The 243,793-nt window shown below is 49.2% G+C and overlaps 13 protein-coding genes and 3 long non-coding RNA genes across 21 annotated transcripts; 5 read left to right on the top strand and 11 right to left on the bottom strand.

Annotated features, from left to right (window-relative positions):
• Window positions 1-10,676: 10,676 nt before the first annotated feature.
• On the bottom strand, window positions 10,677-37,973 carry CLSTN3 (calsyntenin 3). The gene is made up of 18 exons (XM_082742570.1): window positions 37,356-37,973; window positions 34,834-34,956; window positions 34,195-34,390; window positions 32,354-32,562; window positions 31,929-32,078; window positions 31,514-31,699; window positions 30,803-31,084; window positions 29,888-30,000; window positions 26,999-27,161; window positions 26,341-26,397; window positions 25,489-25,646; window positions 25,203-25,351; window positions 20,303-20,529; window positions 19,831-20,001; window positions 18,855-19,000; window positions 18,486-18,621; window positions 11,850-12,052; window positions 10,677-11,621 (listed from the first exon to the last, which is right to left on the bottom strand). Exons 1-18 carry the CDS (start codon window positions 37,417-37,419, stop codon window positions 11,481-11,483), a joined length of 2,874 nt encoding a protein of 957 aa, XP_082598696.1. The 5' UTR covers window positions 37,420-37,973; the 3' UTR covers window positions 10,677-11,480.
• A 1,326-nt stretch (window positions 37,974-39,299) lies between these two features.
• RBP5 (retinol binding protein 5) lies at window positions 39,300-43,288 on the top strand. Its single transcript, XM_082742833.1, has 4 exons — window positions 39,300-39,543; window positions 39,823-40,001; window positions 42,282-42,383; window positions 42,812-43,288. Exons 1-4 carry the CDS (start codon window positions 39,471-39,473, stop codon window positions 42,863-42,865), a joined length of 408 nt encoding a protein of 135 aa, XP_082598959.1. The 5' UTR covers window positions 39,300-39,470; the 3' UTR covers window positions 42,866-43,288.
• A 10,984-nt stretch (window positions 43,289-54,272) lies between these two features.
• Window positions 54,273-64,675, bottom strand: LOC309870419. Its single transcript, XR_014314570.1, has 4 exons — window positions 64,526-64,675; window positions 58,277-58,366; window positions 55,589-55,838; window positions 54,273-54,854 (listed from the first exon to the last, which is right to left on the bottom strand). It is a non-coding gene; the product is annotated as an uncharacterized lncRNA (long non-coding RNA).
• Window positions 64,568-78,360, top strand: C1RL (complement C1r subcomponent like). The gene is given in 7 exon segments (XM_082742587.1): window positions 64,568-64,596; window positions 64,598-64,651; window positions 65,250-65,478; window positions 71,719-71,908; window positions 74,122-74,217; window positions 74,356-74,430; window positions 76,051-78,360. Coding segments are annotated over 7 exon segments (1,431 nt in total). The 5' UTR covers window positions 64,568-64,582; the 3' UTR covers window positions 76,824-78,360.
• A 2,331-nt stretch (window positions 78,361-80,691) lies between these two features.
• Window positions 80,692-89,397, top strand: C1R (complement C1r). Its single transcript, XM_082742586.1, has 11 exons — window positions 80,692-80,945; window positions 81,673-81,901; window positions 83,166-83,358; window positions 83,879-84,025; window positions 84,126-84,322; window positions 84,592-84,739; window positions 84,850-84,971; window positions 86,246-86,324; window positions 86,689-86,844; window positions 87,984-88,058; window positions 88,522-89,397. Coding segments are annotated over exons 1-11 (2,118 nt in total). The 5' UTR covers window positions 80,692-80,943; the 3' UTR covers window positions 89,292-89,397.
• On the bottom strand, window positions 88,843-91,645 carry LOC309870420. Its single transcript, XR_014314571.1, has 2 exons — window positions 91,297-91,645; window positions 88,843-89,794 (listed from the first exon to the last, which is right to left on the bottom strand). It is a non-coding gene; the product is annotated as an uncharacterized lncRNA (long non-coding RNA).
• A 14,625-nt stretch (window positions 91,646-106,270) lies between these two features.
• On the bottom strand, window positions 106,271-123,552 carry C1S (complement C1s). 2 transcript variants are annotated; one of them, XM_082742589.1, is made up of 14 exons: window positions 123,476-123,552; window positions 123,094-123,190; window positions 115,986-116,195; window positions 114,948-115,046; window positions 114,461-114,668; window positions 114,150-114,327; window positions 112,946-113,071; window positions 112,304-112,503; window positions 111,944-112,097; window positions 111,334-111,449; window positions 110,864-110,942; window positions 110,019-110,147; window positions 109,041-109,115; window positions 106,271-107,512 (listed from the first exon to the last, which is right to left on the bottom strand). In XM_082742589.1, the coding sequence occupies exons 4-14, from the start codon at window positions 114,968-114,970 to the stop codon at window positions 106,713-106,715; spliced, it is 2,088 nt and encodes a 695-aa protein (XP_082598715.1). In that variant the 5' UTR covers window positions 114,971-115,046; window positions 115,986-116,195; window positions 123,094-123,190; window positions 123,476-123,552; the 3' UTR covers window positions 106,271-106,712. The 2 variants fall into 2 exon arrangements, with proteins under 2 accessions (XP_082598715.1, XP_082598714.1); XM_082742588.1 differs by lacking the exons at window positions 123,094-123,190; window positions 123,476-123,552 and having other exon boundaries at window positions 114,948-115,112; window positions 115,986-116,179.
• Window positions 123,553-133,607: 10,055 nt separating this feature from the next.
• On the top strand, window positions 133,608-173,078 carry LPCAT3 (lysophosphatidylcholine acyltransferase 3). Its single transcript, XM_082742590.1, has 13 exons — window positions 133,608-134,002; window positions 166,325-166,432; window positions 167,125-167,231; window positions 167,837-167,930; window positions 168,101-168,138; window positions 168,562-168,740; window positions 169,769-169,877; window positions 170,633-170,719; window positions 170,822-170,988; window positions 171,821-171,968; window positions 172,047-172,205; window positions 172,316-172,444; window positions 172,693-173,078. The coding sequence occupies exons 1-12, from the start codon at window positions 133,852-133,854 to the stop codon at window positions 172,430-172,432; spliced, it is 1,464 nt and encodes a 487-aa protein (XP_082598716.1). The 5' UTR covers window positions 133,608-133,851; the 3' UTR covers window positions 172,433-172,444; window positions 172,693-173,078.
• On the bottom strand, window positions 159,889-163,779 carry LOC309870427. The gene is made up of 2 exons (XR_014314594.1): window positions 163,589-163,779; window positions 159,889-160,078 (listed from the first exon to the last, which is right to left on the bottom strand). It is a non-coding gene; the product is annotated as an uncharacterized lncRNA (long non-coding RNA).
• Window positions 173,079-173,284: 206 nt separating the features above from the next.
• EMG1 (EMG1 N1-specific pseudouridine methyltransferase) lies at window positions 173,285-180,698 on the bottom strand. The gene is made up of 6 exons (XM_082742593.1): window positions 180,423-180,698; window positions 174,848-174,949; window positions 174,599-174,740; window positions 174,159-174,217; window positions 173,930-174,079; window positions 173,285-173,556 (listed from the first exon to the last, which is right to left on the bottom strand). Exons 1-6 carry the CDS (start codon window positions 180,588-180,590, stop codon window positions 173,443-173,445), a joined length of 735 nt encoding a protein of 244 aa, XP_082598719.1. The 5' UTR covers window positions 180,591-180,698; the 3' UTR covers window positions 173,285-173,442.
• A 65-nt stretch (window positions 180,699-180,763) lies between these two features.
• PHB2 (prohibitin 2) lies at window positions 180,764-185,676 on the top strand. Of its 2 annotated transcripts, none has more exons than XM_082742591.1 (9): window positions 180,764-181,116; window positions 181,281-181,365; window positions 181,645-181,724; window positions 182,755-182,939; window positions 183,365-183,494; window positions 183,603-183,706; window positions 184,125-184,202; window positions 184,593-184,669; window positions 185,321-185,676. In XM_082742591.1, exons 1-9 carry the CDS (start codon window positions 180,990-180,992, stop codon window positions 185,346-185,348), a joined length of 894 nt encoding a protein of 297 aa, XP_082598717.1. In that variant the 5' UTR covers window positions 180,764-180,989; the 3' UTR covers window positions 185,349-185,676. The 2 variants fall into 2 exon arrangements, with proteins under 2 accessions (XP_082598717.1, XP_082598718.1); XM_082742592.1 differs by having other exon boundaries at window positions 182,755-182,879.
• A 5,043-nt stretch (window positions 185,677-190,719) lies between these two features.
• PTPN6 (protein tyrosine phosphatase non-receptor type 6) lies at window positions 190,720-206,434 on the bottom strand. Its single transcript, XM_082742594.1, has 17 exons — window positions 206,334-206,434; window positions 201,487-201,743; window positions 201,269-201,391; window positions 200,824-201,018; window positions 197,617-197,806; window positions 197,341-197,457; window positions 197,120-197,233; window positions 196,874-196,970; window positions 196,405-196,484; window positions 196,084-196,233; window positions 194,448-194,579; window positions 194,161-194,315; window positions 192,059-192,126; window positions 191,802-191,953; window positions 191,613-191,704; window positions 191,127-191,247; window positions 190,720-190,912 (listed from the first exon to the last, which is right to left on the bottom strand). The coding sequence occupies exons 2-16, from the start codon at window positions 201,492-201,494 to the stop codon at window positions 191,133-191,135; spliced, it is 1,788 nt and encodes a 595-aa protein (XP_082598720.1). The 5' UTR covers window positions 201,495-201,743; window positions 206,334-206,434; the 3' UTR covers window positions 190,720-190,912; window positions 191,127-191,132.
• Window positions 206,435-207,047: 613 nt separating this feature from the next.
• On the bottom strand, window positions 207,048-209,002 carry LOC309870440 (protein C10). The gene is made up of 3 exons (XM_082742611.1): window positions 208,488-209,002; window positions 208,034-208,210; window positions 207,048-207,265 (listed from the first exon to the last, which is right to left on the bottom strand). The coding sequence occupies exons 1-3, from the start codon at window positions 208,537-208,539 to the stop codon at window positions 207,114-207,116; spliced, it is 381 nt and encodes a 126-aa protein (XP_082598737.1). The 5' UTR covers window positions 208,540-209,002; the 3' UTR covers window positions 207,048-207,113.
• Window positions 209,003-209,730: 728 nt separating this feature from the next.
• On the bottom strand, window positions 209,731-221,587 carry ATN1 (atrophin 1). 2 transcript variants are annotated; one of them, XM_082742595.1, is made up of 10 exons: window positions 221,438-221,587; window positions 216,720-216,915; window positions 216,456-216,593; window positions 216,187-216,300; window positions 213,501-215,539; window positions 213,048-213,270; window positions 211,973-212,669; window positions 210,951-211,094; window positions 210,435-210,615; window positions 209,731-210,289 (listed from the first exon to the last, which is right to left on the bottom strand). In XM_082742595.1, exons 2-10 carry the CDS (start codon window positions 216,744-216,746, stop codon window positions 210,256-210,258), a joined length of 3,597 nt encoding a protein of 1,198 aa, XP_082598721.1. In that variant the 5' UTR covers window positions 216,747-216,915; window positions 221,438-221,587; the 3' UTR covers window positions 209,731-210,255. The 2 variants fall into 2 exon arrangements, with proteins under 2 accessions (XP_082598721.1, XP_082598722.1); XM_082742596.1 differs by having other exon boundaries at window positions 213,501-215,536; window positions 221,438-221,574.
• A 4,163-nt stretch (window positions 221,588-225,750) lies between these two features.
• ENO2 (enolase 2) lies at window positions 225,751-234,396 on the bottom strand. The gene is made up of 12 exons (XM_082742601.1): window positions 233,988-234,396; window positions 232,699-232,797; window positions 232,115-232,210; window positions 231,919-231,977; window positions 231,546-231,615; window positions 230,927-231,060; window positions 230,476-230,698; window positions 229,221-229,418; window positions 227,564-227,765; window positions 227,221-227,329; window positions 226,995-227,053; window positions 225,751-226,697 (listed from the first exon to the last, which is right to left on the bottom strand). Exons 2-12 carry the CDS (start codon window positions 232,781-232,783, stop codon window positions 226,628-226,630), a joined length of 1,305 nt encoding a protein of 434 aa, XP_082598727.1. The 5' UTR covers window positions 232,784-232,797; window positions 233,988-234,396; the 3' UTR covers window positions 225,751-226,627.
• Window positions 234,397-234,407: 11 nt separating this feature from the next.
• On the bottom strand, window positions 234,408-240,654 carry LRRC23 (leucine rich repeat containing 23). 3 transcript variants are annotated; one of them, XM_082742603.1, is made up of 8 exons: window positions 240,564-240,654; window positions 239,915-240,058; window positions 239,722-239,831; window positions 239,027-239,280; window positions 238,236-238,366; window positions 237,509-237,645; window positions 235,379-235,673; window positions 234,408-234,786 (listed from the first exon to the last, which is right to left on the bottom strand). In XM_082742603.1, exons 2-7 carry the CDS (start codon window positions 240,035-240,037, stop codon window positions 235,400-235,402), a joined length of 1,029 nt encoding a protein of 342 aa, XP_082598729.1. In that variant the 5' UTR covers window positions 240,038-240,058; window positions 240,564-240,654; the 3' UTR covers window positions 234,408-234,786; window positions 235,379-235,399. The 3 variants fall into 3 exon arrangements, with proteins under 3 accessions (XP_082598729.1, XP_082598730.1, XP_082598728.1); XM_082742604.1 differs by having other exon boundaries at window positions 240,580-240,647; XM_082742602.1 differs by lacking the exon at window positions 240,564-240,654 and having other exon boundaries at window positions 239,915-240,256.
• Window positions 240,655-243,793: the final 3,139 nt, after the last annotated feature.

The following is a 243,793-nucleotide window of genomic DNA, read 5'->3' on the forward strand; positions in this document are numbered from 1 at the left end:
AGCTAATTCCTTAATTCCTTATTATTGACAATGGTACTGGGCATTTACCATGATACTTACATTACTTTTAAATCCCCTCCCAGGGTTCAAACTTACCTAGCCCTCTTTCACCACCACACACAAACACTTCCTGCCCTTAGGAACATTCCATCCCACCCATCTTCCCAACCCAACTTCCACTGAGACCTCTTCTACATTTATTGATTCTAAAAAGTATTGATTCACGGAAGTTAGAAGACCAGCCACAGACTAGGAGAAAATATTTGGAAAACACATGCCTGATTTAAAAAAAAAAAAAAAAAAAAAGTGGTAGCAAAATTTTACCAAGAGCTCTTAAAACTCAATAAGAAGATAAACAGCCCCAATTAAAGAATAGGCAAAAGATCTGAAGAGACGTATTTACCAAAGAAGACATACAGATGGCAAGTGAGCACATGAAAAGATGGTCAACATTTTATGTCCTTAGGGAAATGCAAATTAAAATAACAAAGAGATACCACTATACACCTACTGGAATAGCCCAAATCCAAAACTCTGACAACACCAAATGCTGGCAAGGATGTGTGGCAACAGGAACTCTCATTTATTGCTGGTGGGAATGCAAAATGGTACAGCCATTTGGAAGACAGTTTAGAAGTTCCTTACAAAACTAAACATACTCTTCCCATACAATCCAGCAATAGTGATCCTTGGTATTTAACCAAATGAACTGAAATTTTTTGTCCACACAAAACCGTTTATGTGAATGTTTACAATGGCTTTATGCATAATTGCCAAAACTTGGAAGCAACCAAGATTCCTTCTGTCGGTGAATAGATAAACTGTGATGCATTCATACAATGGAGTATTATTCAGTGGCAAAAAGAAATGTGCTAAAGCTTAAAAAGAAAAAGAAATGAGGGGTGACTTGGTGGCTCAGTCAGTTAAGCATCTGACTCTTGATTTGGGCTCAGGCCATGATCTCAGGATTGTGAGATGGATCGAGCCCCACGCTGGGCTCTGTGCTGAGTGTGGAGCCTACTTGGGATTCTCTCTTTCCCTCTCCCTCTGCCCCTCCCCCTTGCTTCTTGCTTTCATGCACAGTCGCACTTCCTCTCTCTCTCTCTCTCTCTCTCTCTCTCTCATAAAAAAAAAAAAGAGCTATTAAACCATAAAAAAGAAATGGAGGAGCCCTAAGTGAAAGAAGTCAACTGAAAAGGCTATGTACTCTATGATTCCAACTATGTAATATTCTGAAAAAGACAAAACTACAGAGAGGGTAAAAAGATCAAAAGATCAGTGCTTTCCAGCAGGGACAGGAAGAGGAAGAGAAGACTAGATGGAGAACAAGGTGAAACTATTCTACATGATACTATAATGGCAAGTACGTGACATTGCACATTTGTCAAAACCCATAATATGGGGGCTCCTGGGTGGCTCGGTTGCTGGGTGTCTGCCTTTGGCTGGGGTCATGATCCCATGGTCCTGGGATCAAGCCCCTCATTAGGCTCCCCATTCGGTGGGAAGCCTGTTTCTCCTTCTCCCACATCCCTGCTTGTGTTCCCTCTCTCGCTGTGTCTCTCTCTGTCAAATAAATAAATAAAATCTTTAGGAAAAAAAAAAACATAAAATGTACAACACAAAGAGTGAACTCCGATGTAAACTATGGACTTTAGTTGATAATAATATATCAGTATTGATTCATCAACTATACTGAACATAATCGCACTAAAGCATAATAGAGGGAAGAGGGTATGAGAAGGTATATGTAAACTCTGTATTTCTTGCTCATTTTTCTGTAAAACCTGAAATTGTTTTTCTGTAAACTTAAAACTTCACTAAAAATTAAAGTCTATTAATTTTTTTAAATTAATAAATCACAAAACAAATATATTTAAAAAATATGGTTCTGGGGTCACCTGGGTGGCTCAGTTGGTTAAGGAACTGCCTTTGGCTCAGGTCATGATCCCGGAGTCCTGGGATCAAGTCCCACATTTGGCTTCCAGCTCCATGGGGAGTCTGCTTCTCCCTCTGACTACTCCTCTCATTCTCTCTCTCATTGTCTCTCTCTCTCAAATAAATAAAATCTTTAAAACAATATGGTTCTGGGCACCTGGTTGGGTCAGTTGATAAGCCTCTGCCTTCGGCTCAAGTCATGATCCCAGGGTCCTAGGATCGAGCCCCGCATCAGGCTCCCTGCTCAGCGGAAGCCTGCTTCTCCCTCTCCCACTCTCGCTGCTTGTGTTCTCTCTCTCACTATGTCTCTCTCTGTCAAATAAGTAAATATTTTAAATATAGATAGATAGATAGATAGATAGATGGTTCTTCGAAAAGTTAAGAAAATACATAAACTACTAGAAACCTAGTCAAGGAGGCAGAAAAGGAAATTTAAATGCACAAAACAAGAAATGACAAGGAGAAAATAATTTTTTAAAAAACAGGATTTTTTTTTTTTTAAATTATGAGACTACTTCGCATATCTCTTTTGTCACAGGTTGGACTCCTTTGCAAGCTGACTTGAATGTGGAAATTTGCATGCACAGGTTTCATGGGGAGTGCCTCTAGGATCAACATGTGTGGTGGAGCAAAGAAAGCAGGGCTGAGCAAAGAAAGAAGCTGAACTCCCGTGCAGTCCTAGCAGCGTTCAGATAACTTGTCTTTTAGCTCCCGAGTCACCAGACCCAGAGGAGTGACTTAGAGAATGCCACACACGATCCAGAAATGCCTGGTTGGGACTTGGGTGTGTCCCTTGGGAAAGGGGTGAGTGTTTTCCCTATATGGGAAGAAAGATAAAAGGGATATTTTGCCAAAAATACCAGAAGAATGGACTGTCGTAGAAAGACTGCCAGCTAATTACAAAGCCTCATTCCTCCTCTTGGGAGGAATGGGCATGCAGCCAAACTACATTTCCCAGCTTCCTCAGCTGTTAAGGTGGCTAGGGGACTAAACATGAGCTCACAAAACCTGAGCAAGATGATAGGCACTACTTCCAGGTCTGGCCTGAAATCCCACCCTGTGCCAGTCTTGAACTCTTGGCTCTTTCCAGCGTGGTGCAGCCATCCATGCCTAGTGACCTTGGAAATCATGTGTCTAAAACGGCAGAGGCACCAGAAGGTATTAGCTTGAGATTCTAATTCAAAACTGATTAGCCCAAGCAAGATATATCCTAGAATCTAGGACAATACATATAAAACCCAGACCCACATTTTCTCAGGTCCACAGCCCCTCATCTTAAACTCTCGGAGCTCGATGTGTCTCCATGTTCAAAACTTTGGGGATTTTAATAAGGCAAATATAGTATGTGAATCACATACCCTATTGCTCACCAGTATCAGGCTATGCCAGTGACTATGAAATTAAACTCCATTGAAAGGATTTGTCAACAGGTTGGTGTCACTATTTTAATCTGCCAATCTTCAATCCTTCAATCTTCTGATTTTCAGTGGTCCCATCATGGTCTCTATTGCACTTTGAGGAGCCACCTCTCAGCTGTGCCCTGGCCGGGAGCTCTCTCGTGAGATCTCTGGTCTTCTCTGGGACATGTCTCCTCCATATTGGATTTCTTTAGGTCCCATCACTGTTTCTGATTCAACAACTGACATACACCACATTGTTGTGAAGAGCTATAATGTCCCATGTGTGTGGAAGCGACTACTTCCTATTACCTGGGTTTTAATAGCTAATTTATTAAAACTGTAAGTATAAAATCTGGTTTTGCTTTAATCTTTAAATTTAACTTATGAGTCCTGAAATTCTATTTATAAATGTGCCAAATGGTACATTTTAATCACTTCCACTTGTTCTTTGATTGGTGTTTAACTCAACTTGAACAGATGCAAATTTCCTTAACAATTAGTTCCATCCACAAACTTACTAAAACTTACTAAAATTTCCGTTTTAGACCGCATTCATATGCTTAAAAAATACATTTGATTTTTTTACTTTTTTTTCCTCATTCGTTGTAATGGCCTGGCAAGGTAGGGTTAAAATCCTTATGTGCAAAATCTTTCTTACAAAAAAAAAAAATCTTTCTTATAATATAAGCGACTCTTACAAATCACATTACTTAATTTACCCTGTTCAGATGTTAGATTTGTCTTAAATGTTCTAATACTGTCTATAAGCTTGAGCACTATCTTATAACTTTCAACTAAAAGTCATAACTCTAAAATCAACAGATATTCCAAGTTGAAAATGCAAAGCTTAACTTAAATTCAGATTTGTAAACTTACCATAAACTTAACATCAAAATATTATTACTTACTTCATTATCTCTATACCAAATTTTATACCTTCTTAGAAGATCGGTTGGACTACGTCAGGAAGGCTGAGGTTATTAGTTCAAAAATTTAATGCCAATGAAACCGTTAGTTATCAGATTGAAGAGCAGGACAGGGACACCAGGGGAGTGAAGGGGCTGCATGTAGTCAGGATAATTCTCTCCAGTGAACTCACTGCATATCCTCCTGGCAGAGCCTCCTGCGTAGACCGGAGGGCTGGGCTTTCAGTTAGACCAGCTCACAATTCATGTGAGTTCAAATCAGAGCACCTCTCACGTGCTACCTTTTCCCATCTTGGATAGATGAATGCCTCCTGCACCCCATCAATCTCTCAGCAAATTTCCCTTCACTTATTAGGTCTTCCATTCCTTCTCTGTTTTGCTTGTCTTACCCGATTCTCTAGCTCTGTCACTGGCCTCTTTTCTAATCCTCTAATTAAGGGGCATCAAATTCACATTAATCTTTTCCCATTCGCACTGCCTGGCCTGACCTCTGAAACCCCATGTTCCTTTCCTATGTGTCTAGCCTGTCTTCAAAGACTGTAAATCTTTCTTCCAGTGAAATCTATCCCTTCCTCTAGCTTAATCAGCCTTCTATTTTTCTTTCAATATCCCACCTCTCCTGTTCCAGGAGTAATGATCTTAGCCAAAAGGCCGAGAAGTGTTTGTTGTTGTTGTTCTTAAGCAGTTCTTCCCGACTTCTTGAGCAAACATGATTCTTAGAGCCAGAAAGTTCCAGACACAAACCTTTTTAATCACCTTCCTGAGCCTTTGGGTTTGCTGTAAGTTCAATTATTTATCTTAACAGGAAAGTGGTATATCCCCTATATATAATAAAGGAACCCCCCTTCTTTTGATCTCTTTATTGGAAAGAAAAAGTATGCTAACCTTGGTAGGTGAAGCTGCAGTCTGGGTCTACGAGATTCGAATTCATGACCAAGGACCATCTACTTAACCAAAGAAATATAAAGGATACAATTCCAGAGCCACCCTGAGATGACTGGAAGGAACTCCAGGCCTCCCCACACCCCATTCCCTTGTTGCATAACACAGTCCCCAGTGACAGTGAGAGGCTGACCAGGCACAGCCCACCTAGGCCTGCACAAAGTTCACACACAAACATGCTGGGGAGTGACACTTGGACCACCTAGGCCTACACAAAGTTCACACACAAATACGCTGGGGAGTGACACTTGGCTCCTTTGACATTTGAGGCCCAGCCTGGAAACCAGACTGAAAAACATAGCAGAACAAAAAGTTATTCCATCCACCAACATCTGACTGTGGAAAGACTGCATAGCTAAAACTCTGCCTATTTTGAAGTGAAATAAAAAAAAAAAAAAAAAAAAAAAACATCTCTATGTGAACTAATCTCTGTGTTTGCTTTAACAGAAGCTCCAGGTCATCTTTGCCCATCTAGCCCAAGATTAACTGCAGGAGTCAGCCCCTGTGAGCTCTTGACTACTAAGAACCTAGCAACTCCTGTTGCTGAAGCCCCCACCTATTAAAAAATAACCCTGTGCCCATTTAAAACAGCCTGGCAGCTATATAGACAGTCACTCTCCTATGAACATGAGCCAGGGTGAGAGAAAACCCAAGTGTGCCTGACTCCAAAGTATGTGCTCAAAACCACAAGCCTGGGCTTTGGGTGAAAGAAACTTCAGGGATCCTGTCATCCCCAAGACCTTGTGTTTCTGAAGACCCCATTGCCACTGGGGCCTGGGATGGCTTTGCCCATCTCCCAATAATCAATGATAATGATAACTAATGTAATATCCTGATTCTGAGTCACTACAGAAAAAGTCACCTTATTTAAGCCTCATTCAATCCTTCGAGTAAGCAATTCCCCCTTGTTAAGTGATGAAGCAAAGCTCAGAGAAATTAAAGACCAAGACTGGACCCTAAGCTGCTGGGATCCCAACACAGAAGCCTGACAGCAAAGCCCATCTCAACCCCTCCTCCTCACCCACCACCTCCCCTGGCAAGAGGTGCCCCTCTGGGCTTTAGGACTTTCTCAAAACAACAAGATGGCAGTTCAAGAGTAGAGTCCTGAGGTAGTCTCAGGACTACCAGTGGTCTGTGAGGGGCTGGCTGGATTTCCAGGGACAATGTAATGTGAACAGCCCAAGTCCACCTTGGGACTGGCACCCTGGTGCCTTGCCCAGTTGTTGGGTGGAAGTTGCATTACCCTCTCTTCATTGCCTTTTGGACTCTACTCTCTCTGTAATAACATGGAATGAAGGAAGATTAGTCCCCCTCCAGTGGCCTGAGTAAAAACCAGTGGTCTTCCCAAATGCTGCTTTGTCCAGTTAACAACCCCCTAGAGCCAGCCACATTGCAGCCCATGGAAAAAGGGCAGCATAATCCCAACCCACACACACTTGAGGAGAAAAGACTACATGTGATTGGGAAAGTGGGAGAGGGATATAGAATTGGGGTGAGCACTTCAAAATTTGGGGTCAGGTCTTTGAAACTAGTTCCCTTATCCTTGTGGGTTAGAATCTTCACCAGGTCCCATGGGGTTCCCACTGCTTTTCTGACACAGCCAGTTCCACCACATCCCAGCGCCTCTATCCCCCCTCCTCCCACCCACCGTTGCTATATTTAAACCCTCATCTGTCCCTTTCCTGTAGGATGCGAGTATTTTAAGGGAGTGACAGCGTGGTGCTGCAGGAGAGGCAGTGACACCAGCGCTGTGAAAATAAGCATGCCAGCTCCTCCCCTCTGTCTGTCAGACGAACCCGCCCGCCTGGGACTCCCCCATCCACCTCCCATCTATCCCCCTGACCCATGCTCTGACTCTCTCCCAGGAGGGACCTCATTGGGAGCCCTCAGCAGGACACTGGGAGAGGAGAGGATCCCCAGGAGCTGAAGTCTGGGAAAACAGGACCCACAGAACCACAGAGGTCCCAGCAGTACCACAGAGGGAACTAATGCACACAAACTCCTCCTTGGTCCACACTTAGAGACACTGCCGTGAAACACCCCAGTGTCCAAGGGACTCACCTGATGGATCAACACACAGTCCAGAGGAGCCCTGAGGAGTCCTAAGTCTGGGGGATCCAGGGGACATGCTCTCAGGAGTGGAGATCAAAATCTAAAGGGAATATGAGATCTTCCATAGCTCCTAGAAGACCGGGAGCAATTTCGTCATTCTTGACCTCTCCCAGCAAAGCCCCAGGGGTGGGGGCTGGTAGGTGGGGAAATGGAGGCTTCCTTATTGTTGCTGATTAGTGCATCAGCCCCAAGAGTGCAGAGTGGGATCAGAGACTCCTGAAGGGTCAAGGCGCGCGCGTGCTGTGTTTACACACCACCAGTGTGTCTGTGTCCACCTGCCCAGAAAGCACAGGTGAGTTTTCAGGTCTCCGGTCTGGTAACAGGAAGAAGGACACATTCTGTTCTTGAACTGGTGGTGACAGCATGGCTTTTCCCAAGGGCATAGCTTTTTCATCACACACCCTTCAGCAAGCTAATCAATTTTCACTGCAGAGAATGGACCTAACGGGAAAACAGCCTCCCAATGCAGAAGGAAAGATCTGAGTTAGGCCAAGGGAGATGTGTTTGCTGTTTCTAATGAACTTGAGAACAGGCAAACTGGAAACCCTGTCCAAGGCCTGGCATCCCGAGGCTTTACCAGCTGCTGGGAGAGAGGTTAGAGAGCTTGAGCAACAAAATAAAAACCCATTTGGATTCCTGCCTGGTGCCCTTTCTCTGCATGATTGTAGTTGGCATCCTGCCTCACTCATGATTCCTCTGTGTGTGTGTGTGTGTGTGTGTGTGTGTGTGAGAAGTGGGTGGGGCAGGTGGAGAGGAGAGAGATACAAAGAGACAGGGACAGAGAGATTGCGAGAGGTAGGACGGGCTGGAAAGCAAGAGCAACAGTTTGGGGCAGGTGGCGGCCCAAGGAGTTCAAGGTCTTCTGTAGGCCTCCAGGCTCCTATTTCTACCCTCAGACTACATGACACATCTACCTGTCCAGTTGTCATAGAGGGAGAGAGTGGTCACCAAGGCCTGAGATCTGTGGTGTCAGACAACGAGGGAGGGTGAAGAGGAGAGACAGGAAAGCTCACACCTACAAGAACTAATCAGTGATCCATGGTTCTAATTACGGAGCCAGTCTCCAAGAAACAAACACAGAATGATACATTTCAGGAGAAACCCCTGTTCAGGCCCCAAGACATGATCCGGGAAGACCAAGAGTCAGGCCAAGGTTGGGAAGATGTTAAGAGAAAGACTCTATGTCAGCACTTGCTCTGCAGGCTGTAGGAGTCTGTACTTCAAGGGCAGGGATGGTGGGGGATGTGGAGTTCGCAACAAGGTTACCCTCCCCTCCACCTGCTCCCTAGCGCCATGGCTTGAGCCAGCGGTGAATAAAGATCCCAAGCCTCAGCCACACTGGGGGGGCTCCAAGGACCAACACAAGAAAAATGGGACCCACTGCGTGGGAAGCAGTAGTCCCCAAGACCAGGGCCAGGGGAGGACTGGAAGGACGGCAACAAGGAGGAGAGGCAGGTAACTCACTAAAACTCTCTCTTCTACCCCTTTGAGAGCAAAGGCTCTCAGATGTCTGAAGGCTCTACCTATGGAGCCACCACCTGAGCTTCTGAGGACCTCTCGGCTGACCAGGTCCAGCTGCCTCCCACTTGAACCATCAGACCTTGAACCATCAGACCTTGAACCATGGCTTGAAACAGACCTTGAACCATCAGCTTGGCATCCAGGAGGCTGCTGGAGAGCATCTGCTGGGTGCTCTGTGCACGGACCCCCCAAGGCCAGAGGCCACCAGTGCCCCTCCTCCTGCTAATAAAGTCCTCTCTCAGTCTGAAAGCCACACATTATCCCTTGCTCCATATTCATGGAGCTCCTGCCCCCTGTGCCAGGCACTGCGCAAGGTGCTGAGGATACAGGAGAAGCCGGCAGGGGAGGCAGACAGGTGCCACAGTGCAGGAGGGGGTGCCATGGTGAAGTCGCGATCAAGGGGCACCGAGCACAGATGTCCTGGAAGGGAGCACAGACGTCCTGAAAGAGTCTGAACAGAGTCTCCAGGGATAGGTTGAAGACTGTGAGGAGCACAAAGGGGAAAGGGCACGCTGGGCACCGGGAACAGAACGTGCAAAGACAGGATGGCACCGGAAGAGCAGGGCGAGCTGGGAGAAGCGCCAGTGGTTCGTGGGATCGGAGCCCAGGGGCAGGGGGTGGGGGAGGCAGACAGAGGGAGGCAGGGCCGGAGCCCCAGCATTAGAGGATCTCCCAAGGTTTTAGGACTTGACCCTGGCAGTGACAGGGTCACTCAGTAGGAGGGCGGTGTAACCAGAGTTGCACTCTAGAAAGGTCACTCAGACCCAGAATTGGACTAGACTAGCTCAAGACACCCCGGGGACCAGGAGAACAGGTAGGAGGGAGGCTCTTTCAACAGACAGGCAACCTGTATATCTTGAAGAAGTAGGATTTGAGACAGCAGCAGCAGTAGAGGAAAGAGAAAGAAAGACACATCTGAGAGATTTTAAGGAGTAAAATTGACAGGGTCTAGTCACATTTGGACAGGAGGTTAAGGGAGAGGGAGGAATAGAGATGGACTCCCAGGCTTCCCGCTTCCCTGGTACTCTGCAAAAGGGGAAAGGGATAGGCAACAGGGAGTAAGGAGAATGGAAATCGGGAAAAGAGTGGGTTTGAAGCACCAGCTGCCTGGGTGGGGACAACAATGTGTAGTTGCACAGGGAAAGGATTTGGAAGGGAGACACACAGGTTGGAGGCGTCAACACACAGCTGGTGGAGGAAGCCATAGGTAAGGTCAGGGCACCTGGCAGGGGTCAGACCAGGCCTGGATGGAGCCTGGGCTGGGCCAGTGAGCTCCATCTCCACCCGAACTATGTTCCTGAGAAGCATAGAGAATCGCTGTTGCTTGAAGTTCCTCATGGGACAGGAAGGAATTAAGATGTGGATCCCTGGTATTTCCTGGGACAGGGAGGGGAGCAGAAGGATGCTCCCAATACAGTTCCCTCTTCTGAAACGAGCCCATCTTGTTCCTGTTCCCCACTACCTGGGAACATGAACCAGAGCCTGTTCTCTTATACAGATAGTAGGGTCACCTGCCCTCTCGCCCTGGGCTCCTGGGCTACAAGCTACAGGCAGAACCTCTAAACGATGGGGAGGGGCTGACAGTGTCTCCCCTGAAGCCCAGGCTTCTGGGGCATTCCCTGACTTGTCTATGCTTTTCTAGGGGTTGCTGGAGGAAGAAGGCCGTAGGGCCAATCGTGTCACATCCCAGTGTCCTGGATTCTGGAGATTTACCTGGGGGGTGATCTGATACCCTGTCCCCTCACCTTGGCCCTGCTCAGAAACCCGAGCGGGCCCTGGGACTGGAGAGCCTGCCACCTACGCAGCACCCACACAGGATGAGGCAGGAGGCAGCTCAAAGGGCTTTTTCTGGTTGTTTTATTTGAAAACCCTAGGGTGTATCCCCTCCCTCACCACACCCATCTCCCTACCCCCACCCCAGGACATGACGATGCCACGCACACACACACAAGGCTGTGAGCTGCACACGGAACACAGGGGCTGCACTCACAGCAACATGAAAAAATATACATTATATATAATACCTGGCCCCCCCCACCACTCTCCCTCCGCCATCCCCACAACCTGGCCATGGCCGGGTCGCACAGGAAGGGGCAGGGGCTGTAGGACCTCAGGCAAGGGGAAGAGAGGAAAGAGGACAGAGAAGGAAGGAGAGTGGGCGAGATGAAGAAGCAGGGGTCCCCAGAGTGACGTGGAAAGACAGGGGAGGGAACAGAAGAGAAGCCATAAAGGCCCAGCTGAGGGAGCCCCAGGGGAGGAAGGCCTCCATGGACAGGAGAGTAGGGAAGGGTTCCCTTCGATCCCACCCCTGGCTGCTAATGACGTCCCCAGGCCCCCATACAGAGCATGGTTGGTAGGGGAGAGACAGAGACCTGGGCAAGCTAGGGCGTCGCTGTCTTGGGGGCAGAGAAGGCAGCCAGAGTCTTCCGGGGAACAGGAGCCCAGAGGTACAGGAGGGAGGTGGGCTGGGGGCACAAGAGGAGGCAGATCCCAGCGGGGCCACTGGGATTTGGGGATTAAAGGACGACTCATTCTGAAGAGCTCTCTCCCTCTTGGTCTCTTCTCTCAGAATGTCCTTGTTTCTTTTCTGGGGGTGTCTCCGTCTCACCGGGGCAGAATTCTCTGTTCGGGGAGGGGTGCAGCCTTAGTAGCGGTGTGGAGGGGTCTCAATGATGCGTCTCTCATTGCTGCTGGGGGAGTCCGCCGCCTCTGAGTCACTGCTGTCCTCGTCCTCCTGCTGGCCACCGGCAGCCCCCGCCACACAGGCCTGCCGATTCTGGTAGGACTGGACAAGGTGGGAGCAGAGAGCACGGAGCTCAGGGGTCTGCACATAGCCCAGAGCCTCTCCTGCAAGGATCGCACTCTCTCTCGGGCCCTCTACCCCACCCCCTCTACACCTTCCTCCTTCTCACCCAGGGCAGCTCAGCCTGGAGCTTTCTGCCCAGGGCCTGGCCATGCAGATGCTCCAGCCACCTCCTGACTGTGGACTTGCCCACTTCCCAGTGCCACTCACCTCCATGGGGTTCACAATAATGGTGAGTGCTGAGTCATCCCAGAAGAGGTCAGGGTCCTTGGGGTCGCTGGAGACCTCTGGAGGCCCGCCCGCCCCGGAGACACGGCGGTGGAGGGAGTGGATGCGCACGAGGCCCAAGACGACCATGAGCACCAGGAAGCCCACACACACCACGATGATGAGAGTTGCCGCGCTAGGGACCACTGCAGGGAAAGCATGCGGTGAGGGCACAGGCCGGGCACACCGCAGGGACTTGGTGCAGCAGGGAGTGGGCAATGGTGGTGGGGGGGGCACCCGGGGGAAGAGGGAGTCCTAGAGTAAGAGAAGACAGGAAACCTGATGGCCCAGAAGGTGGGAATCCCCTGTGCAAGCTGGAGGAGAAATAGAGCCCTACTGAGAAGAGCAGGAGACAGGGAGGAGAGGGGGTCAAAGAGCTGCTGGGGCCAGAGGGACAGAGACAGAGGGAGGGAGGTGTCCAAAGCAGGACACAGGCCAAGGGAGGAGAGCTACCAGCCCAATGCTCTCGTGAGCAGCCCTATTCTCAGCAGACAGAGGGCAGGGATTGGAGCCTACCCAGGTCATTCTGCCTGAGCCTTCCCCAGGGGCCACTCAGACACTCAGCTTAGAGAAGAGGTACCTGGTGCCCAGTGGGGGAAGGAGAGAGGCAGCCACACATGCCCAGTGGTGCAAGAGGAGAGAAAGTCCTCCTGCATCATAAGAGGAGAAGCAGCACCCCAGGCTGAGGGACAGGTCCCAGGGGCAAAGAGCAGCCCCTTCACTTACCCACCTGGACTGAGCTCACTCCTGCTCTGTGACACCTCTCTTCTTCCTGTGGGCTGAGGGCTTCTGGGCATCTGGGGCTCCTGCTCTTCCCAAATCTCCCCCTGAGGGATACCCACCTCCCTGTCGCGCCTCTGGCCAGGCAGCCTCCCTTTGATGCCTAGGCTCAGGGGAGCACGAACCCTGAAGGGCAGTGAGATGGGGACAGGCGCGTGCACCCGCACGCGGACCTTAGAGCTGATGGCGGCAAAGCAGATGTGGAGGCACAAGCACGCACCCAGGAAGAGCGCATGGGCACACAGCTGGACCAGAGCCGCCACACCCCGCACCTGAGCCAGGACTCTGCCGGTGTACACCCCCGTGCGCACCAGCCACCTGGCAGCCTGCGCGCACAGTGGGAGCAAAGGGATGCATCTGAGGGTCTCCAGCAGGACAGAGCAAAGCCATAGGTGCAGCGCCACCGAGCCCCCCACCAGCCGGGCAATCCAGGCCACCCCCTGAAGGCAGGTGTAAACAGTACAGACACGGGCTGTGAGCGCTACAGAGCTAGCAGCCGAGAGCATGGCCCTGACCCCTTCCCGCACACACACGAGCAGCACCCGGAGCGGCAGGACGAGGCCCGGCAGGAGAGCCCACAGCCCCTCAGTCAGCCTGTGAAGGTGGCGAGCCCCCACACGTGTCCCCAGGCGAAGGGCCCGCATGGGCTGCTGAGTCACTGCACCCCACATGGCGCACACCCCCTGCTCACCGTCCGTGTGCCCAGAAGCCCAGCCCACCGCAGAGGGCTCCGTGAGGCCCAGAATCTGGACTGTCCCGTGGCTACGGGATGATTACACGTAAGCGTCCCATACACACACGCAGCCAGCAGATAGATCTCCCGGTCCCAAATTTACCCACAGCCTTTAAGACTCACATGTTGAGAGACAAAGCAGAACGCAAAGCACAGGGTAGAGGAGCCACGCACACCGGCTGTTGCAAAACCCCTCCTTCCCAGCCACCAGCACTTGCAGACTGCCACGAGCTCCAGGGCCAGCCAGGAGTGTGGAGAATGTCCTGCCTGAGCAGGCACACCAGGCTCACACCTCCGGGAGGCCACCCTGATGGCCCTCTGCCAAGCTGGTCCCCATTCTGACCCGACCCATAATTCACTTGGGGCCACTTGCCAATGAGAGCCGATCCTGCTAAACAGGGCAGGCAGGCTCCCTGGGTACTGGCTGTAGGGCAGAGATGGCCAGCTCAGTGTTTCTCTACTGCCTAGGGATGGGGTAAGAGGGAAGAAGGGGACAGGGGTGCTTTTTCTGGCCATCTACAGGAAACGGGAGACTTGGGAGGCCAGGTCTCCACATCAATGGGCAAGATCCAGGAGCAGTAATCCTGCCAAGAGATGGCCCCTGTGGCTAAGCCCAGGCTCCAGAAGGAGCAGAGAATGCTCCACCAACTCAGAGAGAAGGCCATCGCAGGCAAAGTTGCTCTAGGCGCCCAATGATGACAAGCCAAAGTTTCTGGTTTGTGCCTTAATCAAATACATTTGTTCTTCTGAGCCCAAAGCCTGGTGAAGAAAACGACAAGTTGATTGCCAGGAATAAGAAATTGCCCCGTGAAAGACAAAATGCAGACCCTGTGTCTGCGGGCAAACAAGTAGAGCTAATTAATTTTAAATGAGCCTGGAAGCCAGCAAGATGGCAGGATTTTTAAATTAGCGACAGACAAAAATCAAGAGTTTATAAAAAGTGCAATCAACCTTCCTTGCTGCGTTAGATCCAAGCAGTTAATTCTGGCCTTGAATGACCCACACAGCCAGCAGGAAGAGCTATTTTATCAAACAGCCCTTGCGAAATTTCTGGTTTCAGTTGGTTGTTAGGACACTGTTGAAAGCCCTGTCCACAGCCCCGCTTGGTACCCTCTTTCTGAAGATCCTTGGTAGAAACTTCTCTCTGCTCTCAGTCCCAGAACTTCCCTTGAGATACTGGTCAGCTTATATCATATGACTTTCATAACTGCTCAAGCTTCCTTTTGCTTAAGCTCAGAGACCAAATCCTGGCCCACTCTAGCAACCACATACATCTCAGGGTATTTATTTTGTGAATGAACTGCACTCCCCCCGGCACCTTATTCTTCTTTCAGAACTGTCCTTAGTTCACTCCCTAGTTCATTTTGTATGCTTCCCTTATTTCCTTTTTTTTTTTTTTTTTTTTTTTTTTTTTTTAATGTAGGCCCCATGTCCAGCGTGGAGCCCAATGTGGGGTTTGAACTCACAACCCTGAGATCAAGACCTGAACTGAGATCAAGAGTCGGACACTTAACTGACTGAGCCACCCAAGTGTCCCTACACTTACCCTACTTCGTTGCATGTCTTCCTGCAAAGCTTCAGATACTTATAGGAAACAAAGCAGGGAAACAGTTCCCAAACTTGCTGCACATTGGAATCCCCTGGGGATTTTTAAAACCCACTGATGCCTCGCTCCCACCTCCATTCTGATTTAACTAGTATGGGGCGTAAAGTAACCTAGGCACCAAGCACTTTTACAGCTTCCCAGCCGATCTGATGTGTATCAAAATGCGGGAAAAATAGATAAATATTGTCTTCATCATCTGGCCTCACCCTTCGGAGACAACCTTATTCTCCCTAACCATGAACACCCCAAGCCTGCTGCCTGCCCCCAGTTCTCAAATTCTCATTCTCTCTCCTGCCCAGCCAAAATCCCTTCTACCCTTCAGGGGTCCAAACTTAAACTCTACCTACCCCCCAAAACCTTCCCAGACTGGCCCAATTCACGCCGATTTTAGGAGCTTCAGAGAAATGAACCCCCATGCCACTGGAAGGCACTACTATGTCTCCTTTGGTTTCTCCCTGGCTAGTGCAACTGGAAATGGCAAAGCCATGACTCCATAACCCCACACTTGCAGCTGGAAGGGTTCAGGGACAGTCAGGAGGTGAGGGGAAGGAACACCGTGAAGAGTCAGAGAAGGTGTATGGAACGGGTACACTCAGATGTCTGTCACCAATGCTTTAGGTGAGCTATAAACTGGGCATCCTACTCAGGCCAAAATAAGGAGAAAAGCAAAAGCAAGCTGCCTCTCTCAATTGAAATCTCAGAAGGAAGTGTGGTTGGCCTAGACATCGGCTCCGAAGAGCGGAGAGGGAAGCTGGGTTTCACTCACACCCTGGAGCACCCCCAGGCAGCTTCAGGGGATGAGGGGTGAGAAACACGGCCTGCCGGGCCAGCCGGTGTGGGGCAGCTGGTCGCTCAGGGCACAAAGTTCTGCGGTGGTTACGAAAGGATTCCCTCCTCGCAGAAAACGAGGATTGAGAATCTCAGCCAGTCAGCAGCCATGCCAGTCCTTATCTACTCTGAGCCTAAACTGAGTAGCAGGACCCAACCCAGACGAGGCTGAGTGGGAAAATTCCCAAGGAAAAGAACTGGAGAAAGAGCTAGGGGATCATAAGGGGGGAGAGGGGTGGAGAAGCTGGCCCCAAGGGTTTTTTTTTAACCAAAATGGGTTTAGCTTGCTCACAGGTCTCTAAAGATTGTGTGAAGTTTCTAGGAACCTTTGCAACTTGGTTATGCATCAAGCTTCCTCTTCAACCCCGTTTCCCTTCTCCCTCCACCCCTACCTCCGATTGTTTTGTTATAGTGAGTAAGAACACTTAGAGAGGCCCCTGCAGTTGTTTTCAGAAAGAGAAAGGAAGAAGGGAGCCAGTCCCAGGGAAAGAAAACACAAGAGACTCTCATGGTGGCCATCACTTAAGGGAGAAACAAGACAGAATCCCTGGGGGTACAAGGGAGTTAGCCTCAGTCAAAAAAAGCCCTAGGAAGTCCTTGGAGCTCCTCCAAATTAGATTAAACTATAAAGTAATGAGAAAAGAAGGGAAGAAGGGAAGGAAGGAAGGAAGGAAAAAAGGAGGAAGAAGGAAAGGGAAAAGTAAAGAGAAGAGAAAAAATAAAGAAAAGGAAAGGAAAAGGAAAAAGCAAGAAAGCATCAAACATAACCGGAAAAAATATGGAAGTCAATGGTTGCTACACAGGCTCAGGATTCCTCCTGCCTGGATCTGAATCCTGGCTCTTACCACTCTCTAGTTGTGTGATCTTGGATAAAGTGCTTAACCTCTCTGGGCTTCCATTCCATTGCCTCTTTATTATTATTATTATCATTTATTTATTTGATAGAGAAGAAGATCACAAGCAGAAAGACAAGCAGAGAAAGAGGGGGAAGCAGGCTCCCTGCTGTGCAGAGAGCCAGATGCAGGGCTTGATCCCAGGACCCAGAGATCATGACCTAAGCCAAAAGCAGAGGCTTAACCCATTGAGCCACCCAGGTGCCCCTCCCTTGCCTTTTTTAAAGCGCATATCTCTAGTACTTATTTCATTTGTTGTTTGTGAGGACTAAAGTTAATGTGTGTAAAAGTCCATGATCATGGCACCTAGTACACATCAATGTGTTCACTATTCTTACTAAATGTATTGCTATGAGCTCTGTAACTTTCAAAGTCATGTTTGGTGGTCATGGACTTCTTCCAAGGAAATATTTTCAGAATTCCTTAGGGAATTGCCTTCAGAGTCCATGATACACCTTTTGACTTTCTTCAGAAGTGACAAATCTGGACCCTCTGAGAGTAGGTTTTATGCTTAAAAACTTCAAATGACATCCAGAGCAACTCTGACAAAAGTGTCTGATGAAACTGGGTAAAACGGAAATGGGTCAAAAGCAAAGTGTATCTAAGAAGAAATAAAAATAAATGCAGCGGCACCTGGGTGGCTCAGTAGGTTAAGTCTGCCTTTGGCTCAGGTCATGATCTCAGGGTCCTGGGATCGAGCCCCACATCGGGCTCTCTGCTCAGTGGGGAGCCTGCTTCCTCCTCTCTCTCCATCTACCTCTCTGCCTACTTGTGATCTCTCTCTCTCTCAGTCAAATAAATAAATAAAATCTTTAAAAAATAAATAAATAAAATAAATGCATCACATAAATTGGCTTTGAAAGCAATTCTAATAGGGATTCCAAAAACATTTTCAACATCATCAGAATCATTTTGCAGCTTTTAATAATGTGGAAGAAAATCATTTTATATTAGGTGTAAGTACCAGGTTATAAAATAGTTTGATCTCACCTTTGTAAAAAGAAAAAAAAAATGGGCAGGGAAAAAAACTGGAACATTAACAATGACTTCTTCTCTGCAATGGAATTATGGCTGATTTTTCATCTTTATCCTTGTAGCTTCCAGTTTGTCTACAATTAAGCAACTCTTAAATTGGTAATTAAACTTTGCCTCACTGGTAAAGGATGACAGCCAGGAAACAAGATTGTTTGGAAGGGCAGCTGTCCATATAGATTTAGTGCTTTGCTGAGCCGCACACTTTGGTTTAGAAAGACTCATGACTTTCCAGATAGCACATAATAATACATGTAATAGCACCAACCTTCTCCTTGAGGATAGAAACTGTATCCAGCATATAATTCTTTTATGTTCCTGATAGCACTTTAAGACCATGCTAGTACACAGTAGGTGCTTCATAAATACTTGATAGCTTCACTACAGAAGGTCCCTAGGTGCAAGGCTACTTTGACATTGCTGGGGGGAGGCAGCAGGAACAACAAAGGCACCTAAACCGCACACCGACTTCATGGTTCTGGGCATGAGAGGACCCCCCTCCGAACCCTGCCATGAATGACGCAGGCTCATGGTCTCCCTGGTGGAAAGATAGTTGACCATGGAGTGGTCAGTAAAGTCAGGCAGCACAGGGAACAGAACCGTAGCTCCGCTAGCCTCCTCCCCTCCCAGTGGTGGAGAAGATGCCTGAGCCCAGCCCATTCCCCACCACCACCCCACCCTGCCTGGCCAGGCTCGGGCTTACATACTGGAGTTTCGATGGGAGCTGGCCAAGCTATGTCCGGCCATCTCAGGAGGAGGCTGGTGACCACGGTGCAGGAACTGCTGGGAGCTGAGCATGTGGCTGGGGTGTGCCACTCGGTTCATGCTGTGCAGGACGTTGACCTGGGGAGGGAGAGCTCAGTGGGCACCGGCTTCTCTGCTCGCCCCACTCCACTTTCTGGATCCCATTGCTAAGCCTGCCCCACAACATCTCCTTCTCCGCCACTGCCAGGGGGCTCCTTCATGCTTCGAGGCCCACTCCCATCCCACTGCCTCTGGGCCTCAGTCCATGACACCCAGGCTCCTCCTCGACAGCAGGGCAGGGAGCTGCGGAGGGAAGGAGACTCTCTCAATACCTCCACGATGAATTCGTTGCTGGAGTAACGACCGTTCATTTCTGAGCAAGACAACCGGAATTTCCTGGAGTAGAGGGCAGCTCCGTGTCTTAGCCGGTAATGAGCCTGCCTCAGGATCTCTTCGTACACTGTGATGCTCTCCACCCCTGCGGGAGGAGGAAGCAGCTCAGGGCAGGACCCGCTCCCGCAGACCAGCTGACAGCACACACAGCCACAGCATGGGTCCATCCTAGCTCCTCCGCAAGGGTATGACTTGAGTTCTCCCAAGAGATGTCCCGCTCTGTCCCCACCCCGGCTCTGCCTGACTAGGATAGAGTGACTGGGGTCCATTTCCTGCCCTGCTCTTCTCCAAAAGCTCTGAGGCTTCTGGGTAGGGCAGAAAAGACGGCAATAAGGACTCCCTGCAAGACAGAGGGAAGAGGCAAGCAGGAGGGAAACGGAGAGAGTAGAAAATACAGAAGTCCTCAGCAAGGCTCTGGAAGGGGATAGAAATAGGAGGGAACCAGTTATGACCATCTTCTCCCATCCTCCCTTAGGGGGAGTCTTGCAGAGAGGAACAGGCTTCCTTTCGAAGCTACCAAGTCATTGCTACTACTCATGAAGATGTGAGCACGTGAGTTAAAGCTCTGGTGTGCACAAGAGATCAGAGAGGTGGAAGACATAAAAAAGGTAGCTAGGACTGAACAGCTGAAGGATTGGAAGCTCATCAGGGAAGACTGAACCACAGGAGAGGGAAACCAGGAAAAGAGGGGATCCAAGGTGTGGAGAGAAGCAGGGAAAGAGAATCACGTGGGAGCCCAAACCCCAGCATACCAGTACCTCCAGGGGCAGTCTGGAAGCCAGAGGAGCTTCCAAGCTGGAAAGGTGCAAGACAGTACTTGGCCATATCCCTAGGCCTGGAAGAAGGACCCTCTGGACTTGATCATGGGGAAAGGCACCCACAGAAAAAGAAGACAAGCTCTCAGTCCCCACTGACCAGCAATGGTGAGGTAGGCGGACGTGTTGGTGAGCTCCAGCCCTCGCTGCTGCAAGGATGCCATGTCCAGGAGCAGGCTTTCCCGCTCAGGGTCTAGGTCATCCCCCACCAGGGAAATCTCACAGCCATCCAGGTTGTGCACGATCTCATCTGACATGCGTGTGTCTGTCACTGGATGGGAGAGAGTCAGCATATAAGTCACAGCCAAAAGGCCCCCCTCGTGGCCATTCTTCCTCCCCTTCCGGGCTCAGCCCCCGAGAGCAGTCAGCATCATGTTCAAAAATGCCATTACCCCTTCTTCCTCACACCCACAGGTCTCTTCCTGGCTCCCTGTCCTCGAGTAAATGGTTCTCGGCAAGCAAAATGCAGGATGAAGTCATTCACATTTTCTAGCCCCAGATTTTTTCCCTCCCTCTGGTTCCAGACATGGGCTACTTCTCGGGATGACATCATTCCCTGGAGTCATCCTTACCTGTGCCCTGCCAACTCTCATCCTTTTTGGCCTCCACCTGGTGAGAAATGGAGCAAGTGATTTGAAGATCGGGGAACAGAGGGATCCCCTCAGGTCCCTCAAAGTCCACAGCCGGGCGGGCAAAATGAGCAGTGCCACTTAGCAAGATCTGGGGGGCGTCAGGCTGAAGAACCACCACATAACCCTCCACTTCGGGGATGGAGACACAGGATTCCTCACTGAAGCACCTGTATGACAAGAGGGGAGAGAGGCAGCTTGTGACCCCAACACCTCATCCCCTGTGATCCATATTCTGTTTCAATCCTTCTGGGCCTCCATCTCTACAACTGAGTCCCCCATGTCAGGGAGAGTGAGGGAAGAGAGAGAGACAGTGTCTATGCAACAGCATCACTAGCCCTCCATAGCAGAGCGGGAGGGAGGATAGCCTTCCTGGGAGGATGCCACTGTGGGGAAGGGTCAGGGACAGATCAGGCAACCCCGACCTGCAGGGAAGAGCCCATCATCAATGCCCTCACCCAAGATTACGGAACATCTATCAAACTTCATTCTACAAGCTGAACCTACAAAAATGTTTACACATACACAGTGCTTTACTCAGGAGATTTAAATTAAAACCTGTGTTCAGTAAAATATGTGGCAGATACATGTCCAGAAATATTCAACAGAGGCACCTGGGTGGCTCAGTAGTTTAAGCATTTGCCTTCAGCTCAAGTCATGGTCCCAGAGTCCTGGGATCGAGCCCCACGCTGGGCTCCTTGCTTGGCGGGGAGTCTGCTTCTCCCTCTGCCCCTCACCCCACTCGTGATCGTGCGTGCTCTCGCTCTCTCTCTCAAATAAAATAATAAAATTTTTTAAAGAAATACTCAGTAACAAAAGTGGAGGGGAGGGATATGGTAAGGGAGCATCTCCAAGGACGTCCTCCTCCCTTGGTGTGCCTTCCATCCATTCCCTTCAATATCAGAGAAACCTACTCTGGTAGGTGAGCTAATGTGACAATCTTAGACCAGCATCCATGGCCCCATGAAGAAGCCTCACTGACCTCGGTGCCAGGAGAGACTTCCTAAAGTACTCGGCCAGGCCAACCAACCCACAGGACAGCTCCTCGGGAAGGTGTTCCCAGGGTCACCTCTAGCCCCATGCTTTGCCAATCAGTAAGAATAACACCACACATTCTCATCACACTCACTGGTTTCTGAAGCATTTCTACACATTATTTCATTCACCTTATTGCAACACAGTGGACTCAGGGTAAGAAACCAGAGAAGATCGAACATCTTGGCCACACGAGAAATACGTGTCAGAGCCAAGGCTTAAACCTACTCTTCTTATTCCAAGGTCACACTCCTTTCACTGAACCACAGCCCACTATTTGGGGTCTGGGTTTTCACCAAATTTGTTTATAAAGAAGCACCCCTTGAACAAGCAGCCTTCACAAGGGAGCTGGTAACTCGAAGTAGGACCAATGGTCCATATGCTTGTGCGAAGTGAGGGAGCGCTACTGAGTGTGCCTGGCTCGACCGCGGGAGCCAACAGGGGAAGGGAAAAGGGCAACCCCCGCAGACAGATGAACTCAGAGCCCATGATGTCACCAGTGTCCACAGCCTGCTGAATTCCTGCGCCACAAGGAGTGGGGCCTAAGAATCTGCATGGTCATTCCAAGGGGCCCAGATCAGAGCCTCTTGGAAAACATCAGCTGACCCTGAAAGCTCGGACTCCAACAGACATGCCCACCTCGTAGTGAGCAATCCAAAGGAGACCCAAAGGGCAACAGGGGGCCGGCCCTGACCTGAAGGCACTAAAGATCTGGTCAAGAGCTCAGCCATGGCACACAACCTCAAAGCAATGGCAAACGTCGTCACCATCATGGAAGTGGAACAAACAAAAACCCCTGAGTTTAGAGAAGCAGACGAGATTTCTGGCTAGGACGGCACTGGGGCATTTGGCAAGGGAACAGAGGAAGAGTCAAAAGAAGTAGCAGCTGAGCTGCCTTGGAGGGAGGGTAGGACTTCACCAGGAAGAGGGTAGACCCTCGAGTGGATGGTGAGGAGTGTACCAAGGGGAATAGAAGAACATGTGGCAGGAAAGCTGGGGTCAGATGGTTGAGGGCTTTGAGTGCAGTTTCTGAGCACTGGCTGACAGGAGGCCGTAAATATCTTCTATATCAGGGAAATAGAAGGATGAAAATTCTCATGTGTGACCACTACTAACCCAGCCTCCGGGGGAGGGTGACCTGAAGTTAGAATACTAGAGATGGGTCAACTCTTGAGGAGATTAGGGCAAGAGGGCAGGTGAGAGACAATCAGAGCCGGGGCTGGGGTCTTAACAGCAGGAATGGGAAAAAAGGAGAAAGATTCCCCGACACCCAGCACAGGCAGCATCAGGGTGACCTGGCCAGCTGATGGGGCGTGGAGGACAGACAGGGAGAAGTCCGAGATGACTCAGAGGTCTGCAGCCTGAGTGATTGCAAAGGCGGAGACACCATCACAGAAATAGAGAATTCAGGGAGAGGGCCTAGTTTGGGTATCAGAGGTCATGATTCCACCTTCAAGCTCATCTGCTGGAGGGGCTGGCAGAACTTGTAGATAGAGGTTATAGCATGATATAGGCAGAGAGTCAAGGGCTAAGGGAAAAGGACAAAGTTAGACGAAAAGATGTGGTAGCCATTTATTCAGGGGTTAATGTCACAAACTAGATGGGTTTTCCAAGAAAGAGAGGAGAAAAAACCTTAGGGAGAATCTGCATTGTACAAACAGTTGCAAATATCCAGCTCTAAATGGACAGAGATCTAAGAACTGAACTGTAGAACCCAGGGAAGCCACACGGACTAGGGGGAGGCTATGTATCAGAGAAAGGGAGGTAGTGTTAGGCCCCCGCCTCTCCCTCTTTCACAGGAGCATGAACACACACACACACATCCCTCTATTTTCTCCAATGACCTCAAAGAAGTATTAGGCTAGCACTAACCCCATGGTAGCCTCATAAATGCAAAAATGTGAGCTCTCTTTCTCGACCTCCTACAGAAAACAAGGCCCCTTCCCTCTACTAAAAGACCAAAGTCAGGTTCCCAGCCCTTGGATAAGCCTCTCCCGGAGCACAGCATGCACAAAAGAGGTAGGAGGAATTCAGATGAGTCCACAAACACAAGAGGATGTCAACCCCTCCCACTACAGGACCCTCCCCTTGCAGAGCCCCACCCTGAGCCAGAGGACAGTGCCCTGCCTTCCAACAGGGCTCCTGAGTCTAGCAAAGAGCATGAGCCAAATGCTTGATCTCGGGTGAGTTAAACCTTATATAACCACATGACTGCCCTTGAACAACTAGAGTTCCAGCTGGAGCATGGAGGGGTGGGGGGCGGTGGGGAGAGAACACTCAGCTCTGGTCTATGCCCTCGTGACTCCACCTACCTGCTGCCTTCAGCTTCACACTGTGACCACACCACAGGCCTGCAGCACAATTCCCAAAAGCTGCTGCCCCTGCCTTCCAAGAGTTCTAATTTTGAGACTTGATAAGCATGCCCAGTCACTCTGCAGGGCTCGGAGCTCTCTCCTCTCTCCTCTCTTCAACCGACCCTTCCCAGCACAGGGACAAGCCAGAGATGTTTATCTTTGTATCGCTTATGGAGAAACTGAGGCAGAGCTGGGGAAAAGGGACTGCTTGTTCAGGAATCCTGACTCCTGCACTGTGTAATCCACCTACTAGATGGCAGTATGTCCTAAAAACTGCCCCACAGGGGCGTGTGGTGGCTCAGTGGGTTAAAGTTTCTGCCTTGGGCTCAGCTCATGATCCCAGGCTCCTGGGATCAGGCCCACCATCAGGATTCTCTGCTCAGCGGGGAGCCTGCTTCCCCCCCGCCCCCCACCCCGCCCCGCCTGCCTCTTTGCCTACTTGTGATCTCTGTTGAATAAATAATATCTTAAAAAAAAAAAAAAAACTGCCCCACAAACATTCAGGGTTGTGGGGGGATGAAAATGCTTGCATATAATCACCCCCATTGGTGGAATAGGTGCTCTGCCAGGTGTTTGATCTGGATTGTATCGTTTAGCTCTGGTAACAATTCTGTGACTTAGATTCTATTGCCATCCCTGCTTTACAGCATTTGCTCAATGTGAATAGACTCTATGTCCATAACTATTATGCCTTCATTATCTCTCAATCTGTATTTTAAACACCTACTATACTTAAACTGGAAATAATGTACAATTTTTATTTTAAAGAATTAAAATTATTTACTTAGATTTCAAAGGTCGGCAAACTTTCTGTGAAGGGCCAGACAGTAAATATTTTTTGGCATTTTGGGCTGTACGGACTTTGTCCCAATTACTCAGCTCTGCCAAGTTAGTGTGAAATAATATGCAAATGAATGAGGATGGCTGTATTCTAATAAAACTTTATTTACAAAATCAGGCCATAGGCCAGATTTGGCCCCAGGGCCATAGGTTGCCAACACCCAGATTTAGATCATCTTATTTGACCTTGCAAGAACTTGATGAATCAAGACTAAAATAGGTGAAACAGCCCTAGCTATTTGCTCAAGGTTCATCCAGGCGATTAGTATTGAGTCAGAATTAATGTCAGATCTCCCAGCTCCCAATCCAGAACCCTGTCTGTCCCACTTTATATATCAGCACAGAGGCATAGGGAAAATTAAAACCCCAAAGTCCTGGAAGGGTGCTTGGCGGAAGGAGTAATGAATCCGTTGTTTAACTCTGAGTGTAGTCCAGGCTCTTCCACAAATATTGCTATGTCAACTGAGCAGGTAGGTACGTTGAACCTGGGGGCCCCATTCTCCCCATCCATACAGTGAGGGAGGGGTGTCTAGCCCTGGGGGACCTCGAAGGCCACGGAGTTCGGACACTGTCTGACTCTGCTCTGAGATTTGCCCTCCCCACCCAACACTCACTTGACAGCAGTGGTGAGGCGCAGGGGCCTGACGCCGGGCGTGGCAAAGCGCAGAGTGTTCATGTAAGCCACGTGCTGCAGGGCATGGTTGAAGGTCTCCACATCATCCCCCTCCAGGGTGAGCAGGGACTGCGAGGGGTTCACGTGGACCTGGGCCCCAGACACAGACAGCTGAGATCAGGACCGGGCGGGCCATGGGAGAGTAAGGGCACAGAGGAGTAGAGGTGGGCAGGGCTCAGGGGCTGGGGGCATGCCTGGAAGGGCAGGGCTAGAGGAAGGGGCTATACCTTCATGCCTTTGCCCAGGCTCTCGAAATCCCTATAGTCCAGCCCCTCCCGGCATGCATAGAGGCACTCGATGACCTCGCGGCTCTCCAGGCGGCCTGAGCGCACGCTGAAACCAGCCAGGTAGCCGTGGAAGTAGTGGTGGATCGGCAAGGGGTCTCCTAGGGCAGGAACACAGGGGCGGACGGGAGGTGAGAGTGGGTGAGGGGAGAGGTGGCTGGAGCAGGAAAGGGGGCAGAGAGGAAGGGCAGAAGGCTGGAGGAAGAGCATGAGAAGAAGAAATATGGAAATGAAAATTAGAGACCAGGAAGTGAGGCTGGGAAACCGGAGAAAGGAAGACCGAGAGGAGAGGAGAAGGAGAAGGGTGAAAAACAGAAGCCACAGACATGAGGAAAGCTCCCAGGAGAGGCAGAAAGGGAAGGACAAGAGTGGAACCAAAAGGAGGAAAGAGGAGCCAGTGGAGGAAAAGGCAGAGAAGGTGAGAGGGTATGGTCATAGAGCATGCAAGAGGACCCCGGGGGACGTGTGGAGCTTCACAGTTGCCCAGATCTCCCTGCCTGGGACCTCCTCCTGCCTCCCACAGTCTGATACACTATGTGGAAAGCCAGCAAGAGAACTCCTCCACTTCCTTCTGTGGGCAGGAAGGGACACCCAGGATGCCACCAAGCTCCATCTGGCCTTACCTCACCAAGGGAGCCCTGCCTTGCAGTAGTTGGTGCAGGCCCTGCCCCCTGGAGGCCTGGGCAGTAGTAACTATGAGGCTGACTGGGATTTAGGGTTGGGATGGAATTAGAAGCACAGCACAGAAAGTTAAAGTGAGAACTCTCTGGTCTCCAGTTCTTAATCACAGAGTACCTTGTGTGGTGTCTGTACTGTTGTCTCCTCCCTTTTCCTTCTCTTTGTTCTTTTCCTCTGGAGGAGAAACAAAGTGGCAATGAGTTTAGGGTTGTGGAGACAGATTGGCAGTGAGGAAGAAGAGGTCTTCCCTGCTCTGTCCCCGTCTGCATAGGACTGGCAACCTGTCCACCGATGTTACATCTAATCTCTCCCACCTCCACTAGAGACCAACCCCTAAGTATGTTGCTGAGAAAACACGAGGTCTCTGGTAAGACACACACACACACACACACACACACACGCACATGCTCCTATAAGGAAAAAAAAAAAAAAGAATGAAAGAAATATTTTAAGGAAAACTGGTGACTCTCTTAATTATTACTGACCTCCAGCAAGGGAATGTACCGCAGAAGTCATCCCTTTGATGAAACAACATGGGCACTGCCCAAAGTTACACAAACAGAGATTCCAGTGCTGCCTGAGGTGATGACTAGTTGAATAGGTTACAGATTGGGGAGAGGGGATTCAGGGAGTTCGTGGCCTCCTCCCCTGGAGATCTCTCTGAATCATCCTGCCCAACTGCAAGTCAAGCTGCCCTTGTTCCTTCACCAATAATTCTAAGCCATTAGAGGCTCCAACCGTCAGTGTCTTCACTGAGAAGGTCGAGGGGACTTACCAGTCCAGCAGGCCCCAATCATGAGAGCGGGTTCTCTTCGGGGTGGGTGGATGAGACCATTGTCATGGATGAGGGCAGGGTCAAATGAGATGCCATCGGCATAAAGTGTGACTGTGGGGAACTCCAGATTCAAAGCATAGTGGTGCCACTCATCATCACAGACCTAGGGGGAGGGCAGCATAAGGGCAAGAACCCTCAGTTATTATCTTCAGGGAACCAATACAACGTACTGCCCCTTCTCCTGGGAGATAGGGTAGAGTCCCTCACATTCCCCGCTCTATCAGCAAGGCTTACTAGTGAATTGCTGCCTAGCCAGTTCCAGAAATAACATCCCTACCCAAAATCTATCAGCACCAACCAAGTAAGTATCTAAAATTCCATTCTTGGGGCGCCTGGGTGGCTCAGTGGATTAAGCCGCTGCCTTCGGCTCAGGTCATGATCTCAGGGTCCTGGGATCGAGTCCCACATCGGGCTCTCTGCTCAGCAGGGAGCCTGCTTCCTCCTCTCTCTCTGCCTGCCTCTCCTCTCTCTCTGCCTGTCAAATAAATAAATAAAATCTTTAAAAAAAAAATAAATAAAATAAAATTCCATTCTTTAGGCAAATCTCTAACGTTATAAACATTCCTAAGAGGAGGACCACACTATTTTGTGAATAAATTTTTCCCCAAAAATGTATGTATGTATGCATGCATGCACTGGAAGGTCTAGGGAAGCTTGTAACCCAACAGTAAAACAAAGAGGCTCCCCTTGGAAGTTTCTCCTAAGGTCAGTCAAGATGAAGGAATCAAGGGTAGAGAGTTCTCTGCCTTATCAGCCTCTAAGTGCTGGAATGTCTTAAGATTCAACCTAGACTCTTCTCCCTTTTCTTTCTACATGCTCTTCCTAGGAGTTACTAGGAAGTAACTGTTTCCCATGGGTTCAGATACCATAGTTATACCAATCTCTCCAGAATCTACATCTCCAGCCCAGAGCTCTCCTGTGAATGCCGGGCTTTCCACTTGATGTCTCACAGGTCTCTCAGATTTAACACGTGCAAGATGGAAGTCCACACCCTTCCCCAGTCCCCTCACTCCTCCCTGAGACAGCATAAACACTCCACAGTCCATCTAGTTTCTCAAATGGATGACCTGCAGGATAGCTTTGATCCTTCTCTTTCCCTTGCTTCCACACCCAATCCATCAGCGGCGCTGTTGATCCTAGGTCCAAACAGAGCTAAAAGCTCTAAATTTCTGTGCAGTTCTCTACACTGCCACACATCAATCAAGTCCTCAACCTTTACTGTGGCCACAGCCTTATCTGGATCCTTCCACTTTTATGTGTCTTCAATACATTCCTCCCATAGTTGCCAAAGGTACCATCTTAAAACATAAATCTGCTTCAGACCCTTCAAAAGGCTTTCTGCCTCTCATAGGACAATATCTAAACAAACCCCAGCTGTCAAAGTCCACTGTACAATCTGATCACTGCTCATCTCTCCAACCTCATGTCCAGGCTTTCCCCCTTGTTCACTGTATTCTAACCCCAGTGGCCTTCTTGCCATGCGTGGAACATGCTGAGTGCTTTCCTGCCTCAGGGCCTTTGCATCAGTTCTTCTGCCTGCCTAAAGCACTTTCTTCTCACCCATTTCTCATCCTTTAGAGCAAAACTTAAATTTCACCTCAATCAGGTCCTCCCTGAACATCTGATCTAAAGTAAATTCCCCTCTCTTTGCCTTTCCCCCATTCTCTACTTCAGTCCCCTGCTTTCAGAAAGTCCCTTTCTTTCAGAAAATGTATTACAATTTACCATTTGTATATGACTTCTTACTTTTCAAAAATCTATCTCTCCAACTAAAATGTAAGCTCAAAGAAGGCAAAGATTTTGTTCTATCTCATACTCCATTGTATCCCCAGAACGAAGCAGAATGATAGAGCCTTAATCGATATTTAACAAATATTTGTTGAATAAATAAGGAAAGAGAAAAGAGAAGCAGAGTCATGTTACTAATATTAGCAACAAGGGGGCAAGATCAAGGAGCAGCAAATGGCAGACTGTCTCTTTCAAAGAGTGCCACAGAAAGCGAAAGCCTTTGTAGACAGCCCTCAATTATCCAATTTGTGGATTTTCTAGACCCTTCCTTTCCTCTTCTCTTTCTCCCACTTCCTGCCTTCTTTCAGCTATTTGCTTACTCGGTGCTCCACTAGGCTTACAAGAAAAAAAGGAGATGGGAACTCAAATTAGTTCCACTGTTTCTCATGGTCAGCCTAGAGAATGAATAAAGTACAGATGGCAACTGTCAGCTGAAGAGAGGATTTTACACATTTTTTGCCTGTTTTTATTTATCCTTCATAATCGCAGAGAATAGTAATGAAGATTAACATTCCTCTGACTTATAAAGTCTATCACATCTTTAATCCTGCAACAATCCTGCAACAACAATTCCTATTATTCCCATTTCATAGGCCAAGAAACTGAGATGTAGACATACCAAGGAAGATTTCATGGCTAGTGAGCTGCCCTGGCCAGATTCAAACCCAATCTGCATACCCTAGAATTACTTACTTTCTGGCTTACAACATGCTAACTGCTTGAGAGTCAGGGATATGTATTGTGAAGGTTCTAGGTAAGAAAAGGATGAAATAAAACAAGGGAGAAAAGATGTCTGGTTGGGTATGATGTTAGTAGTAATGTGTTCCCAATTTCCTTTTAATCCCGAGTGCTTTCTGCAGGAGACAAGCCTTGGAAAAGGAGAACAAGAGAACCTGGGGGTAGAATGGTCAGGAACTGAAAATGCAGCATGAAGAGAGCACAGGGCAACCCAGAAAATGCCAACCCTTGCCCCAGGACCCTCCTTCCCTGGAAGTAAGATACACCCACCCAACTCTCCCAGGAACCTGGCACTGGCCTCACCTGCTCCAGCTTCCAGAGGAACTTGACTGGGCGGGCACTCTCAAGCAGAGGCCAATAGAGGAAGGCAATTCTACAGCCATGGACGGTCAGTGAGTAGTGAGAGAAGCCATCCTCTGAGGGGAGAGGATGGAGACAGGGTCAAACACAGGGCCTGAGGCAAGAACAGTTTCAAAGCCCCAGAGGGAGAGGACACAGGATTCTCATCACTCTCTCAGGCGCTCTCCCTCCTGTATTCCCTGAAGTCTCTCTTTCTCCCCCTCTGACACACACACACAGAGTCCAATCCAATGGATCACTAAGGCTTCTCAAGCATTCTGATTGGCCAAGGTGGAACACTGGCCAGCCTGCTCCCACCCAGATTTCTATAGGTCCTTTGGTTGATGCAAACTCCGTGTGTGACAACCCTTTTCAGGTCAAGAGAAGTGAGCTTAGAGAAGTAGCAGAAATAAAAGGTCAGGACAAGATGGAGCCGAGAGGGACTGACTGTGCCACTGCAGCTGAGGGAAGAGGGAAACGTGGAGATGGAGCCGGCTAGCCCTTCTAAGAGGAGGACAGGATGGTGGTGGGAGCAAAAGAATGGGGTACACCACTATCCAAGCTTTTCCACTGCAGTGGACAGGCTCAATGGGAGTAGACTAGGGGACAGCCTACCACATGGTGGGAGACAGGGAGACTCAGTGATTGCAGGTGAGAAGGGCAGCGAGTAGTTCTATGGCACTTGGAGAGCAGTAGGGTCTCAACTAGTTATGCAGGCAGTAAGCCACCCAATATCAGGGATCGTCAAACCTAGCACTGCCAAGTTGCAGAGGAAGAGAGAGGAAGTGACCTGTCCACAGCCACAAATTGGGCAGTGACAGAGGCAGGATAAGAAGCCAGTTTCCTCACTCTCAGACCAGTGCCCTGGGGAAGGCTCACCATTCTGGACAGTGTTACACACGATGGTTTCCTCTTCCTTCTTGCCCTTGTTGGGAGTGACACCATGTTTCATCCAAAAGGACAGAGTAAAATGGTCACTGAGGCTGTCCTGGGGTCCAGCGCCTAGCCCAGCCGTGCCACCCAGGGGCACCTGCACAGCTTGGGTGCCATTGAACCAGTAGATAAGACTGCTGTCCTGGCTGTAGTGTACCGAGAGTCCCGCCGTCCAGTTCGCATTGGGGCCAGGCATGGGCAGCAGATCTACCTCCCCAGGGGCAGCACCTGCAGAAGCCCCAGAAGGCACAAGTGTCAGAGCTGAAAGGTAGCAAATGGGGAGACAGAAAGCAGCCAGGGCAACAGGGACAGAAGGAGAGAGAGAGCTCCCAGCAAGTTCCATGGCCTCTTCTGGCCTTTCAAAGACCCCAGAGGGTGGACCCCTCTTCTAGGAATGGCTCTCCAATTCATTCTGCACCTCTTCCTCTCTCCCTACCATTGCTCCACAAAGGACCTGGTGATGGTCTTGTGCTAGAATCACACGTCTTTGCAAACGACATATTGATTTGCTTTGGAGGCCACAGAGTTAACCATATGCTATAACCTCTGCAGATAGCTACCCCTGCGGGTGGGCAAGGGAAGGAGTAAGGCAAGAGTCTTAGGAAGGAGGCAGAGGAGGGTCGGGGAGAGGTCTTGAAAGGGGGAGGGCACACCCACCACAGAGTTTCCGCAGGGCCCGCTCTGAGTAGTTGTCTCGGTCACAGCCCTTGGCCACGTGGCTGGTCTGTAGCTCTATGGTCGCCTGAATATTCCAGAGAGGTTCATCACAGGTCTCCAGGCGGATGCCAGGGAACAAAGCCAAGCTCCCTGCCCCTGGTGCATATTCAATCCTTTTGTTCCAGCCTGCATAGGGGAAAGGGAGAGGGAAGTGGAGAGAGAGGCGAGGAAGGCAGCCCCTCTTATCCATTCTGCCCTTGTCGTGTCCCCTGACGCTCTTGGATAGACAGCTGCAAGCCTGCCCTAAATATCTCTCCCCTGGCTCCTAAGCTAGCCCTCTGACTGTCGAAAGGACAAGAAGGGAGACCAAGGGGAAGAGGATTCACAAGGAGAGCCACAGAGCGGAGCTCCTCACCTTGCCAGCTTGGTTTACAGGTAGGCTTCACCTGAATCTCCACCTCGGCATCATCTGCTGCCCGCTTCTTCCCGCAGTCATAAGCCGTCACCGTGAACTTGTAGAGCCTCTCGCCACTGTACTGCAGCTTCTCCGTGTTCTCAATGTTTCCTGGGATGGGTGTGAGGGGAAGACAAAGAGGGTAAGGAACACTAGAGGAAAGCCTAGGGAGGTAAGGTGAGGGTTCACGAGTCAACTGGGCAGCGGGTGAATTAGGCAGCAGGAAGCTGGGAAGGGGGTGTCTGGGGGGGAAAGGACTCTACACTAGGAAAGAGGTTCTGGAATGAGGATCTGAGGGGCACAAGTGGAGAGCTCAGTGCCAGGGCGTGCTGATGGATGTGGGGTGTACCGGGCAGGGCAGCTGGGGCGGCAGGGGATGGACTCACCATCATTGTCGATGAGGAAGGGGGTGTTGGGGGTGAGGATCTCATAGTAGCAGATCTGGCTGTACTGAGGGGAGCAGTCACCATCAATGGCTTCCACCCTCAGAATGCGGTCATAAAGCTTCCCCTCGGTTACGGCAGCCCGGTACAGCCGCTCCACAAACACGGGGGCAAACTCATTGACGTCGTTGACCCGCACATGCACCGTCGCCCTGCGGGTACCAGAGCAGGCGGAGGGACAGGGAAGAGTCAGCCAGCCTCGAAATGCGAAGAGAGGCACAAGTAGGAATGCAGACGGGAGTCAGAGCTGGCAGGAACCAGTGTGCCCTGAGCCTAGGGCCACGGGCATGCCCATCCCACCCCCCAGGACTACAGGCCCCATGAGGGAAAGGGTGATTGATGTAAGGGGTAAGGAAGGGGACACCAGGGAACACCAGCAGCTGACTTGGAGGACTCCTGTACAGAATGCTATAGGTTGGATGCCAAGACACAGGGTAAAACAGAATTTTATATCCAGTTGGTTTTTCCTCCACATAATCAAATCCAATGGGATGATCAAGGAAAACACAGAATAAAAGCCAAGTTAAGACCAACCAGGGTATGGGGTGCCTGGCTGGCTCAGTCAGGGGAGTACCCACTCTTGGCCTCAGGGTTGTGAGTTCAAGCCCCCATTGGGAGTAGAAATTCCTTAAAAATAAAAATCCTTATGCGGCACCTAGATGGCGCCATCAATTGAGTAGCTGACTCTTGGTTTGGGCTCAGGTCCTGATCTCAGGGTCCTGAGATCGAGCCCCATACTGGGTGTCCCACTCAGCATGGAGTCTGCCTGAGTTTCTCTCTCCCTCTCCCTCTGTCCCTCCCAGCCGCATGCTGTGTGCGCCCATGCTCTCTCTCTCTAAATAAATAAATAAATAAATCCTTAAAAATATTAATTAATTAAAATAAAATAAAATCTTCAAGACCAACCAGGAAAAGGGAAGTGGTATTTACATAAAAACCATACATCATCTGATATGAGCGCAAGAGGAATGCTGCCTTCTGTGTCTCTGCATGCAATGTGCATGTCCAGTGTGCCTCCCCGCAACCTGGGCCCTATGGGGCGAGCAGCCGTCTGCCTTTCATGCTGAGCCCTGCCCCTTGCCGAGATCTAGGTGCCCAGGTCTCAGAGGCAGGGTCCTTATCTCCAAATGGGAAACTGAATGCCAAGAAGCCCTTTATCACCAATGCCTCTTAGCGGCCCAGGAACCCTGACTACTGATCTTTTCCCCATTCTCAGATGAGAAGTTAGCCGGGCACAGTCATAGGATTCTCAGGCCCGAGCTTCATTCATGCCGGAGCCCTCTCCTGCCCACCCTCGCCTAGCACTATGCATGAGTTTCCCATGTGTGTGAGTATATGGTGGGGCAGGTGGAAGGAATCAGGATGTGGGCTGAGGTGCTTATCGTCCTTCTCCTTACCCTCCTCATCATCATACTTCCCATGTGCTGAGCCTTTCTCATGTATCAGCGCTGTTACGTGCTTTTTACATAAAACATCTCCTTTACCCTCACAGCAACTAGGGAAATAGGAATCATCATGTTCCCCATTTTACAGAAAAGTAAAAGCAGATCCAGAAGAGCTAAGTAAGTCGCCCAAGGTCTTAAGAGGCAGAACCAGAATTAGATCCCATGAGTCTACTACATGTTTCTGTCACCTTGAGTGAGGGCTCCTGGAGGACATGGCTCCTGTCCCCGGCCCGATGAACAGACAGGGGTATCAATGAGAGCATGGGCAGAGGACAGTGAGGGGCTTGGGAGAAGAGAGGGGGGCCCAGCAGCAGGGAGCAGGAGACAGGGCTTCCTCACTTGTGGGACTTCTTGGTGTTGGCCCCGTCTGGGCCCTCGCCGCAGTCATAGGCCTGGATGGTGAAGGTGTGCTCCTTCTGGGCCTCACAGTCCACTGGCTCCTTGGCCCGGATCAGCCCTTCTCCAGTTGCTTTGTCCAGAATCACGGCCTCAAAGGGCACCCCGGACCCATGGAGCCGGAAGCCACAGATCTCACCTGGCCCAGGGTGGGGAGGGAAGATGAGGCTCTTTCTCCTTCGCCACTTCCAGAATCTTCTTCCCAGCCTCAACCTCCCTGCACTGGGTTTGGCTTCACCTCTCCCTCCAAACCCCAGCCCTTCTCTTGTACATGTGAAAGTGTTAATCATCAGACATACAGCTCCAACACCAGCTTCCCCTGAGCTGCAACCTCTCAGAGCTACTGGGTCTGATATCTGACAAAATCTTAGTGTGCTTAACCCCTGCCTTCCCACCTCCTTCTCTCTGGCTCCCTTTACTCAGCCACCATCCTTAAGCCTACTGCTACCACTTGGCCAAGGCCTCTTCCCCGCTTCCACTGCTCTCCCTCCAGGGACTTCCTTCCCTCTCCTACCTTGCCCTCTGCCTTCCCAACCATTTTTCTCTGCCCTACCCGCCTTGCCATCCCCCAACCCCAATCACCTGCATAGCGCAAGGGGGCATCCTTGTCCAAGGCAAAGAGTGGTGGGTTCAGCAGGACCGTGTTGTCATTCTCCATGACGATGCCTTGGTATTCTGCCTCGATCCATGGCTTGTGCTTGTTGGCTGACTCCCACCCAGGATGAGGACAGAAAGCACCTGTGAGCTGACCCTCCACTCCCACGCAAGCCAGACACACTTACACCTGTGAGCTGAGCTCTCCACCCCCACACAACTCAGACACACTCCAGCATTATCACCCTTTCCACCCGCTGCAGAAGCACCTGCAGAAGGAAGGGCTGAGGACAAGAAATCAGCATTAAAGGAGTCAGAGTGTCTGTGAGAGACAGGTATGTGTCTGTGGCAGGATAGGTAGTTTCCGTGGCAACGGCCTGCCCTGGGGGAGGTGGGGGACCACTATCTCCCCTGGGAAACGTGGTCAGAGGGTGGAGAATTTTCTTTAGGGATTTCAAGTGCTACAGAGTGGAGACTGGAGATTCAGGGAGAGGTGGTGAGCCATCAGAATGCCCCTGGAACAGGAAGGCAGAGATTAAGGGCAGAGTTGTGATTAGAAAAAGATCTAGATGTTTCCTGAGATCATGAGTGTTTACGCTCTCCGTGGCCACCATCATCCCATTTCAGTCCTGATCCCTCCACTCTGCACTTCTCCCAGCCAAGCCCCAACCTAAGTCCATTCAACCTAAGAAAAGGAAAAATATAGGACAGAAGGAGGGGGACAGAGAGGGGCAGGGATGGAGCAGGGGAATCGATGCCAAATGACTGGACCCAGCACAGCCGACATCCTAAGGGATTATTGAGCTGGCCTAGAAACAGGACAGATCCCCTCCCCGCTTTTCATCCCTACACACAAGGGAGCACACTCATAGCCAGCACAACTCTGTGTCCCCCCCCAACCCCACACTCCCTGAACCCCACTTCCTATACAGACTCATGGCTTCATTTTACTTCTTGCCTACCCCACCCCTCTTCCCTTCAACCACCAGCCAACCAGGAGGGATGTGGGACCCACTCAGCCTCTAGATTTCCCCATCTTCTGCCACTCTCAGCTTGCTCAATCGTGTCTCCTCCTCCCCAGGACCCAACTCCCACTAGCCTGGTGAGGGGCTACAGGGAAGGCACAGTGTGTTCCCTTCCCCCCTAACCCCCGCCAACCCAACTGCCACTGCTTGCTCTATCTAATCCCACCATGCCAACCACCAGGCTCCCAAAGCACATTCATGACGGTCTATCCGTGGAACATGGGTGGAGGAAGACATATCATCAGAGGGAAACTGAGTCACAAAAAGGAAACATGCCCAGTATGTGGCGGTGAATAAAAAAGGCTGATTTCCACTCTTTCCTCCAACCACACCACAGAAAAGCCTTCTGGTACCGGAATGCCTGCCCCTTTCTTACAGATGACCACCAAAACCCCCTTGTCTAATGGCAGAGGAGAAAGCCACAAGATGGTGCTCAGAAAGCAAGCACAGGAAGTGGCAGGAGGCTAAGAAGCTGGGCTGAGGTCAGAGACTGAGGCGAGGAACCTCAAGATGAAAGGCCTGCAGAGCAGCAAGGCCATGCTGGGCACCCTTCCCCAGGTCTCGCCCCCAGGTCTCCCTGCTCCTCTTGTCTGGGCCACAGACTCTCCTGGTGTTCATTTCCTTCACTCACTTCTGGCTCCCTGCCCTTCCTTCTTTGGCTTTCCCCTCCCCCTCTCTCACCTGTTCTTCTTGCCTCCCCTTTCAGTCTTCCCTTTTTTGCCTCCACCTTTACTCTCTTTACCCTCCGTCTCACCGCCTCCCACGCCCCATCTCCCTCTTCCTTCTCAGCTTTCCCTCTCACCACTCATTAAGCGCCCCCCCACACCCACTTCTGCCCTTACCTGCCTTTCTCCACCTACCTGAGCCCTCTTCCCCCAACCCCTCTCTCCCTGCCCTCCTCTGCCTTCGTCCCTCTGATGGCCTCACCCAGCTGAATTTCTCTGCTGTCTGCCAGAGAGGGCAGCTCTGGTAACCCTCAGCCCAGCTGTATGCAGGGTACGGATCCGGAGCAACACGCCAAAACATACATGCTCCAAATCGCTGAGCTGCAAGGAACTGTTTCTCCCCAGGATGGGATGGAGATGAACCAGATGGCTCTGTCACACACCCTGAGTGCGGGCACACCCCAGTGAACACGGAGAACCATCCAGAGATGTGTCTCACCCTTCGGGGCAAGTCCTTCTGACCTGAGATATCTCCCGCAGGCAGAAATTGGAGGAGGGGGAGACGGAGACCCCAGGATGGAAATGACCAAATGGGAGCCAGAGAAGCACATGGGGAGAAACAGCCCAGAGAGGAGGATGTGGAGAAGCGGATGTGAGGGAGAGAAGGGGCAGCTCTCAGAAAACGGATGGGAAGGGGAATGTTCCGAAGAACCCACACCTGTCATTTGCCAGAGAGCTCTACAGCCCCTGCTCACCCCTACCCCCACATGATTCTGCCGGATAACCCTCTTTCAGTGCCCCCTTCCCCCACCTCACTCACCTTTGTTACAGGAGCTGGAGGGGAGCAGGGAGGCCAGCAAGAGGGGCAACAGCAAGAGGGTCATGGTGTGGTGTGGGCAGGGCAGGGCAGGGCCAGGCGATCGCTCGCCCCCAGGAGCCTGCAGCCGGCTGATTCCACCTTGGGGGAGGGATGCAGAGGCTCTCCAAGGAGGGGAGGGAAGACAGCGGGCCGCAAGGCAGGGACAGAAAAGAGCCTGCCGCCCACACTAGTCCATAGAGCAGACCTAGACAGACCCCAACCTGTGTGGCTGAGATGGGGGACTTGCAGAGGCTTCCCGTTCGCTCTCGAGCCGGGCGTCCTCACTCTCTCCCTCATTCCCACCCCATCCCCGCTACTGCAGGATGACGTCAGCACGGCCAGGCGAGGACTGATGGGGCCGCTGGCCAATCGGGTGGCTGGGGGGGGCCAGGTGCTGCAGGGGGGGAGGCAACCAATGGGACTGGGGAGCAGGGGCGGGAGACTGTGGTAGGGCTTTTTCCCTAGACTGCAGTTTGGGGGAGCAAGGAAACTGCGGGGGCAGGGGCGGAAGCTGGAAAACCGTAGAGGGGGTGGGAAATAAAGGGGGCATCAGGAAAATAGAGAAGCTCTATAAGCCCCGGCGGTGGGAAATGGAGACGTCAACGGAGACCTGACGGAGGCGAGGAGGGGCAGTATCACGTCACCTCCCCACCACCACCATCACCACCACAACCAACTCTGCGTTAACCTCTTTTACAGCTCAGCCCATCAGCAGGTCCCTGCTGCGTGCCTCCTGGGAGCCTAGAAGCAACACCCACAGCCTGAACCCAAGAGATCCTAGCATTTCCGTTCCCAGCCCCAGAAAGCCATGGGATGGTCAGCAGGGAGGTGGAAAGTGTTCTGGGACTGGAGGAAGAGTGAGAGATTTGTGTGTACACACACACACAACACACACACACACACACACACACACACACACCTGTCCAGACGATTCACTCCTAGATGGGATTTTTTCCACTGCCTAGGCTCCCTGCCTCCCTCTCCCGGAATTTCCCATCTTATACTATGATGAACCAACCCAGCTGATTCTGAAGCCAGGGAAGTTGGTATGTTTGAGAGAGAGAGAGAGGGAAGGGGCTTGGGGTGGGGGATGAAGGGAAGGTACACAAGAATTTAGGCAGCCCCCACCGTGGTAATGCATCTGGTAAGCATGGGCTGTCCAAAGACTGGGGACTGGAGGTGATGGTACCATCGTTAACTTCAGAGGGAGAGGGAAATCCTGGGTCCAAGCCAAAATTTTCCAGAATAGCCAACAAAACTCTCTCACTTTCTCACTTTCTACTCCAGACTTTGAACTCAACACCTTGTCATGCTGGCAAGCCCTTCTGTGCTTGGGAAAAGCAGTTGCTCTGCCTCCTTCCTAATGGCCCTCAGGACAAAGAGTTTGGAATGCCAGAGCTGCAGCCCCAGCTCAGGAAAGCTGTCTGAGGGAGTTGTGTGAGGCAGCCCTCTAGCATTTCCTTCACCGTGGCTCCGGGCCAGCTGACTATCCCCCATCTTTTTCCACTTCTTCCCCCTGATACCTTTCGGGATCCTGACTCAGTCTTGGGATCTCAGGATATTGTTAGAACTCATCCCTGGAAGAGCCCGGAAGCCCCTGCTCCACACAGCAAGACCAGACCTCAGAGCTGAGGGACATTGCCCAAGCCTGCTGAAAATGGGCTGGAAGCCAAAACCGACCTTCAAAAAGGGTCAGGTCTTGGATGACTGACAGCCCCAGATTCTGCTCCAGGTTCCTTCCTCAGGAAAAGTCAAGGTCAGCACCAAGTGGCCAAGTTCCTACCCCTCCCTCAGGCTCCAGGCACCAGCCCCAAACTCAATATGGGAGGAGGGAGGAAGTCTGGTAGGAACTCTTATTGCAGCAGGATCCAGCCCTATAAAAACCCTGGTAAGCATAGACCTTCTCTCTCTCTCTCTCTCTCTCTCTCTCTCTCTCTCTCTCTCTGTGTGTGTGTGTGTGTGTTTAGGCTAGCCTGGACTCTCTCAGCCTCACCTGCCAGACAACACCCATTCCCTCCGCACCCTGCTGGCTCTAGTCTCTGGAAAGCTCCATCTCCAACTTGGGCAGCCCAGACAATGCCTCCCAACCTCACCGGCTACTACCGCTTTGTCTCCCAGAAGAACATGGAAGACTACCTCCAAGCCCTAAGTAATGGCCTCACCCTCCCATACCCCTTTCCCTCCCCTTTTCCCCTTTCCCTCCCTGCCTCTCTGTCCCATGGAGAAGAGGGGGTGCTGGGGTTGGATGCTATGGAAGGATTCAGGTGGTAGCACCAGACTTGGGATCCATTTCTAGCCAGGACATTGTTAAGAGTCAGTCTACGGTCCCAGATCCAGCTCAGGGGTGGCCCACAGCCCCATGGTGCTGCTGCCGTTGGGGGAGCCCCCCGGGCGGCTTGTGGAGCCCACTAAAAGACAGCCCCCACAGACATCGGCATGGCTCTGCGGAAGATAGCCCTGCTGCTCAAGCCAGACAAGGAAATTGACCACCAGGGCAACCACATGATAGTGAAGACCCTCAGCACGTTCCACAACTACATTCTGGAATTCGAGGTGGGAGTTGAGTTTGAGGAGGATCTAAGGATCGTGGATGGACGAAAATGCCAGGTACTTCTCCTCAGGCTTGGGGGAGGGCACGCGGGTGGCTCTTAACAATCCGGGGCAAAACAAAATGCCTTTTCCCCCCACCCGAGCCAGAGAGAGGGACCGCTACAGCAGCCTGCAGAGTCCCCAAGGTAACAGTCCCCCAAGCGCTCATTGCCAGCCAAAAGGACGAAGAGGTCAAGTCACCCCAACCCAAAGAAGAAATAGCTCACCCTCTAGCCTGTGACCCTGTTGGTCACTGCGGAGTCTCTATTTTCTTAGCTTCTATGAGTCCCCTTTCCTCTATTTCTTTCTGCTTCTTATGCCTTCCTTTTGGTCTCCTTTGCAGACCCTAGCTCTCCTATGAATCCCTTTAACTGGGGTTCCCCCAGTGTTTTGTTCTTGACTTTCTCTCTTTTGTCTGTGCACCAAAGCATGGGCTAAATCATCTATACCCATGCTTCCTGCCACCAGCTATAAACTGTCCTTGACATGGATTCTCCAGCCAGAGCTGCCTCCTGAGCTCCATGAAGTTTTCATCTGCCTATATGTTTCCATCTGCATGCCCCAAGCTCAAAGCCAAATTTATTATCTTCCTACCCAAACTGTTCCTGCTTGTATATTTATTGTCTTCATTAATGGCAATAACCAGCCAGACCACAGACCTGGGAGTCACAGGACTGTCCCCTTACCCCTCCACCCCAACAACCACACACACACACACACACACACACACACACACACACCATCTAGTTGGTCAGGAAGTCTTTATAACTTCTCTTCACTGTCCAGTATAGTTGCTACTAGCCATATACGGCCTTTGAACGCTTGAAATGCAACTAATCCAAACTTAGATAGTGTGTTATAAGCATAAAATGCATAATGGGTTTTTGAGACAATATCAAAAAATGTAAAACATCTCAGTAATTTTTATTTTAATCTCATGCTGGAAAGATAATATTTTAGATATTCCATATTAAATAAAATGTATTATTAAAATTAATTTCACTTGTTTCTTCTTCCTTTTCTAACACAGCCACTAGGGATCTTGCATTTTCTAATGGACCTTGTGTTCATGGCCCATTGTATTTCCACTAAACATTGTTGATTCTTCCTAGTCTTTCTCTAGTGCCACTTTTAGTCAAGCCCTCATTTCTCGTCTGGTGCCTGAATCTGACCCCTCAGACTTAATCTTTCTCTAACCCACTCTGCATACTATAGCCACAAGGATTTACTGAAGATGTAAAAGTGATCATGAATGAAACCCTCTCAGAGACAATCCTTTACATTCCAAATGAGGTCCGTGGCATACAAGGGTCTTTCCCACAAACACTCTAGTTCAGAGCCGCTTATAACCATGTGCCCTTCTTTCTTACCTCCGTGCTACTCCTTCCCTTGCTAGGAATTGCCCAGTATCTCCAATCTAACTAACTCCTCACTTCCGTGAAGACTCAGCTCTTGCCTCCCCACTCCCATCCCCAACCCTTGCATGGCATCACAGGTACCTGTTTCCTGCTCTGTCTGACCAAGATTCAGAGCTCCTTGGTTAGCAGGGCATATCCTATGGGAGGGTTTGATAAATACTGGTTGGAATGCCCAGGCTTACCCCACTCTGATTCGGGGGTGGGTGGGTGATGATCTTTTACTCTCAGGGACACTTCAACTATCCTTGAAATTGAGAAAGAAGGGGCACCTGGGTGGCTCAGGGGTTAAGCCTCTGCCTTCGGCTCAGGTCATGATCTCAGGGTCCTGGGATCGAGCCCCACATTGGGCTCTCTGCTCAGCGGGGACCCTGCTTCCCTCTCTCTCTCTGCCTGCCTCTCTGCCTACTTGTGATCTCTGTCTGTCAAATAAATAAATAAATAAAATCTTAAAAAAGAAAGAAAGAAAGAAAGAAATTGACAAAGAGGAGAGATTCCCTGATGGGACTCCCAACCAATCCTCTTCTTTCCTGAAAGACCCTCTAGTCCAGCTGGAAGTATCCAAAGGACAAGGTCTTTGTTCTTCATCACCCTCCATGCCCCTGCCCCCAAGTTTTACCCCTGGTTATCCTGCTCCAGGATACTTAGCAGTATCTGCCCTAACAGTCACTGTAGACAAACTGTGGGCCCCCTTCTGTGCCCTTTGGGGGGTGGGGAATCTGAATCTGAACTGCTGAATCAGAGCAGCCATCTTATTCAGAATGAAGGGGCTGGAGCTAGACAGTATCAGCTGTGGTGTGAAGAGGGCAGCCCAGCCAGAGTGAATTGGATGCATTTGGGTGTTCAGCCCCCAAATCTTCCCTTATTCCTGCTTTCCCTATAGACCATTGTAACCTGGGAGGAGGAGCAGTTGGTATGTGTGCAGAAAGGGGAGGTCCCCAACCGAGGCTGGAGACACTGGCTGGAGGGAGAGAAGTTGTATCTGGTAAGCTGGGTAAGGGCCGGGAAGGGGGTTCCACCTAGGACACATCCCCTTGCCCAAATCAAATCAGTCCCTCACTCTACTCCCTACCCCCCTTCAAGGAGGGCAACCAAGAAAGGAAAAACAAAGCCCTGGGAAGAGTAGAGAGGAGGAAATCCAGGGGCCAGGTGGGCCTTGGCTGCAAGTCAGATGAATGTCCATAAATTGTGACTAGAGATGGAGACTAGCCGTTTCACATTCCATGACCCAGCTCCCTTCCTTCCTCTAGGGTGAAAAGTTGAAGGAGTGGGACAATGATACAATTCCCCATATATCAAATGCTCTAGCTGTTGTATCCTGAAGGACTAAGCAGAGCTCAAGGACCTTGAGAAAGGAACTCCGGCTGGGAAGAACCTTCTTTCTCTCTCTCATTATTCCCACTCTGTCCCCAGGAGCTGACTGCAAGGGATGCAGTGTGCGAGCAGGTCTTCAAGAAGGTCAAGTAGCCAGAGAGGCACTGAGGTGCCCCTCCAGACTGCACTGGTCCCCAGACTCCTCTTGCTCATACCCCTTGAAGCCCAAAGTATCCCAGGTCAGCAGTCCCTTCCTTGGGTCCCTCCTCCCCCCTCCCCATGTTAATCTATAACTTGCAGCCCCCGGGGCCAAAGTCCTTTTCCTCACACTCCATTGCCCAACTATGGCCTCAGATCCAATTCCTGGTGTAGCCTCCTGGATGAAAGAACCAGGCAAAGGGGGAACACCCCTCGAGAACAAGGATCTCAACTGTCTTTAGTTCATGTGGTCCCTTATCTTCCATCTAAGAAAGAACTGAGCTTGGAGCATTTGGGGACAAGTGAGAATTCAGTCCTGGTAGAACTTTTGGAAAACTGACCGGGGTTCAAGAATTTAAACAGGAACTACTGGTAGAATCTCTTGTGTGTTTCCTGTCCTTATTCTCCAGAAAGCCGCATGTGCTCAGCAGAACCAGGCCCAAGGCAAGCCCTCACCCACACAGAGTTCAACAGACCTGGCTATCTCGTATTTCCATGCTACATTTTGAGGAAGTAGGATGGGACAGGGCGAGACCTTTGTCTAGTGCTGGAGGAGGTTATGAAGCTTCTGAACAGTGACCGGGCTTCCGTATCTGCCTTGGGAAGGATAGGCAGCAAGAAGGCTAGAAAAGATTGAAAGGAGAGACAGATGAAAAACACAAGGCCAAGGCTAGGAAGGTGAGGGACATGGGGGTATAAAGGCAAAAGCAGGGAGAAGAAGGACATGCCTGGTTATAGGGACCCTATGCTTGAAGGGCAGCAAGGCTGGAACCGAGGATAAGAGGGAGAAGGGAGAAGAGCAAGGCCCCTCCCTAAGGGTCCCAGAATACCCTGGAAAAGAGCCCAAAGGGCAGGGCCTGTTCTGGGTCAGAGCCTTTGGACACCTCCCCACCTCCAGGGGCATTGGTCCTTTCAGAATAAAAGTCCTGTGGGGCAAGAGTCAGGGAGAAGAGGGCTCAGTGCGGGATGGGGTCAGAGCCTGACTGTGTGGGAGGTAGGGATTGCTGGAAAGTCCCTGGCCTGTGCTTATTACATGATCACCCCCGCCCCTCTTCCTGCAATGGTTAAACCCCTACATGTTCAAGAAAATCACTAGTTTGGAAAACACTGATCTTACTAGACGTCCTGAAATGAGTTTGGAAAAGGAAAAGAAAAGAAATCAGAGTGGAGCTGAATAGCTCATTCCCTGCCAGTCTCTCAGCAGATGTTCCCAGTGGAGTGGGGAGTAGAGAGCCCTCCTCTGGACAGAGCCATCCAGCAGGAGCTCTGGAGACTGCTGGGTCCTACCTTGTCCCTTTTCCAAGGCACAGTGAAGCCAAAGGAAGATGCTCCATGTATAGTTACCCATTGCCTAAGTCACGAGGGCAATGCTTTGTCCTCGCCCCTCTGAGTTCAGGGTGCGGGTTCAAGCCTCTCCCCACAGGACTGTGCTCTGTGCCCTTCATGTTGGCCCAGCGCTCCTTGCTGCAGTCTTGCCAGAGGACCTGACTCGGAAGCTTGGAGGCCCTCATGGTGACTGTCAGGTCCGATCTAAACCCTTTCAAATCTCCCGTGACATAAGCATCAAGCCATCCACACTGCAAATCCACATCCTTCACTTGACCTTACCTCCTCAGGAGCCAGGGTCCAACAAGAAGCCTGGAGATCCCCCAAAGGAGGACAAGCAATTAGAGGAGAATTGGCAGCTTCAGAAACATCACCAAGGGGGTGGGTGGGAGCAAGGACCTGCAGGGACCGGTAAGCCCGCGCTGCTGTTTCCCCTGTGGGCCGCAGCGGGGCGCTGATGACCGCAGTGGGAGTCAAAGAAACCCCAACTGTTGGGTTTATTTTTTTTTTCTGCTCATCTTCTTTTATTATTATTATTATTAATTTATTTATTTTCAGCATAACAGTATTCATTATTTTTTCACCACACCCAGTGCTCCATGCAATCCGTGCCCTCTATAATACCCACCACCTGGTACCCCGACCTCCCACCCCCAGCCCCTTCAAAACCCTCAGATTGTTTTTCAGAGTCCATAGTCTCTCATGATTCACCTCCCCTTCCAAATTCCCCCAACTCCCTTCTCTCCATCTCCCCTTGTCCTCCATGCTATTTGCTATGCTCCACAAATAAGTGAAACCATATGATAATTGACTCTCTCTGCTTGACTTATTTCACTCAGCATAATCTCTTCCAGTCCCGTCCATGTTGCTACAAAAGTAGGGTATTCATCCTTTCTGATGGAGGCATAATACTCCCTCGTGTATATGGACCACATAGAAACCCCAAGTTTAATCCTCCCTCTGGCCACCTTCTTGAATATTCCATTTCCCACCAACACACACACACACACACACACACACCCCATATCACCACCACCAATTCCCAACCCACGTACTCACCCTGACAAAACCCCAACCCCTCATTCCAATCAGCCTTCTCCATCTGTCCTCAGGTGGAAGAGATAATTACTAGGACACCAGCCGGGAAAGAAGGGAGGGAAATAGCCCTCCCCGGCACCAACCTGTCCTGGAGCACCCCACACTACAGATCCAGGACCAACTGTGACTACTTTGTTGACCAGTGTCCTAGCCCCCAGGGAGATGGTCAGCGATCCAAAATGTTTATTTCCACATGGGAGGGAATAATGGCACCCTTCTAAGCCAGCCCCGCACCAGGCACCTACCCCACTCCCTCTTCCTCAGGCCCAGATAGCACCATATGCTTACAGACTTCTGGCCTGAACTTCAGATGATCCTTTGGTCTCGCTCGATTCCTTACGTCGCTACAGATCCCTCTTCCCAGAAGAAAGTGACCAACGGTGGAAGCACCAAGAGCAGGTGTATGCCTGCTGAAGCAGAGAACCACATGCTTCCCAAGGCCTCGGGCTCCATATTCTGGTAGGAGACCAGAAAGTAGGCAGGAGCAGCAAAGTCTAGCCAAGTACCCCTCCCCACTGCTCCTCCCCCCTTGAGCCACGATCTCCCATGTGACCCCCCACCCCACATGCTCAGACCTGCATGTTGAAAAGAAAACTCGGGCAAAAGAGGACCTTCCTCAACTCTAAAGCACAAAGGCCATCCCAGCCAGGAGCTCCAACCTATAACAACCTATAACACGGTTGGACCCCTTACTGGCAGCAGGGGACCCTCAGAAGCCACTGCAAATCTTGGGATCCCAAAAAAGCAGAGGCCTGGCCATATTGACCCCTTTCCTCAACACAAATGTTATTCCCTACAAGGCAGGAACAACATCTGGTCTAGATTCACATACCCAAAGGCTACTATGAGGCCAGAAGTTCCCAATATAGCTAAGGATGGTCTGCTCCTTCCCTCCTGCCTCTCCCTGCCATGGGCTCTTCCTCTTCTGGAGTGTGCTGCTCCTACCCAGTCTGGGAACCACCTCTAACACCACCACTCAGCTCTCTGGGATGTCTCCCCTGACTTTCCTGGGCGATAAGCCCCTCAACCACAGCAGGACCCATGCCATCAGGGCCCCCAGAGACTGATCTGGAGTCATCCTAGTGCTAGACCCATGATTATGGACAGGTGAGGATGGGGAAGACCTTGCAGATATAGCAGGGTGTGTGAAAGGGACTCGGTGGTCAAATCAGGGAGCTCTGTGAAGGACTCTGAAAGGCTGACCTGGGTTTGCGTCAAGGGAAGGAAGGGAGGGAGGGAGGAGGAGAGGAAGGAAAGAGAAAGAGGTGGAGGGATGAGAGAGGGAGAAAGGGATGAAGGAAGAAAGGAAGGAAGGAAGGAGCAAGCCGAAGCCACTGAGGCCACACATGCAAGCAGTGACCCTGCCCGACCAGGGGCCAGAAACAGTACCCATCAGGCCCTCCCCCTCCTCCTCTAGACCTCAGCCAACAGGATGGCTCTGGGCCAGCTCTGTGGGTACCTACGCTCCACACTATACACCCACCCTCACCAGAGGCCATTTAGATTCCAAAGGCATCTGAATTCTAATTGGCCTCTGCATGAGATGGAGCTGACCTTCCGGGAAGAACAAGGAGACCACTGTTCTCTCCAGGACTTCCTGGCCTACCACCTAACTGGGGGTAGACCTCCTGCCTTCCTCCACCTACCCAGTCCCACATTTCACTTCCCTCTGCCCTCCCTTTTGTTCTGGCCCCTGCAGAAAGGGGCAGCCCTGGGAGCCTCCTTTCTGTCCCCTATGGCCAGTGCCCAAACAGAGAGGGTCAGCAGCCTAGCCAGGCCATTGAGTTTGTGGGTAAATCACTTGCCTCAGAAGTTCTAGGTCAACCTCAAATCACACCCAAAAACTGGGGAGGAGTATTACGCAGTGGCCATGGGAGTAGGCTCTGGTGTCAAACTGCCCCATCTTACTAGCTGTGTGAGCTTATCCAAGCACCAAATAAGCCACTGCAGTAAAAAGGACACCTTTGCTGGTCACACAAAGCAATTCCAGGAGCATTTCCTTCCTCCGAGGAATTTTGTGATGATTCCATGTAAAATCAATCAGCATAATGCCTGGAATAGAGAAAGAACTGATGAATCTTGGCTATTATTAGTTTTGTTATCTCTTACCTCTTCTCTTGCTGATTGAAATTCTCTTTAACTGGAAGCAAAGGAAAAGGCGTCACCGCTAGTGCCTCTGAGTTCACAGAGTGGCTTATATTTATACCGAAGTGTTCAGTGATACCAAAGATTTAGAGATAGTATCACCTTCCCCTTGGCTATTCAGGCAGATAAAACACAGGTCTACTCCAGGGTTCCAGAACCAGAACCTCTCCCTCTGTCCTGTGTCCCCCTCCTCCCCATGAGGACAAATGGGCCATCCCAGACTGGGCCATTCCAGTGCTGGAATCTGGACGGCTACTTCTCCTTCTGCCCACTAGGCTTCCAGAAGCCTCCGGTGGCCAGCTGCAGGTGCGGCCGCTTTCCCTTGAGCCCCCCCACCCCGGTCTTCACTCTTCTTGCCTATGGATGCTAAAACCAGCCAGCACCTTGACCTCTGCCCTGGGGCTTTTTCTCATGGCCTGAGAGGCCTCCGCCCACCTGCCCCAGGTCCCCTGCAGAACATCTCAGGCCCTCCTGGAGCACTGCTGAAGCCCCAGCAACCGCTCCATTCAAGCCTCAGTAGGACTTCCGCAGCCCTACTGACCGTCAGATGAGCCAGGAGGAGGAGTGTCCTGGCAGCATTAATGGCAGTCTTCCTTCCACCAAATGTGCACATCCCTCCTGAGTCTGTTTCACAATGTCTCTCCCGCAGAGGACAGTGTGTGGGGAGAGGTGTGTTTATTGCCCGTGTGGGCCTTTTCATCCCCTGTTCTACAAGACTGCTGAGAGCCAGCCCCTGCTCTTCTCTTTCCTTCATGCACTTAACAATAGCCGTGGGTATTCATTGACCTAAGCAGACAGGCGAGGCAGAGCTAAAAGCCCTACTTGAGGAGTCATTTATTGCCACCTCGCTGTGTGATCTCTGGCAAATTATTTCATTTCTCTGTGCCACAGAACTCGTTCTGTTCAGCCTCGATGTTCTATGACTGATCTACTATCTTGACTTCCACACCCACAGCCTCCCCTTGGCTTCCTTTCTCTTTCCCCACTGTTTTTAGAAAAGCTTTGCTCCCTGCCCTTGACCCAGCAGTCGGGAAATTGTCATCCTTCATGTAACTGAAGTCTATCCCGCAAGGCCCCCGCGGGAGAAAGAATCCCAACATGGGAAGGAACAGCTAGACCACAGAGCACTCTCTTCGAGGTGCCTCCCACCCCACCTCGGCTGCCACTCACCACCCTGTTCTGCTTCTTCACCACTCAGTTCTTACTGAGTAGCACAGATGGGACAAAAGTGAACCATGTAAAATAAGAGTTTAGGAAAGTCTTGGAGAAAACAAAAAAGAAATAGAACAGAGAGTAATATAGGAGTTAATTATCTGAGGTCCAAATTCAGCCTCACCCATCAACTCATTGTGGATGGAAGGGATGGTGCAGAAGACAGCAGAATGGCCTTGCTATTAACAAGCAAAGCACACACACAGTATGCTTAAAGAGTTCTTTACTAAAGGACTTTATTTCAGGCTTGAAAGTCCACACAAAGTCCATGGGACATGGGAGATTTGGAACTGGAATCTCTAGTCTCTGAACTTGTCCCTTTAGACAATGTGTTGATGTGGGATCATTGTCCTAGATTCTTAAGACTCATGCTACGGTTACTGTCCCTTAGGTTGGAAAAAGCATTCTATTCAGGGCTTCTCCTTGCTTCTCTTCCTTTCTCCTCCTCAACAGCTTCTTGGTCCTTTTTGACTCTTTGCTATCTTCCCAAAGCCTCACCTCGTTGGTGTTTGGTCTTCTGTAGGTCGTACTTTGATCTGTATGGTCCTGCTACTTGGTGGGGATGAGTGAAGGAGCCCTTCAGGTCTTAAGGTGAATGAGAGGGTCAGAGCCCCCAACGGCACTCTGGCTTCAGGTTAAGGCATCTGAAAATAACCATATGTAGCAAAAATAACATCCTAGTAACTGGTCTTCAGCATTTATTGTACTAAAATAATATGTCTATTTCTATGATACCCGACCAATCTCCAAGATGGCCCCCAATGATCCCTGCTTCCTGGCATTCCCATTCTTGTGGATTCTCCTCCTACACTGCATTGGGGCATGGGAGTGACCTGCTCACAATCATGGGAGGGAACCATTGTGGAAGCAGAACCTCCAGCCCCAGTCACGCCTTCAGATGAGTGCAGCCCTGGCCAGCACCTCAACTAAAGCCTTGTGAGAGACTCGGCCAACGTTACTCATCGAAGCTGCTTCTGGATTTCTGACCTTCAGAAACTATGTAAAATAATACATGTTTGCTGTTCTAACTTGCTAAATGTATGAGTGACTGATTATACAGCAACAGGTAACTAACACATCTCCTCTCAGCTTTGAATCTCATCACAAATGACCCTCTTTCCAGCACCATATTCTCAATATTTGCCAGGTTGGCTAAAGGACATGGGCAAGTAAGTTAGGGCAGTAAAAACCTGTCCAGCCACAAAAAGGTCTGACTCTACACTCAGTGTCCTAGGCCCTTCCATCCCAGCCCTAGGCCCACACACCACCTGAGTCTTCAGTGCCAGGAACCCACATTTCAGTGTCTGCCCCCCTAGAAGTCTAAAGAAAATGAAGTTCAGAGGTAGGCAGGTGCCTCCTTTCTTTCCTCTCTAAGGTCCACCTGCCGGAATACTTTCTGAGAATCCACCTTTTCCCTAGGTAATTGTTAAAAAGAATGTCCAACATCTTTAGATAATGCCCCCCACTTTCACATATGTGTAAACTTACCTTGTGGCTTTAATAGGACAAATGCAGCAGAATACAACTCAATAAGCCTCACAGCATTAGAGAGACTGTACATCCAGGGGCAGGAGAATATCTCAGATAGCATCAGATCTTTGCTGGTGGGAAGCTAATTGACAAATTCTGCATTGACAGAGCATCAGGGTCCTGAGAACCAGCAGCAATGAGCAGAAGGTGGTGTCCAGACATACAAGGCAGAGAGACACACCTGGGTGGCCAGCCATCCTTTGCAGAGTAAGGAATCTTTGGGGTCCTCCCTAGCCCTCCAAGGCCAGCCTGGCAATACCGGAGCCAAAGATTTCTTTGTTGAAAAGAGGGAGGTTGAAATGGAGAAACACAGATGGGAAAGGGCTATTGCAGAGGCCAGCAGGTTTAGCCAAATCTGATGGCTGGAAAGAGGGGGACACCAGAGAAGGTTTGGGTTTTTTTTTTAAGATTTTATGTATTTATTTGACAGAGAGAAATCACAAGTAGATGGAGAGGCAGGCAGAGAGAGAGAGGGAAGCAGGCTCCCTGCTGAGCAGAGAGCCCGATGCGGGACTCGATCCCAGGACCCCGAGATCACGACCCGAGCCTAAGGCAGCGGCTTAACCCACTGAGCCACCCAGGTGCCCCCAGAGAAGGTATTTTAATGGCTCTCTGTTCTGCCATGCTCTCCCCAACAATCTTGGCTTATGGGCAGCCATTGAGCCTGCCGTACAGTAATCTCTGCTGCCACCGAAGAGAAACAGAATGCACATCAGGTCCAGATCTACTACCAGGGTCCAAAACCCTATTACTTAATGAAGACCAGAGAGGGTAGTGGGCTCCCAGGGAGGACCAGCTGAGCCCTCTCAAGGACTCTTTGTATTCATAGGCCTCCTTTCTCTACCCAACAATGAGGAGCAGAGTCACCTAACAGTAACAGTAAATGGGGCAGGGCTATCCTCCAGGTAAACTTCACTCCCCCTCCCTCCAGATCAGGGAAACAGGAAAGGGGCTCAGACATTCTCTCTTGGAGCATCTGCCCCCACCGCCAACCTCAGCTCCTAGACCTGTCTATCTACCCCCTGCTCTCTTCCTCCCTGGGCACCTTCTTTGGAAACTCCAATGCCTGGCCCATCTTCTTCTTCTCTACCTCATCCATGAGCTTATCCTACAGACACAGGCGCCAGGCATCATGCTCAGTCCTGGGGATATTGAAACCAATAGAGCAGTCCCTCCCTCAAGGAGCTCACGGTCTTGTAAGAAAGATAGTCACGTGCACAGGCAGTTATGGTACATCAAGATGAGTGAGAATGTGTGATAAGCCCAGGGAAGTCATCTAACCCTGACTCCAGGAGGACTTCCCAGAAGAGGGAACCCACGAGGGGGAAGTAATAATAACGGATGGCCCTTCGACTCATTTACTCCTCTCAAGAATCCTATGACATAATGTTATCCTTACTTTACCTAAGGAAATTGTATTGTCAGGATTCTCCAGAGATTTAGGATAAGGTATTGGCTCAAACAATTATGGAGGCCGAGGCAGGTCTCAGGATCTGCTGGCTGCAAGATAGAAACCCAGGAATGTGGACAGTGTACTTGTAGTCTGAGTCTGAAAACCTGAGGACAAGGGGAGCTGATGGCGTAAATCCCAGTCCAAGGGCACAAGACCAACATCCCAGCTAATCCTCCCTTCTTCTGCTTTTTGTTCTTTCCAGGCAGGTTCTCCATGGGTTGAATGATGCTCTCCCATAGTGGGAGGCCCACCTGCTTTACTCAGTCTACCAAATGAAATGCTAACCTGTTCTGGAAACACCCTCATGTATACACCAAGAAACAATGTTTAATTAGCTTTCCGGGCATCGCTTGACCAGGGCAAGTTGACACACAAAATTAACCATCACAAAAATTAAGGAACACAGAGTCTCTTGCTAATTTGCCAAAGGTCGCCTAACAAAGGCAGAGTCAGGATTCGAACCCAAACAGATTGGTTCTAGAGGAGCCTGACCACTTAACCCACAACTTCTCAACCTCAGCACTATGAAATTTGGGGCCAGATAGTTTTTTGCCGTGGAGGTGCTGTCTTGCGCATTGTAGAGTACTCAGCAGCGTCTTTGGCCTCTGTCCACTAGCTGCCAGGAGCACCCCCACAGCTGTGAAAGCCAAAAACTTCTAGATATTTTCAAGTGTTCCCTGGGGAGCAAAATTTCTCCTGGTTGAAAACCACTGACCCAGCGATTTTGCTACTATCCTGCCTTTCTAAGTAAGATATTTTTCGAGTGTTTACCAAATACCAGACACTGTCCAAAGACATTTTGGTTATTAGCTCATGTAATCCTCACAACCCCCCAATGGGTACAATTGTCTTCATCTTTCTTCTACAGGTGAGGACTTTTCAAGGCACAGAGAAACTGCATAAGCTGGGCATGGTCACAAAGCTTCTAAGAGGCAGGGCCTGGATTTGAACCAGGTGGATCTGACTTAGAAACTGACTACTTTAGCCTCTGTGTTATTCTATCTTTTGGTCTCTGGGACCTGGAAAACTCTCAGAACTGGCCAAGGAGTCATGGGTGCAAATACAAGGCAATGTTTAGCAAGAGAAAGATCACCAGTGAGGCTGGAACACATATGACAGGAGGGAACCGCAGGGCATAAGGCAAGCAGAGTCCAATTACGAATGAAGAATGGGCCGCGACGATCAAGTAGCTTGGGCTTCACCTTGTGGATCAGAGGATGCATTCGTTGAAAGGTTTTAAGCTGGGGAAGAGCATGATCCCTTGATGCTGTAGACAGATGGCTGACAGAGGAGGGAAGGTAGACTGGAGGGCCAGCACAAGTGGCTGACACTCCTTCGGGACTGATTTATCCTCTGCCCAAATATCCCTAACCTATGGGCATCGAGGCCCTAACTTGCATACTTGAGAAGACTTGGGGAGAGTGGACCTTGCAGGCCGACTCAACTCTTGTTCGAGTCACTCCCATCCTCTAAATATCGTCCACAGCACCATTTGTTGTTGTTGTTTAAGATAGTATTTATTTATTTGTCAGAGAGAGAGCGAGCACAAGCAGGGGGAGTATCAGGCAGAGGGAGAAGCAGGGAGCTAAGCAGGGAGCTAAGCAGGGAGCCCGACGTGGGACTCAATCCCACGACCCCAGGATCATGACCTGAGCTGAAGGCAGACGTTTAACCAACTGAGCCACCCTGGCATCCCTACCCACAGCTCTGGTGTCCGTTAGGAACGGAAGCCCAGGATCTCAGTCCAGCTGACCCTGGCCTCCTCAGCCCCTCCGATCTCCACACATTTCCTGTACCTCTCTCCTTACCTGATAGAGGGCATGAAAGCCCCAATGTGTCCTGGCCCAGGGCAAGGTGTCTAAAGACAGGAAACTGCCCCCCCCCCGCCCCGCTGCCAACCCAGGGTCTGCCATGGCCATTTGGATTCCAAGAAAGAGCAAACTCCTCTCCAAATGCTGGGGTCTAATGGAGGCCGCAGGAAAACCTCCCTGGTTGGAAAAGCCCGCCCTGTTCCTCCTAGGCCTATCCCAATGCAGGACAGCAGGTGGCAGCACCAACAGGAATTTCAAAATTTAAAACTAAAACTAAAAATCCAAACTGAAAATGTTCTCCTACATTCCTGCACTCATAACATGTACTCCCTCTGCTTCCTTTCAGCCCTTTCATGACTTCAGAGACTATGCCCCTCTCTGCTTCCGCCCTCTGCCTCTCCTTGGTTAGTGAGAGACAAAATACAATGGACCCAGAAGCACGTGCAGAAGGTGTGAGAATCAGAGACACAGCAGGGAGACGGGACAGCGGGCTCTCAGCTTGTCTTTAGGTAGAAGCCCCTCAAGGCTGAAAGGATCTGTACCTGGCCTGAGTTTTTATCAAAGGACACAAAGTCCTTCTTCATTAATCATGCAGATTAAACGTGCACCCAGAGCCAGGGTCCAGCACCATCTTCAGGATCCACGGCCTCACCCTTCTGATCTTGTCTGGCTTAGAAAGAGCTGCCTGGACACACTTATGACTCTAAACACATTTATTTCATAATTATTAAACTAATTTAATAACATTAAACAAATTTCACTAAACAGAGAAACCATTTTGGTGGGGTTTTTTTAAGATTTTATTTATTTATTTGTCAGAGAGAGAGGCACAGCGAGAGAAGGAACACAAGCAAGGGGAGTGAGAGAGGGAGAAGCAGGCCCCCCGCTGAGCAAGCAGTCCGATGTGGGGCCTCGATTCCAGCACCCCGGGATCATGACCTGAGCTGAAGGCAGATGCTTAAAAGACTGAGCCACCCAGGCGCCCCCAGAGAAACCGTTTTTAAATCACCCACATCCCTCTGCTCTAAGACGGTCACCTTCATTTCCAATTGTTCTCATGGATGTTTTCTATTTCTGTGAACGTGGTGTACTTATAATTCACAGCTTGCTTCCTTTCCCTCCTTCATCCGGTCCTCTCATCTGTCGGGGGCCCACACACAGCACAGATGAGGGTTTTGCTCTTCAGGGGCTCATGTTTGGCGAAGGGAAAGGTGGACAAAGTAGTTGCTTGTAGGACTAGAAATAACTAATTGTCCCAGTTTGCGTGGGGCTGAACCAGTTTTAGTCGTGAAAGTCCTGTGTCCCAGGAAACGGCTCAGTCCCAGGCCAACCAGGACGATTTCTATAGGTCACCCTGTTCGAAACAGTCCTGCAAATTAAGCCAGTTCAGAATTCCATTTCAATTTAATTGATAGATTGGCTTTGTAGTTCTACTTCTTTGCTATTCTTTTTTTTTAATTACTATATTGTGCTTTATCATATTGTATTCAGTGTATTATATTTATTGTGTAGTATTTCTAGTGGTTGCTTTAAGACAGCTTTTCTCAAACTTATTCCCCTTACAAACTGAGACCCTCAAAGAGCTTTTGTTTATCTGGATATATCTATTCATAGTCACCGTATTAAAAATTAAAACAGTGAACATCTTAAAATATAAGAATTCACAAATACACGTCAGGGGATGATCTTACCACACCACATGTGGCCTCTGCTAACTCTGTGGTTCTCTCATGAGAGAAAGAGAAAAAAGCAAATAATACCTGGGTATTATTGTAAAATTAATTTTGACCTCACTACCCCTCCCCAACCCCCCACTGAAAGGATCTCAGGGACCCCCAGGGCTTGCCAGGACACACGCTTCGAGCCACCACCCTGGAGAGAATTTCTTCTCCCCATCTTAGTTTTCCCATCTCCTTAGAGGAAATACTGAAGAACCCCAGAACTGTAGGGGTCCACCGCTCTCCACCATGCGGTGGTTTTCATGTATGTACATCTACCTATGTTATAAGCCCCACGATCCCTAGTTACAATGTTTGCTTAGAACAGGTATGCCTTTTTTATGTAAAATGAAAAGCCAGATTTTCTATTTAGCTACAAACTTACCATATAAGTCTCTTCACTGCTCCCTGCAGCTCTGTCGTCCACCCCCGGCTCCTTGCCTCCCAGCCCGGACACTCCCTTTAGCATTTCTCATCGTGCAGGTCAGCAAAGTCTCCCAGTTTTCTCTGATCTGAGAATCAGTTTTATTTCATCTTCATTCTGGAAGAATATTTTCACTGGAAAAACAATTCTGAGTTGACGATTTCGTTTCCTCCAGAATTTTTAAAGACGTTGCACTGTCTTCCAGTCTGCCCTGTTTGGAATTAGAAAACAGTGACATCGAGAATGTTTTCTCTGTGTGCAGTGTGCCCTTTTCCTCTGGGCGCTTTCAAGATTTTCTCTTTACTTTTGGTTTGTAGCACTTTGACTGTTATTGGCTGGGATGTGCTTTTGTTGTTGTGACTGTGGCTGTTGTAGTTGTGGTTGTGGCTGTTTTTCCATTCTGCTTTGAGTTTACCGAGCTTCCTGAACCTAAAAATGTTTGTTTTTCACCAAAGGTGGGAAATTTCCAGCATATTTCTTTGAATATTTTTTCTGCCTCATTCTCTCTCTCCTCTCCTTCTGAAAATCAAGAACACATGTATTAGAGGGTTTGGGTTTAGTGTGTGTGTGTGTGTGTGTGTGTGTGTGTGTGTGTTGTCCCACAGATCCCTGAGTTTCTGCTCATCTTTAAAATTTTTTCCTTCTGGGGGCACCTGGGTGGCTCAGTGGGTTAAAGTCTCTGCCTTCAGCTTAGGCCATGATCCCAGGGTCCTGGGATGGAGCCCGGAATAGGGCTCTCTGCTCAGCAGGAAGCCTGCTTCCCTTCCTCTCTCTGCCTGCCTCTCTGCCTATTTGTGATCTCTGTCTATCAAATAAATAAATAATCTTAAAAAAAAATAATAATAAAATAAAACAGGAATGCCTGGGTGGCTCAGTTGGTTAAGCAGCTGCCTTCAGCTCAGGTCATGATCCCAGCGTCCTAGGTTGGAGTCCTACATCCGCCTCCTTGCTCGCAAGGAGCCTGCTTCTCCCTCTGCATCTGCCTGCTACTCTCTCTGCCTGTGCTCGCTCTCACTCTCTCTGTCTCTCTCTCTCATTCTGACAAGTAAATAAAATATTTTTTTAAAAAAACTAGGAATAATAAAATAAAATAATTTTTGTTTCCTTCTGATCTTCAGATTCGATAATTTCTATTTACCTATCTGCAAGTTCATGGACTCTTTCTTCCGCCATCTCCATGCTTCTATTAAGCACCTCCAGAGATCTTTTTTAAATTTCATGTAGTGCATCTTTGAATTCCAATATTTACATTTGGTTCTTTTTAAACATTTTTATTTCTCTGCTTATGTTTCCTTTTTCCTTTAACATAGGCATATTCTTCCTTGCGTCTTTGCATGCCAAATCCTTGTGCACAGATTCCAACATCCAGGTCATCTCGGGGGACATCTCTGTTGTCTTTTCTCTTGAGTGTGGTTTGCATTTCCTGTTTCTTCATATCTGGAGTAATTTTGGACTGTATCCTGGACACAACTGGAGGTACATTATAAAGATGATGGACTCTGTGTTCTTCCTCCAAAATGTATTGATTTTTTTTTCAAGTAGGTAGTTAGCTTGGCTTAACTCAAACTGCAGACTAGCTTGAGAAAGCAGTAGTTCAAAAACTTTTTAAAGATTTTATTTTTTTATTATTTGGAAGCGAGAGACCACACAAGCTGGGGGGAGGAGCAGAGGGAGAGGGAAAAGTAGACCCCCTGCTGAGCAGGGAGCCCAGACCAGGATGGGGGTTCCATTCCAGGACCTTGAGATCATGACCTGAGCTGAAGGCAGATGCTTAACAACTGAGCCACCCAGGCAGACCTCATGATAATAATATTAAGAAGAGTGTTAGCTCTTTGCAGACACGCTCCTCTCCCCAAGGCTCCAGAGCCCAGGTCATCAACTCCTGGCATTCTTCCTATGTCCCCACTCCCAGATGTGGACAAGGGTACCATTCAACACAGTGCCAGCCCTGAGGAGCCCTGTATCTGCGTTGATGTCATAATTGTGTGGGTAGCCACTTCTGCTTTTCCTGCCAGGCGACAAACTACAGAGGCCACCCAGCTACTCAGCCCCAGCCCCACACAGGCCTGTGACAACCAGCTGCACAGAGAGCCACCAGCCTCCTGCTCTACCCCAAGTCCCTGGAGTCTTTGTCCCCTGACCCACAACACTCACTGCAGCCATGTCACCTATGTGGGACGAGGGCAGGCCTTCATATTCGAAGTGTTAGATTCTTCTGAACAGTGTCCATGTCCAGGCTCCAGGCTGCTCAAGACACCAGAAGCTGTATGGCCATGCCTCTTCCCACCCAGCCTCCACCCAGCTCTTGAACTCCACTAGGAGAGATTGTCCAGGTGCCCCCAGAACTTGCCTAGTTTTAAAACTGAAGGGTCCACATCCCAGGCAAGCCCTCAGTCTCAGGCAAGTCAGAACAGTTGGTCACCCGGTCTGCCTTGGAGTTCTCTTTTAAGACCTTTCTCCTCCTGTCCTCCAGAGCATCTCTATGAAAGTCTTCTCAGAAGTGCTAACCTCCAGAATGGGCCCGTCTTAGAAGGGAGAACAAGCTGAGGAGCAGAGTCTGATGCTGCCCATTATAGACTATCATGGAGGAGGGAAGGAGGCTCTAAAGGGAAGCGAGGGATGAAGCCCCAGCTCCGACTGGAGCCTTACCTGGTTTCTTCCCACCAGATGGCTCACAGACGGGGACCGTTGTTCAGCCCTGTGGATGTGTCTCCCGTCTCCCAGATGCTCCATGTGACCCTAAGAGTTATTACATAAGAGGGCAAGTTTCAGTGCTCCCAGGAAAGGGGAGAAACCCCGGCCGGGGCGGGGCGGGGGTGGCTGGTTCTCAAAAGATGGATGAGGCAGATCATTCCCAGGTGTGGTAGGTGTAGGTGTATGAAGGTGGGCAGACTTGATAACAGGCCTGCACCTGGGAAATTGTGTCTGTTTTGACCCTCTCTCTCTTGCCATCCCCTGACAGCCATGAAGCATAGCTCTCCCAAACCTTTTCAGCCTGGAAAAAACAAAGTTCCAGAACATACCCGGTTTGGGTCTGTACTTGGCACATTTGTGAGGAGTCATAGTACAAGATGCAAAACGGAAGAAACAATGGAATCTTCTGTGAAAGATGTCTGTGTGTGAGCATGCGTGTGCGCACGTGTGTGTGTGTGTGTGTGTGTGTGTGTGTGTGTGTGTGTGTGTCTAGAATGTAGGACCAAATGCAGTATAAGAATTTCCATACAGCCCACATACAATGGAACACCTGGTACATAGTAACATTCAAGAACTATTGGTTGAATAAATGAATGTGTCTACATGTGCATGTTTCGGGGTCTGAATGGTAAGTTCTTCTTAGGCCTGGGACAAAAAGGAGTTGAGACAGTTTCCAACCCATATGAGGAATTCCCTCTAGAACAATCCAACTTCCAAATGAATGCTTTCACTGAGCAATCTGTGGGGGAAAGTTCTCAGCTTCAAAACCCCCACTCTCTGATGATGACAGTTTTCGACAAGACGGTCTACACTGCTGCGGAGAGGCAGAGTGAAGCACAATACTACTCCACCACAGTGGTTTTCCTCACACCAAACATACTGAAAATCTCTTGCACAATCATTATTTTTTTTTCCTGTTTTGAGGACTCCTCCTGCCCTTCTTCCAGCCTCTCTGGCAGGGTAAAAGCAGGAGGGTTATTTGGGGGATATTCCCAGTCTCTTTCTCGTGATGAGTTCTTAGGGGTTGGTAGACAGATGGGTGGCTGGGTGGCTGAGTTGGTTAAGTGACTGCCTTTGGCTTAGATCATGATCTTGGAGTCCCAGAATCAAGTCCCCATCAGCTCCCTCTGCTTCTCACTCTGACCTCCTCCCTCTCGTACTCTCTCTCAAATAAGTAAATAAAATCTTTAAAAATAAGGAGAGAGGGTTTAGTAGTCAGACCTGAGAACTTTGGGACAAAGCCATCCCCTCCCATCTATCAGACCTGAATACCTGAAGATGATATTTTTTTAAGTATTAAAGCGAAGGGAGGCTCTGATTTCGGTGGGGAGCAGAGGTATGTTGGTGAGCACGTATCCTCCGTGTGATTTCAGAGGGGTATCGTGTTGCCCACGAAAGCATGCTAACTGATGTAGCGGGCACAGAGTTTCCAGAAAGGGCTCTGGGCACTAAGGGCTCAGACTGGGATAGTGGTCACAGTGACAAGTGACAGTGAGTGGGGCTGGGTTCAGGGAGGTCTCATGCAGCAGGGTCACCATAGTGAAGAAGTTGCAAAGCATCTTGCCCACTGATGACCAGACAGCTTATTGTCTAAACCAGGACTCTTGTGAAAGGGAAGGAGGACATTAGTAATAATTACACCAGGACAACCAGCGTGAACTGGGACTCTTCCAACCAAACTAAGAAACATGCTCTTCCAATAGATGACCCTATAGAGTGTTCTGGAGGTTTGGGTACAGTTAGGCCACCAAAGCTACAAAGAGAGAAGGGGTTAGTGTCCTCGTGGGTAAAGCACTAGCAACCTTATTAGGGCCATCAGACCTCCTCAGGGAGAATTTCTTTGAATAGAGTGAATCAGGGTGGGTGAAAATAAATGCAAAAGTAGCCAGTGTTTTCAGGGCTGATGGGTGGTCAGGTGGGCATGTGATGGAGAAGCCATAGTGAAGCATGATCAAAAGAATATGACAAAGAACATCAGAGACAAAGAACACAATACTCAGCCCCTAAGACTTGTGATCCAGTGTCTGGTTCAGTGCCGCTTCCTCCGAGGGCAGATCCCTGGGGGCTCCTGCCAGGGTCTCTCTTGTTCCTGGGCAGGCCCTGTAGGTCCTAGCTTTTCGCCTGCAGGGGGCAGTAGAAGGCTTCCTCTTCTGGGGCTCCTCTTGCTCCTCCCTCTGCTACCATCCGCACCAAGTGGCCCAACCTGGACTCCTAGGGGCCCTCATGCTTTCCTCCACATGCCAGGCAGACCACAGTCAGCCATCTCACAGGCTCTGACATCCAATGAGCAGGCAGGACCTGAGACAGCAGCTGTACCTCAAGATCGCCAAGTCAAGGCAGGGTGGAGGAGGGCAGGCCAGGAACCAAGGAGGGGTCCACGGAGGTGAATTCTACTCCCTCTCACCAGAGCCTTCCTCTCACCACTATGAGGCAGTGCGTGTCCTGGGGCTTCCACGTGCCATCACTCCTCACCCCAGAGCGCCCGGTCTGGAAAGGAAGGGCGTGGATAGAGACAACCACAGTCTGGAGAGTGATTAATAGAGAACTGGGAGTATAAAGAAATAGAGTCTTTGAAATAGAGAACTTTTTAAAAAATGAGCAAGTGGCAGGACCCCCACCGAACTTTCCTTCAGCTTCTTCAAGTTGAGTCTGGGTGTAGGTGGGTAAGAGGCATCTTTCTTTCTTTCTTTCTTTCATTTTTAAGATTTTATTTATTTATTTAACAGAGAGATACCACAAGTAGCAGAGTGGCAGGCAGAAGGATAGGAGAAGCAGGCTCCCTGCTGAGCAGAAGCCTGATGCAGGACTCGATCCCAAGACCTTGAGATCACAACCTGAGCTGAAAGCAGCTGCTTAACCAACTGATCCACCCAGGCACCCCTGAGGTCTTCTTGATCTCAAAGATATCCACCCTCAACTGGGGTAAAAAACTGTCTCCAATATTTTAGCTATTCCTGAGCCAGATGGCAAGGCTGTCTATCCTAGAGATTTTGAAAACGTCATGCTGGGAATTACTATATTCTTCTGCCTCGTTCCAGAGCCTTCCCCAGCCACAGCCCCGTTGCCTGGCCCTTGCCCTGGAATAAATGCACCTGTCTCCCAATTATAGATGAAAACCAGAATGTGTCTCATTTTCCATTTGTTAACTTTCTCTTTTGCACATTTTAAGCTTCTCAGTCCTGCCTTCCCCCCCCACCCCAAATGCCCTAAAGTGAAATTCTGGTGCTCGGTTTTAAAAAGCAAGCCCCCTAAATGCTCACCAGATAAATCTTAGCAAGACGAGAACATATTCCCTCTTCTCCTAGAGTTGCAGAAAATCAGACACGATTCTGCTTCATAGAGTTGATGCTGATAAAGTGGTAAATCAAGAACATTCAGTCCCACTGGTGTGAAAATATGTAATCCTGTTCTGCGTTATATTTATATCATCTTTAGAAGTGTAATTTGCACAAAGGAATCTTCTAAGCCACGCAGACATCCGAGAAGGTGGCTATATGACCGATACAATGTAATTTATAAACCTTGAAAGTCTGCAGCCCCAGCTGGCCATTGATTACTTATTTGTCTGAAAACAGTATTTCATTTATTTATTTTTTCTATAGAGAGAGTGCAGAAGCAGGGGGAGAAGCAGAGGGAGAGAGAGACTCCCAAGCAGTCTCCATGCCCAGCATGGAGGTGGAGATGGCGCTCCATTTTACGACCATGAGATCATGATCTGAGCTGAAACCAAGAGCCGGATACTTAACTGACTGAGCCACCCAGGCACCCCTGAAAATGATATTTAAATTAACCTCTTTGATTTGGAAGAGGCATAGAGAGTTAGGAGATTCTTGTTTGTTTGTTAGACCAGAAGAATTCCTTTGGGACTGCCTTGTCCTTTCAAGCATAAAAGTAAAATCTCATTCTTCTGTTTGTCTTTTTCAAAGAGTTTAAGAGTGTGTGAATGAACAGGGGGAGTCCTTGCCCTGTGATCTACCAGGAAAGCTGGGAATCAGCCCAGTGGGAAGAGCTAGAAAAGGAAGAGGGGAAGCAGCATAACTCCAAGTAAAGTGAACTTGAGGGGACTTGGAATGTGTGGCCCATAACAGCCCTACCCTAAGGGTGATGGAGGACAGATGTCCTGATCATGATATTTGGGGTCACCATCTCTACTGTACCCCTATTACTCGAGAGCCAATAAAAATTCTCAATTTCAGGGGCACCTGAGTGGCTCAGTCAGTTTAGCATGTGTCTTGGGCTCAAGCCATGATCTCAGGGTCCTGGGATCCAGTCCTGCATCCGGCTCCCTGCTCAGAGGAGAGCCTGCTTCTCCCTCTCCCTCTGCGGCAACCCCGCTTGTGTCCTTTCACTCCTTCTTCCTCTCTTTGTCAAATAAATAAATAAAATCTTTTTTAGAAAACATTCTCAAGTTCAGTAGGAAGCTGCCTTCTCAAGCCAGAGGGTCTCCAGGAAGATGGGATGACACGAGGCTCAGAGGAGAGGAAGCTGTCGGAGCTAAAGCTTCAATCCAGGAGGAGGAGGAAAGCAGCGGGGGTGAGGGACAAATAAAGGAAGAAGTCACAGAAGGAGGAGAACATATGACCAGGGACCTGAGCAGTGTGGGGGCCCAGAGGAGAGGTTACTTCTGGAATGTGGGTGAGAGGGATTGCCCACCAAGCTCTCTCTGGGACTAAGGATGGAGGCAGGATGCTCTGGGACTGAATGGAACCCAGAGATATGCTTCAGAAGGAGCCTGGTCACGTGGGTGACCCAGGGAGAGCGTGGAAGGAGCTGTTTATTGCCATTACAGGATTATACAATATTATGGGAGTATACCATTTTTAGTAGTTTGTATCTTTAGATTTTTCTCGCTCTGTTACTAGATAGCTGTGCTACAAGCCTACGTGTTTTGTTGCCTGTGTGGGGTAGAGGAGGTATCCTGCAGAAGAAGGGGAAGCAGGAAAAGTTGGGTCCCAGAGAAGGGTAGCAGAGGAGTATTTAGCAAAGTGATAGAGGCACCAGAAGAAGGGGTGTTTGAGGGTCAGTGTGAGAGGGCAAGGGAAGAAGCCAACTAAGAGACTTTATACCCATATGGTCAAGACTCAACCATGCATGTTTCGAGGTCACGTCCATGGACTAGGCACCGTGTTAGGCATCCATGGTGGCGAGCCAAGGAGCCATAGTCCCGGTCTTAATGGAGCCTGCGAGCTGGCCTGGAGTGTCTCTAAGGGTTTCCGGAGAGCCTCTTAAACGAAGAGTAGACCAAGAGCTCTGGAGTGGCTGAGGAGCCCTTCTCAGCACACGGCAGCCTTTGCAATGAGCAGAACCGGGAGACAGCCATTCCACAAAGACATCACGTGCTATAACTCTGAGCCCCGGACGTGCACAAAACTTCTAGATGGAGCTGGAGTCCACGACAGGACGTGACCCTGGGCCAGCTAACAAGGATTCGCCCTGCATCTGCCTGCTTTCCCCCCCACCCCCCTTCCATTTCACATCGCTGCCCGGGGTTGGGGGTGCTGCTCAGAGCTGGTGTCCCAGGTCAGAGGGAGTGCGTGTCCTCAGGGAGCAGGCTGTTGCTCACTTTCCACATACCTGCCTCCTTTGAGGACAGAACCCTGTGCCTCCACAAGGGCTTTGCAACCATTAGCAAGCTATGGGTGAGTGTCTCTCCTGGGGGAACAATGAGAGCGGGCTCTGTCCCCTGCCGTGGCCTCTAGTATATGTCTAAAGAAGTTTGAGTCTGGAACTGACAGGGGCTGTGGGCAGGATTCAAAGACTACCTAAGCAAATGCCCTCACCCATGCTGAGAGAGGAAGACGGAGCAGCTCAAGGTCATGGATCACAAACTTCAATTTCTACAAGACGCAGTCCCCTAACATCAATGAATGGTAAGGTCATGGAGGGAAAGGTATGGCCCATTAAGGTGAAAGCCTTTACGCAGAGGGACCCACCCCTACCATGTGATACATGCATGAGGGAAAAATCAGCTGTGAACTGTACAAAACAGTCATGACTTGGTGCCTTCCGTTCCCCCTGGTATTTTCTGAGGGCAAATGGGGTTGGGAGGTGGTTTTCCTCTAAATTGTGGCGGGCAAACTATTCCTGAATCAGACAGCAGGTGGCGCTCAACCCAGAGAATTAGGAAAAGGGAACTGGACAATTACTTAACTCATTTCCAGTAACTTCTCCCTCCTCCCCCAGCAGGTCTTTTCCCAGCCCCACCTCCTGTTCCCTGGCGTGGGCCACGTCCTCTTGCTGGTCCCAGATGTCCAATTCCAGATGCCTGGTCTCAGAGTGGGGAAATGACCACTGGAGAAGCCCCCACTCCACAAGCTGCCCAGGCAAGATGTGAGTGTGCCCACGGAACGCCCTGGAGGAGAGGACAATGGCGGGAGAGGGGAAGGTGGGACCCAGGAACCTGCGTACGTACCCGCGCACTCACCCGCACCACATGCGTGCGGACACACACACACACACACACACACACACACACGGAACCAGTCCCTGCAAGGGGAACTGGAAAGTTGCCTGTAGCCACCAGCAGCCTTCCCTGGAGTTGGTCAGACTCCCTGGTCCAAGCTAGGAGAACGACGGTATTTAAATTCCCCTCCCTCCCACCACCACGGCTCCCCCAGGTCCCAGGGTGGGAATGGGACTTGCCGAAGCAGAAAGCAGCCCCCTGCTTTGATCAAGACTGTCCAGGGACATGAGCAATGGTGGGAAACTCACAGTCCATGCTCCAGCTGGCTAGGAGGCTGCAGGAATTGGGGTGAGGGACCCTAAGGGAGGAGCCTGCAGGTGCCCAGGCCTCAAGGGCAGAGGCCACAGCTGCGAATGCCTTTGCAGGGCCTCTCTATTTCCCAGCTTCACCTGCCCCTGCCCCTCATATTTCCACAGGCCTCAGGCCATATGCATGTGGCCATAGCTCACTCTTGCCCCCTCACAGGTGGTGGCTACTCCTCTGGGGAGTCCTCCAGGCTTGCCCCACGCAGGGCTCCGTGCTCTTGGCCCAGCAGCTACCCCAGCAGCTGACATCGCCCGGGTATCCAGAGCCCTATCTCAGAGGCCAAGAGAGCACCACTGACATCGAGGCTCCAGAGGGCTTTGCCGTGAGGCTTGTGTTCCAGGACTTCGACCTGGAGCCATCCCAGGACTGTGAGCAGGACTCTGTCACAGTGAGCTTCGGTGGGGGTTCTGAAGGGACTCGGGTGGGAGCCTCCTGGCCTGGAGCCCGGAGGCAAGGGGATGTGGCTGTACCCTGAATGGCAAAGGATGGATGAAAAGCCTAAATCAGGGCCACAGGCGGCTTAGCTGGGAGGCTGGGGTCTCAGCCAGGCCGCTGCCTTACACCAGCAGCACTGCCTGTGCCCAGGCAGCCATCTGGGTTCCACAGAGCAAGACAGAGGGCGGCGGGGCAGTCTCTGCCTTTGGAAGTCATTCGGAGGGACACACACACATACTGCAAAACCCTGGTGTCAAAGAGCAAGGACTCATACATCAGTCAGTAAAGATCCACCAAGTGTCTGTGGAGTGCAGGCTCTGTCTGATCAGGAAGCTGGGCCTAAGTAATAGCGAAAGCTTAGGTGACCGTTCAAGTTGCAGGATAGGGACCCTTTAAAAACAGCACTTTGCATTCTCTTTTGTGTTAAATTTCCTTCATAGCAAAATAAACCATGCACAGAGTTCTTGGGGAAAAATGAGTATACAACAAGGCTTATGATGAAAACAGCAGTCTCCAGCCTTCTCTCCAGCCACAGTGCCTTTACCAGTGGCAGCGCCTGGGAAGCCTGGAGCTGCTCCATCTGGCACTTGCTTCTATGTATATAAATAATTGCTTATTGTGTTACTTTTTGCATCTGATCACTTAATTTCCAACTCTAGAAGATGAGGACTCTCTTTACCTCTCTTAGACCTTCAGTGCACTTCCCCACCCCATCCCCCTAAGCTAGTCTTATTAGCATTTTTAGTTATTTATATTTTCATGACTTTAAAATACTCCCTTCTTTTTTTTTTTAAGATTTTTTTTATTGTTTATTTATTTGACAGACAGAGATCACAAGTAGACAGGCAGGCAGAGAGAGGGGGTGAAGCAGGCTCCCTGCTGAGCAGAGACCCTGATGCGGGGCTTGATTCCAAGACCCCGAGATCATGACCAGAGCTGAAGGCAGAGGCTTAACTCACTGAGCCACCCAAGCGCCCCGAAAATACTCCCTTCTGAGCACATGGTGTACAGTAATTATATGTCCTTCTTTCTCTGGCTTTTGGGTCTCCCGGGAGTCAGTAATCACATGGAGTTTTTTGGATTTTCTGTTTTTGTTTTGATTTTTAGTTTGCTTAGTTCTGTCTGTAACTAAGCTCCCCAGACTCTTAGCCAGAGAGTAAATCTCCTCTCTATGGAATCAACAACAGATCTCAATCGCTTGGTCCTGCTTTGTATTGGTGACATCCCACCTGAAGATCTTGTGATGATTTATCTCCTCAGTCTGAGTTCCTTGCTCTCCAGAGCCTCATGCGTTCTGGAAGTCCCCTCCTCCCTCCTTCTGGGCATTTCCTGTACCTGTCCTGTGCTGTACCGAACCCCGTACCATTCTCTTTCCCAGTTTAGGCCCTCATTTTGGAGGAATACATTCCCCTCCAGAAAGAGCGTGAGGGAGTAAGTTGTAAAGGATCTCACAGTCCCTGAGTGCCTTGGTTCGACCATCACAGTTGGTAGATAGTGAATTTGGGACGCAGTCTGGGTTACAAGCCATTTTCTCTCAGAATTTTGATGAGATGGTCTGCTTGCTCTAGTGTTGTTAAGCCTGGTACACATATGATTCCTGGTCCTTTGTTTTTTTCTCTTTAGAACTTTTGGGACGTTTTTCTTATTGTCAGTATTCTAAGTTCCCATTGTGATGTGCCTTGACGCGAGTCTTTTTGTCCTCATTGTATACAGGGTTTTTTTTAAAATCTAGAGACTTTTTTAAAGATTTTATTTATTATTTGAGAGAGAGAGAGAGAAAGCATGGAGGCAGGGGTGGACTGAAGGCAGATAATTCACCCACTGAGCCACCCAGGCATCCCCAGTCTAGAGACTTTTTAATTTGACAGAGAGAAATCACAAGTAGGCAGAGAGGCAGAGAGAGAGAGCCGAGCCGAGCAGAGAGCCCGATACAGGACTCGATCCCAGGACCCTGAGATCATGACCCGAGCCGAAGGCAGCGGCTTAACCCACTGAGCCACCCAGGCGCCCTAGTCCTCAACTCTGGGAATGTACTTTTATTTATTTATTTATTTATTTATTTATTTATTTATTTTTAGGCTTCTGAGCCTATGTCTATTTATTTTTATCTTAATTTTTTATTTTATTTTACTGAAGTGTAGTTGTCATACTATGTTCCCTTAGTTTCAGTTGTGCAACATATTGAAAACACAATTCTATACGTTGCTCAGTGCTTACCCCGATGAGTGTAGTCACCATCTGTCACCATACAATGTTATTATAATATTATTGATTACATTACTTATGCTGTTCTTTTCTTCCCCTCACTTACTCATTTTTTTAAGTTTTTATTTAAATTCAGGTTAGGGGCGCCTGGGTGGCTCAGTGGGTTAAGCCTCTGCCTTCAGCTCAGGTCATGATCTCAGGGTCCTGGGATGGAGCCCCACATCGGGCTCTCTGCTCAGTAGGGAGCCTGCTTCCCTCTCTTTCTCTCTGCCTGCTATTCTGCCTACTTGTGATCTCTGTCAAATAAATAAATAAATAAATCTTTAAAATAAATAAACTCAGGTTAGCTAAGAGACAGTGGTATTAGTTTCAGGTGTGATTCAACACTTCCATACAACCCCTATTTCACGCATTTCCCCCACCCACCGCTCTTGTATTATTTTCTAAACAAGTTCCAGATGTCTGCTTTATTTTTTCTTTCTATAGAAAGAGAAAGTAAATTTAGCTGTTGTAAATTCCGACTGGTTCTCCAGTTTTATTACTCCATTCTGTTCTGTTTGCCATCTCTTTTTGTTCCACTTTCTGGGAGGTTTCCTCATTTTAAATACCAACTTTTTTTTTTTTTTAAGATTTTATTTATTTATTTGACAGAGAGAGCATGGGTAGGCAGAGAGGCAGGCAGAGAGAGAGGAGGAAGCAGGCTCCCTGCCCAGCAGAAAGCCCGATGCGGGGCTGGATCCCAGGACCCTGAGATCATGACCCGAGCCGAAGGCAGAGGCTTTAACCCACTGAGCCACCCAGGCGCCCCTAAATACCAACTTTTTTAAAGATTTTATTCATTTATTTGAGAGAGAGCACAAACAGGGATGAAGGGGAGGGACAGAGGCAGAGGGAGGAGCAGGCTCCCCACTGAGCAGGGAGCCCATCATGGGGCTCCATCCCAGGATCCCAGGATCATGACCTAAGCTGGAGGTAGCCTCTTATCTGAGCCACCCATGCACCCCTTAAATATGAACTTTTTATTAAATTTTTTCTGCTCGGGGCACCTGGGTGGCTCAGTGGGTTAAAGCCTCTGTCTTCGGCTCAGGTCATGGTCCCAGTGTCCTGGGATAGAGCCCTGCATTGGGCTCTCTGCTCGGCGGGGAGCCTGCTTCCTCCACTCTCTGCCTGCCTCTCTGCCTGCTTGTGATCTCTGTCTGTCAAGTAAATAAATAAAATCTTTAAAAAAAATTTTTTTTTTCTGCTAATGTATTTTTCATGTCTAAAAAGCTCATTCTTATCTTCTCAAGGTACCTTTATATAGAATAGAGTTCTTGTTTCGTGAAGCCAATAGCCTTCCCTGTACAGGGATTATTTTTAAATGTATCTTTTGTTCCTTGTATTATCTCTTCTTCATCCAGGTTCCCTTTTATTGTTCACTCGTTTCGATCTCTGCTTATCGCGTTAGAAACTTCCCTACAATGTCTGAGAATCCTTGGTTGTCCATTGTCATATTTAAGAGTGAAACACCAGGGTGCCTGGGTGGCTCAGTAGGTTAAGCCTCTGCCTTTGGCTCTGCTCATGATCCCAGGGTCCTGGGATCGAGCCCCACATCAGGCTCTCTGCTCAGTGGGGAACCTGCTTCCTCCTCTCTTTCTCTCTGCCTGCCTCTCTGCCTACTTGTGATCTCTGTCTGTCAAATAAATAAAATCTTTAAAAAAAAAAAAAAAGTGGAACACTCAGCTGGCCCTGGATGCTGTGTGTGAGTATTTAAAATTTGTGAAGAGACAGGTTTGACAACAGAATTCTCAACAAGGTAACCTATTATTTGTGCTGTAGGGGGACCTCCCAAACACTAGCTTGCTGAAGTATTTTCTTCAGCAACAGCCCATCTCTGATCAGAATCCTCTGGGCTCCCGCTCAGGGTGGCCAACATTCTGGCCAGCAAGCAGAGGAAGGAATCCCATTATTTGATACGTAGACTTTTACCGAAGCCCTCTGTTTTCCACACTGGTCTTCATCTCCCCTGTCGAGTGTGCTGGGGAACCCCAAGTCCCGTGTGTCTGGCTCACACCCGGGTCTTATGCCGGGATGAGTGGGATGCACAGGGTGGGCAAAGGGACCTAGAGTTCTGAGGTCCCCCCACATCGGCATTCCATCAGTCCTTCTTTCATCCTCATCCTTGGGGCTGCCTCGTTACCCCAGCTTCTGAAACTTTCCCAGGTTCTGTGGTGAGAGCCTGCTCGCTTTATGTTGGCTTCCACCTTCAAAGACCCGTTGCTGTTTGTGCATCTCCGTCCCGTCTCAAAAACATTGACATCCCTCCTCTGCTGTCACGCACTCTCACTTTCTTGCCCTGGGTCACGTCCCTTTGCTGTCGTGTTGGTGGGATTTGAGGTGGGAAAGGAGATAAATGCATGTGTTTACTGCTTCAGATTTTACTGGAAGTTGGGACTGTATTTAATTCAGCCCGTGTCTGTTGAGCACCTGCCGTGACCCCTGCTCTTCTCAGTCGTGGACAGTTTCCATCTTAGCCCTACACTGCCCAGTCACGGAGGGAGTTCAAGCTCAGGAAGAGGATTCTTCCCTCCTCTCCGCTTCCAGAGCAAATCGCCCAGACTGCGAATGCAGAACTTAAGAACCTGGAGCCCAATTCAGTTCTTGCTTGTCCGTGTGCTCCGCCGGCCTGCGGGCCACTCAGTAGCAGATCTGTGTGTTCTTCATGTCTGTACCGCCAGCACCGAGCACAGTGTCTCACACATAGAACATAATCAATACCCGGTGAATGAACGAACGAATGAAATCCAAGCTTCTGTACTACTTTGCTAGTTAGACTCCCAAGTCGTTTTAGTCAACAACTCACAGGGAAGGGTATGAAGAAAACTGGAGCATTTAACAACCAAGTCTGTCCATGAAGGACAGTTTCCCAGGGGAACATGCTTCTCCCCCAAGAGGTAGGTCTCTTAAATAGGGACATTAGATGCGGGGATGTCCTAAGGAAAGAAAAATATTGAGACGTGCCTAAGCCAGACATTCCAGGTAATGGAAAACTTTTCTTTGTGCCAACTTCTCCCCGGTTACTATGATCACGGAGACAGACATGAGCTGGAGGGACCCTTAAAGGAATTTGAGATCTGAGGAGAACGAGAGAACAAAGAGGGTATGTAGGTCAATATGAAGGTCAGAAATCAGGTGCACTGACCAGTGAGCTGTGTGCCCAGAGAAGAGATGCGGCGTGAAGCATGGGCCATGGAACTCCTTCCAAGGAGCCCTTGCCTGGGTTGGGGAATCCACATAAAAGGATTTGAGCAGGGGTGAGGCAATCAGAAGGAACAGAAGTGGAGACAACCAGCTTCAAGGATATACTGAAGCAACATAGCCAGGGAACACACACTGTGTACATTTTGTCTATAGATTTCACAGCGTGGGGGACTTCCCTTACAGTTTCTGGGGTAAGAGGAGGAACATTCCAAAAGAAGAAGAACTGGAAAGGCTAGGAACCCAAGGGGGCTCAGTCTTGGTGTAGTCTTATTGCTTCACGGACATTGGCCACTGAACATTATTCGGACAAGTGGAAGGCGATGGGGGTGGCAGAGGTGAGAAGGGAAGGACTTAGGTCGGCGTATTTGTCAGTTCAAGGCTGTGATCCTCTAGATACCATTCGGAGCATCAGAGGGTCAGCAGTAAGCAAAATAGATGTGGTTCATGCCTTCTTAGAATCTATAATCCAGCAGACTGCTTGGAGAAACCCTGGAGTTCCCAAGGAGCTTCTTGAAAGTAGGTAACCAGGGTGAGCTTTATGAGATACTTATGGTAGGCTAAAGAAATAGGCTAGGTATCTGGTCATGGATAAAAGAAATCTGGGGACCAGTAAGGGGACAAGATGCAACTTGAGGAAAGCTCCCCAAGGAACAGCTTCTGAACCCCAGAGGTGTGCAGACCTTCTAGAACATGTGACCCTGTGGTACACGTTCACCCCCACACCTGCCTGCCCACTCTCCCTTTTCAGATCACAGCCAGCGGGATGGATCCAAGCCGGTTCTGTGGGCAGCAGGGTTCCCCGCTGGGCAGCCCTCCTGGTCAGATGGAGTTTGTATCCCCAGGAAACCGATTACGGCTGACTTTCCGGGCCCCCGCCTCCTCTCAGGACAGGACCACTGACCTCCACAAGGGCTTCCTAGCCCTCTACCAAGCTGTGAGTGAGTGTCCCTCATGGGTGTGTAGCCTCTGCCGGGGGCCATGGCCCCTGGGGTCCTAAAGGGACACATGGAAGTTTGAGTGGCCCCTCCCCACTCAGCTGTGCTCCCGCTGCTGAGCAGCCCAGTTAAAGGGGTAACCGTGGCTCAGCAGTTGTTTCCATGCGGATTCTAGGCCGAATGCTTTCAGATCATCCCCTCTTTCAAGAGAAGCCAAAAGTCCAGATTTTTTTAAATAATTTTTTATTTTTTATAAACATATATTTTTATCCCCTGGGGTATAGGTATGTGAATCACCAGGTTTACACACTTCACAGCACTCACCATAGCACATACCCTCCTATGTGCTTCCCCCCTTCCCCCAACCCCCCTCCCCCGAGCAACCCTCAGTTTGTTTTGTGAGATTAAGAGTTACTTATGGTTTGTCTCCCTCCCAATCCCATCTTGTTTCATTTATTCTTTTCCTACCCCTTAAGCCCCCATGTTGCATCACCACTTCCTCATATCAGGGAGATCATATGATAGTTGTCTTTCTCTGCTTGACTTATTTCGCTAAGCATGATACCCTCTAGTTCCATCCACGTCATCGCAAATGGCAAGATTTCATTTCTTTTGATGGCTGCATAGTATTCCATTGTGTATATATATCACATCTTCTTTATCCATTCATCTGTTGATGGACATCTAGGTTCTTTCCATAGTTTAGCTATTATAAATATTGCTGCTATAAACATTCGGGTGCACGTGCCCCTTTGGATCACTACGTTTGTATCTTTAGGGTAAATACCCAGTGGTGCAATTGCTGGGTCATAGGGTAGTTCTATTTTCAACATTTTGAGGAACCTCCATGCTGTTTTCCAGAGTGGTTGGACCAGCTTGCATTCCCACCAACAGTGTAGGAGGGTTCCCCTTTCTCCACATCCTCGCCAGCATCTGTCATTTCCTGACTTGTTCATTTTAGCCATTCTGCCAAAAGTCCAGATTTTTAAGTGAAGTTCTGGATTTTCAAATGGGAACTCAGATTTTTTTTTTTACAAAATAATGCATGTACATGATAAATTTTAAAAAATAATAGTATCATATGGTATTAGAGTAAGAAGTAAGTCTTCCTCTCATCTCTGGCCCTTAGTCCCTGGCTACCTTTCTAGTCCAGAAACAACTCTGTTGCCCATTTCCTGGGTACATATCCAAAGACACTCTGTGCCATTCAAATAGACACACTGTTGAGTGGTGGGGAAGGAGGGGCATGCATAATATTCACAATGTCTTAAATCTAGCATTTTTCACTCAATAATATGTCTTTCTTTTAAAGATTTTATTTATTTGAGAGCAAGTGAGAGAGAGAGAGAGAGAGCACAAGCAGGGAGAGGGGATAGAGAGAGAGGGAGAGGAAGAAGCAAATTCCGGGCTGAGCAGGGAGCCTGAGTCAGGACTCCAGCCCAGGACTGTGGGATCAGGACCTGAGCCGAAGACAACACTTAACTGACTGAGCCACTCAGGTGTCCCTCAGTAATATGTCTTAATGAGCATCCCATATTCATGTGGTTAGGAGTGCCCAATTCTTTTTAAGGACCCTATAGTATTCTTTTGATTGATGCGCATACTGTATTTAAGCAGTCCTCCATTGATACTGGGCTGCCACAAGCCAGTCCTGCCATGGGTAGCCCTGCATATACATCTTTGAGCCTGTGTATGAGGCTAAATTCTTAGAAATGGGGGTGCCTGGGTGGCTCAGTCATTAAGCTTCTGCCTTCGGCTCAGGTCATGATCCCAGGGTCCTGCTAGGTGGGAAGCCTGCTTCTCCCTCTCCACTCCCCCTGCTTGTATTCCCTCTCTTGCTGCCCCTCTCTCTGTCAAATAAATAAAAATCTTTAAAAAATGAATAAATAAATTCTTAGAAATGGAAATGTTAGGGGAAAAATCATTTGCAATTTAAGTTTTGGCATGGCTACATTTCCTCCCAAAGAGGTTTCACTAACATGTACTGGCTAGCCATGTATGAAAATGCCCGTTTCCCCATTTTCCCCATATCCTATTTATCACAATTGTTCTCCTTTTTTTTTTTTAATCATTTTTTATCATTGATGATCTGATCAGTGAAAACTAATTCACGTGTTCTAAATGAAAAACTGTGCAAGTCTCTAAATATGGCCCCCCGCCAGAATCAGTCCCTGGGCTGCCAGTTCGGGGTCCTCCTGACAACTGGTTTCCTACAGGAGTGAACCACAGTCTGCCCATCAGCGCACAGGAGGACAACCCCTCCCAGATCCAGAACCACTGCCGGGAGCCCTATTATCAGGCAGTGCCAGCAGGTGAGTCCCTGCCAGCTTGGGAAACTGGTTCGTAGTTGCCTCACTCCCACCAAGAAGCCAAAGGCGCTCTGGGCACCTAGCACCCCCACCTCCCAATTCTGAACCTGTTTCTCTGCCTCCCCTCATTTCACTCCTCAGGAACACTCACCTGCACACCCCAGTTCCCCTGGAAGAAGACACAAGATAGAGAGGAGCTTCCTCACTGTGTACCTGGTGAGTAATGACCTCCAGCGCCAACCCTGTGGCCCCTTTCTACAGAAACCTCAGCTGTACGTGGGGCCCGTGGGAGAGGGACACAGAGGGTTAAAGGAAAGTCTTAAGGTAGAGAAGGAGAGATGAAGGCAGAAGGTGGAGAAGAAGAAGGGGACCAAGAAGGCCCAGAAAAGGAGAGGCAAAAGTCTTGTCCCTTATTCAGAATCAAGAGATAACAGAGAGTACAAACATAGATGAAGTCCGTTAGAGGGGACCGTAAGGGAGAAGAGGGTCAGAACAGTAGAAAGAAGAGAAGCCCGTCTCTCGGGACGGTCTGCTTTAAGGATACACAGACAAGCTCTCTGTCCCCAAAATACCTCCCTACCTACATGCCACAGTGCCAGGAAATTCGCCATGCTCTTAAGACTTTTTATGAAGATAGAAGTTATGTAATGTAAAATTCACCATCTTAACCACCTTGAAGTGTACCCTGTGGTGATTTTTAGTATATTCACAAGGTTGTGCCAAATTACCACTAATTCCACAACAGTCCCATCACCCCAAAAAGAAGCCCAGCACCTCCGACTCTCCCCTCCCCACCCCCCCCACCCACCCCTCCCGGCAACCACTAACCTACTTTCTGTCTCTGTGGATTTGCCTCTTCTGATCATTTTCTATAAAGGGAATCAGGCAGCACGTGGCCCTTTGTGTCTGGCTTCTTTCGTTCAGCCTGTTTTCAAGGCTCACCCATGTTGTAGCACGTGTCAGGGTTCCATTCCTTTCCACAGATGTACCTTAATCCATCCTCTTGTTCATCCATTCATCCATTAAAGGACATTCGGGCTGCTTCTACTTTTTGCCTTTTAGGGATAAGGCCGCTATGACCATTCATGTACGAGTTTCCATGTGGACATGTTTTCTGTTCTCCTGGCTGTGTCCCCGCAAGAGGAATTACTAGGTCTCCTTACACCTGCTGGCTTAACTTTTTGGGTACTTGCCAGGCTGTTTTCTGCTGGTGCTTCATCCTTTTACATTCCCCCCAGCAAGATACAAGTGTTCAAGTTAACTGTTTTTGAAATCTTTTTTTGTTTTGTTTTGTTTTTTCTCAAAGATCACCTTTCTAACTTGATCTGAATGAACTTCTCAGATCTCGCTCCTGACCATCAGAAAGCTCTCGGGCCAGGCTGGTGCAGTTTCAGGGAGTGGGCTGGGGAGCACGTGATGGTGGGAGAGGTCCACGATGGAGGAAGGACACAGACAAACTGCTTGCTGCATGATTTTGCTGGGGATGGCCCCACCAGAGCCTGAAGAAGTGGCCTTCAAATGTCTGAGGGATGGGGGACACAGGGGAAGGGGACCAAGAGCACACTTCTCAGTGATGTGTCGGCCTGTCTGATCACTGTATTGTGTACTTAAAACTAACATAAGCTGTGTGTTAATGACGCTGGAATTTAAAAAAAAAAAATGACGCTGGAATTAATTTTTTTTAATCCTATTGCTAAGGTAAAATAAGAGAGATTCTTTTTTAAAAAAGATAGTGTCCAGGAAGCAGGGAGGAGAGCGCTTCTCGGAAGCAGGTCTGTAACAAGTGCTCCTTGATGCAGCTGCTGATGTCACCTATACGTGTCTCTTCTCTCCCAGTCTGTGGCCGGCCCGTCACCCCCATCGCCAAGAACCAGGAGGCCCTGGGTTCCTCCAAAGCCAAGCCAGGCAACTTCCCCTGGCAAGCTTTCACCAACATCTACGGCCGCGGGGGCGGGGCCCTGCTGGGCGACAGGTGGATCCTCACTGCGGCCCACACCATCTATCCCAAGGACGGCGTCTTCGTCGGGAGGAACCGGAGCGTGGACGTGTTCCTGGGCCACACGAGCATCGACGAGATGCTGCGGCTGGGGAGCCACCCCGTGCGCCGCGTGGTGGTGCACCCGGACTACCAGCCGCAGGAGTCCCACAACTTTGACGGCGACATTGCGCTCCTGGAGCTGCAACGGAGCGTGCCGCTGGGCCCCGGCCTGCTCCCGGTCTGCCTGCCGGAGCGCAAGGCCCTCTACCGCAGTGGCGTGTGGGGCTTGGTCAGCGGGTTCGGTGTGGACAGGGGCTGGTTAACCACCGAGCTGAAATACACAAGCCTGCCGGTGGCCCCACGGGCCGCCTGCCGGGCCTGGCTCCGAGAGAGGCAGAGGTCTGAGCTGTTTTCAGCCAACATGTTCTGTGCAGGGGACGAGACAAGGCAGCAGAGTGTCTGCCAGGGGGACAGCGGTGGCGTCTTTGTGGTGTGGGATGAGCGTGCCCATCGCTGGGTGGCCACGGGCATCGTCTCCTGGGGCGTGGGCTGTGGCAAGGGCTATGGCTTCTACACCAAAGTGCTCAACTACCTGGACTGGATCAAGGCAGTGATGGACGGGAAGGACTGAGCCAGGGGGCGCTTGAGCAGGGACACTCAACTGGGGACTGCCCCTGTCCCCCAGGAGAGGGTGAGGAGGAAGGACCAGCTCAGAGATGGGGATGGGAGCAGGGAATCCCTATTCTAGTGACTGCTGCCCTGTCCCAGCTGGGAGAGAACTCCTCCTCCTTCCCAGTGCCTCCTCCTTCTCCTCCTCTACCTTCCTTCCAGGGAAGCACTGGACACCTCAGCCAGTTTCCTTTTAAACTTCATCTCCTGCAGATATGGCTTCTTCTGTGCTCTCCTGGGAGACTGTCACCTTCCCATTCCCCAGTTCAAATGGGGTATGGGTGATGTGGTTTTAACTGCTTTCAGTTCTGAGACATTCCCAAGCCCCTCTAGTTGGCCTCCACACTTTCAAGCTATTGGTTTCACCACCACCAAATCTCCTAGCTGCAATTCTAGTAAATAGCCCATTTTGCCTTCAGTGTTCTCCGTACCAGACGCTTCCCGGGTTATTTCATTGAATCCTCACAGCAAGTTTGCCATGGAGGTGTTATTACCCACATTTCACAAATGAGGAAACTGAAGCCCAGGGACATAAAGTGTCTTTCCCAAAACCCACAGCTGGGACAGAACTGCCAAGGCCATGTGCTTACCAGGACACTGCAGTACCTTGCAATTGTCCTCAAGACCTACTGTGCTTCCCCCTTCCTAATCCCCACATCCTCACAGGTCCTCCCTGGGAATTCCTGCTTCAGTGAAGATGGCAACACCTGGCCCCATCCCCTAGACCCAAAGCTGAGCCCAGCACTGGGCTGGATGGTGGGGCTGACACCCCCCAGCACTGCCAGACACCCGGGTCTGGGCTCCACCTGAGAAGACCAGCTCTATAACACTTAATAAGGTCTTGAGGTGATTTACCATGAAAGACATAAGTCAAATACGATTGTTCAAATGGAAATAGAAAACGAATACCATAAAACAGAAGAGAGCAAATTTGGTAGCATTGAAGGTCCAGTCAGCTACCTGGTTAACGGTTAAGTTGATCTTTGAAAAACAGCAGGATTTAAAATTATACATATATGCATTTTACTTTGATTTTTCTAAACCATTTTTAAACCTAAGTATAAAAGACTATTAAAAACACCCAAAGGGCCGCCTGGGTGGCTCAGTCAGTTAAGTGTCTGACTTCTGGTTTTGGCTTAGGTCATGATCTCAGGGATGTGGGATTGAACCCCCTCTAGGGCTCTGCGATCAGTGTGGAGTCGGCCTGGGATTCTCTCTCCCTCTGCTCCTCCACTTGTGTTTGCTCTCTCTTTTTCTCTCTCTCTCTAAAATAAAATAAATAAATCTTGGGGGACCTGAATGTTTTGGTAGGTTAAGCATCTGCCTTCAGCTCTGGTCATGATTCTGGCATCCTGGGATTGAGCCCTGAGTCGAGCTCCCTCCTTGTTGGGGAACCTGCTTCTCCTCCTCCTTCTGCCTGCTGCTCCCCCTGCTTGTACTCTCTCTCTCTCTCTCTGTCAAATAAATAAATAATGAATAAATAAAATCTTTTCAATGAAGTTGTTTTAGGTGGTATAATTTTGGCTGTTTTTTCCCCTATTCTTCTGTAGTTGCTAAAGTTTGCTAAATTTTATTTAATGAGCATGTGTTCATTTTATTTTGTTTTTATTATCGAAAAAATGATGTTTCTCCCTGCCAAGGCAAAAAGTGTATACCAAATGGCTCTATATGGATCTAGATGTCTAGATCTATCCACATAAGGTTACCTACCATTACTTTAAGAGAGAAACATTTTTCCCCAGAACCAAAACCTGAGAGGAATAAATGGTAAAGTAGAAAATGTCTTTGATACTGGTCTTTAAACCAGTGCAGGAGTAATCTTCATATGGCTCTTTCTTCTTTCTGTCCTTGGTGTAAATCAAGGGTATATACAACAAATGTGCAAGTAAATGTTCCTTTGAGTGGCCAGGCAGAGGGGAGGCAGGGCTGGGACCGAGCTGACGAAGCCCAGGTTTGTCACTTGCAGCCATGTCGTATCGTACGAGGACAGAACTCAGAATCCCTGTGATTGACAGGAGAACTCCAGCTAAGAGTAATCTTGTTGGACCACCTGCTCCTTACCTGTGATCTCTGCCATTCTGCCCCCACTATGAGCCCAAGACACGCATGCACACATACAGTGCTGTCAAAATGCTAATATGCAATTTTCTAGGCAAGATTCCCCTTCTTGGGATGCCTGGGTGACTCAGTTGGTTAATCGTCTGCCTTCAGCTCAAGTCATGACCCCGGGGTTCTGGGATCAAGTCCCATATCAGGCTCCTTGCTCAGCGGGGAGCCTGCTTCTCCCTCTACCTGCCACTCCCCAGGCTTGTGAGTTCTCTCTCTCTCTCTCTGACAAATAAACAGAACCTTTAAAAAAAAATCCTTTTTTCTCATCTCCTCAAGTTCTTATCCTTCTCCGTCGTTTTTTCTTTTCTGACCTGCCAAGGTCATGGGTCATGTCAGGAATTATGTCCTGGATCAGCCCTGCCATCAGATTCCTTCCTCAGCTCGGACATACAGGCCTACTGGAGGGACGCCCCACACCTTGGTTGACGTGGTATCTTTTTTTTTTTTTTTTTTAATTGCAGTTTCCCCTCGACCATTCTTTTTTTTTTTTTTTTAAGACTTTATTTATTTATTTGACAGAGAGATCACAGTAGGAGAGAGGAAGGGAAGAGATCACAGAGAGAAAGGGAAGCAGGCCCCCCGCTGAGCAGAGAGCCCGATGTGGGACTCGATCCCAGGACCCTGAGATCATGACCTGAGCCGAAGGCAGCGGCTTAACCCACTGAGCCACCCAGGCGCCCAGTTGACGTGGTATCTTACTGCACCTGCTCTCTCCCCACATTCAGAGCAGACTTGGTCACTGCCTCATGGTGAACCGCCCCACCTTTGTGAGTCCTTGCAATCCATTGCTTGGGTAGGGCCTTGGCCTATTAAACAGGTAGGGCATACACGGAGGGATGAAGGGGTGGGTGGGTGGAGGGAAGGAGGAATTAATCTATTTGGAGGAACAAGCAGGACAGACTACAACAGCCTACAACGCGGAGGCCAGCTCTGCCTGAGCCTCCCTCTGGAATCCATCGACACACGGTAATTGAGCCATGAGGAATTAAGGAAGAAAGGCTTCCACAAAGAGCAGACTTTATGAACTGGGAGACTCTGGCCTGGGGCACAGAAGGCACCCTCCCAGAGCCCTGGCTTTCTCTCAGAAAAGACCAAGACTGTGGGTACACAGCCACACTGTCTGCCTAGCCCTGGGCATCCATGACACTCAAGGGCTGAAACACTTGACCAGATGCGGAGAAGAAGAGGATGTCTCTACCCTCACTCAGCTTCCTTTGCCTCTCTAAGAGCCAAGTTCACTGGCAGGTCTGAGTTCACTGAAGTGAGAAGGAAGGGTCTTAAAACAGACCCAAGTCCTGCTGTAGGTTTCACCCTGACATAGGAATCCATGTTCCATGTCTAGGGTCATTCATGGGGAAAGTAGGCTGGGGCCCCAGTGCAACCAGACTCCGTTCTCTTCTGTCTGCTCCTGCCATGCCCTCTTTGACCTTGGTTCCTGTCACACTACCCTGGGCATTAAAACCCATTCCTGGGTGACTAAGGGCAGGAAGAACCAGGTTAGTGGAACAGGACACTGCAGAAAAGAGAGTCCCCTCCTCAACTGCGACTTCCATTGCCTTTGGCATCAGAACCCGGTAAAGACAGCAGCAGTCCCCAAAGAAAGGGAGAATACAGATCAGATTTAGAAGCCGGTAAGTCTGGGCTTCCTACCAAAGTCTCCTCCATTCTGAAAATTCGGGCCATCTTCTTAGCCCTTCCCCAGACAGGCCAGCAGGTGGCCCCACCATCGGGGATTTCAAAACCAAAACTACAATAAACTTGAAACAGAAGGGTTCTCTTTTTTTTTTTTTTTTTTCTATTTTGTTTATGCAAATAATTCATTCCCTACAACATTCCTCCCGGAATGGTCCCCTCCTTCCCCTCCACAGTCATTCCCTCCCCCTTGCCTCCCCTGCATGACCGCTCTCTCCTCAACACAGAGTGGATGAAGACGCTGCCTGGAGAGTCCAGGATCCAAAAACAGGCCTTGAGAAATGTGAGTAAGGCTGATGGGGCCCTGGGAGGGAGGGAGAAGCCAGAGGAGAGAATCCTGGGCAAGGGAGGCAACCCTGCTCCCAAATTCATTCAGGGAGATGGAAAAACCCCTCCCTCCCCACATACCTTACCTATTCCCGCAGCCACACGCTTGCACGCACAAACGCAAACCCCCCCATCCCTCCTCCTGAGGAGGAAAACTTAGACCTGCGAGGCAATGGCCATGTTCCCTTCCTCCTCCCCGCTCATGGCAGGGGAGCAACAAGATGAAGGGATCCACTGTGCCCCGGAGGGGTGTGCTCTGTGCATGACCCCATATTCCATAGGCCGTTTCTCCCAGAGGCCTTTGCTGAGCCTTTGGGAGCCCCATCAGAGAGCCATGACTGGAAACCCTCGCCCTCCATTAACTGGTCCCAAGCCAGCCCTATTCCGAGAAGAGGAGGGGAGTGGGGGGAGAGGGCAGGGAAGGAGGATGGGAAGGGAGGTACAGGGAGGATGATGACCTCTAGACTGGACATTGCCCCAGGGGGAGGAACCACCCAATGCAGTGGAAGCGGGAGACCAGCCTCTCCTCTTCCCCACCCCCACCTAGAACATCCCTACGAGGCCTGGAATGGCCAGAGAGGAAAATGCCGAGCAGTATGCCCATCCCAACCCCCAGCCCAGTCACTGCCCAAATGGCAGGAGTGCCACACCCCGCCACTGGACACCCACTTTCTTGTCGGCAGGTGGCTCTTCTATCTCCTGGGGCCCGTCCTGTTCTGCTGTATGGGAGGCTCCATCCCTGTTTCACAGAAGCTCTTTGGGGAGGTGACTTCTCCTCTGTACCCCAAGCCTTACCCCAGCAACTTTGAGAAAACCACTGTGATCACAGTGCCCACAGGATTCAGGGTGAAGCTCGTCTTCTGGCAGTTTGACCTGGAGCCTTCTGAAGGCTGTTTGTATGACTATGTCAAGGTAGGGGATCAGGTTGGGAGGGCAGAGGGAGAGCTGGGTGTCTCTGGAAACCGAGGATTTGTGCTCTTATCACTCCGAATAGCATTCCCCACCCACGGACACAGCCACAGCCCCAACCCCACAAGGGCTAATGGACAAGTAGAGTTCGGACAGTCTGATGACACTGCGGATAGCAAGTCCCCTGGATTTAGAGGCCCTCAGGGAGCACTGAAGGGAGAAGCACAGAGTGGGGAACGCACAGGCCCCACTTCCAGGAAATTTACTGTCTATAGGAGTCAGGAAAACCTTCCCCAATGGCTGACTTGCGGGGAGTCTTTGGAAAACTATTGTGCCTCAGTTTCCCTGTGTCCATGTAGAATGTCACCATGGCTGCCTTCCTAAACAGGAACACAGCAAAGAGAACCATGAGGGGTGTTAGCTCAAGCATAAGCCTCAGCAAGGTCATGGGAAAAGTCCCCCGCTGTGTAACAGTCAAGTGTGCCTTCCCGGCCTCAACTTTCTGTATCAGTGAAAATGAGATTCGAGATTCAGGATTTAAGTAGAGTCCACACACACATGCAGTAAATACCATCCCCCAGAGACCCTCTGGACGTTGTGACAGAATAACATGAAAACAATCTGTCTTCTAGCCCAAGGAACGGAGAAGTTTGCAGGATTGGGTAGGGGGGGTCTTGGTGGCAGGGATGGTGAAGGATGGGGTGGGGACAGGACATCTGCCACGTCTGAGGGGTTAAAGAACCTGTGAAGAAAGAGGTAAGGGAAGCTTGCTGGCCTATGTGGAAGCTGGAGAAGATGGCAGGATGTGAATGGTTTGCATAAGGAGAGGGGGGATAAGTGGACAGAAAATAAAGCAGACCGTTCCGGGCTCCAGGGAAAAAGGGAGGCTAAAGGCCTTTGGAGACAGCCAGGATTCCAGCGGAAGATGAGCGCAGGAGCTGGCGGAGAGACGAAAGTTCTGAAACATGCCAGGGGACAGAGAACAGGGAAGGGGCAATGTACAGGGCACAGGATAACATGCCAGGAATTAGCCACTGAAGACTCAGAGGAGCAGATGAAAGTCACCAGGGGAACAAAAAGAAAGCGAATCATGGAGGGAAAGTTTACAATAGCCAGAGCCCCATGCGTGGAGACCCGATGGCGGCCGGTCCAGCAATGGGGGGCACCACTCACTCTTTGAGACAAAAGAAGGACTCTCACTGACCTTCCTCACAGGATGTGTCTCCTCAACCGCTCTTCTTCCCACCTCTCGTCCTTTCTCCACCAGATCTCTGCTGACAAGAAAACACTGGGGAGGTTCTGTGGGCAGCTGGGTTCTCCACTGGGCAACCTCCCAGAAGGAAAAGAATTTGTGTCTCAAGGGAACAAAATGCTGCTGACCTTCCACACGGACTTCTCCAATGAGGAAAATGGCACCATTATGTTCTATAAGGGCTTCCTGGCCTACTACCAAGCTGTGGGTGAGTGTCCCCTGGGTCCCTTTTTTTCTGGCCTTCGGCACATTGTGTGGGGACTAGAAAAGGGGAATCTTGAATCTATTGAAGCAGGAAGCCCATCCTTCCTTATTCTTCCCCTCAAGAGAGCTTTTTCCAGGAGAGGCCTGCCAACCTGGGTTCTGTCACCATGGGGCAGTTCCCAGAAAGCCTTACAGTGGCCAGAAAGTGGGGCACCTGCATGGTTCAGTCAGCTAAGCATCTGACTCTTGGTTTTACTTCAGGTCATGATCTCAGGGTCAAGCTCTGCACTGGAGCCCGCTTAAGATTCTCTCTCTCTCTCTCTCTCTCTCTCTCTCTCCCTCTACCTCTCTCCCTTCCCATGCCCTCTCCTGCCAAAAAAGAGAGAGAGCAAGGCCTGGAGTTCCAGGTGGCCAGGAGATGATTTGGTCTTGAGGCCACTGGGGATTAACCTCTCTGAGAGCAGAGCCATGACAGAAGTCCCCAAAGGCAAGAATTTAACCCTTCCTTCTGGAATGTCTTCCAGACCTCGATGAATGTGCTTCCCAGAGCAACTCGGCTGAGGAGACTCTCCAGCCCCAGTGCCAGCACCTATGTCACAACTATGTCGGTGGCTACTTCTGTTCCTGCCGCCCGGGCTACGAGCTACAGGAGGACAGGCATTCCTGCCAGGGTGAGCTTGGGGCACCGCGGGAGTGAGGCAGGGAGCAAGCAAGGGTGTGCGGGGCTGGCCAGAGAGACCCCGTGACCCCCGCCTGGCTTTGTTCCCCCAGCTGAGTGCAGCAGCGAGCTGTACACAGAGCCATCAGGCTACGTGGCCAGCCTGGAGTACCCCCAGCCCTACCCCCCCGACCTGCGCTGTAACTACAGCATCCGCGTGGAGCGCGGCCTCACCCTCCACCTCAAGTTCCTGGAGCCTTTCGAAATCGATGACCACCAGCAAGTACACTGCCCCTACGACCAGCTACAGGTACAGCCATCCCGCTCCCTGAGAGCCTCCCTGCCTCCCCTCCCCCTCCCCTCATCCTCACTTCCTACTAGATCCTCTGGCCAATTGCAACAGGAATGGCCGAGCTCCCTCATGGGCAGGAACGGCAAGCGGGTCCTGGGGATTCCTCTTCTCCTCCAGCTGAGAACATGCACACAAAGCAGAATTACCACCACCACCACCATCCCTGCCCAGTGGGGAAATGTCCGAGTTGAAGAGATGTCCCCCACCCCTTCCCCTTTCCCCATCAGATCTATGCCAACGGGAGGAACATTGGCGAGTTCTGTGGGAACCAAAGACCCGCTGACTTTGACAGCAACAGCAATGCAGTGGACCTGCTGTTCTTCACCGATGACTCAGGAGACAGCCGAGGCTGGAAGCTGCATTACACCACCGAAAGTAGGGTTGCCTGATGGCCATTCTCACTGGCCAGCCACGGGGCCAAATCAGGAGGGTCGAAAGGAGGACAGCGGCTCTAAAATAAACATGTGCTCTGGTCTCCCCAACAGTCATCAAGTGCCCCCAACCCCAGACCCTAGATGAGTTTACCATCATCCAGGACCTACAGCCTCAATACCAGTTCCGGGATTACTTCATTGCCACCTGCCAGCAAGGCTACCAGCTCGTGGAGGTAAGAGCCCAAGGCCGATGGGGGAGAGTGAACCCAGCCCTCCAGGAGCATTTCAGGTGGGTAGGTCCATCATCAGACTTAGGCTCAGTCCCAGCTGGATTCACACGTGTTTGAGCTGGAGGACCGGTCACCTGGTCTACCTGCTCTCAAACTTGATCTCACATTGAAAACACTTCGAATTTTTTTTAAAAACCCTGATGCCTGGGTCCTCTCCAAGAGACTGATTCTGTTGGTCTAGAGTGCCCCTAGGATTACTTACAGCTACCCAGGTGATTCTTTTTTTTTTTTTTTAAAGATTTTATTTATTTATTTGACAGAGAGAGAGAGATCACAAGTAGGGAGAGCAGCAGGCAGAGAGAGAGGGGGAACCAGGCTCCCCACTGAGCAGAGAGCCGGATTCGGGGCTTGATCCCAGGACCCTGAGATCATGACCTGAGCCGAAGGCAGAGGCTTAACCCACTGAGCCACCCAGGCGCCCCTACCCAGGTGATTCTGATGTGCAGCCAAGTTTATAAACTACTGGCCTAACCGAGTAACAGTCGGATGTGGGAAATGAAAGGCAAGGTGGAGTACAAAGAGTGACTCCCTCAACATCATGGTGCTTTTGTACAGAAGGGACTAGAACCACCTCTCCTACTTCGTGCTCCAAGGACTTCTTCAGGCACCATGGTGTTGGTCACCTTGGGCCCACCGCCCTGTCCTCAGCTTTGCAGGCTCAGGAAGCACCATGGTTTCGTTGGTTAATCTCACAAAAGCTGGTAAACTTAAAAAAAAAAAAAAAAAAAAAATATATATATATATATATACACACACACACACACAACTGGAGTGACCCAAGCTTTTTTTTTTTTAATTTAAAACTGTGGGGTTCAGGGGCACCTGACTGTCTCAGTCTGCAGAGCATGCGAGTCTACATCTTAGAGTCATGAGTTCGAACCCCACGTAGGGTGTGGAGCCTATGTAAAATACAGTAAAACAAAATAAAATTGTGGGCATCCACTGAACAATAGTGGAAGCAGCCAAGAGTCTAGAGAGAGGATGATCAGGTCTGACAATCAGCCCTTGCTCTGAATTTCCGCTGCATGACTCAGTGCTCCCATCTGCAACTGTGGTCTGAGAACAAAGGAGCCATGTCCACAGGGGTGCTGAGGTCTGAAAGCCTGAGAGATAGCCTTGCATTCTCAGCCTCTCCAGGGTGCGAAAGGCAGGAAGGGAACCACAGGGCCTCCTTGCACTAATGGCACCTCTGTCTCCGTCTACCTCTTTTCAAACAGGGAGACCAAGTGCTGCTCTCCTTCACAGCTGTCTGTCAGGATGATGGCACCTGGCATCGTGCCATGCCCAGGTGCAAGAGTAAGTCACAACTCAGCAAGTGTCTGCCCCTCGGGAGCCCCCACCCCACCCCCAGCCATGGAGACCTAGGCTGTGAAAGGGAGAGCCTCCTCAAAACACCCTCCCCCTCACTTGTCCCTTGAAGCCTATGGCCCACCTCGGGAACCAGTCAGCCCTCATCTCTGCAGTGTTGGTGGGCTCTACCCAGAACTGAATTTCACTCCATCTATTCCAATCCTTCACAAGCACTGCACCACCCCCTGCCAACTGACAACATTTCCCTAAAGTTCTCAGCCTGTTCCTTGGGCAGAAAACTCAAGTTCTTCCCACTGATGTTCCTGTACCGTCACTCTCAGATCTCATACGGCCCTGTGTTCTCTCCAAGTCAAGGACTGTGGGCCACCCCGAAGCCTGACTAACGGGGTCTTCAGTTATACCACCACAAAGGGGGTGAACACCTACCAGGCCCGTATCCAGTACTCCTGCCAGGAGCCGTATTACAAGATGCATACCAGAGGCGGAATCAGCGAGATTGCTCGAGGTAGGGGCCCACACAAATGGCAGCCTTTTCTCCCTTCCGTCTTCTCAGGGCATCTGAGATTTCCCCAACATAATGCCTAGGGAATGTATATTGAGGTATCTGCCCAGGACACCGGATTCAGGAACTTGAAGTATAGGGAGTACAGGGTCAGGAGGCATCTAGTAGGGTGAGGAAGGCGCCTGATTCAAAGAAAGTCTTAAATCTCACAGTCAGCTCCCCTTCACCATGGCCATGGCCATTACTACTGCTACACCTGCGAGCACCATCATTATCCCCACGTCCACCCACTCCCAACAGCACCGCCACCATTACCACCCCCCACCACCCCTGCTGTCACCACCATCACCATCATCATCACTACCACAGCTGCCACAACCACACTACTGCTGTCAGTGGGACTCACCCCGACGCTCTCCCCAGAGAGCCCCCAAGCTACTTATGTTGTGATTTTTTGCCTTCAGGTATACTAAATGACTCTCAAATGCATCTTCAAAATTTTTCTTTAAAATGAGATAAATCACATGCTTTGTCGGTTTGAAACATCCAGAAGAAAAAAGAAAAAAATCGTACATATAGATTATATGGTATTCTTTATGGCTTTGAAGACAGACCATCTTCAGTTTGCATCTTGGTTCTGGAACTTAGAAGTTACATGACCCTGTGCAAATTATTTAAGCTCAGTTTTTCATCCAAAAAAATGCCTGAAAGTGTCACCGAGGCACTTCAATGAGATAATGTAGATAAAGTCCTCAGCGACAAGCATGGCGCATCGTCAGCAATCAGAACAGGTAGCGGCCATTATCCCTACCATCCCACTACCAAGATGCAATCACTGATAAGATCTTCATAGCTTCCTTCCAGTTCTTATGTCTATTTTCACAAACAGGAATGACATCAAACATGGAGTTAAGTATTCTGATTTTTTTCACTGAACATTTAAACAAAAATATAGTAGGGAGCCTCTCAACACTTCCCATATTCCATCCTTGCGTTATTTGAACCTTTCCGTCTGATCCTCATCCGTGTTGGTTCCAAATCTCCCGTCTCCCCGTCCTGCTCATTCCGTGCTCGTTGGCCTCTGAGACCTGGTTTCCCTGTCTGCCACCTCCCAGCCTGATCATAGCCCCCTTCTCCCTCAGGGACCTATACCTGCACCGCGGAGGGCATTTGGAAGAATGAATGGGAAGGATCGAAGATTCCTCGGTGTTTGCCAGGTGAGTGGAAGCCCTCTGGGGCCATCCCCAGTGCCTTTTGCAGCCCTGCAGGACCTCAGGAAAAGCATGCACAGAGAATGGAGACAAAGTGAAGGGAGAGGCACTCCAGCCTGAGGTCAAAAATAGACAAAAGGAGTGAGGGGAAGAGGGAAGGAGATATTCCAGGAGAAAGGGAGAAAGGAACCCAGAGAATCAGACTGGGTCCTGACATTCCTGCTTTCTCACTGAGCAGATGGGAAGTCAGGGAATTAAAAGAAAACCCCCAGGAAGAAATAAACAAGAACAAGATGAGGTTAACTAGAGGCCAAAGGCAGGGATTTGTAAGAGTGGGAGGAGAAAGAGGAAAGAGCCCAGAAAGAGGAAAGAGCCAAAAGACAGGCTATAGGGGGAACTAACTGACCACAGAAGGGAAGAAGGTGGGCCTGGCCTGACTCATCCTTGCCTTCCCCGTCTCTCTCTCCAGTGTGTGGGAAACCCGTCCACCCTGTGGAACAGAAGCAGCGCATCATTGGAGGGCAAAAAGCCAAGCTGGGCAACTTCCCCTGGCAGGCCTTCACCAACATCTACGGGCGAGGGGGTGGAGCCCTGCTGGGTGACCGCTGGATCCTCACAGCTGCCCATACCCTCTACCCCAAGGACCATGACAAGGAAGGCAATGCCACTGTGGACGTGTTCCTGGGCCACGTGGACGTGGAAGAGATCACAAAGCTAGGAAACCACCCTGTCCGCAGAGTCAGTATCCATCCCGACTACCGCCAGGACGAGTCTAACAATTTTGAGGGGGATATTGCCCTCTTGGAGCTGGAAAATAGTGTCACCCTGGGCCCCAACCTCCTCCCCATCTGCCTCCCCGACAACGAGACCTTCTATGACAGGGGCCTCATGGGCTATGTCAGTGGCTTTGGGATAATGGAGGAGAGGCTTTCCTATGACCTCAAGTTTATCCGTCTGCCCGTAGCCAAGCGGGAGTCGTGTGAGAACTGGCTCCGGAAAAATAAGAGGAAGGATGTGTTTTCTCAGAACATGTTCTGTGCTGGAGACCCGTCTCTAAAGCAGGACGCCTGTCAGGGGGATAGTGGAGGGGTCTTTGCGGTGAAGGATGAGAACAGTGATCGCTGGGTGGCCACGGGCATCGTCTCCTGGGGCATTGGCTGTAGCAGGGGCTACGGCTTCTACACCAAGTTACTCAACTATGTGGACTGGATCAAGAAGGAGATGGAGGGGGAGGGCTGAGCCCGGAATTCACTGGGTCAGAATCCAAAGAGCAGTGCATAAAAAAATCATCTGGCCCGTCGTTGATAACTACTCAGAATCCATATTAAAATCACTGATGCAGAAAGACACCGTGTGAAATAAATGCTCTTTTCTATAACCCTGTCCCTGTTCTTCACCTAAAACGACCCAAAAGTCACCTTCCTTTCCTACAAGATTGACAGAAGATATATTCCACAATCTCTACTTATCATCGTTCTCTTCCATTTTTGTACCATTGGATAATTGAAGCCCTTTCCAAATAAAAGTTTATGAGACGTTCCAGTGTGCAAAATGAGTTAAAAGTAGCATTTAATCAATATAAAAATATTTAATAAGATCATATTCAAAATACTTAGGAAGGCAGGGGCACATGGGTAGCCCAGTCAGTTAAGCATCTGATTGTTGATCTCAGCACTGGTCTTTGACCACAGGGTTGTGAGTTCAAGCCCTGCATTGGGCTCCACATTGGGTGTGGAGCCTACCTAAAAAAAATAAAACACTTAGAAAGGAAATGAGAACAAAAAAGCTTATGCACACATTTACAATTAAGATTTTTTAAAAAGATTTTATTTATTTATTTGAGAGAGACCACGAGAGTGGGGTAAGTGTCAGAGAGATCATGACTTGAGCCAAAGGCAGATGCCCAACTGACTGAGCCACCCAGGTGCCCCAATAACAATTTATTTCTAATTTTGTTTTGATTGTATGATATGAAGAAAATCCTGATTTTCCCATGAAAGTAGTTCCAAATATAACAGGTTTTTTTAAAAGCTCACTTTCCAATCTCTAAATATTTCTCTCTCTTTTTAAAGGACTTTATTTAAGTAATTGCTCCCCCAGGGTGGGGCTCGAACTCACAACCCTGAGATCAAGAGCCACACGTTCCACTGACTGAACTAGTCAGGGGCCCCTCTAAATATTTCATAAGAGAGGCGTGGTATGAAATTTTTGTTTCTCAGTTGAAAGATTAACAATATTTTCAAATAATTTGTATTACTTAAGACACATTTAAAGGTCAGAGAAGGACCCGAAACTTGGGATAAGCATTGTAAGTGTTTATAATAGAATATTACCATGATGTTATTGCACAACTGACTCTTCTCTTCTAGACTTATTTGAACAACTTCACCTGAACTGACATACACAGGCCTGAATTTAAAAAAGACCAATGCAGGGGCGCCTGGGTGGCTCAGTGGATTAAGTCTCTGCCTTCGGCTCAGGTCGTGGTCTCAGGATCCTGGGATCGAGCCCCACATAGGGCTCTCTGCTCAGCAGGAGCCTGTTTCCCCTTCTCTCTCTCTGCCTGCTTCTCTGCCTACTTGTGATTTCTGTCTGTCAAATAAATAAATAAAATCTTTAAAAAAAAAAAAAAAAAAAGACCAATGCAGGGGCACCTGGTGGCTCAGTCGGTTGACCACCAGACTCTTGGTTTCAGCTCAGGTCATAATCTCAGGGTCTTGAGATTGAGTCCCAATCAAGCTTTGTGCTCAGCCCGGAGTCTGCTAGGGACTCTGTCTCTCCCTCTGCCCCTCCCCCTGCTCATGCTCTTTCTCTAAACAAACAAACAAATAAATAAATAAAATATTTTTTAAATAATAAAAAATAGGGGTGCCTGCATGGCTCAGTGGTTTAAGCCTCTGCCTTCAGCTCAGGTCATGATCTCAGGGTACTGGGATGGAACCCCACATTGGGCTCTCTGCTCAGTGGGGAGCCTGTTTTCTCCTCTCTCTCTGCCTGCCTCTCTGCCTACTTGTGATCTCCCTCTCTCTCTCTCTCTGTCAAATAAATAAATAAAATCTACTAAAAAATTAAAATTAAAAAATAAAAACAAAGAAAAAATTCAAAAGATCATGCAGAGTTAAAGCCTTCCCAAGTACTGAGAATTTTTAAGTCCAAATGCAGGTCCACAATCCCTTATCTGACACCCTCCAGACCAAATGCCTTTCATAATCAAGATCTTACAGGTTTCAGAAATGTAACATACCATCTATTACCTACTGTCCGCCGGCGAGGTCTAGGGCAGCACTCTAGGGCAACAAAGCAGAGGGATAATTCTTCTGAAAAACATTTGAATATTCACAGTGTATGAGATAGATGAAGATTCTAAATAGCTAGCCATCGGGTCAGGTTTTGCCACGAAGCAACTTTTGGTGACTGATTAGAACACTCTGAGCACTTTAGATGTCAGGACTGCGGACTTCAGGATTGCGGCCATGGCAGAAACAACCGGAAAACGACTTCTGGTATAATCTACACAAAAGCATCCACTAGTGGTATGCAGCGTGTTTGAGGAGCACACACTGATTTCAGGAATTCAGTATTTTTCAGAAGGGAAGCCCCTCCAGGATTCCAGTGGAGACTGGAATGGAGTGGGTGGAGGAGCCAGAAGTGGTGAGAACAAAACCAGAAACGAAAATGAAAATACTGAACTATTTCTAAGGTTCCTGGCAAAGTTAAGATTCTGAGTCCTTTGTCCCTTATTGTAGTCATTAAAGGGACTGCTCTGATCCTCCTGGTTCCAGCTCCCCTCCTCCAAAGTCCTGTGCGGCTTATCCTTCAAGTGTGCCAGAATAAAAAATAATAATAATAATAAGGCTGAGGGGAGCCTGGGGGCTCAGTCATTAAGCATCTGCCTTCGGCTCAGGTCATGATCCCAGTGTCCTGGGATCGAGACCCACTTTCAGCAGTAAGCCTGTTTCTCCCTCTCCTACTCCCCCTGCTTGTATTCCCTCTCTCGCTGTGTCTCACTCTCAAATAAATCAATAAAATCTTAAATAATAATAATAATAAGGCTGAAACCAATGTCTTGTGAATAGACATCAGAAAAGAAAATACAAATTAAAGTTAAGCTCTTGGGTTTAAGCTAACGCATAGGAAAAAAAAAAAAAAACTTAAATTAAGACACCATCTTGCGGTGCCTGGGTGGTTCAATGAATTAAGCCTCTGCCTTGGGCTCAGGTCATGATCTCAGAGTCCTGGGATCGAGCCCCACATCGGGCTCTCTGCTCAGTGGGGAACCTGGTTCCCCCTCTCTCTCTGCCTGCCTCTCTGCCTACTTATGATCTCTGTCTTTCAAATAAATAAATAAAATCTTTAAAAAAAAATACCAACTTTTTAGCTGTAAGGTTGACAATGACAATATACTGAAGATGTAAAGAAGACAGTCTTGAGTTACTTGTTGGAAAGTAAATGGTACAAACTCTATAAGGACCAATTTGGCAACATGAAAATCAAAACCACAAATACACATGCCTCTGACCCAGCAATTCCATTTCTAGAAATCTTTCTAGACAGTCTCACCTATGAGATAAATGACACAGGTACAAAGTTAGTTACTAAAGCATTGCTTATCATAGCGAAGTATTAGAATCCTAAATTCTGAAAGGTCTAGTACCAAAGTTGCAAGTATATTATAGAATACAATGTAGCCTTTCAATCTCTAATTGAAAAACATAAAAAGCAGGACACTGTGTATAAAATACTACTATTTGTATAAAAAAGGAGAAGAGGGTATTCATTGCTCTTATAGGCATAAAATATTGCTGGAAAGATATAAAAGAAACAATGATGGTTTCTAGGGGAGGGCAGGAGAAAGAAGAAAAGTTATCACTCTATGCTCTTTTGATCTTTCAAATTTTGAGTCATATAGATGCTTTATCTAGTCAAAAAATAGAGAGATGAAGCTCTATTAAAATATTCTTTAATTTCAAAAAATTTTTCAAAGGGGTAACTTCATTGAGTAGGTGGACATTTGGCAAAGATGGAAGGAAGTTAGATATTCAGAGCTCTAGGAAAAGGTGTCCCTGGAAGAGGAAACAGCCAGTGCAAAAGTCCTGAGGCAAGAATATGCTTGGTTCATTAGAAAATTGCAGAGGCAGCCAACGCAGAAAAATGTGACCTTCTATTTTCAAAGGCTCACTCTGGCTGCTGAATTGAGATTAGATTGCAAGTGGGAAAGGGCATAAAGAGGACCAGTTAGGAAGCAATTACGGCAATCCAGGCAAGAATTGATGGCAGCTCAGACCAAGTGGTAGCAGGGGAAGGGATGTAAAGTAGTCATATTATGGATAAAATTTGCAGGTGGAGCCAGTAGGTTTCCTGATGGAATAAATATTGGAGATAGCTGAATAAGAAAAAAGAGAGAAGTCAAGACTACAAGAGGAGCTGATCTGATGAAAAATCTAAGGAGGTCCCTTTTGCACATGTTGAATTTTAATCTATTATATTAGGGCCAGGATGGAGTAACAGAGATTAGATTTACTTGCCTTCTTGAAACAAACAACAGCAACAACAACAAAAACATCCAATATATGAAACAATAGTTCTCGAGACATTAAATTTCAAGTAACAAAGGACAGTGATTGCCCTATGATTGCCCCAGGTTACTGCCTCGAGAGAGTTTCCAAGCAGAGGTACTGGAAGGAGAAACCTAGGTAGCACTTAGCTGACTCCCTAAGCTGAGCCAAGCGTGCAGGGAGACCAAGGCTCCTGAAGTTCATAGAACTGAGGATCAGAGACAAGGCCACAAAGAGAGAACTCCAGAGATCTGCAGGAGAGCCCTACGATTTTCTCACCCATATGTGAGAAAACTATTCAAGGATAGATATATGACACGATTATATGGAAGGGTAGCAGGCAATCAGCAAGGGAGGGGGAGAGGGTGGGGGGAGTGCCTGATCCCACCAGCTAGACTGAATTCATGGGCATTAGGTAGTGGATACTACCTAAGGGTATTGCCTCAGGGGTAGGAGACAATTAGCCCCTAGATTAAATGCTGCTCTGGTCCTATCTAACAAATGTTAAAAGCAAGACCCAAAAGGACCAAACTGTTTCCAAGTAATGTAACGGAATCCCAGAACAACGCTCTAGAATATTTATAGAATTACAAAAATATCCAGCACCCAACAAGATAAAATTCACAAAGTCTGGCAACCAATCAAAGAATATGAAGCATACAAAGAAGCAGGAAAAAATGATACATAATGAGAAGAAAAATACATCAAAACCAAGCAAAACCCGACAGATATAAGAATTAGAAGACTGACTGGAGATTAAAACAATTGCTCTAACTTCACCGTGTGTGCTCAGAAAATAAATGTCCATTACACACCCAAAAAGAGATGCTGAAAACACTATTTGATGTATAAATTTGGAGTTAAGGGGACAGGTCTAAGCTAAAAATGCAAAGTTTGGTGTCATTGGTCATTGGAATAGATGGGTGTTTAAAGCCACAGGGGTCCAATAAAGGCACCAAGGGAGTGAAGATAGATAGAGAAAAGAACCAAGGCCTATGCCCTGAGGCATACCATTATAAAAGTCTGAGAGAAAAGGAAAAATCAGCCTAAGGAGGCTCAGAAAGTGTGACTATTACGGAATAAATATGAATCTCAAAATTCATACGTGTTATGCCCCAATAATGGGTCAATGATTAAAGGAGTGAGACTGATACAAAGCGAAGGTCAAGCAAAGCTTTATTTTGCACCAAGCATCAAGAATCTAACCGAACGTTCGGGGCCGCACCTCTTGCACAAGAGGGCGACCCTTTTCTGTTTCACAGGCTAGCTTTTAAGGGCAAAGGCCATGCAGTCGGACCTGGCCACGCACAGGTGGCCAATGAGATTGTAACACACACAGGAAACTCCACAGTGATGCTAGGTGACCAATTGAGTTACAATTTACCCTAGTAGACATTTGAACCAGCCTATTACAACTTGATTGGGATTGGCGCCAAAAGGGCTTCCAAAGGGCGGGGCCCATACTCCTTGGTAACCAGGGAGACAGTATGCATGCCCCCCACTGATCGGATGTCTCCACCTGGCCTGACCCACCTTTGTATCTGGACTTTGCTACCTGTAAATCCCCTGGGGGAAGGAGAGCTGGGACAGTTTCTAAATAGGTCCTTACAATACGTTAAAGCCCTGACTCCAAACATGAAGGTATTCAGAGTTGGGGTTCTAGAAGATAATTAGGTTTAGGTGAGGTCATGAGGGTGGACAAAAAAAGAAAGATCTCTCACCTCAAACAGGCACCAAGAAAAGGCTAAGTGAGTGTGCAGCACCGCTGCTGTCTTTAAGCCAGGAGGAGGGACCTCACCAAAACAGAATCTGCCAGCACCTTCTTCTTGGACTTCCCAGATTTGAGAACTATAAGACACTCCCACCCAGTCTTCCATCATAGCAGCCTGAACTAAGACAGTGACCACCGAAGTAGGAGGAAAACCTGTAGAGTTCAGAATTTTGTTTTTGTTTTAAGATTATTTTATTTATTTGACAGACAGAGATCTCAAGTAGGCAGAGAAGCAGGCAGAGAGAGAGAGAGAGCAGGAAGCAGGCTCCCAGCAGAGCAGAGAGCCCAATGTGGGGCTCGATCCCAGGACCCTCGGATCATGACATGAGCCGAAGGCAGAGGCTTTAACCCACTGAGCCACCCAGGCTCCCCAAGTTCAGAATTTTGAACCCAAGAAAAGAAAATGCATCAAGGCAAAGGACTGATCAATTGATTGAGTGAGCAAATGGCACTGATGGGTCAAGATGAAGACTGAGGATTGATCCTGGGATAGAGCAATGCCAAGGTCACCAGAGAGCTAGAAAAGCACAGTCTGATGGAATGATGGGGGGGCGAAAGCCAGACTGGGGTTGGAAAGAGAGTGGAAGAAGAAGAACTAGAGACAGAAAGTATAATCAGTTATTTTAAGGAATTTGTTGCAGGAAGGAACAAAGAAATAGGGGAAGCTATTAGAAGAACGGGAGCCAAAAGAATGTTGGTTTTTTTTTTTTTATTAGTTAGAGAAGTAAGAACGTGCCTATAGGCTGATGGGAATTACATAATAGGGAGGGGAAATGACGATGGAGGGTCGAAGTGGGGGAGAGACAGAATCCAGTTGGAAGCATGGGTATGTTACCCACGCCAACAGACAGGCAAGCAGAGTCTAAGAAGTTGGCATTTCACCAGGGGTTCTTCTCTAATTTTTCATTTGTCCTGGTGAAGTAGAAAATAAGGTTATTGGCTGAGAGTGTGCATGAAGGATTTGGGGGTTTGAGGAGAAAGAAGAAGGAATGAAATCATCACCAAGGAGAGTGGGAGAGAGGACAGATTAGGGAATTTTGGTTCCTGGGAGCATTAAGGATCCACTTGAGACTCATGGTCATGAATTAAATGAGATGGTTCTTCTCACCCTTGTGAGACAGTTGTAGGAGATGGGCTGTGTGTTCTCGCCCTATCAGATGCACCAATAAAGGCATAGAGGGTGCAGGTTTCATTTTGCCATGCGAATATATTGAAGCCATAGAAGGGCACAGGAGACCAGGTTGTATGCAAGAGAGCTATTCTATTGAATTTAAGCTGGGTAAAGAGGAGATCAAGTACAGAGAAGGTAATGGACAGTAAATATGCAGTAGGGTTGATGTATTGAGGGTTCCGGTATTCTAGGATATAAGAAGTGTAGACCTATAGGAATTGACTTGGCCAAATAAGAGGTGGTGGCAAAAGAATGGGATATGCAAAGTTGGGGTAATAGAAAAGGTTGCAGTTACTGGTAATGAAAAGGTCTATCGAGGCATTAGTATGGGGGGTTGTGGCTGGGGTAAAGTGGAAGATGAAAGCATTGGAGAAGATTTGTGGAACTATAAAGCCAAAGCTTTAGAAGGCTCACGTCTCTGTATTTTGAAATTGCCAAAAACCATGACAGGGATAGTGCTAGAAAGACAGTGAGTCATGAGCCAGGTTCCAGGAGAGGACTACAGCCATGAGTAGATGTAAATGATACAGTCTGGTGCCATGAGCTTCAGCACTCAGAGGCTAGGAAAAGACGAGAATGGTCTGTATATGGTAATGAGGCTGAACGGGTCACACTGCCAGGCCCTACAGAAAGGAGGCTTTGGGGAAAGACAGTCACCAACTGAATAAGTTGCTAAAGGGTATGGTAGCTCAGGGAATTCACTCTTGTGTCAAGGGGCCCAGTGCCTTTCTACCCATGGTCACTTAGCAAGCTGCTTAACCTCTCTGAGCCTGTTTGTCTCTAATAGTATCTCACACCAGTTTCATTCGATAGTATCTCATACAAATACTGAAGAGTTAAATGAATAAGTACATGAAACAGACTTCTGCAAAGTGCCAGGCATTATTGTAAGCTATGCTGGAAGATGTCCTCCAGGTACCTTGCCGCTTTAACTTCCATAACCAGAGGGCAAATTCTTTCTCTGTGACTGTGATCTGAGAATCACGCTTTTTACCCCTTTACCCTCTCAACAAACCTTTCACTCAGTCTTATGTAATGCAATAAAAATTACTACTATCATTAAAGGTGTAGGAACAGGGAAGTAGTATGATTTCCAGGGTCTCAAGAAAATTTTGAGCCCCCCACACTCAAGAAATTCCTCCCCATTTCTGGCTGGCAGTTGAAATGTCATTAACAAGGAGCAGAAGTCCTTCAAACCTTTCAATAGAGGTCAACCTGATGAGTTGATTTCTATCTATTTGCTCTGAAGGATAAAAGATGGTAGTGAGGACAGTACAGGATGCCCAAAGGGGATCCAGCTGCCGAGGACCAGCAAAGGAGGTTAGGGTCACCTAAGACAAACAATTTCATAAATTGCTGGGGGAGGAGGGAATGTTTTTCCTTCACAAGTAGAATGACTCCCCATCACACACTCCCAAAGTGGAAGTAGAGTTCACCTAGGCCCAACTAACATGATTTTTGTTTTCTGAAATCTCTCTCAGAGTTCCTCTGGCCAGTCTCTAAGGTTCACTCTTCCCCACACTCATACCTGTGCTTGGTTCCATGAGAAGATTAGAGACTCTCCTTTGGGAGTTCTTTGGGACATTGGCCTCTAGTGATTGCAGGATTTTTTGGTTTTTTTGTCCTGGGTCTTTCAACCATTACTCAAGAACTATTTGCTTTTTTTTTTTTCCTGGCTTCTCTAAATTTTTATTCTAGACATTCTCTTTCTCTCTCTCTTCCTGTTGGAAAGCTTAGATTCCTCTTGTTTTTTATCTAAAAGATAAAAAAAATCCTCTTGTTTTTGATCTAAAAGAGATCAAGAAACATTTTTATTTTACTCATGAATAAATGGATACTCAGAAAAACCTGAGCATATTATGCCAAAAATATTTCGCAGCCAGTTCCAAGGAGCGAGGACAAAAAATAATAATAATTTGCTTACACGCTAAACATAAAGGGAGACAGAGATTGCAAACAGTCTGTTTAGAGTTCAGACTGAATAAAGTGACTAAAATTAGAACTAGTGCCTTACTGGCATTGTTGGTATCCTATGTCCTTTATATTCCCTTGTAGTAAAACAGGCCCTGCACTCCAGGAAACAAGACCCATTAGGGAACTCTCACTCTGAGTTTCTGCTCTCCCCTTTGGAATTCCCCCCACTGTGGTTCCTGTTGCCACAATTTCATTGCCTTCCATCATTTATCTCGTTGCCCTCTTTCTCTGGCTGAAGGGCTGGCACACCAGAAATTCTATTCCTTTGGCTTCTTAGCACAACTGAGAAAGTCTGAATCTTTCAAAATTGTCTTTTTAATTGAAGAACAAAATTAAAAATAAAAGAGTGTGACTTTAAAGGGGCAGCCTAAAGGAATTCTTTGTGGTAATGGAACAGTTCTGTGTCTTGATGGCACTGGTGATTATGAATCTCCTCAAGTGATAATTTTATAATTCTGCAATCTCACACAAGACTACACACACACTTTGTGCAAATAAGTTTCCCAGGTTTGATATTGTGCTATAGTTACATAGAATGTAGCCATTAGAGGAAACTGATGGAGGCTACACAGGACCTCTCTATGTTATCTTTGCAACTTCCTATCAACCTATACTTCAAAAGAAAATGATTTTTTAAACCATCATTAAAATATAATAGCAGAGCTCATGAATATGACCAAGATGAATAAGTTTCTGTACCCATTTTCAACAACAGATCATCCCTAAAGAAAATCAATAGGAAACATTAGGTCAGATGCATCCAAAAAACATTGACAGAACAACCCACACAACAGCAACAGGGTACACATTCTTCTCAAGCGTACATTTTCTGGCATTGATCACATGTTAAGTCACAAAAGAGGTCTTAATACGTTTAAGAAGATTAAAATCAGGGGCACCTGGGTGGCTCAGTCATTAAGCACCTGTTTTCAGCTCAGGTCATGATCCCAGGGATCCCTGGGATCGAGGCCCGCATTGGGCTCCCTGCTCCCCAGGAAGCCTGCTTCTCCCTTTCCCACTCCCCCTGCTTGTGTTCCCTCTCTCACTGTGGGTGTGTGTATGTGTGTGTGTGTGTGTCTCAAGTAAATAAATAAAATCTTTTTAAAAAAAGATTAAAATCATATCAAGCATCTTTCCCGACCACAATGGCAGGAAACTACAAATCAATGACAAGAAGAAAATTGGAAAATTCACAAATATGTGGAGATTAAACAACATGCTTCTGAATAACCAATGGGCCAAATAATAAGTCAAAAGAGAAATCAAAAAATACCCCAAGACAAATGACAATGGAAATACACCATGACAAAACTTATGGGATGCAACAAAAGCCCTTCTAGGAGGAAAGTTCATAGCGATAAACACCTACATTAAGAAGCAAGAAAGGGCTCAAATAAACAACCTAACTGTATGCCTCGAGGCACTGGAAAAAGAATAAACTAAGCCTGAAGCTAGTTGAAGGGAGAAAATAACAAAGGTCGGAGCAGAGATAAATAAAATGGAGACTAAAAAAGGGCAAAAGAAAATGAAACTAGGAGATGCTTTTTGAAAAGATAAACAAAACAGACAAGCCTTTAGCTAGCTTTACCAAGAGAAAAAGAGAGAGGACTCAAATAAATAAAATTATAAATGAAAGAGGAGACATTACAGATGATAACAAGAACAAAAGATCGTAACAGACTACTGTGAACAATGTCTTGCAACAAACTGGACAGCCTAAGAAGAAATGGATACATTCCTATAAACATGCAATCTACCTAGGCTGATTCATGAAGAAATAGAAAATATGAATATACCAATTACTAGCGAAGAGATTGAATTGGTAATTAAAAGAAAAAAACCTTCCAACAAAAAAAGCCCCAGGACCAGAAGTCTTCATTGATGAATTCTACCAAACATTTAAAGAAAATTAACACCAGTCCTTCTCAAACTCTTCCAAAAATAGAAGACGGAACAGTTCCAAACTTATTTTATGAAGCCAGCTTTACCCTGGTACCAAAGCCAGAGAAGACAGTATAAGAAAAATTCAGACCAATATCCCTGATGAAGAGAGATCCAAAAATCTCAACAGAATATCGACAAACCAAATTCAGCAGTACATTAAAAGGATGATACACCATGATCAAGTGGGATTTATTCCAAGGATGCAAGGATAGGTCAACATCCACAAACCAGTGGAATATACCACATTAACAAAATGAAGGATAAAAATCATATAATCATCTCAGTAGATGCAGAAAAAGCATTGATAAAATTCAACATCATTTCATGATAAAAATTCTCAAACTGGGTATAGAGAGAACGTACCTCAAATAACAAAGGCATATATGACAAGTCCATAGCTAACATCATACTCAACAGTGAAAATTTGAATGTTTTTCCTCTAAAATCAGGAACAAGACAAAGATGCCCACATTCATCACTTCTATTCAATGTAGTACTGAAAATCCTAGACAGAGCAATTAGGCAAGATAAAGAAATAAAAGGAATTCATATTGGAAAGGAAGAACTAAAACTGTCTCTATTTGCAGATGACATGAAATTATACTTTAAAAAACCCCAAAATCCCACCAAAATAAACTTGTTAGAACTAATCAGTAAATTCAGTAACTTGCAATATGCAAAAATCAGTTGTGTTTCTATACACTAACAACAAACTATGAGAAATTAAGAAAACAGGGATGCCTGAATCACTCAGGTATTAAGCATCTACCTTTGGCTCAGGAATGATCCCAGGGTCCTGGGATCGAGCTCCCTGATGAGCTGGAATCCTGCTTCTCCCTCTCCCATTTCCCTTGCTTGTATTCCCTGTCTTGCTGTCTCTCTCTCTCTCTCTCTCTGTCAAATAAATGAATAAAATCTTTTAAAAAAATAAAATTTAATTTAAAAAAATAAATTAAGAAAATCTTATTTACAATATCATCAAAAAGAATAAAAAACAGGAATAAATCTAACATACACCAAAAACTATAAAACATTGATGAAAGAAAATAAAGAAGATACAAATAAATAGAAAGCTATTCCAGGCTCATGGACTAGAAGAATTGGTATTGTTAAAATGTTCTTACTACCTAAAGCCATCTATAGATTCAGTGTACTCCATATCAAAATTCCAATGGCATTTTTTACAGAATAGAAAAAAAAATTCCTAAAATTTATATGAAACCACAAAAGATCTCGACTATCCAAAGCAATCTTGAGAAAGGAGAACAACGTTGCAAAACCACACTTCCTGATTTCAAACTCTATTACAAAGCTATAGTACTTAAAACAGTATGATATTGGCATAAACACAGACACAATGACACAAAATAGAGAACCCAGAAATAAACCCACACATACAGCCAATTCAACTTTTAAAAAGGAGCCAAAAACATACAATGGGAAGAGGGTGGTCTCTTCCATAGATGACGCTGGGAAAACTGGATTGTCACATACAAAACAATAAAACTAGACCATTATCTTACACCATACACAAAAATCAGCTGGAAATAAAAGGTCTTTAATCCTAAAGATGAACATAAGACTAAATCCATAAACCACCTAGAAGAAAATATAGGGGGTAAGCTCCTTGACATTGGTCTTGGCGATGACTTTTTTCATTTAACACCAAAAGCCAAGACAACAAAAGTGAATACAAGCAAGGGGGACTACCTCAAACTAAAAATCTTCTGCTCAGCAAAAGCAAGCATCAACAAAACGAAAAGGTAAACTACAGAATGAAAGAAAATATTTGCAAGCCACATATCCAATAAGGGATTAGTATCCGAAATATACAGGGAACTCATACAACTCAAAAGCAAAAAGGGAAGTAACCTAATTTTGAAATGGGTAAAGGACCTGAATAGACATTTTTCCAGAAAAGATATACAAATGACCCTCAGGTACATTAAAAAGGGTGCAGCATCACTAATCAGAGAAATGCAAATCAAAACCACAATTAAAAATCACCTCACAGGGGCGGGGCGCCTAGGTGGCTCAGTGGGTTAAGCCTCTGCCTTCAGCTCAGATCATGATCTCAGGGTCCTGGGATCGAGCCCCGCATCAGGCTCTCTGCTCAGCAGGGAGCCTGCTTCCCCCTCTCTCTCTGCTTCTCTGCCTACTTGTGGTCTCTGTCTGTCAAATAAATAAATAAAATCCTAAAAAAAAAAAAAAATCACCTCACCAAAAAAAAAAAAAAAAAAAATCACCTCACATCTGTTAGGATGGCTATGAAAAAAAAGATAAAAGATAACAAACACTGGCAAGGATGTGGAGAAAAGGGAATGCTTGTACACTCTTGTTGGGAATGTAAACTGGTACAACCACTATAAACAACAGTATGGAGTTTTTTTCAAGTAATTAAAAATAAAAATACAGGGCGCCTGGGTGGCTCAGTGGGTTAAATCCTCTGCCTTCGGCTCTGGTCATTATCCCAGGGTCCTGGGATGGAGCCCAGCATCGGGCTCTCTGCTGAGTAGGGAGCCTGCTTCCTCCTCTCTCCTGCCTGCCTCTCTGCCTACTTCTGATCTCTGTCTTCTGTCAAATAAATAAATAAAATCTTTCAAATAAATAAATAAAAATAGATATGATCCAGCAGTACCCCCTCAGGGTATGTACTCAAAGGAAACTAAACCATTATCTCAAAGAGGTATCTGTACTCCAATGTTCTTTGCATCATTATTCACAATAGCCAAGGTGTGGAAAGAACCTAAGTGTCTGTCAAGAGGTGAATGGATCAAGAAAATACAGTGTATATTACATACAATGGAATATTACTCAGCTTTTCGTGTTTTTAAAAAGATAGTATTTATTTAAGAGAGAGTGAAAGCCAGAGAGAGCACAGAGGGAGGGGGAGAAGCAAACTCACCACTGAAAGGAGAGCCCGATGCAGGGGCTCGATCCCAAGACCCTGAGATCATGACCTGCGCTGAAAGCAGGTGCTTAACTGACTGAGCCACCCAGCATACTTATTCAGCTTTTTAAATAAAGAAATCCTGCCATTTGTGACAACATGGACAAATCTGGAGCGCATTATGCTAAATGAAATAAGCCAGACAAAGACAAATACTGCACAGTATTGCTTATATGTGAAATTTCAAAAAACTTTTTTTTCAAATCAAAGTCATAGAATCAGAGAGTAGAACAGTGGTTGCCAGGAGGTGAGGTATAGGGGAAACAGGGAGAGGTCGGTAAAAAGGTAAAAGCTTTCAGGTATAAGATGAATAAAGTCTGAGGACTCATGCATAACAAGGTGACTACAGTTGATAACATTACATTATATAATTGAAATTTGCTAAGGAACTAGAACTTACAGTGTTCTCACCCAAAAAAATACTTTTAAGGGTAAATATGTGAGGTGATGAATCAATGTGTTGGGGGGGGGGGGGATCCTTTCACAATATATGTGTATAGGATATCATCACATTGAATACTTAAAATATTTTATAATTTTGTCAATTATACCTCAATAGAGCTGAAGAAAAAAAAACAGTTTTCTCATATTTTTAGTTTAAAAAAAAACAGGTATGCAGAAAGTGTAACATCACATTTCTACAGAATATATTGTCACACTAAGAGTGACTTTGGAGGGTCCCAAAATCCTGCTAGAGCCTTTTGTGCTGGTCCATTCAATTCCTTCCATTAAGTCCTTCAGCCCCTGGGTACCATCTTTTCTCCCTGGCATGAGAAATTGATCCACCAGTCCATTTTCTTCTGACCAAAGAAAGGTGACAATTCACCCACTTTTGAAAGTTGTCTTTTCCTGAGTTTCAGGTGAAGCAGACACACATTGCTTTCCCAAGTGAGGCGTAAAGCCACATGATTGATATCCTTCAAGTCACAATGAATGATTCTCTAGCCCTTCTAGGCCTTGGTGATGAGTTCTTCCTGGCTCTGAAGTCTCTGAGGATGATTCATCGAGAACCCCTCTCCGCCATTCACTCAGGGAAATGACCCTGTAGTGAAGTTAACCATAACTATCCTGCTGCATAAGGCAGTAACAATGAGCAGAATCTGTCACTAATGCCCAGGTCATCTGCAAAGGAGTAACCCAAAGAGACTGAAGATCCTGGCATAGATGGATTTCCTTTATCTATTGCTTGTCTGATTCCAGGTTATTTTTTCATGTCATCTCAATTATTTTAAAAGGACAGTTTCTACAGCATGAGGAAGTTTCTTAATATTTTTCCAATTCTTCTTTTCTCTAGAGGAATCACCCTTCTCCCACCCAAAACATGGTGGTCCAGGTTATTCTGTCAATTCCATTGCATATGTAATGACAGGCAGGTAGACAGAGGTGGTTATGAGGTACACAGTCAAGGAATAATGGCTTTAGGCTGTTGGGTTGACTTGACACTGTCCTTCCAAGATTCCTTATTATAATTCTCCATTGATTCTTCAGATCTTTCAATGACAGTTCTGTTGACTTTATCATGTGTTAACCACCAGTCTAAGGTCAATCATTGAATGTAGCCCTTTTGGTTTACTAAAAATCAAAGTCCTTTCCTGAGGGCCCCAAATACACACGTCTTGGCTTCTGGTGAAAACTGCTCTCTGAAAGCCTCATGTCCCACTCAACAGACCAGAGAGAGTCTCCTCTCACTCCCAGTCCATGGCTTCCATAAGACACCCTGTTGGGGCAACTGCCGCCTTAGAGAGGCTTCCTGTCCACAGTTCAAGAACTAATTACCCTCAATTATGTCATCATTTTTCATTATTAATCAATTTGTGGTGAAGAATAAGTTTGGGTTTTTTTAATTTCCATTCCCTTGGAAAAAAATAGAAGGGAGAGCCTTTGGGTGCATCCTCACCAGAATTTTCAGCTGTAACATCTTGGCACAGAGTTTAACTCAAAAAAGACATTGTTGTTTGACTGACAAACTGATCAAAACCATGAGGAAAGCAGATGAGAGCATGTTCAATTTCTTTTTTTTTTTCTCATTTTACTAAGTTGTAATACTGTGTTATACAAAAAAAATATTATATTATACAAATTTATTAAAAGAAAATTAATTTTCAAGAGACTTCAAAATAACTTATACCTCAAAATTTTACACTTAAAGATCTTTTTTTAATATACATTTTTTTTGTTAACATATAATGTATTATTTGGTTCAGGGGGACAGGTCTGTGAATCATCAGTGTTATACAATTCACAGGACTCCCCATAGCACATACCCTCCCCACTGTCCATTACCCACCAGCCCATTTCCCCCCACCCTCCTCCCATCCAGCAACCCTCAGTTTGTTTCCTGAGATTAAGAGTCTCTTATGGTTTGTGTCCCTCTCTGGTTTTGTCTTGTTTCATTTTTCCCTCCCTTTCCCTATGATCCTCTGCCTTATTTCTCAAATTCCTCATATCAGGGAGATCATATGATAATTGTCTTTCTCTGGTTGACTTATTTCATTCAGCATAATACCCTCTAGTTCCATCCACGTCGCTGCAAATTGCAAGATTTCGGGGGTTTTCAATGGCTGCATAGTTATGCTTAAAGATCTTAAACAGGCCATTCTGTATGTGGACTTCTGAATGAGACTCAGGTTTTTCTCATGAACTTCAAAAGCAAACTATGGCACTTGTGTTGGTGGTGTCCATGCTGATCCACAATAAATCTCAGCTGGAAGAGGGGAGGAAATCTGAACTCCCTGTTTTCATGACAATGCAGTACGAGCGGCTAGATGCCTGAACTGCCACGACACAACAGCCTTTCATCACCCTTCTCTGTGGCTCAGGTCTTGATGTGGAATAAGACAAGTCAGCCAGAACTGGGTTATAGCCATGATTTATTAGAAGAAGATAGTAGACACTGAGTATGATAAAGTAAATGGAACTTCAAACAGATAAAGGGGAAACAAAAAAATCAAGGGTATGCCCAACCATAAATTTCAGAGTCAAAACTGTAACACCAGATAACCATCAGGAAAGGAGAGTCCTTACGGTACAGTTTAAGATAGGAGCACCCTTCTCATGTTGTTAATCCATAGTTGGTACTCAGGAGAGAAGACCCCACAGATTCAACCACACCAAATGACCGACACAGTGTAATGACCAAACACTACTTCCAGGTAGGTACCCCAATAATCAAGGTCTATTTAAATCATACTCCCAAGTCTTCATTCATTCACGGTGAAATAATGGGAATATTAAAAAGAACGGACACCAACAGATTGGTCATAGCCCTTGGAGGGCCATGTAGCACATCTATGCATTAGTCCATTCTGGGGGTACTATTTTCCTGTATTGTCTTTGTTATCCAGTCAAGGTAGTTCTGCACTCGGGTATAGATTCCATACGTTCCACACTGGGGGCCCCAGGACACCAGACCAGCTACGTAGAATTTGAGGGTCTCTTCATTGGGAACCCGTACAGCAAAGGCTCCGCCACTGTCCCCTTCACAACTATCAACACCCTTCTCCCCTCCAGCACAGATCATGTTATTCGTGAACACATAGGAATTTATATCCACTTTGACATTTTTACCTTTCACCTCACGGCACTTTTCTAAGGGAGCGATGGGTAACATTGCCCCTCGGAGCAGGATCACATGATCTCTTCCCTTTGTTCGGCCCCACCCTGAGATCAGTCCCAGGTCTCCCACTGAGGGGTTGTATTCTGAAGAGGTGCCTGGCAGGCAGATGGGGGAGACAGTGGGTCCCATTTTCACTGGCTCTCTAAGCTGCACAAGAGCAATGTCATTATCGAAGTTCTTCCGCGTTTCGGGGGCATCCAGGAATACCCAATCCGGATGAATGATCACACGCTCAGCTGTGAGCATCTGGGCTTTTCTCAGTTCTGAGGTGACCACCGAGGTGGACCCAACGTACATGACCGGGTCACGGTTCCCCTCCACAACGTGGGCAGCTGTCAGCACCCAGTACTCATCGATAAGAGCCCCCCCAGCCCATGGGTTCTCAAAGAAGACTTGCCAGGGGAAGTTTTGAATCTCTGCGATGATTCCTCCAAATATCCTCTGTGTTCCTTTGAAGGGCTTACTGGGAACACCACAGACTAGGAAGGAAGAAGAACAAGGCAGAGAGAGAGCAAGAAATAAATTGTTGGCCTCAACAACCTCAACTCAAAAACCTGCCAGGCTTCTGAATTCTCCAGGGCCATACAGCCAACCTTGTATTCAGTCAGCTATCTCAGTATTGGATTCATCCCGAATGTAATCACCAAACAACTCACTTTTCCAAAGCCACAGGCAGGCCTGTGGGAGAGACATGTTTAACTGAAACAGCATTTGACTTCCTGAGTCCAGATGAGCTAGGGCCTCAACACTATGAACTGCCCCTCTAGAGGCACACTTCGTCCTAGCTTCGGCCCATGGGGACAGGGGCCCAGCTGGAAACAGTGCTGGGAAACTCTTTGCTTGCACTGATGGTGGAGGAGGCAAGCATGCCACCGTCTTCTGATGCCCAGATGCAGAGTTTATCGCCTTCTTTGCTGAAGTCCTAACTGCAGCTGAGTGCCTCCCAGTGATCCAAAGGAAGGAGGACAAAGAGAGGGTTCTCTTCTCTCCTCTTTCATCTCATGGCCCCACTGATTCCAGGTTTGATCACCTTGCCATCACCAAATACCACTAAAACTGAATTTTATTCCAGAGGAAGTCAGCTTACCTAAAATCTCTCTGTAGTCAGCCTGGATAGACTCTGAAGTCAGCATAAAAGCCTTTGGACCCAGACAGACCTGGGTTCAAAGCCCATTTCTGCCTCCTGCTCACCCTGTGACCTTGTACTCAGTTCACTCCTCTGTGAAATGGGGCTACTCATTTCTCAAAGGGTTGTTGCAAGGACTGGAATGAGATAATAAATGCAACTAACTAGCTCAGCCCCTGGGTCTCAAGAACACTGCGGTTACTACCAGAATCATTATTACTATTCCAGCTTTGCCTGAAAGCCTTCTATCCAATTCTGATCTGTCTGTAATTCCTTGTTTCTTTCATTGCTCCATATCTGGGTGCCAGATAGACACGCACATAATAACTGGGCAAGTTGGGCGCCTGGGTGGCTCAGTGGGTTAAGCCTCTGCCTTCAGCTCAGGTCATGATCCCGTGGTCCTGGGATAAAGCCCTGCATCAGGCTCTCGGGCAGTCTGCTTCCCCACCCCCTCTCTGCCTGCCTCTCTGCCTACTTATGATCTCTCGCCCTCTCTGTCAAATAAATAAATGAAATATTTTTTAAAAATAATAAATAACTGGGCGAGTCAGCTGGTCTCATTTTTGTGTGTGGATTCCTCACTCTCAATTTTTAGGTCCTGTTCTTAGGGATTACCAAACCTAACCGGCGCCGAATCTCATACCTTCACTGGCTAATTTCCTATTTCCCGTCAGTTGGCCTGACTCATTGCGATAGAGGAATTCCCCAGCTCCTGGCAGGCCCACTACCCAGTGATGCCTCCACCTCACTGAGCTAGATAGACTCTGTTAGGTCCAGGTTGTTAAGTGCCTTCCCAAGAAGACTGCAGCGACTTTCAGAGAGTGACCCCACACACCGGCCCCTGTACCCACACTCCCTCCCTGAGACAGGGCCCTGATTACCTGGAACACATTTCGGCAGCTCAGCGCCCAGCAATTTGTTGACCCAGCTCCCGTTGCCAGCGCAGTGATACTCTCCTGGAAAAGTGCAAGAGACCCAGGACACACAGTCACCACCACATCTCCTCTTTTCCATTCCCCCTTCCATGCAGAGCCCCAGCTCCTCTGGGATGTGAGGAGGGGACCCAATCAAATCAGCTAGAAGAGAATCTTAAGAACACCCTCTGCCCCATCCCTCTGGCCTTCAATCCTGCCAAGGGAGGGGAAGGAACAGTCCCCAAATCAGAAGAGGGAAGATCAGTGAAAAATTAGAAAAATACTTCAAGTGGGAAAATGAATGAAATCAAAAGGGAGGCACCTGGGTGGTGCAATTGGTTAAGCGTCTGACTCTTTGGTTTTCAGCTCAGGTTATGATCTCAGGGTCGTGAGATCAAGCCCCACGACAGGCTCTATGCTCAGCTTGACTCTTGCTCAGCTTCTCTCCCTCTGCCCCTCCCACTCATGCTCTTTCTCTCTGTCTAAAATAAACAAGTAAATCTTTAAAAAATAATAATAAATTACAAGCAATGAGGTGGTACATATCTTGTCTCATCCGGGCCTTCACCTAATCCTACCAAGGCCTCTCCCTCAAGAAGGCCAGTCCCACAGTATGGTAACTTAACAATGGAAGCATTTTTCCTGTAAGTTCTACATTAAATAATTGGTGAAAAGATGGGTAACCACATGAAAATGGCTATTGGAGGAGGAATTCCCACCACAGTTGGGAAGCTGAGCTCAGTGACCTCTGTGGATTCCCTACGGAAGATCCTATATCCATCCCCATAGGCAAACTGTATCTTTAGACTAAGCCAAGAGGATAAACAAAGTCCATCCCATCGCCTCCATTTCCCTCCAAACTCTCTTCCAACCCAGAAAGATTGTTCTGTTTCCTCTCCAGCACTCTTATTCTTTCTCCCCTTTTCTCTAATCAAAGAAACCTACCACTTTCTTCATCTTCTAGGTAGTAATATGGCTCCTCACAAGTGTAATGAATGACAGAGCCAAATAAAGTATGTTCTGGATCTTCGACTTTACCATTCCGAATGGGTTCAGGAGAGCCACAGTCCACAGCTAGAAGAAGAAGGCAGACAAGTGATGGTCAGGACAGCCACTTCTTTCTCGGAAGAGTCACTGAGCCAGCTTCATCCTCCCAGCTTCATCCCTCACTCCTTCCCACGCCCCACATCTGCGAGCCCACCTGCAAGGAATCTCCCCAGACCACTGAGTCCTGCCAGTTCAGATAGCCCCTTGAAAGCGACAAGGAGGAACCTGCTTTTCGGCGGTTGGTGGAGGCCTCTGAAGAGGCCAGGAATGGACTTCTATGGCGCTACTAACTCTATCAATCCCCCAGCCTCTTCCTTTGAAAGAAACCTCTAGTCTAGCCAGTCTGGGACCAGATCTGGGCTGGCACTTCATGGATGGCTTCCCTTTAAAAAAAAAAAAAAAAAAAAAAAGTCCATGGGATGCCTGGGTGGCTCAATCGGTTAAGCGTCTGCCTTCGGTTCAGTTCATGATCCCAGTGTCCTGGGATCTAGCCCTGCACTGGGCTTCCCACTCAATGGGGGGGGGGGGGTCTGCTTCTCCTTCTTCTGGTTCCCCTGCTTGTGATCTCTCTCTCTGTGTCAAATAAATAAATAAAATCTTCAAAAAAAAAAAAAAATCCAACCCACTCTCTCAGAAGCCTAAGAGGAAAACATGAATTTGAATCTTAATGAACTGATCTTTTAATTCCCGCCAAAGGGGGTGGAAAAAGAGTCCCATTTAAAAAAAATAATAATAATACATACGTTGACATTTCAGTTTGGAATTACTCCACTTTCCATTACTTTGACAAGTAGAATAGAAAGATGTCGAGCCAACACTTCCCTGGAGAATAATACACATCACCATTAATTTATACGGAGAGACATGGGAAATCAAATCAGAAATGAAATTGATCTCTGGCCTTGGATCAATGAGGAGTCCTGACCACAAGAAGCTTGGGGACATCTTAGCAGAATTACCCAAAGCACCCAGGAGTTGAGGCTAAAAGACAACTCTGCCCCACATATCAGAGCCCCTTCCCTAGGAAGACTAAGACAGAAGGAGAGTGTCAATCTGGCCATGACTCACAAGGAAGGACTAAAGATCCTGAGGGATTCTGTTTACAGAAAAGGTGTTAAATTGCTCAAACAAAGACATTCAGTAAACCATTAGACAATTCCAGTATGCTCATCCTGATGTAGGGATTAGGGAGAAGACCCTAATGGTACTTTACCTGTACAACTTCAAATCCTTCCAGACAGGTTATCTTTACCACATCTTTGAACACATATTTGGGTTTCTCAGGCTCCCAGACAGAATTGGCAGTAACTTTTTTGGGACAAGGGATTGCTTGGAAAGGACAGGGGGAAAAAAATTACCAAAGAGTTGGAGAATCTCAATTCTATTTATATCATCCTCATACTTTCTGAAATCATTCAATAGTCTTTAATCCTGGTGCCTAACATCCCAAAAGAGATGTCTAAAATAATATGGCATGACATCCTCCAGGAAGAGTCACTGAGCCACTTACATCCTCCCAGCCATGTTAGTGGGAGGCTAGTTGAGGCTTCAGTTACAGCTTTGCTGAGATGTTACCATCCTGAGATGTAATTCATCCATCCTGCCACCAATTCATCAACTAGCCACCCCAAGTTGTCCGCACCTGCAAGCCAGTTGAAGGATTCCTAGAGTTTGGGGCATTTTTACAACTACTGACAGGTTTAGATCTTGCAGAAGAAGTTAAGTCTCTCAGGATACCTAGCCATATAACAAACCACCTGTTTGGATTTTTACATCATCCGAGGACTTTGATAGCACCAGAGAGCCAATTCTAGGTTACTCACGATCTCCACGGTAGCGCAGTTTCCAGCCCTTTTTTTGCCCTGTTTCGTCAGTTTGGAAGATGACATTAAGAGTGTTACTCTTGGTTTCAATATTTAGTGGCTCAGGGAATCCATTACCACAGTAGGGACCAAATTGCTTGTCTCTTGCAACAAACTAAGAAGAAACAAAATGATGAAATCAGGAGAAAGAAAGGACTAAAAGAAAGAGGTATGATGGAGGGGATAAAAGTAAAGGAGGTAATAAAAAAAGCATCAAATAAGAAGGAGGGGAAGAAAAGAGGGGACAGAAAGAAAGAGAATTTGTCTTTGAGGAGAAATCTCTGCGTGAGATGGGAGGAAAACTAATCACTCATCACGTACAAGTAAACTGTCAGGGCAGTGGCCCTCCGAATCAGCTGGTTCCACATCAAAATCTTCCCTCCGCATAGTCACCACCACTTGGTATCCCTCCTCCAACAGGATCTGATATTCACACCTTGAGTTCTCTGGGTATGGATTGGGATAATTGGGACTTGCAATCTCCCCAATGAGTGTAGTGAACACATCCCCACTGCAATTAACTAAGAGAGAAAAAGAAAAAAAGACAACTCAAATACAGAGTCAAGCAAAGGAGATCCTGCCCCATTCTATGACTCTTCTCATGAACTGACCATCCCAGACTGGAGCCCACATGCCACAATTACACCCAAGACAAATCAATAGAGATACCCAATGCCTATGGGGCTTCCATCACATTGCTCATGATAGAGCCCTTCAGGCTTATGAACAGTCCCAGGCAGACTCTCCACAGTCATCCATCTCTCCTCTCCAATCATTTAACTTGGCCCTGTGGGCTTGTCTTCCTCCACTCTTGTGGCTCCTCCCCAGCTTATGGGTAACTAAAGATAGGTGCCAAAGCAAGGCTGAGGCTAGTCAAAATTGGAAGGATCAGCAAAGCTGTAACTGAAGCCTCAAGCCATTCCAGATCCCAGAGACATGCACTCCACTTGATGCCAAGGTCACCTCCGCAATTCTTCATATCATCATGGAGGAAGTATTCTGGGGGGCAGGAGCAGAAGTAACCACCAATGAAGTTGTTGCAGAAGTGGCTACAAGGGGCATCTGCGAAGTCTGTGCACTCATTTATATCTAGAAAAAGTAGAGAAAGATTGAGGTCAGGAACTAAGACCTAGAGGTAAGAATGAGTTTCAACCCAAAACTACAAGGGTAAGAAGAAGTAGGAAAGGCCTGTCGCTAACATGAATGGATGAATCACATCTCAGGATGGTATTATATGCTACGTTACACTTCTGAAATACGATTGTGGAGCTGTGCCCCACTATCACATGGCTATAAGGGAACTCTCAATGGGAGAGGCCCTTGGCCTTTCTCACAAATGGAGCATTCCAGCTCCAGAGACAACACCCCAAAGGCTGAACGTGATGAGATGCCTTCTGAGGGGAAGAGCAATCAGTACATTCACCACTCTGGAGGATTTGGGCATTTCTGCCAAATCTAAACAATAGTTAGGCCTTATGAGATGATTAACTTTACTTTATTTTTTTTTTTAAGATTTTGTTTATTCATTTGACAGAGAGAGATCACAAGTAGGCAGAGAGAGAGAGAGAGAGAGGGGAGGAAGCAGGTTCCCTTCCGAGCAGAGAGCCCGATGTGGGACTCAATCCCAGGACCCTGAGATCATGACCCGAGCTGAAGGCAGAGGCTTAACCCACTGAGCCACCCAGGCGCCCCTCTAACTTCACTTTAACCTGGAGTTAGGGGTAGAAGCACACCAAATTTGAAGGTTTGTTTGCCATTGGGTGGGTTTGAATATGGTGCATTCCCCGTGTGATTCTTGGCAAGTTACTTAACCTCCCTGGTTCTCACTTTCCTTTTCTTTAAGTGGAGATCATTACACTTACTTTGAAGGACTGAGGTGAAGATTAAATGAATATAGGTAAAATTCCTAAAACAGTGCCCAATGTATAGTGGTTCTCCATAAATTACTATTTATTACCTATTTTTACCATTATCATCATCACCACTGAGATATAATCTTGTGTTGGAATTTCACAAAGGCAATTCATAGAAAGAGCCAAGTCCAGTCAACACTTCATAAGAATTACAGTCATGAACAGAATCTTTATTCACGGAATCACTCAGTGTTCATTCTGCTTCTAATCTTTTGGCTGGATCACTAAGGCACATAGAGAAGGCTGAGGCTTACCTACAGCAACATAGTAGGCAGCAAACCCAGTGAAACGCTCTTCATTGGAGAAGTCTGACTTAAAGACCACCTGGAGTTTGTTGTAGGGGACTTGGAACTCTTCCACAATTGGGGAGCTGGGATTCTTGCTCGTCCTCTGCCCACAGAGTTTCCCTTCTTCAAAGTCTCCTGACATTATCTAAGAGAAGAGTCAAAAGGAAGCTAAGAAAGGGTAATATTTCAGCAAGAAGGTCAGAGAAGGGGACAGAGAGAATGGAACATTTCACCGCCACCACCCCAGCCCTGTCCTTTACGTGCTTATCATAATATACCTGCACTGAGTCATATGCGCAGTTCTCTGACAGCTCTATGTCCAGATGGGTGAAGTAGAGATGGATCCCATACCCTTCGGGAACTTCTATATCCCAAGATTTCTCTATCTCATTAGGGTATGCCTGAGGATAGTTAGGGGACAGGATCTCCCCATACATAGTAGGCTCAGCATAAACTGATGCCAAAAGGGAAAATACGAAAAAGGACCTGGAAAAAAAAAAATACATGTGGAGAGAGGGGTGACCCAGGTACTACTGCCAGACTAGTGCAGTGCCCTAGCATTTGTCATGGGTATAAGGGGGGTGGGGGGAGGGAGGGAACTAGGTAGAAGGGAGGATGGCAGCAGCACATGGGAGAATCTTAGGCTGGGGTAAAGCAAAACGGCCTAGGTCAAACCAAAATCTGGGCTTCAGATATGAGCTGTTTGCTTGAGAAGATAAAGGGAGTAGAGACCATAGACATCTCTGTAGACTCGTGATCACTTACCACATCTCTGGAAATTTGTTCATCCCTGGTGAACAGCACGCCTCTAGGTCCTGGCTCTCTGCGCCAATGGACTTTGGAGCACAGGGGCGGTAGGGCTAGCTGTATTTGTCAAACAAACACAGACACTTGCTTTCGTGGTGGGGGTCACCTGGGGTTCAGTGTTACCTTATAACAGTAACACACAAGTTAAACAAAGCCACACACCGATCACCACATGATGCCTGTCCTCTCACACCCTCCCTGATTCTACCTCAATTCATTTTCTAGACTAAAACTCAATCTTTTCCTTCTCCCATTGCTTCTCTGGATCTTCTCCCAGTTTTTCTCCCCCCAAAATGAGCACATTCTCCCAATTTTCTCCTCGTCCTCCCTCACCCCCACCAGTAACCCCGTCCCCTCTCTACCAGTCTCTCTCCTGCCCTCACAAAATAGTATCGCCATTTCCACTCGGGTTTTCAGGAGTCTTTCCCCATCATGACTATCCATCTAGCACCTTTGTCCCTCCTCTTTTGGCAAAGATCCCCTTCATCACTTCGCACCAGCTCTCTTTACTACATTTATGATGGTGCATTTCTGTGGGTGCTCCCAATGACTATAGATGGAGGGATGAGCTGCTTTTACTAGGGGAAGGCAGTGAGCCTGGGAGAAGTGGTCTGAGACAGGGCTGGGTGGGAAATGAGACAAAGGGCAGCTGAATGACAAGAAACACAAAAGGAAAGGAAAGGTATCCCCTCGATTTCCTACATTAATTTTCCAGGGTTTGGGGTATTTTCCTTTACTAAAAAAGATGAGTTATCTTTCCACAGTTCGCAAAGAGTCTTGCCAAAAATGTTTCTAAGCCTGAAAACGATGGTAGGTAGTGGGGTAACAGTGACAGAAGAGAGGGGCAACCTAAGAGAAAGGGGTTGCCTATATTCTGCCCCTTTCATTTTGTTCCTTCCAGCCCTCCATCTTTGCCCAAATCCTTCCCATGTGAAGTTCTCTGCCTTTCTTTTTCCTTCTATCAAAGTTCTGCTCTTCAATTTTTAAGGTTTTTACCTTCAGAAACGGGCGGGAACAAGTGGGTAGGTCCCTTCTCTCGTGCCAGTGGGCATGCTGGGCAATCCTGCCAGCTCCCAGGGAGAGCAGCACCGGGCCTGGACGCTCCCTCTGCAGGAACCACCGCCGGCCTCTTAGTCCCGGTTCTGTTCTATGATTCTCTATCCCAGTGTGCATGTCTGAAATTCCCTGATCTAAACAAAGAGGGGGCTGGGAGACCATGATAAGGGAAAGGGTAACTCAGCCTTGATCTTGGAGCTCCCTCTGCTTTTGAAACAAGAACTGCATACTTCGGTCGAACCCGAGGTCCCTCCATCCAGGGCTCCAGGGATGGAAAAGAGTGGGGAATTCCACCAATTACTCAATGTTCTTTTCTAGCCAAAGGGTGTGTTAGAGTTTTCAGGGAAGTCAGGTGATTTGTGGGAAAAGGAGGGGATTAGTACTGTGAGGGGGGGGGGGGGACCAAACCCAGAAAGTCCAACCCTCCAACAGTGTATGAATCATGACTTAAGGGAGAGTACTTATAAAAAATGCGGGTCATCTCTGCTCCTAAAGCACACTTAATGGTTGGATAATGACTGAGACCTAGACCCACATCTCCAAACATCTGAATTCTATCTACCAGTCAAGCCCTGGTTCAGATGCAATCCAGAATCCCTTACCCATAACCCTTGGGTCCAAATGGGTTTCAAAATCCAGAATTTTACAGATTTTAAAAAGACAGAGCAATATGTGGCCCCAATATTTGGTAATGCCTTCTCCCCTCCCTCCCCTCAAGGGGCTGGAATAATGCTCCATTATCAAACATTAATATTTCTGCAGCTAGGGCACCTGGGTGGCTCAGTCATTAAACCTCTGACTTCGGCTCGGGTCATGGTCCCAGGGTCCTAGGATCGAGCCCCGCATCAGGTTCCCTGCTCAGCAGGGAGCCCGTTTCTCCCTCTCCCACTCCCCCTGCTTGTGTTCCCCCTCTCGCCATCTGTCAAATAAATAAATAAATTTAAAATTAAAAGTATGTCTGCAGCTACACATATTGATCTTCATGGTGAGTAGAATAATTAAAATTATAATTTGGTTATAATTATATATTATATTTATGTATCCCTTATAAATTACTTCACAACAGTTTGGATCAGGTTTTGCTGACAAATGAGTTTTGGTGCCACACTTGGGAGGGAAAAAAAAGCCTTTTGGAATTCAGACTTGTAAAGGGACCAAGGGATGGGAGGCTGCACAATTCCCCCACAAAGTCTTACCTGATCTCTTGGATCACCTTAGGGCCCTTATTACTTTACTTCCTACTCCTATCTAACGACCGCATTCCAAGGACTCTACACCTTATCAATGGAAGAGGATCTCTTAGTTTACACACCACTAGGAATAAGGAGCTGCCAATTAAACTATGATATACCATTGATTATAAGATGCCTCCTGATTTGGGGAGCATTAAAATGTCGGGAGGGAAGGGCGCCTGGGTGGTTCAGTGGGTTAGGGGTCAGCCTTTGTTCAGGGCATGATCCTGGGGTCCTAGATCCAGCCCCTGAGTTGGGCTCCCTCTGAGCCTTCCCCCAATCTCTCTATCTCTCTCTTTCAAATAAATAAATAGACTCTTTTTTTTTAAAAAGAGTGGGGAAGCCAGATGCCTTGCAATTATTTGCTGGTTGACTCACCAGCACTGGGCCTGGAATCAGAGGACTGGGTCCTTAACCTAACTTTTTAGCTTCTTCCAGTATAAAATAGAGATAACATCCGTTCTGCCTGCCTTACATGGCTGTCAGGAAAATAACAAGAGTGCAAGAGTTTTGCAAACTATGGTGCCAAATAAATGTGCACATTAGAAGGAAGAGAATTATGAGTCTGTAAGGTCTCCGAAGGGTCTGATTCATCTGTCTTCACCACATCCCAGGACCCTGGGATCATGACCTGAGCTGAAGCCAGAAGTTTAACTGACTGAGCCATCCAGGTGCCCCAAGGCAGCCATATTCTGACCATTGTTCCTGCTGTGAAGCTTCCACGCTTGGTGCCCCAGTGCTCCCAGCATTTCTGTGAACCATCAATCCAGGATCCCGCTAATAAATTCCTCATCTGCTCAAATCTATCAGAGTTGGTCTCCATTGCCTGCAACTACGAACAATGGCTGATACAACACATTCAATGAGTACCTGAGAAATGACTGACCAAATGAATCAATGAGTTCTGACCATTTACCACTGCTTTGGGGAGTGTGACCTTGGAAAAGTTACTTAATCCCTCCAAGCTCCAGCTTTATCATGTGTAAAATGGGGATAATACTATCTTTCTCAGGGACACCTGGGTGGCTCAGTTGGTTGAGTGTCTGCCCTCAGTTCAGGTCATGATCCCAGGGTCCTGAGATCGAGTCCTGCATCAGGGTCCCTCCTCAGTGGGGAGCCTGCTTGTCCTCTGACCTGCTGCTCCCCCTACTTGCACTTTTTTCTCATTCTCTGACAAGTTAAAAAAATATATATATATAATCACTTAAAATATATATGTACTTATCACTTCCCTCAGACACAGGTATCACTGTCAGTGAGTAACGAAAGGATTAAGGTCTAGGCAGGGAGACACAGGAGGCCCCTGACTGCGGACTAGGCTCACAGAAATCCCAAATGTGGAGAAAGACTGAGGTGTACAAAATCAGAGGTAAGAGAACCAACCAGCCCACCTGGTCCTGGACGTTAGGGAGGGTGGTTTTTTGGGGGAGGGGGGACGGTTGCCAGCTTCCTTGTAATTGCAGAAAATGACCAGACCTCAGAGAAGTGAGCCATTAAGGATGTTGTCAGCAGTCCTTGCACAAGAATTTCAAGGCCACAGTCTTTCCAGTCAGCTCTCCATAAAAGACTCCAGCGACAGCCCACAGTGGCCACCCATTCAGGACCCCTCTCACTCTAAGGAGCTTTTCTCTTTCCTTTCTGCTCTCACCTTCACTTAACAAGCCGTCACTTCACTTCCCCCTTTTGTGTCCATGAGATTCATTCTCTGACTCCATGAGACAAGAACCCTGCAATTATGTAACATCAGGATCTAAGGTAGCCATGACTAGATGAGAAACCTGACATCTAGCATATATACATATATCAGCATGTATCTAGTGCTAAGTAAGCTCTTCATCAATAAACAACTGTTGGGTCCCCCAATAATGGGTCCGTGATTAAAGGAGCAAGACCAATACAAAGCAAAGGTCAAGCAAAGCTTTATTTCACGCCAAGCATCAAGAATCAAACCGACCATCAAGCAGACCGGTCGGGGCCATCCCTTACAGAGAGGACGACGCCTCTCTGTTTCACAGACTAACTTTTATAGAGCAAAGGCCCTGTGGTTGGGCCTGGCCACACACAGGTGGCCAATGAAATTCTAACACACAGAGAAAGCTGCATAGTCATGCTAGGTCACCAATTGAATTACAATTTACCCTAGTAGAATGTGAACCAGCCTATCACATTGGTTAGAATTGGTGCCCAAAAGGTGCCCAAAGGGTGGGACCCATACTCCTTGGTAGCTAGGAGACAGTATGCGCCCCCACTGATTGAATACCTCCACCTGGCCTGACCCACCCTCGTATTTGGGCTTTGTTACCTGGTACTGGTTTCGGGAACTTGTTTTTCAGTAAGTTTCCCTGGGGCGGGGGAGAGGGGGTGCTTGGTTCGGCAGTTCAACCGGGGTGGGGCCACTCTGGCTGAATAGGCCCTTACACAACAACAACGTCATCTCCAAGCACCATCAGAGCAGCAGCAACAGTGGTCTCCTCAAGAGCTTCCCAGCATGCCTCAGTACATAGCAGGGGGCAGGGAGTAGAGAACATCTTACCAAATTGTCCAAAGCTTGCTTCTCCTTTGCCTTCTGAATTCAACACTCACCGTAAAAGTCAGTGACTCCCTCCTACCCTCACATGTGTTTTGACTTCACCTCTTCAATTTTGCCGTCCAACGACAATATTTTATTTTTCTCTCTAAATCTCAAGAAGAGGCGCACCTGGGTGGCTCAGTCGGTTAAGTATCTGCCTTTGGCTCAGGTCATGATCCCAGTGTCCTGGGATTGAGTCCCACATCAGGCAACCTGCTCCGTGGGGAGCCTGCTTCTCCTTCTCCCACTCCCCCTGCTTGTGTTCCTTCTATCTCTCTCTCTCTCTCTCTCTGCCTCTCTCTCTCTGTCAAATAAATAAACAAATAATCTTTTAAATAAATAAATAAATCTCAAGAAGACAACAAATCACACATGAGATGCCATCTCTGGACCTGGCCACCTTCTCCCATTCAGCAAGAGCACAAGCCAAGACCTCTCACAGTGACAGACTTGAAACCGTTACATAATCTGCTCAGTATCATTGGGAGTCATAAAAATGGTGTTGCTCATTGTCACCCTCAGGGTCATCTGAACCCCAGCTGATGTGATAATGCGAATATTCAAACAAAAGTTAGAAATTTACATGTTAATATTAAATGTGTATAAACATGAAAAGGACTTTTTTTTAAAGATTTTATTTATTTTTATTTATTTATTTTAGAGAAAGAGAGAGAGCAAGGGAAGGAGTAGAGAGAGAGGGACAAGGAGACTCAGCACTCAGGCTCGATCCCACAACCCTGAGATGATCAATGACCTGGGCCAAAATCAAGAGTTGGACACTTAACCAACTGAACCACTCACCCACCCCAGACTTATTTTCTTTCTTTCTTTCTTTCTTTTTCTTTCTTTCTTTTTTTTTTAAGTAGGCTCCACACCCAGCATGGACTCCAGTGTAGGGCTTGAACTCACAACCCTGGGATCAAGACCTGAGCTGAGATCAAGAGTAGAATGCTTAACCCACTGAGCCACCCAGGTGCCCTAAGGAAATTTTATTTTTTTTATTAATATTTTTTATTATGTTGTGTTAGTCACCATACAGTACGTCATTAGTTTTTTATGTAGTGTTCCAAGATTCAATTGCTTACGTGTAACACCCATTCCTAAGGCTATTTTAGAAAATAATCACTAGTGTTACTCAGAATCATAAATATCGTATTCACAATGTCAGTTACCAACCTTCTTTCTGTTCCAAGTTTTACAGAAAGTGAGAAATCAAACAAAAGCAGCAAATGGAGCTCAAAATATTATCTTTAATGGCAATAAAAGCCAAGATAGAGTAAGTAGCCTAGTGTAAAAGACAAATGGTGGCTAATTAAACCCCAGAATTAGAATTACCCTTCTAGACACAGACAGTACTAGGCAGGGAAGGCTTTCTCAAGCAGAGAACATATGTTCCCTGTGGGCAGTTAACTCCCAAGAGGAAGAAGGGCCAAGGTAAGGGTGCCCCCCCCCCCCGCCATTTATTCTTCCCATCCTTACCAGTTAAATAAGTCACTCTTCCTCCCAGGGGCTAAGTGAGAGATGGAATGGAGTGGCCACAAAAGTCCTATGGTGGAGCTCTGTCCATCAGGAAAGTTCTGTCAGAGGTGGTACAAACATTTCCCCCCACCCCAACACTTCCACGCGTTTCCTCTTTAACCTGTTAGATTTGATAATTATGCATATCATCAGCTAAGGATGTGGCAGTCTACCCAGGAGAAAAAAGAACAGGAATCTAATTAGGACTCCATTCACCCAGGGCCAACTGCTGTTCCTCTTTTGTGCCCTCCAGCACCCAGGCCCCAGAAGCCCCCAAAATGATTCTGAGCAATGCACTAACTTTAAATACATTCTGCACCCAAGATCAAAAATTCACCTCGTCCATTCCCATCTGCATTACATTCTTGTTAACCAAGATAACTCTCAGAGCTCAACAGTGAGATTAAATGACAGTATTAAGAAATGCCGACAATGCGGTGCCTGGGTGGCTCAGTGGGTTAAGCCTCTGCCTTTGGCTCAGGTCATGATCTCAAAGTCCTAGGATGGAGCCCCGCTCTCTGCTCAGCAGGGAGCCTGCTTCCTCCTCTCTCTCTGCCTGCCTCTCTGCCTACTTGTAATCTCTCTGTCAAATAAATAAATACAGTCTTTTAAAAAAAATGCCAGCAATAGGCACTCCGGTCCTACAGCCACACCCCCCACCCCCCAACCCCCGTGCGCAGTTCAGCTCTGGGCTGTGGCCCCTAGCTCTGTGCAGGCCTTCTCTGCGCGTCCTCTGGCCAGCGGGGAGCCCGGCAGCCTGGCCTCCCCGCGGGACAAGGTGCTGAGAATGTGGCCCTCTCTCTGAGGCACAACAGTCCGGGACTCCGCCCAAATGGACGAGCTGCAGCTGGGCCTCCGCCTCAGGGGACTGGTGGTGCTCAGCTTCCCGGCTTCCGGTGCAACCAGTTCATGCATGCATCTTGAGGAGACGCCAGGAACGAAGAAGAGAGATCCTGAATCCCCTTGAGTACGTCCCACCCGGCAGCGGGTTCGAGCCCACCTTGACGCTTTTCGAGAAGTAGAGGGAAACGGCTCACCGCGTCTTCGCCTTCGGGCGGGGACTCTGCCCGCCCCCAGTGATCACACCACTGAGCTCAGAACGGACCCCAAGTTCATCACCTGATCTCAGGTGTGCCCCAAGGACGGCACCTGGAACTAGAAGTTCCTGGTGGGCCCAGAGGGTGTGCCTGGGCGCAGGTACAGCCTCCTGATTACTAACCAAGGACAGAGAGCCTGACATCGAGCCCCAGCCGTGCTTAGGGCACCGTACCTATCCCCGCTGCTTGGCAGTCACAGCGTTACCCTCTGGCGAGTTCAACCGCGAGGGTGTAAAATCTGCATGAGATAGGTCCTGCAAGATTTCGGATACTGTGCTAGCTCCCAGGCCAACCTTTCCCGAGTCCAGTTTTGAAAAGTCCAAAGAGTTCATGAGGTGCAAGAATATCACACCACCAGCCCCACAACCACAAAATGTCTAAAAACAGCCAACACCAGACCCCAAAGCAAACATCCCAGGAAAAATTAAAATTATATTTCCAAACCCATACTTAATGTTGCCAAAGACTGACGAATAAATTCATGTGTATCTGAGGGAATAAGAAAATCTTTTTTGACCTCACCTTAATGCCCTTAGGTTTATGCTAACCGTTCAGAGTCCATAGCTGGTGAACTTAAGCACAAGTGGAAGAAATCATTTAGAAAAAGGTTAATTTGGACATTCTATACTTACCACATATGGGTCTTCCTGAATGGAACATTTCTTTTCCAGTTTCCCCCTTGGTTCCAAACTTCTGGTGCCCAATGTTGCATTGATAGGTGAGCTCTGCCTACAGTCCAGACTCCACAATGTAGAGGACAGATGGTTTCCCTTTCGCCCCTTTTATGGAATCTCTAAAGACCTCATCCCCGTGTTTGTTTCAGCTAGAGAAAGGACCTCCAGTAGATTCTTGAAACTGCAGTTCCTACTGAAGTTTCAGAAGCCTGTGCCCTTAGATTAAGGACCAGTACCTCTGCCAAAGGCCCTGATGCCGGTTTTTCTTCCCCTTTTTAATTTCACTAACAGATTACAGTGACTTCATGAATTAGGGCACAGGCAATGCCACCAAGCCTACCTGCAATATGTGTATGACCTTGAAACCCACGCAGCAAATTTTTGAGACTCTGCCACTCCCCAGCCTGTGAACAAGCTGTTTGAACTCCAGATCAGTCAGCCTTAACAATTTCCTCCTTGGTCCTGAATGAGGAATGCCATTGGCCAAATTAACACTGCCTCCCTTAGCCAAGCACTCAACTCTGAAAGCTACAATCTCCCTAGGGCTCTGTAGCACAGGTAGATTTCAGCTTTCTTAGAGGAGGATTCCTATAAGGAAACATCAGGCGTCAGGAAGAGAATTCCATCACTACAACATACAGGGTATCAGCATTATTGTCAAAAACTCTTGGGGTGCCTGCGTGGCTAAGTGGGTTAAAGCCTCTGCTTTTGGCTCAGGTCATGATCCCAGGATCCTCGGATCGAGCCCTGGGATCAAGCCCCATATCGGGCTCTCTGCTCCGCAGGGAGCCTGCTTCCTCCTCTCTTTGCCTGCCTCTCTGCCTCCTTGTGATCTCTGTCTGTCCAGTAAATTAAAAAGAAAAAAATTTTTTAAACTCTAATACAAACAATGCTTGGCAAAACACCAATTCACTTATTGTTCAGTAAACCAAACAGTGAAAAGTCCCAACATCGAAAAACCCTAAGAAGAAGGGCCTTCTTAGGGTTTAGTTCTCTTAGGCTTAGTTCTCTTTTAAAAGAGCCCCAGGGGTGGGGAGAAACCCCAGATGGCTCCCAGGCCTATGTGAGGACACCAAAAGTTCTGTAACACCAAAGAAGTCCCCCATCCAACCATGCTGGCACCCTGGTCTTGGACTTCCCGCATCCCAAACTGTGAGAAGTAAATTTCTGGTGTTCGTAAGCCACCCAGTCTGTGGCATTTTGGTACAGCAGTCCAAATGGACAAAGACAAAAATAAAGTAAAGCCAATTGGGCGGGGGGGTCCCTCTATGCCACCTAAACTGACACATTAAAGGTACACATACGTATGACTTTATAAAGCACAGTGTGCTATATTCGTTCTGTCAACATAAATTGATCCAAAAGAACTCTAATATGAGAAGAAAGAAGAGAGTTTTATTGGAGCCCAAATTAGGACAGCTGCCTGGAAAACAGTCTTCACAGGGGAGAAAGTACTCCAGGGAGTGAACGGTTTTCACAGGATTATATATATATTTTTTTACATAAAGAGCCATAAATCAATATGTCAGAGGTACCATCTCTCAAAAAAGTTATAGATTGCTATGTAGGCATAGAATATAGGAATAAGCATTGATAGACATCATAAGGACAGGAGGCTTTCCTTCAGGCTGCTCATTTGTAAAGCAGACGCTTGGCAGGCCTTAAATCAGGCTTTGGGGTTAAACAAAATTTATGTAGTCATGTTGACTTAGAAAGAAATAAAAAAATGGCCTCCCTTACATCAGGGCCTTTAGACAGTTTTTTTCTCATTGCTTCCCTGTAGCGCCCCTCCCACTTTGATCAATAATCTTCTGGCAGAAAGCATTGATGATCATTGTTTTGTCCCTTAATGTCAGGGTGATTCCTTATCTGCCATGGGTCCATCATGTCCCTCGATGCTAGGCCTGATTGAGGGGGCCTAGGAGTCTATGTGGGGGTAGGGACAGGGTTAACAATATGGCTTTTAATAGGAATTATTGCAGTTGATTTTTTTTTCAATGAGATCTGTCATGCAAACATTGTACATGTGCTTTGTGGTGAGTTCTTCCCTTTGCCTTTTTGTAACATTCATAACATAGCTACAGAAATAGTAATAAAAATCCAATTAATAATATTTGAAGCAACCAATAGGGAATAGGTACAGGATTAGAAAGGCAAAAGATGAATCAAAAAAATCCCTTCCAGGAATTTCGATAATTTTTTAAAAATATTTTGTTTATTTATTTGACAGGGATCACAAGTAGGCAGATATGCAGGCAGAGCGAGAGGAGGAAGTAGGCTCCCCGCAGAGCAGAGAGCCCAAAGTGGGCCTCCATCCCAGGACCCTAGGATCATGACCTAAGCCAAAGGCAGAGGCTTTAACCCACTGAACCACCCGGGTGCTCCGATAATCTTGACTTAATTTGAGTATCTTCTTTATCTATGGTTATGATATGTTTGAGTTGATTGGTTTAAAATGGTAATTAAATTTTCTGTTACCTGTAACGATTTCTCCAGCCAGTTAATTTCCATAGATATTACATCTTGTGGTGGTTGTAATTCTCTCTCCCAAAACAGTTGGTCATCAATATCATATCAGTATAATTTTTGCTAGCATCAGGTAATTCTGTTTGAGTTGCAAAGCCATATTATACCACATAACAGTAGTCTGATGATGAAAAGTACTCTTGTTACAAAATAAATCAAGGAGTACTACAGAAGTGTTCTATAACCCTTCCCAACATTGTAACTGTAAAACTCAGCTATCACCTTGACCAATTCTGTGTGGCTGGGGGATGACAAAATTGCTCCTTAAACCAGAGCATGCCCCTTCTATGGGATTAACTGTGGACTTGTGGAGGTAATGGATGACCCCACTTTCTTTATGATTGGATTAGATTGAGAATGCCCTTGTCTCTCGAGATGAGTCTTCTCCCTAATTCCTCGTAATTAGGGCATTGTTAAGGCTGGACCTCAAACAAAGAAGCCTTCTCAGTGGTTTTCTCCCTAGTCATGTTTATCCTGGAAGTCACCTCCATTGATATAAAATTGCAAGTAAAGGCTTTAGCTAAGCATAGAGGAGCCCTCCTAGTAGAAAGAGCCTCAAAACTCACTATGGGACAGTCCCTGACTATAATGACTTCACATAAGGCCAGAGTGTCTTAGAGACCAAAGGCCACCAATGAATGAGGGGAGACTGACTTATTAAATACCAGGCTATACTTATAGATGTGCTTGAAATAGGGGTGCCTGGGTGGCTCAGTGGATTAAAGCCTCTGCCTTCAGCTCGGGTCATGATCTCAGGTTCCTGGGATCGAGCCCCCCCATCGGGCTCCCTGCTCAGCGGGGAGCCTGCTTCCCCCTCTCTCTGCCTGCCTCTCTGCCTATTTGTGATCTCTGTCTGTCAAATAAATAAATAAATAAATTTTTAAAAAGATATGTTTGAAATAATACTTAAAATCTGTCAAACTTTTTTTTTAAAGATTGTATCTATTTACTTGACAGAGAGAGAAACAGCGAGAGAGAGAACACAAGCAGGGGGAGTAGGAGAGGGAGAAGCAGGCTTCCTGCCCAGTAGGGAGCCTGAGGCGGGGCTCGATCCCAGGACCCTGGGATCATGACCTGAACCCAAGACAGATGCTCAATGACCAAGCCACCCAAGCACCCCAAAACCTGTCAAACTTTAAACCTAGCTACCTTATGCCTGGACCTGACTACCATATGTCTTTAGAGCATAACTATTCAGAGGTTATTGATCTTGTTTATTCTACTCAACCAGCTTTAAAAGATACCCCCATTGAAAATGCAGATGGTTTACTGATGGCTATAGTTCCATGGAAAAGGGAATAAGAAACACTGAGTATGCTATAGTGCTCACTTGTACTTTGCAATTGCCAAAGCCTTAAAAATCAATATTTATACTGACACCAAGTATAGCTTCCTGGTCCTATATGCTCATGTAGCAATTTGGAAGAAAAGGGGATTATTATCAACCTATAACTCCCCAATCAAATATGGGCCTGAACTTATGACTCTTATTGAGGCTGTATACTTACCTAAGGAGGTAGTCATAATTCACCTCAAAGGACATCCAAAGGATATGACCTGATACTTACCTGGCAGGGGAGATACCATGATCACAAAGGATATGACCTTAGACTCTAAAGGAAACGATTCAGTAGACTGTGCAGCCAAGAAGGCAACACAAAATCAACAAATAATTGTCTTTTACCAGTCTTAATTCCAGTAAAATCCATAAGTCCAGTCTCTTCAGACCAAGAAATTCACCTAGCCCAGGAACAAGGATATTCAAAAATGCACAGGACTGACTTGTTAATAATGAAGGAAAGATCTTTATACCTAAAAATAAGCAGTGGATGGTAATACAGGGTTTACACCAGGAGACTTATTTGGGTAAAAAGGCCACAGAGGTGACAAAAACTTTACTAAGAGAAATTGTCCCTAGATTTGGATTCCCTTGGTCCCTACAAAGTGACCATGGACCTGTCTTTTATTACACTAGTTCAAAAGACGGCCCTCCAAAACAGAATAGCCCTTGTTATCTTGGCTGCAGTTAAAGGAGGCCCAGAATTGGATGACTACCTCCTAAGGGGACCCAATGACTATGTGGCTCTAACTTGTGCCCATGGCTTCCCCCAGGCTGGATAGGCCACTGTACCCTGGGTTTTGCCTTTAACAAAACCCGTACTTTAATAAAACCACCTTTTTGCACCAAAGACATCTCAAGAATTCTTTCTTGGTGGTCAGCTTCGAACCCGATCATCTTTCCTATTTCAATTCCACCAGATAAAGAACCAACTGAGGTGCTTGCTGAAGGCAAAGAGAATACAGAATAAATAACAGAAGGTAGTTACAAATAACAGCTATAACCACGTGACCAGTTACAGAAACAGACTGTAATTGTCATGAATATTCCTCCTTATTTTGTTATAAATATATACATAACAAGAATCTTTGGTTTCTTCCTTCTCTTATATCATAGTTTTTAAGTATTTTAAATTTTACATCATGTATTTAAGTTATGAGATATCAAGGAGAAGAGTAAAACATCACTCAATAACTTCACCTCCTCTTCTGGTGAAGAAGTTGGTGTGTTCTCAGTAGTACAGAGGATTGTTCTATTGTTTTAGGTAGAAATATGACCTTGCTGTTGTCTTTATTTGGAGAATAAGTATGATTTAAGGAGATGAATATGGATGCAAAGTTGACAAGAGATAGACTTGTGATGGTTAATTTTATATGTCAACTTGACTGGGCCTAGAGATGCCCAGATATTTGGTTAAAAGTTATTCTGGGTCCATAAAGGTGTTTCCAGATGAGATTAAAGATTAAATATGTAGACTGAGTAAAGCAGATTGCCCTCCCCAAAGGAGGTGGGTCTCATCCATATCTTTCAAAGTCTAAATGGAACAAAAGCCTGAGTAAGGGAAAAGTTGCTCTCTCTGGTTGCCTTCAAGCTGGCACATCAGTCTTCCCCTGCCTTCCCACCCACACTGAGACTGGAGCTTACACCATTCGCTCTCCTGGTTCTCAGGCTTACAGAACCATTTACCATTGGCTCTCCTGGGTCTCCAGTTTGCTGACTGCACATCTTGGGACTTCTCAGACTCCATATTCACATGAGCCGATCAGATAGATAGAAAGATCGATAGATCAATAGATCCTACTGGTTTTGTTTGTCTGTAGAACAGAGTAATATAGCTGCCTAAGCATGTTCTTTAAAGATCTAAAACTATTAGAAAAATAGGTTACCTAAAAGTGTTTTTTAGGGGCACCTGGGTGGCTTGGTCGCCTGAGCATCCGACTCTTCGTTTTGGCTGGGGCCAGGATCTCCTGGTTGTAGGATCAGCCCTGTGTGGTCATCTGTGCTTAACAAGGAGCCTCCTTGAGATGCTCTCTCTCCTTCTCGCCTTGCCCCTCTCCACCTGCTCTCTAAATAAATAAATAAAATCTTCAAAAGTATTTTTTTAAAGTAGACCATCTAGAAAAATATATATATTTTAAAAGATGTTATTTATTTGAGAGCAAGCGAGCAATGGGGGAGGGGCAGAAGGAAAGAACCTTCAAGCAGACTCCCCACTGAGCATGGAACCTGAGACATGAGGCTCAATCCCATGACCCATGAGATCGATCAGGACCTCAGCCAAAACCGAGAGTCAGACATTTAACCAACTGAGCCACCCACACACCCCAGAAAAAATATTTTTAAATCAAAGAAGGAGGCTGCTGATAAAGATAGCAGATTGACTTACCTAAGATCCTGTAAAATAATAGTGAAGGATAGAAGGGGAAAGATATAAATCTGTAAGAACAAAGTAAAGATGAAAGAGGACTTCAGCTACTTCCATTTTAACCTCAAACTTTCTGATTAAGTTCTTCTTCCCAGCTTATCTCTTAACTCAGACAGAAGACCCTGTGAACAATACATCCTGTGATGGGAACCAAAACTAACCCCTCAAGCAAAACCCCCTGAGCCCGGAGCACACCAACCATCAGTGATTGACCCCAAGGTAATGACTGACCCGGCCTGTATTGCTCACCTGCGTGTACCGACTGACCCTTGTCCCACATTTGCCATATATAAGCCTAGAAGTAGCTTCAGCACTTGGGAGACTGTCGTTGAGACATTAGCCTGTGTCTGACTAGCTCTGGCCTCACTGAAATAAATTCCTTTCCGGTTTCACCACCACTCATCTCTGTGCCTTTGGATTTTGTCAGCTGCAGGTGGCTCAACCTGGTCTGTTTGGAACCCCCAGAACTGGGGGCTCTTGCACCCCTGCAACTCAGTTTCAGGAGAATCTTTTAAATACATTTTTGGAGAATGGAAAGATGGTGGGGGAAGGGAGCTAGATGATACAGCAGAGGGCAGTATTTGACCAGGAGCCAAGTCGGAGGCCTAAAAGCCTAGACTCAAACCCCCTCCCCGACCAGTCACCATTAGGTAAATACCCAACCCCACCAGTAGCAGGCAGATAGTTGATGCTATAATCTGAGAAAATGGATATGAGAAACTCTGGACTCTGGAACAGTAGGCATTACAAAGAACAAAGGAGAGATATGGAGCTAAAAACAGGTACATGCCTTCCTGGCAGAAGACTGGCCAGTTCCTCTGAAGAAACTGTAGAATCCTAAAGAATAAACCCTCCACATGCTGACATTTGGGAGTTTCTCAACCAAAAGGAGGGCTCCAAGCCCAATCACATATATACAATCCACATATATATTAGTCATCCCTATACCCAGTCAACTTTGAGATTCCTTGTTTGTATATGGAAGGACAGTCATCACCGTAAAATATATGAAAGAAACAAAAAGAAAACAAAAATCCAGAGGAAAAAGGAAAAATGCAAGGAATCGAAGGGTAATGACAAATAGAGAAAGGAAGGAAGGAAAGAAAGAAGGAAGGAAGGAAGGAAATCAATCTTCCTCCAAAATCCCTAATTTGTTCTCAGGAGGCTAAGGTAGCAGATTGTGTACATAAACAAGAATGCTGGGACCCAGCTGGTTTGGTCAGTGGAGTGTGTAACTCTTGATCTTGGGGTTCTAAGTGTAAGCCCCACATAGGGTGTAGAGATTACTTAAAAATAAAATCTTTTTAAAAGAAAAAAAAGAATGCTGGAAAGAAAGAAGTTATTCCAGCATTTAAAAAAAAAAAAAAAAGAGCTCTTGGAAATTAAAAATCTGAGACTGAGTAGAGAAAGCAAATATAACTATTAAGGAGTAGTGGTGGTCTTTGGGTGATTAGTTTTATAAATGGTGAAAATGAATACCAAATTTTAATGAGAGTAAAGACAAGTGGGTTAATGTGTTAGCCGAGTAAATACCAACCATCTCTGCCATGATGAGAATGCAAGATTATTTTCACAAAATTATGGTAGGGAGGAAAAAAAAAAAGAGGGCAGTAACTTCAGAGAAAGCCAAGGTGTTCTAAGATGAGAAACCCTACTGATGATCACAGAGATCAAGGAGCCAATGGGAAGGAAAGAAGGAAGGGAAGGAGGAAAGGAGAAATAGAAAGACATACCACCAAGACTGCAGTAAAGAGAAGGGAAGGAATGAAGAGAATGTGGCTAACCAAACACTTGAGGAGAAAGGAAAATAGGCACCTGTTGTGTCAACATAGACACAGCCTCTGTCCCATGCCCACCCTTCTCTTGGAACACCAGAAGCCCGAGAAGGGGCAGACATGTTATCCAGTTGTATGACACAAACAAAAAACAACTTTCTACATTTTTTTAGACTTGTTTATGTATTTGAGAGAGAGAATGTGTGCATGTGTGTGCAAGTGGAGAGGGAGGAGAGGGCAGAAGAAGAGGGAGAGAGAATCCAAAGCAGACTCCCCTGCAGAGCCCTATGGGTGGGTGTGTGGGCGTGGCTCAATCTCAGGACCCTGAGATCATTACCTGAGCTGAAATCAAGTCGGCTGCTTAAGCTACTGAGCCACCCTGGCATCCCACAACTTTCTACATTTTTAGACAAGGTCCAGTTGACTAGATGCTTTAACAAATATATTTTACTTATTCAGCAAGTCAGATATTTTAAGGGTCTTAAATAACATCTACCCAGACACTTCAATTCAACAAAATCTAATAAAGTTAAAAGTGTGCATAAGCTACAACCCATAATTCCCTTCCTGATTACAAACACTAGGGAAGTCTTTCCTCAGTGAGGATCACGAACTACCAGTAGGTATTGATCAAGTTAGTGGATTCTGATCAGCAATTTTTTAATGAATTAAAATAGAGTAGAAAGTATCAATATGGCCGTGTGTATTGTGGGTATGTTTGTGTGAGTATTATATGTGTTTGTTGTCTAGTGTATGAATATGTGTGTTTACTGGATAGCAATGTGTTTCATACAGGAGATCTCAGTTAATTTAAAAAAAAGGTTTGAAGTCACAGTCCTAGAGAAACTTTCACTCTTGCTTATAGAATGCTCACTGCAACAATGCTTGTCATAAAACAATATACAAATTAATAGGAAATGACCCAAGTATTCCTCAACATGACCACGAAAAGCTAAGTAGTATGACCATACAGTGGAATATTACATCACTGTAAATGAGTAGATTCGAACTACACGTGAAAACACGACTATATCTCAATAAAGATAAGCATAAAAACAATCTGCAAAATGATCCATTCACTGTAATCCCATTGATATAAAATTTAAAAGCATGCAAACTTACTGTATATTCTCTCTAGATGTACACATTATGTAAGGTATAAAAATAGGAATGGGACCGATAAATACCAACGTCAGTAAAGTTTTGACCTCTGAGAAGGGAAGGAGGGAAATGCCACGGAGTAGGCATATACTAGGCTCCTCAATTGTATATCAGATACTTGTTTCCTAATGGGGGGGGGGGTGTGTCTTATTCTCAGCTGTTCTGAATATTTCATATTTTTAATTTTTTTCCTAAAAACGGGGGAGAGGAAAGTGAAATTTAACAGATTTCAGTTTAAATTCTGTCTCTTCCACTTACTGGAAAAGGAACTTAGCAAATTCCTTAACTTCTCCAAGACTCTGCCCATGAGACGGAATCATAATTAACATCCTGTTTCACAGCCAAATTAAGTGAAATAATATGGTTATAAATGCTTTGTGAGGAGCAAAGTGCTACAGAAGTATAAGCTATAATGTACAAGAATGTTCCGCAAATTCCAGTTATTACAAGAAACTCGGTTTTCTGTTACATACCCTGCTCCTTTGCTTCAGAGCACTTACTTTTGCTTTCAATTACACATGCATTAACACTATGACCGTGCAGCATGCCCACTCCATTGCTTTGGATTCATCATTATATTCCCCAGAGCCCAGCACAGTCGCAGGCACACGCGAAGGGCTCGGCACATTTTCGTTAGTGCAATCTGAGCGGTGGTTACCCGTAAGAAGTAAGACTGGGAAGCAAGGTGGGAGGAAAGAGCTCTTCTTACTTTATGTCTCTAAACTGTTTGAACCTTTACCATGAACCTGCACTACTTACATAGTGACAAACTCGTTTATTGTCAATAAAACCAACAAAGACTAAAACGGAATACGTCAGTTTCCTCGCCTCTCGGGAAAGGTGAGGGTTTAACACAGCAGATTGCGCAAAAAGCGATGCGCAGTGAAGGCGGCGTGCTAACGGTTTGAGAACGGCCCGGAGCTGCCGTTAGGAGGCGCTCGCGAAGCCGTTCCAGGAATTCCCGCCCTCTCCGTTACATGCCCCAGTAACCCCGGCGCGCCGGCGACCGAGAGTAACCTCGCGGTCGGGTGACGGCCCCCCCCCCGTCCCGACTCTCGCCTGCTCCCGCCTCAGCCAATGGGAAGGCAGCGCACGAGCCGGCAGGACACTCGCCCTCACCGACTCCTCCCCCAAGCAGTTAGAACCGAGTTGTACAATCACCTCGCCGCCGGCTTTAGTCTTTTCCAATTGCAACTCTAGTTCCCGATTCCAAGCCCCGCCCCCGCCCCGCCCCGCGCTCATTCTCGGCGGGAGTCACCTTTGCTTTACAAACGTTCAGACCCGCCCTCTGCCTACCTTGCTTCCCTAGGCCCCGCCCCCTTCTCAGGCCGACCAATAGCCGGGGGAGTCTGGAGCCGCTGGGCGGGCCCTCAGCCAATGCGCACGCCGTGGGCGGGCTCCGGGCCGGAATTGGGGGTGAAGCTACAGCCTTGTGCCCACATTCGGGGCGCGCGGAGCTGGGGGGTCCCTGGGGGACGCCCGGAGCAAAGATGGCGTCCGCAGCTGAGGGGGACGTGGGAACGGTGGCGGAGCTGGCGAAGGTGCTGCGGTTTGGTTTCGAGGAGCTGAGCCTTAACAAGTTGGCGACGTCCCTGGGCGCGTCGGAACAGGCGCTGCGGCTCATCATCTCCATCTTTATGGGTAAGGACCCTCCTGCCTCGCTCCGCCCCCTCGCGGAGTTCCCGGGGAATGGGGACGTGACCCCCCCCTCACTTTCCGGAGCCACCCAGGAAGGCTTTGTGGGGTGCGGATGTGAATCTTCAATCACGCCGACCAGCTATCGAGAGGAAGACAAGTCTTTCCTCGAGTCTAGGGGCGCCGTGCCCTCTGAACCTCTTTACCTTTCTCTGTGACCCCTGCTGTACCCTTCTGGCCCCTCATTATGCCATGATCTCCCCTATGTCCCCACGACCTATCCTTATTTGTCTCTCTCTTGAGTTCCACTCTTTGTCCATGTGTACTGCTGTCTGTTATTAATATCAACTCTCACACATGCGCGCTTCTTGTCGGTAGGGATAGGCTCCCTAACTTAGGTATTAGCTTTGTGGGTCCCTAAGCCCCGAATTCTGTCCTTGCATGTTCGGAGTCTTTTTCTGCATTGCCAGCTTATATTACACTTACTTCTCTTTTCTGTCTTGTTTCTGATGTTTTCTTCTTATACCTTGTTGCTTTTTCCCCCCTTCTTAACTTTACTCACCTGTCATTTATCCTGGGATATCATTTTAATACTGGGCTTGGGAAACAGGACTGACAACCCCCTTTAAAAACTATGCTACTCCAAGCGTTTATTACCCATATGGTTCAAAGGATGTGATGTGTCTGACTTTATGTCACAACAAGCTGAATTATAACTGCTTTATAGGCTTTTTTGCTGCATCCTTCCTCCTTGGTTTTTTAATACAAGGAAGCAGCATGGCACAATGAGGGGGAAAAATGTGTGGACTTGGGAAGGCAAGCAAGTCAGACCCAGCCTTGCTGCTGCTGGTGGACCGTGGGACCCTGGGCGAGTTCCTTAACCCCTCTGGGCCTCAATTTGCTTATCTATGAAATGAGGACACTAATGCCTACCTAGAAGGACAGCTTGTAAAGTCCTGTAGGAATTCAAAGGTCAAGAGCTGATGCATAAACGTTTGAGTAGTTGGAAGGTTTTATGAAGGTTATGGGACTTCCAGCTAGGAGAGTAGGGGTAGGGAAGAATGAAGCAAACAGGACTGGGACAAGAGATTAGAGATCAGAGTCATGAGAAGTTGGGGATAAAAGTTAGATGTGGGATTCCTTAAATGCCAGAAAGAAGTTTGGAATGTATCCAGTAGTCAGTAGAAACATTGAATATGATATCACCTAAGGGTGCTAACTAGATCTAGATAATGTGAGAGGCATTCATTTATATTTAAATAACCTTAGCAGCTGCTATAATTGTTACTTGCTTTTTACATATAAAACCAAGCTGATCTTCCTTTCTTCCAACTAAAGGTCCCCTTTTCCCTCCCTTGTAGAAGTGTAAAAGGCAAAAGACACCTCAGTATCTCTCAGATCTAACCCCGATTTATCAAAACCCCAATCTAGAATTCTTCACACCACAGCAGCTTTGAACTTCTACTCCTTGAGACTTCTTTCTCACCCACTTATTTGTTGGTGTTGTAATTGGCATTTAAGAGTGTTTATGTTCATTCATTTGGAAGTTCACTGTTGATTCCTCCACTATAAATTGAGAATGTAACATAAGTAGCAACAAATTATTAGGGGCAACCTGTTGAATGGAGCTAGGGCTGAAATTAGGGCTTGGAATTTGTCCGTTTTGTGCTGATGTGATCGAATACTGCCTGTGCGTTCCTGGGGAGCTACTGCTGTGCTATCGTGGGGGCATACAGCTGACTGGGAAATTGTTTTCTCCATATCCTTCTCCTCTACTCTCCTCCCATCACCACCAGTCATCAAGCGATAAACACTTGGTGTAAAACATCTACTGTACTCCTGAACCCCCTTGCCATTCTGCCATTTCCCAGATCCCCCCTTCCTATCTTCCATGTGCTGTTGCCTGTTATCAGGCATAGCCATTCCGCATTGATATATAGGATTGTGTTTTCTAGGTATGGATTAAATATCTACATGCAGACAGAAACTGATAGGCTTGACATGTGCATGGAAGAAAGAGTGCAGTCTGGTTGTAAATGTTTTCCTTACAAAGGTATTACCATTTCTGCATATTGTAACCTAGAGACTCGTAGCCTTTCAGCAGTGGAGTTCCTGGTTCCAGAACCCCTGCTGTCTTGGGTAATGGGGATACTAGAGGAAATCCTTGTCAGATGTACCAAGAAGGCCTATAGTCCAAAATGATTCTAACCCACTTTCTATTAATTCACAATTAATGTGGGTTAAAGGCACTTACAGACACCCCAAGGGAAGAGTTAGGTATATCAGACATTCACATTTTAAAGTATGAATCTTTTTTTTTTTTTTTTTAAGGAGTTTTTGCTTTTTAGAGAGTGAGTGTTTGGGGTGGGGAGTCAGAAAGGGCAGAGGGAGAGAGAGAATCTTAAGCAGGCTCTATGCTCCAGCGAGAAAGGGGCTTGATCTCACAACACTGAGATCCTGATCTGAGCTAAAAATCAAGAGTCAGATGCTTAACAGACTGAACCACCTAGGTGCCCCTTAAGTGTGAATAACTTTTAATTAGACAGTTTCATTGCTATTTTCTTAACATCTTACTTTTCCTGCTCAAGTTCTGTGTACTCATCTTGGGGTAGGCAGTAAATCATTAATGCAGTTCCTCTCAAACCTTTGTGACTGTAACCCATGGTGAGAAATAGTTAATCATGACATATATATATATATGAAACAAATCATGACATATATATATGTATATATGAAACAAAAGTTTCAGGGAAAATTCTTTATCCTTATAAAGCTGTGTATGTAGCTAGTTTCCGTTTTGTTTTTCAGCACTGCTTTGTCCCACTAAATTAGTTTCAGGACCTATTAATCGGTTACAAGTAGTTTGAAAAACCCTGAGTTAGACGCCGTAATTTTTTATATTCAGTACTTCAAGGAAAGGATAAGTTTCTGAGTACCACTGCCTTGGATTATTTTAAACAGCCAGAAAACTCCATTAAAGAGATGCATGTATGTTTGTCTTTTGTAAGATCACAAGGAATTTGATGGAAGGTCAATTTTGCTATGGTGTTGAAAATAACATCCCCATCAACACCTGGGGTCTTACTACTCTTTAGGATACTTAATGATATAGTTCTGGAATGTTGGTGGGGTCTGGAGCTGAGGGCCAAGAAAGAATTCTTGGGACATCTTTGTGCAAAAAGGTGATTTTATGAAAGCACAGGGACAGGACCTGTGGGCCAAAACTTCCGCACCTGGGTTGTGAAGAGTGGCCATTTATATACTTGGGAGTTGGGAGAGGTAGAGAAAATGGGAGGTGTCCAAAAGGACTTTGATATACTAAAGAAGACGCTCTGGACACTGGTTGCATTGCTATTATCAAGCTAAGGCTGTTTTTACCTCAAGCGAAACATTAGCATTAAGATACCTGGAAGTTTCCTGGAGGAATGTTACACCTATCCCACCCAGGAGTGGGGAGAGGGGAGAGCTTGAGGGGTGTCTGCTTGTGCTTTGTCCTCAGCTAGCCTTCTGCTCCCTCATCCATAACACGAGTTGTTACAAGTAAATTCAAGCAAAGGTACCTACTGGGAGTTAAACCCTACAATGGACCCTGCAGTATGAGTAATCAGAGCCAGGCACTCCAAAGTATTGTCTACAGTTTGCGGGTAGGGAATGAGCCAGAGATAAGTACTCTAACAGCCACAATAAAAGACAAATCTAAGTGCCATAAGAGAATTACAAAGCTGTATGAGATTGAGAGATTGGACCTTTAATGAACTTTGAAAGCTGAATAAGGTTCCAGCAGACTGAGATGGTGAGACGGAAGGGAATACCGTGAGCAAAGGCGTTGGAGTGGTAGACGTGGAGTGGACATGGTGGAACAGGAAGTAGTCCACTGGCACTAAAACAGGACTTAAATAAAGAAGCGGTGGAAATCAGACCAAAGGGGCACCTGGGTGGCCCAGTCGGTTGAGGGTCCGACTTTTGATTTCTCCTCAGGTCATGATCTTGGGGTCCTGGGGTGGAGCCCCACGTTGGACTCTGCGCCTGTCATGGAGACTGCTTGGGATTCTCCCTCCCTCTCCTTCGCCCCCCCCTAAAAAAAAATAAAGAAGACTGGAAAGGTAGATCATAGAGCCTGGAGAGCCAAAGCAAGGGGTTCGTGCTTAATTAAGTCAGTGATAGGGAACCGTGGAAGGTATTTGAAAGAGAAATAATATGACCAGAGCTCTATTGGGAAAATAATGGGGTGATTATCAGCATGGGGTGATTTGAAGCAGACACAGACAGGAAGTAGGGAAGCCAGCGAGAAAGAACAATGATCCAGATGGTTATATGGACTCGGAGACAAGGTGGTTGCACCAAGAGTGGAAAATAGGGATCTCATGTGAGGTATTTTAGGAACGCAGAATCTTTTGAAAAGTAGCTTCTGCATACACTTGCATCTATAGCTGCTTACACCAGAAATCTAAGACTCAGCCTTGCACCTCCCTTTCAGCCTCTCCCCACATCCCAGTCCCCAAGTCCTGTCAATACCACCTCCAAATTGTGTCTCCAATACATCCCCTTTTCTCCTTCGCCACAGCCGCTGGCCATCTGTCACCAGAACCACAGGAGTAGCCTCCCAACTGTTCTCTAATTCTGTTCTTGCCCCTCCCTCCACCCCTAAGAAAGTGGTCGGATCCGGTGCCTCTCCTTCCGTACACAGCTAGTGAGCCCCTGCCTGCTTTACCAGCCTCATCTCAAGCAAGCTCACAACTTTTTAACCACACTGCCTTCTTTTCAGTTCCTCAGAGAAAGGCATTAAGTGGTTTCCTACCTCGGAGCCTTTGTACCTGCTAATGCAGCTACCCAGAATGTTCTTCATTCATTATTCACCTGACAGACTCCTTTCATCTTTGGGGTCTCAGTTCAGATTGTCACTTCCTGTGATCTGAGAGTTCTTTCCTGACTCTTACTTTATTTTATTTTATTTTTTAAAGATCTTATTTATTTATTTGACAGAGAGAGAGAAAGCACAAGCAGGGGGAGGGTTTGGCAAAGGGGGAGGGAGCAGCAGGCTCCCCGCTGAGCAGGGAGCCAGATGTGGGATTCTATCCTAGGACCCTGGGATCATCACCCAAGCTGAAGGCAGACACATAACCATCTGAGTTACCCAGGAGCCCCTGACTCTGATTTTGTATGATGTCCCTGTTGCACTTTCTCATACCCACTGAAATTTCCTCTCACGTGTATATTCCCATTAGTGATTCCGTATTTGTGGATGAGAGCAGAAATCATGTCAGTTTTGCCCATCACAGTATTTCCCAGAGTGGAACACCATACCTGGCTTCTGAAAAAGGCAAGAAGTATTTATTGACTAAGTGAGCATGTGACTATATGACTTGGCTGCTGATTAAATGGAGGATGAAGAAGCAATTTAAAAAAAAAATAAAAATAATAACCCACTCAGTCCTTCTGCTGGAAAGATAATGATATCTCAGAAATGCAGAGAGGTCCAGAGGAGCGTCCCATACTGTGCCCTGCCAGGCAGTGGTCTTGTTTTGGATTTGCTCTAGGTTCCCAGGCCACCTCCAGGTGTCTTAAGAGTTACGAAACCCAAGCTTGAGCTCAGGAGAGAAGTTGGAATACAGAATAGGGTTTTAGGAGTCAGTGTTGGTATCATAATGGAACCAGGGAGGGCTTGAAACACCATGGAGAGGCATGTACAAAGAGCAGAGAACACAATTCTTGTTGATAGAGTATGTTAACATTCACCACACCTGGCCTGTAGTAACAATCGCTGACATTCATGAAAGACTGGTATGCCTACAACATCATCTGAAGTACTCAACATACCCCACCTACGCCTGCCAGGTTACCCATGAGATAATTAAAGTACTGTTATCCTCACCCTTGTGCAGATAGGAAACTGGGGCCTTCAGAGGTTAAGTAACTTGTCAGAGGTCAAACCTATTTCTACCCCGCTCTAAAGTCCCTGCTCTTGATCACACTGGGATTGCAAAGAGAGTGTGGGGGTGGAAAAGATAAATGCCCTTGGTGTCCTGTTCTCTTCACTTACATGGGTAAGCCAAGATGGAGTCAGCACATGAAATACCTCTCAGCGGCCAAAGCTGGAGCTGGCCAAATGGACTAGATGGCCACCTGCTTAGTATGAGTGGTCTCCTCTAGTGTTGGCCATGACTGTGGCTTGGCTGTTAGACTGATCAGAAATTGCACCTGGGCCGTGTCTGGGTGGTTCCATCGGTTAAGAGGCTGATTTTTTTTTTTTTTTTTAAGATTTTATTTATTTATTTGACACAGAGAGACACAGCAAGAGAGGGAACACAAGCAGGGGTGTGGGAGAGGGAGAAGCTTAGCCCAATGTGGGGCTCGATCCCAGGACACTGGGATCATGACCTGAGCTGAAGACAGATGCTTAACGACTGAGCCACCCAGACTCCCCTAAGTGTCTTATTCTTGATTTCATCTCAGGTCATAGTCTCAGGGTCATGCGACTAAGCCCTGTTTTGGGCTCCTCGTTCACCAGGGAGTCTGCTTCAGGATTCTCTCTCTCCTTCTGCCCCTCCTCTCTCTCTCTCAAATAAATAAATAAACCTTTTCTTTTCTTTCTTTTTTTTTTTAAAGGAAGGAAGGAAGAAATTGCACTTGGTGGGGTAAGGACTCATTCCTCAGAGGTTCAGGTTAGCATGACTAAGGTTAAAAACCTTTAAAATCAAAGTAGGTCCTGCAGTTCAGTTCCCCTTAGACCAGTCAGGTCTGGCCCTTTGGAACTAAATCTATTATTCAGTGCAAAAAGCTTTCTTCAAGTAGCACTGAAATTACAATATAAAGAGACCAAAGCCAAGATAGATGGAAATTAAACAGCATTAACCAAACAAACGTGACTTCTGACCATAGATGATTTTCAAGCCTTCTTCCAATTCTTTTTTTTTTTTTTAAAGATTTTATTTATTTATTTGACAGAGAGAGATCACAAGTAGGCAGAGGGGCAGGCAGAGAGAGAGAGGAGGAAGCAGGCTCCCTGCTGAGCAGAGAGCCCGATTCGGGACTCAATCCCAGGACCCTGAGATCATGACTTGAGCCGAAGGCAGCGGTCCAACCCACTGAGCCACCCAGGCGCCCCAACCTTCTTCCAATTCTTAAAGTCTAGGTAAAGTCTACATTTTGAGACTTTATTCTAATTCATAGCCACAGATTTTGTCATAATATAAATCTTTGTCTTTGAAGATTTCTTTTTTTTTTTTTTTTTTAGAGAGAGAGGAGAGTGGGGAAGATGGGGAGAGAGAATCCTGACCAGGCTTCACGCCTAGTGCCACATCTGACGCGGGGCTCCATCTCATAATTCTCACAAGAGACCTGTGCTGAAATCAGGAGCCAGATACTCAATGGACTGAGCCTCCCAGGCACCCCTGGCAACTTCTTTTAAATACATTCTTTCATTTCCTTTTTGTCTGTACTTCGGTATCTTACATTGCACAAAACTTCATGCTCTGTTTTGTTTTTTGGTTTGTTTGTGTTTTAAAGATTATTTATTTGAGAGAGAGAGAGCAAGAGCACGGAGGAAGGACAGAGGGAGAGGGAGACTCCCTGCTGAGCAGAGAGCGGATAGCAGGGCTCAATCCCAGGACCCTGGGATCATGACCAGAGCTGGAGGCAGATGCATAACCAACTGAGCCACCCAGGTGCCCCAAAACTTCATGTTTTGAATGCCATTATAACTTTAATGTCAAATAGAATCATTCATTTACAGAGGCATCTGGAAATTTGGGCCCATGAGATTATATGCCCAACCTAATTCAACAAAAATAATTATATATCTACTGACCTTAAATCTATCTGGGCAGCCATCAGAACTCACTGGAGGTGTTTATTGCAGCAGCCTTTCAAAAATGGGACTGGCCTTCAAAAAGGAAATAGTATTTCAGCTGGACCTTATAGAAGATTCTAGTAAGGTAGAAATGAGAGAGGAATCTTTCTAGCTACAAAGAATAATGAATATACATGTGAAGATCAGGAAAAGTAAGAGAATCTGAGGAACAGCAGGTGGTCCAGTTTGATTAGAACAATAGAGGACCCATATAGGAGTCCGAGAGAAACACCTAATAGACCTTTCGGGTAGGTGGGGGTAAAATGGCGGAATAAAAGAGTGGGATGTGCGTTGTCTTCCAACACCTGCTGGCCCAGGTACACACTGTGTTCAGATTAAGTATGTACTAGTTGCGTCACCATAGACTAATTATTAAACTTCAGCCATCCATTTCCTCGTGTTCCCAAAGGGCAGTTTCACTAAAGGATTGAAGTTAAGCATTAAGCAGTTTATCTAATAGTTACTTAAATTGGATTTAATTCATAACAAGCAATATTTGGAAAGAGTGCGAAATTTACGTGAATTTTTAAAAATAGTGTAGTCGTCAAAGAAATGCCCAACATCCAGAGAATCACTCAGTCATACCCGTGGCGCAGATGTATTCATTCTCCTCTGTCCTAGAAAAGTGGGGAAGGCAAATTGGGAAGCTCAGTAGGACTGAATGAGGTAAAATGTGTAAACTTTTGACCCAAAGTAGTTTTGTTTTTTAAGATTTTTGTTTATTTGATAGAGAGCAAGTGAGCACAAGCAGGGGGAGCGGCAGTTAGAGGGAGAAGGAAAAGCAGGCTCCCGACTTGGGGCTCCATCTCAGGACCCTGCGCTCATGACCTGAGTCAAAAGCAGATGCTTAATAGACCAAGCCACCCAGGCATCCCCCGTCCCCAAAGTAGTTTTAAATAATTGTTCCTTCCTTCCCTTAATAAATACTTATCCCTCCCTTTCCAAGCGTGGTCTTGGGACCAGCAGCATGGGTACCTCCTAGCATCTCCTGGCTTGCGTCCTAGGAACTTGTTAGAAATGCCATTTGCTAACATCACTTATTCTTCAAATACATTCTTCTTACTGAATGTTACTGTTAATATTATTATGTCAATGATATCATTGTCATTTCTACCTTCTAACTCATATCCTTACCTCCGCTGTTTCACACTTTTGATGAGAAGGTTAAGTATGGAGGAGTTTTTTCCATAAGGGGCTTGGACTCCTAGTTCCATCTTTCCCTTTCTGGCTTACGTCACCTACCTCGAGCACTCCAGCCTTCTCTTCATCGACTGACTCACATTTCTGAATACAGTTAATATAAACTGTGACTTGTAGCTTTAACAAAAATGAGGTGGCCTAGTTGCAGCTGCCAGGAAAAGCTGTTCTAGGCAAACTGCCCTTCTCAAACATAGACTGTTTAAGGTAGGGGTGTGTGTGTGTGTGTGTGTGTGTGTGTTTCTCTGTTGACATTTTTCCAGCAACTGCTGAAGTCGGGGGCCAGGAGATTTAGGACCACCCCCTGGAGTTCTCGTGGTGATGCCTCAGTAGTTCCCTAGAGACCTCCAAAGCCTGTCCATGATTCATGCAGCCCAAAAGATGTTGCATGTGTCTTTATTTCTGCCTGTTTTCAAAATGAGAAGGGAGGTAGAGAGTAAGACACTAAAAATAAAGATAAGTAATTTCTGGGTAAGAATTGCCTTTGGGCTTAAAATGGACTGGTTTTTAAATCCAAGTTCCTCTCTATTCAGGCACTGGCTTTGAAGATAAAGCGAGATTCATTAAATTCCAGACACCTTGAATGAAGTATTCTATCTAAGCGCCATATGTACCAAAGTTGTTAGTAATAGAGGCTTCTGGTAGAATGTTACTGCTTTCTAGCTATAAGGACATTGTCAGAAAGCAGGGTGAAGATCATGCCAAAAAATGATCAGACCCAGGTTTTGTTCTTGGCTCACATGAAGTTAACAAGGTGACTATGTAAATGCCCCACTCTGGGGCGTGCCACCTGGGTGGTTCAGTCAGTCAAGCGTCTGCCTTTAGCTCAGGTCGGGGTCCTGGGATCAAGTCCCACATCGGGCTCCCTGCTCGGTGGGGAGTCTGCTTCTCCCTCTGCTGTTCCCTCTGTTTCTGCTCTCTCTCTTTCTGTCAATAAATAAACGAAATCTTTTAACAACAAAAAATAAGTAAATAAATGCCCCCAGTCCAAGCATAGGCTAAGTTTAAATGCAAAATAAAAAGCTTTTGTCCATTAAAGATGCTTTCAATACCAAGTATTCATGTTGCTATGGCATTTTCATAAGAAAAGCCTACATAGTCATACTGCTACATAAAATTATGAACAGTGAGATAGTAATTTTGCAGGCAGTTCACTGTAAAAGAAAAAGGATTCATGCGCACATGTTGCGTGCAGATCTAAGGAGGATATGAGATCCCAGGAGGTTAAAGTTCTGATCACTGTATAGTTGTGTATGCTGTAATGAGAAGTGGCATCCCCGTAGACATGGTCAGTGCCTTCTAGCTCCTGAAGTTTCCGATTTCTGCTGTGGTAGCAATTCTAAACTCAGATGGACCTGGACACCGCTCTGGATCGCTGTCCATAAATACAAAACTTCAGTTTGGAAGCCAGCAAGCAGGCCAGCTGGAGTTGTGCCCTGTAAGGCTCCTATGGTGTCTACCTCCGACAAAAGGGGGAGAGATTGATTATAGTTCGAGTACCAATATACTGGGGCCCTGACAAAAAACGTTGAGCTGTTTTAACTGCTTCTAGAAATCCTCATTCTCTAGCCAAAGGATAATCTGATTCCATTTTTAAATTCTTTGTTGGTTCTTCTGAAAGAGTAATAAACAGGGGCATCCAGCTGGCTCAGTCAGTAGAGTATCCAGTTCTTAATCTCAGGGTTGAGTTCAAGCCCCATGTTGGGTATAGAGATTATTTTTAAATAATTTTTTTTTTAATGAAAAACTAAAGAGTAGTAAACAAAAGCAAAACTGGGAACTAGATGGCATGCATTTATATTATTTATACTAAGAACCTGACATAATTGTTTATGGGGACTTAGGTCATCAGATCACCAAAAGCTCCCAGTTTTTTCAAGTCTTACCCTTTGGTTTTATAAAGTATTTTTTTATTCTAAAATATATAATTTTTAGGGACACCTGGGTGGCTCAGTTGGTTGAGCAGCTGCCTTCAGCTCAGGTGGTGATCCCAGCGTCCTGGGATCGAGTCCCACATCGGGCTCCTTGCTTGGCGGGGAGCCTGCTTCTCCCTCTGCCTCTGCCTGCCACTCTGTCTGCCTGTGCTCACTCTTGCTCCTCTCTCTCTGACAAATAAATAAAATCTTTTTTTAAAAAAAATGTAATTTTTAGGGGTGCCTGGGTGGCTTAGTGGGTTGAGCAACTGGCTCTTGACCCAGCTCAGGTCTTGATCTCAGGGTTGTAAGTTCAAGCCCAGCATTGGGCCCCATGCTGAGTGTGGAGCCTACTTAAAAAAAAAAAATTAAAAAATAAGGCGTGTGGGTGGCTGAGTTGGTTAAGCAACTGTCTTCAGCTCAGGCCATGATCCTGGAGTCCCAGGATCAAGTCCTGCATCAGGCTTCCTGCTCAGCAGGGAGTCTGCTTCTCCCTCTGACCTCTCCCCTCTCACTCTCTCTCAAATAAACAAATAAAATCTTTTAAAAAAATGAATAAATAAAATATATAATTTTAAAATGTTTTTTAAATTCTTCCCAAATCTTCAAGTAGTATTGAAATGCTCGACATAGAAAGTAGATCATTTCCAACTTTTTTTTTTTTTAAGATTTTATTTATTTATTTGACAGAGAGAGATTACATGTAGGCAGAGAGACAGGCAGAGAGAGAGAGGAGAAAGCAGGCTCCCCGCCGAGCAGAGAGCCCGATGCGGGACTCGATCCCAGGACTCTGGGATCATGACCGGAGCCGAAGGCAGCGGCTTAACCCACTGAGCCACCCAGGCGCCCCCATTTCCAACTTTTGTACATCAGAGGATACTACCAAGAAAATGAAAAGATAACCCATCGAATTAAAAATAAATTGTAAACCATATATCTGATAAGGATCTAGTACCCAGAATCTGTCAAGAACTCTTATAATTCAGTAATAAAAAGTCATAACTCAATTAAAAAATGGGCAAAGGATATGAATAGACACTTGTCTAAGCAAGATGTACAAATGGCCAATAAGCACACAGAAAAATGCTCAGCTTATTAGTCATTTAGGAAATAAAAATTAAAATCACAGTGACATACCACTTCACACCTGCTGGTATGGTTATTTAAAAACAAAAAAAAAATGAAATAAGCAAGTGTTGGTGAGGCTGTGGAGAACTTGGAACCCTCATGGGTCACTGATGGGAATGGAAAACAGTACAGCCACCATGGGAAACAGTTGAGCAGTGTCTCAAAGTTAAATAATTACAGCGTGACCTAGCCATGCCACCCCTAGTTCTATACTCAAGAGAATTGAAGGTGTGTGTTCACACAAAAACTTATACAAAAATGTTGATAGCATTGTTATAAAGGCCAAAAAGTGGAAACAACTATTTGTTCTGCAACAGGTGGATGCATGGATGGACCTTGAAACTGTTACCCTAATGTTTTTGTTATGTTAATGTCAGGCTGAGAATTGGGCGCATTTGGTATGATTCTGTTTATATGAAATGCCCAGAATAAGCACATTCCTTTTTTTTTTTTTTTTTAGTTTTCATTTATTTATTTGACAGACATCACAATTAGGCAGAGATTGAGGGGGAAGCAGGCTCCCCACAGAGCAGAGAGCCCGATACAGGGCTTGATCCCAGGACCCTGGGATCATGACCTGAGCCGAAGGCAGAGGCTTTAACCCACTGAGCCACCCAGGCGCCCCCCCCCCCCGCCTTTTTTTTTAAGATTGTATTTATTTGTCAGAGAGACAGAGAGCACAAACAGGGGGAGCAGCAGGCAGAGGAAGAGGCAGGCTCCCCACCGAGCCAGGAGCCTGTTGTGGGACTCAATCCCAGGACCCCAGGATCATGACCTGAGCCCTGAGCCAAAAGCCACCACTTAACTTAGTGAGCCACCCAGGCGTCCCCGGAATAATTTTTTTTTTTTAATATTTTATTTTTTTATTTGAGAGAGAGCACAAGAGGGAAGAGGTCAGAGAAAGAAGCAGACCCCTGCTGAGCAGGGAGCCCAATGGGAGACTCAGTCCTGAAACTCCTTGCTCAACCAGCTGAGCCAATCAGGTGACGCCAGTATAAGAAGATTTCTTAAAGACAAAAGGTGGGCTTGTGGTTGTGGTTGCCAGGGGATGAAAGAAGGGTTGAAGTGACTGCTAGGAGGGATGGGGTTTCTTGTCCGGGGAATAGAAATGTTCTGGCATTGAGACACTGGGGATGCTTGCACAACATTGTGAACAGACTAAAATTCACTGAATTCTAGACTTAAAAAAAGACTAAAGAGGGACCATGTATGATCTCAGGTAGAGTGAGAACCCAACAATTACACCTGTTCAGATTCATGAGGACAATTACAGGGTATAATGCTGTTATTTTTCTTGTTAGAATCTTGACTGTAAGAAAGCATTTATTGTTTCATTTGCCAAAATGCCTAAGGAAAAAGTCTCACCTTGTTTGTACTTACAAAGATTAGATTTGGCAAATCTAAACACAAGAGAGAAATCCTCATGACAAGTATTTGGGAGGGTTGGAGAAAGAGCAGCTAATTAGCCAATGGGACAGGGCAACCCTTGGGCAGCCCTAGCCAGATCAAGTCACAACAGGAGCAAAGGGCATTTCTCCACTGAAGACCAGTGCCATGAATTAAAAGGGGAGGAAAACCCACGTTACTGCATACTAGCTAGGCATTACTGAGAGAGAACCCATATGTGTAAAATCCAGAAAGCATTGAAAATCAGGGAGAGGGGGCACCTGGGCAGGTCAGTAGGTTAAGTGTCTGCCTTCAGCTCCGGTCATGATCTCACAGTCCTGGGATTGAGTCCCTGGAGCTCTGTGCTATGGGAGTCCCTCTCCCTCTGCCCCTTCTCCCTGCTCATCCTCTCTCCCTTTGACTCTCTCCCTCACTATCTCAAATAAATAAATAAAATCTTTTTAATAAGGGGGTTAAGATACTTCAGGCCTGTGCAAGGGAAGGAAGAGAAGAAAACAGGAACAGAAAGGGCAGAAAAGGAAAAGAAGAGGCAAGAGGAGGGGCAGACCCATGGGGGGGGGGGTGCTGTGGGAGCCCAGCCAGTCCATTGCTTCTCACTGTGCCCAGAAAGGGCCTGTTTTCCCAGGTGATAAACATCTCTGCTGGATGATTTCTGCAATCCTCTCCTCTCTCTTGGACTTAAACAGATGCCCCTGCTGTCTGAAACACACTGCTTTAGCATATGCAATACAGGCTACTTCATCCCACCCCCACCCCAGGGTCCCCCCCTTCCCTCCCTTCTCCTCGCTCTAGCTCTGGCAGCATTCCCTTGCCTCCCGTAGTCTCTTGATGTACACTGCATTTCAGCCTCTGTGTGTCAGACTGTTATTGAGCAAGGAAGAGGGGTTGTAGGCAATCCATTACTCCATACACTTGCCTAGGGGTGACAGTGTACCCAAAGTCTACATTTGACAGTCTTTGTGCCCCTTCTCTTCCACATTTGCTTCCCACATACCACCCTTGCATCCTACGCCCCAGCTGGCTCTTCCTGCCTACCAGTCTCAATCCTGTCAGAGCCTTCTCAGCCTCACCCCTCCCTAGGCCTGTGTAGCCACCAACAGCCAGGAACCCCCTGCTGCCAAATGCCCCACCCCCACCCGGAACCCCCACTGGAACTTAGTTGGGGAGTATGCCTGTCATTTGGAAGACCTTTGTTGAAGCCCTGTACCCATGGGATCCTGGGAGTAGAAGGATTTTCTGACCAGTGCCTAGTTTTGTTATGGTGGTTGCTTTTTTTTTTTTTAAATCCCAGATCCAAATCTTGGATTTGGGACCTGAAGCTTATATAATCGTGGGGACCTTTTTTTAGGAAAAAGGATACAAAAATAGCTTATAAGTTTCACGGATACATATGACCATGTGAACTGGTCCTTAGCTCCTGCCTCCACCACCGCCCCAACCCCCAGGGCCTTAAAAGGGGCCTCTGCAAAGGAAGGGCCTTGAAGCAGAAGCTTTAGTAGCTTTGTGGCCATTGGGCTTCTTCCTGGGAGTATGGGGTGCAATTTACAAACCTTTATTTTTGAAACTTGCTGTAGGTTTAATTTAGTTTAATCATGAGGTGGGCAGTGGCCAGGCCAGTTAAAAGGAGCCTCGAAGTTTAAGTTCGGTATAGATAGACTTATTTAAAATATTTGCTCAAATGTCAATATTTTTAAAGTGGCCTCAAGGACATCCATGTGTGACACTTTTACAGGTATTTTCTCTTTTAATCTGTACCACAGCCTGCAGATACGGCTAGCACTTTCCCTGTTTCACAGTTGAACACATTGAGATCTAAGGGATCTGTTCACCCCTGCTGCAGAGCTGAATTTCTGAACTAGATTACTCCTGATTTCTGAGCCCAGGGATATTCTGGTTGATCAGATAATCTGGCTGGAATTTGTCACCATATGGTGTATTAATTTACAAAGAATTAAAATGTGATAAAAGTGGACTGGGTGGCTCAGTCCATTAGGCGTCTGCCTTCAGCTCAGGTCATGATCCCAGGGTCCTGGGATCAAGTCCCATATTGGGCTCCTTGTTCAGCAAGGAGCCCACTTCTCCCTCTGGCCACTCTGCCTGCCACTCCCCCTGCTTGTGCTCTCTCACTGACAAATAAATAAAATCTTTAAAAAAAAAGAGTTTTGGGGCACCTGGGTGGCTCAGTGGGTTAAGCCTCTGCCTTCGGCTTGGATCATGATTTCAGGGTCCTGGAATCGGCCCGCATCCGGCTCTCTGCTCAGCAGGGATCCTGCTTCCCCCTCTCTCTCTGCCTGCCTCTCTGCCTACTTGTGATCTCTCTCTGTCAAATAAATAAAATCTTTAAAAAAAAAAAAAAAGTGAAAAAACCTTTTTAAAAAAAGTGTACTGAATACAGGTGACGGGAGTATCATTTTATCTTTGCTTGTTAAGGCATTTTGGTACCTTAAAGCACTTCAGAGTCCGTCTTGAACAGCTTTTGTCCCTGTTCCACTGCAAGGGAGAAATGCCAGTCAGCAGACTCTTTGAGCTTTAACATTCCTTCGGTATGTAAATTTATGTAGATTAAGATTTAGGAAAAAACAGTTCTCTAAAGTAACTAACTCCGTGACCATTCGAACAAACTAGTAGTATAGAAAAATACTATAACCAGATGTTCAGACTTGCAGATCACGTGCTTGATGTCCCTGCTGCTGTCTAGTCAGACTTGAAATGCTCAGGAGGGCTCGCCATGATGGACAGCTAACTCCGGGACTAAAAAGCTAGTGACAACCTCCGTGTCTCTCACTCCCTGTGGCATGACACCAAACAACACTTGCATCATGTCATAACTTTTCAGCTTCTGTAGTCCGTTTTACCAGTTAGCCAGCGTATGTGTCTGTGAGCTTCAGATGGCCTTGCTTCTTACTGAGAGCACTTGACTTAAATGGAGCAATTAAAGAATTACTTTTGGTGAGACTTTGGGACAGCTCGTTTAGGTGGTTTGGTTGGGTTAAATGACTAAAAAACTAGTATTTCTTAACCTTCATAGAAAACCCTTTTTTGTTCTTTCTCACAAGTAACAGCCATCCACTCATTTACCTTTGAAATGTCCCTCTGTTCTTTTATCCCCAGGACATTTTGATCACTTGTCCCAGTTATCTTCAATCCTATGTCAGAGTTGTCAAAATATTTGAGATACTCAGCAGGAGGAGACTTTCAGAAAGGAACTGCTGTATTCTTACTGCACTGCATGAAGATAGGGACTGGGAGTCCCCAAGAATCAAATGAACAAAGCAAGTACAGGAGAGCACCTAGATTTAACATTAAAATGTAGTTTGTGGGGTGGGGGGCAGCTGGGTGGCTCAGTCAGTTGAGTGTCCAGCTCTTGATTTCCGCTCAGAGATTGTGGTCTCTGGATCCTGGGCTCAAACCCCACATTGGGCTCCCTGCTCGGTGGAGAATCTACAGGTCTTCCTCTCCCACTGCCCATCCCCCTGCTCATTCTCTCTGTGTGTGTGTCTCTCTCTCAAATAAATAAATCATTGTGAAGAAAATGTAGTTTTTAGTTGTTTTTAGATAGGAGGATAAGCAAACATGAACATGAGTGTGCCTGTGTCTGCAACCAGGTGCTTGAAAGTAGATTGTAGCTTTAAAAGCACACAGGTAGTTATTAGTGATTCACTCGCAGGTCACTGCCAAGTGCCAAGGCATGTGGCAAGAATATCAGAATGGAAGTCAGGTGATGTGGATTCTAACTTGAGCTGTTCTCTCTTAACCTTGAGCATGTTAGCTATCCGCTCTGGGCCTCTGTGTCTTGTCTAATGAAGGTTTTGGACTCAGTGATTTCTAAGATTGCTTCAGATTCTAAGAATCCATATATCCTGTGAATAACCATTCAGCATATGACTCAGCCCGAGCTATACAAGATTGTCAGAGGGTGGAAGGTGTGTTGGCACCTTGCCCGTAATGTCAATAAGCTTAATCTGGTGAAGAGAAACAAAGAACCAGTTCTGAACAAATTCCAAAGGTGAGAGCTTCATTCTCACCTAAATATCTGTAATCTACAAACACTCTTCCGGATACAGAGTGATCAGTAACTCAGTGTAAATGCCTCATCAGTTACCGATACATTGACTAGACAGGGTCAGGCAGTGTCCTTCCTATTTCCATGTCTGTCTTTTCTCTACATAGTTGTTTAGCACAAGGAATTTCCACTTTTGATGGAAAAAGAATTGAGTGGCAGATCTTCAAAGTAGAAGTAATTATGATAAAAGTTTCATGGGACAATACTTGATAAAATTTAACTACAAACAAAAATTACAAATAAGCCAGGTTCAAAAGCAGTCCTGTTTTATATTCTGGTCTGGGATTCTTAGAAAAATTTGACTGAAATTTGATAGGTACTTCCAATATGGCCTTTCAGTATTGCCCAAAACAAAATACCCATTATCCATGATAACCTTCCATAGTCTAGAAAAATTACAACATCCAGGTAAAATAAGGATGAAATGGGTTTTTTTTCAGCCATCTGTAACTAGAAATTCCAGAGTTGACATAATCTTGTCAGTAAACAGTCCTTAAAAGCAGAGCTGAAGGCTGAAAAAGAAAGGGATAGACAAGAAATAGAGACAAAGGGGTGCTTGGGTGGCTCAGTGGGTTAAGCCTCTGCCTTCGGCTTAGGGCATGATCCTGGGGTCCTGGGATCGAGCCCCACATCGGGCTCTCTGCTCAGCGGGGACCCTGCTTCCCCCTCCCTCTCTGCCTGCCTCTCTGCCTACTGATGATCTCTGTCAAATAAAGAAAATTTTTTTAAAAAGAGAAATAGAGACAATGAGTTATCCAATGATTCTAGGAGATTAACAAAAGGACGAAGTGGAACTGAACAGTAGCCAGAAGCAGCAGCAAAGGGACAAGAGGTGGGCGGGTGGCTAGAAGGGGAAAACCAAGAGCCTGTGCTGTTTGAAGGTAGGGGAGGTCATTTGCTAGGGGCTTGCTTAAGTCATGGACCTAGAGGTGAAACCAGAGGTTAGCATCCAACTGCGTCAGTTACTCGCTGATCAGCACAGACTGGTTATCTAACTGCTTTGATGTGTTTTTGCTCATTCAGACACTGAAGACAATAATATTATTTCTTACTTCAAATAGTTCTGAGGATTAAGTGGGATAATGTGTGTAAAGTGCTTAACTCAGTGCGTGACGTGTAGTAAGAATTCAGTAAATGTTCCTTGATATTAACTGGTGTCAGTGACAATAATAAAGGAAGAAGGAAAGAATAAGAAAGCTAGCAAGAAAGACTGGAAGGGAAGTCCTGTGGAAAGACTGAGATGGGTAGAATTCCAAGGATCGGGACCCAAGGGGAGGAGGAGATATTTAAAGAGGAGGGAGAGACATCTTCCTCTGAATTTGGAGAAAAGGACATAAAAGCATAGATTTATTTTTTTTTCTTTTTTAAGATTTTATTTATTTATTTGAGAGAGAGGGAGAGAGCATGAGAGGGGGAGGGTCAGAGGGAGAAGCAGACCCCCACCCCGCCCTGCTGAGCAGGGAGCCCAATGAAGGACTTGATCTCGGGACTCCAGGATCATGACCTGAGCTGAAGGCAGTCCCCATTCAACCAGCTGAGCCACCCAGGTGCCCTAAAAGCATAGATTTCAAGTGGAGCTTCTTAAGTTTTCTCCCAGGGCATTTGGGTGGCTCAGTCGGCTAAGCTGCTGCCTTTGGCTTGGGTCATGATCCCAGGGTCCTGGGATGGAGTCCCACTTCAGGCTCTCTGCTCAGCAGGGAGCCTGCTTCTCTCTCCACCTCTGCGTGCCTCTCTGCCTGCTTGTGCGCGTGCTCTCTCGCTCTCGCGCTCTCTCTCTCTCTCTCTCTGACAAATAAATAAATAAATAAAATCTTTAAGTTTTCTCCCAGACAGTTCCATGTAGGCCTGGTGGAAAACGCAGGAAATGTGCTCTTGGGCTCCAGCGTCCTTAGCAAACAGGCTGTTCAGACAAACACCGTTGAGGTCGCATGTTGTGTCTTTAAGATACAGGCCAACTGCAAGTTATGTTGTGTATGATTTATTTGTTTTCATATAATGAAGTTACTTACCAGTTAAATTGCTTGGAATCATTTCTGCGAAACTTCTCGTAGGGCAGACGTGCCATCCACCAGTGCCCCAGCTGGAGCAGATCCTGTTCAGACAAGGATAGGCGTGAACTGGCAGTGATGTTTTCAGTCAGAAGTCTGAGCACTCCCCTGTATTCCTATAGAATTTCGAACTTCTGGAGAAGGAGAAATGTTCCACAGCTGTGGACTTGCCCCCTGCGGTTTTCACTAACCTTCCCAAGGAGAAGAGACTCACCCCTGGAATGGGTTGTGTTTCCTGTCCACCCACCCACCCCCGGTCACATTGTTCTTCCCAAGAATGGCCCCGTCACCGCTTTCACTGAGGAGATTAAGGATCTTTTTTAAGATTTTATTTTTTCATTTGACAGACAGAGATCACAAGTAGGCAGAAAGGCAGGCAGAGAGAGAGAGGTGGAAGCAGGCTCCCTGCTGAGCAGAGAGCCCGATGCGGGGCTCAATAGCAGGACCCTGAGACCACGACCCAAGCCAAAGACAGAGGCTTAACCCACTGAGCCACCCAGGTGCCCCGGAGATTAAGGTTCTTTTCATGAACTTCAGCCTTCCATGTTTCTTTGCCGGCCTCTTCTCCTGGCCTTCCAGCCTCAGGGAAAGAGCCAGGGTTCTTTCCTCCTTTCTGAGGTAAATCATTGCTCCTGTGGCATATGCAGTCTCTTTTCCACTCTACTGCTTTCTTCCAGCAAACACATGTGGACAGAATGCCTCTGTTTGAGGAATGGTTCCCTTCACTCAGCGGCCATGCTCTCTGGCCAGTTGTCTGTTGCCAAACTTCTCATACTGATAGCCTTCATATCCGGCCTGTATTTCCCCTTTATCCACTCACTGCCTTTTTAACCCACTGAGCCACCCAGGCACTCTGCTCACTGCCTTTTTAACTGGCCACCTTCTCCTGGTCTCCACATCCATCAAGCTGCTGCCATTGCCGAGTTCCTAATGACGTCACTGTGACTTCAGTGACCTTGTTCTCTTCCTCACCCTCGCTGGGCTCTGTAAGGTCTGATGTGATTAAATTCCTTTCCTGCTAAAATACTTTTTCCTTTCTCACGTTTCCACCAACCTGATTTACCTCCTTATTTTCCTGTTTTATCTCCATTTCTTTTGCTTCCACTGCCTTGAATTATAGGCATTTTCCAAGACTCGGCCCCTGGCCCACCTGTGTTTCATGGCCTGTCCCGGGGAGAGCTTATCTTTTTCTGGGGCTCCAGCTCTCACCAGCAGCAGCACCACCAGAGCCAGCTTCCCCCTCCAGTCTTTGTGTCTCTGTCAGTGGTACTGCCTTCTTTTTTACTTCCCAGAAGGGAAACCTCAAGGCCAGGTGTCTTCATGTTGGGATATGTGTACTCTAGGGATACACAAAGACTTTCCACGGGGTACGTGAGCATGGATAAGGAATCAGTTTCTAGATTTGCGGCTTCCATATGTGCTCTTGTCTAAAACAGATGAGCTCGAGACTCCTCCAAAGACGCTCCTTTCCCAACTACCTTAAAGTCACCCTTTAGGCCTTAGACAAGGAGAAAAAATGCATAGTAAGTTGCCCCACAGTATAAAAATCTTACAGGATGCCACAAAAGTAAAGCAAAGAGAAGCAGACCCTTATTTTTTTTAATTATTCTTTTTTTTAAGATTTTTATTTATTTGAAAGGGAGCACAAGCGGGCAGAGCAGCAGAGGGAGAAGGAGAAGCAGGCTCCCTGCCTGAGCAGAGGATCGGAAGCAGGGCTCTCAATCCGAGGACCACAAGACCATGACTTGAGCCAAAGGCAGATACTTACCCGACCGGACCACCCAGGCGCCCCTTAGTTATTTTTATTAAGTATAATTAACATACAGCATGAGCAGCCCTTGTCTTATCTAGGTGACAAATTCGCAGCAACTGTATCTACCCATCTTAAAACTAGAATTCAGAAATAAGATGGTCATTCTGAGGGGAACATATGAACATGTTTATCGGAACTTAAAAATGAGCTTAGACCTCTTTCGACAGGAAGTCTGATTGAGCCGATTAGCCTGCCATTGGCCAGACATTTTCCATGTGTACGTACAGCGCAGCTTCAACGGACTTAGGGGGAAAAAAAAACATCATTTGCTCTTGTTTAAGCTTATCAATGACAGATGGTGACTTAAAAATATGACAGGGGATAGAGAGTTGTTCCAATTTTAGGAGCCGTTCCAGCAAAACTCTGGAAGACTGTCACAGTGGTTCACTCATCTTCAATTTGTCCTTTTCCATTGTCCCCCACATCCAGTCAATCCTATGGATTTTTTTTTCCTCTTGTGTCAGTTTCAGACTCTGCCCAGTTTCCCAAACCTTCCTATCTGCTCTGTTAGGTTGTATTACCCCTCTGCTAGCGGGCCCCTCTTGAAGTGACTCGTCCAGGCTCTTTCCTACCTCCACGTGTCCACATTACTGTCTTCCTTAACTAATTCGTCCTGACTGCTCTGGTCTTTATTGCTCTCTCTCCTTTCTAACTTCTCTAGCATTGGCTGTTCTGTGTAGCAAATAGTGAACATCAGTGTTTGGTACCCCTTTTCTCTCTCCCTCTCTAAAAAGCTCCTTAAGAGTTAAAAAACCTCTTCTAATTCTGCCACAGCCCCCTTTTGGCCTAATGCAGTGCTGACCACATAATGGCTGCTTAATCAATATTTTATTGACAGCCTAGAGAATAGAATATTCCCTCATTCATCCTTTCGTTCTCTCACCCATTCAACAAATATTTTTGAGACCTTTATTGTACCAGGATTTGTGCTAAGCCCTGGCATAGTGGCGGGAGGGGTGATTAGACAAAAATTCCTATTTCCAAAGACTGGTAAATAAATAAAACACATAGTGTGTAAAAAAGCAGTTAATAAGTGCAAAGGGGAAAAAGGAAGAGTGAAGCAGAGAACAGGAAGTATGTGTTGGTGGCAGGTGAAGGTTGGGGGGAAGCATGTGCAGTTTTAGATAGGAAGGTCAGGGAAGGCCTCACTGATAAGATGACATTTTAGTAAAGACCTGAGCAGCTTGAGCTTATCTGTGCAAAGGGCATTTCAGGCAAGGAACCTGTTAAGGTGGCGGCTCTGGGTTGAACCTGCCCGATTACCCAGAAGGGAGAGCTTTGGCTGGGGCAGAGTGGTGGAGATGAGTCAGAGAAAGCTCGGTCTGGGAAGGGCAAACAGATCCCATAGGTTCTGGTTGGATTTTGGCTTTTCCTCAGCGAGGTTGGAGGCCTTCTGAGGGTTTCGAGCAGAGGAATGAGCTGATCTAACTTAGAATAGAAGCCTTGCGGGTGCTGTGTTATGGTAGAAGCGAGAGGTGAGTCAGGCAGCGAGCTATATGGTAACACAGGGCAGAGGTGGTGTTGGCTTGGACCAGGGGTCAAGGTGGCCAGATTCTGGGTTTACTCTCAAGGTAGACAGACAGGATTTATGGACTGATTGGGTTGAGGCCAGAAGGGGGGCAGGTCAAGAATGGAGGCAAGTGGGGCGCCTGGGTGGCTCAGTGGGTTAAGCCGCTGCCTTCGGCTCGGGTCATGATCTCAGGGTCCTGGGATCGAGTAACACATCCGTCTCTCTGCTCTGCAGGGAGCCTGCTTCCTCCTCTCCCTCTCTCTGCCTGCCTGTCTGCCTGCTTGTGATCTCTGTCTGTCAAATAAATAAATAAAATCTTTAAAAAAAAAAAAAAAATGGAAGCAAGGTTGCACGGTTTCAGTCCTAAGGGAATGAAGGCTAAGTTGCCGTTTGCTGAAATGGGGCCGGCCAAGGGGAGGAGCAGCTTCAGTGAGGAAGGTAAGGCAGCAGTGTTTGTTGGATTTGAGGTATCTGTTTAGGCATGTGCCTTCTCAAAGTGTTGAGTAGTCCATACCAGTGTGGGGTCCTGAGGAGAGGTCTGGGCTGAAGATGAAAATTTGGGAGACATCAGCAAACGGGTGCGACTGGACAAGATCGCTGAGCCCCTCACCACTAAAGCAGGTGTGGGGCAGTCTCGCGTTTACTGAGCACCTGAAATATACCAGGCTTAATATACAAGCCCTAAGCTAGATACTCCTTGTGCTGAGGAGCGAAAAGTTTAACAGAAACTGAGGACTACGAGGTTAACGATCAACCAGCCTGAGATGACAGCTAGTAAGTAGCAGAATGGGGATTCAAACCGAGATCTGTCTTCACTCCAAAGTCCGCCTTCTTCCAACCATCCAGCGCCTTTATTCAGCATTGCATTTTGGAAAGAGTGCTCTTTAACAAGCCAAAGTCAGTATCCTTATAAAGTAAATATGCTATGAATCTTCTTCTGAAATGCAGATGGAAAGGAAATCCCTTAGTCATTTGGTTGTCACATGGAATGAAGATTAGATTCAGAAGCTCTGATACCCATTTGCCCCAGAATTTCTCAGAAAAGGCCTGCTTTTCTTCCCACTAACTTTTTTTTTTTATATTTTATTTATTTATTTGACAGAGAGAGACACAGCAAGAGAGGGAACAGAAGTAGGGGGGAGTGGGAGAGGGAGAAGCAGGCTTCCCACTGAGCAGGGAGTCTGACGGGGGGCTCAATCACAGGATCCCTGGAACATGACCTGAGCCAAAGGCAGGTCAACTGAGCCACCCAGGTGCCCCTTTAAAAAAAAAAAAGAGAGAGAGAGAGAGAAATTTGAGCTAAGGAGTGTGGTAAGGGTCTGGGGAGACAAGGGGTGGTAAAGTCCATTAGCAGGAAGGTGAAAGAAGGTGTTTGGAAAACAGTTTGCCCCATTTACCTCCCTCTCACTCTCTGCGAATGTCTATTTATATAAGTCTTTGACCACCTACAATAGTTAGTTAGCACTATGCTAGCTACCTTATATGCATTGTCTTCTTTAGTCCTTAGACAAACTCATTGAGGCAGGTACTATCCCCAATTTTACAGATGAGGAAACTGATGCTTGAGTCCATTACTGTTGATCGATCAAACAAAAAATCAAGTATATAGGTTAGTGTGCTATGGGAAATTCAAAGACATAGGCCTTGGAAAAGAGATTGAACAGGTAAAAAGTGTAATATAAAACAAAAATGTAAGGAGTAGCATATTCTAATATATAATGATTTGCCAAACGAGTCTTGGTCCTACTAAGTGCCATGTATATAAGGTATGAATCCATAATACAGGGGGTCATGGGTTCATTGTGGTCTAAGGGTAGCCATACAGAAGGAAGCACTTGAGCTGTCTTTCCGAGAATGGGTAGGACCTCACTTGGTAGAGGAGTGGTTGGACAAGGTGTTCTACATAAAGGGATTGGTGTGACCTAAGGTCTAGAGACAAAAGACGTAAGACATGTTGGGGCAAAAACTAGCAGATCGGTTTTAGCTGCAGCAGAGAAACTAGAAATGTAGTTTAGAAGATAGACCTTAAGTCTTGGGCTTAGGGACTGGTCCCCTGGTGAGTAGTCATTTGGGGATCACTGTTTTCTGAGCAGGAGTAGAAAGAAGAGTACTCTGGTGGAGGGTGGCTGGCAGCCTCAGGCTTCGGGAGAGATTAAGTGGGAGGTCACAGCCGGCACTCAAGTGCAGCAGGAGTTCAAAGGCGAGTGCTTGAAGGCCTTCTGTACTATGCTTGAACATAGTACAGAAAGCAAAGGAGGGGTGGACATTAGCGAGAACCATTGGAAAAGAGGGATGTCCAGAGACCCAAGGACAGGAAGGAGACAAGACACCTTCAGGCTTTTGCATGTGGTTGTGTGACCTGGGGAATGGTAGTCCCATAAATTAAAAAAAGCAGCCAAGAGAAGGCTGAGTAGGCGGGAAGTCGTGTTTTCCTAAAGACCGTGTTTTAGATGGCATGAGATACCAAACTAAGAATGCCCCACCAGGAAGTAGGAAATGGGGAACTGAAACTTGAGAAGTTAGGATTAAAGCTGAAGATGTGTTTGTCTTTGGCATGAACATCCTATTAAGGCACAGGAGAGTAGTGCAGTTTCCAGAGAGGCAGTGTCACCAACAAGGTGCAGGGTCAACACCAAATCCTGGAAATCAGCCATAGTTAGGAGGAGCCAGAAAAACAGCCTTCATTGAAATAGAAAATAGTCGTCAGTACGATCTATTCAGATTATAGCCAGCCACCCTTTGCCAGTCAAAGCAAGGTGAAAAAGTGAGAGCAAACTTTTGTAGCCTGTGACTTTGTATTGGTCCACAACAAATGGGAAATTTGGTCCATAACAAATGGGAAATTTGAAAAACTGGTCTACACCACCAACTGAGGTGCAGGGATAGAAGGTAAAAGGACTGAGAGACCCACTCTTAGGTATATATATACCTAAGAGAACAGAAAATACATGTTCACACGTAAAATTGGACACAAATATCCCATTTATTCAGTAAAACCCAAGAAGTGGAAACAACCCAGATGTCCATCAGCTATTAAGAGGATAAATAAAATACAGTGTATCCATACAGAAGAATATTCATCCATAAAGAGTAATGCACTGGGAGCATAGCTTCATGTGGAGATGAGTTGGATCACTATGTTGTACACCTGAAACTGATAGAACGTTGTGTGTCAGCTGTACTCAAATAAAAAAAAAATTAATGAAGAATTAATATGTGCAGCAACATAAATGAACCTTGAAAACACTATACTAAGTGAAAATGGCCAGACATAAAAGTCTACATATTATATGACTCCATCTGTATTCAATCCCCAGAGTAGACAGTCCGTATAGACAGAAAGTAACCCCAGTGCCTCCCAGAGTCTGGGGACTGGAACAGGTAAAGTTATATCCATCACCAGGAGCTTGACAACTTCTCTATATATAAAGACTTGGCTGCTGGAAATTAGTGGTGATATTGAGAAATAGGACTTTTTTGATACCATATTCTAACAACAGAGGTCAATATTTGGGAGATCTGCCTAACTCAGTGAACCAGTATTTTCCAAATGACCAGTCCATGGTGTTAAAAAAAATCACGCCTGGGTAAAAGATTCATTAAAAGCACATGAAAGGAGGCGCCTGGGTGGCTCAGTGGGTTAAGCCTCTGCCTTCGGCTCAGGTCGTGGTCTCAGGGTTTTGGGATTGAGCCCTGCATCCGGCTCTCTGCTCAACAGGGAGCCTGCTTCCCCCTCCCTCTCTGCCTACTTGTGATCTCTGTCTGTCAAATAAATAAATAAAATCTTTAAAAAAGCACATGAGGGTCCAATGGATTTTAATGTAACAGCATGGAAAGTTAACCAGTTTGCTTGCAGGTTAACCTTTAATAAACTACTTGTCCAGTTTTGGTATGGTATCAAAGAATCATATTCAAAATAATGTGAAAAGGCTATTAAGATTTTCTTTCCAACTGTATATCTGTGTAAAGCCAGATTTTCTTCATATGTTTTAACCAAAACAACATATTAACAGACTAAATGGAGAAGCAGATTTGAGAACCCAGCTATCTTTTACTGAGCCAGACAAAGGCTAGAAATTTGTAAAAATGTAAAAGAGTGCCATGCTTCTCATTAAATGGCTTTATTGGTTTGTTTTAGAAAATAGAGTTGTTTTCATTAGACGTATATTACTTACAATGTCTTCCGTTTACTGTTTTTGAATGAATTAGTAATTAAATACTTCACATTTTTCTTTGTTTTGTTTTCTCACACAGGAGATATTAATAGATAGCATCCACACTGACGATGTCATTTAAAGTCCTCGGTTAGTTTTGAGAGCCTTAAGTGGTCCCGAGACCAAAATGTTTGAACACCCCTGCGGTGCGCTGTGGATGTCATGTCAGCCCTCCTCATGGTATTTGAGGTGGTTGTCTCTTTTGACAAAACTTGGTGTTAGTGTTGGGCTAAGCCAACACACAGCAGTTCTGTCTAATCCTTTCTTCTCCCCCACACTTGCCAAAATTGCTGTATTTTCTTTTCACCGGGGTCATATGAACTACTAACTGATCAAATAGGATCATATCCTATTCCTCCAGATCCCAGAAATAGCTATATAGGTTGAAAGGTCAAAGAAATGTATCAGACTGGAATGTAAACAGCTCATTTCTCTTTCTTCAAATGAAACTTTGGAACCTGTAGGATTCATGAGTATTTCACAGCTAGTATACAGAGAATCAGGAGTGCCATGAGCCATCTAGGTCGTGACAGATCCCAGTTTCTGATTCAGCTGGCACTTGGACCCCAGTAAACATCCAGTGACTAGCTGGAGAATGCTGCTGGGATACTCCAAGACTCCTTGAGCCTCTGACGAGGACCCAGTTCAGTGTGCCTTGAGGTTCACAGTATTATGGATGCCCTAGTTTTTGCCGTTGGAACATTCCCATTCTAGTTAGGGATCCTTGGGTTTAGCATGTTTGTTAGATCGGCATTCTGCATCTTCTGATAAGTTTCTGAAGCCCCCTCTTTAAAACAATAATCAAAGAAGAAACGGATACAGAATAGCCAAGCAAGTTCTTGTATGTTTCATAAACAGGGCACCTGTTATTAGTGGGTATTGAATAAACATTTCTCAAAGGAATGAATGAGCCAGTGATCCACAGGATATCTAGAAAATTCACTAGTTGCATGAAGCTATAAATTTGTCTATAAAACAGGACATCTGGGGGCACCTGGGTGGCTCAGTGGGTTAAAGCCTCTGCCTTCGGCTCAGGTCATGATCCCAGGGTTCTGGGATTGAGCCCCACATCGGGCTCTCTGCTCAGCAGGGAGCCTGCTTCTTCCTCTCTCTCTGCCTGCCTCTCTGCCTACTTGTGATCTCTGTCTGTCAAATAAATAAATTTTAAAATAAATAAAATAAAATAAAACAGGACATCTGGGGGCGCCTGGGTGGCTCAGTGTATTAAGCCTTGCCTTCAGCTCAGGTCATGATCTCAGGGTCCTGGGATTGAGCCCCTCATCGGGCTCTCTGCTCAGTGGGGAGCCTGCTTCCCCCGCCCCCACCTCTCTTGTGATCTCTCTCTCTCTCAAATAAATAAATAAAATCTTTAAAAAAGAAAAAGAAAAAAAAAAAACAGGGCACCTGGGTGACTCCGTTGGTTAAGTGTCTGCCTTCAACTCAGGTCATGATCACAAGGTCCTGGGATCGAGTCCTGTGTCGGGCTCCCTGCTAGTGTGAAGTCGGCTTCTCCCTCTGCCTTCTGCCCCCACCCTGCTTGTGCTCTCTCTTGCTCTCTCTGACAAATAAATAATCTTTAAAAAAAAAAAAAAAACTTTATAAAACAAACCTCTGTTTGTTTAAAAAAGACCATAACCCCTAGTCAACAGGCTTAGAATTTTATTCTCAGAACCTAATACAGACTGCTGCTCTGCCTTAGGATTTTTTATAAAGCAGTCTTTCTTTCTTTTTTTTTTTTTTTTAAAGATTTTATTTATTTGACAGATACAGACCGCAAGTAGGCAGAGGCAGGTAGAGAGAGAGAGAGAGAGGAGGAAGCAGACTCTCCCCGCCGAGCAGAAGAGCCCGATGTGGGTCTCAATCCCAGGATTCTGGGATCATGACCTGAGCCGAAGGAAGAGGCCCCAACCCTCTGAGCCACCCAGGCATTCTAAAGCAGTCTTTCTTAACCTTGGCTGCACATCACCTTCCCTCAGACCTACCAAATCAGACTCGAGGGCAGGGAATGAGTGAGGAGGTGCTTTCGTTGGCTCTTTTTTTTTTTTTTTTAAAGATTTTATTTGACAGTGAGAGAGGGAACACAAGCAGGGGGAGTGGGAAAGGGAGAAGCAGGCTTCCCGCTGAGCAGGGAGCTGGATGTAGGGCTCAATCCCAGGACCCTGGGATCACAACCTGAGCCGAAGGCAGATGCTTAACGACTGAGCCATCCAGGCGCCCTTTCTTTGGCTTTTAAAGATTCTTCTGGGGACTACAGCCGTTATATTAAGCACTGGCTCCCACAGAAAAAAGCCTTAAGACTCAGAAACAGCTTGTAGGATAACACTCTCCTCAAAACAGCACATCCCTGCAGGGCAGCCAGGCTCCAGAGCCCGCTGAGCTGAGCGGCAGCCAAGACCAAGGTTTGGTGTTTACACACTCAAAATCAGCTCTGGGTTGTCCCAGCAACTCACCCCGCACAGTTCCTTCTTCCTCTCTGCGGCTTCACCCCGGGCTTTGCTGTTCTCCGTGATGATCTGTGTTTTTGGTAACCTGGCCTCCTGCCTTCTCATTTTCCTGCCAACCGCTCCATCTTCTGTGTTTACTAGCATGAACTAACCCTTCAGTTACCTTTGTGGAACCCAGCAGCCCCCATCCACCTCCCGCATATACCTGAAAACTAGAGAAAAGGGCCTTGAGGGGCCAGGACAAATGTCACCAGGCCTGTGCCCTGCATCTGTAAGGAAAGCACACAAGACTCTTGCTCTTAAATCTTTTTTTTAACACCTTTAAAACATAGTTATGGTTTCTAAGGGACGCTATGGTAAATTAGACATAGGGAAAGGAACTGTCCTTGGCAGGCACACAGAAAAAGCTCAGGAAGTGACTCCTGATCCCTGAATAGCGAGTAAAGGGGCATAAAAGCTCTAAGAAATGGATACAAGAACTCAGAATGCGGACAGTGGAGCGCCCACAAGAGTGAGAGCAAGCAGGTTTAGACACCTCGGTAGGTCATGACTGTACTCTAGAGTAATGGCCCAGATCCCCAAGAAAATATTAAATTATATTCACACTTCAGGAAGCAGAGTAGTGTGTGTTGTGTTTTTTATTTTTTTGTTTGTTTTGTTTTGTTTTTAATTTCAAACATTCGAAATGGTTTTAGGGCTTCCAGTTGATCAAAGGTCCTCGTGCCTAAAGGTAAACTCTTGGCTGTGTAGAACTTACTTATCAGTACTCTAAATATTTAAGATCTACCCTATTTTTTTTTTAATAAGATTTTATTTGTCAGAGAGAGAACACGGTCAGGGGGAGTGGCAGGTAGAGGAAGAAGCAGACTCCCCACTGAGCAGAGAGCCTGATGTGGGACTTGATCCCAAGACCCTAAGATGACCTGAGCTGAAGGCAGATGCTTAACCAACTGAGCCACCCAGGCATCCTGAGATCTACCCTGTTTATTGCTTCTATTCATTTATACCCCTGTGGGCGCCTGGGTGGCTCAGTCAGTCAAGCATCTGCCTTCGGCTCAGGTGATGCATGATCCCAGGGTCCTGGGACAGAGGCCACTGTCTCTCCGTCAAATAAAATCTTTAAAATAAAATAAGAAGCAAAAGATTTAAGGCTATCAGACCCTATTCTATATACTTTCTAGTACCTGGCTCTGGTTCCTGCCAAATTTCTGCCCATGTGATATATAATGAGACTCAATCCTATTTCTTTGCTCATTCGTCTGACTGTGAAGGGATCATAGATGCCTCCCTCTCCCTTGAGCTAGTAATCCTATATCGCTTCATCTCAGCTAGCGAGAAAGTAAACTGTTCCATGCCACCTCCTCCCTCATCAAATGTTCTATAAGCAGAATACTGGACATACGGTAGGCATTTAACAAACCTGTGTTGAATGAATGAGCCGGTGATACACAGGATATCTGTAAAATTAACTACTTGCACAAAGCTGTAAATTTGATAAAGAGCCTAGCCCACAGTGAGAACAGCAGTCCAAGAACATGGGCAGATCTTGGCACCAAGGAGATCAGATAGTTGATACACTGTTACGTGAGGGGGGAAAAAAAACATAAAATAACAAACAGGATACATAAGTACCCAGGCCGCGTTGGTAAGTAAAGAAGTATGAGAAAACAGCCTATAAGCACATAGGCCAATATGTAACACAATTATCTATCTTCTTATTCACCTGATAAATAATTGAGCATTTTCTCTGGGTATAACACCTTCCTGAGCATTATGGAGGTCACCAAGCTCCCCACCATATTGCCCATGAAAAATTAAGTGCAGTCTATAATTTGACATCAAGAATTGCAGCAACTGTAATCCATGAACACTATTTATGCAGTGTTGGGGTAGGTGAGGTGTCCTTCCAGAAAGAAGCAAGGATTCTAGTTCTTTGCACACACACACTACTGCCATAGGGGTGTTGCCGAGCACGGGAGCCAGACTTCTTGCTAGAACACTGACTAGGAACATGTAGCAAAACCTCGGAACAGGCTCATTGTAGTTGAGGAATACCAAATGTTATTGACCCTTTTTAATCCAGCAAGCTGTCTTTTGCTCGCTTTCAGCCCAGCCCGAGATAGCCCTTGTAGTTCAGTCATGGCCCTGGGATCTTGCTGGGACCACAGCTGTAGATAACATTTTTCCAGGATATTCACACGGAGTCATAACACAGTTGATGTCCAGACCTCAGTAGGTGAGGAGTACGCAAATGTATACGTAGGCAGGAATCCGACTTTGCAGCCTGGCATGAATTTACTTTTGTCCTCTTAGTAAGCTGATCTTATTCTGCTAACAGATGAGGTAATGAAATAAGATAGATCATAAAGGTGTAAAATAGTGTCCCTGGGCATCATTGGGCACTCAAAATAATTCCTTGAATCATTTAGAACAACACAAGAGAAAATTCCTAACAATATTTAATTGGCTATAAGGAACACCTAGTCTGGGGACCCAGTTTTGTACCGACTCCATGTAAAACTCCTATCTTCAGTTTTAAAGTTGTATTTGCAAAGAGACTTCTGATTCTTGGGGATGCTGTTACCGTCTCTGCCGATGTCCACAGAATGTATGGATTTTCCACTCCAGGGAATGTATGGGTTTTCCACTCTGGGCTGCATTTCATGCCCGCTAAACTTCTAAGACAAAACCAGGAGGGCATCAGGAATGGGTCACCCTCTCACTGATTTTTTTCCCCTCTAGGTTACCCCTTGGCTGTGTTTTATCGGCGTTACCTTTTCTTCAAGGACACCTACCTCATCCATCTCTTCCACACCTTCACAGGCCTCTCAATTGCTTATTTTAACTTTGGTGAGTAAACTCAGCAGTGGCATCGCGATTGGCCAGAACCCAGGAAGGAGCAGACTTGAACAGAATTTCTCCAGAGAATCCGATGGATAGGGAAGTTATAATGGTGTGCTTGCTGAAAGAGGGTTCGTGTGTGTAGGAACAGCTTAATTCGCCTCTTCCGGACATTCCTCTCCCAGATGATATTTTGAGAGCGGCTACCTCGGCTGGACCCCATCATTTTCTCGCCAGCACTGTCCGCTCATCAGCAGCACCCCTTTAGCTCAAACATTCAGAAACTCAGTAACTCCCTGCCAGTCCCTTCTATTGATAGAATTAATTTCCTTCCCTTCCTTCAAAATATGAGTCTCTTTTTACTTTTTTTTTTTTTTAAGATTTTATTTATTTCTTTTGTAGAGAGAAAGGTCACAAGTAGGCAGAAAGGCAGGCGGAGACAGGGGAAGCAGGGTCCCCGCTGAGCAGAGCGCCTGATTTGGGACACTGAGATCATGACCTGAGCCAAAGGCAGAGAGGCTTAACCCACTGAGCCACCCAGGCGACCCATGAGTCTCTTTTCAAAGAAAAAATCCTCACACCCAAGTTTCTTCTGTAAATTTTAAATTCTCCTTGTGTTTAGAAGTTTCAGGAAGGGTGGGAATGCAAAAAAAACAACCCCAACAACCACAGCCTAAACTGCGCTCCCCTCTGCCTTGCAGGAAATCAGCTCTACCACTCCCTGCTCTGCATTGTGCTTCAGTTCCTCATCCTCCGACTAATGGGCCGCACAGTCACTGCCGTCCTCACTACCTACTGCTTCCAGATGGTAACCGCGCCACCCCCTGGGCAGGCTCTGATGGCGGGCTGCTCAGATCGCAGCTACAGCAGACAGCGATTTAGGGGAGCAGGGAGGTGACTGTGGTGCAGGAGATCCAGTTTCTAGTCCTTTCTCCCGGCATCACTTTAGCAGCCTGACTTCGGAGAGGTCACTTTTCACAGGCACCAAGTGTCTCATCTGCACACGGCAGGGCTGAGATGTTACCTGTGTCCAAGGAGGGGCACCAGCTAACCCCCCTTTACACAGGGCTGGGCCACTGGGGTTCTTTGGTGCTGACCGGGCTTAGCCCAGCTGGCTGGCCATGAGGGGTGTCACTTAAAGGCAAGACAGGAATTCAGCTTGGAATGAGCCATGGACTCTAAGCTCTGAATTCTCCGTTCTGCCCTCATTTTGCCAAGAAGCCTTGAGCAAGTCTCTTCCCTCTGTGGGTTCAGTTTCTTTCATTTTTAGGTACATAAATAAGCCTTTAAGGAGGAGATCAGGATAAAGGAAAAATGAAAGAATACAGGGGGTTTCAGAGCAGGGAGAAAATAAACCCTAGCAGGAGCAGGTGGTAGAATTAAGTTCTTCCTTCACCACCCCCACTGCACCAGGCCTACCTTCTTGCCGGATATTATTACACAGCCACTGGCAACTACGATATCAAGTGGACAATGCCACATTGTGTCCTGACCTTGAAGCTGATTGGTGAGTGCTGGCTCACTGCCTTCCCCATTTACACCTAGGCTCCTCCCCTGTCCCACCATAAACTTTCTTGCTCTGGGTGCCCTCTGGTCTGCTCCTGGCTACACTCAGTCCACAGGCCACATCCTCAGTGCCCTCCCTCTGCTCTACCCACACCTTCTCTCTCTGCTCAGGTTTGGCTGTTGACTACTTTGACGGAGGGAAGGATCAGGTAAGTACCCATTCCTCTGCAGAGAGGTTAAGGAATGTAACCAGAGGGAAGGAGAAAGGCTGTTGCTACCAAAAGACTGCACCCAGATGCCAGGAGCAGAGCCTCTCGCCCCTGCCCAGCCTGTGTGAGTTCTGTTCAGAGAGCACTGAGCAAGGATCAACAAACCTAATTTCCCCGGACCCAGCTCATGCACAAAGTCCAGAGATCAGTGCCAGCCTGGCATTTGGAAAAGCAGCAGTCAACTGTTGCTAAGTTACCCCTCATTTCCATGTGAAGTGGCTCCTCTTCCCCATACCATGCCCTCAAAGAGACGGCTGTCTGAAGAAGCCCGGTTTTGTGGGTTCAAGGGTGGGGAACACATAGACTGGCTCTTGAGGGGAGATGCAAGGCTATCCTGAACCATTCATTCTCTTCTTGGCATAGAATTCCTTGTCCTCTGAGCAACAGAAATATGCCATACGGAGTGTCCCTTCCCTGCTGGAAGTTGCTGGTTTCTCCTACTTCTATGGGGCCTTCTTGGTAGGACCCCAGTTCTCAATGAACCACTACATGAAGCTGGTGCAGGGACAGCTGACTGACACACCAGGGAAGATACCAAACAGGTAAATCCCCCTCTTGGTCCAGACCTCTGTATAGGTGTCTCACCTTATACAAAGCCACTTCTAGACGACTTCCAGAAGGCCAGCCCTGCCCGAGTTCTCCAGCGTGGCCCTGGCTCACAGGCCTGGGCCACAGCAGGCGCAGGACTGTTGAAATGGGTACTCTATTCCTGCTCATTGTGGCCAGCAGGTCCTTTTCAGCTAACACTACTTCCAGCCATCCATTCTGACCCTCTAGTACAGACATAAAAATTCACTTTTAGGGCGCCTGGGTGGCTCAGTGGGTTAAACCACTGCCTTCGGCTCAGGTCATGATCTCAGGGTCCTGGGATCGAGTCCCGCATGGGGCTCTCTGCTCAGCAGGGAGCCTGCTTCCTCCCCTCTCTCTCTCTCTGCCTGCCTCTCCAACTACTTGTGATTTCTCTCTGTCAAATAAATAAATAGTCTTTAAAAAAAAAAAAAAATTCACTTTTATGCCACAGGATTTTGCCTGAGCAGCCATGTCCCTGCCTTCAAAACCCATTTTCTCTGTTTTTTGGGGGGCAGGGATGTTAAATATATGAAAATATGTATATATGTATGTATACACACACACACACACGCATACACATATCAGAATAGAAAATTGAAGTTACTGGGAAAATCCCTTTCCTGAGAAGTTGCCTGGCCTGTGGCTGAGCCTTGATTCAGCCAGGGTAGGAAGGAGCAGATTGAGAATCGGGCATTCTCCTGTCCTCCACCTTGGCCCTTCAGGCCCAGTGTAGCCAGAGAAGACTGGCGAGGCCATGCGGTCCCACAGGCTCGCACACACTGCTCCCTTGTCACACTGCCCTACCCCGGGACTGGTGGGCTCCTGCGTTAACCATTCCTCAAAGCCAGCCACGTCGAGCTGCCTCTCCCTGACACGGACTGTTGGCTTGGCACCAAGAGCGCCTTGTCCCACACACTCTGAAACACTCCTCTGCGTGATTAAGGTCAGAGGGTGAAGGGACAAGGCTCTGCCCGCTGTGACCCTGCTTGTTCCTTTCCAGCACCATACCTGCTCTCAGGCGCCTGAGTCTGGGCCTTGTCTACCTAGTGGGCTACACTGTGCTTAGCCCCCACATCACAGAAGACTATCTCCTCACTGAAGACTATGAAGTGAGTGGTGACTGGTGCAGCAGCCGCATGGCCGCGTCCGAGTTAGAAATGAACTGGCAAGGATCCCTGTAGCTAGGCGAGAAGTGGGTAACACCATCGACAAATGCATGTTGGTTTTGCTCTTAGATCTGGGAGAGTTGGTGTGTCCATGCCAGCCGGGCCGGGACATGTTCATCAGCCAGCACTGAACGACCTTCGCGGGCACAGGGCTGTGCCAGGTGCACGTTGAGCAGCCCCTCCCCTCCCTCGGGAGCAGCTCGTAGCTTGACGTATTGCAGCCAGGGACTCCTTGGAGCCTAGTAGCTTCCGGTCCTCTCCAGCCTGTTTTCTTCTCTTGATAGATTGGGGGCTTCTAGGGAATTCAAAAACCGAGGGAGGGGGAAGTGCTGGCTTTTGCTCCTGCCCAGCTGAAAGGCTTGCAGCAGCTCCCTACGCACTCTGGGTAGGTTTGTCTCTTAAATTAACATTGACCATGGATATCTAAAAAGTCCCTTAGTACTTGGTGTCCCAAATGCTCGGTACTTTAGAAAGTTAGGGAAGAGGCTGTTTCTGGGACTCTCCAAAGAGAAAGGCAAATGGATGTCCGCTGGGTTCCCTACGTCTTCCTCTTACTTAGCCTGTGCGAAGGGCCACCCAGCAGACTGCCAGGTGGATGCGTGGCAGTCAGCCACGCGTGCGGAGAGGAGGAACGTTGAGGGAAGTTTGCCTTACCCGGGGAGCATCCCTAACACGCGGCCGTTCTTCCTTCTCTCAAGAACCACCCTTTCTGGTTCCGCTGCATGTACATGCTGCTCTGGGGCAAGTTTGTGCTGAACAAATATGTCACCTGTTGGCTGGTCACAGTAAGTCACAAAATGAAACGGGTCCTCATTCAACAATCGGGGGGGGGGGTGTTGTGGCAAGGAGCGTAGCTTGAACGCTCATGGAATTGCTCCTTTCCTCAGGAAGGAGTGTGCATTCTGACGGGGCTGGGCTTCAATGGCTTTGACGAACGTGGGAAGGCACAGTGGGATGCCTGTGCCAACATGAAGGTGTGGCTTTTTGAAACAACCCCCCGCTTCACTGGCACCATCGCCTCGTTCAACATCAACACCAATGCCTGGGTGGCCCGGTAAGCCACTGACAGGGAGGTCTGGGCCCTAGCTCCTCCTCCCTCTGCTTTCCCAGATTTGAAGGTACAGATGTACTGTCCTCTTTTCCCACTCTGGGTAGAAAACCTCCAGTCATCCTCACACCCACACACTCGTACATAGTTTTGTCCCCGCTCCCATCCCCCCAGAACCCATTCCTGTCATATCTGTAGGACAGGACACAAGCAAGACCCAGACATGCCTTGAGTTTTCTGTTTGTTTTTTAGAGAGGAAGAGAGGGAGGGTGGGGTGGGACAGAAAGAGAAGGAGAGAGAATTTTACACAGGCTCCATGCCCAGAGCAGAGCCCAACACGGGGCTCGATCTCATGGCCTCAGATCATGATCTGAGCCAAAATCAGGAGTCAGATGTTCAATCGACTGAGCCACCCAAGCACCCTAAGAAGTGCCTCGAGTTTTAATCCTACTTCTGCTACCCACTGGTTTTATGTTTCTCGTTGGCATTGTTAACTTGTCCCCAGTGCACCAGTGGGAGCCGCGCTGGAGCTGGTCTGTCCTGCGCACCCCTGTGCCCGAGGCATAAGTGTGCAGCAAATTTGTGGAGCTATTGACAGAGTGGCTTGTCCCGGCTCACCCGGCTAAGCTTGAGGCCTGTTTTCTGTCCCCAAACTGAGCTGGAACTTCTCCTTTCATCTTTAAAGCTAATCCGATGGCACTGCCTCCCTTACTGGGGTGGCCCCAAGCAGGAGCCAGCCACCACCACTGCACACCTCGGGGCGCTAGGAAGCCAGAGGCAAGATGGCAGCGGTGCATAGACTGGTCTGAGGCTCATCCCCACCCACCCTTTTCTCTAGTTACTTCTTCAAACGACTCAAGTTCCTTGGAAATAAAGAACTATCCCAGGGACTCTCATTGCTCTTCTTGGCCCTCTGGCATGGACTACACTCAGGATACCTGGTCTGCTTCCAGATGGAATTCCTCATTGTTATTGTGGAGAGACAGGTAGGCCTGAAGGGTGGTGTATGAACGGGGACTATGAGAAGGGGCCAGACACTGATGACCTCTCCGCTCACTCCCCAGGCTGCCAGCCTCATTCAGGAGAGCCCAGCCCTGAGCAGGCTGTCTTCCATTACTGTCCTCCAACCCTTCTACTATTTGGTGCAGCAGACCATCCATTGGCTCTTCATGGGTTACTCAATGACTGCCTTCTGTCTCTTCACATGGGACAAATGGTTGAAGGTAAGTGAGGGCCTACTGGCAAGGACGGGGGAGGAGGTGTCACTGAGAGCTCAGGCAGTAAAGGATAATCCCTGCCCTGTGTCTACCTCAGTGGCCTTTATCTCCTCCAGGTGTACAAATCCGTGTATTTTCTCGGCCACGTCTTCTTCTTGAGCCTACTCTTCATATTGCCTTATGTTCACAAAGCAATGGTGCCAAGGAAAGAAAAGTTAAAGAAAATGGGATAATCTGTTTCCCCGGTGAGTAAATACCGCAATGGCAAAGCTAAACTACCAAGTGACAGGACAGAGCACTAGATTGGGGCTAACAGGCAGGGAGTGTGGGACATCTGGAGTAAATCCCAAGGTAGCCTGGCTTCTCAGAAACCCAGCATGGGGCATGGACTCCTCGAACTTGGGCTTGCCAGATAGAAGCTGGAAGGGCTGTAGACCAGGCACTAGAAGGAGGGCCTCTGACCAGCCTGCCCATCAAGTCTCTTCTCTTGCAGGTGGCCTAGAGCGGGGCTGGTGCAGAGATGTTCCCTTTCCACAGCACTCCTGCGCCTCAGAGCACAGAACAGAGAAGCCAGGGGGTGGGAAGACTCGGTACTGCAGCCAGCCACGCCTCCACCTGGGGCCAGAGGGGAAGCTCTCGTGGGAGGAGCAGAGGGCCCGCGTCTCCCCTCCAGGCTCCCCCATGCACGTTGCCTTATCTCTCCCCCTCTAGCCAGGATCTATTGTGTTTTTCTTCTGCCAATTTACTCTGATTGTATATGTGCCGTTACCACCAACCCCCCCCATGGGGGGGAGGGGAGGGTACCAGGCCCACCTGCTCCACTTTTTTCTACCTTGGAACTGTACCAGATAAAATCACTTCTCTTTGTTCAGTTTTTCACTGCTAGCCCTGCTGACTGCTTTCTTACTGACAGTTCTCTGCGCCCGCCCCCCATAGCTGAAGTAGGTAGGGCTGGCTCCTGGCCCTGCCTGGAACCCGGCTACAAACACTGTAACCTCACCTCTTTTCTTGAAGGCTGAGGAGAGTCGCCAGTTCACACCATTAGCTGCTGCTCATTTCAGAAACCCTCAAAGAACAGCCAGGTCTACAAGAACAGTATTTATAGGGTAAACAAATAGCAAATGTACAGCCTCCCGTCCCCAAGCCCCCACTGTCTCAGTGCAAGAAGTTCCCCACTGAGCAGTGAGCTGAAAGCAGGGTGGAGGGATGGCCACAGTCTTTGTCCCAGAACAAGGCGCTACTGTCAGATGACCCCCCAGACTTCTTCAAAGGCTGTGGTGAGTTTTGCACAGGTGAGGGCTGCAGAAAGGGGGTAGTTGCTGATGGACACCATCTTCTCTGTATACTCCACATTGACCTAAAAGAGAGAAAGACTTCTGTGTGCTGGCTGTCACTCTCTTAATAGGGGAAGCCCTTCTTTGGGGCAGGAAAAACACAGCTGAGCTAGTATTTCGCAGAACTATTTAATACCAAATTTGTACAAAGGATAAAGAAGGTCCTGCCTTGTCACTGTCAAAAATAATGCCAGTGGCCCTCAAAAGATACAGCCTAAGACAGGACAAGGAGACCCCACTGGTCTCCCAGCATTGTTCTCACCCTGTATTTCCCAAGATCATCAAAAAATGCCAGCTGTAAAAAAAAAAAAAAAAAAAAAAAATGCCAGCTGTTCTTAGAATTCTATACGAAGCCTCAGCTCTATGAGGAATCCAAGAGTTGAGCCCAGATCTTACCTGGCCATGGGCAAAGGCCCCCACCACAAAAACAATAGGGTCGCTGCTGGGTACCAACTCTCGTACATCACTGACGACTGGGATGGAGAATGAAGTGCCAATCTTCATACATCCAACTGGAAAGTGATCTGATACTGGATTCTTAATTACCTAAAGAAAGAAGGGGGGAGGGGGAATCAGCCCCAGAAACAGTCTCAGAACCCCCAACCAGTGGGGACCAATACCTCACCTTCAAGAGCTTCTGGGGCCCATCAGCTGCTCGAACACTGAGTTTGTGTAAAAGCTGAACTGGGAGAGGGGAAAGAGAGTTCAGAGCTAGGTGGTGACCCCATTTCCTCTACCCAGAAATCTAACCAGAAAAACCCATAGTTAAGGTTGGCTCCCTATGTCCTTCACATCCACACCACGGTCCTAAAAATGTTCTAAACAAGCAGCTTTGAGCATAGGACTAGCTGGATGACAGTGAGTTCCAGCTCCCTTCTTCACTCAGCCAGGAACCCATGCACACCTGGGAAGGTAATCAAGAGCCCCTCCCTGTTCTGTGTCAGACGTGTTCCCCACTCCCCACCCCACTCTTAAAATGTTCACATTTCATTTATCCCATGTCCCCTTCCTCCCTTCTTCACTAACGCAGGGTTCATTCCGAACGTTAAGTCCTAAAGCTCTCACCCATGAGGCCACAAAAGCGGTCAAAGGTTCTGGGAATTCGAGTCTGGGGGTTCACTTCAATCAGCACGTTCTTCTGTGTGTGGATATAAACCTGTAGCAAGCCAGCTCGGTTCAGGGGACTGTCCATCAGCATCAGTAAACTCTGAGGGAGGCAGAAACTGAGGCTTAGTTCAGACTGAAGAGAAGCAGCAGCTGCCGGATCTTCTGCCCAGAGGTTCAGGGGGTTGCCAGCTCTGTCCCTGGAGTTACCTGGTGAGCTATGTCTGGTCTCACTTCCCCAGGGTCCCGTCCGTTCTTCAACAACACAGACTTGTGCTTGTCACAGTTGAGTAGCTCATATGTCTTCCCTACCTAAAGAACAGGGACCATGACAGAAAGTAACATAACCTTCTTTTACCTAGACTAGTGGTTCTCAAAGTGTGGTCCCCAAATCAGCATCCTCATAATCACCATCTAGGAACTTGTTAGACAGTCAAATTCTCAGGTCTGTTCCACATCTCCTGAATCAGAAACTCTGGAGATGGAACCCATCAAGCCCTTCAAGGGGTTACTATGTGGCCACTGACCCTTTCTCCCCTCCCACCATAACTGTTCTTAGAGGGAAAAGGAAAGAAGGACATAGCCTGTGGTTTGACATGCTCTAAACTTCTGCACAACAAAGGAAACCAACAAAGCAACCTTGGGAATGGGAGGAGGTATTTGCAAATGACATATCTGATAAGGGGTGAATATCCAAAATCTATTAAGAGCTTGCCTAACTCAGCACCAAAAAACAAGCAATCCGATTCAAAAATAAGCAGAGAACCTGAACGGGCATTTTTCCAAAGACCTATAGATGGACCATAGACACATGAAAAGATGCTCAACATCACTCTTCAGGGAAAGGCAAATCAAAACCACAATACCAGAATGGCTAGTATCAAAGGCGAGAACTCCGTGTTGGTAAGGATGTGGAGAAAAGGGAGCCCTGGTGCACTATTGGTGGGAATGTAAATTGGTGCAGCCATTGTGGAAAACAGTATGGAATTCCTCAAAAATTTAAATATACAAGTATCATACAATCCTGTAGTTCCACTACCGTAGTTACCCAAAGAAAATGAAAATAGTAATTTGAAAAGATCTATGCAGCCCTGTATGTTTATTTCAGTGTTCTATTTACAATAGCCAAAATTAGGAAGTAACTCAAGTGTCCCTTAATAGATGAATGGATAAAGATGTATACTGAGGGGCACCTGGGTGGCTCAGTCAAGCGTCCAACTCTTCATTTTGGCCCCAGTCATGATTCCCTCTTCCTCTGCCCCTCCCGTCTCACCAGGTACCTGTGCACTCTTTCAAAAACGAAAAAAGTATATTGAAGAACAGTGGTTTTATATAAAACCACATGTTCCACATGAAACCACATGCTCCTCAAGTATCAAGCACAAAGCCAGAAATAATCCTGGAATAATAGGGGCATGAGTGAGGGTGGGATGTTATCCTGGGAACTCTTGTGTACACTAGAAAAGTCAGCAGCTAAAAGTGCAAAACTAAAGATCCGGTCTGATCTATAGCAGCTAAAAGAAATAATTGCAAATTGCAATTTGGAGTCAAGGAGTGTTAAAACAGTCGATAAAAAGTCTTAAAAACATACCATTAAATAGAAATGCCAGATTTGAAAGGCTATATTTTCTGTGCATCAACAGAACATTGGTATATGTCCGGGAACAACTTCAGATATGTAACTAACTAACTGAAATGACAAAAACGTCAGAGTAAACACAGGAAAAGAACAAAGGACCAAGAACCACCTCCATGGGACAATCTTAGTTACCAAAGAAGAAGCACCTCTTGAATAGAATAACCCAGTTTCTACCCAGTAGTTATAACTAGGGGTTTTATTCTTTTTTTTTTTTTTAAGATTTTATTTATTTATTTGACAGACAGAGATCACAAGTAGGCAGAGAGGCAGGCAGAGAGAGAGGAGGAAGCAGGCTCCCTGCTGAGCAGAGAGCCCGATGCGGGGCTTGATCCCAGGACCCCGAGATCATGACCTGAGCCGAAGGCAGCGGCTTAACCACTGAGCCACCCAGGCGCCCCGGGTTTTGTTCTTTTAATGAGAAAACGGTACATGTAGTAACCATGGTAGGCAATGGTTTATGAAACTTCTGGTATCTTACAGTTGCCTGTGTGTACCCGCTCACAATGTAATTTTTTAAATTGTGGTTTGTGGTTAATAAGCCTGAAAACCACTAACTAGAGTAATCAGAGAATGAACATATGTATATTCATTTCCTATAACAGGTATTGGAGATATAAGCTTTTTTTAAAAAGGTTTTATTTATTTATTTGACAGAGATCATAAGTAGGCAGAGGCAGGAAGAGGGAGAGGGGAAAGCAGGCTCCCTCCTGAGCAGAAAGCCCGACATGGAGCTTGATCCCAGGACCCTGAGACCATGACCTGAACTGAAGGCAGGCAGTGAGCTTAACCCACTAAGCCATTCAGGTGCCCCGCAATATAAGAATTTTTAAAACCTTATTCCCTGCCCTCATGGATCCTTCTAGTAGAAGAGACATGAAACGACAACCAAATTTTTATGAATATTATAAAAGAAAAGTGAACCACTGGGTTCATTAAAGAATTAAAACAGGAAGGCCTGAGGTGCCTGGGTGGCTCAGTGGGTAAAGCCTCTCTCTTTGGCTCAGGTCATGATCTCAAGGTCCTGGGATCAAGCCCTGCATCGGGCTCTCTGCTCAGCAGGGAGCCTGCTTCCCTCTCACTCTGCCTCTCTGCCTACTTGTGATCTCTCTCTCTGTATGTCTCTCTCTCTCTGTGTCAAATTAATTAATTAAATCTTTTTTTTTTTCAGATTTTATTTATTTATTTGACAGAGAGAAATTACAAGTACACTGAGAGGCAGGCAGAGAGAGAGAGAGAGAAGGAAGCAGGCTCCCTGCTGAGCAGAGAGCCCGATGCAGGACTCGATCCCAGGACCCTGAGATCATGACCTGAGCCGAAGGCAGCGGCTTAACCCACTGAGCCACCCAGGTGCCCTAATTAAATCTTTTTAAAAATATAAAATGAAGAAATAAAACAGGAAGGCCTGATTTATACCAGGAAGGGAGTCACTTCTATGAGGAAATAATATTGAAACTAGTAATTGAAGAATGAACAGCAAAATTAGACTCAATAATTGAAATGAATGAACATTAAGAATTAATGAAGCGAGGGGCGCCTGGGTGGCTCAGTGGGTTAAGCCGCTGCCTTCGGCTCAGGTCATGATCTCAGGGTCCTGGGATCGAGTCCCGCATCGGGCTCTCTGCTCAGCAGGGAGCCTGCTTCCTTCTCTCTCTTTCTCTCTGCCTGCCTCTCCGACTACTTGTGATTTCTCTCTGTCAAATAAATAAATAAAATCTGTAAAAAAAAAAAAAAAAAAAGAATTAATGAAGCGGGGCGCCTGGGTGGCTCAGTGGGTTAAAGCCTCTGCTTTCGGCTCAGGTCATGATCCCAGGGTCCTGGGATCGAGCCCCGCGTCGGGCTCTCTGCTCCGCGAGAAGCCTGCTTCCTCCTCTCTCTGCCTGCCTCTCTGCTTACCTGTGATTTCTCTCTGTCAAATAAATAAATAGGGCGCCTGGGTGGCTCAGTGGGTTAAGCCGCTGCCTTCGGCTCAGGTCATGATCTCAGGGTCCTGGGATCGAGTCCCGCATCGGGCTCTCTGCTCAGCAGGGAGCCTGCTACCTCCTCTCTCTCTCTCTCTGCCTGCCTCTCTGCCTACTTGTGATCTCTCTCTGTCAAATAAATAAATAAAATATTAAAAAAAAAAAAATAAATAAATAAATAAATAAATAAATAAATTCTTAAAAAAAAAAAAAGAGAGAGAACATTATGTGTAATGGCCTTAAGATATCAGAGAACTTCGTGCTTCCACAGAGTTTAACAAAGGCCAGTGAGTCTCAAATATAAGGAACAAAATGGGAGAGAAGAGGCCCAGCTAGGCTAGCACAACAAGGTAGCAGCACAAGGGAAGGAAAAGAGAACAGTACAGATGTCAGCTAGCTGTGAATTCAGTCACCCCTGGAATACCGTTAATGACAATTTGACCAAATTCTTCAAGCATGCTGTAAGAATTTTAATTTGGCTATGACCTTTTCAACTTCTTTTTTTTTTTTTTTTTTTGACTGTATAAGTGAGGCATGGGAGGGGTTGGGACACAGGGAGAGGGAGAGAGAGAATCTTAAGCAGGCTCCATGCTCAGTGTGGAGCGAGATGCATTTTATGACCCTGAGATCATGACCTAAGCAAAAACCAGAGTCAGATGCTTACCAACTTGATAAAGAACCTAGAATCAATAACAATAGTAGTAATTCCAAGTGACAGACATTATTCTAAACTCTTTACTGATACTATCTCCTTTCATCCCCTCAACAACCCAGTAAGGTAGATACTATCATCCCCACTGAACATATGAAGAAACAAGAGCCCCTTGTGTTTACGTGACACCCAGAATTAATGGGCTGGAAATACAACAAGCAATTAAGTGAGGGATGAATATCAGATCCTATAATTAGAAACATCATTACCTAAGAAAAATGGGGGGGGGGGCAGGCTTTCTAGACTGGAAGCTTAGTATAGTAAAAGTGGTTGAAGTAAAGATGGAAAAGAATCACAGCATACATTACTATCAAAATAATACTTCCAGGGGCGCCTGGGTGGCTCAGTGGGTTAAAGCCTCTGCCTTCGGTTCAAGTCATGGTCTCAGGCTCCTGGGATTGAGCACCACATCAGGCTCTCTGCTCGGCAGGGAGCCTGCTTCCTCCTCTCTCTGCCTGCCTCTCCACCTACTTGTGATCTCTGTCTGTCAAACAAATTAAATCTTTAAAAAAAAAAAAAAAAAAGATGGGAAAGGCCAATAAAAATAAATTTAAAAATAGTAATACATCCAAAGCACTCTCAAAGTATTAACCCCCACCTTATAAACTGAGGACAATCGTTTTCTGAATCAAGATCACACGCTTAAGTATAAAAAAACAAGATTAAGGATTGCCTGGGTGGCTTCAGTGGGTTAAAGCCTCTGCCTTTGGCTCCAGTCGTGATCCCGGGGTCCTGGGATCCAGCCCCTCATTGGGCTCTCTGTTCAGCGGGGAGCTTGCTTCCCTCCCTCTCTCTCTGCCTGCCTCTCTGCCTGTTTGTGATCTCTGTCAAATAAATAAATAAAATATTTTTTAAAAAATAACAAGATTAAAACCAAAGTAAGACTTATAAACCAGGGCTATTTTTTCTAGGCTTACTCACTGGACAAGTTTAGATCTAAAGGGTAAGAGAAATCAAGAGACTGAGAACACTGCACTTTTAAGATATGGAATTGCTGATTTATTCAGGAAACGGCCGCGTGACGGTTAAAAACAAAAAAAGACTTAAAAGATAATATGACCCAGTGTTTCCAAGGAGGGTGGCCAACAATCACATGTAAACGAAATAAAACACAAAGTCCTGACAAGCAAAAGGGTTGAGCGAACTGAGCCGCATCAACTACTTTTCTCCTTTGTTTAATAGCTTGTCTTAAGATATGGGACGACCCGATGGACAAATCTCCTCTCCCCTCCCCTTAGATGACTTTATCACAGAATCCTAGTAAATCAATAGGCAGCCAGACGGGACAGCTGCGGTGGGATTCAAGAAGGATGGAATTAGAGTGATGCCAAGCCAGGATCTTAAACCAAGAGACAGTAAACTACGCCACTCTTCCTCCAAGACGATGTTTCACCCTGCCTCCCCATCCACTTTGACGCTCAACCCTCGGGGTCCCATCCTATCGATCTACTTCTCCACTTCCTTGTCCCAAATTACCTTGACCGTCTCCAGACTGGCCCCTTCCAGCACCACAATAAGCCTTCGTCCTCCGATCTTGTTTCCCGCCCCGAGTCGGGGCCGCTTGGGAGCCACAGCATCCCAGCCCTCTTCCTGCTCCCCACCGCGCCGTTCACGAGGTTGGAATCTGCCATTGGGCGCAGCCATCTTGCCACCGGACCGGAAATTGCGCTAAGGTCCTTAAATTAAACCTCCAGCTGGTCCTAATCTTAAACTTTCTTCCTGCTGCCATTTTGAAAGTGGGCACTCGGAAATGGCAACAGCTAGCAGCTTCGCGCTACTGAAGCTTCTTCGCTTCCTCTGGAAGGGCAGAGTTCCAGAAGGGGGGCGGGAACTTCCGAATACGTAATTCCTGTGCGCGAAGTTCGGGTCGGCTGTGGGCGATGGGGCGGGTTTAGACGCTAGCGCATTTCCGGTGCCCTTTCTCCCGCGAGCACCTTGCGCCCCGGACCCTCGTGTGAAGGGTGTGATCTCTGAACTGGAGTGGGGTCGAGGTGGGCCGGCACGGGCTTCTGACCTGTGGTGTCGCTGGCCTCAGGATCGGACATGGCCCAGAACTTGAAGGACTTAGCGGGACGGCTGCCTTCTGGGCCCCGGGGTATGGGCACGGCGCTGAAGCTGCTGCTGGGGGCCGGCGCTGTGGCCTACGGTGTCCGCGAATCCGTGTTCACCGGTGAGCAACCTCTACCAGCTCTCCGGATTCTTCTCGTCCCCCCCAGATTCCCTGTACGGTCCCGCCGGGGCCCCGCGCACACCCACTCCCTTTTCCCGCCCCACCAGAGGCTAGTACATATTCTCAGCAGCGTTTTAGCCTGATCCCAACCCCTCTCCTCACAGTGGAAGGCGGACACAGAGCCATATTCTTTAATCGGATCGGTGGCGTGCAGCAGGACACCATACTGGCCGAGGGCCTTCACTTCAGGTAATGGCGGGCCCAGCGGACTGACCCTGACCCTTCACCCTTGAAAGCCAACCCACCAGTGGCTGCAGTAGGACTTCAAAGAACTCCGCGCTGCCCATTATTTCTCCTGGACATTGGGAGCTCCCCCCAAACTCCTCTTCTCCAGAGGAGGAAAAGAATTTCTCCTTGTCCGTGGTTATTAAGAGGTGGAATAGGCCAAGAAACACGTGGGGAGGAAATACCAGGCAAAACTAATGGAACTGCAGGCTCCTAATACCTGTTCTGTTCCCTCCCCTGTAGGATCCCCTGGTTCCAGTACCCCATCATCTATGACATTCGGGCCAGACCCCGAAAAATTTCCTCCCCTACAGGTTCCAAAGGTAGGTCTGGTCATTTGGTAGTCCTTAGCAGATGTCTACATAAAGTAAGCAAGGGAGCCTGGCAGGAGATCCAGGGGCAAGAGGATAGTGTCACATCTCTTGGGCCTTGGTTTCCAAATCTGTAAAAAAGAATTGTAATAAAAGTACCTGCTTCTGGTTAAAGCAATACTTTTTTTTTTAAGTTTTTATTTATTTATTTGACAGCACGAGGAGGCAGAAGGGAGAGGGAGGAGCAGGGAACCCAATGCAGGGCTCAGTCCCACGACTCTGGGATGGTGACCTGAGTTAAAGGCAGCCACTTAACCAACTGAGCTACCCAGGCACTTTCTTGACACACTGTGTGTTCACCCATACCTATCAACTGTCGCCCCGCTAATGTAAGTTCAGTGACAGCACTGTTTGTCCTTTCTTATTCACTGGCTAGATCAAAGCCTTAGTGTAAGCCTTGTCTTCTTTAACTGCTTGATTGATTCTGTCCACTATTGCCCCCTGTCCTGGGCAGACTTGGTCCCACTTTTCACTGAAGCACCTGTTCCCTTCTATACTATCCGTAGAAGCTGTGTCTTTGAGATTCCCCAGTCCCTTTTCTCACACACAGGCATGTACACACTAATTCAAGTAGCTCACCTGTGCTATACTGTTTTGTACTGTTTTTAGTGCACATGGCTTAACATTCCCTGAATCCTCGGCCCTGGGGATAAAGAATTCATAAAACACAATCCTTATCTTCAAGTCCATATAGTCTCATAAAGAAGGCAGGTGATTACCATGCAGTGTAAGAGAGCCTACAGTAGAGGTTGAACACAGGACATAAGCAAAAATGAGAGGTCGGCTCTACTGGTTGGAGAGCTGGTGAGTCGACAGCACTTTACAGTGGAAGAGGCTACAAATGGCCTGTCACCTTGCACAGCGCTGCACCCCGTGTAGAGAGCGGCATGTGGAGGAGAAAACGCTTGGAGAATGGTGCTTGGCTAAAAGGCCAGGTGAGGACCCTGGAGCCTTGGCCAGCTTCTGCTGACCTCTCTCTCAGATTTGCAGATGGTGAACATCTCCTTGCGAGTGCTGTCTCGACCGAATGCCATGGAGCTTCCCAGCATGTATCAGCGCCTAGGGCTAGACTACGAGGAGCGAGTGCTGCCGTCCATCGTCAACGAGGTGCTCAAGAGTGTGGTGGCCAAGTTCAATGCGTCACAGTTGATCACCCAGCGGGCCCAGGTCTGAGCTGTCACCATATACGTGGCTTCCCACCTTCCCTCCTAGGCCTGAAGCAGTGCATATTGGGAAGAGCAGCTTGTTGGAAAAGGATCACGACCCTAGATCCCTTTTCACCTCAGAGCTGCAGTGATGGCCACTGTGGGAAACAGGGCAAGTCAGGATGGGTGCTCAGGCAGTAGGAAGCATGGTGTTTTCTCACACTAGCAAGGTCTAGAGGTACATAGGTTGGGGAGAGTGGGAAATGAGTCACTGTGACCTACTAGAAAGATTGGACCAAATCCCTTCCAACTCAGGTGTTCTAGTTGAAGAACCAAGAAAGGATTGTTTTCTGCCATTTTCTGGAGCTGTGATAATCAGACGATCACAGCAGTCGCCCTCTTTTCCAGTTCTCCAGTCTCTTCATATCACCCCTCCATGACCCCCAGGTATCCTTGTTGATCCGGCGGGAGCTTACAGAGAGGGCCAAGGACTTCAGCCTCATTCTGGATGACGTGGCCATCACGGAGCTGAGCTTCAGCCGAGAGTACACGGCCGCTGTGGAAGCCAAACAAGTGGGTGAGTTACAGGAGGACTTGGGCCACGGCTTCTGCAAATGCAGGAGGCAGAACGGGGTCCCTGAGACCTCACATCTGTGACACCACCCCCCACTTTCTCCCAACACAGCTCAGCAGGAGGCCCAGCGAGCCCAGTTTTTGGTAGAAAAAGCAAAGCAGGAGCAGCGGCAGAAGATCGTGCAGGCGGAGGGTGAGGCTGAGGCCGCCAGAATGATATCCTGCTGCAGAGAGAGGTCTCTGCCCAGTCCCTGGAGCGTGATGCTTCCCCCTTCTCCCTCCTGGGCCGGCTGATGACACTAAGGCGAATGCGACTCCGTGCTGTCTGGTCTTGGCTCCCTGGGGGTGGGAGGTTTGGAATGGGATCTGAAATCTTAGTGGGATGCCCGAGGCCTGGCTCCTCACTGTAAGGCAGATCAATAGCACTGCCGGCCTTGCCTTCATTTCTGCTGCTGCCTCCAGTTTCTGGCAGCTGCCTACGGGGGGCCCACAGGTGGGGACCGGGTGGGACCAGGCACGAGGTATCTGAGCGCAACCTTGGATCTGACAGCCCGGTGAAGGGCTGCAGTATTAAGACTGGCCCCAGGGGGCTGCGACTGGACTTTGTGTGAACCCTTAACCCCAACCCGCTCACCTGGGAGAAGCCCTGAGTAAGAACCCTGGCTATATCAAACTGCGCAAGATCCGAGCAGCCCAGAACATCTCCAAAACGGTGAGTCTGGGAGCCCCGCGTTCCCCGAAAGGCAGCTGTGAGTCCGGAATCGTTTTAAGTGAAAACACGTTGGGAGGTAGGGGATTAGAATCTTGCTCATTGGGGTTTCAACTCAAACTGGCTTCTCCAACACACTTCCTCCATCACCCATGATTCCTGTGGGCTTCCTGGCCTTTTTCTGCCTCTGTTATGGTGCTGATAGATCATAGTCGGCTCGCTGCTCTGGATCTTTGTGAGCAGAAACCAGGCTGTCGCTTCTTGCTGTAGCCGTGTTCCTAACCCACGTGTATTCGATCAGTGGTTCTTCAATTGCAAGGTTGGGGTCCAGGTGTGAATACTAGCCATCTAGTATTTTATTTAGCATCTAGTTTTTTATTTCCGGACCTACAGATTGCCACATCACAGAACCGTATCTATCTCACTGCGGACAACCTCGTCCTGAACCTCCAGGATGAAAGTTTCACCCGGTAAGACATGCGTCTGATACAGTGGGGTGTCACAGAGCATGGGACCAGAGTCTGGTTGCTTGAAAGACCTCCTCTGAGCCAAAGTTACAAATGTGGGTGGTTGACAGTCCCTAGCTTGACTCTCCTAAGATTGGGTTTTATGGGATCAAATAGGATTATTCTTGTCAAAAGCATTCAAGCTGTGACATTTGGTCCTGATAAGTAGTGAAAGACGATACCCCATACTCTATTCAGAAGCCCTTAAATTGCTGCTTAAGGGCGTGGAAGGATGCTAGAGAGGAGAGGTGGGAAGTGGTGATGGCCAAGGGAACCAGCCTCTTCTCAGAGTGAGTTTCCTGGCTTCCACCCATTTGTCTTTTTCTCTTGGGAGCAAAGGAGATTTAGAGCAGGTGGGGTCTGAAACTGTCAAATCACCGGTGCGTTTCTCTTCTCTTTTGTTTCCCCATCGTCTGGTGACCTGGTATCCACAGGGGCAGGTAAGGTGTTGACACCTCCTTGTTTCTCTGGGGTCTTGTAGCTCCTCTCCCAGTACCTGCCTCTTTCCCCACTGCATCACACACGCCCCCTCAGGGAGGAGGGAGTGGCCAGAGGTGCTCAGCCTCTCACATTTATGTTCTCTAATCGTGTCATCTGTCTGTCCCATTTCCACAGTGACAGCCTCATCAAGGGTAAGAAATGAGCTTGGTAACCAGGAACTCCACTCCCGGAGAAGAAGTGGATCTGGTTCCTCCCCTGGTTTTCTAGGAGCCAGCTTGGGGTCCAGCACATCCCCCATCCCACCCCCAGTATCATGTGATGGTCCCTCCTGCATCTGTCCTCCCAACCCTTCTTGGATGAACAAAGCCTGACCAGTTTTCGGAGCAGTGATATTGCTCCTCCCTGTGTTGGCTGGAGGTGTTGGGACGGTGTGATTTCGGAGTGATTGCCTACAGTGTTGGTTCCTCCCTCCAGGTCGGGAGGTGATAACCATCATCCCAGGAATTCTCAATAAATTTTTATTACTTAAACTGAAGTCTCCTTGCGTCCTGTGTCTGAGCTGGATGAGGTGAGGCACGCATGCGTGGGTTCAGATCACGCACCCCTGGGTCTTTGTATCTGCCAGCAGGGGGCGCAAAGGTTCTAACCAGGGCGGTTAAGAAAGCGTTAAGGGCCAGAAGGCCCTAATGCTCACCCTCAAAGCCCAGCTGAGTCAAATCCAAAACAGGACCCAAACTGGGAGCAACAGGTCCTCGGATCCCATGGCCCAGCTGCCCTTTTCACTCCACCCTCCACTTCTACCACATCGCCAGCGTTTATTCGCCAACATTTCCTTTTTCAAGGCTGAAGCAGCTGTGGCTTTGCTGAGCCAGACCAAAAAAATCTGATGACCCCAACACGAGCTGCTTCCTTGGTAACAAGTTTCCATGTAGCTGTGAGGGAAGCTATTTGCGCCTGTAGAGGGACTCCAAAAGCAGCGGATCATGTTCCTTGCTGGGGGTACCCACATCTGATTTCTCAGTCTCCAGATGTGAGAAGCTGTTTGTAGAACAAGGTTTTACCTATGGAGGTAGGCTCTTTGTGCCGGTAGCCTTGGGCTCCAAACAGATCAGGTGCCCCTTTTCAGTTCCTAGCCAGCTACCTCATACCGGTCCCAAGACACAGCTTGACAACTCAAGCACCAGAGAAACGAAGCCACAGCTTCCCATTCCTTCTTTTTATAGGGAGACGGGGAACATTGGGAACCATTAGCACTGGGGGTGAAAATATGTGCAGGAATTAGAGTACATGGTAGGGGAGGACATAAGTCTTCCAGGGTTAGGGATTCGTCTTCCGCTTCTCCTGGATCGTTGAAGAAAATTAGATTACCTAATGTTCCCCTGCTCTGCAGGTTAGTGTCGTAAAAGGGACAGGGAGATGAAGCACGTATGGCTTCCCACTCCTCAGGAGCTAGGAGCCCAAGACGAAATCGACAACCAGACCAAAGACAGGTCAAGTGACCTGAATCAGTCCGCCACGAGTTCCTATGCACACTTTATTTCTTTCCCCTTCCCAAGGCGGGAAGAGAATGCAGGTACCCAGTGAAGGACTGTGTTTCCAAATCCTGCTGCGGCTCCAGGGGCAGCCATTTTGTCTCCTCCCCATTGTTCCCCCTTTCTAGTATTTGTACCCCACACCCAGAGGGGTAAAGGTCAGAGGTGGTTCTTCAGGAGGCCTCCATGGTCTTCAGGGTTCCCTGAAGGTCACTGCCGAGGGAGCCGGCCCGGGGGCCATCTTTACCAGACAGTGTTAGGAGCTTCACAATTAGACCATCCAACACTGTGCTGGAAGACGGACCCAGAGCCGGCGGACACGCGGCTCCCGGCCACAGCTGACCCGTTGTTACCGGGACCCTGGCCGCAGGCCAGGTGAGGTCTCTTGAGAGTGTGCGAGCCAAGCCCAAGGTTAGCGGTGGGTTCTGGATCCACCAGATGACAAATCCCACTGGCGGGGGGGAGGGGCTCAGGGCCATTGTGTCCCTTCAGTGGGCAGCCAGCCAACCCGACAGCCACCTCTTCTGCAGCACCCTTCACTCGAGATGAAGGGGCTTCCACAGTGTGCGGGGAGGTTCCGGAGAGGGGATTGCAGCCATCGGGAGGGGCCCAGGGGGGCCTGAGGCGATAGATGTCGCTGACACGGAGACAGGGGCCTCCATCATTACCCGGCAGTATTAGAGACTCCCAACCAGCACCCAAACACTGCTGGGTAAGACGGGGGCCCCCACCCAGCCTGCCCACCTCTGGGCCTGGCAGTCCTCCGCCCAGGCTCCCTGTGGAGAGGCTGCAGAACCTTGGCTCCCATCCCCCCACCACCCGAGTCCCTCGAGACACTTCCGGGTGAGCCCTGCAGCCCGCCACCAGTCCCACCCCGAGCTGCGGAGCCCCGGAGACCCAGGCCCCTGCCCACCTGTTCTCCGCCTTGGAGCCCCTTCCCCCATAGCCCACACAGCTTGTCCTGCACCCCCCCCATACACATACTAATTCATCGGCGCTCAGCCCCGCTCTGTGGTCCCTAGGTCGTCCCCCTACTCCCTCTCCCAGTGGCCAGTTACCTGTCACCGAGCCGCCTGCCCCCCACAGAGTGAGTGCTGAGGAGAGGAAGGGGAGTCAAGGCCCAAGATTCAAAGGCCTAGAGCCCGCCTGCCCCAGCCTCCACTCTTCCTCCTTCCTTCTCCGCCCGCCTGGCAGCGCAGGCTCCTCACCTGGGCCCCGCCCGCCGCCCCTGCGCACAGGTGTGTCCTCCTGCCATAGGCTGCCCCCCCACGGCCTTAACCCCTTCCCTCCCGTGGCCAGCCCTAGGCGCCTCCTCTGAGGCGCTAGCTAGGCCTCGCTAGGCCTCCCACCCTTTTCCACACGTCCCTTCTCTCCCACCTGCCTCCTTCGCCCCTGGGCCTACACTGGGAGCCCGGTCTACAACGGGAAAAGAGAGGGGCTCTCCTCCAGCTCCTTTGGCCTCTCCCCGTGGCTACCCCCTTCTTCTGAGGCCTCCCACCTGGCCCAGGGCCAGAGAGCCCTGAGGTCAGCGAGGGCTCAGCCTCTGCTGGGCATCCCTGCCTGTTGAAGAGAAGGCAGGGCTCAGCAGGGCGCCCCCTGTCCTCAGCCCTAGTGATGGGGAGCCCTCCCCTCCGGGAGGCCAGAGCTGGCCAGGAGCACCAGCACGGAGCCTACCCATTACAAACCTCACAGGCGTCCAGAGGGGAGAAATAGCCACTGCTGTGGGGGAGGGAGGGGTATGGCGGGAGTGGGGCTCAGTGGGGGCGGGAGGGCTGGGCGGTGCCCCTTCAGGGCAGAGCTGTTCTTGGACCCACCTCAATGCCCTGGGTGCAGTCCCAGCCCACAGGCAGTTAGCCCTGGGATGGTTAGAGGGGTGGGACCCTCCTTTCTTTGTGCAGCTCTAGCCGTTGCTGGGAGAGAAGCCCTGAGGCCCACAGGTGATGCCCCACCCACCCCCAGGAGGCCAAGGGCTCCAGGGCCTATTGTGTGGCCCAATCCAAGCTCTCCTCTCCCCCTCTCACTCTGTCTCCTTTGTTTGCGTCCTTCTTAACACCGTCCATATTGTATCTGCGGCCCCATGGCCCGCTTCTGGGTCCATCTCCTAGCTCCACAGAGATGGGAACTGTCGTGCCCACACCATGCCCCCAGGACGGCTCCAGTGTCTGGGACACACTGGACACCTGGCAACACAGCACATGCCAAAGACCGTGAGGGAGGACTGTCCTTCGGCCTCTCCTGCTACAAGGGACCCTCACAGGTTTCACGGGCCAATCAAGAGAAAGCCTCAGCCCAAGGACAGAATCTCTGGTGGCTCACCCTGGACACGGGACAGGGAGGAGGGGGCAAATATAAAACGGTCAGGAGCTCAAGGTGGAGGCGGCGGCTATGGAGAAGGGAGGAGCTAGACGCTCCACCGGGAGCCCCCAGGAACCTGCGGAAGGAGGGGCGGGAGTGGCAGGAGCTAGGACTGCGCTTCCTGAGCTCTGAGATCTGGAAGTCAGGGCTGGAGGCTTGCACGTGTGTCCATTCAGGGGGACCCCAGCTGTCGCTCCAGGAGCGTGTGCTCTGGAGGCAGACGGCCTCACTGCTCAACAGTTCGGTGCCTGCGAGCAAGTCATGGATAGTCGATCTGTGCCTCAGTTTCCACCACAGTGCAGTGGAAATCGCACAGGCACCTAGATTGAATGTGTAGTCTTTGAAACAGTGCCCCAACCCATGACAAGTCTGGAATGAGTTATCGTTGCTGGTTGCGACCTTCGTCCCTGACAAGGATTGCCCTGTCAGGAGCTTCCCGCTCCATTTTATTGTATAGATATGTGGGGTTTTTTTAATTTTTATTTATTTATTTGACAGACAAAGATCACAGGCAGAGAGGCAGGCAGAGAGAGAGGGGGGAAGCAGGCTTCCCGCTGAGCAGAGAACCCAGGACCCTGGGATCAGGACCTGAGCCAAAGGCAGAGGCTTAACCCACTAAGCCACTCAGGTGCCCCAGATATGGTTTTTTTGTTTGTTTGTTTGTTTGTTTTTGTTTTAATGGAAGTACAGGGACGCCTGGGTGGCTCAGTTGGTTGGACGACTGCCTTCGGCTCAGGTCATGATCCTGGAGTCCCTGGATCGAGTCCCCCATCGGGCTCCCAGCTCCATGGGGAGTCTGCTTCTCCCTCTGACCTTCTCCTCGCTCATGCACCCTCTCACTGTCTCTCTCTCAAATAAATAAATAAAATCTTTAAAAAAAAAAATAGGGGCGCCTGGGTGGCTCAGTGGGTTAAGCCTCTGCCTTCGGCTCAGGTCATGGTCTCGGGGTCCTGGGATTGAGCCCCGCATCGGGCTCTCTGCCCAGCAGGGAGCCTGCTTTCTCCTCTCTCTCTGCCTGCCTCACTGCCTACTTGTGATCTCTGTCTGTCAAATAAATAAATCTTTAAAAAAATAAAATAAAAAATAAATAAAATAAAATGGAAGTACGGTTGGCACAATATTACATCAGTTTTGGGTGTACAACATAGTGATCCCCACAAGTTGGGGCAGCAGGCTATGCTCCTAACAGGTGCAGCCACCACCTGTCACCACACAACTATTACGACACACAACTATTACCACACCATTGACTGTATTTCCTGCACTGTACCTTTTTTTTTTATAAGATTTTATTTATTTATTTGACAGACAGAGATTACAAGTAGGCAGAGAGGCAGTCAGAGAGAGGAGGAAGCAGGCTCCCTGCTGAGCAGAGAGCCTGATGCGGGGCTCAATCCCAAGACCCTGAGATCATGACCTGAGCAGAAGGCAGAGGCTTTAACCCACTGAGCCACCCACGTGCCCCTGCACTGTACTTTTGATCAGTCTCCACGTTGAAGGAGAGACTGAGGAGCCCGGCCCTTGGCCACACTCCTATGTTAAGCAGTGTCCAGAACAGGATCTGACTGTGAAGGCTGAGCTTTAATGTGAAAATACACACACACACACAGGGCTCCCTGCTCACCTCCCTCTCTGTCCCCTTCTGAGCCCCTCCCATCCAAGCATTCAGAATTAGAGACCCCCACACACAGTAATCCTAAGGGCTTTATTTACAAGAGTAAAGGGTCCCAGCACCGCCTGAGGCCTTGCTGGGCTATATACACGTCAGCAAGAGGGAAGTAGGGACGCATCCATTTAAATTACAATAGAATGGGGGCGGGCTCCTAGGTTCCGGCTGTGGCTTGGTCCTTGGAGGCCTCTGCAGGGATCAGGCCTGAGACTGCAGGGAGAAGGGAGTAAGAGGGTTCCTGGAACCCAGAAGGGGTACAAGAAGGGTCTGGAAAGGCTGGGAAAAGCAGGGTGAGGTAGTTGCCACCCCATCCCACCAGGGGAAAGCACTGGATCCAGGGAACACTGGGAGCAGGGCAGGCAGGAGCCCAAAGGTTGGGGGTTGGGGGAGTGGGGCGGGGAGGGAGTGGTGGTGGGGAGCGTACCCTGGCTCACTTCCTCTTAAGGGAACCCTTGCTCTTCTCCTTGTCTGCCGACCGCTGCTTCTTCACCTTCTCCTCCTTCTTGTTCTTACTATGCAAGTTCTCATATACGTCCTCCTTGTGTCTGCAGGTGTGGTGGGCAAGTGTGTGAGGGCAGTTGGCACAGGTCAGGAGACAGGGCCGGTGCCCCAGCACCAGCAACCCCCTGTCTCCCCCCATTTCACAGATGAACAAACTGAAAGAGGAGAGCGGGTCACAGTCCTTTCACTAGACCCTGCAGGGAGCGGCTGCATCTCCCACATTAGTAACACCACCGGTGCCCAGCACAGGCCCCACAGAGGGGGCACTCGGGAAAACACTTGCTCATACAGGTAGTAAGAGCCAAGCTGGAACTTGAACCCAGGCCTCCCTAACAGCAGCCCCTGTGGAAGGCCAGGCAGGGAGGAGGGACGGGCAGCTGCAGGGAGGTGGCAGGCAGGGGTCACTCACTTGGAGGAGGTGCGGGAGGCCTTGGCATGGGCATTCTTCATGGCTGGGGGGTAGGTGATGTTCCCGTACTCTGACTCCCGGCCCTTCTGGGACTGTGGGCAGAGGTGAGGTGGAAGGGCCGTGGTCCCAGCAGCATATGGCGAGACCCACAACCCCCCAGCGCCCTACCAGGCCCTGCTCTGCACCCACCTGCATGACCTCCAGCTTCTTCTTGGTAGTTTCAATGAACTGGGCGATGGCCACATAGATGAACTTGTACTGTGCCTCCGTCTGCACCATGCCCGAGCGCTGAGCCCGCACCATCTGGATGGTCTTCTGGATGTCAATGTCACAGTCCAACCCTGGGCAGGCGTGGCAGTTGGACCCCAGGCCCAGAAAGGGGTGGACACCGAGGGGCTGCTCACCCAGCCCCCTCCCCCACCTGCATCCCCACAAGTCACCCTCACCCTTGGTGGAGATGCTCTCCATGAGCATGTCGATGACAATGATGGTGCCCGTGCGGCCAATGCCTGCGCTGGGGAGGGAAGGGGGCACCATCAGAGGCCCAGGCCATGCCTCCATGGGAAAGGGGAGCCCCAGCATTCAGCTCTGGCAGAAACGGAGGCTCCAGCGAGAGGAGGTGACATGTCCAGGGTCACCGGGCACGCTAGCCAGAGGTAGAAGTTAGCCAGCTTGTGCACCTGTGCTCAGCGCTTCAGCCCAGGGATCTGTAGGCGGGCCTGGCTCTCCAGTGCCCCCAGGCTGGATCCCACCCCCTCCCCCCCATGCTGCTCCCCCTTTCTTTCTTCCCAGCACCTCACTCCCCTACTTCCTGCTTCACTTCCTCATTGCTGGCTGGGGGCTACTCCCTACTCTGGAAGATCTAGGACCCCCCCAAGCCCCACCAGCATCCTGCCTGCCCGCCAGGCACTCTGGGCCTCCCCCAGCTTGCTCCTAAACCCTTGGCCTGAATGGGGCCTTCCCTGTCAACCCCCCCTCCCCACCATTCAAAAGTTTTATTTAGAGCTTTTAAGAGGGTTTTGTTTCTTCAGACCCTGAGGACAGGGAAAGGGCAGCCTTCTAGGCAGTAGGGCACAAAGGGGGCTGGGGATAGGAGATGGGGAGGTGTGGAGGCACTGTGAGGCATGAGGTCTCCCTTCTTTCCTCACCCTCTGCCACATCCTGGGGCAAACAGGTCCCAGGAACCTCAGGATCCCTCAGAGACCCCAGTTCTGCCTCTTGGCAGAGCTGCCAGGCTCGTGGCCTGAGTCGCACTAATTTCAAACCCAGATTGTCAAAAATAACCCCCCCTTACCCACTTCCTTCCTGTAACATCTAAATAAAGGCCATGGGGATTTCAAGAAGTAGTAGGGGAGTAGAAGGAGGGTCCTTCTTAATGATGGGCCTACCCCTGCCTGCAGAGCAGAGTCTCTTAGATGACAGGCAGGGGGCACCCCCAGATTCAGCTCACCCAGCCCTGCCCTAGGACTAAAGTCACTGGTGGGAAGAAGGAAGATGCGTGAGGCCCTCAGCCTGGGGTCACTGGAGGGAGTGGGAAGGGAAGTACATGAAACAGGCTCCTGTTTCCCCATTCCAGGCCTGGATGTGTTATTAAACCATCAATAGCTCCCATTTCTGGAGAGATTACTGCATTCCAGACACAGGGACAGGGTTTCAGTGAATCCTCACAGCAAGCATAGGAGATCCTGAATTTACAGATGAGGAATCTGAGGGTCAGAGAAGTGAAGTAATTTGTCTGCGATCACACAGCCAGTGAGCAGAACAGCAGGAGTTTAAACCTACTGGTCTCTGTCCAGGAACCTGCACCCGCAGGGTCCCATCGACCCAGACCAGGCCAGCTGGGTAGGCCCATCTCCAGGACTCTAACCCTCAGAACTGAGGGGGCCCCCCACTCTTCCGTGATGGCCACCCCCACCACCTAGCAGGAACAAGGGCTCCTGATCAAGAACTTGATGGAGCTAGTAATGCAGCTGCCCCTCTAGGAAAACATCTCCCATCCCTGCACCACCCTGGAGGCCGAGCTAGACTCCCTAGCTGGGAAGGCAGAAAGAGAGAAGAAGGCTAAGCACCCTCAGGGCTACAGATTCGGAGAAAGAAAACGTAAGGAGCCACACTGACCCCAGATGGAAGGTGCCAGGGCCAAGAAGAAATACAGGCTGAGTAAGCCCGTGTGAGAAAGCGGGAGCCACCGGGACCTAGGTCTGTTGTGAGCACCCGCGCAGACTCTCCCACAGGCTGGCTGGCAAGTCGCCGGGGTGTTTGCTCATCTGTATTCCGGAAGGTTGCGGGAGGTGGCCCATGCAGTTAAGTCTCTACAGAAGCCACCCGCTCCCCACCCCAGGCAGAGGCTCCATCAGCAAGGTTGCTACAAGCTAAGTTTCTGCCTTGGATCTGGAGCCATCCAGAAGCCCGGAGGCGGCTGGGATCAGGCAGAGCACTGAGTGCGTGAACGGGAAATGATCGTTTACCAGAGCACATGGCCCTCAGTCCCCAGTATTTCCCAGCCAGCGACTCTTTTGATTACTACTGCTAACCTCATTATTCTCACCTGCAGTGTACAATGATGGGTCCTGCGTGAGGCAGACTTTCCTGCCGCTGGTTGATCTGGTCCAGGAAGCTGAGGACACCCCCAGGCTCACTGGGGACCCCATGGTCAGGCCAGCTCAGGTACTGGTAGTGCCAGATCTCTCGAACCAGGTCCCCCTGGGCAGAGCGCATGGGGCCAGTGCCCTCTGTTCCCACATGTCGCCCCATCCCCCACCCCAGCGGGCAAGAGCAGATCCAAGGAGGGGGTCCTGGGGAGCAGGGAGCAAGATGGGGCTGAAAGACACTCACATTCTCCAGCGGGGAGACATGTAAGGTCCGGAGCTTGTACTCCGCTGTGTCGTGTTCCCTGCAGTTGGTGACCACGTAGGGTCCGTAGACACGCTGTGTGCCCACCTCTGGCCAGTATGGGACACACTTGTTCTGCAAAGGGAGAGTGGAGGTGAGGATGTTCAGGGGCCTGTTCCAGGCCCTTTTCAAGGTCCTGTGTCCCCAGTGCTGGCCCAATCAGCTGGATGAATGGATGAACTGGCCTGGAATCCGAGGTGGATCCGGTCCTGGCTTAGTCACTAACAGGTGGTGAGACCTGACAAAGCCCTTGACCCTACAGTTCTCTCAGTAAACACGGGCTGGTGCAGCCCAGCCCACAACAAAGAGGAAGAAGCAGCTTATGCCCCTGGGCCTCCACCATCCACAGAGAGACAGGTGAAGAGGGGAAACAGACCCCCTGGGGAGCACGGCAGAAAGGGAGAGACTAATTCTCCCTCTAGATTATGGTGGAAATCAGAGGTGGCTTCACAGAGGAGGGAGCGTTTGAGCCTGGGGTTCAAAAACAAGGAGTCTGTTAGGCAGAGATAGTGCAGAGAGAGGAAGTCCTTTCCTAGCAGAAAGTGCGCTCTTGCGAAGGCGTGGGAACCTGAGGCAGGTGGTTGCAGGGAAGCCACCAGGCCTGGAAGGCCTGCTCTTAGAGTGGGACTGGATCCTGAAGACAACTGGGAGCCACAGGAAGATTCTCAGAGAAGGCACAACCTGACATAGGTGTGTGCTCTGAGGGGGACCCCTCTGACTCCAGGGGAGACGTGCTGTCAATGGGGGCAGCCTATAGGGAGGGAGTCCAGGCTGGGCAGCGGGGTGAGGATGAGGGGCAGACTCCAGAGACTTAGGAGGCAGAGAGGACAGGAGGGCTGTTGCTAGGATGGGGACAGGTGGGAAGGGGCATGTTGCTTGAGACACTTTAAAAAAGAAAGCCCATTTAAAACCTGGGTCTGAAGGTGCCTGGGCAGCTCAGTCTGTTGAGCATTTGACTTTGGCTCGGGTCATGATCTCAGGATCCTGGGATCCAGCCCGGCATTGCATCAGGTTTGGAGCTGAGCGGTGAGTCTGCTCTTCCCTCTGCCCCTCCCCCTGACCCCACTCACATGCTTTCTCTCTGTGTCAAATAAATAAAATCTCTAAAACAATTTTTTAAGGTTTTATTTATTCATTTGAGAGAGAGAAAGAGAGAGAGAGAGAGCATGAGCGCGAGAAGGGGAAGAGCAGAGGGGGAGGGAGAAACAGGCTCACCCCTGAGCAGGGAGGTAGATGCAGGGCTGATCCTAGGACCCCAGCATCATGACCTGAGCCAAAGGCAGATGCTTAACTGACTGAGCTGCCCAGGTGCCCCTAAATAAAATCTTTTAAAAAATAATTGGAAAAATAAAACCTGGGTCTGGTGGTCAGGAGAGCCCCAGGTTGGAAGCAGGGATCTGGGAGACAGTGTGTACCCAAAATGGTCTCTATGCCTCAGTTTCCCAACAAGGGCTGGACCTTGCCCTCTGAGGTTCCCTTCTGCCCTGGCACTTGGATTCTCTTTGATTTCATGGTGATGGGTGTTACACCCCGGGAAGGAGGGCTGTGGGGGTCAGGGGCACACGGGACTCGGCCTTACCCGGCCCTTCTCCACCTCTCGCGTGGTCATGACGATGACGCGAGTGTTCTCCTGCCATACCATCTGCCAGAAGTCATTGACCGTGGCCTCCAGGCAGCCCTGGCTGGCAATGTAGGTCTTAGTGTTCTCGTCGGGGCCTAGCAGCTGGTTCTGGAAGCAAGTGTAGAGAGCTGCACCCCAGGCCTGTGGGCCCCCGCATCCCCCCCGCCCTCACCACCTAACGTGTCGGCTGTGCCTACATGACTCTGGATCCAGTGCCCCTATGAATGGGGAATCCCCAGGGCCCAGGCTCTCCTCCCTCGACGAGCAGGTACCACCAACCTTGACATAGTTGGCATTGATGTAGTCGGACCCAGGGATGTTACTGTCACGTCCCTGCAGGATCACTCGGCTGTGGTCAACTGGGAGTGGGCGGGGAGGAAACGAGATGGGCCTGGGTCAGCCAGGCACTCACCAGCCTCTGGGGCAGACCCTTCCTAAGCTCACAGGCCAGTCTTGTCTCTGAGGCCAGGAGGCTGTCAGAGCACTGTGGGCAGCTGGGGAGTTGGGGGGCAGGGAGGAAGGTTTCAGAGGAAGGAGGATGGTGGACGTGGGGTGTGGGGAGGCTCCACTGCGTGGGGCAGAGGCTTTCTGGAGGAGGGGAGGCTGGGTGAGGAGGTGGACCCTCCTCGAGCTGGGGATAGAGACGGTATGAGATGAGGGGAGGTTGGCTCAGGGAAGGGGAGTCTCCTGAGTGACACTGCCTGGGAAGGGGGAGGGATGGAGGCTGCCCCGGGGTTAGGGTACTCACACGGGAGAATGTTCTTATAACGGTTCTTGCTCTTGTTCTCTGGCCTCTGACCTTCCAGCCGCTGGTGCAAGTTCTTTACCTCCTGCTTCTGCAGACTCTGAGGGGTGAGAGGAAGAAGTAAAGTGCTGGCCCCTGGAGGGTCATCCACGCCCAGAGGGAAGGTGGGCCAGACCAGGGTAAGGGGTGGGGAGAGAAGGGATGGGGTCTGGACCCCACACCAGTCACTCTGATGGCCCCACCATGCACCTCAAACTCTTCCCAGAAGCCAGCTTTGGCTGTGTCCTCCGACTCCTGCTTCTTGTTGAGTTCCAGGACCCGATTCTCAATGTCTGCGGCATTCACCCGAGTGGCATAGTATGGCTGGGCAGGGAGGGGGCAAGAAGTCAGCAACTCGAGATCCCAAAGGCTTCTGGGTCTGCGGGATCACTCAGGAAGGGGAAGGAGACATCCAGGCCCGCCCCTCTTACCTGCCGCAGGTAGACAAAGGCCCCCGAGGCCTCCTCGATCCCTGTCTTCTTGAAATGCTCCACCAGGTCTGTGAGACTGTCGAAGGTCTCTGAACCACCCACAGTGTACCGTCCACCCTGAGGGATGCCAAGTCAGGCCATTCCGCACGATCTGAGTCTCCCTCCCTGGACCCCAGCCTTGGACTGAAGCCCAGGCTGACCCACGCCACCACCCCTGCTTTGGGGTATAGACAGGAGCCCTGGCAGGAGGCCCTATCAAATGCTTGGCTGCCTTACCTCACACATGACCTTGATATGAGTGACTCTGAGTGGGGAGCCTGGGCCAGCCTTGGGCTGGTCGCTGAGCACGGATAGCACAAAATCTCCAGGCTGGCTGAGACTCTCACGCACAAGAAATGTCCAGGGCTCCCCCTTGGCCTGCAGCAGTGCCTCTGCCTGCCCCCCAGACATGTGACCATGGTACCACCTAGAGAAGGCAACATAGGGGAAGGGACATCTAAGCCCAGGGGCAGACGCTGAGCAGAGATGTTCACAGAGAGGGACAGGGCCAGGCACTGTGCTAGATGCTTTCAAATCCACCACGATTGGGGCGCCTGGGTGGCTCAGTGGGTTAAGCTGCTGCCTTCGGCTCAGGTCATGATCTCAGGGTCCTGGGATCAAGTCCTGCATCGGGCTCTCTGCTCAGCAGGGAGCCTGCTTCCTCCTCTCTCTCTCTCTATGCCTGACTCTCTGCCTACTTGTGATCTCTCTCTGTCAAATAAATAAATAAAATCTTTAAAAAAAAAAAATCCACCACGATATTTTTTTTTAAATATCTTTTTAGGGGCACCTGGCTGGCTCAGTGGGTTAAAGCCTCTGCCTTCGGCTCAGGTCATGATCCCAGGGTCCTGGGATCGAGCCCCACATCGGGCTCCAGAGAGCCTGCTTCCTCCTCTCTCTGCCTGCCTCTCTGCCTACTTGTAATCTCTGTCTGTCAAATAAATAAATAAAATCTTTAAAAAAAAAAAAATATATATATATATATATATATATCTTTTTAAAGTCATCTCTGCACCCACCGTGGGGCTCAAACTTACAACCCCGAGATCAAGAGTGGCATGCTCCTCCAAATGAGCCAGCCAGGTGCCCCTCAGATCCACCACGGTGTTTAGGTCCATTGCTCTCACGAAAATGCTGAGAGGTAGGTACCATCCCATTGTACAGATGAGGAACCTGAAGCTTATTGATCACACTGGCCCAAGGCCCTGAGCTGATAGGGAAGCCTTGGGAGTTCTAACCAGGCCTGCCTCTGAGAGCATAAGACAGAGGCAGAAAGGCAGGCTATACCCAGAAGAACTGTAGGGGAGAAACCAAGGAAGGGTCTCAGAAAAGTCAGGACTGCACTAGGAAAAGAGGAGGGAGACCAAGAGAAATACAGAGGCCAAACCACAAAGAGCAATGGAGATGGGAGTCACGAGGGAGTCACAATGGGGACAACTCCCCCTGGGTACCAAGGAAGACAGACAACCCTGGGGGTGGGGGGGTGGGAAACAGTGGGGGGGGGGTCTCTGGGGTAGCCCAGAGATGGAGATGAGGCTGGGGCTCGGAGGGGCTCAGAAGGGCAGAAAGCAGAACTAGGACCTTTCCCCGAAGCACACCCCCTTCCCAGGAGGAAACTGTAGCCCCACAATGCCCAGCCCCACAGGAAACCACGTGATGGAAAAAACACAAAACTCCTTCTGGGGAGAGAGTGAGAAGTGAGGGTGTGAGGTTTCCTCAACCCAGGGACCAGGGGAGGGGGCATTTTCCAACCGCAGGGATGGGGGGAGGTGAGAGGGGCCAGTCTGTCTGGCCCCAGCTCACTCTTGCCCTGTCCAGAAGCAGCACCTGGCGGGTAGGGGAGGTCACCCCATCCCACCACTCAGGGAAGACCAGAGCTCCCCCCACCCCCACCCCGCAATGGGGAGGGGGCTGACCCTGGTCTCCCTGGGCCAGGATGAGGAAGTTTCCATGCAAATATCAGGCTGACCACAAGCAGAGAGCTAGCCATTGGCAAGACAAATGCAAATTCCCTCTGAGGAGGAGGGGCAGCGACTCGGGCAAGGAACACAAAGGGAGGTATGGAGAAAGCCTCCCACACAAAATCCCAGGGTCAGGGGTGAGCCGGGCACCCTGGCATCCTGGCCTGGGGAACCAAAAGGGCCTCTTAGAGTCAGCTAAGCCTTCGCCGCTACCTCAGTCCTTCCCTCTCCCGCAGCCACCAGCTCTGTCCTTCTCCTGCTTCTCTGGGCCTCAGGCTCCCCCTGGGCGGTGGGGGGTCTGCCCAGCTTCTCCTTCCCTCTTCAGCTCCATCCATTCCTGCTCCTCCTCTAGGGCCTCCATCAACCCACCCTGTAGCAGGGCAGATGCTGACTTTGGGCAAAGAGGAAGAGAGGACGCGAAGAGTTTAAGAGGGCCTGGGCGGCAAACTCCCATGAGTGTGGCAGGCCGAGCAGAGGAAAAGGGCCAGAGGGAGAGGATACCAAGCAAGGACCAAGAAGGGCCACCATGAACAAAGTCACCCATGCTTGGGCCTCACTCCTCAAAGAGGTGGCTCCAAAGGGAATGGATCCATGGCTTTAAGCTGGCTTGGAGAGTGGCGTCCAGTGGCCACGAGGCCCTTACCTCAGCCTCACCCAGTTCCAACTTTTAACCAGTGACTGGAATAAAGATGTGGGTTGAGCGGCGTGCCTCTCAGATAGACTGAAACCTGGCAGAGCCCAGGGTCACAATCATGACAACAATCAACACACACATACAGAATAAGGCAAGTTGCCTTGGCCCCAGGAAGGTGAAAAACAATGGCCCTGGAATTATTCGGCTGCCCTTCACTTTGATGGAGCTGTCTTTGGGACACAGCCGCTAAAAGAAGCCACCATGTGATCCCAAGGGTCCGGGTCCCCCACCCCCACCCATGCTATAGGGAGACCATACGTGCTGCAGCCTGCCAAGTCCCGGGGACCACGTCTTTGGAGAGGGACAGGAGGGAGGAGGGCAACGCCTTCAGTATTACCCGGTGCCCAGGTACCAGGCCTCTTGCACGCGCAAACCTGTCACACAGTTTTCCACTGCTCCGTGTTCTGGTCAAGGGACTGGTCAAGCCCCATGGAGCCCCCACAAGCAGACCCATCATCATCATGCTGCTCAGACAAGACATTAAATGTCCTCCTGTGCAGATTCAGCTCCAAGGAAGGAAGAAGAGCTTTCTAACAACAGAGCTGGCCTACTACCAGATGCAGCCACTAGGCCTCTGCATCCCCAGGAGGGCCTGGGACACCAGCCAACTGGGACCCTGAAGAAGGGCAAGGCCATGGCCCCTGCTTTCTCGGGGGGTTGAGGGAAAGGGGTGGCAGGTCCGTCCCCTGAGACACGGGCCTGGGATCACGTGGAAGAAAGGGGCCTGCAGAGCTCTGGGAAAGCAGTGGGGCGGCCCTAGCAGTGGGAGTGGGCCAGCAAGTCCCTCACCTCTCGCTGGTAGGGTCGGAGCAGTTCAGCGGGTACTTGAGGTGGATGATGGTGCCGTCTCGGTCCTGCAGGACGCCCTGCTGCTGGGTGTAGTACTCCACGAGCTCTGTCAGCGTCGCGAACTTCTCCCCTCCATACAAATCATAGAAATCGCCCGAGTTCTGGATCCGAATATGGGTCACCTGATCCCCCACCCTGCGGAGCACCGGGTGGTAAGGCCAGTAGGTGCAAGAGTAGAGGTGGGGACATAGGGGCGATGGGCTGGGGCACACGCGCGCACACACACACACACACACACACAGAGGGAAGGGATGGGCACAGACAGACACAGTGGTGGGGGACACATCAGTGCTAGAGTGGGGGCCCAGGGGAGCAGGCACTGCCACAAGGGAACCAGGAATGAGGTGCCGAAACACTTGCCCAGGCTGGCATGGAGGGCCCTTACCTGACAGAGAGGGAGAAGTCCCCCTGGTTCTTGCGACTAGGCCGAGCCAGGAAGCTCCCGTGGACCCCACGGCCCTTCAGCAGGGTCTCGGCGTCCAGCCCGCTGAGGTCTCGGTGAAACCACCTGCAGGCCCCCCGGGGAGCAGTGAAGAGATGGCCCTTCTGGCCGCAGGATGCCCCTGCCTCCTGTGTCCCGTCCCATGGGTCCCAGGACCTTACCTCACCATCCTGGGGGTACAGGGGAGTGAGGTGAACAGGGCAGTCCCGGCAGGCCGAACACTCTGGGGCTTGGCTAATGGCTCAGTGCGGCTTGGCTTGGAGCGCCCAGGCCACCTCACAGCCCTGGCCTCCTGTCCTGGTGCTGGGGCTGCCACTCCACAGCCCGGGGGCAGCCAGCAGGGCGGGGACAGGAAGGGGCGCGGCCGACCCCTTGGGGAACTCACTGTACTTCTCGTTTTAGAGCAGAGCAGAAGAGACTGCAAAGCAGGGTGGCAGTGGGGGGTGGGGATGGGGCCCACTTCCCACACATCTGCCATCGGATTCGGGAGCATAGCACTCCCAAGCGTGACGACACCCGGAATACGGACACAAATGTGCCTTGCGCCCTACTGGCGAAGGCCGTGCTTCATAAATGTGAACCCACACGGTCACACGCCATCTCTTCTTCCCCCACCCTGGTCCACACTCCACACTCACGATGACAGTGACAGTGACAAGTCTCATTTCATGGAGTCTCACTCCATGCCAGGCACTGTGCTATGATGTCACTGACATGCCTTAGCCGATTTATTCCTCATAAGAGCTCTGCGAAGCTGGTGCCTCTCTCTCTCCCTTCTACAGACAAGGAACCTGATGCTCAGAAAATGTAGGGAACTTGCCCAGGGTTGGCCATTCGGTACGTGGCAGCGCTGGGATGTCACCCACACACTGGTTCGCAAAGCCGGTGACTTTAGCTACTGTGTGCTGGCCCTGGGGGCTTCCAAAAACGGAGGCTGGGAGCTCAGGGCCACTGGGGGTTGCAGGGAAGGGGAGACTTTCTTTCTTTCTTTCTTTCTTTCTTTCTTTCTTTCTTTCTTTCTTTCTTTCTTTCTTTCAAGATTTTATTTATTTATTTGACAGAGATTACAAGTAGAGAGGCAGGCAGAGAGAGGGGGGGAAGCAGGCTCCCCGCCGAGCAGAGAGCCCAATGCAGGGCTCGATCCCAGGACCCTGGGATCATGACCTGAGCTAAAGGCAGAGGCTTTAACCCACTAAGCCACCCAGGCGCCCCAAGGGGAGACTTTCTAACAGCCAAGGCCAAGTAGGTGCTTACAAACCATACAAAGGTGCTCTCACCTCCCACGACACAGATATCTGGAGGAGCCGCTGGGACAGAGGGACGGACAAAATGACCCCCGCACAGCTGTCAGACTCACACCTTTTCTACTTCTTGTCCCAAGTCTTTGTCACACCGTGCCCTAGCCAGGCAGTGGAGCCAAGGAGCAGAACTCGAGAGGATGCAGCTCTAGGGAAGCAGGCAGGGAGTAGAGCCGCCAGCCCCCTTGGTGCTGTCCACCCTGTGCCTGAGCCATAGGCTCTCCTCCAGGGGCCTGCTCCGAATCAGCCAGAGCTCAGGACTCTGACTAGGGGCCTGTCCCCTGGGGGCTAGGGACTAAGGTCCCTGCCTGTGGCTCATATTCTCGGGGCTGGTTGACCTTGAGAGCCCTACACACCAGAAGCTTGTGATGCTCCCCATGTGTAATTCCACATACAAACACAAACACTACCAAACCAAAACAAGAGAAAAGCAACCCGACCAAGGATACACAGAAAGCTCGAATTGATGTCATCCCTCCCCCAGGTGGCTGGAGGAGAGATCTGGGAGTGACATTTACTTCTCCCTTATACCTGTTTTATGTTTTCTGTTTTTTAAGATTTTATTTACTTATTTGTCAGAGAGAGAGAGCACGAGCATGGGGAGTGGCAGAGGGAGAGGGAGAAGCAGGCTCTCCGATGAGCAGGGAGCCCGATTCAGGACTCGGTCCCAGGACCCTGGGATTATGACCTGAGGTGAAGGCAGACACTTAACCAACTGAGCCACCCAGGCATCCCTATACCTGTTCTTTTTTTTTTTTTTTTTTTACTTTTTTTACTTTTTATTTATTTGACAGAGAGAGAAACCACAAGTAGGCAGAGAGGAGGAAGCAAGCTCTCTGCCAAGCAGAGAGCCCAATGCAGGGCTCGATCCCAGGACCCTGAGATCACGACCTGAACCGAAGGCAGAAGCTTAACCCACTGAGCCACCCAGGCGCCCCCCTATTCTTTTTTTAAATTGAAGTAGAGTTGACACACAACATGACATTAGTTTCAGGTGTTATAACATAGTGATTCAACAAGTCTATGTGGTATGCCACACCTCACCATGGCACAACTACCACCTGTCACCATCAACATTATTACAATACCACTGGCAAGGGGCGCCTGGGTGGCTCAGTCAGTTAAGTATCTGCCTTCACCTCAGGTCATGATCCCAGGGTCCTGGGATAGAGCCCCAAAGTGGGCTCCCTGCTCAGCGGGGATCCTGCTTCTCCCGCTCCCCCTTCCCCCTGCTCATGCTCTCATTCTTGGTCTCTCTCAAATAAATAAATAAATATATATATAAATAAATAGACAAATAAATAATCTTTTTAATTTTTTTTTTTAAATACCACTATCTTCCCTACACCATGCCTTTCATTCCCATGGTTCATTCACTCCATAGCCGGACGTCTCTACCTCCTACTCGCCTTCACCCATTTTTCCCCTCTCCCACCCACCTCCCCTCTGGCAAACCATCAGTTTATTCTCTGTGTTTATGGATCTGTTTCTGACTTTTGTTCGTATAGTAACCCCTCAATCCATCACTGTTGTCAAAAATTGCAAGATCTTATTCTTTTTACAGCTGAGTAATATTCCATTGTATATGTACCCCACATCTTCCTTACTTATTCATCTGTCAATGGACACTTAGGTTGCTTCCTTATCTTGGCTACTGTAAATAATGCTGCAATGAGATAGGGGTGACTATATCTTTTTGAATTACCGTTTCCATTTTCTTCGGGTAAATACCCAGTAGCGGAATTTCTGGATCACCTGGTATTTGTACTTGTAATTCTCTGAGGAAGCTCCATACTGGTTTCCACAGTGGCTGGGCCAGCTGATATTCCCACCAGCACCTTTCTTTACATCCTCACCAACACTTGTTATTTCTCATCTCTCTGATTCTAACCATCCTGACAAACGGGAGGTGCTATCTCAGGGGGTCTGATTTGCATTTCCCTGAGGATGAGCGATGTTGAGCATCCATGTCTGTTGGCCATGCGGATGTCTTCCTTCCCCGATATCCCTTTTTGAAAGTTGTCGCATGGGTATGTATTTCTTTTAATGAAAACAAAGAAATTGCCTGGGAGATGGCAATTTTTAGGAAACAGTTGGGGTGCTGGGAACGCTGGTGGTGTGTGCACAGGTGGATGAGACTTGATGTTCATCAGGCCGTATGTTTAATTCAGGTTAAGCCCTCATGGTAAGCATTCATGCACATTATGTATGCTATTACCTCAGTAAAAAATAAGGCAAAATAATAGCCGAGTGTTAAAGCTCAACTAAAGTCTCTATTTCCTATGATGACTACTTTATTACTTTTTCAAATATCAAACATCAGTTCTCCACACACACACACACCCAGAAATGGATTCTCCCCTCCCTCTTCCTTTTGGTACCTGGGAAGCTTGGTCTGTCTATTGGATGACTTAACCCTGACTACCCTTTCCATCTTGGATTTTGAGTCCCACTGAAAGACCAAGAATTCCCTCCCAGAGCTATAGGGGCAAAAAGAGGAGCTACATAGGGAGATCCACCCCAGGGTTCCACAGCCTGGCCCCTCCCTTTGGGAGTTCAAAGGCTGATACAACACCAGAGTGCAGAGTACACATCCAATAAACAAGCTCATCAATGGCCATGCACAGGCGTGATCAGCTTCCGGTCCTGCACACGCACACCCTGCTCGTCATACACAGATGAGTACACACGCATCTGCATACACAGGCCCACTACACACACCTCACCATCCACATCCATCTACACGTGTCCCTGGCCCAGGGCAGACACCCACACGCGGACACACCATCCTGCCTGCACATGCCGTTTCAGGTCTCTGCCTCCCTCTCCCCTGCTTTCTCTTTGCACCCTGTCCTTGGTCCCGTGTGCCCACAGCAGGGCCTCTGCCCATGGGCACCACATGGCTGGCTCTGCCTCATCATCCAGCTCTCGGCGCTCCTGTCCCCTCCTCCGGAAAGCCCTCCTGGATCCCTCCAGTTAACAATGCCATTGGCACCCCCAGACACTTGCTGGCACCTGAAGCTGTCTCGTTTCCTGCATGACACTTCTGAAAATCTGAAATTAGTCCTATTTATTGGGCTCTCTGTGTCGTCTGGACACTGGAATGAAGTGTCCACTGGAATGAAGGGTCCATGCCTCCCACTGGAATGAAGCTTTCTGAGAGCAAGGACCATGTCTGTCTTCTTCGCTAAATTATTGTCAGCACCTTACTAAGCACCTGGTCTATAGGGGATGCGCGATAGCGTCTGTTGCATGGATGATGCATGGGAGGGGGAAGGGAAGAGACCCTGAAAGAAAGTGGAGCGAACCCCGGATATCAGGAAATTCCGTGGGAAGCGGGGAGTTTTCTCCAATTTGCCTTTCAGACAGGGTATGTTTCAGGTGATGTGCGCTACCCAGGGGTTGGGGTAAGCAGACAGCAGAAGCGGGGGGACCAGGGGGACCAGAGAGTGAAGGGAGACAAGCAAGGGAGAGAGAAGAAAGATGCGTCTGTCACAGGGAAGGTGCTAGAGACAAGGAGGAGGAGGCAGAGGGGTATGAGACTGGAGCTCCTTACATCTTGAGGCAGGGACAGGAAGAAAACCCAGGCCAGGGTACCAGCAGCAGGTCACGCTCATGGTCCCACACCTGCCAGCGGGGAGTATACACCCTGCACCTCTCTCCCAAACTAATAGGAGACTGTGGCACCCGGGGGGGGGGGCGGGACTTACCCACGGGACAGCATCTCCCCAGATGGACGGGGGAGTCACAGGCAGAGGGCCACAAGGGGTAGGGCCGAGTATGGGCGCAGCTGTGCACAGCAGCCCAAACAGGTGAGGAGGAATAGAGGGAGCTCAGCAACTTCCTCCTCAATGCAGCCTGCCAAGCCAATGACACCACTGCAGCAGGCCCCTGGTTTAATGATCCCTGGAGAAGGGACAGGTAGGAGGGGCTGGCCTCAGACTGCCCACAGCCGCAGGCCTCTCCCTCCAGTCCCACTGGATCATCCAGGGCCAGCCTGTCCTCACCCCTACCCCTGGGAGGGGAGGAGTCACCTGGAGCTCCACCTGGAGCTCGAGTTGACAGAGCCACTGGAAGGAGGGGGGGTGAGGTGGGGGCAAAGACCAGGAAGTAACCCCAGCCAAGGGAGCACCGACCAATGGGGGAGCCTCCCAGCTCCCAGAAGCTAAGGGGCTTCCAAAACAGCCCAGGAGGCCCCTCTCCTCAAAGGAGGTGGCACCTGTGCAGGCTCACCACACAACCCCCCACTTTCCTCCAAGGTTTTGAGGGGCATGTCCTTCCTCCCATCTTGCCCTGGGCAGGGTCGTTCCCAGCAGGAGCTTATGAAGGATCAGGGCAGGGAGCTGAAGCAGCCTAGAATGGCAGAGGGAACCTGGGGCCAGGAGGTGGGGGTTGTCAGGGTCACAAAAGACTGACACGGAGGCTAAGTCACAGGCACGTTTATTATCCTCTGGAACATGAAGGTCTTCCCCGAGTGGGAGGGCCGACCCTCAGGAGGCAGCCACACTGCCACCAGAAGCAGGACCGTGGGGAGGCAATGTCATAGGGGGCAGGAACAGTGCCTTCAGCTTGCCGGACAAGCTAGCAATCTCAGGATCCTGGGCTTCATAAGACTTGACCAAGCGGGCAAACTTTAGGACACCTGCAAGGGGAAGTGGAGCATCAAGCCACGCCCTCAGGGGACAGGTATGCCCAGACGTGGGGGGTGGGCAGCTCGAGCATGAGTCACTGGCTCTTACCCCTCTGGTCAGGTAGCTGTCAACAAAACAAGGCACAAGCAGGCCTCTGTCCTGGGTAGTCTGGATCCACCATTTCCTGGTCTAGACCAGGCAAAACAGTGAATGAAATACCCCTAAGCACCCTGCCTCTCGTGATCAGGTGAACCGTTCTGGCAATTTACTCACAAGAACCCGTGGTATGAACATGCATAAGGCTCCAAGTCTATAACCTGAACACAGGAGGGCCTTGGGTCAGCCGGGCTGAATCAATCAGCAACCCTGGGGAACACCATGATCTCATCAAGGAAACTGACCAGCCAGCCCTCCAACAGAGACAGCTAAAATCCCCTGGAGGGGTTGCAGAAGCATACTGCCATGCAGACACCCCACTAGAACTCATCAGAAGAGGGGTCAGCTCCAGCTCTGCTGTGACCTCGAGCACTTAGTTTACTACTAGAGTCTGTTTCCTCGTCCTAAAGTGGGATAACAATATAATTACTGCTAAGTACAAAAAGCACTTAGGACTTCACCTGGCACAAGTTCAGAACAGACCCGCGGCTCCTATGGCCAATACTGTTCATCGGATTGTGGCTGCCACCGTGTGGCGAGGCAAGGGAGGACGGCTCAGGGACCCAGTGGGATCCAGCGCCCTCTCTCGGACCCACGCCACCGCCAACCCTCGTCCGACCCACCTTCCCCGTCGCAGCTGAAGCCATAGGCCTTGATAACCTCCTGCTGAATCTGCGTGGCCACGGGCAGCACGAATTGCAGCATTTTGCCCATGTCGTTGCACGCGTTGTCCCGAGCCTCGTCCATGCGCACGGCGTTCTCCGGGGCCGAGAACGCCTGGATTACCTCCGCCAGGACCACTGCACCGCAGACGCATCCCCGGGTAGGAGTCGAAGCACGGCCGGCGGGCCCAGGCCGAGAACGCAGGGAAGAGGGCAGGAAATTAGTGGACTAAAGCCAGAGTAACCCGCTAAACTCGACCCAGATTCCCTCGCTCTAGGACCCCTCCTGGGGGAGAGAGGGTGGAACCCTGTGCCCCCATTTCCCGGCGGTGCAACCACACCCTTCGCTCTGTCCCCTCCACCCGCATCCTTCCCCAGCAGGAAGCCCACGCGGTGGCCAGAATATGCTTCTCACCCTTGGCTTGCTCGGCGCTCAGGGCCACGGGTGGGGCCGAGGCAGACGCCATAGGGTAACAAAAGCTGCACGTGCAGCGAAACCAACGAAATGCTCAGGAGAAACGAGATGCCTCTCAGAGTGGCTCTCAAAACCGATGGAAGGGAAGCAGCATCAGCTGCAGCCGGAAGCCGAGGAAGCCTGTGGGCGTAGCGCAGCGCGCCACAAACACCTAACTGCTTTCGAAAAGAGAGCACCACTTACGCGTACCACCAAACATTCGAAAGTGATCGAACAAATGAATCCACTAGAACTAAAATACATCTATTGTTATAAACGCTGTATAGGGAGGGTCTTCCGGTTAAAACCGGAAAACCTGCTAGACAAATTCTAAAAGAGCTGTAACACTACAGGAAGTAGCCTGGAGAGAACATGGGGTATCCAGGAACGCCACTATTGGTGAGGGTGAGCTCAGAGTGGCCTTTTCTAATTCCTATTGCTATATAAGCGACGGAGGACGTTACAACTTTCAAAAGAAAAAATGGGGGGGAAGGGAGCTCATTTATATTACCCATTTCTAGAGTTTGGGAACATTGGATTGGTGTTTATGCAAATGAGCTCGAAGCTGATTGGCTGGGACGGCTGGTCACACCCCCTTCAGTTTTTGAGAACGTAGTGATTCGCAGCGACGAACGCTGAAAACTAAGGCGGCTCTTGTGCTCTCCTAAAATGGCCTTGTGACGCTAAGTGCGCGCACCAGCGTAGCGCCTTCCAATTCTTTTCTAGGCATTTGAAATGGTCGCCCGCTCCCTCCTCAAACCATGGGGTACTTATGACTCCGGAGTTCTAATCACTTTAACCCAATGAAAATACGGCCCTGCACCTCCAATTCATGACCCTTTCTCAATCTATTCGAAAAAAAGAATTCTGGACTCTGGTGGCTCCTAGCTGTGGGGTCAGCAGCAGAAAGGCCTCCAAAGTCTGAGCGGCTTCCTAGGTCTGACTCTATCAGAGGCGTGCCTGTTTTCCCGCACCCCACCCGGGCATCCAGCGTCTGGACTTCCCTGCATTGCGAGGCAGGGAGGGAACAGCTCCGCAGTACCGCTCCAGCGGAGCACCTGCGTCCTGCCGAGAGCTCCTCTGCGATTCCACGTCTCTACACCCACGGAGTCCTGTTCCACAGCTTTCTCTCCAGGCACTGCTCACCCCCCACCTCACCCCCAACTCCGCCCCCAGAGCCCGCAAAGAACCAGTCACAGCCATCTTCCTGGGGAGTCGTGAGGATGTTTTTGTTTGGTTTTGGTTGGGATGTTTTTTAAAGAGCGACATATAGATATTTATATATATAAATTATTAATGTGGGGGAGGGGCAAGGGGCATACATCGCAGAAGGGGCGCGCGCACAGAGACTGGGGACGGGCAGGGGCAGCACAGGATGCTACGCAAAAGAGCCACATCTAACAGATGAAATCATCACACCAACGGGGCGGGGGAGGGGCGGTGGCCACCGAGGGCTGGGCACGGGGGAGGAAGAAAGCAGGGGGACAGGAAAAAGGGACCTGGTCCAAGATACTGTGCGCTTTCTGCCCCCACCCCGACGCTACCTCCCCACCTCTGCCTACCACAGGAGCCTTGGCCTTCTTCTGTCCCTTCCTCCCTCCCTCTGCCCAGCTGCTGAAACCCTGCAAAGGAGCAACACTCCTCCCTCCTCTGCTCTGGGGGGCGGGCTGGGAGGGAGGCCTTGGAGGTCCAGATGCAGGCGCCATGGGTGCTCTCTTGATGGCAGGTCCTACAGTGGCTTGTCGCTTTCCTTCTTCAGGTGACTGGTGGAGAGGGGATGAAGAGCAGAGCCATGAGATTGAGGTCAACCCTGCCCAGGCCCCCTGTCACAGAGTTGGAAGGTGGGGCAGGGGCTCCCCGCCCAGGAACCCGCAGCCCGACCCTCCGCACCCCAGGAAGCCAACGCACCTGTAGTAGTCCTCCTGGGCAGGTAGCGGCACACTGTGCAACGGGTGGTGGGCGTGCAGCCACTGCTGCTGCTCCAGGGCCAGGCGCTGCAGCTCAGCCGACTGCGCGTGCATGGCCTGCAGCTGGTGAGCTGCAGACATTGGGGCAGAGAGGGAGGCTGGCAGGTCCCGGTAAGGAGCAGCTGTGGGCAGGAAGGGCAGGAGACACAGGACCGAGGGAATGCTGAGCACTTACTCTGGACTGGGAGACAGCTAGCTAAAGAGGCGACGGAGACTAAAACACTTATAGGGAAAAGCCAGTCCTGCAAGTTGCCAGCAATTGAGAGGATTCAAACCTCCGCCTGGCACTCCAACCCGCACCTCTCTTGGGCAGGGCCTCAGCCCTCCTTCTATTCCCAGCTCCTCTGGGTACCTCTGCATCCCTTCCCCAATCCCAAAGAGGCCCATCCCACCACCCAATCTCCTCCTTCCTGCCCTTATCTCATCAGATCCTCCCCATCCCCACCTTCATCCTTACCAAAGAGCTGGTGACGAAGAACTTCGTTCTCGTGCAGAGGGTGAGGAAGAAGGGGGTTAGGGAGGGTCCCAGCTGGGTAGGGGATCCGGGTAAGGTGAGACCCTGAGGCCAGGGGGTCAATGAGAGGGTGCACCGAGGCAGAGGCTAGAAGGTAAAGAGAAAGGTGTCACCAAAAGGCAAGTTTGGAGAAAACCACGCACATGGGTAAATGGATCCAAGCCGGGAAGAGATGGACAATCAAACACAGAAAGACCCAGTGAGGAACAAGGAAGAGCAAAGGAAGAACTAGGGGACTGGTGGGTGGCCAGGACAAGACCTTACTGGAGTAAGGAACACAGGGACACACAGAGGCCAAATAACAGGAGATTACAGTTTGTCAGAGGGGTCTGAGGAAAAGGAAAGAGATGTGGATGGCTTAAAGGAGATAGAGGGAACTAGAAAGTTTAGGAAGTAAGACAGGAAGAGATACAGAAGGTTAAGAGAGAAAGCACAAGGGAGCCCAGAATGACCAGGACTGTAAGGTTAGATCTGGCAATGTTCTGGACAATAATATGGCAAAAGGACAGTAAATAAAGCTCATTAGTACCCAAGATACCCCCAGCCAAAGCTATAAGGGCTCTTTCTGGAAGGCTGTAGATCTAGAGATGGGGAAAACACCTCCACTTGGAAGGAGGAAAGATCACAAGAAATGGTAACAGAGTTTAACCCAAAGGAGCAAGGAAACAGGTATGTGAAGGGGGTTGGGAGGTGTGGTCTGAGGGCAGAAAGGTAGCATTCCCTCCAAGGTTTCCTCTACCATGCGTGGAATGCTAGACTCTGAAGTGGGGTAGGTTGTGCATTATTACAGTCCCTGTGGCAAGGCTGGGGCATGAGAAGATGGGGGATGACAGGGTGCCAAAGATCAGGGGAGCAATCTCCGGAAAGAGGCTCATGCCAGACTTTAGAGGAGGGAAGTCTTGGCCTGAGGAACATAAAAGCCCAATCACTTGCCAGGAACCAAGAGAAAGTAGTAGGAGCCTCACCTGCATGGATGGCATCCTGCTGGTGGAGATGCAGGTGGGAGTGGATGTGGGAGTGCTGGTGGTGATGGGGGGTCACATTAAGCATCTGCAGCCGGGCCAGCGGGTCATTGCCCAGGGCTGCCACTCTTTCTGCATGCTGCCTCTCAGCTGCCAGACGCTCCGCATAGGACATGTCAGGCCGCAGGGCTGGCCCAGCTGCCAGCGCTAGACGTTCTCTCTCCAGGGGCCCCAGACTCGGATGAAAAGGAAAAGGGTGCAGGCCAGGTGGGCCAGGCTGCAGAGCCAGGCCCCCATGTCGAGGGAAGGGATCAAGGCCTGGCCCTGGGACCCCATGTAGGGGTTCCAGCTCACTGGGCTTCACCTCAAAGCCAGGTTTGAGGCGGTCACGGAGGTCTCGTTCACGGGCTTCCCGCTCCCTCTCCCGGGCTGCTGGGTCGCTGCTGTACAAGGCCGGGACATTGTAACCCAGGAGCCCCGGGTCCACTGCCCCTAGGGGCACGTAGAAGGGATGGTTGCGATTGCCAGGAGACATGACGTGGGGTCGGGCGTATTCACTGAGAGTGCGCAGGGCTGGAGTGTCAGGACCCAGGTAGGGGGGCACTGTAGCTACAGCGCTGCCCGGCTCAAACGGAGGGCGATGGGGCACAGGGCCAAGAGATGGACACTCCACTGGCGCCCGGCCCTCCTGAGCCAACTTCTGTGGAATACAGGGGAAAAACAGTGTCAAAACGGCAGGTCTGGAAAAAGGCAGCTGGTCCTGAGCTACTCATTTGTCTCGCCAGCTGAAAATCAAAATGCTTCACCTTACTAGAACTCAGTTAAGCGGGAATTTCCCTAACCCTTTCTCCTGGATTTTGGCTCCTCCTACCATCTGCAGATACTCTGATCTCAATTTGTCCTCCCCCAGACCCAGGAATGCGAGGATTCCTCCCGCTTGAATCCTTCCGTCTCGATTTCTCGGGCTGCCGTGCCTCCTCCGTTCCGAAAGGGGACGCAATGACGCCCCCCTCCCCAACCCACCCTGCGCGGCGCAAAGGGCCAGAAAGGCGGATGGCGCATGTAGTGACGCACTCACCACGCTGCGTTCCAGCTCACGCTCCTTCTCGCGTTCCCGCTCCTTCTCGCGTTCCCGCTCGCGCTCGCGCTCCTTTTCTTCGCGCGCGCGCTGCTCGGCCTCGCGCCGCACCTTCTCCACTAGGTCGGCCCGCTTCTTGGCCAGCTTGGAGCCCTCCAGCGGCACGAAGTACAGGTCGCTGCGCGCGCACGAGTTAAAGCCGCGATCCAGGTGTTTGTTGAACCTGCCAGGCGCGAGGACGGCGCGCGCTTAGCCCCGGCGAGCTGCCAGATCGGCCCGGCGGTGACCCTGCCCCCAAGCCCGCCCACGCAGATCGTGAGGGCGAGGCCAAGTTCTGGAGTACTTCAGAAAGCACCACGAAAACGAGTGGGGTTCCCCCGCACCGCTCTTTCCGTTGCCTCGCTCTGTCGTTCCCAATTCCAGGCCCAACCGCACCCCGGCCTGGAGGCTCACCTGGCTGACTGGCTGGCATGGCTGGGCACGTCTACCACCTTGGGAGGGGGCGAGGGGCTACGGGCCGGGGGCACTGGGCTCTCGGGGGTCTCATACTCTTCAGCAGGCTCCTGCTTGATCTGCGTGGCGTTCAGGGGCGGCCCGGAGGCAGAGGCCGCAGGCGGTGTAGGCAGGGATGACAGGCCTGAGGGCCCGGCAGGTGGCAGGGGCCCTGGCCCCACAGTGGGCGAACCTGGCTTGAAGGTCCCTGGGCCCGCGGGCGGCGAGGCGCCTCGGTAGCCGGGTGGGGTCCCTGTTCGGAAGGAGGGAGGCGACCCTGGCTTGTATCCCGGTGGGGTGGCCGTCTTGTAGGCCCCTGGGGACGGGGCTCTCTTTCCATAGGGCGGGGGCCCAGGTGGGGAAGCTGTTTTGTAGCCTGCTGGCGAGGAAGCCACTGTGGCAATGACCGTGGAAAGCGTAGCCGAGGAAGTGGTGACGGGAGGCACCGGCGGGAAGGGGTAGGGGGCTCCTTGGGGGCCCTGGGAAGGGGAGGGGTGTGAACATGGGTAGGATCCTTGAGAGGAAGAAGAGGAGGAGGAGTTGGAAGAGGAGGAAGAGGCAGGGGGGCCGTTGGGGCCTGCTTGGCTGTAGGACACCTGGCCGTGAGGTGGGGGCAGGTGTGCGGGCCCTGTTGGATAGGGCCTCAGAGACCCCAGGGAGGGAGACATGGCATAAGGATGAGCATGGTGGGAGCTGCTGCTCTCCAGGGGGTGGGGATATGCTCCAGGTGGAGGGGGCCCAGAGCTCCCATGATGCTGCTGCTGCTGTTGCTGTTGCTGCTGTTGCTGCTGCTGCTGTTGCTGCTGCTGCTGCTGCTGTTGCTGGTGGTGATGGTGATGTGTTGGGGCTGGTGGGTGGCCTGTGGATTGGCCTCCAGTTGAAGGAGGGAAGGGACCTGGGTGGGCATTGCTGTTGGCTAAGAGACGGCCATAGGGAGGAGGTGGGGGGGGACCCTGGCTCCACACAGCCTGGGATGGAAGGGAAGGCTGAGTATACTTGGGTGGCTGATTGGAGACAGTCAGGCTTGTCGGGGGAGGGAAGGAGTGGGGATAACTGGGCAGTGCCTGGGAAGCTGGGTACTGGGAGGCAGAGGAAGAGGACGAAGAACTGGAAGAAGAGGCCGCTGCAGAGCTACTACCAGAGGATGAATATGGATACCTCATTGGGGGGGCTGGGGCAGAAGAGGAGGAAGCAGGTGGCAGAGGATGGGGTGAGGGAGCAAGAGTGGGGCCCTTCTCTGGGCCAGGAGGAAGTCCACCCATACCCTGCCCCATGGCATGGGGAGACGGCAGATGCCCAGGTAGTGGCTGGGCCCCCAGGCCAGGAGGAGAGGCTGAGGCATTGTTAAGGGGTCTCAGGGCAGGTGGGGGAGGCAGGTTTGGTGTCACATGGGGGAAGGTGGCTGGTGGTGGAGCAGAGGGCAGGTTTCCACCACCCACTGGAGTGTTAGGTGGCTTTGTTGGGGGAGCACCACCAGCCCCAGAGCTTGATATTGAAATGGGGGTGGTTGGTGGGGGGTGCTGTTTACCCCCAGTAGGAGCCCCCACTGAAGAGGCAGCCCCTCCCCCCTTGGAACCCACTGGGGGTCCAGACAAAACTCCTCCACCAGTGCCCCCAGGGTAGAGCTGTGGATGAGGGGGAGGGGCCCCAGGAGGAGCTTGGAACATTCGAGATGTGGGGGGCTCCATGGGAGCATGATATCCAGTGGGTGCCACAGAAGGATGGGGCTCAAAGCCAGGCTCTGGCTGTCGGGGGGTGTTGTCTTGCGGTGAAGGGGAGGGAGGAAAGAGTGGAGGTGGGTGGTAGGGGCGGGCTGGGCCCTGGGACAGGCCAGAAGACGAGTCGGAGTCATTCTCCACACTTCCAGGGCTGTAGATGCTGGGAGACGTGCTTCGGTTATCTTGGTCAATATCCCTAGGGTCACTGCTGCCATCATCATTGAGGCTCCGCCCATCTAAACTATCCAGATCAGAGGGAGACTGTGGCCGAGGGAGCTCCTGCTGCAGAAGAAGGAGGACCAGTTTTTTTTTCTTTTTCCTTGCTCCCCCTACATTTGGGGCCTCCCTTGCACAAAATCATTTCTCCCAACATACCACTGTACCATGTGATGAATACTCTTGCTCAACCTACCTACCATGTGGGGATTCCCTCCCTCTCCCCACATTCTCAGCCAGTGTTGTTTCCCTCCCTGGGAAACTCCATTCTTTCCTCAAGTGTCCATCTCAAGCACCTTCTCCCCATCCACAGCTAAACCCAAATCCCAGTCTTCCACCAGCTTATATCCACCCTCTTCTCATCTTTCACCCCATTAACTACACATGCCAGAAACCTGTGGTTTTTAAAAAGACCACTCCTGCATTTTCCTTTTGAGACCTCTCACCTTTAATCTCCTCCCCAGCCCCTTCATGAAAACCAGGACCTGGGAAAAAAGCCTAGAATCCCCGACACTCCCAGTCCCCTCTGGCCCTGCCTGGTCATCTAGTGGCCTAGCTACATCCCTGTCTGACATGTTACAGACAGGACTCCTTTAATAAGCACCAGGCCTCTCATATTCCAGGTGAGATTCCAGTAGGAATCGTGAGTGAAAGGAAGTTTTCAGTTAACAGTGGTCAGAAAATGCATCAGGATGGCTGCTAGGGTCTCCCACCTCAGTTTTGGTCTTTTTTGGTGCATTGGTCTCCTCACTTTCACTCTCTGAGATCTCCTCACTCCGGCCCTGCTTGCTGACCTTTGGGGTGGAGGCTTCCTCGACGCGGGCCTTCTGTTAGAGAAAAAAGAGAAAATCCCTGTCTTCTACCTCCCAAAGCCTCCACCATCACCCTCTGCCAGACAGGAAGTTCCCCCACAACACACACACACATACACCCTCAGCTCCAGTGCCTGGGCATCCTGTGGGAGGACCCAAGGACAGAATACCTTGGCTGTCTGCCTAGACTTCTCGGCTTTGCCATCACTGCTGGACGTGCTGACCCCTCCAGGGGAGGCCCGGCCCCTCGATCTCAGTTCTTCCCGGGGCCCAGGGGCCTCTTTCTTCCGTCCACTCCTCATTGACATCTGAGGGAGAAGGAAGGAAGCACCTAACTTCATGGTGTGTCTTATTTCTGTTCTACTTCTCCAGGCCCTCACCCCTAGTTCCTCCAACCTTCATCATTCAGGTCTCTAATTTCAGCTATTACTCACTGAGTCTTTATTCTGACGTGTCTTCATTCTTCAGGCTGTGGAGACCCCATTCTCCTCTGCCTGGGCAGCTGAATACAGAAACTTCTCTGCTTCCCCTCCAAGTTCCCCACAGCTGTGGTCTGGGAAGCAGGCAGCAGGATCTCCCAAGTGTCCAGTGCAGGCACCTGGAACTTGCAGGATCTGTTTTCAGTGAAGCCTGTTAGAAGAGACCACCAGAGTCTCCAAACTGGGGAACAGTGTCCGAAGGGGATATCACTGAGCTTATCGCAGCCCAGCCCTGGGCCTTTGGGCCAGGAGGCACAAGCTTCCAAGACATTGCTGGCCTGCCCCGCGGGCCACCCAGGCTATCTACAAGTGAAGCAGACTTTGCTTGCAACATCATCTCTTTCATCTCTGGAGAAAGTAGAAAATTCAGATGGACCTGTGAGGTCACATTATTTACCCTTCATGATACCTAGGAAATACCTGTGTGTCCATGAGTTCCACAGAACCTTACCAGGAAGCATAAAGATATGTAGCTCAGGGCACCTGGGTGGCTCAGCATCTGCCTTTGGCTCAGGTCATGATCCCAGGGTCCCGGGATTAGGTCCCACATCAGGCTCCCCCTACTCTGCAGGGAGCCTGGTTCTCCTTCTCCCTCTGCCTGCCACTCCCCCTGCTTATGCTCTCTCTCTCAAAAAAAAAATTTTTTTTTTAAGATTTTGTTTGACAGAGACAGTGAGAGAGGGAACACAAGCAACGGGAGTGGGAAAGGGAAGAGGCGTCCCACTGAGCAGGGAGCTGGACGCAGGGCTTGATCCCAGGACCCGGAGATCATGACCTGAGCAGAAGGCAGACGCTTAATGACTGAGCCACCCAGGCACCCCAGTCAAATAAAATCTTTAAAAAAAAAAAAAAAAAAAAGGTATCTGTGATAGTAAGTCATTTACTGAGTGCTGTCTTATGTCAAGCCCTTACAATTTCACAGAATACTTATAATCAACCCTCCAGTATTCTTGTTTCCATTATACAGGTGGGGAAACTGAGGCTCAAAGATTGAGATTGTGATTTGCCCAACTTTGTGTGATGAATATACAGAAGCCTGTGACAGCACCAGAATCAAACCCACGTCTCCCTGACTTCAAAGCCCATGCTGTTTCTTCTAGACTTTGCTATAGTCTCATCAGAAGCTGGGGAGGGAGGGAGGGGGGAGAATTCTCAGAAGGCTCAGATCAGTCCCAGAGATATGAAAAGAATCTTTTCACATCAGAGTAGGTGGGAGAAGAATGTCCTGTTCTCTAACACAAAGGCACACAGTCCTACCAATCCCAAGCCCAAACCTGGGTATTCCCAAAGTGCAGAACTTCATTTCTGGGAGCCCCCCTGAGGCCCCCTGTCTAGTGCTTGGGTTCCCTTAGGCTAGAAAGTCAGGACTTTCACTTTACCAACCCAAGCAGTGAGGATCAGTGAGCACATAATACAATAATACAAAGTTACCAGTTTCTGAGTCTGTACCCCCACTTGGCTTTGACAGGGACATACACCTCACCACCTGTCTGTATCTGTACCTTTATCTACAGCCAGCTATTTTCACTCACACTTGTTTGTTTTTCTAGCTAAGTGTCACATCTCTTCCATATTATTGACCATGAAGTCTTTTGAGAGCAAAAACAGTCTGTTCCCACCGTTTTCTCCCACTGGTGTCACATATATATGGGTGCTCTGTTCTGTCCTTGCCATTGACCTGTAAGCCCACTCACTTCAGTAGGTCTTTTCGAATAAAATTCTGCTGGCTTTGGTAGGAACAGGGTAAACTTAGCCACTTATTACTGAGGCAGAGGCCTGGCTAGGTAAATGGCATTTTCACAGTCGATAGCATGTTTCTCCCAAGGAATACAGAGTAATTATTTATTACTCATCTCCGCTGAACTCTACCGAGACAGGTGGTGAGGAGTGAACCTAACCTTTACAGAAAACTTAAATAATGATTTACTTAGAGTCACAAAGAGCTGAGACACAGCTCCAGGTCTGCTGAACTTAAAACCCATGCTCTGCCCAGCAAACCGGCCATCTTTCTTCAACTACAACTAGTACCACATTTTGGAATTGTTATGTAGATGGGTTTTAAGACATTGTCAAACCCCCTCAAAATCCAAAGAACAAAACCCAACAGAAGAGAAGGGGAAAACAAACTCAACAAAAGCACAGCAAAGATGACTATTTGTGACTGGTGTGTCTTTGCCAGCCCCACTAGAGGAGAGTCCCCATGTCTCACCCCAATCTCAGAATCCATTTACCAAGTCAGAGCGAGGAGATCCAAAAGCTCAGAGAAATGCATGAATGGAACTGAAAAATACAGCAATAAGGATGCCCTCCCCCTACTGCCACTGTTTTAAACAGATAAAATCTGATAAAATTATCAGTGAGTAACTTTGAAGGAGAAAAGCAGTCATAAAAGTGTAGGTAATCCTGGGGGAAAGGAGTGGCAAGGGGAGAGCAGTTAGGGTTGGGCTGTACATGATGTTTCTGAACTTAGGGCATGCTTTAGCATCAAGGTGAGCTATACTCCATCTTGCCCTAGTAGCCTGTCAGTGGAATGAATACTTCAAGAACACCTACTGTGTATCTGGCAACACACTATGCACATTCCCCTTCACAGCCTTACTGCAAAAGAAAAATGACAAATACCAGACTGGGGAGATGCAAAAGTGAGAAAAAGGGAAAGAATCTCTAAGAACAGGAAAAGAAGGGAGAAATATGAGAAGGACGTCAGAGGGAATACACAATCGAGACACAAGGCTTTCTGGGAAAGGCTTGCAGGGTGAATTTCAGGATTGCTGGCCCAGACCTGCCAGACTAACAAACCAGTCCAAAGTGACTCCTAGAGAACAATGAACCAAGCTAAGCCTTTTTAGAATGCCAGGTTGTCAGAGGGGCCTCAGAAATCATCTTATCTATAACCCCTTCATCTTACAACAAAGCCAAGACTTAAAGAGAAGTGACTGACCCAAGGCCACAGTTAGAGGTACAGTGAGGACTAGACCCAGTTATCCTGGCTCCTGTTCCGGAGTATTTCCACTGCCCTCTCCCCTGGGCCACCCTCACAAGGGATGGGCTGGTTGGAGAGCCCAGTCCCTCCCACAAAGTCAGGGAAATAGAAGGTCGAAGGTTAGCTGAGGGCAGGGGTCACTATCATGATGTCCGGGAAAGAGGGAGAGGGAGACTCAGGGAGACTCAAGCTTAAGAAAATGTCAGACTATCAGTGCAAAGAAGCAAAAGGACTACCAAATACAAAAAGTTCCTAATAATAAGGTAGGCAGAGGCCAGAAAGAACTACCGAAACATGGTGTAACTTCAACAGGAGCATTCCCATGCTCTCACCATGCCTAGGGGAAGGAACCGGGAGCAACACCTATGACCTGAAAATAACATGTCTACCTGTTCCAACAGACTACTGGATGGAAGGTGGGTGGACCCCCTGGGGAACCTCCCATCCACCAGCCGCACCAGAAACACCTTCCAGAACAAACCAAGAGTCCCAACGAGAGAGTGAAAGGCTGAGGTCCATCAAAATCCTGAACCCCCACCTATAGGACATCCCACTGGATCACTACTATGGCAACAAAATGGTAGAACCTGCCCCTCAAGAGTCTATCCCAGGAGTCCATCTACCAGCCACTCCCCCTCCAGTTGCCAAAGCAACTCCTACCCTTCCATGGCACCCTCCAGGAAGGGAGCTGGAGAGTGCCTGCCCCGTGGAAACAAGCCCTTGCACAAAGAGCAATCTTAAAGATACGACCCCCTCCACAGAAACCACAGCTCTAGGGGGATTTGAGGGAGGTGGTCACAACTTGCCTGGAGTGCCTATAAGATTGTTCAATTCTCTCCTCCTTCTCCACCCTCCCAGAAACCCTTTCTCCCTAACTCTCCCTTCAATGGTCCCATCTTCCTCCTCATTAGTTCTAGGGGGACCACACTACTCCACCCCAGTGGGCTCCTCTCCAAGAAGTAACTGTGGCTGGGATTGGAAAAACAAGGTCAGAGGTGGCCTGAAGTGGGCGAAAGAAAATCGAATCACAAAGGCATCCACTTCCCACTTCCACCCAATAACACCTCTGCTGCTGCTTCTCGAAGGTGGACCTCTCCTCGGCCCTTTCAGAGCCTCCCTTTCCCCAGGTTCCATTCTCCCTCATCAGCTACAATCCTCTCTTTCCACCTACCACACCCCTTCCCCATTTCTCACTTCCCTTCTATACCTTGCACCCCCAACCCCGAGTTCTGAAACCCGGGCTCTGGGCCTTTTCCTGGAGCCCTAATGCCCCACCTCGCTGCCATATCTCCATTCCTTTTTTGCCTTCGCCCGAAGCCCCCTCGCGGGCATCCCCCCCACCTTTTTCCTCTGCCAACCCTCCACCTCGGTGCTTCTCTTTTGGTCCCTGGGTCCTGGCTACCCTCTTGCCCCATCAGCCCTCCTCCTGAGAGACCCTCCCACCTCCCTCCACCTTCCCGGTCCTCCGGGTGCCCGGGCCCCCATCCTTCCTCCGGGTCCGGCCCCACCCCCTGAACCCCCCCAACCCCAGCCTCAGCCCGGGCAAAGCCCGCAGTGGGGGTACCGGGTCGGGAAAATAACAAATGGAGGCGCTGGCGGCGGCGGGAGGGGGAACTGGGAGGGGTGGGGGGTGGGGAGCCGCGGGCCAGAACCCGGGCGGGCCCGAGGCCGGGACGGCAGCAGGTCTTACCTGGTGGTAGCTCGGGACGGCTGGCTGGCTCCGAGCGAGATTCGGGGCTCCGGCGCCTCCGGGGGGCGGCGGCCGCCGCTCCCCCGCCCCCCTCTCCTCTTCCCGGCTTCAGTCGCCGCCGCGACGGCGGCGACGACGGCCCCGGCCCCCCCGGAGGGCGGCCCCCATCCCCCCCCTTTTCCCCCACCTGGCCCCGATCGCCCGCCTGCCCCTCGGAGCAGATCCCGGTCCGCGCTCTCGTTCAGCCCCTCCTGAGGCCCGCCACCTCCCCCCGGCCGCCCGGAATGCCCGGGCCGCGCCGCCCGCCCCCGCCGCGCCGCTCGCCCCCGCGGCCCGGCCGGCCCTCCGCTCGGCTCTGACCCGCCGCCTCCCGCCCGCCGCCCGCGCCCGCCCCGCGCAGCCCGCACTCGCGCGATCCCCGGCCCCCCTAGGCGGCCTCCGCCCGCGGCCCCCGCCCCTTCCCGGGCTGTCGTCCCCCACGCCTCACCCCCTCCTAGCCCCTCTTCGAGGCCAGCGGTGCCCCCTAAATGGGTCCCGGCCCGAGGCCCCGGCCCGACGCGGGGCTGCGGGCGGGCTGGGCGGCGCGTCCGGCGACTCGCACAGGAAAGCGGACGGCGAAGGGAGGGAGCTTGGGAGAGGGGGATGGGAGAAGGGAGGAAGAGGGAGAAGGAGGGAGCGCGGAGGAACGGAGGAGAGAGGGGCCAGGAGGGAGACGCGAGGGAGGGAGCGCGAGGCAAGCTGCGAGGGGGGGAGAGAGGGGGATCCGGAGAGGGGGAGGCGCTGTGTGAGTTGGCCGAGGCCGGCCGAGGGGGCTGGGGCGCGGGGAGGGGTTCGCCGAGGCGGAATGTGGGGAACCGGAGAGGGCTAGGTGGGAGGGGCTATCGGTTTTAAGGGCAGAGAAGGGGGGAGACTGGAGAAGTTTGGGGCCGAGGGGGTCTGTAGCAGAGAGGAAGTGGAAGGTTGTTGGTGTGTGGCAGAAATTGGTCTAATAGGGGTACATTGAGAAAATGGAGCTACGTGGGGGCTTTGGGGGGTAGTGAGATATGTGACAAGGAGGGGTGACTAAAGCTTGGGGTGACACGTAGCAGGAGAGGTGGGGGCTATGATGCCGGAGAATGGGATGGAAGCTTGAGGTCATGGGGAGGGGAAGAAATTGAAAAGATGTAGACATTTATATATGCGGATGAGGTTTCTGGAAGAGAGTAGTTTGGAGGTGATTGGTGTTGGGAAAAGAATAGAGAACATAAGAAGGGGTGGGGGGTGATGATGGAAAGCTGGAGAAAGTCCAGAGATGTCAGCATGGAGAGAAGGGGAAAGGTGAGGAACCTTAAGAAGGGATGAAGGAGGTGGGGGCAGAGGCATATTCTTAGGGACCTGTAGAGCTGGGTGGGAAAGGGGTGGGGAGACACCAGGATGGCTGGATTCTGGAGATGGGGGGTTTCCAAGAGAACTGAAGAGGGTTTAGGTTGGCTAGACAAAGGTGGATACAGTGGGGTGGGGGCAGAGGGGGAAGTGGGTAAAGAAGATTAGAAGGAAATGTAAGATAAACAAGGCCTTTGGTGGCAGTATGGAGGGAGGTCAGAGATGGGAAAGACCAGAGTGGAGATGGGAAGGAAAGCAGTAGAAGGAAGTGATAGAAATGGGAGAGGGCAAGCACCCCCGTGTAGGGAAGAGGTTCATTTATAGGAGCGGGGCACCATCTTCAGGCCCTTATGCCTATTGGTGGCTCCATTTTCCTTCTCAAACCTGTTCCAAGTCATCACAGATTGTACTCTGGGCCACAGGGAAGGGGTCCAGTGGGGATTAGGCTCAAGGTGGAGACAAATCCCTAGGTACCTTGATCCCCCAATCCCAGCCCTCCTACTGTGGAGACAATCGCCACCACCCCCAGACCACAGGTTCTTCCTTCAACCCTCCCCCTGTCAGCCGGCCAGCCATTTCCAGTCTTGCAGCCTGAAGCTAGCACCCCCACCAGTCCACCACCAGTGTCTTCTTCTGGGCTGTCTCCCTGGCCCCACACCAAACAGCAACATCTCCCAGGACAAAGGACACCAAGACACTGGGTGATTTTTGGCAGCTGAGATTGGGAAGGCCAGAGAATGGGAGGGAGGCGGGCTGGGAAACTGGAAGAGCTGGAGCGGGAGCCTGGATTGGGAGCCTTTACTAATTCTCCAGATTGGGGGTGGGAGTAGGGCATGTGAGGGGGCAAGCCAGCTAGAGGCCAAGGATGGGCCTTGAATGGTAGGCTCCCACCAGGCTTCTGGAAAGGAAGGAGGTTGGATTTGTAGCAACTCAGTGGGTTTTGCCTCATATTTCCTTGGACCAGGCTCAGCCAGGTTCTGGGACTACCAAAAAGCTCTAACAGATTCTAAAGCACTGGAGAACCCGAGCCAGAAGGCTTCTGTGGCCTAGCAGTGAATCACCACTCTTCTGCAAAGCCTCTGTATTGGCCACTCACTTTTCTACCCCATGCCCACCTTTTTTATCCCTCAGGGCCCTCCAGAGACCAGGCCAGCTCCCTATCTCCTTCTCCCCGTTGATCCCTGCCCTCCCTTCCTCAGTGCCCTAGAATGGCCCCAGCTCCTTCTCCCCACCCCCACAACTTTGTTCCAAGACTCCTCCTCCTCACTCTCCATTGCATTTCCTCTCTTTCTGCACTTCTCAGTGCAGTCTCCCACTGGGCCCATGGCCCAGGCCCTTCCCGGTCTCCCTTCTAGGCTGAACTGTTCTCTCTTATTTTTTAACCACTGAGGGATAGGCTAGGATGGTGACACACCTGAGCCTAAAAGAAAAATTTAGGCAGAGGTAGGAATGGAAGATAAGAAGCATCAGAGAAGCCAGGGTCTACCACCTCCAATTCCTCTCTGACCTGAGGACCAGACTCCCCACTCAGCTTTGGGGTACATCTCACACACACACACACACCCCACCAACACACATCCCAGCTCCCTTTATGGCCCCAGCCCCCCACAACCCACTGGTATCTAGGCAACGGCACAAAGGGAAAGTGGGGAGAGGGGTCTGGGAGGCCCAGACAACTAGCTGTAACCCAATCCAACCGGGTACCTGGCGGGAGCGGGGGAGGGGGGGGTCCTAGGGGTGGGCATGGCTGCCAGAGAAGGCCACCTAGCAAGGAGGGAGTAAAGGGCAGAGGTCCAAAACAGTCCTGGTCAGTCCAGGAGTTGGAGAAGAAAGATGGCTATCATGGACCCCAGAGAAAACCGAGAGGCCCAGAGAAAAGTACAGTGTGCCCCAAGGGAAATGGAAAGGGGTGACAGGAGACAGGAGAAAATGGAAAGATGATATGTCCACACTGAAATTAAGAGGCATAGAGGAACAGGGGCAAGAAGCTCTTTGAACTGAAAATGGCTGAGGTGTCAGTGACACAGAAAGAAGAACAGAGAAATGGGTCTCGCCCATACAGGAACAAATCCTCTTCTAGTCCTGGAGCTGGGCAGAGTGGCAGAGAGCACGGGACCAGAACTCAAGAGCAGAAGCACTTCAGGAGGCCCACAGAGGGGACAACCTTGAAACTCCTCCCATCCCACCCCAAGCTCAGAGGGAGTATGGCGTCCAGCGGAACCTTGCCTCCCTCTAGTGGCCACAACTCCCCATGTGTAGTCCCTACATGCTGGGACTGTTCTGTGTCCCAGCCCTAGGAGAGGGTTTCTCCCCCTGGGTGGTTGCTGGGCCCCAGTCAAAGTCAGTCAGGGCCCCCTTGGAGCTGAAGAGTGATAGTGGGTCTCCAGCAGCACGTGGGGGCCCTATGCAGGCCAACCCAGCACTTGTGGTTCTGACTCCCCAGTTTACCAGAAGACTCCATTTCCTCAGACCCTTCTCTGTGTCCTCTGGTTCCACTCTTCCACTCTTCTCTCCCTAGTTCCCCATCTCATAGGTGATGCCCACTCAGTGCTGGTGCAGCTCGGAATGGCCCGTGGGGAGAGGCCTAGATAGGAACTTCTCTAGTCCATGGCTTGGTCTCCTACAGGAATCTGAGAACACTCTGAACCCCTCTTCCTAAAAACGCACACGCACAAAATCTTTGACACTTCTAGGAATGCTCAGACTCCAGACTTGAGAACCCTTCATTTGCCTCGGTCCTGAGGCCAGGCTTCTGCTGGCAAGGCAGGGGAAGCAGGGTCCCCACCTGGCCAGGGATAGGTAGCCAGTGCCATCATCTTAGTCATACTTGTTCGGTTTCCTCCTCTTTTGGGGTCCTCCCCAGCTCTGCTATGCAGGTTCACCAACTTCCGGGTGCTCCATCTTCTCTCCTCTCAAACGGACTAGAGTAAGACTCTTCAGACACAACAAAGCACTGTGATTCAGACTTTAATGGTGGTGCTCATTTCCACACCACAGAGGTGGTGGCAACTGTGGAATGTGGCACAGGGGAGTGAGACATTTCTCTGATGCAGCTGGAGGAAGAACAGGGAAGCCGGGGCTGAGGAGAGAGTTAGGGGAAAGAGCCCCCGGGCCCACAGCCCTACCTCTGGACCAAGCCAGCTTCGGTTAAGGGCTGGTGGACACAAAGGAGCTGATGAGCAAGGCCCTTTTCTGTTACCCTTCCCATTCCAGCAAGACCTCCCAGCCCCAGGCCATCCCCGAATCTCTGGCCACATCACGCGCGCACGCGCGCGCGCACACACACACACACACACACACACACTCATTTCCTGTCAGGCCAGGTTTGAATACTGGAGTTAGGGAGAAATGAGGAATTGATTAAGACAAATGAACAATAAATAAATGAATAAATAATCCACTAAGAGCTTGGGCAAGGCACGATCATGCCGCCAGCATGCCCCTCCACCTTGGCTGGCCGCGCCTCCTGACTCCTACACAACATGGAAGACAGGTGGAAGAGACACACACAGTGACATACGACCCCTCTCGACACGCCTCACCAACCGACCCAGATGCACCCTTCCCAGACCCTGACTGTTCTTCCATGGACTCCCTTATAATCCTCAGTTCCATGGCCAGTTTTTGAGGAGAGAGAATAGAAAGGACAGAGAAGTGGAGAGTGTGGAACCCAGAGGGGGAAGAGCACACAGCTGGGGCTGGACAAGCCAAGGAAGAGTGCAGCAGGTCAGCAGGGGGTCCGGGGAGAGATGTCACAGAGCAGAACAGGAAGAAGGAGGTTCCAGGAGAGTGGCAAAGGGGTTCCTAGTCTCCGGGCAAGGAGAGGGATCACAGCACACTGGGATTGCGGAAATTATGTCCAGCGAAGCGGGCTTCGTCCCCCAGCTCTTCTTCAATTCTGAGAGAGAGGAGCCAGAGAGGAAAGAGTCAGGGAAGCAGAGAGGATCCTGCTTCTTTTTCCAGGGGGGTCCCCTATCCTCCAAATCCATCACAGCAGCTGCTTCGATGTCCTGGCCCAAGCATGGGCATTCCCACATGATTATGGGAGCCACTGATCAGTAAAGCCATCATTCCAAAATAAGTATTTTCTGGATAGCTACTGTTTTCCAGGCCCTGGGTGCTGGAGGTGGGATGGTGAGCAAACAGAGCTTTTAACCCTCTGGGCCCTGGGCTCCCAGCTCCCTGGTATCCTCACCTCATGAGCTGGTTGTACTTAGCCAGACGCTCCGAACGGCACGGGGCTCCAGTCTTGATCTGAAATGTGCCCAAAGATAAGCAGCTCAGTGGCTGCCCCCTCCGTCTCCTATAAGAAAACTTAACACTCCTTTGACATTCCCCTGACACCCGAAAACACGTGAAGAGAGAGACCCAGCCACCTGACCAGAACCCATCAACTGCACATAGCTCTCCCTTGCACTCACCTGGCCTGTGCAGAGTCCCACCACCAGATCTGCGATGAACGTGTCCTCGGTCTCTCCAGAGCGGTGACTCACCATGACCCCCCAGCCATTCTCCTGCGCCAGCTTGCACCTGCAGCCACACACCAGCACTGACCCCCAGCCCCTCATGCAGGGTACTCCCTTCCCAGCCCCAACACTGGTCTGGCACAAAGCTCTTTGGGAGAGCCAAAAAGCATGGGGTGGAAAGTGACTACAGGTTCCCCACTCTCTTCAGCCTCTGTGCCAGGACAAGGCTGGGAGCACTTGGCCGGAGGTTTCCTGTAGCAACGGGCTGCTGGGTCAGGAAGAGCCAGAGGACACTCACGCTTGGATGGCTTCAGTGACCGAACCGATCTGGTTGACCTTGAGCAGCAGACAGTTGCAGGCCTTTTCCTCCACGGCCCGCTCGATACGCTTTGGGTTGGTCACCGTCAGGTCATCACCCACAATCTGGATCCCTACATTGGCTGTGAACTTCGACCAGGCAGCCCAATCATCCTGGTCAAAGGGGTCCTCAATGGAGACCACTGGAGAGAGAGCAAGAGGGGCTCTGCATCAGGCAGGAACACCTCCCCACTGTGGCTCCCTGAAATGGATAGATTCCCCTGGCTAACTGAGCCTGCCTATCCTTGCCTCCCTGCCTCCAAGATAAGCCTGCCCGATTCTCAGCTCGATTCTTTCAGAAAACCTACCAGGGGCAGCTGGGTGGCTCAGTCGGTTGAGTGTCTGACTCTTGGTTTCGGCCCAGGTCATGATCTCCAGGTTGTGGGATTCAGCCCTGCATCGGGCTCCAAACACTCAGCATGAGGTCTGCTTGGGATTCTTTCCCCCACCCCTTCTGCTCCCCCACCCCCCATGCTCTCTCCCTCTCAAATAAAATCTTTAAAAGAAAATAAAAGGAAAAAAAAAAAGGAAAACCTTCCAAAAAACCCAATGGTTCAGAGTCTTTCTCAAAAGACTCTCACTCTCTTGCATTTTGCATTTGGGAAGCTTTTCCTCAATGCTATTAGAAATCCTTCATTCTGCATTTATGTCTACTTTCTCTTGGTCTCTCTCAGGGAAATGGAAACCAGCTTCCTCCATGCGGGGGTCATAGCCCTTGAAGTCTTGGAGAGGGTAATTTGGCTCCTCGTCAGCCTTTCTGTTCTACTCTCACAGCGCCTGCTGGTCCACTCAGCATCCACAACTTAGTCAAAAACACTGAAAGGGGCGCCTGGGTGGCTCAGTGGGTTAGGGCCTCTGCCTTCTGCTCGGGTCATGGTCCCAGGGTCCTGGGATCGAGTGCCGCATCGGGCTCTCTGCTCAGCGGTGAGCCTGCTTCCTCCCTCTCTCTCTGTCTGCCTCTCTGCCTACTTGTGATCTCTGTCAAATAAATAAATAAAATCTTTAAAAAACAACAACAACAACAGCACTGACACAGGGCGCCTGGATGGCTCGGTCGGTTAAGCGTCTGCCTTCAGCTCAGGTCATGGTCCCAGGGTCCTGGGATCGAGCCCCACATGGGGCTCCCTGCTCAGTGGGAGCCTGCTTCTCCCTCTCCCTCTGCCTGTTGCTCCCCGTGCTTGTGTTCCCTCTCTCTCTCTGTCAAATAAATAGACAAAATCTTAAAAAACAAAACAAAACAAAAAACACTGACACATACAAGTTCCCTGCTGGGCCCTGTCAACCTCTCACTGCCACTGGTTCCTTCCAAAGCCCTCCCTGTGATCCTGGTAACTATGGAACGCATGAATTTAATTAGGACAGAAATAGATAAAACAGATTCACCATGGGTACCTGCAAAGTTAAACTACCTACAAAGCTTGTCTCTGCTCTTGGTCTCAGGACCGGGCTCCTCCCCGCCCTCGGTCCTGATTTTCAGGCTCTTCTTAGATCTCTGCCTGACACCTAACAGCACCACATACAGTCCAGAGTTGTCCCACACATCCCTGCCTGTCCCTTGACCCTCACGCTGCCCTTCCTCCCACACCCCTTGTTCTCACCAGGATAGTCCCTGACAAAGTCCTGGTAGAGGGCCCCCAGCTGGTCCCCAGTGATGTATCGGGAAGGATCAGCAGGAGATTTGAAGTCCAAGTCGTATTTGCCATCACGATGAAACTCCGAGGCAGCGACATCCATGCCAATGACAATCTTTTCTGTGTAGCCAGCCTTGTCGATGGCTTCCTTCACCAGCTCCAAGGCTGGGGATGGAATATAGTGAGATTACCGGCAGGAAGGGTGGGCAAAGAGGAATGAGAGTAAGAAAGAAATTCAGAGCGCCAGTGGAGGACTATTGCTGGGGAGAAACCTGACTACAGTTGTTGGTGGGGTCTTCCCCAGGGCTGGGAAGGGCAGGCCATCTTCTAAGATGGCAGAGGAATGCAATTCTGTTCGTATCAGGTTGTTTGTAAATAGCTATCATTTATGGAGGGCTAACTATGTCACCTAAGTACAATGATACTAAGAGGTAGATACCGTTATTATTCCCATTTTATAGAAAAGAAAGACAAGCACAGAGAAGTTAAGTAAGAAAGATCACCAGCCAGTAACTCTTCAAGTCAAGGTTCAAATAGAGGCAATTTGGCCCCAGAACCTGAACTCTCGGCCACTTCCTGTTGTTTTTATTCACCATACAGCTCTTGCCAAGGCAGAGAAAAATTAGGGATCTTCGAGGCTCACTGAGAGGTTGGGGTGGAAATGGGTCAGACTTAGAATAGAATGCATAGAGTATGATATTATCTCATCAAACTGAGAGTCCTATGAAGTTCAAGTCCAGGATGGATCCTACAAGGCACCTAGACCACTTCCCAGCATTTCCAGGGCCTCCAGTAAGAACTTAGAGTTGCTAACAAGGGGCGCCTACATGGCTCAGTCAGTTAAGCGTCTGTCTTCAACTCATGATCCTGGGGTCCTGGGATAGAGCCCCGCATCAAGCTTCCTGCTCATGGGGAGTCTGCTTCTCCCTCTCCCTCTGCCCCTCCCACCACTCATGCGTGCACACGCTCTCTCTCTCAAGCATATAAAATCTTAAACTAGATAGATAGATAGATAGATAGATAGATAACAAATCTAGCTGGGCCGGTAAAGACTGTCCTCTTAGGCCTGCATGTGAATGTGGCAGTTCTTCTGGGACCCAGTTCCAGTACTGGTACCTCTTGGAGCTAGCTCAAAGGCCAGGACCTGGTGAAGTGTGTGGCCCTTCCTGATGTCCTAGGAGAGAGTGAAACTTCAAGCAGGGAGTGGGGCTCCTGGCCTCACCTTCACTGTTCTCCAGGATGTTGGGGGCAAAGCCGCCTTCATCTCCCACATTGGTGGCATCCTTGCCATACTTGTCCTTGATGACGCCCTTGAGTGTGTGGTAGACCTCTGCCCCGAGGCGCATGGCATCCCGAAAGCTCTCAGCGCCCACTGGGAGGATCATAAATTCCTGCATGGCCAGCTTATTCCCCGCATGAGAGCCACCATTGATCACGTTGAAGGCCTGGGGGGGGCACAGGACAGAAAACTCACAGAGCACTTCCCTCCTCCACCCCCAAGAGTATTAAGCCGAGAGTGTCTGCCCCCACTTCCCAGACTCAAAGTCTCCTGCCCCCATCCTTTCTCTTTAGCTCCCTCAATCCACTCTCCCCCATCATTCCTCACAAGGTCTCATGCTCCCCGCCCAACGCCCACCCCCGGGAGAGGCCCAGGCAGGGCAGGCACGGCTCACCGGCACAGGAAGGATGAGGTCCGAGTTTCCAGCCAACTGAGCAATGTGGCGATACAGGGGCAATTCCCGCTCGGCTGCCCCTGCCTTACACACGGCCAGGGACACACCCAGGATGGCATTGGCCCCAAACTTGGCTGGGAGATTATAGAGGAAGGCACTGAACAAAAATGGCCCTATCTTTTCGAGCCCCAGCCTCCACCTGTACTCCCAAAAGTAGCCAGTAAAGGAGACCCCCTCCTCCCTCTCCATTCCTGCAATACCTCATCAGTGCTCCCCTGAAAGTAGCGGGGACACACACACACACACACACACACACACAACACACACGACGTGATGGGAAAGGGCAGAGAGCTCCACCTATTTCTAAGCATCCCGAGACCACAGGCTATCTCCTGCCAGCTCGCCCTCTTCATGCTGCAAGGAAGTTCTTCCTTCTGTCTAATGTCACTCCCTCCCACTGCAGTTAAATTCATCTTCTCTTATTCTGGCTTTGGGAGGAGAATGGAAGCTGGGCTAACTCCTGACAGTCCTTCCTAAGGAAGCCCCCATAGTGCTCCACACTATGTGCTCCACACGTCCTCCCCCTCCCGCCTCCCCACTTTCGCCCAGCCCAGCTTACATTTGTTCTCAGTCCCGTCTAGCTCCAACATAAGGTTGTCCAGCTTCTCCTGCTCCACCACAGAGAGACCCTGTGGGCAGAACCGCCATCACCCCAGGCCAGTGTGGAGGCTGGGCCCTAAGGCAGGTTTCCCTCTGGCCAGGGTTCCTGGGAGAGCAGTCTGTCTGGATTAGAGAACTTGAACCCCACAGGGGCAGGGAGCAGTAAAGGAGTCTTCCCACCCTTCCTTGGTAACCATGATTCCCAAGAGGTGGACCTTTCTCCCCTGGATCCCTTCTCCCCTAATCCAAGATTCCTTCGGGACCGTGGTCCTGCCCACCAGTGCCCCAGCCCACCCCCCCTTCCCTGGCCCCCAGCAAAGAGTGGGCCTCACTGAGCTGATGAGGGCAGGAGCGATGGTGGTGTTGATGTGGTCCACTGCCTTCAGGACACCTGGGGAGAGGCAGGGAGGCCCAACTGCGTCAGGGTGGAAGGGGCCAGAAGTGGAAGGCATGCAAAAAGGGGGTTGGGAACTGGTGTAAGTATAAAGCTGAGGCCTGGGAGAACCTGGAAAAGAGAAAGGGCCTCACCTTTGCCTAAGTAACGCTGTTTGTCCCCATCCCTCAGCTCCAGGGCCTCATAGATCCCAGTGGAGGCGCCACTGGGCACCGCAGCCCGGAAAAGACCTGGGAGAGGAACATGAAATAAGGAGGGGCACAGAAGGATACTCAGGGGCCTAGGGATTCCTTCAGCCTTCCAGCTCCAAACTGCCTGCCACATCCAGTCCCATCCCCACACTGCTCTCTAATGCACACACGCATGCACACACACACACAACACACAGAGTCAGTGGCTTCCTCATCTGTGCAGCTGAGGTCCCACATGCACAAGGAGGACCCCACAGACATGAAGCTATGCTGTCAGCACACACATGCCCACATGCCCGGTACATGCACAGACGTGCAGAGGAACAGTATACCTCATACACTGAAACAGGACACACAGATTGGCCTATCTTGGCTCCCCTGGACAGGGAGGATGCAACCCCCACAATCCAGGCTCGTAAGCCAGGCTCAGCATCCCATCCCCACTGGGAATCAAGGCGTCATCCCCTCCAGGGCCAGGGGAAACCCTGACTGAGGGCTGTGGGAAGACCCAAGGCCAAGCTCACTACCTTTGGCAGTGTGGAGATCCACCTCCACCGTGGGGTTCCCACGGGAGTCCAGGATCTCCCGGGCCCAGATCTTCTCTATCGACATGATGGCTGAGATCTCTGGTGGAAGGAAAGGGAGAAAGATAAGAGGTTTAGAGAGGTGGAGCCTGATCAGTGGGAGGGACCAGAGGCTGGGAGGGATGGGAAAGAGGTTACTGCAGTGGGTGGGGGGTGGGGAGGAGCTGGCTGCAGTCCTGCCTTTAGAAGGGATCCCCCCCACCCCATGGGGAGAGGTCAATGCAGTGAGGAAGGGGAGGTCACTGCAGTGGGGGGAGGGGGAGGATCAAACGGTGAGAAGGGAGGACACTGCAGTGAGGAGGGAGGGGCCCTGGGAGAGGTTCCCTTGCCCCCTCAGTAGCTCCAGCAGCCCACTGGTGGGGTTTCCCCAGATCTCAGAGTGTAATGGCTGCCAGGCTTGCATTTCTCCTTAGATCCAAGAAGAGGATGAGCTGTCTGGGTAGCTGGGCCTCTCCTCCAGAGTCCACATCCCACCCTAACTTAACACTACAACCCCCATTCCAAGATCCTAGTCCCTCTCCCAAACATCCATTCCTTCTCTTCCCAAGAGATGTACAGTGGAGAAGTCTGGCCAGAGGGTTCTGGGGAAGCCCTCAGTCCTTGGGAGTTGAGTGGGGAGGGAGAAGAGATCTGGGGGAAGAGGCGAGGCTGGGCCCATCCTCCCCAGCCCCCAACACCCTCCTCCCCAACATCTCCCACCCTCTAGACAAATTCTCCCCTCTTCCCATCCCTCCCCGGGGCAGCATCGAGAGGTAATGTAAAAGGAGAGAGGCAAGGGGGTAGGGGGTGGGGGTGGGAGAGAAGGGAGTCTTGAAGTCTAGGGATGCCGAGGAATCGGAGAAGACGTTTCCCCAGATGCAAAGCCAGGGGATGTGCTAGGATAAAAATGCACGGCCCGTGAAGACCCCGAACTTAACATGGACAGAACCCGAGGCGAAGAGGTGTGGGGAGAGGGTCAGACAAGGGTAGAGAAAGGCGCAGTTAGAAACAGGTGCAGGGAGGCCTGGCGCTCAGATGAGGAGGGGGCAACAGCCGGAAACCGAGAGGAGCGGTCCCAGAAGGCCAGGGAGGGCGGATGCCCGGGGGAGGTGCGGAGGATGGAGCAGGTGCGCAGCGCCCCGCGGGGCGAGGGATGCGCGCAGGCCAGGGGAGAGGGCGGCCGGGGAAGTGGGGGGGCCACGGTGGCTAGGGGAGGGGGCCCAGAGGGGCGCAGGGGCCAGCCGGGGCTTCACCTCGGGGCTGCAGACTCAGCCTGTGGCGGTGGCGGTGGCAGGGGCGGCGGCGGCAGCGACGCAGAGAGAGCGGGAGTGGTGGCGGCGGCGGCGGCGGCTGCGGCTCCCGGGCGGCGGGCGGGGGGCGGGCGGGGGGAGGCGCCGATAGGGCCGGGCGGGCGCATGTGACCCGGAGCCCCCGATGAGTCAGAGCCTCCGGCGGAGAAGCACGTAGGAGCGCGGGTGGGGGGCCGATGGGGGAGATGGGGGGAGGCCGGGAGAAGAGAAATGGGGGGGGCGGGGGCGACCCAGGCCCAGAGGCCCGACACCCACGCGCGCTCACACCCACGCCCCGCTCCCCTGGAAAGTAACAGGCACAGCCTCACACCAGTGAAGCCTATGACAGACTTGGTGTCTCACAACCCCAATCAGACACAAGAGTATCAAAATGTCTCTTTATTTGAAAACCAAACTGTTTCTCACACACCCCTCCGCCTCCGCAGCTCCTCTGCAGCCAATTCTGCAAGCATCCTCTGGGCAGATCCCGGCCTGGTTCCCCTACACCTGCCTGAGCAGCCCCCCCCCCCCACACACACACCCCTCCCCCCCAGACACACACACACAGGTTCCAGGCAGGGATCAGGAATCCGACCCACCCAGACGCTGCCCAGGTGCCCATTACAGAGCCTGGGCAGCAGGCTGTGAATTCTCCCATGGCCAAGAGAAGCCATGCATGCTCTGTCTCAAGATGAGGGGTTGAATGTGGAAGCTCTGCTCTCTGGGAGTCTTCTTAGGTCTTAGGGCCAGTGTCTTTGATCTCCTGGAGGAAGAGGGTGGAAGGAAAGCCCCTGGGCCTACTGCATTCCCCTTGCTTCCTGTGCCCCCTTCCAGAGTGCCCAGCCACGACACTCCCCTGGGCTGGTCACCTCACTCTCTTTCTGCCTTATCCTGTCCTCCTTTCTTCCCCTCATCCCTGTTTCCTGTTATTTTTAGATTCAGATTTTTAGTGCAAAATCTTCCTCCCTTGCCTCCTCTCCTCAGCCCAGCTCCCATCCTTCACCACCACCTCCACCCTCCACCCCCAGCGCCCCCACCACCACACCCCAGACCGGTCCTTTCCAGCTGATCTTCGTGTGTGGCTGCTGCACATGGGCATCTCTGCGTGCCACCCCAATTCTCTCCCTTAACTTTCCTCTCCTAAAGTATTCTCCTAAGCCTTTTCTCAGCTCCCCCCAAGTCCCTCTGGTCCTTCCTCCCCACCCCAAGACACCCCCTAACTCCTAAGCCTGGTCTCTCCAAGGGATCTCCTCGCCATATTCCTTCCTCAACCACCTCCTCCTATAGCAACTTCTCTGGCTTGGGCTGACAGACCCTTGGCCTCCTCTTCCCGCCTCTCTTGTCAGCTTCCTCACCATCCTCAGAGGCTCAAAGAGCTACACGGATGGCACTTTCAGTTCGGAGTTATGCTCAGCCTCAGCCTCCTCCTCCTGGGTCTCCTTCAACCTCTGACGGATCTCTTCAGCCTCAGCCCGCTCCTCCTCCTCGAAGAAATCTTTATCCAGGCGCTCGAGGTGTGGTATCTGCACCAGGGCCTCCTGGCGATAGTCGTTTTCATCTGTACACGGGTTGTCCAACAGCACCAAGGCTCGCAGCTTGGGCAGGTCCTGAAGCTTGGCTAGCTCCCCCAGGTGGGTCACCATGTTGCCCCTGCCAGGTGTGGTCAGGAGGGATTCACCCCAGGGGGATTAATGGGCTTTGGGGGCCCCACCACCAGGAAGAAATCCCCTGGGAGAATCTCTCACCAGGCTCTGGTTTCCCTAGAAACACTGCCTCTGTGGATTGGCTTGATCTGCATAGCCAGGTAACCTGAGCAGAGCAGGGCTGTCCAGCCCTACTCTAGTGCTGCCTCAGCCCTTCCAGAACACTATGAGTGCCACAGTCTGTTTGGTAACGTGCTGGTCGTAGTTCTCCTTTTGGAGCAGCAAAGCTATGTCACCAATCCTGTCTCGTTAGTTAGTTGGAGAGGAGGGGGGATATCTCCCTTGCAGTGTCAAAGTGCTTGTGTATCAGTCATACCTAATCAAAGGTTAGAAAGCAGGACCCAGGCCAGTGGAGAAGGAACTGGGATCTGAGCTCATGGCGGTGGGTGCTAGGTTGGTACTTCCCTCAGAAAGGAGCCTGGAGCTAGGGATCTAGCATCTTTGGCCCCAGAGGCATCTCCCAGGCATTAAGGGGCATCTCCCCTACACTTATGTCCAAACAACCCCAGTTAGTAGCCATTGAGGAGGGCCTGTTTTCTCTGTCTAGATTATTAATAGGAAAAGAGCAACCCCCCCCCCACCCCTGCCAACTCTACCAGACCAACACAGCAGAACTAATTAACAAGAGATTTCTCCAGGAGCCATGGCAGGAATTGGGAACTCCAAGATGCAACCATCTTGGAGGTTCTCTTTCCTTTGCCAGTTTTGAAGATTTGGCCATGTTGACTAAAGAGGCAGTTACCTTCCATCTTGCTTAAAAAAACACGCATAAAATCCTCCAATGGACAAGGGTTACTGAAAGAAAGTCCACCCCCCCAATCCGATCAATCCCCAGTGCCTTTCCATCTAGAGATTTTCTTTCAAATATTCTTCTCTTCTCAAATATGAGAACATCTTGTGTTTTTATACCAGTAAGGAAGCCATCTCTTACAAGTAGGGCTCAGGAGAAGTAGGGCGCAGGAAATGGGAAGGGAAATGGGAGTCCAGGAGATGGAGAAGGGCAGAGAAAATTTACATGGAATAGGACCAAGAAAAGAGAGTTGGAGCCAGTTTGTGAATCCCTTGAAAACAGGGGCCAACTCTGATTCCTTTAGATGTTCCCAGATTACAGCACCAAGCCTGGTATGTCGCACGTTCTCAGTAACTGTGGACTGAGTGAATAAAGATTCAGGGGTCCGAGGCTGTACACAGTAAGGAAAGGAGGGCTAAAGACCAGGATGGAGGGGCGCCTGGGTGGCTCAGTGGGTTAAGCCTCAGCCTTCGGGTCAGGTCATGGTCTCAGGGTCCTGGGATGGAGCCCCACATCGGGCTCTCTGCTCAGCAGGGAGCATGTTTCCCTTCCTCTCTCTCTCTCTGCCTGCCTCTCTGCCTACTTGTGATCTCTGTCTGTCAAATAAATAAATAAAATCTTTAAAAAAAAAAAAAAAAAGACCAGGATGGAGGATGAGAGGAGAGTCTAAGAGCAGGCTAGGATTGGGGCTTTGGGACCAGGGAGGAATGTGGGGTCAGAAGTCACTCCTGGGGGCGCCTGGGTGGCTCAGTGGTTAAGCCTCTGCCTTCGGCTCAGGTCATGATCTCAGGGTCCTGGGATTGAGTCCCGCATTGGGCTCTCTGCTCAGCAGGGAGCCTGCTTCTCCCTCTCTCTCTGCCTGCCTCTCCGCCTACTTGTGATCTCTCTCTATGTCAGATAAATAAATAAAATCTTTAAAAAAAAAAAAAAAAAAGAAGAAGTCACTCCTGGTCCAGTGCAGGGACAAGGTGGGGCCAGGAAGGGGTGAATACCTCAGATTGAGATACTGCAGTGATGTCATTTCTTTGGAGAAGCCACTCAGCGTTTCAATCTGGTTGTCTCGAAGATGTAAGGTAGTGAGATTGCTTAGGTGCTCCAAGCCCTCCACTTTCTTCAGCATGTTCTGGGCCTAGCCCCCAGGATATAGCACAGAGATCGGGAGAAGGTAGTAGGGACAGGGAAGAGAAGTCAGAGACGCGGGAAATGTAAGAGTGGCAGTGCAGGGGTGCAGGAGGGGAGTGGAAGTGGGTAGAGATGGGGGTAGACATGAAAGAAGTCTAGGAGAAGCTGCCAGTCCAGAGAAATGTCAGCAGTAACCACCCCCCATCCCACCAAAGCCCCCTCTGACTCAGAAGGAGATGCTTTGACCCACGCCAAAGCCCATGTGCCCCACTGCTCCACTGAGCAGAAATGGCTTCAGCACCACCCTAGAATCGAGAGGCTCAAGAGCCAAAAAGACTTAACATTCAGGTGGCTTCTCTAGTCTGATATTTGTAAGTTACACTACTACCTGTATCAAAGCAAATTGTCTCTATTCCCATGTGTTATGTATTATCAGCCCTACAAAGTAGGAAGGGCTCAGTAAATGATACCAAATGCCCATGATGATGGTAAGGTTAATAGCTGAGCCTACTAGAAGCCAGGCACCCTGCCCCCCACCCCTCAGCCCCGAGCTGTGCCTTCTTCCTCTACCAACCACCCTCTAACCCAGTGAGCTACCAGGAAGAGGTTCTTCAGCTTAGGAAGGTTGATTCCCAGGGTGCTCTCCAGCTGGTTCCCCCGCAGCTCCAGTGTGTGCAGGCTGATCAGCTTTTGGGGGTCCAGACCAGTCACCCTGCGGATGCGGTTCCCTAAGGAGCAAGAGGTGGTATGAGCTCATAGAGCTGTCCCAACTTCCAGCGGTAGAACCTGAATGATAGGAGCCTCCGTATCATCCTGTCTCTCTAATGTGAGGTGTCTATGAGGAGGGACGGCTCCAGACTTGACACCTCTGGGGCCCTGAAGCAAGGGGTCTGGGAGTCTAAGGGCCAAATGGACATGTCCATCCAAGCCTTTGAGGAGGGAGTGAGGACTGCCCAGTACCCCCCATGCTTAACTCCTTCTTCTCCCTCAATTCTTTGCTCAGATGTCAGCTTCTCACTGACACTTGTCCTAACCAGCCTGTTTGAAATTACCACCTGTGCCTCTACTCAGTCCCTTTATCCTAATCTGTTTTCCACAGCACCTATTTCCTCTCCACATCGTATATAAATTTATTTAATTATTATGCCCATTGGTAGCTGTCTGTTTCCCTTATTTGAATGTAAGCATCATGAGACTAGGGATTTTGTTTTGTTTACTGCTACATCTCCAGCACATAGAAATGTCGTAGTGAATCATAAGGGCTGTCTGAATGAATGAATGAATGAATGGAGATTACTGTGTGGCACAGCCCAAGACCACACTGTCCGCTTCTGCTGGCCCCAAGCTAAGAAGGAGAGACTCTTGTGTAGCCCGACTGAAAGGCCCACCTTTGAGATCCAGGCTGCCCAGACGAGGGTGGGAGATGCCCTCAGTGTCAGTGATCTGGTTATAGGCAAAGCTAGCAATCTGCAGGTACGGCAGCTCGTTCAGGTGTGCGCTCCACAGATTGTTGCCATCGGCCTTGAGCCAGAGCAGGTGGGTCAGGTTATTGAGTGGGGACAAGTCTGTGAGGTGGTTCTCGGAAACATCCACATAGCGCAGATGGATGTAGGACCGTAACAGGTAGATGTCGGTCAGGTCCCTAGGAGACAGCAGAGGCCAGAGTTAAAGAATCCAGCAAGGACTGGCAGAGACCTACAGCAGAGGGCAATGTGGAGATGGCTTGTACTGGAGAGAAGGGTGACTGATGGGAGTGGTGGGGGAGGGGGAGAGAAGGTGGGTGGGTTCTTCACAGGGAGCAGGGGCTTCCATCTGTGAAGAGCTGAGAACTGACCCTCTGAAGGACAAGAGGAGGAGTCCAGTCCAGTAGGAATCCCCCTGACAGACGCTCATAGTCTCCAATTCCCCAGGCCAGCTCTGAAGCAGGGACCCACAGGGCTCCTGGAAAGTAAATTCTATCCTTCCCTTCCACTGGCCAAGGTAAGAGAGATCCAGACTCCCAGCGGCAACAGCCAGGCAGGAGGGTGAGAGAGGAGATTGGACCCTACAACCTCAGCCCTCTTCTGGTCCCCCATAAGCGCACCTCTCTTTAACCTCCAGCTTGACATAAGCGTGAGCCAGTCCATTGCCCGTCTTACAGAGCAAAGAAAGCCCTTCCTTCATCATGTCCTCCGTGAGGGGGTTGAGCATCCACTGCAAGAAGAAGTGGAGTCAGGCATCCCTTTCGTCCCAAACCCCTCCCTTAGCCTTAGGACCCCACCGTTTCCAGCTCTCACTTCCTCTGAGTACTCTTCTCCCTCCTTCCTGTAGTCCTCCCACTCCTCCGTCTCCTTCTCATCATCTTCTTTTTCCAGATCGTCCTGGTCTGGCTCAAAGTCTTCCAGCTCTTCATCTGACATCTCTCTTCCCTGCTGAAGGCTCTGGAGTGAGAGATCAAGCTCAGTGCGCCTCCCCAAAAGGAATGTGTCCTGAGCTCTAGCCAACCTCCAGCTCCCTGGCCTCCACTGACGGGGTGCCCTTCCCATCACCCCTGATCTCTCCCCAACTGTGCTTCCCTCCTTATCCCTGTGAGCATCTCATTTTGATGCCCAGCCTCCACCTTGACTTCCCACCAAGGACCTCTCTCCCTTCAGGGTGCCTTCCCAGGCCTTTCCTGCCCTTCACAGGGTCTCCAATTGTCTTCTCGAAGCTCTGCCTCCCTGCTTCCTGACCTCCCCTCTCCCCAGGTCTTCCCGCCTCCTCCATCAACCATGTTCTCCTACCAACCTCCTACACTCCTCCCCTCCCTGCCTTCCCTAACCCCTGCTCCAGTCATTTCTTTTCACTTTCCCACCCTGTCTAGCCCCATTTCCCCGTCCCCTCTGAGGCACCAGACTGACGCCCTCTCCAACCCTCCCACCCAATCCTTCACTAAGGGGCTCGGACCCTGGTTCCGCCCTACTAAAAAATGAGGTTCCGGAGAGGGTCTTGGCCCTGACAAGGAAGGAGTGTTTTGGAAGAGGGGAAAGGCTCCAGGAGGCGTTGTGTACTGTTGTTATGGAAACGATGAGGCCGGACACCCGGCTACATCCACCGCGCCTCCGCTGAGAGGAGGGCCGCGAGGGGTCGGCGACCAACTGACGCGAAAAATCCGCCCCGGAGCAAGTGGACCATTGGTCGCCGGGTCAGGAAGCCAACTCCCCAGTTCTGTGAAGTCTGGGCGTTAATTGGCCCAGGGCAAAAAGCAGTGGGTGGGGCTTGGAACAGGGCAGTGGGATGGGGAGATGGGCGGGGCTACGCGACAGTCACTCAAGACGTTAAAGAGACCGCACATCCTCAAAGCAAAAGTATTGTGACTTCAGAAGAAACATGCTCTGAAGCTAAGGGGGGAAGAGGAGCAAGAAACAACAAGGTATCCGGTCTGGTTTCTACCCCCACTCCAGCCTTGCACTTGGCTGACCTTTGCAAGGTGGCTTGGTGGAGCGGAAGGAGCCCAGGCCAATGTATCTTAAGACCTGGGTTGGAGTCCTGGCAAATCTGTTTACAAGCAATTTACCTGAGACTCTACTTTCTCATCTGTAAAATAGGCTTAAGTGACACCAACAGACGGGGTTCGAGTGTGTGTGTAATCTATGCTAATGCAATGTATTTCACTTTTCCTCATATCCTGACTGGTTTGATGCAAACTTTTAGGGGCTAGTAAGGGAGAAAATCCAACAAGCACCCACTGAAATACTCCTCATCCAACGTTGTAATGTAGACAACAAGACCTGATAGAGCCCTAGGCAGGCACTCAGGTCTGCGTGACTTGTTGAAGGAGATGAAAAAGAAGTTAAGGTTCAGCAAGTATTTCCTGAGTGTTTGTGCCAGATACCGTGTGAGATGTCTTCACAAGTGATTTAATGTTTACACCAGTCCTGTGAGATAGATATTTGAAAGAAGAGGAGACTAAGGCTCAGAGTGGTTAATATTTATGACCTAATTCCTGCCAGGAGAAAGAGAGATAGTACCAATCTTATGGGATCTAATATAAATAAAACAGGCAACAAGGTAAGATATGATTGTTAAATCGTGTGTTACAGACTTACTATGACACACAAAGTGATCTGATGGAAGATCTGGTGGGCTAGAAACCAGGACCTGTTACCTCCTGCCTTGTCCAGCTTGGATAAAACAGTTAATAGACAAATCTGGTCACTTGATGTCATGGAACTGTCAGAGTCCGAGACACCAGGTTCAAAACCCACCCTATCGTTTAATCCCTAGGTGTTCCTCAGCAGGTTATATTAACTTATCCTGAGGTTTAATCTTCACATTTGTGAATTAGGGATAAAGACATCCGTTTCCATAAGGATTCTTAGAAGGTCAAAAGAGAAAATGTGGGGGCACCTGGGTGGCTCAGTGGGTTAAGCCTCTGCCTTCGGCTCGGGTCATGATCCCAGGGTCCTGGGATCGAGCCCCACATCAGGCGCTCTGCTCTGCAGGGAGCCTGCTTCCTCTTCTCTCTCTGCTTGCCTCTCTGCCTACTTGTGATCTCTGTCAGATAAATAAAAAAAAAAAATCTTAAAAAAAAAAAAAAAAGAGAAAATGTGGGTAAATTGCCTTACACATAGTTGACCCTCTGTCTGGATCTCCCTGGCCCTCCCCACCTCTTTCCTGTTTCCTCAGTCCCGGGATTGTCATGAGGAATAAGAAAGGAAATGTGGAAACAGGAAGGTTAGAAATGTGAGGCAAATGAACCCAACTGTATTGTTGGAGTGGGAAAGGAAAAGTCCATGTGGTCTGATGTAGCTAGAGGGAAAGGCTGTGATTTTCCTTGGCCCAGAAGAAAGAAGAAGACATATTAGGTGGGAAGAAAAGACATGACAGAAGGATGAGGGAAGTATCATCGAGCCCTGCTTTTATTAAGCGCTTACTCTGTGCCAGTCTGTGAGTACTGGTCACCCAAGGACAATAAAGGACAATTTCTATCATCTGGAGCCTCACAGTCCACTGACAGGGTTAAGTAAACGAGTAATTCAATATAATGAGACAGATGTTATAATAGTGATACCTGACACTTGCAGAGCTTTTACTGAGTGACAGGGGATAAATTTATAGTACATGTAGAGATTCCAGACAGAGGAAGCATCTTTGGTAAGTCTTGGAGGAGAGAGAGGCCAGTCAGTACCCGTGCAAAGAGTCAGTTAAGCGGCTGACTCTTGATTTTGACTCAGGTTGTGATCTCAGAGTCCTGGGATCCAGCCCCGTGTGGTGCTCCATACTCAGTGTGAAGTCTTCTTGTCCCTCTCCCTCTGCTCCTCCCCCTTCTCTCTCTTTCTCAAACAAACAAACAAACAAACAAATAAAATTTAAAAAAAAAGTGGGTAGTTCTGCTGGATGGAACAGGAGGCTTAGGGACATGAGGTAGGAGCTGCAAACATAGCTGAGCACACTGAGGAAGCTGGACTTTATCCTAAAAACTGGGAGGAGCCACTAGAGATTTTATTTTGTGTTTCATTGACGAGGACTGAATCTACACTGTGTAATGACAGCTAGATACTCCATGTCCTCTCTGATGACATCTTTGCTCTAGAATGGTCTAGATAGAATCTCCCGGAATTATAAAAGTAATATTTAAACTTAAGTGTATATAGAGAAACATACAAGTCCATGAACCCTCAGCATCACTTTCATTTATGAATAAAGATGTAGAGTTTGCAAATCTATAGATTTGCCTATTTTGCACATTTTACATAAATGAGATCACATAACATGGGGTCCTCTGTGACTACCTTCTTTCACCCCAGCATCAGACCTCCAAGGTTTTGTTTGTTTGTTTTAAGATTTTATTTATTTATTTGACAGAGAGAGAAAGAGCGAGACAGGGAACACAAGTAGGGGGAGTGGGAGAGGGAGAAGCAGGTTTCCCATGGAGCAGGGAGCCCGGTGCAAGGTTCCATTCTAGGACGCTAGGATCATGACCCAAGCCAAAGGCAGATGCTTAATCAACTGAGCCACCCAGGCACCTCTGTTTCCATTTTTGGCTATTATGAGTAATGTTGCTATGCACATTCACAGACAAAATTTTGTGTGGCCATTTGTTTTCATTTCTTTTGATTACATACCCAATTGATATCAATACAAAAATAATAATTTTAGTATCAAAATATTGAATTCTGTGCTATAATGAAAGG

This window comes from Mustela nivalis, assembly GCF_964662115.1.
Source record: "Mustela nivalis genome assembly, chromosome: 7".
In the NCBI taxonomy this organism is placed as follows: domain Eukaryota; kingdom Metazoa; phylum Chordata; class Mammalia; order Carnivora; family Mustelidae; genus Mustela; species Mustela nivalis.

Coding starts and splice junctions, on each gene's coding strand:
- CLSTN3 (XM_082742570.1), bottom strand. CDS start 37,419: ATGACCCTCTTGCTGTTGCCCCTCTTGCTGGCCTCCCTGCTCCCCTCC. Junction 26,398..26,998: donor GATTGGGGCCTGCTGGACTG/GTAAGTCCCCTC, acceptor TTTCTCCTCCAG/AGGAAAAGAACAAAGAGAAG. Junction 11,622..11,849: donor TTATTGTGAACCCCATGGAG/GTGAGTGGCACT, acceptor CACCTTGTCCAG/TCCTACCAGAATCGGCAGGC.
- RBP5 (XM_082742833.1), top strand. CDS start 39,471: ATGCCTCCCAACCTCACCGGCTACTACCGCTTTGTCTCCCAGAAGAAC. Junction 39,544..39,822: donor AGACTACCTCCAAGCCCTAA/GTAATGGCCTCA, acceptor CAGCCCCCACAG/ACATCGGCATGGCTCTGCGG. Junction 42,384..42,811: donor AGGGAGAGAAGTTGTATCTG/GTAAGCTGGGTA, acceptor CTCTGTCCCCAG/GAGCTGACTGCAAGGGATGC.
- C1R (XM_082742586.1), top strand. Junction 86,325..86,688: donor TGCCATGCCCAGGTGCAAGA/GTAAGTCACAAC, acceptor GTTCTCTCCAAG/TCAAGGACTGTGGGCCACCC. Junction 86,845..87,983: donor AATCAGCGAGATTGCTCGAG/GTAGGGGCCCAC, acceptor CTTCTCCCTCAG/GGACCTATACCTGCACCGCG.
- C1S (XM_082742589.1), bottom strand. CDS start 114,970: ATGAACAAATTTCCAGAGATGTG. Junction 113,072..114,149: donor TGCCTACTATGTTGCTGTAG/GTAAGCCTCAGC, acceptor TACTTTTTCTAG/ATATAAATGAGTGCACAGAC. Junction 110,148..110,863: donor TTCCAAACTGAAATGTCAAC/GTATGTATTATT, acceptor TTCTTCTTCTAG/CTGTGGACTGTGGCTCTCCT.
- LPCAT3 (XM_082742590.1), top strand. CDS start 133,852: ATGGCGTCCGCAGCTGAGGGGGACGTGGGAACGGTGGCGGAGCTGGCG. Junction 134,003..166,324: donor CATCATCTCCATCTTTATGG/GTAAGGACCCTC, acceptor TTTCCCCTCTAG/GTTACCCCTTGGCTGTGTTT. Junction 170,720..170,821: donor TCACCTGTTGGCTGGTCACA/GTAAGTCACAAA, acceptor TCCTTTCCTCAG/GAAGGAGTGTGCATTCTGAC.
- EMG1 (XM_082742593.1), bottom strand. CDS start 180,590: ATGGCTGCGCCCAATGGCAGATTCCAACCTCGTGAACGGCGCGGTGGG. Junction 174,218..174,598: donor CCGCTTTTGTGGCCTCATGG/GTGAGAGCTTTA, acceptor CCCCTCTCCCAG/TTCAGCTTTTACACAAACTC. Junction 174,080..174,158: donor GGCCCCAGAAGCTCTTGAAG/GTGAGGTATTGG, acceptor TTCTTTCTTTAG/GTAATTAAGAATCCAGTATC.
- PHB2 (XM_082742591.1), top strand. CDS start 180,990: ATGGCCCAGAACTTGAAGGACTTAGCGGGACGGCTGCCTTCTGGGCCC. Junction 181,366..181,644: donor GCCGAGGGCCTTCACTTCAG/GTAATGGCGGGC, acceptor CCTCCCCTGTAG/GATCCCCTGGTTCCAGTACC. Junction 182,940..183,364: donor TGATCACCCAGCGGGCCCAG/GTCTGAGCTGTC, acceptor CATGACCCCCAG/GTATCCTTGTTGATCCGGCG.
- PTPN6 (XM_082742594.1), bottom strand. Junction 194,316..194,447: donor ATGTCTCCCCGCTGGAGAAT/GTGAGTGTCTTT, acceptor CGCTCTGCCCAG/GGGGACCTGGTTCGAGAGAT. Junction 191,705..191,801: donor AGAAGCTGGAGGTCATGCAG/GTGGGTGCAGAG, acceptor CTCTGCCCACAG/TCCCAGAAGGGCCGGGAGTC.
- LOC309870440 (XM_082742611.1), bottom strand. CDS start 208,539: ATGGCGTCTGCCTCGGCCCCACCCGTGGCCCTGAGCGCCGAGCAAGCC. Junction 208,211..208,487: donor GAGCGCCGAGCAAGCCAAGG/GTGAGAAGCATA, acceptor TCTGCGGTGCAG/TGGTCCTGGCGGAGGTAATC. Junction 207,266..208,033: donor CTTCAGCTGCGACGGGGAAG/GTGGGTCGGACG, acceptor TTCCCCTTGCAG/GTGTCCTAAAGTTTGCCCGC.
- ATN1 (XM_082742595.1), bottom strand. CDS start 216,746: ATGAAGACACGTCAGAATAAAGACTCA. Junction 215,540..216,186: donor CAAAAAAGACCAAAACTGAG/GTGGGAGACCCT, acceptor CTTCTTCTGCAG/CAGGAGCTCCCTCGGCCACA. Junction 210,616..210,950: donor TCTTCGTCACCAGCTCTTTG/GTAAGGATGAAG, acceptor TCCTGCCCACAG/CTGCTCCTTACCGGGACCTG.
- ENO2 (XM_082742601.1), bottom strand. CDS start 232,783: ATGTCGATAGAGAAGATCTGGGCCCGGGAGATCCTGGACTCCCGTGGG. Junction 227,766..229,220: donor CTTTGTCAGGGACTATCCTG/GTGAGAACAAGG, acceptor CTCTCTCTCCAG/TGGTCTCCATTGAGGACCCC. Junction 227,054..227,220: donor TGGGACTCTGCACAGGCCAG/GTGAGTGCAAGG, acceptor GGCACATTTCAG/ATCAAGACTGGAGCCCCGTG.
- LRRC23 (XM_082742602.1), bottom strand. CDS start 240,163: ATGGGAAGGGCACCCCGTCAGTGGAGGCCAGGGAGCTGGAGGTTGGCT. Junction 239,281..239,721: donor AAGCTGGAGGTTAAAGAGAG/GTGCGCTTATGG, acceptor GCTGTCTCCTAG/GGACCTGACCGACATCTACC. Junction 235,674..237,508: donor CTGCAGTATCTCAATCTGAG/GTATTCACCCCT, acceptor CACACCTGGCAG/GGGCAACATGGTGACCCACC.